General features: G+C 53.9%; 5 protein-coding genes across 6 annotated transcripts; 4 read left to right on the forward strand and 1 right to left on the reverse strand.

Moving 5' to 3' along the window:
• Positions 1-8,710: 8,710 nt before the first annotated feature.
• On the forward strand, positions 8,711-55,970 carry Fubp3 (far upstream element binding protein 3). Its single transcript, XM_048345047.1, has 19 exons — positions 8,711-8,863; positions 22,877-22,982; positions 31,938-31,971; positions 34,595-34,644; positions 35,019-35,090; positions 36,349-36,406; positions 38,334-38,496; positions 41,058-41,156; positions 41,861-41,965; positions 42,610-42,712; positions 43,825-43,925; positions 45,755-45,896; positions 49,908-50,068; positions 50,701-50,774; positions 50,920-51,000; positions 51,101-51,177; positions 53,441-53,512; positions 54,257-54,384; positions 54,709-55,970. The coding sequence occupies exons 1-19, from the start codon at positions 8,780-8,782 to the stop codon at positions 54,715-54,717; spliced, it is 1,719 nt and encodes a 572-aa protein (XP_048201004.1). The 5' UTR covers positions 8,711-8,779; the 3' UTR covers positions 54,718-55,970.
• Positions 55,971-74,463: 18,493 nt separating this feature from the next.
• Prdm12 (PR/SET domain 12) lies at positions 74,464-91,107 on the forward strand. The gene is made up of 5 exons (XM_048345059.1): positions 74,464-74,686; positions 76,547-76,737; positions 78,686-78,841; positions 89,517-89,628; positions 90,677-91,107. The coding sequence occupies exons 1-5, from the start codon at positions 74,464-74,466 to the stop codon at positions 91,105-91,107; spliced, it is 1,113 nt and encodes a 370-aa protein (XP_048201016.1).
• Positions 91,108-95,607: 4,500 nt separating this feature from the next.
• Positions 95,608-105,617, forward strand: Exosc2 (exosome component 2). The gene is made up of 9 exons (XM_048345106.1): positions 95,608-95,733; positions 97,495-97,596; positions 98,527-98,572; positions 98,720-98,809; positions 99,646-99,711; positions 101,744-101,812; positions 102,957-103,133; positions 103,469-103,597; positions 104,867-105,617. Exons 1-9 carry the CDS (start codon positions 95,612-95,614, stop codon positions 104,945-104,947), a joined length of 882 nt encoding a protein of 293 aa, XP_048201063.1. The 5' UTR covers positions 95,608-95,611; the 3' UTR covers positions 104,948-105,617.
• Positions 105,618-110,775: 5,158 nt separating this feature from the next.
• On the forward strand, positions 110,776-215,022 carry Abl1 (ABL proto-oncogene 1, non-receptor tyrosine kinase). 2 transcript variants are annotated; one of them, XM_048345071.1, is made up of 11 exons: positions 110,776-111,342; positions 191,176-191,349; positions 191,968-192,263; positions 199,628-199,900; positions 204,145-204,229; positions 205,115-205,292; positions 206,924-207,108; positions 208,924-209,076; positions 209,623-209,712; positions 210,861-211,025; positions 212,067-215,022. In XM_048345071.1, exons 1-11 carry the CDS (start codon positions 111,207-111,209, stop codon positions 213,719-213,721), a joined length of 3,390 nt encoding a protein of 1,129 aa, XP_048201028.1. In that variant the 5' UTR covers positions 110,776-111,206; the 3' UTR covers positions 213,722-215,022. The 2 variants fall into 2 exon arrangements, with proteins under 2 accessions (XP_048201028.1, XP_048201037.1); XM_048345080.1 differs by lacking the exon at positions 110,776-111,342 and adding an exon at positions 176,804-176,991.
• An 8,566-nt stretch (positions 215,023-223,588) lies between these two features.
• Positions 223,589-241,675, reverse strand: Fibcd1 (fibrinogen C domain containing 1). The gene is given in 9 exon segments (XM_048345094.1): positions 223,589-223,848; positions 223,932-224,111; positions 226,083-226,179; positions 232,338-232,474; positions 232,672-232,831; positions 236,055-236,096; positions 236,098-236,427; positions 236,429-236,545; positions 241,604-241,675. Coding segments are annotated over 9 exon segments (1,395 nt in total).
• Positions 241,676-243,793: the final 2,118 nt, after the last annotated feature.

The following is a 243,793-nucleotide window of genomic DNA, read 5'->3' on the forward strand; positions in this document are numbered from 1 at the left end:
TCCTTCTTTTTCTTTTTCTTGGCAGGGGGTTGGTAGTGCTGGGGCTTGAACTCAGGGCTTGGGCACTGTCTCTTAGATTTTCCTGTTTAAGGCTTGTACTCTACCCCTTGAGGCACAGCCCCACTTCGAGCTTTCTGGTGGTTAATTTGTCTGCCCTGACTGGCTTTGAATCACAGTCCTCAGCTCTCGACTTCTCGAGTAGCTAGGATTATGGGCGTGAGCCATCTGTACCCAGCTTAATGGTCTCTTATGTCATCCTACCTTCCCCTTCTCCAGAGTTCCTGAGAGGGGTCCTCGAAGGGCCTAGAACAAGCTACGCTACCCCTCCAGGAGGAGGGGACTTGAGCAATGCCATCCTTCCATGTGGTGAACCACACAAGAGCTGGAGTTTCCTCTACCCTAGCCAACGTCACAGGCTAGCTACTGTGTTCCAGGCTCCAGAGACTGGCCCAACAGCTCGCAATGGATTAACTCAGGATTCTCTCAGACAGACCCCATATGGTAGACCCTAATATTGGTTCCGGTTTACAGAAGGGGAAACCGAAGTCTAGATCACAGTGTTGGTGAGAGACAGAATCAGGAATTGAGGCCAGAAAGTTTGGACCAGAACTCCTACTCTCAAACATACAGTCTGCACCTATGAGCCTCCCAGGCCGGGGCCGGTACAAACATGTTCACTGTCAGAGGGGCAGTGCAGTCTGGTGGTAAGGGGCATAACTCCAAAGAACATAAGACGAACTTCTAGCTCTCCCCTTCCCAGTGAGCACTTGAACTGCTCCAAGCCATTTTTTTATTCATCTGAGAAAAACCGGGAAACTAATGGTTTCTACCATAACACTGGGTGGTGATCACAAGTCCCAGGGCCTTCCAAGCTCATAGCTGGACTACATTTCCCAGGTTCCCCTGCAGACAGGTAGAGCCATGTGACTAGATACTGGCCAATGGAGTAAAGATAGAAGTGATGTCATCACTTCAGGCCTGTCTCTTAAAATTTCCTACACCCACCATTTCTCATGCCTTGGACCCTGACCCATGAATGACTATGTGGAAAACACACACACACACACACACACACACACACACACACACACACACACACACACACCTTGACACCTAGCCCCTATATTTCCCATTGGACTATAATCCAAGCAAGAAATGGTAGTATAAGTGTTGTAGGAAGTAGAGCTGACTCCATCTTGGTAACAATTGTTAAAATGAAATTAAATATTAGGTCAACCTGATGCAAAATTCTGCTTCTGTAAATGACTTGCTTAACTTGTTTGTTGCTTGCTCAACCCCCATATCTGTGCTACACTTTTACCTTTATAAACCCCAGCTCGAGGACTGTTGGAGGTGGCAGTTTCAGTTCCCGAGGCTGTGCTGCGTCCCTGGCTGGTCAGTTCGCTTTTTGCTTCCCCAATAAATCCATCTTTTTGCTTGAGACTGTCTCTGCGTGGTGAATTCTTAGAGGGAATCTCCTCCCTCAAACCCTGTGACAGTTAAGTGTTAGTTAGCTGATAAAATACCTGAGAAAACAACTTACAGGAGAAAGGATTTATTTTGGCTCACAGTTTTCAGAGGTTTCAGTCCATGGTGGACTGAACTTATTGCTTTTAGTCCTATCAGAAGCAGAAGCATCATGGTAGAAGGGTATGGCAGAGGAAGACTGCTCACCACCTGGCGGCTAGGAAGCACACACACACACACACACACACACACACACACACACAGAGCATCATGGTAGGGGGGTGTGGTGGGTGGCAGCTGCTCACCTCATGGCAGCCAGGAGGCAGAGAGAGAGAGAGAGAGAGAGAGAGAGAGAGAGAGAGAGAGAAGAGGTTATACCCTTTGAAAGACACAACCCTCCACCCTCACCTACCTCCTGCAGTTAGGCCCTTACTGCCTAGTTTCTATTACTTCCCAATGGTGCCACCAAATCATGATTTCAGGAACTGATTAGTCCACTGATTAGATCAGATTCCTCATGATCCAGTCACTTCCCAAAGCCCCACCTGTAAACCCTGATTGAGGACTGGACTTCATAGCACACATCTTTGGGGGACATTTAATCTCTACACCACGGCAATGAGGATAATTTCTTTTTGCCAGTCCTGGAGCTTGAACTTGGGGCCTGGGCACTGTCCTTGAGCTTCTTTTTGTTCAAGGCTAGCACTCTGCCACTTGAGCCACAGCGCCACTTTTGGCTTTTTCTGTGTATGTGGTATTGAGGGATTGAAGCCAGGGTCTCATGCATGCTAGGCAAGCGCTCTACCGCTAAGCCACATTGCCAGCCTGGCAATGAGGATATTGATTGAGACAGTTAATCAATGCTTCCAAGACAACATGCTAACTGGTGCTGGTGGCTCACACCCATAATTCTGGCCACTCAGGGGGCTGAGATATGAGGATAACAGTTTGAAGCTTTCCAGGCAAGAAATTCCATGCAACTGTTATCTGCAACTAATCACCGGAAAGCTGGAAGTGGAGCTGTAGCTCAAGTAATAGAGCACCAACCTTGAGCAAAAAAAAGCTCAAGGACAGTGTCCAAGTCCTGAAGTCAAGCTCTAGTACTGGCACACTCACAAAAAATAAAAACATCACAATGGGAGGGTGTGGTCGAGGAAAATTGCTCACCTGATGGCTGTCAGGCAGCAGAGAGAAACAGACAAGAAAGGTTATGCCCTTGGAAAGATGTGCACGTGTGCGCGCGCGCACGCACACACACACACACACACACACACACACACTTATTTCCTCTGTTAAGGCCATGCCTCTAGTCTCCATCCCTTCCCAGATTAAGGTGCCATCAAGTTATGATTCCATCATTGCATTAGTCCACTGATCAGAGTCCTCATGATCCAATCACTTCCCAGAAGTCTGCATGGGGGAGGTCAGGTCTCACAACACATGCCTTTGGGAGACACTTCCTCTCCAAACAGTGGTGGGTACTGATGAAGGTAACCAATGCGTCCAAGAGAACAAACTACCCAGAGGGCCCTCATGAGGACCTGAGAGCGAGGATCTCCAACATGTCAGCACTCAGCAGTAGCATGCCACAGCTCCTTCCTCCACGGATGTGGAGGTATGGCCAGATACCGGGGTGCACCTGTGTCTGGGGATCGTCAGTGCACTTAGCCTTCAGGACTGGACCCCTGGGCTCCTTGCCATTCTTCTGTTGGAGATATCGGGGCTGGAAGCTCTTGTCCTCTGTAACCTTCCTCCTCCCTCCGGTTACAGACTCAGTGCTGCCTTCACCCACAGCGATTAAAAAGACCCGTGTCCACCCACCCCAGGGCCTCCTGACCCTTCACCAGCCTGCACACGTGTCTGACTCACCACATTATCTCCCTCCAAATATCTATGGAGGTAAGGAGCTGGGAGCGGTGGCTCAAGACTGTAATCCTAGCTACTTGGGAGGAGGAGGTTGGAGACTGGAGGTTCAAGGCCAACCCGGGCAAAATGTAAACTAAGAATTTAGAAAGATGGCATTCCAACCCATGGCTGGGTGTGCTGGCATGCACCTGTTATCCCAGGTGTGGGGAAGGCACAATCCCTGGGTGCAGCAGTCCATGCCTGTCACCCCATCAGCATGGGGAAAACTTGATCTTGAAAATAATCTATGCGGCCTGGTCCTGGTAACTCACGCCTGTACTCCTAGCTACTCAGGAGGCCGAGTTCTAAGAATCCAAGTCCAAAGCCAGGCAGGAAAAGTCCATGAGACTCTTATCTCCAATTAACCACCAAAAAAAAAAAAAAAACCAGAAGTGGAGGTAGCGGCCCAGGTAGTTGTGTGCCAACCTTGAGAGAAAAAAGAGACAGTGCCCAGGCCAGGGCCTGAGTGCGAACCCCAGTAGTGGCACAAAGAGAAAAATAGCCAATGCAAAAGGTAGCCTTGGCAGGAGTGTGGCTGAATGGCAGAGCTTCAGCTCTAGAAAGCACAAGGTCCTGAGTTCAATCACTGGGACCCCCAAATATCACCAAGCGATCAGTGTCACGGCAGGATGGCGCCGGCTTGACAGAGTCACCTTCCAGGTACTCAGGAACCTCCTCCAGCGAGAGCTGTGTGACTCTGAACACTCCCTACCCTCTCTGAGCCTCCCAGATCTGCCCACCTTTCTCGTGAAGCCTGAAGGCCAAGGAGCTGCAGCTCAGAAAGCTCCTCAGTGGGCAGCACAGGGCAGTCCGGGAAAACCACGCATCCTGCGCTCCGTTCTCCGCACCGACTCCAAAATGTGTTCGGCTGGGAAATCGCACATCCGGGAGCCCAAGCCCATTCCCGGAGCTGAGTTACCATGAGAGAAATTGCCCTAAATGTGAATCCACAGAGGAGGCCGGGGAAGCGATTTGGACGCTCATGAGCAGATTGGGGGAGCCCTTCTGTGCACAATGTTTTCAGCTTGTCTGCTTTCCAATCACTCCTAAATAATACGTTTTTATTTGGTGCGACTGCTCACCAGGGCCCAGCTCCACCCAGCTTGGGCAGCCAAAGCTCAGCATCGAAAAATCACATCTGCTTTTCATTCATAATGAAAAGTCAGTTTCCAGCTCCTACCGCCAGCCACCCCAGCCCTGGGGACCAGCCTCTCCAGAAAGGCTTTGGGGCTTGTTGAACCAGACGCAGCTGCCTGAAAGAAGCGGTGCAGAGCCGCGTGAGGTAGTCCTGGGTGCAAATTATGACTACCCAACTTCTCGGATGTGTGACTTCTGGCAAATTGCTTATCCTCTCTGAGCTTAATTTCCTCATCTGTGGAAGAAATGATAATAATGTCTTTGCCAGCCATCAATTCCCCTAATTTTGCCTCCCACACCAAAACAAAACAAAAGGGTGGGGGGGCGAGGCTGGGAAGGTAGTGGTAGAGAGCTCGCCTCGCATGCATGAAGCCCTGGGTTCCATTCCTCAGCACCACGTACATAGAAAAAAGTGGAAGTGGCGCTGTGGCTCAAGTGGTAGAGTGCTAGCCTTGAGCAAAAAGAAGCCAGGGGCAGTGCTCAGGCCCTGAGTCCCAAGCCCTAGGACAAATAAACAAGCAAACAAATTAATTAATTCATTTTTAAAAAAACAATAAAACCCAACCAATGGGATGCAGGGCACTGGTGGCTCACGCCTGTAATCCAAGCTACTCAGAAGGCTGAGATCTGGGCTGGGGATACGGCCTAGTGGCAAGAGTGCTTACCTCGTATACATGAGGCCCTGGGTTCAATTCCCCAGCACCACATATACAGAAAATGGCCAGAAGTGGCGCTGTGGCTCAAGTGGTAGAGTGCTAGCCTTGAGCAAAAAGAAGCCAGGGACAGTGCTCAGGCCCTGAGTCCAAGGCCCAGCACTGGCCAAAAAATAAAAATAAAAATAATAAATAAGGCTGAGATCTGGGATCGTGGTTTCAAGCCAGCCCTAGGCTGATGCAATCCAAGAGACCTTTATCTCTACTCAACCACCAAAAAGCTGGAAGTGGAGGTGTGGTACGAATAGTAGCACTCCAGCCTCGAGTGAAAAATCCAAGCAAGAGTATGAGGCTTTGAGCTCAATCACTTGCAAAAAGAAAAGAAAGCAATAACAAGGTAAACTCTCAAGTGTTGGTGAGAAGTTGCCTCTTCTAGAGGCAAGCACCATCTTGCTCCAAGAGAAAAACCAGGTCACCTGGGGTGAGCCAGGGACTAGACTTTTCAGGTTTGTTTGGTTTTGTGTTTTTTTTTTAACTAGTTCTGGGCTTGAACTCAGGGCCTAGGTACTGTCCCTAAGCTTTATTGCTCAAGAGCAGCACTCTGTCACTTGAGCCACAATTCTACCTTTGACTTTTTGGGGGTTCATGGAAGATAAGAATCCCATGGACTTCCCTGCCCAGGCTAGCTTTGAATCACGATCCTTAGAATCCAGCCTCTTGAGTAGCTAGAGTTACAGATATGAGCTCCCGGCACAAGACTGGACTTCTAGCTAGAAGTGGGGCCCTGCGGACTGGGCTGCTCAGAAAAGCCTATGTTTATTTATTCACATGTGAAACAAAACTGAGCATCTAGTCTCCCCCCCACACACACCCTGTGGAACAGAATGTATGGAGCACTTTGGTGGCAGGCCTGACCCAGGCAGCAACACCTCCACTCCCAGAACTTCCATCTGGCCCCTGAGACCAAAGGCCCCGGGGGTCCTCCCGTGGTCTCATCGGGAGAGCCTGGTGTGGGGGGAAGACAGGCAGAGGTGGCACAAAGCCCCTCCTGGAAGGTGGCCTTGGTCTACTTCTTACTTTCCTGACCCTAAACCCACATGGGAATCACTGCAGAGCTCAGGAGGGGCTGGGGGGAGACACACGTGTCCCAGAGGCATGGATGGACTGACAGGCTGAATGTCTTGCAAATGTCACAAAGCAACTCCAGCCCGCGCCCAGTCTCCTCTCTTTCCGGGGCTTTGGCATTGTCCCCAGAGGAATCCAAAGCAGGCTTGGGATGCTTAGGGGAAAGCGTTCAAGCTCTGACGACTGAGCTGTCAGTCCCTGTCCAAACCAGCTCAGTAGCTGCTCTCAAGGGCTGCCTGCGGGCTTTCTTCCTCTGCTTGCCTTGGGGAGCCCTGCTGGGTCCAGAGGGGCAGGCCAGAAACAGCAGGGAATCAATGCCCCTGAAGGTGGATCCTAGGCAGGAAGAAGAGCCACTCTGAGCCGTGTTCTACACAATCAGAAGCTCCCCAGAAAAACTGAGGCCTAATTGTTCCTATTCCAGCTGTTATTACTGCAAAACAAACCTCCCTAAAACTTAACATCACAAGCAACCATTTGCAACACCCACAGATTTGAGGATCACAAAGGATGACAGGGCTGAGAGTGGTGGAGGCCAAGGCAGGAGGAGTGAGGCCAGCTGGGTTACAGAGTGAGACCTTGTCTTAAGAAGGGAGGGAGGAGGGAGGGAGGGAGGGAGGGAGGAGAAGGAAACGGGGAAGGGAAAGGACGATGGAAAGAGATAAGAGAAGTAAAGGGAAGCAAAGGAAGGGAAGGGGGAAGCGAGGAGGATGAAAGAGGAGAGGAGGGAGGGGAGGGAAGAAAAGGGAAGGGAGAGGGAAGGAAGAGGGAGGAGAGGGAGGAAAGGGAAAGGAAAGGAAGTTCAAGGGCCCACTGGGAAATGCTTGGCTGGACCCCTGATGTGTGAGGCACCAGTTAGGAATACTCTAGTCTGGAGTGCCTCCAAGGCCTAGCAACAGGAGTCATCCTGAGGCTAGACTGAAATACTAATACTAAGCTACAAGAACCCATGTCCCTGAGGTTCATCCCAGCTGGGCAGCTATCTGTAGCATTTAACTATGGCCCGCTCAAGTTGCTTGGGCTTCCTTACTGTATGTCAGCCTTAGGTGGCCACACTCTCAACCTGGCCTCCAGGAATCCCAGATGGTCCAGAACACTGTCAGGGGCCCTAGAAGGCTGCTTTGTCACAGTCACGTCTGCTTTCTGTGCTGCCTGAAGCAGTCTCAACACAGGTACTACATACTAGTCTCTAATACTAGCCCCAGTTTCTGGGACTCTCAGCAACTACCAACCGTGTAAGTCCCTAACTTTCCTAACCTCTAATTCTTTACCTGTAAATGATGCTGATGTCTAGGTGCTAGTGGCTCATCCATAGCTACTCAGGATGTTAGGACCTGAGGATCAAGGTCCAAAGCTGGAAGTAGGGCTGTGGCTCAAGTGGTAGAGCACCAGCCTTGAGTGGAAAAGCTGAGGGAGAGCCCCAGGACCTGAGTTCAAGCTCCAGTACCACCACAAAAACAGTGACAACATAGTTGCACATAAAATCCAGTTCCTCGGCATCAAAGGAATTAGAAATATCATCAAGGCAATGGAGTTTGTCTAAAACTGGACAGCCCAACTTGGAGTGGTCATTAATGAGATGTCTGTTCAAGCCACTAAGTCTTCCCACTTGGTTTTATTGGGGGGGGGGGTTGTTGTTTGCTTGTTATAAGAAGATCCAGCCCCAAGGCTCAGGTGTATCTAAGCATTAAGATTCCAGGCCTGGCTTTGAAACACCCACATCCAGTCACCAACCATCAGGCATTTACAAACTGTTTAAACATTCCAAGTGGTGCTCTGGCAATAAAGGGTTTTGACTCAGCAGGCAAGGAAGCAACGATGGTCCTGTGGTATTTCCTGCTTCCCCCCCAGCCCCCAATTTCCAGAGTCCATAAAAGAATGTGTAAGTGGACACCAGGCTGGCTTTCCAGCCAGAGCCTCCTTCCTGAGGGTGTCACCAGGCCACCCCATCCGGGAAGTGCTGTCACCCACCCCCGAGGGAACCCACCACCCGAACTCGGGCCCGGGATGCCCGGTACGCCGGGGGGGGGGGGGGGGGACAACCGGCATCATTGCCAGGCTCTCGGCCCCAATGCTCCAGACCAGTGCTATTTCAGCAGGAGATGACGCCAAGGCCCGGACTTGTGGGAAAGCCAGGTCCCGCTCGCTCGCAGAGACTCCCCAAAAGGCCAACAGCCCAGGGGGCCCCCAGACCCGACCCTCCTGGGAAGGGCGGGGCCGCGACCGGAGCCGCTTGATGGACGGCGCTCAGGGCCCGCCCCTTCGGGCCGCGGCCCCGCCCACACTTCCGGCGGAGCGGAGACCACGTGTTCTGACCCGCCTCTCAGACTCCGCTCTACTCGTCCACGGCGGGCCGCCTCTTCCGCCGGAAGTGGGACGGCTTTCCCTTTCCGGCTACGGGTCCCGGAGCGGAGCGAGAGGCCGGACCGGGGAGACCAGCGGCGGCGGCGGTGGCGGCGGCGGCGTCGGCGGGGGTGGCGGCGGCGGGGGTGGTAATGGCGGAGCTGGTGCAGGGGCAGAGCGCTCCCGTGGGCATGAAGGCCGAGGGCTTCGTGGACGCCCTGCACCGGGTCCGGCAGGTACGGCGCGGCCAGCTGGCGGGAGCACGCGAGGCCGAGGCGGGGCCCGGCGGGGCGGAGTGGGTCGGGCCTGGGGGCGGGAGGCGGCCCGGAGCCGACGCTTCGCCCGCGTCCAGCTGTTCCGGGGCTCCTGCCGCCGGGCGCTGCGGCGGGGAGAGGCGCCGCCGCTGCGAGGCCCAACCCCGCCTGCCGGGTGGGTGGTCCAGGTGCTCGGAGCCGCGGGGAGAGGGAGGGTCTGCCCGGAGGGCCTCGCCCGGGGCGCCTCCCGGCCGCCGGGGCCTCTGGGCTTCCAGAGGGCAGGGGCTGGGGTGCCGCCGTCTCCTGCCCAGTTAGTAGCAGCAAGCTTGCTAAGACTTGGAAAACATCATTCGGATTTCCTACGTTTCCAGAGTGGAGTAGGAAAGGGGGGGGTGGGGAAAGTCCTGGAAGGATATTATACTTCCTCGGAAACTTTTTTGGAGGGAGGAAGATGTGAAGTGGGTAGTACCCAAAAGGTAGCAATTCCCTTAACAGCAACGATTTTCCTCTACTGGAGTGCCAGAGGACTTCGTTCCCGCAGTGAAACTTTACCATCAGACAATGCCATGTATTTTGTTAATGCGGGCTTTGGAGAAAATTCACGCTTGCCCGAACAACGAATATGGGGCCTACCCAAAAGTACTCCCCGGCTTAGGACAGAGCTTGACCTTGTATCACGACTAAAAGTTACAGTAACAAGTCAGCGCTAACATCTTGTGGAGTGTCTTGCCTCCGACATCTCTGCTCATGTTTCTGTAAGTGTGCTGATGCCTTAAAAGTTGGGCTGTAACTAACGGCTGCTTGCTCCCTCACAGAAAGCCACAGGAATGGTTTTATTAGAGGAAGGCCTCCAACTCAGGCACTTGAAGATGTGATCTTGCCACCTTCTTTTCAGTATTCCGAGAGAAAGAACCCTTGCTTTTTCTCCCAGATACTGACGTTTCTGTTCATACTAAGTTCCTTTAGACATTACACTGGCTCCCGGAACTTTGCAAACATGTAGTCCCACCTAAAGCTTCATCTGATGAGTGTTATTTGACAGCCAATGCAGTCGTGAGTATACACCCGTGGTAATGGTTGAGTTGTGTCACCCACCTGTCTTCCCCCACTGCACTGGCTGGTGTGGTATTGCATTCTCTGCTACTGTGCAGGGTCCTGACTTGCTTCTCACTGGCTACTATTATTTGTTGGCTTTCACTCTATACTGATGTTTGACCATCATCTTGTTGGCTTTCAGTGTCCAGGAAGAATTATATTCCCTGCCTTAAAGGGCTCAGAACCCCAGCATGCAGAAGACCTGTAGTTGAACATTAAATGAATTCTGACCCATTGAAAAGACTTACTGCTTGTCATGTTTTTGGACAGCCTACTTTAGAGGGAGGCCCTCTTTTTTGTGTGTGCCAGTATTGGGGCTCGAACTCGGCTTGGGCAGTGTCCTTTGGCTTTTTCACTCAAGGCTGGTGTTCTACCACTAGAGCCACACTCCTACTTCCTTATTTTTGCTGGTTAATTGAAGAGTCTCAGCCTTTTCTGTCCTGACTAGCACTGTGATCCTCAGGTTTTAACCCCTTGAGTAGCTAGGATTACAGGTATGAGGCTTTAAACTTCTATTCTTAGCCTGCTGAAGAGGGAGACTCTACTTTTGTTGTTGTTTGGTGCTGGTACTGGGGCTCCTGGGGCTTGAACTCAGGGCCTGGCATTCTTGTTTGGCTTTTGGTTCATGACTGGTGCTCTACCACATCTAGTGTTTTGCTGTTTCATTGCTGCTGAGCCTCACACACATTTCTGCCCAAGCCTGGCTTTTTGAACTTCAGTCTTTAGCTCTTAGCATCCTGAGTAGCTAGGATTACCGGTGTGAGCCACTGGCTCCCAGTAAGACCCCCTGTTAAGTGCTGACCTAGTGGGGATTGTTAAAGCCATGGTGTTTACTATACTACTAGCAAGGAAAAACTTCAGTAGAGTTGTGCCCAGCTCTGAAACGCACCATTGACTGAAGCAGGACTGCCCCATTGGAGACCGGACTGTAAGCATGTTCCTTCTGTGTTAGTAAAGTCTTCTCTTTTTTTGCCCCCCTGGTCAAGGGGCTGAACTCAAGGTTGAGGCACTATCCCTGAGCCTCTTTGTGCTTAAGGCTAGCGCTCTACCAATTGAGTGATAGCGCCACTACCAGCATGTTCCTTCCGAGTATCAGCAGTTGGAGGTCTACTCTTCACCAAGGATTTGGTGGCTATTAAAAAACTAAAGAAAAAGCAGGTTTCTGGGTAATCTTACATTTATTCCATAGCTTTGTTTTGGGCAAGGATGGAATGTTAGAAATTGAATTGTATAGCTACAGTAAAGCATACCTCAGTGGGGCTGGGGATATGGCCTAGTGGCAAGTGCGCTTGCCTTGTATACATGAAGCCCTCGGTTCGATTCCTCAGCACCACATATACAGAAAATGGCCAGAAGTGGCGCTGCGGCTCAAGTGGCAGAGTGCTAGCCTTGAGCAAAAAGAAGCCAGGGACAGTGCTCAGGCCCTGAGTCCAAGGCCCAAGACTGGCAAAAAAAAAAAAAAAGCATACCTCAGAAGAGCTCTTACTTAGACATCTGGATGGTCACGGTTCTCCATTGTATATGTAGCATGTCAAAAGATGTGATTTACCTCTGGTAAATGGAAATAAGACAGTTTATTTCTTTAAGTGATTGCAGTGCTTTCTCCCTCTTAGTTCCATATAAATACCAGCAAGTAAGGCCTTCAGTTTCTCAGAGCTGTGCTAGTTTTCTAGCAAGTCACGATGTGGACCCTGTTGGGATTTGGATCAGCATTTCCGGTAGTCTTCTTATGTGGATCCAGCCCCTCAACCACTGAGCGCCCTTTTGGCATCTTGAAGCCTCCTTGTATATCTTTTGGAATCTTTCTAACAGTGAACTGGTAGTTGTTGTTAGTTTATTCCCACATGGACTCTGCAGATCAAAAGGAAATCTCGGAAGATGTCATGTGAAAATTTAAAAAGGTTACCTGGTAATGGGAGGTCCGTTGAATTAATGGTTGGCACAGATGGGTACTTCCATCCTGAAAGGTAGTACAAATGTGATCTGACTCAGTCCCCAAACTGCTAGGTACTAAAATGACATGGCAGCTAGGAGCCAGGGGCTTAGACTTATGATCCTAGTTACTCAGGAGACTGAGACCTGGAGGATTGAAATCCAAAGCCATTTCAGGCAGACAAGTCTGCAAGACTCCATCTCCAGTTAATTAGCAAAATGCCAGACTGGAGGTGTGGCTTCAGTGGTAGAGTGCCAGCTGTGAGGAGAACAGCGCGTGTGCACACACACAGTATTTCCAGAAAATCCTCCAGTAATGTAGCATCAGTCCTCAGGTGCACATTACAGGGTCCTGTGACACCTGTGTGCCCAGCAGCCCTCCACAGCTGGGCAAGCTGGCTGCCCATCATCGCCTGGAGATGCCAGTGTTCAAGGCTTGAAAGTTTCTGTTCAATGTAGTGGTGGTGGTGAGTTTTGTGTTGTTTTCTTTTAGACATTTCTGATATATAACACAAACTCAAGATTTTCCTCCCTCAGCCTTTCTAGGGCTGGGGTTACAGACATGCACTGCCACGCCCATCTCCTGGTTGAATCTGGACCTCCTCAATGCCTCTGCATTGCCTAACTCGAGAGTATTTTACTTGTAAAATGGAGGCTATGTGGGCCTGTGGAGTTGGGCCTTGCAGTGGCCTTGTGCCAAACAAATGTCAGGAGCCACTGTAAAGTCAATAGAAAACCTTTTGATAGGTTTTGAGATAGGAACCCCATCTTTAGTGATGCCTTTCGTTTGGGGAAGTGTTGATTGCTGTGTGACAGTCCTCCAGAAAATATCTCCTTTGCTATTGGTTCCCACTTGGAGCCTAAGCAGTAGGTCGTTTGAAACATATACCATATGCCTTGGGTTTATGTGGCACTTGAGTGCATTAAGATGGTGACTTTTTTTTATTGAAGCACTGGATTTTCTTTAAGAGAGCAATGTCTACTGCTAGAAACTAAGTGTACAGTATACTTATTAGGTATTCTTTGAGAGGCTAATCCTTTGTTCACTTCATATAGCTTTTGTGGTACTGGGGTTTAAAATAAGGACTTTGTGCTAACATTGGCAAGCGCTCTTACCCTTGAGACATGCCTCCAGCCCTGTTTTGTGCTGGTTATTGTTATTATTTTTGCCAGTTCTGCGGTTTGAGACTCAGGGCCTTCCACTTGGTTGGCTCACTTGTTCGGCTTACTTGCTCACCGCCTTTTGCTGGTTATTTTGGAAATGGAGTCTCACAGACTTTTCTGCCTCGACTAGGACTTTTCTGCTAGGAGTGTAGGCATGAGCTACCGCTACCTGGCTTGCTAGAGTCTTTAACTATGCCAATACAAGCCTGGGCCTCTCTGCCTATGTCAGGCTTCTTGTGGCCGGGATGCAGGCACGTGCCACCACATCCAGCTCTGTGGAGGAGGAGTCTTGTGAACTGCTCGGCTCAGCCTGGCCTCGGAACTGCAGTCCTCCCCATCTCAGCTTTCTAAGTAGCTGGGATTATAGATGTGTGCTACTGGCACCCTGAAGCTAAGAGATGTGTTTTTGACTCACAGCAAAGCTCAGTGTACTGAGTGTTACAGAGGTTGAAAACGGATGTGCCACCGATGTCTTGTACATGTCCAGAAGTTAAAGTCAGTCACGTCAGCATTTTACAGGGAACTAACTTCAGTCTGTACACTGCCTTCATTGTGGCTCTCTGAAACGCTTGAGGGAAGCCAGTGTCCGTAGGAAATCTACTGCCGTTTCTGTAGCTTTCCTTTAAGGTATCCCAGTAGGGTACCCTGCAGAGAATACTTTAAAAAAGAGCTACCGTACTCAAAAACTAGTGGAAGGGGTTTGGTGTGCCATCCACTACCCTGTTTGGCCCATGTGTTCCTGGGAGCGCTGAGCTTCCTGTGTGGTACTGAACAGTAGGTAGTGAAAGAAGTGCATTCCACCCTATATACCTTCAGGCTTTTCTCACTTTCAGCCGAAATTGTTTATACTAAAACCTGATAGCTAACATGTATTGTCAAAGTTGATTCCCGAACCACAAATCTCAAACTAGCAGCCCCTGAGCTGAAAACCTAGTAAGCCAGGGCTTCTCTGGGTATTTAGGAGCCTTTATGCCTTAACTCCTCTTAGGGTGGAAGTTACGTGGTGTAAACACACTGACAACTGGGACAGAATCACCAGCATTTCTGTGGTTTTTTTTTTCTTTTCTTTTCTTTATTTGCTAGTCCTGGGCCTTGGACTCAGGGCCTGAGCAGTGTCCCTGGCTTCTTATTGCTCAAGGCTAGCACTCTACCTCTTGAGCCACAGCACTGCTTATGGCTTTTTTCTGCTTATGTGGTGCTGAGGACTCGAACCCAGGGCTTCGTGCATGCTAGGCAAGCACTCTACCGCTAAGCCACCTTCACAGCCGTCTGTGGGAGTCTTGAACTCACTTTTTATCCCAACACCAGATAGAAACAAATCACTTGCGAGACTGGCCTGTGTTAGGGGAAATGGTGATAAGCTTCAGGCCACTTGCCATTGTCCTGGCGAGAGGCTGGGCCCGGGCAGAGATGGAGCAGACGTGTTTGTAGTTGCTTATCTCCTCATAATAACCATGTTAGATACAGGGTTATAATTCTCATTTCGTATTTGCAGATAGCCACAGGGAGGTAAAACCGTTTTCTCAGGAGGACACATGAGTGGCCACTGCTGTATATGTAGTAGTAGTTGTTGGACCTGTGCTTTCCGCACTGTGCAGTTAGCCGGCTAGTTTTCCAGCTCAGCGAGGTGAGGTTCTGCAGGTGGGGGCCTCCACCATCCTCAGACCCACGTGGAGCTGCAGCCGCTCCTTGGGCATCTTGCCTCCAGATTTTCTGTATCCACTTAAAATTCAGCAGATAGCTTTTGAATGAGCAAGCATTTTGCTAAGAAGCATCGGGGAAGGTGTTCTTCAATTTTACAAGAACGTGAACCCTTCTGGGATTCGTGGAAACTGAACCTCTCTGCAGAAATATTTACATTTTAGGAAGAGCTTCCAGTTAAAAACTTGTACCCCAGGGGCCTGAAGATGACTGTGGTGGCCCACTCCCAGGGGTGAGGGGGGTGATCACCCTTTAACCAGGGCTCCTTCAAGAGGCTATGCTGTTGAGAGGAAGATGAGGTTGGGGGAAAAGCTGAAAACTGACATCTTACTGCACTGTAATGGAATTTCTGGCTTTGTTAATGCCGGTAAATAGGGCGGGATCAGCCAGGGCCCCATCTCTGATGGTAACAATAGCTACCATTCACGGAGCCCTGTTGTACAGATGCCAGGCAAGGACTCTTAGACATGTTCACCCATTTGATGGTCACAGAGTTCTCAGGGATGGTAGTCAGGAGACCACGCTTACTAAGTGGAGAGACTAAGTGCAGTGTAATCCTAGCTTCTCAAGAGGCTGAGATCTGAGGAGCATGGTTCAAAGCCAGCCCAGGCAAGAAAGCCTCTGAGATGCTTGCCTCCAATGACCCACCAAAAAAAGCTGGAAATGGTGCAGTGGCTCAAGTGGTAGAGTGCTAGCCTTGAGCAAAAAACAAAAACAAAAAAAGCTAAGGGACGGTGCCCAGGCCCTGAATTCAAACACCAGAACTGGCACCAAAAGAACAAAAAAAAAAGGAAGAGGATAGACTGTACCCAGACTGAGAGTTCGTGTTCTGGTTCTGCTACTTAGTAACAGAGAGACTTTGGACAAATTATCTAATCTTTTTTTTTTTTTTATGATTTTGATATGCAGCCCAAGTCTCGCACTGGTGATTCTCTAGCCCCAGCCTCCTGAGTGCTAGGATTATAGGCTCACAACCTGATTGCTTTAACTTTTCTTCTTTTTTTTTTTTTTTTTTTTGCCAGTCCTGGTGCTTGAACTCAGGGCCTGAGCACTGCCCCTGGCTTCTTTTTGCTCAAGGCTAGCATTCTTAGCTTTTAAGCCACATCGCCACTTCTGGCTTTTTCTATATATGTAGGGCTGGGGAATCAAACCCAGGGCTTCATGTATGCTAGGCAAGCACTCTACCACTAAGCCACATTCCCAGCTCTTAACTTTTCTTTTTTATAGTGCTGGAATTTGAACTCAAGACCTTGGGCTTGCCAGGCAAGTGCTCTAACATGTATACCTCCAGCCCTTATTTTAACATTTTTTTCCTGTTGGTCCTGGGGCCTGAACTCCAGGCCCGGCGTTGTCCCTGAGCTCTTTTGCTCAAGGCCAGTGCTCTACTGCTTTGAGCCACACACAGCACCACTTTATTTGAACTTCTTGATGCCCCAGTTTTGTCTTCTGTGTAATGGAAATCCATAGTGGTAGTAATTTATAAAACAATAGCTAGCTAGGTGTGGTTTACTTGCCTTATTCTGCACTAGTGACAGAGGCAGGAAGATCTGGAGTTCACGGCCAGTCTAACACACATAGTGATTTTTTTTTTTTGTTTGTTTGTTTTGGCCAGTCCTGGGGCTTGGACTCAGGGCCTGAGCCCTGTCCCTGGCTTCTTTTTGCTCAAGGCTAGCACTCTGCCACTTGAGCCACAGCGCCACTTCTGGCTGTTTTCTGTATATGTGGTGCTGGGGAATTGAACCCAGGGCCTCATGTATATGAGGCAAGCACTCTTACCACTAGGCCGTATCCCCAGCCCAGTGATTTTGTTTTGTTTTGTTTTTGTTGCCAGTCCTGGGGCATGGACTCAGGGCCTGAGCACTGTCCTTCGCTTCTTTTTGCTCAAGGCTAGCACTCTGCCACTTAAACTACTTGTGGCTTTTTCTGTATATGTGGTGCTGAGGAATCGAACCCAGGGCTTCATGTATATGAGGCGAGCACTTTACCACTAGGCCATATTCCCAGCCCCCACACATAGTGATTTATCTCAAAAGAAAAGAAAAAAGAAAACCTCTTGAATCCCAACGACTCTGGAGATTCATGACTTGAGGCTAGCCTGGCAAAAAGTTAGAAGAGTCCATCTCAACAAACAGGTGGGGCCTAGGGATTCATCTGTGTGGTCCCAGCTCTAAGAGAGGCCATACATCGGAGGATCACTCTACACAGAAAATAACTAATAGAAAACGAGCTGAGGGCATTGCTCAAGGGGTAGAGTGCGTGGAGGCACTGAGTTCAAGCCCCAGTACTACCAACCCAAACCAAAGAAAGCTACTATTAGGAGGGTGGGTTGTGACTACTGAGAGGGACCGTACAGGGTAGGCTTCCCAGCAGCGGGTAGTACTTTTTTTCTTGGTGCTTGGAATTGACCCTGAGTACTTCAAATGCTAAGCACTTGCTCTGTTCCTGAGCTTTGCCCCAGCCCAGTGTAGTTTCTTGTCTGAATGCTAGGTGCATAGAGATTTTAGTGTGTGCAAGTTCAATGGGTTCATGCCCTTTGGTGTATTACTGTTCCATTTCAGAAAGAGGTTCCTTCCTTTGTGCCTGGTCTGGGTGCTTTACGCTTGTTGTCCAGCATATCTGTGATTAGGCCTATACTGGCTCCAAATCCCACAGTAATGTGAATGGTAGCTGCTTCATGAGGTTACTAAGGGGGCAATGAGCACCGGCAGGTACTAAGGGAGTGGGCCACACAACACAGCTGATGTCCTCCTGTCCCTTACCTGCTAGGGAGTAGGTGCAGAACTAGCCTGTCCTTGCCTGCAGTGGCTCCGGACCTATCTTTTGGGCTAGTGCTTGTCTGGTCGCTCACTGGGCATTAAGACCCTGGCCACAGAGTTCCCTCCTGCCATGGGGAGCAGAGAATACTGCAGTCCGACCTGGATTTTCTCCCGGGCGGGTCCTCTGCAGTGGCTGCAGGGAGCAGCTTGCAGGGGGGTCAGCGGGGCTCCCGCTCCCAGAGTGGGTCTGAAGCTTAGCGACACGGGCGTGGTCATAGTATATGGACGGCTCTCTTCCAGGCACTTGGGTGGCTTTGCCTATTTCTGTTGAGTAGAAAGTTCTGAGAAGGATGAAGCGTGGTAATGCTCACAGCTCAGCATTTGGGTTATGAGGTGGACTCTTGTGATCGTGTAACTGGCCAAGAGAGAACTCTTTCTTTTTTTCTTCTTGAAAGTGTACTAAGAAAAGTTGGTTGCCATGTTTCCTAACTTGCATGATTTATCTGCCACCTTTCAGGTTTTTGCCATATCTGTGAGCCCTCAATGTGCTTTTAAATTGAGACTTATTTAATATATCATTAAAGGAAAATACACTTTGCTGTGCATAGAAGCTAAGTGAGAACAGTGTATGTATGTCTAAGTTTAAAAACATGAGTGCAGCCAGGCACCAGAGGCTCATGCCTGCAATCCTAGCTGCTTAGGAGCCCGATCTCAGGGCTGTGATAGGAAGCCAGCCAGGGAAGGAAAGTCCTTGAGACTTTTCAGTGCCCAGGGACTGAGTTCAAGCACTAGTGCTGGTAACAAAAAAGGAAACACATTACATGCAACCCATCTGGGAACCAGTGGCTTACATCTGTCATCCAAGCTACTCAGGAGGCTGAGATCCATCTCACTAGACTCCAAAATAGCCAGCAAAAAGTAGGGTAGGAGGCATGTTTCAAGCATCAGCTGAGCAAGCCAGCCAAGCAGACAGGCCCAGAATTCAAATGTCCAGTAGTAGAACAAGTGGTCCGTGCATTTTTCCCAGAAGCACTGATGGCCTTTGGAAAACACTGGTTTGGTCTGCCCTGCATTTTACAGGTGGAAACACCAAGGAACAAGGCCCTAGAGGTCTTAGTCAAGGTCATACATTGGAAGAGCTAGCTAGCAAATCAGGACTTGTGACTGCTGGTGCAGTATTGCCATCCCTTGATTTTTGCTAATTATTGTCTGTGGAGGCTAGATTCTTTGATGCTGATCTACTTTTACACACCGGAACTGGGGTTTGAACTCAGGGACTTGCACTCTCACTTGGCTTTTTCATTCATGGTTGGTGCTCTACTGCTTGAGCCACAGTTCCACTTCCAGCTTTTTGCTGGTTAGAAAGAATCTCACAGACTTTTCTGTCTGGGTTGGCCTTGAACCTCAATCCTCAGGTCTCAGCCTCTTGAGTAGCTAGGGTTATAGGCGTGAGCCACCACAGCCTGGCCAGTTTTTCTTAATTGAGGGTCATGGTGAGGAATAGGCACGGTAGCATTTTTAGAGTGCAGAATATAGCGCCTGCCCTGTATCAAGGACGACTCCACCAAACGAATTTTGTGTGTGCGTGTGCTGTTTCTGAGGCTTGAACTCAGGGCATGGATGCTGTCCCTGAGCTGCTTTTTGCTCAAGACTAGCGCTCTACCTCTTGAACTACAGCACCATTTCTGCCCTTTTCTGAGTAGTTTACTGGAGATGAGAGTCCCATGGACTTTTCTGCCTGGGCTACCTTTGAACTGGGCAAACTGGGATCCTCAGATCTCAGCCTCCTGAGTTGCTTGGGGTAGAGGCGTGAGCCACCAGCACCTGGCATATTCCCATTGTTTTATTAGACATTTGAAGCCATTCCTTGTAATAAGGTGGTATTTGTGTAAAGGAGTGCATCTTTATGTTACAATACATAATGTATATGATACGGTGTAAATGTAATATATTGTAATGTTGAATTCATATCTAATATTTATGTAGTCAAGTTTAGTCTACTGACTTCAGAGCTGTACTTTCTCTGTTATTTTTTGAAATAGTCTTATAATAATGAAGCCCATGCTGTCCTTGAACTTTCAGTTCTCCTGCCTCAGCCTTCCAAGTGCTGGGAATGCAAGCATGTACCACTATACTCTTCTCAGGCTGTACTTTTTGACCATTCGACAACTGCTCTCAGTGGAAGTTGCCCAAAATGTAGATAATTAAACATTTAACAAATGTGAGCTGGGTGCTTGCTCGTGGCTCTTCATATAATCCTAGCTCCTCAGGAGGTTGAGATAAACTGAATAGAGCTTCAAAACCAGCCTAGGCAGGAAAGCCCTTGCTCCATGGCCAAAATAACCAAAAATAAGGCGGGAGCTGTAATTCAAGTGATGGAGCATTAATGCAGCAAGCAAGCTAGTGAATGAGAGGCTCTGTGTTTAATCCCCAGTACAGGCAAAGTAAAGAACAAATCTGACTGCCTGTTTTTAGAAGGGTACTTGACGTAATCTAAATCAGGAACAGGAAACTGTTCCTGCTTTGGAGGGAGAAATGGCATTGCAGACATGAGCAGAACTGTCCGGTTATAAGGCAGGCTGGGGGATTGGATAGAAGAAGGGAGGGAGTTTGGAAGGCAGGTGGGAGTAGAGGTCCACACCTTGTGTGTAGAGCCACTTAGCAGTTGCAGATGTTAGGTCTCCGTGGGGTACAGGGCTTTCCCAGTCCACTCGCCCTTCCAGCTGAGTGAGTCCTCAGAGCCGCGCAGCCCCCCCTCCACAAGCCTGTGCCAGGTATGTGGAACACGAGAGCGGAAGCCAATGGTGGGGTCTTGTTAGGCAAGAGTCACAGAGCACATGACCCTTTTACCTGCAACTCGAGTGTATGAGATGAGTCATTCTAGTGTTTTACTTATAGAAGCACTCAAGCAGACCACCCTTGTTTCTTGACCAGACAAGGCACCTTGGTTGTACAAGGTCTGTACGGTAAGCCTCTTGTATGTATGTGGTTTCTGTTCAGGATCTGTACAGTAGGTTTTGTATACCATGTTGTTCGAGGTCTGTACGTAGACATTGTATAAGGTGTCGTTTAATGTCTGCACAGCAGATTTTGTTTGTAGTGTTGTTCAAGGCCTATCTAGTAGATGTTTGTGGGCTTTGCCTGCTGGTTGCCTTATGATCTCTGGGGTCCCTCAGCTGTGCCACACAGTGCAGACAGGCCTAGAGGATATGTAAACTAATAGGTGGGCTGCATTTTTGCTTTTGTGCTGCTGAGGAGTTGAACCCAGGGCCTCACGCATGCTAGGCAAGCACTCTACCCACCAAGCCACATTTCCACCTGCATTTTGGGGGTGTTCAGTTGTGGGGCTTGAACTCGGGATGGGCACTGCCCCTGGACTCTTAGTAAGAGCTCAAGGCTAGCTCTCTACCACTTTGAACTACAGCCCCACTTCTGGTTTACCGGAGGTTAACTGGAGATCTCAGCCCCCTTCGTAGCTAGGACTATAGGCACAAACCAGGACCTGGCCATGGGTTGCATTCTAACAAAGCTTTTATTGCCCAGTCAGGTGGCTTGTTTGGGGTAGCTTGCTGACCCCAGCCTAGACTACAGACTAGGCCAGTAGCTCCCAAACGGTCTTCCTACTTTTACCTCCTTGCAGGCTTTTCCCTTCTAGCAGTCATGGTATCTTTTAAACACAAAGTGATGTTTCCTTCTTCCTTGGAGACTTGTAGCAGGTTCCTATCAGCCAGTCTATAAAGTCCAAGCTGCATCCCTGTCTGTAAGGCTCTGTGCGACCTTTCCACCTCTTAGAGCACATCTGGTTCCTTCCACTCTGACCTGGATTTCTCTTCTATTCATACCTCCTAAGCCTGCTTCTGTCTTAGGGCCTTTGTATAGGCTTCCTAGGACATGCCTCTGCTTTTTCTGCTGTATCCAACTCATTGTCATTGAGGTCTCAAATTGGACACCCCCCCCCCCCACAGAGGTTTTCCCTGGTCACCCTTGTCAGGAGTTGTAAACCTGCTCTTCATCAATCGTTATGGTAATGTTTATCACCCGCTGAAATGGTCAGTTCATTTCACCGTGCCTGCCGTGTGACCCCCCCCACCCCCCACAGCAGCCGACTCCAGGACAGAAGGCCCATGTTGGTCTTCCTTTCCACGGTAGCCCAGCACCTGGAACAGAGCCCGCTGCACAGTAGGTAACAGGCATTTGTGGGGTAAATTGCCTTGTTTTTCCAATCTCGGTATTTGTGATGTGCTTTCTGGTGTTCTTAGCTCCTTTGTTCACAGTATCTTAACTGTCTTTTCAGAAACTGTGAAGTAAATGGTATCACACCCTAGGGGTCTTAGGCAGAGTGGGAAAAGCCTGGCCCAGCGTCCCAGAGCTAGTTAACAGAAAGGAGGAGACCAGGCAGCACCAGGATGGCAGGATCCCTGACATTTTATCTGAACTTAGTTGCCAGTACCAAATTACTGTCTTTGGTTGGTTGCTTATTAAAGTTTATTTGTTTGCATGTTGGTCCCAGAAGGACTCAGACCTCTTGGCACCTTTGGGCTAGGTCAAAACTGCCAGCACACGCTTGGCTGTGTGAGCACTGTCCCTCCACTGTCCCTTCATGGCTTTGCTAGCTGTCCTTGGTCACTCTGCTGCTTGAGCTTAACTGGGACTGACTCCAGGGGCAGTCATAATGAGTACTGCCTTGCTCCAGCCAGGGTTGATTTCTTACGAAGGTCACGTTTGATTTCCTGATGAGAACAAAGTAGATACTAAGAAGTTTTTTTTTGTACCATTTGCTTCTGAAGAGAAGATTTAATAGTGCTGTTCTGTTCTTTGTTGATAGTAAATATAACTGCTGAGGCAGCTCTGAGCTTGCCCCCTTTATTATCTGGTGCGGGAATCCTTCAGAGAGGATGAGAAACTGCGTATGTCGGCCATCTCCTGGGCAGTTCATATGCATTAACCTTAATAGGATGCTGTATTCCTGAAAAGTTGTCACTGTTGGGCCCACCGGGCCTTTTAACCGTCCTGGGGCATCTGAGGGAAGGCACCTGGTGATGGTAAAACCTTTCAGAGCTCTTCATGCCTACCGGCTTTGCTTTCCTGAGGTGTGACGTACCTACATGTTCAGTGGCTGCTTCAAAATGCTAATTGGCTTGTAGAGGACACGTTTTGGGAAGTTGTTTCATTTCTAAAGGCACATTATTAAGGCCAAAAGAAAGCTCAGTAAACAGAGAAGTACACTTGTTTTGCCTTATGTTAATCCAGGTGGGAGGAAATGGGGTGATAGGCCTTTAAAGACTTGTCTTTCTTCAGCAAATACAGCGACCTGTTACTGAGTATTTAAATCTGATTTTCTCCATAGATTGCTGCTAAAATTGATTCAATTCCTCACTTGAATAATTCCACGCCTCTCGTGGACCCCACGGTCTATGGATATGGAGTGCAGAAGCGGCCCTTGGATGATGGAGGTAAGCTGCTATGAACGTCTTGCCTTTCAGACAGCAGTGAACCTGCCGTTTAAGTTTGAATCTGTGTCAGCCATTTCCTTAACGGCTTTCCAGCCTCGCTCGCTTTCAGAGGAATGATGGAGGGGAACATATTTAGGATGATTTTTCTCAGCAATTCTCCAGCATTTGAGTTCCTATTTGCCTTGATAATACAGGAATCTTTTCCACTGAGCTCCTAGGCAGAGTTGGCCTTGAGCATCTGCTGGGAAATAATTTGACCCATTGGGAATTGAGTTTTTGAGTTTTATTTTAAGCGCCGCCACCCCCCTCCCCCTCACCCCCACCCCCGTTCTCCTGTACACCTGTGGGAACTAAAGTTCCTATTTTTCTCCTAAAAAAGCTAAGATTCGGTGATTGGCTCCAGGAAAGGGAAGGAGGATAGCAAACTTCCCACAGTGCCTGCTGGCTTTCACCATCCCCATTTTGACCGGTTTCCGTTCTTTTCTTTCTGTGTATGAGTTTATGTGCTGGTCCTGGGGCTTGAACATCAGGGCCTGGGTGCTGTCCTGAGGTCTTTTTGCACAACGCTAGCGCTCTACCACTTAAAGCACATTTCCACTTCTGGCTTTTCGTGGTTAATTGGAGATAAGAGCATCGCTGACTTTTCTCCCCAGGCTGGCCTCAACTCTGATCCTGAGATCTCAGCCTCCTGAGTAGCTAGGATTACAGACATTGGGTATCAGGTCTAACTTGACAGGCTCATTCTTTTCCTTTTTCTTCTTTCCTTTGTTAAGTTTTTTCAGTTCTTTGAGACAGGGTCTTAAACTATGTAATGGAGGCTATCCTAAGACTGGAAATCTCTTGCTTCGGTTTCCCTAGTGCTGGGATTACAGGAATGCAGCACAGTATATGGTTTCATTGTGACATTTTCATATATGTATATTCTACATACTTTGATCATATTCATACACACAAACAGACACAAACATCCTTGTCTCTCATTCCTGATCTCTATCTTCTTCCCTAATAGTTCCTATGTACTTTCCTGTGTGATAAGATCTTTCTAGAAGATCTTTCTTGTATTCAATCACTGTTTTGTTGGTTTGTTTTGGTGCCCTGCTCATCCTCAAACCACTTGTAAGTGCCCATTGCCGGTTCATGAGCACAGTATCCATTAGAACTGGCTGTAGCAGTGTGCAAGGTTGGTGCATGTGAGCTTGTGTGTGTAATCAGGGATTCAGGGTTTCCTCCTCCAGTCTCGGTCGGTCTTCACGAAATGTACTAATTTTGTATGTTCCTTGGTGATGTATACCTGAATTTTTTCCTTCTTAACAATATGCACTATATAATCTTTTCAAAAAACATTTCTTTAGAAGTATTTAGCAGGGGCTGGGAATATGGCTTGGTGGTAGAGCGCTTGCCTACCATGCACGAAGCCCATGTTCGATTCCTCAGTACCATATAAACAGAAAAGGCCAGAAGTGGCTCTGTGGCTCAAGAGGTAGAGTGCTAGCCTTGAGCAAAAAGAAGCCAGGGACAGTGCCCAGACCCTGAGTCCAAGCCCCAGGACTTGGGGGCGGGGGTGGGGGGGGAGTACTTAGCAAAAATCTAATTAAATGGGATTGATTTTTCTAGTCCCTGTGGGACTTCTAAAAGCACAATGAGCCAGTGTGTTTTTTCTTATTTTTATTTACCTATTTATTTGTGCCAGTACTGGGACTTGAACTCTGGGCATGGGTGCTGTCCCTGACCTTTTTTTTGCTCAAGGCTAACACTCTGGCACTTGAGTCAGAGCACTACTTCTGACTTTTTTTTTCCTTGTTGTTGTTAATTGGAGATAAGGGTCTCTGGGCTTTCCTTATCTGGGCTGTCTTCTATTCTGGATCCTCTGGATTAGCTAGGTTTACAGGCTAATGGTCAATGTTTTTAAACATTGGAATGTCTGAACTCACTGGATGAAGAAGTGGTGTAATGGGAGGATTCTTGTCTGTATACATAATTGTTCAAGATAAGACTTGAAACTGATGTGCTCTGATTACTTATGTTTGACCAGTGTTCATGATTTCTGAGACCAGATACGCTGAGTGCTCTTGCCTGCACTTTTACCTTTGTGAAGAGGTGTAGTGAGAAGAAACCTTTTTACCTTCCCGGAGCTTCTGTGACTTGCTCCCCCCTCCTCTGGGACATGAGTATAAAAATAAACTGCATTGTCTGGTTCTGAGCACAGATCTCCTTAATGCCCAGTATTTCCAGAAATCAAGATCAATACATTTCCAACTCACCCGGCCTTTCACAATTCCTTCTTGTTTTCTCCTGAAGCATGGAGTTGAAGTGTTAAAACCTGGACATGTAGTACACAGATGGTCATTGGGTCCTCTGTGTATGGGACCCCTAATTAAATACTTGCAAAGTAACCCCTCTAGCACTGTGCAGGTATTTTTCTCCCATCAATCCTTTGTATATCTATTGGAAGTAAATCAGCAAAAGGCTTTGAATTTATTGATAAGAGAACTGGGCAGCAGCAGATATCCCCAACTTGGCCATATTCATCCCCAAACCAGTGAAACCAGCCCACTATTCTATCATCTAGTTTCCCTTCTTTTCTTTTAAAGAATAAGTCCTTGTAAGCACAATGGAGTCTCATTTTCCCCCTCTTCTTAGCGCATCCTGTCCTGCCTCTACCCAGGTCTCCTGATACTGGTCTGTGACAGCAGACCAGATTAAAGAACAAGACACTTTACATTCTGCATATCTGTTTGATAAAACTAATCCTGCCCTGCCCGTGAGCACTGTTAAATTACAGTTATGGAATTTTTTTCCCTCCGTTTTGGTTTCCACAAACAGAATTTGGGTGTGAGCTCAGTTAAAATCCCGGGCTCCACTCAGTCTCCTCTTCGCATCGTCTGCTATGAGGCAGGAGAATGTGTGTGAGCCGAAAGGTCCTGCCTGGTGGGAAGAACGTGCGTGCGAGCTTAGAAAGTGCAGAGTACAGGGTGGAGTGCGGCGCTTCCTGCCTAGCAGTGAAGAGCCAAGGAAGGACTCCGCGGGTTGTGTTGGTTTCATTTGGCTGGTTGGGGTTTTTTTGGACAGAAGCTCACCAGATTGCTTCTTTAGCAATATGAACTTTCTAACTTTGCCATGCAGCAGAGTTCTTTGACCATTATGAGGTTAAAGTTCAGTCCTCTAAAATGTTTGGAGGTGTTTTTTAGGTTTACTTAATAACACTTCAGTTTGTGCGTGAGCGCGTGTGTGGTGTGTGTACCAGTACAAAACTCTGTGCTCTCTGTTGGCTTTTTCACTCAGAGTTGGCACTGTATCACTTGAGCCAGTTTTGCAGTTTTAGTTGGAGGGTAAGTCTCTCCGATTTGTCTGCCTGGGCTGGCTTTGAACCGTGATCCTCAGGTTGCAGCCTCCTGAATAGCTAGGATAACAGGTGTGAATCGCCAGTGCCTGGCAAACACTTCAGTGATGAATGTAACCCGGAAAAGTCCCTAACACGCATTTGTTGAGGACAGGGATGTGTGTGCTCTGCAGCACCAGGCAGGATCACAGGGGACTGGCAGCTTTAGAGCTGTGTGAAATGGCAGGTCCTGGAGCCTGCCTCTCCACTCAGCTTGAGGGTCTGCCCCGGTGCTGTGCTCCAGGCAGAGCCGTCCTCCCCTGCATCCGGCTTCGCCCTGGCTGGTCTTAGCATTAACGCTTCAGTCTCAACACCAACATTTCCCAGCAGCCTTGGTTGGAGTCCATGGTGGCACCCTCAGGACTCCTGCTCTGGATCTGGCTTGTGGCACCTTTCCCATCCACTACTTAGTTCACCCTGTGGCTGGAGCGTCTTCCCAGAGCCTGTCTGACCTGTTGTGTTGAAGGGTGCTGGCTCCCGGCAGTCAGGGAAGTCCAGCTCTCTGTGTGGCCATTGCCTCCCTGTCCTTCCAGTCCCTTCCTCTATTCTGCACACCCCTTTCCAGCCTACTGGTGTCTCCGTGCTTCCTGAAGCCAGTCCCTCATCCCAGCTCTCTTCCATAGGACTTCCTCCCCACAACTTGACTCTTGGACTCTCCGCACCTCTCCCTTCTTCCTTCCCTCCTCCTTCCCCTGTCCTTCCCCCTCTCCCCTCCACATCCTCCTCCCTTGCTCACCACCCCAATGCAGAGTAAATGACATTCTGCTTCGAAGCTCCAAGGTGGTTTATTTAACCCCTTCTAGGGGCATACAACATGCCCTCCTTTATTCTGCAGGTGCCAGGTCCCGTTATGCCCCTCTTTCCTGAACTTTATGTACTGTGGCAGACTGTCGTCATTTTCCTGTGGCCTTAGCCAGTGAAAGTAGTAGCTCCTTCTGTGTTTCCCTTGCCCTATCATCTCATGGGCATTTTTAATGTGTGCTGAAAAGTACACTCTAAAGTTAAAAGAATGTCAGAATAGTATTGGCTGAACGTGTGCAGGGGCTGAGCTTTTATTCCAGAAATACTACCCCCTGGTGAGGACTCTGCACCTGTCTCCCCGCTGCCCGTGCTTGGAAGGCTGGGCCTCCTGCCTGCTCCGGCATGCGTGTGCACGTGAGAGGTTTTCTCCTGGCTGAGCGTGAGCTGGCTGGCCGGCTGGCCGTGAGGCATCTTCCAGAGAAGTGGCTGGAGAGCAAAACCTTCCGTGGGTGTTAGGGCAGAACCTGCCCGTCGCCCACAGCACCCGGGAGACTATTTAACCTCTGGGGAATGTAGATGTGTCAGAAGAAGGTTCCTGGGTCTCTACACTTCTTTCCGGGGTTGGGATAATAGTAGAGGCTCTCTGCTCCATCTCTCAAGGGGCTTTAAGGCTCACCTGAGGGTACAGCCTCCCTAAAGAACAGTATTACTACCTTATAAAAGTGGGTCGTACTTACCACGTACCCTGCGGTTGCACTCCCGAGCATTCATTTATCCTCAGGAAATGAAAACTTAGTATTCATAAGGAAGCCTAACTGTAAATCCTCATTAGCAGCTTTTTGCCAAATGGCCTCCAAATCAAAACATCCCAGGGGTCCTTCAGGAGGTACAGGGTGAAAGGGAACAAGTGTGAAACAGTGTGTATGAACCTCTAGGGCTTATGTGACTGCATAAGCCAGTCCCAAAACAGCCTGATCCTCCTTAGGTAACTTTTTTTTGCGGGGGGGGGGCACTGGGGGGGTAGGGGCTTGAACTCGGGGCCCAGATGCTGTCCCTCAGCTCTTTCTGCTCAAAGCTAGGCTAGCCCTCTTACCACTTTGACCCACAGCACCACTTCCAGTTCTCTGGTGATCAATTGGAGATAAGAGTCTCACAGACTTTCCTGCTTGAGCTGGCTTTGAACCGAATGCTTCAGATCTCAGCTTCCTGGGATTACAGGCCTGAGCCACCACCGCCCAGTTTACTCTGTGTTTTGGCCTAGAGCTGGCCTCAGTCTGAGAACCTTTTATCTAGGCCTCTCTCTGTAGCTGGGAATCACAGGAGTAAGCCGCTACACCTGATTTCTTTGTTGAACTGCAGTCCTGTTAACTTTTTGCCCAGGCTGGCTTCAAACTACAACCCCTATCTTCACCTCCTGCAGAGCTGTATTTACAGCAGGTGCCATTGTGCCTGGTCCCAATTACTGTTTCTCTTAGTGTCACTCCATTGCTCTGGAGAAGGGGTACCAGTCCCCATTCATCCCCATCCCTAGTGGTTAGATTAGTCTCCTGCTTTTCCTCGCTCACAAGTAAGAAGCACTGTAAGCAAGAGTCTGGCATTAAGATAAACCTGAAGAATGTTCTCATTTCAAAAAAACCAAATAATTGGCGAAATCAATTACTTGCCTGGGGACGTGGCGCTCTCCTGGGCCTGGGCAGGCACCGCTGCACAGGCTCCAGGAAGCCTTATTTCCCCCAGCCACTGGGTGTCACTTGGCTGGGCCTGGGAAAGCTCTGCCGACCGTCAGGTGATCTGAAGAGGCAGTGACAGGGACCCTTTGGAAGTCCCATGGGCGCTGTGGAGTGTTGTTGCTTCTGGGCGTGGCACCACCCACTTGCCATTCTGTACCATGCCAGTCTCCCTCTCTCGAGGACTAACTGGCATTGTGTTGTCCTTGGGCTTTTGGTGTTGTATTTGTGTGTGTGTGTGTGTGTGTGTGTGCGCGCGCGCGCGCGCATGCCGGTCGGGGGCTTGTACTCAGCCTGGGTGTTGACCTTGAGCTTTTGGTCTCAAGGTTAGTGCTCTCCCACTTGATCCACAGCTCCATTTCCAGCTTTTTGGTGATTAATTGCAGATAAGAGTCTCAAGGAGCCAGGACGCCCATGGCCCATACCTGTAATCCTAACTACTCAGGAGGCTGAGGTCTGAGGACCACCGTTGAAGCCAGCCCAGGCTGGAAAGTCAATGAGACTCTTACCTCCCATAAACTACTCAGGAAAAGCCACAAGTAACGCTGTGGCTCAAGTGGTAGAGTGCTTGCCTTGAGCACAATGAGGCTCAGGGACAGTGTCCAGATTCTGAGTTCAAGCCTCAGAACTGGCCAAAAAAAAAGAGCCTCACCAACATTCCTGCCTAGACTGGCTTCAGATCTCAGTTCTCAGATCTTAGCTTCTGGAGTAGCTGAGCTTGCAAGCTTGAGCCACCCGCACCTGGTCCCTTGGGGGCTTTTGAGGAGGGAAAGGCTGGTGGTGACTTAAAATTGATCCCTGTTATTAAGAGTTGGGTTTATGACCCTGTGATACTGGCTAGCATTTCTTCTGAGGGAGAAAAATTACATCTCCTCCCTCTCCCCTCACACATACTAAGGGGTGAAAAGAATGTGTCTGACCATTGCAGGGTTTTTGTTATTACTGGAATTGCTTACATCATCAGGTCTCTTTTTTTCTGTGAGAAGCTCATCTGTAGCCAAGGCAGCTTCTTAGAAGTTGTGGGCCCTGGCGGAGCTGAGTGACGGGCACGTTGGCCACGACACAGTGCAGCACTGGGGATTTATTCAGCCCTTGTCCTTGTCAGGGGAAAATGGCTGCGGTTAGGGTTGGGTTGGACTGGACAGTGTTCCCACCTGTGTCCTGCACAGCCTCCTCATCGGAAGGCCGAGGCGGCCAGCCTGCCGGGTGAGTGTCCAGCACCCTTCTGTCTGGCTGCTGCTCTTGTCCACTTTCAGACACACTGGACAGGTTTCCTAAGAGAAGCAGCTTAACATGCTGTGGCTCTGTGCTTGCATTAGCAGAGGTGGAGGGTTGTCCTCTAGCTTTTGCCCCCTCTGGCTGTGGGCTGTGGGGGAGTCTTGGGTGGGGCAGCTATGCTGCCCTTGCTCCAGCCTGCACTTGAGGGGGAGCAGCATCTGTGGGATCCCAGTGGGGAAAATGTATTGGTCTTTGCTCTCCCCTCCACCCAAGGGAAGCTGCCGACCCTTACCTGCTAATAGACATGCATTTCCATTTAGCCACATTGCTCTCCTGGGGTCATAGATACTCTTCCTTCTTCACGTTGGGGGGTTTCTCACTAGGCTAGGAACTGTGGTGGAGTTTGGGGACTCTGGGCTTGTGATCTTGACGCCTCGGCCACAGCCCCCAGCCAGCGCGGGGATGGGAGCTGTGTGCCACTCACCCAGCTGACCTGGGCTGCTGAGTGGGAACAGGGAGGCAGACCCACAAGTCCTCTGTCCTCGGCCTTCCTCTGTCCTCCCTGCGCCACACTGGGGCCGAGTCTCTGATGAGCACTCCTTTCCTAAGGGAGAGAAGTGAATGAGGAAGTGCTACCTGTCCGGAGTGGAAACACACAGAAAAAGTTTTCAGAATCAATTCTGTTATCTCTGAGATAAGCAGATTAACAGAATACAGTGTCAATCTCTTGGCTGCAAACCATTATCTTGCTATTGATCCAGAAGAGATACAGTATTTGTTCTGGATCAATAGCTTCAATAAACTCAGTATCTTCGTTTACTTTTTACTACCGTTGTTTCTCAGTGCTTTCTCTTCTTTCAGAATGTCATGGCGTGGTTTCTTGTCCTTTGTCTTTATGACCAGAGACTGTCCAGTCAGAACGGCTGGCCACCTTCCAGCGGGGAGAAGGGCAGTCAGAGTTGTACATTCAGGTGTCAGATCTTTCTGCTTTGTCCTGAAGTTGGTGTAGTTGCTCCTTTCCCTCTTATTAGCTTATGTCTGTCCTTGTAATAACTTTGCCAGAGACATTTTTAATGTTCTTTTTTTGCATCTTGGAAGGTATTAGGTTTGGGTTTATACTTTTTCATTGTCTACTGACTATATTTCTTTAGCTGCATTTTCCAAAAGCGAAACGCCCAGAATCGTTTCTGCTGATGGTTGGTGAAGGGGCCACTCATCAATAGCTGAAAGAGGAGAAGCTGAAGCCTACAGCCTAGCAAAAGTGGTTTTGTGGGAATGTACAGAGTGAGTTTTCATCACCGGAGGCTGTCGGGCAGCGCCGCGTCTGTGCAATGGCCCGGGGAGGCAGCCCTGTGCTCCGGGCATCCGGGGAAGCCAGAGGAGGAGGGCCTTGTCCTCGCCGGGCCGCGCGTGCTGGGGAGCCGGGAGCATATGTGCAGACAGAGCCTCAGTGACGGCAGGGCAGCTGCCCCGGAGCCTCCCCAACAATGCTGCCAGGAGGTTAAGTCTTCTCATTTGCTTTTAAAAGAGAGGGAAGGACCCTTTCTGCCTTCACATTGAGTTTGGGTCCGGAACAGGAGGGAGGTAGGAAGTCAGAGGGATTTAGGCGAGCGGGATTTTCTCCCAGGCCTCGCAGCGTGTGCGCACACACAGATCAATTTCTTATCCCGCGTTCAGCTGGACACTGGGTCGGAGGCTGTGTTGATCAAGATGTCCCCTCCTGTTTCATATCATATACCGCATTCATTGCAGCCACTGAGCCTAAATTACTGTTTGCTTTCTCTCTGCCTGCCTTTCTTCCCCCTGAAACGGTAAGAACTCTTAGAAGGATGAAGTTAGTTTATCCGTGCTAATGCTTTGATTTTTCTTTTCTCTTTCTCTTTGCCACAGTGGGTAACCAGTTAGGGGCCCTGGTACATCAAAGGTAAGCAGTGGGTTATGTTTTATTATTTATTGATCATTTCTAATTGTTTATTGATCCACCATCTGTACTGGAGTGTTAGCAAGTCAGAGGTTGGAGTGTGGAAGCCACAGGCTAGATTTCCTTAAGATTCCCAGGACAGCATAAGCCCATGCACTAACTGACAGCAAAAAAATCTACCCCTTTTGTGCCTAACCTTAGGAAACTGCAGGTTTTTAACTTGAAAGGAGAGAATGTGAAATTGTCCCACCTGGTTTTGTGGGTTTCCCCAGGGTCTTGGGAATCCTCCCTTGGCCTCTTTATCAGGAAGTGCATGGAGTCTTGGGCTCCAGGAGTGGGGCAGGGCTTGAGGAGACCAGAAGCAAGAGTCCTGCCTTGGTGATAGGGACCGGCCAGAGAATCTTGGCCAAGTTCCCAGTTGGTTTATGGGTCTTCTGCCTCCATCCCCTGTCATAGCCTTCTGTTAAATGTTGGGGATTTTGAGAGCTGCAGATCTATGAGGCACCTTTGAAAAGGCCGGTTTGGAAGGTGGGATGTTTGTGGTTGTACGGTCATCCTAAAAGAAAGGTGCAGTGCACAGCCCTTCACAGGGATCTGTCACTCTAACACGGAGGTCCTGCCAAAGGCGGAGGCCCTGCCAGAGGCGGAGGTCTGCCCTGTTCAAGAAATAGCCAGGGGCCTGGGAATATGTATGGCCTAGTGGCAAGAGTGCTTTCCTCGTGTACATGAAGCCCTGGGTTCCATTCCTCAGTACCACATATATGTATTTTTAAATAAGCCAGAAGTAGCGCTGTGGCTCAAGTGGTAGAGTGCTAGCCTGGAGCAAAAAAGAAGCCAGGGACAGTGCTCAGGCCCTGAGCTCAAGGCCCAGGACTGGCAAATAAACAAATTAATTAATTAATTTAAAAAAATCACCAGGACTCAGTTACCCCAGAATTATAGCTTGCTTTTTTGTTTGCTTTCCTTGGTCAATGAATTGTAGTAACTGAAGCAAGGTTACTAATATCAAACTCTTGACTTTCCTATTAAACTATAGGATGTTACTTTCCAAAATGTGCGTGCCTGGTGCATTAGGCAAGCAAGGCTCAGCCTTGCATTTAGAGCAGAGCCTTTTATTCCGGAAAGCCTAGAGAGATCCTCCTGGCGCGCCTCCTCCCCGAGCATCTGTCAGCTTTATTCCTCAGGCCACGGCGCTGCAGAGCTGTGACATTCCCATTGTGGTGTTGGAGGCCCTCTCGTCAGTCTCCTGTAATGCCTTCTGAGAGTAGACAGTGTGCTGCGAGTGTCAAGAGCAAGCAGCAGCTGTGGCCGCCACACATACAGGAACGCTGTCATCCCCGACAGACAGCAGTACACAGGACAGCCTCTGCTGCAGCCTGTTAGATGGCGAGAGCTGGCACGGGCATCAGTGTCACTAACTAGGAAGCCCAAGAAGTGCTTGATTTTTAAGGTAGATGCGTACAGCCAGAGCGAGCACAGGCCTGAGGATGTAAACGCCGCAAGAAGGCTGTCTGCTCCCATCACTGTGATCAGTGGCAAATGCTATTTATGCTATTGCATTTCTTGTAAGTGCTGCATTTCCTCTAAAAAACATGCACTTTATTCAGTCCTTTCTGTGATGGGTAAAAATCCAGCTGTGTGAAAGATGTTTAAAAATGCTTGCCTTTTTTTTTCCCCCCAAACTACTTGCATTTAGCTTTCTCCTAAGGTAAATGTTTAGATTTAATTGCTTTCTGGGGTGTCAGGCAAATTGGATATTGTCCACAATACACTATATGGCAAATTCACGGGTTTGTTGAAAGAGCCAGTGCAGTAGTTAAAAAAAAAAAGGCGTGGGGGCACATAATGGATGAGATACCGTTTCACAGAATAAGCTCCTCTCCACGTAAGTGAGCCGACTGTTCTGCCTTGGTCAACACCAGTTAGACTGCGTACTGTTCATTTGAAGTATCTCACCTTTTTTTTTCTTGGAAGACATAGATCAATTGAAAGGAGGCCAGAAAACAATTTAAAAAAAAAAAAAAAGATGGAGAAACCAGAAGCATTAAGAAAGTTGCTACTTGTTCATGTAGAGGAAGAGACCCTCATAAATGGCCTGGACATCTACCTCCCCAAAGCCTGGAGGATCTCTAGTGTTGGGGATGGATGGATGGCCCCGGGCAGGAGAAAGGGCCTAGCTGATGTACGAGAAGCGACATGGGGCGCATCCGGCCCAGAGGCCGCACAAGGCCTTCAGAATCATTTGTTCTGGCCCTGCCAAGGCAAAGCACAAGTGGGATTTGAAACTTCATGGGTCTGGGAGCTTTTCCAGAGCGACCTAATCTTCAGTATCAGCAACTGTCATGAGCTGTTGGCCTTTGGCAAAAACAAACACACAAACAAAACCCAAAAGTTTCTCCACCCCCTAAGAACAAGAGGAGTTGGTTTAAGGAAATCCACAGGGTCGCTTAATGACATTGTCTCAATGTTCATGAGTCTGTCGCCAAATGGACATGATAATTTTAAGCCTTTGCAATGCCTCATTGCCAGTATGGGGAATTTGAGCCTCTAAAATGGCTATAAAATTCTGTGTCTATGTATTTTTTCCCCTCCAAAGTGTTTTTTTGTTCTTTTTTTTTTTTTTTAGGGCAGTAATAACAGAAGAATTCAAAGTGCCTGATAAAATGGTGGGCTTTAGTAAGTATTTACACCTTTCCCCCTAATTCCCATGTTTTTGTTTTTCTTTAAGGCTCATGAACCGATCTAGTCGGGTGCTTCTCATGTTCTGTACAGCTGTGGAGTGCTGCAGCCTCTCCCTAGGCTAAGGAGAAGGCAGAGCTCTGATGGAGTCTGCTCCCAGTCCCCAAGCAGCCCAAATGCTCTGTCTTCAGGGTCTCACGAGGGATTTCTCTTGTTGTAATGCCCGAAGAGTTGAGATCTGCTCACAGGGCCCACTTGATTGGTAGCGAGCGGCGAGCCGAGTGTAAATGTTTATTGAGTTAATCGAGTCACTTATGCACGGTTAAACATGGAATGAAAGGCATATTCTGACCCTGTCCAATTTGTTGCAGTTATCGGCAGGGGAGGTGAGCAGATCTCACGGATTCAGGCAGAATCTGGTTGCAAAATTCAGATTGCTTCAGGTAAGGACTTCTTCACTGGTAGATGTTAGTTTCGTAGAAGTCAGTGTTTTACAAAACGTTCCAGGCTCACTGCTTTGCCGGTGCCCGGCGGTGTGGGGCTTGGGTAAGTACGTGTGACGTCCTCCTCGCACGTGTGCAGCTGGGCTTCCCCAAGAGCACTCGCACGGGAGCCAACCCAGACCCGCGGCCCCCGCCCGCCCGCCGGGGAGGGCTCCTGCCGCTCCGTGGCCAGCCGCGCCCCCTCTGAACACCGCCTAGGACCTGGTTTTCTGCACCAGAATGTTATGGATGCCAGACCTAGTGGGGCCTGCAGGAGCCTTGTATCTTTGCAGTCACTCCTGGGGCAGCACGCCGGCTTCCCCCCCGAGGGAACAGGACTGGCGTGGGTTCTGGCTGCTTCAGACCTTCCCACCAGGCTCCGATTTGGCCACCGATGTGGAGGACACAGACTGTTTTATTTCCGTGGATGGTCTCAACTTGAATTTGACCTCTTTCACTGGAGAGGATTCTGGAGAACATTTGGCTAATGACATGCTGTTGTCTTAAAAAAAACACTTAGAAGATAGTGGCTGCCTTAGTTATTTTCTCGTTTCCAGTTTTTTTCTCCCCCCCTTGGGTTTTTTTGTTTGTTATCTTGCAGTGCTGAGGATTGAACTCAGGGCCTCTCACATGCTCGGCAAATACTTCGACCAGTTAGCTTCACCCCCAGCCCCTCTCTTTCAAGTTTTTGAGGAAGGACTGTAGGAAGTAGCTTTTAGGAACGAGGGATATCATCATCCTGTGCATGTTGTTGAACAGCCTGGGACCAGGTGCTCGCTGCTGTTGCTGATCTCTTAGGGTGCTCGTGCAGTAGCTGGGAACCCCGATGTGCCTATCGTGCGGTTCCTCACTAGTGTGCCTCAGAGCTGTTTGAAGCCTACTTGAAAGCAGAGCAGTGGAGGAAAGCAAGATGGTGGCTGGAGGATTCGTAGCCCCCGGGTGGGTCACAGACAGACCTGCGCCTTCCTGACCTCCCGGCCGCCCAAGAAGCTAGGATGGAGCTGCCAGCTCCTCTGCTGTCCCCCCGCCAAGCAGGCACACTGGCTTTCAGGGAGGCCGGGCTCCTACGCGCTGGTGTAGGGACCAGCTGCAGGGGCCGCCCAGAGACGGCCTGCACACAGAGGCAGAGGCACCCGGCAGCCCGGTGCCCACCAACACACCTGGCACCCGGCTGCCCGGTGCCCACCAACACACCGCATCTTCTTGATTCTTCTTGTAGAGAGTTCTGGGATTCCAGAGAGGCCCTGTGTACTTACCGGAACCCCAGAAAGTATTGAGTAAGTTTATTTTATTTACTTTTCCTTTCACTCTTCTTCCTCCTTCCCCAAATGGGGAGCAATGGAAGGGCAAAACTGTTCACTGAACCCTGTTGCTGGGTGCTGTAGTCTGGCTACACAGCCGACACTCCCAACAGGAAAGAGGTCTGGGAGGTTGCCACGCCAGGGGCTTTCCTCTTACCTTAAACACGCAAGGTATTGCCTTCACTCCAAACCTGCAGAAAGCCCCACAGCAGTCAAGCTTCTCCTTTACAAAGGGTCTGGGGGCGGACATTTGCCCATCCACATGCCAGTCAATGTGTTCTTGTTAACACCACCTTCACATGAGGGCCTGTCATTTTGTAACCTACAGAGATCTTTGCCTGGGCCGATCCCCTTACCTTCTGATACTTGTGAGCCACATGAAGCCGTTCTTCACGACCTTCGCTCCATGTTAGAGGCCAGAGGAACTGTTCGGCCAGAGGCGTCTTGACTTTTGGGGGCCCTTGCGACAGTATTGGCATTGCTTTCCTATGCTGATACTTGAACCTTGTGCCAGACACAGGCCTCCTAAACCCAAGTACCCTCTGGGGGCGGGGTGGTGAGTCGAGGCAGCTTGCTCCCCTTTTTCAATCTAGTACAGTGTTGTACATGCAGACAGGGTGCTGAGATTATGTCTGGCTCAATAGGTAGGGTTGTTTTATTGTTTCCATTTCTCAGGGAGTCCAGATGAGTTTAAATTCTCTTGTTCTGCTGTAACATTGCAAGCGGTGAACCAGAATAACTGTGGCTGGCAGGTGTGCATTATAGGGCAAACTGGATGGGTCTGCTGGAGTCGCGATATTTTCTTCCAGCGCAGGTTAATCTAGTACGCCAGCAAAATGCTGAAAAGCTGCAGCGGAGAAAGGCCATGGAGCTGGTTCTGCACACAAGGCTTGACGACTTGCGAAGGCATCCTCCTCTCTCCCCTCTCCTTTCTTCCCGCCACTCTTCTAACCATTCCTACTTCTTGTCTACCGGAGGACTTGAGTCGCCAGGATTGTGACTTTGGGAGGCCAGCTCCCTTTTCTCCAGTGAGCATTATTACATTACAGCCAGGTGTTCAGGAGCCAGATGTCCCGCACTATCCGAGATTGTTGAGGTCTGCAAATAACAAACGGCCAGGGAAGATTCTGGTGCAGAAAAAGAAATTGGCCCAACAGGTGGCATTGCTAGACTGGGTCATACCCTCACCATGTTACAGACATGGACGCAAGTAGCACGGCCTTTGAGGCAAGCCCTTGGTCCTACCGAATGGGCTCCGCAAAGACGGTGCCTGCCTGTAAGAGCACAGCTGCAGCCAGGCAAGGCACCGCCCCCCCCTTCCTTTGTCTCTTAAAATCACCCTGTCATTCTGGCCATAGCTTGAAAGTCATAGGGCAGTTTGGTTGGTCATGAAGAAGAAATTTGGAGTTTGATGCAAGTTGGAGCAGCAACTACTAACCCCTGCTTTCTTTTCTCCCATCTTTTTCATTGTGCTCTCTCTCCCCGTCTCCCTCTCTCCCCCCTCCCCTTCCCTTGCTGAGCAAGTGTATACTGAGTGTCTACTCTGAGGGGCTGATGCTGGGTTGGGAGGGTGAGGTGTACCCGGGGATAAGAGGGACTCCCTGCCACCAGGGTAGCTGACATGGCAGTAGGAGGGCAGCACCCAAGCAGACGTGCAGGGCTTGGTATCTGGCAGTAGCCTGCTCTGTGTGCAAACAATAGTGTTGTGGTGTGCATTGCTTTTAAATTCCAGCCCAGTAACGTGGCGGATAGAACAGAGACCTCCCAGGTTGTGGGGCAGGAGCTGGAGCTGGATAGAGGGCTGCCTTGAGTCCCTCGTGAATTCCCCGTGCTGTTTCCTCTCCTTGCAGACCTCAAGCACCCCTTTAATGCTGGTGCTCTTTGGTCTTTTTCCCTCCCAAAGACAAGCCAAACGACTCCTGGGCCAGATTGTGGACCGCTGTCGGAATGGGCCTGGCTTCCACAGTGACATGGATGGCAACAGCACCGTCCAGGAGGTCCTCATCCCTGCCTCCAAAGTGGGTCTGGTCATTGGCAAAGGAGGGGAAACAATCAAGCAATTGCAGGTATGTGAGCCTCACACGTGGAGCAGAGTGCTGCCCCGAAGTGAAGCGGGCCTTCATCCTCGGGGGCCGTGGGGGGGGGGGGGGGGTCCAGCGGGCCTTCATCCTCGGGGGCCGTGGGGGGGGGGGGTCCAGCGGGCCTTCATCCTCCTGGGGGGGGGAGAGTGGGCCTTCATCCTCCTGGGGGGGGGGGAGAGTGGGTCTTCATCCTCCTGGGGGGGGGGGGAGAGTGGGTCTTCATCCTCCTGGGGGGCAGTGGTCTTCATCCTCCTGGGGGGATGGGGGCAGTGGGTCTTCATCCTCCTGGGGGGTAGGAGAGTGGGTCTTCATCCTCCTGGGGAGGGCAGTGGGTCTTCATCCTCTGGGTGAGGGGTCAGTGGGTCTTCATCCTCCTGGGGGGGTGGGCAGTGGGTCTTCATCCTCCTGGGGGGGTGGGCAGTGGGTCTTCATCCTCCTGAGGGGGGGGGCAGTGGGTCTTCATCCTCCTGAGGGGGGTGGGCAGTGGGTCTTCATCCTCCTGAGGGGGGGGCAGTGGGTCTTCATCCTCCTGAGGGGGGGCAGTGGGTCTTCATCCTCCTGAGGGGGGTGGGGGCAGTGGGTCTTCATCCTCCTGAGGGGGATGGGGGCAGTGGGTCTTCATCCCCCTGGGGGGAGGGGGCAGTGGGTCTTCATCCTCCTGGGGGGTGGCAGTGGGTCTTCATCCTCCTGGGGGGCAGTGGGTCTTCATCCTCCTGGGGGGGCAGTGGGTCTTCATCCTCCTGGGGGGGGCAGTGGGTCTTCATCCTCCTGGGGGGAGGGGACAGTGGGTCTTCATCCTCCTGGGGGGGCAGTGGGTCTTCATCCTCCTGGGGGGGGCAGTGGGTCTTCATCCACCTGGGGGGGCAGTGGGTCTTCATCCTCCTGGGGGGGCAGTGGGTCTTCATCCTCCTGGGGGGGGCAGTGGGTCTTCATCCTCCTGGGGGGGCAGTGGGTCTTCATCCTCCTGGGGGGGGGCAGTGGGTCTTCATCCTCTGGGTGAGGGGGGCAGTGGGCCTTCATCCTCCTGAGGGGGATGGGGGCAGTGGGTCTTCATCCTCCTGGGGGCAGCGGGCCTTCATCCTCTTGTTTAGGGTATCGCATCCAACTGCCCCTCTGGGCTGGCCTTGCACGTGGATGCTAAGCCTCCCTCCAAATCCCTGCCCATGTGAGAGAGCCATCCCTCCTCCAGGCAGCAGGCACCTGCCGAGCGTGCACTGGGCAGGCCCCATGCCAAGTACACGGGCACGTGTTGGGACAGGTGTGTCCTGGCACACCGCCATCATGGCCCTGAGGAGGATGTCAGGACCGTTAGGTGTCCCATCACGGAACAGCATCTCCAGTGAACGTATGGCAGCAAACTGGGGCCTCTGTCCTGGTTCTTTTCTTGTTAGTTCCGTGCTCCTAAATGTTCATTTAAAGCTGGGTGTGAAGCTGGGGCTGCTGCTTAGGAAGCTGCAGTCTTCTAGGCCAGTGTAGGCTGGATAGTCCATGACATTCTTATCTCCAATGAACCACCGAAAAGCCAGAAGTGGAGCTCTAGCCTTAGGCAAGAAAGCTCAAGGACTGTGACTAGACACAGATAAGCGAAGCTAGAGCAGCCTGGACTATACAAAGGACCCCATGTCAAAAGGTAAACATTCAAGCCAGCTCTGGTGGCTCATGCCTGTAATCCTAGCTAATCAGGAGGCTTAGATCTGAGCATTGTGGTTCAAAATCAGTCCAAGCAAGAAAATTTGTGAGATTCTGATCTCCAGTTAATGACCAAAAAGCTGGAAATGAGGCTGTGGCTGAAGTGGTAGAGCACTGACCTTGAGCAAACAAAAGCTCAGGGACAGCACCCCAAGTTCAAGGTTCAGAACACACACACGCACACGCACACACGCAGGGCCCAGAGTCCTTTTCTATAAAAGACTGCCTGCTTTGCTGTCATTACGGAGCTGAAAGGACGTTCATTCTGGCAGTCCTTGGAAGGTACTTCATAAACAACAGCTGCTGCTACTTGGGCCAAGCAGGTTTTAGCTTTTAGCATCCTCAGCAAGCTCATCAAGTGCCTATTTTCCCGGTGAGCATAATAATAGTGATACTGGCTTAGGAGAAGGGCTAGAAATGCACTTAACTAAGTTCAGTTTTTCTGGACTTGTTGCTTGTGAACGAACTTCTGTTGCAGAGCTCTAGGGATTTTGTAGCTGCAGGGGAGGGCGTGGCCAGCCTTGTGCGTGCACCTACCCAGAACCTGGTGTTGACCCCCAGTACAGAGGATTTGCTGTCCCAGAATCCATCCACCTTTAAGCCGCTTGGGCTATCTATTGAGAATCCTCTTCACCTGTGAGGGGGGCGGCCGGGAGTGCTGCTCAGTTAGATACATGAGGCAGAGAGCATTTGAGAAGGCCAGCTCGCTAATACTTGGCTATAAATGTTAGGGTGAGACAAAGGAAAAAGGACGGTTTGGGGAAGGGGTAAGAAGGCCGTCCCTTGTAGGTGGGGCATGAGCTGTCCAGTCCACGTCTTATCTTGGCCCTGAGCACTGTCTGATGTGTATTCCTCAGGAGCGGACAGGAGTGAAAATGGTCATGATCCAGGATGGCCCGCTGCCCACGGGAGCAGACAAACCTCTTCGCATCACTGGTGATCCATTTAAAGTACAGGTAGGAAAAACTGGGGGCTGGGGGGCTGGGACCTGGACACGGGGCTAGGTCTTGTTGTTAACTGCCGGATCCGGGGGGGACCTGGGTTTTCAGAGAGAGTATCGTCCAGTGCAGGAGCCACTGGCCACACGTGGCTGCTTGAGTGCATTCAGGGAACACGAATTCATTTCCTCTTTTCCACTCGCTGTATTTCAAGCGCTCAGCAGCAGCGTGAAGATGGGTGGCTGCTGGAAACAGCCATCCATGCGCAGCTGTGCCCAGAGTAGAAGGTGCTCTGAGGAGAGAGGCAGTGTGGGCTTTGCTGGGCTGTGCTCAGCTCCCACACACAGCTCTTGCGAGCCTCGTCTCCCGGGCACGGTCTGGCTTGCAGGCCCTCCGGGTGGTGGTGGGGGTGGACACAGGCCACACCCCACACATGCAGACCACACCCCACACATGCACTCACAGGAATTGGCCTCCTGCTGAAAGTAGCCAGGGCTCAGGCCCCAGCCACCTGGGGCCGTATTGCCAGTCGCAGAATTTGAGTGCTGGTGGACCTCACCATCTCAGCCTATATCCCAGAAGTAGCGAGCGCGCGTTTCCTCACCGGCAAGCACCTCCCGAGTCTTTGGACCTGTGTAGGGAGGGTTCTGTCTTGACAGTTCGCCCACATTGATTTTGTTTTGTGGTTTCTTCCGTGATACCTTTCGCTTGTGTTTACGCAGCAAGCAAAAGAAATGGTACTGGAGATCATCCGAGAAAAAGACCAAGCCGACTTCCGAGGTGTGCGGGGCGATTTCGGCCCCCGAGCGGGAGGAGGCAGCATAGAGGTGAGCAGACAGCAAGAGCACACTTGCTGCAAGGACACACGCGCGGGTCCAAGTGTGGGAAGCCAGCTGCATGTTGCAAGGCACAGATGGTGGGAGATTCTCCTTTAAAGGGTCCCTTGCTGCCCAGATAAAGGCCAAAGTCCTGGCTTTCCTGGTGATCTGTATTGTGGTGGTGTCAAACCTGGAATCCCATTCATTGATGAGGTGAAACCAGCAAGCACTGAGCTACTGTACCCTCATCCACCGGAACGTTCTCTACAATATGGTGAACGTTGCAAATAGGATGCTCTATTCCGTCAGCCAGATGCAGGACAGCCGCAGGATAGGCGAAACCGGAGGCAGCGGAGCAGAGGGCTTGGGGGAGCAGGTTGTCGCATAATGACCAGAGCTGCCAGGGTAGAGGGTGACACAACATGTGACGTGCGCGATAGGTTTCTACATTTGTTCTTTACCTGTTGGGCCTCCATCAGCGGCTGGGTGACACGGCCTCTGTACCAGCACAACTTTCATAATGAGGGAAGCGTGCCCTTCGAAGGATCACTGCTATCATCAAATAGGTCATTCTTGTCGTTAAGAATCTGTCCTTTTTGAAAAATAAGCCAAATTTTCAGGAGTCGTGATGAAGTTTTTGTCTGTGTTCCTAGGTGTCTGTGCCTAGGTTTGCTGTGGGGATAGTAATAGGAAGAAATGGAGAGATGATCAAAAAGATCCAGAATGATGCTGGTGTGAGGATTCAGTTTAAACCAGGTTGGTTGGCATGGTTCACACGCGCTGCGGTCCACTTTCCGGGCCCGCAAGACCACATCCTGTTCCCAGACTGACTGCCCACCAGCCTCTTCTCTTGGCCCTGTCTGCGTGCTTGCCCACGTGCGCACACCTCCCTCCGGCTAGCATGCCTAGCCAAGCGTTCAGGGGCCTGGTCTTTGATTTGGGTTCTTTGTTGTTTTGACTAATACAATGTGGAGAAGTGAACATGGCATTTCCATTTCCACCTTGTAATTTTTCTGAGTTTATACACACACACAGGTGCGCGCGCTGTTGGAAACTTAAGCCTGTAATCGTAGCTACCCAAAAGGCTGAGATCTGAAAAGATGTAGGTTCAAAGCCAGCCTGGGCAAGAAAATCCATGGTACTCTTTTATTTCCAGTTAACCACCCAAAAGCCAGAAGCAGCGATGCATCTCAATTGGTAGAGTGCCAGCCTCAAGTGAAGAAGTGCAGGGAGAAATCAGGGCTCTGGGCTCAAGCCCCAGGACCGGTATACACGCACATGCCACGCAACACACACAGAGGCAGACGAAGGTTTTTGGGTTTTTTGGTGTTTTTTTTTTGCCAATCCTGGGTCTTGAACTCAAGGCCTGGGCTTCTCTGTGCTCAAGGCTAGAGCTCTACCATTTGAGCCACGGCCCCACTTCTGGCTTTTTCTGTTCATGTGGTGCTAAGGAATCGAACCCAGGGCTTTGTGCATGCTAGGCAAGCCCTCTACCACTAAGCCACATTCCCAGCCAGCCAAAGTTTTATTTGTGGCAGGGTCTCACTGTGTTGTCCAGGCTGGCCTAGAACCTCGAATCTTCCAGCTTCAGTGTCCTCTAAGTGCTGGTTTTACAGTCATACACCCCCACACTGTTTCTAATGATAGCTTTTCAAACTAACGACTTGCATGGTGATTAGTGACCTGAAATGTGCAAAAAGGTAGAATCACACACATTTTCCTACTGATCAAGTCACTGCAAAAGGGAACTGCTGACAGTCTCGTTACCTTTGTGGCACTGGTGAGAAAATGGCCTGTTAATTAGATTGGCCTTGGTTTCCTTCCTGGTTTGGGCTGTTGCTGATACTATCTCTTACCTGGTTCCACAGACGATGGCATTAGTCCAGAGCGAGCGGCGCAGGTCATGGGGCCCCCCGATCGCTGTCAGCACGCGGCGCACATCATCAACGAGCTGATTCTTACAGCCCAGGTGGGTGTGTCCAGTTCTCTGGGTGCAAAGGTCTGGCCCCAGGGACAGAAGGGGCCTTCACAGAGCCTTCTTGAAATCTGCCCCATTCCTTCCTGTCTGTCTTTTTCCTTTTTCTGGTTTATTGCTTACTGCCGTGGTACCCAAAAACATAGGCTTTCTTTACTTCATAAGTTCCTGCCTGTTGAAACTGTTTGGGAAAACACCAAGCAGAATGCCACATTCCCAACAGTCTGAGTATTCTAAATGAAGTGGGATCAAGAGAGTGCTTGAGGCCCTGTGGAATCCTAATGCTGTCTTCTCTGGGTTCTCTCTTGAGTCTTTGGAACACTGTCACTTGTGCTAGAGTCGCTGCTGTAAGTGGTAGCCAATCAGCAGTGCTCTCCACATGTGCAGGTTGGGAAAAAGAAGTCAGCAACTAGAACCAAAGGAAAAAGCAGTAGCTTGGAAATTGTATTCCCAGCTCTGCCCTTAGCCATGTGATCTTGGACCAGCCTGGGAAGTTCCAAGACCCAAGCCTCCTTTCCTCTGCAGCCATCTTGAGGGCTTCAGACCTCCGAGGCAGAGCCTCGGTGCTGGGGGAAGCAGAGCCATGGTGCTGGAGGAAACAGCCTCGGTGCTGGGGGAAGCAGAGCCATGGTGCTGGAGGAAACAGCCTCAGTGCTGGGGAAAGCAGAGCCATGGTGCTGGAGGAAACGGCCTCGGTGCTGGGGGAAGCAGAGCCTCCAAGCAGACTCAGAGCTCCTGCATTGTAATTCCAGGACTGGGGGAGGGGAGGCGCCAATATCGGGGCTTAAATTCAGGGCCTGGGTGCCATCCTTGAGTTTTCCACTCAAGACAGGCTGTCTACCACCGGAACCAAAGCTCTACTTCCAGCTTTTGGGAAGTTGATTGGAGATACGAGTGTCTCAGACTTTCCCACCAGTGCTGGCTTCGAAGTGGGATCCTTCGATCTCAGCCTTCTAGGATTACAGTCATGAGCCACCATCTCCCAGCCTGGGCTCGGCTTTTCACAGGAGTCCTGGGCCGCCGCGCTGTCTCTGGTGTCCTGTGTAGTGAGCTGAGTTTGGAGCTGCAGAGGCCAGGGTCCACCTCTGGTGAGACCCCAGGAAGTGGCTGAGAGTCTCCCAGATGACTGCCACTGCTTGTCAGCCGTCTTGCCTGAAGTGGCGTGCAGGGGAAGCACTCCAGGTTGCTCTGCTGGCTTAGCGTCTGGGTAAACCAGGTTCAGTTCTCTCCAAGTTGACATAGGCAGGCTTTGCCGCGTGCTCCTCCGCTGCTGCGCCGCCGGGGAGTGGCTTCCTGCTGGAGGAAGACCAGCCTGACCAGGCTCGGCGTTGAAAGCATTTACTCCTGCTTCCCAAAGTGGTCCGTAGAGGCCCCCGAGTGAGCGTGCTGCTTTTTCTGAGGATCACGACGACCTGTTTTTTTGTCCTTGTTGCTGGCTTGAGTGCGAGGTATTCTGACTCAGACGGCAGGGACTCAGTGGTCCTTCAGTGCAGCCTGGCCAGGGGAGGTCGGGGTGCGCTCACTTCACTCGGGGCTGCGCAGAGCAGAGCGCCTGTGTCAGCCGCAGGGAGAACGGCTTCAGCGTGGAGGAGGCCCTAGAGGTTTGGTGCTGTAATTAAAGTGCCAGAGAGAAGGACGGGGGGGGGGGGGGGGGTTCGGGCAGGCATTTCCATCTGCCTGCACATTTCCAGTGCGTGTGTGCGGTTTATGTGACCACGTGCGTTTCTCTGCACGCGTTTTGCCTGGGTGCTTGGTGGTCTGAGAGAGCGCAGTCACTTTACCTCCCCAGGGGGGCCGCCACACCAACCCTATCTTCTTCCTAGGAAAGAGATGGCTTTGGAGGCCTGGCGGCGGCCAGAGGGAGAAGCCGTGGCCGAGGTGACTGGAGCGTGGGCACCCCCGGCGGCATCCAGGAAGTCACGTACACTGTGCCGGCGGACAAGTGCGGCCTGGTCATCGGCAAAGGTGAGCGGCCGCGGCTCGGGGCGGGGGGGATGGGCAGCCCGCCGAGGCAGGGCACAGCGCCTGTGGACACGGAACGAGGACCACGCTGCCGCTGGGGCAGCGCAGGCCGGTTCTGCCTCTCATCTCTTCTTCGCCTCACTGGACTTGGTGCTCCTTGGTCTTTACCAAGAACAGCTAAAGGCAGCTGTTGGCTTTTATTTTGTGTTTCCACTGCTGCGAATTGAACTCAGCACTTCCCAAGTGCTAGGCAGGTGCTCTCCCCCTCCAAACATCCCCGCCCCCCCCCCCCCCGGCTCTGGTTATGATTTCCTTCCTTCCTTCCCTTCCTCCCTCCAGTCCTGGGCACTGCCCCTCAGCCTCTGTGCTCTACCATTTGAGCCAGCTTTTTCCTGTGAATAATTGGAGCTGAGTCTCCTGGGCTTTCCTGCCAAGGCTGGCTTCCAACGGCAATCCTCCGACCTCAGCCTCCCGAGTCGCTAGGATCAGGTGGGAGCCATGGGCGCCCAGCCTTGGTTTAGTGATTTCTTAGAGGTTTGTGCTCGTGTTAGGGACTGTTGGGTGGAAACGCTTGTTAATGACAGGTGGCCCTTCCAGGAAGGCGCCCCCTGCAGGGCCACACCGAGCCTTGTGCAAGCCCGCACATCCATTTGCCCTTGTTTTGTATTTTCTCTGCTGCTTCATTTGAAAGCATATGGAGGAAGCAATACCAACTACTTACTCCCCAGACTCTCTCATTCCCCACCCCCTTTTTTTTGGGGGGGGGGCACTATTCCTCAGCTTTTTGTGCTCAAAGTTAACATCCTACCACTTGAGTCACAGCCCTGATTCTGGTGTTATGCTGGCTTGCTTGCTTATTTATTTTATTTTATTTTTGTTTTGCCAGTCCTGGGGCTTGAACTCAGGGCCTGAGCACTGTCCCTGGCTTCTTTTTGCTCAAGGCTAGCACTCTGCCACTTGAGCCACAGCGCCACTTCTGGCCATTTTCTATATATGTGGTGCTGAGGAATCGAACCCAGGGCTTTATGTATACAAGACAAGCACTCTACCACTAGGCCATATTCCTAGCCCATTTTAATTTTTTTATAAACAACAAAATTTTATTTTTCTATTTGGGATGCTGTCAAGTCCAAGATAAAGACTGTCTGATTATTGTCTCTGAAGGCCTCCTTTTTAGTTCATGATGGTCTTATTCTTAGCATTAGGTTCCTCACACAGCAGAAGGGTACTAGCCGGCCCTCTGGGGTGTCTTCTTCAACTTCTAAATTGTTAACCATAAAGATGATGTATAAAGGGGCTACAGTTCTACAAATCAGTTAAAGAGTACATTTCTTTGTGGACATTGTCACTCTTTCCCAGTTTTTCCCTCCTGCCCCCACCCACAAGTTGTGTAGTTCATTTTCAACAGTGTCTAGTGAGTACCACTGCTGCATTAGTTCACCCTTTGTCCTTCCATTTCTTTGCCTCCCCTTACCTTCCCAAAGACATACATACAAATAGAACAAAAAGAAAGCAAAAAATAAAGAACCTTGTTGATCTCCATCTTTTCTTTGTGCTTAATTGGAGATATGAGTCTCGTGAGCTTTCCTGGCTGGGCGGACTTCAGGCCACAGTCCTCAGATTTCAGCTTCCTAAGTAGCTAGGATTACTGATAGGCGCCCCCTGTGCCTGGCTAAATGTCTTTTAGATGTTTGGAGGGGCTCTGCTGCTCATTACTGACCACTGAGGTGGTAGGAACAGCACAGGTTTTGCTTGATGTAGGGGTTTTGTTTTGGTTTTAAGATAGGGTCTTGCTGTATATAGTTCAGGCGCCTCAGAGTCCTCCAGCCCTTAGTTTCCTGAGTGCTGGGATTACAGGTGTGACCAGCACACCCAGCCAATGCTGCAGCTTTACGTTGGTTTTCTGGCACATAACGCTCAGGTAGGTATGTCTTGGGTACTTGTTGCTACTCAGGAACACTGGCCGTGTCCCCTGCCCTGCCAGGGCGGGCCGCTGGGCACCTGGAGATTAGATGTGTGTACACCTGGAGGTGGAGGACTGGCTTTTTGAGAACCATCTGTCAGTGAGGTTTTCACTTGGGCATATATGTGTCTTGAAGATCTTGGAGAACAACTGGCCACCACAGCAGATTGGGGGTGTGTGTGTGTGTGGGTGTGTGTGTGTATGCGTGTGCATCTGCTCTGTGTTTCTGTGTCAGTCTGTATCTTCCATGTTGTAGAGATCAGGGACGACAGAAGGAAATGCTGCTGGCTGTCGCGCGGAGGAGGGCCTTTGCACAGCCCCGGCTCGGGCAGGGAGCCCGGGTGAGCGCGGCTGAGCCTCCGGCGGCCTGGCCCTGCGCTTTCGATGCTGCCTTCCTGCCCTCGCACAGACGGCAGCCTCCTGGGCCCCTGCTGGATTTCCATGATAAACACAGCAACACTGACAGATAGTGCGGCCAGCCCTGCTCTTGTCAGCCAGGCCTTTTAGCAGGGTTGATTAATTGCTTTACGATTTCACGTCCAGCCGGGGGCCACTGGTGGGCCGCCCCCGTCCCCCGCCGCCCCCGTCAGGTGGAAGAATGGAGCAGGCTGCTGAATGAGTCCATAGACCGCTCCCGTGTGCCAAGCTGGTGACCTCATTTTGAGAGAAGATGAACTTAAATTAACTCCTTCCGGCCCCATGCGGTCGTGGGGCCTGCTGTCCTTATTAGCATGCTCCCGTGGCCTCCGGGAGAGCCTCAGTCTGGCAGAGGCTGGTAGCCCCAAAAGGATGAGCTGCCTGAGAAAATGGCCACTGTTCTTTGCCCCATTGCTTTCCCGAAACGAATGCCTGGGCGCTCAGCTGCTCACTTTTTAGAGGCAAAGAAGGTAAAACCCCCATCCTCTGAGCGCAGCGGGGAGCTCTCGCTGCCTGGGAGCAGAGAGCCGCGTGCGGCCCGCAGGCCCGCAGTCGCACGCCCCGGGACCTGTTGGTGTTTTCTGTTAAAGTGGGTCTGAATCAAGCCTGCGTGTTGTCCATGCCGGCTGGTGCGGAGCTGCCCGTGCTGCCTGCGGGGAGGCTCGAACCCCAGGCCCCGCCTCGCGTGCGTGCGTGTTTATGTGCGTGTGTGTGTTTATGTGCGTGTGTGTGCCTGTGTCCAGGCGCTAGCCCTGGAGCTTAAACTCGGAGCCTGTGCTCTCACTTGGGGTCTTTGCTCAAGGCCGTTGCCCTACCGCGGGAGCCACAGCCCCGCTCTCCAACCTCCGGAGCCGAGAGAGTTTCTCCCCGCTGTCTCCTCCCTGCCTGCCTGCCTGCTGGGTGGGGGTTGAGGGTGGGGGGTGACACAGCATTGCCCTCTCCTTGCTCCTCATCACCTGGGCCTCCCTCCTCTTCTCCTCCAGCTCTGGCAGTAGTTTCTCCTTTCCTGACTTTCCCTGACGTGCAGCCCCCTCTCCGAGCCCGCCCTGGGAGTTGACAGACCTATCAGTCCTGTGAAACTTCAGGAGAAGAATCGGAGCATTGTTAGGCTGGTGGAGCTTTTGTTACGCAAATTTCATTAACAGACTGGGACACTCACTGGTTTTTCAGAGTCCGACTTAATTTTCATTAGCCCACTCCCCTCAGCCCCGTGACCCCCCTTCCTTAGACGGCCTCTGTCTGTCTCGACCCCTCCCCGGGAGGCGGCCGGGACCTGCGGAGGGGACGGCCGGGAAGCCTGAGTGGGCTCCAGGCATTGTCGGACCTGTGGCCGGCCGTTTGACCCGGCGGGCTGAAGGAGCCCATTGTGCGTGGTGGGGCCGCCAGGTCGTCATTGTGAGGTTGAGGAGGACCCTGTGCCCACGGCCTCGGCTGGAATGGGGGCCGAGTGGTCTTCAGGGGGTGCAGGCCACACCTTTGCTCGGCAGCTCCCTTCCACCTCAGGGAGCTCTGTTTCAGTAGGCACGGCATAGTCCTGGGCCGCCCGGGTCGGCGCCGACGTACAGGAAGAACCCCCTAGAACCCAGGGCCTCGGCACTGCCGCCCACGCCTCATCCTGTGTTTCTGGCCCGCAGGGGGGGAGAACATCAAAAGCATCAACCAGCAGTCGGGAGCCCACGTGGAGCTTCAGCGGAACCCGCCCCCCAACACCGACCCCAGCCTCCGGATATTCACCATCAGGGGCAGCCCTCCGCAGATCGAGGTGGCCCGGCACCTCATAGACGAGAAAGTCGGCGTACGTACCCGAGCCCTTCCCCACGGCCCTCACACTAGCTGGCATTGCTTCTGGATGGCCACGGTACCCGCCCGCGCCCAGCACCCCCAACGCGCCCCGTGCCTTCTGCCTCCCGGGCCGGGGGCCAGCTCAGAGGCGCCAGGGCCAGGGCAGAACTTCCCGTCAGCCCCCGAGCATGTCCCCCGCACCTAGCAGCTTAGACGAGCGCCGGGCGAGGCCCCCCGCGCTGCCCGGGCCCCGCGGGCTGCGTTCATTGACTCTGCCTTTAGTTTCAGGCGCCTCAAAGCAGATAAAGAAAGGGAGTGTTGATGGAGACAGATGGGCCACTGCTCACCTCAGTGGGGACGTAGCATGGCAGAAAGAGCCCTGGGCCAGCCTAAGTTGACGGGAGAGTCCAGCAGGTTGGTCCTTCCCGGGTGCCGGGCCAGGCGCTCCGGCCTCGCGGCGGTCTCCTCGGCCTCCAGGGGGCCGGGCCCGCCGCAGGCGCGGCGTGCGGGGGAAGGAAGCTAGCGAGAGCACAGAGCCCCGTTCTTCACTCGTCTCCCCTCCCCCCAGGGGGCTTCCTCCGGGCGGGCCGGGGCGGAGGGCGCGCCGTCGCCCACAGGGGTGATGGCTCCTCTGTGCCCACACAGGGTGCCAACCTCGGAGCCCCCGCTGCCTTCGGACAGAGCCCCTTCAGCCAGCCGCCCGCCGCGCCGCACCAGAAGTGAGTCTCCTGCCTCCGCCGAAGCCGGCCTCGAGCCCTGGGGCCCCGCGGTGCCGCCCCCCTCCCCCTCCCCTCCCCTCCCCTCCCCCGCGGCGGCGCCCGGGCCCTGGGCGCTCAGCGGGCACCGCTTGTTCCCCTCCCGCAGCGCCTTTCCTCCCAGGGGCTCGGGGTGCTTCCCCAACATGGCTGCGAAAGTGAACGGGAACCCCCACAGCACCCCCGTGAGGTAGGTGGCCCTGGGCCACGGGGCGAGGTGAGGAGGTGGGAGCTCGTGTGCCCCCCCCCACCCCCCCCACCCCAGTGACGCCCGTGTCGTCTGTCCACAGTGCTCCTCCGGCATTTCTGACCCAGGGCTGGGGCAGCACCTACCAGGCATGGCAGCAGCCCGCACAGCAGGTCCCAAGTGAGTGGGGTCACCCCGGCCACGTGCGCTCCCCGGGGGGGGGGGGCCGAGGGGCTGGGCCGAGGGGCCTGGAGACCAGGGGCCTGAGCAGGTGATGGGCAAGATGCCCACTCCCCAGGGGCAGTGGGCGGTGGGCGCAGAGGGGCCTTGGACCTTGCAGGGCTGTGGTGTGGACCCCCAGCCTCCCCTGCCCGCTCTCCTCCTCCTCTCTAGGGCTCCAGTCCTGCGCCCCACTCCATTTCTTCCCCCCCGCCCAGGCCTCCCTGCCCGCCCTCATCCTTTCTAGGGCTCCAGTCCTGAGCCCCACTCCAACCCCCCCCCCCCCCCCGCCCAGGCCTCCCTGCCCGCCCTCATCCTTTCTAGGGCTCCAGTCCTGAGCCCCACTCCAACCCCCCCCCCCCGCCCAGGCCTCCCTGCCCGCCCTCATCCTTTCTAGGGCTCCAGTCCTGAGCCCCACTCCAACCCCCCCCCCCCCCCCGCCCAGGCCTCCCTGCCCGCTCTCATCCTTTCTAGGGCTCCAGTCCTGAGCCCCACTCCCCCCCCCTCAGGCCTCCCTGCCCACTCTCCTCATCCTCTCTAGGGCTCCAGTCCTGCGCCCCACTCCATTTCTCCCCCCCCCAAGCCTCCCTTCCCATTTTGCTTCTATCTGCTCTCCAACATCTTAAAAAAGTGGTCTGTGCGTGCGTGTGTGCGTGCGCGTGCTCACACAGGCACATGGGCACGCGCAGAGGTGGATGCCGTGCCTTCGGCGTGCTCCCTCCCTAGCGCTCTGTTGGTGGGGGCGAGACGAAGGGCTTGAGTTTGACTTGTTTTGCGCTCATATGTCCAGGGCGTGAAGTCAGGGCCTGGAGGTGTTTGGCTGAAAGCTGGCACTTTGTGCTGGTTAATTAGAGATGGAATGTCATGGACTTTTCTGCCCTAGCTGGCTTCAAACCACAACCCTCCAGGTCTCAGCCCCGAGTAGCTAGGATCACGGGCCTAAGTCCCTGGCGCCAACCCAGGTTTGACTTCTAAAGGCCTTGCATGCCTAACACGATGGCTGTTTTCCCGTGTGTGTGTGTGTGTGTGTGTGTGTGTGTGTGTGTGTGTGTGTGTGTGTGTGTGCGCACTCACCAGTACTAGCCCTTGAACTTGCGTCCTAGGCGCTCTCTCTTAGCTAGTTTGCTTAAGGCTAGCGTTGTACTCCTTGAATCCAGCTCCCTTCTGGCTTTTCGGTGGTTAGCGGTGAGGCTGGTGGACTTCTCTGCTCGGGCTGGCTTTGGGCAGCGATCCTCGGGTTTCAGCCCCCCGCGTAGCCAGGCTCACAGGCTCGAGCGCCCAGTATCCCTGACCATTGGGTTCACCGTTTGAAGTCAGCTGGAAACTGGCTGGTTGGCACCGGCCTGCCCCTGGGCTTTACCCGCCCCTCCTCCCCTTGCTTGCTTTGTCCCGGGCCCTTCGGGTCAGGTGCCAGTCTCCTGCCGTGGTGTTGGGGCAGGGCACGGCCCTGATCTGCGCACCCGCTGCGCCAGGTGATGGAATGGCGCTCCTGTTGCCTGTGGGGCGGTGAGGCCCAAAAGGAGCACGGTCCTCCCCACCCGGGACGCTGGGGAGGGGCCTGGCTTCCCGAGTCCTTCCCGGGCGTGGTCGAGCCCTGCCTGCCTGTTTGTCCAGGGCATTTAGATGGAGTTGGTTTGGGCTGGTGAACTCTTGTTAGGATGCAGAGGTCTGCCCCAGCCCCCCACCTGGGATCCGCTGCATCATTGGGGACCCAGAAGGAAAGGGGTTATCTTCTTTCCACCTGCTCCCCTTCCCATCGTGAGTCTGGGGACGATGGAGCCAGCCCCGCCCTCAGCCTGTAGCTCTGCTTTCCCCGAGCTGCGTGCCCTGTGCTGTCCCCACCGTGTCCCCCTCGCAGTCCCCACGACCCACCCAACACAGCGGGGGTCCACTGGTCCGTGCCCCCCCCCCCGCCCCCCCCCCCCCCCCCGCAGGCCCAGTCGTCCTCGGCCCTGCCGGGATCCGAGGCCTGCGCAGCCGCCCTGTGCGCCCAGGTCCAGAGCACCGCCGGCTCAGCGCGGTGAGGCGGCTGTGGCCCGAGCGTGGGAGTGGACCCTGCGCCTGCGCCGGGGCTGCGCCAAGGCAGGGGGCCCTGGCCGTGGCCGCCGGAGGACCCGTGGGGCTCAGGCCCAGCCCCCGTCCTCTCCCAAGGCCTGCCACGCCCGCCCTCAGCCCAGCGGCGGGGCTGCCCCCAGGGCCGGGCTGACGGGCTGTGTCCTCCCAGGTCAGCAGAGCCAGCCGCAGAGCAGCCAGCCCGACTACAGCAAGGCCTGGGAAGACTACTACAAGAAGCAGAGTGAGTGTGCGCACGCGCGCGTGCAACGCGCCCCTCCCCTGCACCCAGAGCAGGGCCCAGGTCCAGCCCTGCCTGCCCCACCCCCAGGGGCCTCTCCTGTGGGTCCCCTGGGGACCTCACCCCTGCCCGTGCATTGGGCTCTGGAAAGCGGTGGCAAAGCTCAGGGGCACAGCCAACGCCACGTGCAGTGCGGGCATCTTCCCAGGCCGCGGGGGTGGACGGTGAGCGGTCCCCCCAACCCCCCACCGAGCAAGCGGTCCCCCCAACCCCCACCGAGCGAGCGGCCCCCCAACCCCCACCGAGTGAGCGGTCCCCCAACCCCCACCGAGCAAGCGGTCCCCCAACCCCCACCGAGCGAGCGGCCCCCCCAACCCCCACCGAGCGAGCGGTCCCCCAACCCCCACCGAGCGAGTGGCCCCCCCAACCCCCACCGAGCGGCCGGCAGCACTGACCGGCCATGGTTTGTGCTTCTTGTGTCAGGAGAAGCTTGTGTGTGCAGGTCAAGGGTGGTAGATTCATGCAGTCGTGCCCCCCCCGGTTGGGGATGGGGGGTCCCTTCTAGGGGTTGGAGAAGGTGGTGAGGCGGTCCTCCTCATCGGGGGGCCCCGGGGAAGCACCCAGACTCCCACCCCTCAGGTGCTCCTGCACCCAGAGGGGTTCAGATGCCCAGAATTCCCTGCCTGGCCTCCCCTTCCCTCCCCTGCGGGCGTAACAGGCTGGTTTCTCCTTTCCCCGCCTGCTCAGGTCACGCGGCCAGCGCTGCTCCTCCGGCCAGCTCCCCGCCAGACTACACGATGGCCTGGGCGGAGTACTACAGACAGCAGGTTGCGTTCTACGGGCAGACGTTAGGGCAGGCTCAGGCCCACAGCCAGGTCTGTAGCCAGTCCCCGGCTCTGTGAGGCTCCCCAGCAGCCCCGACCCGCCTCCCGGCCCGGCCCACCGACCTCCCCGCCGTCCTCCCCGGGCCGCTGGCCACCACAGCCAGCTCGCTGCCCTCGCCCGCCCCGCCCCGCCCGCCCTCCCGCGTGCGGCCTTTCCCAGGCGGGGCTGGACGGGCGTGCTCCGGGGCGCGGCGGGCGGCTCTCAGGTGACCCACGCCACCAGGCCCAGCCCCGGCCTCCCCCTCGCTCCCTCCCTGCCTGAGAGCCGCCCCCCCCCCCCCCCCCCCCCCGCTGACCCTCTCCCTCCCCCCACAGGAGCAGTAGATGGGCAACGCCGGCTCCTCCCCGATCAGTGTGAGAGAAAACCTGTTTGTAACAGAGCTTTCTAGATTTGCAAACCTTTTGATGAAGAACCTTTGTTTTGTTCTGTGAAACACTATATTTAGATTAACAGAATTTTTCTAAAATCGGGAAAATTAGTTACTAAAAATCGCTGGTGATCTCCGTGTCGTCCTTCCCCACGCGGAGGGCTGGGCGCCCGGCTCCGCCCGCCCCTCCCCCGCGGGCCGCCCCGCCCCCTCTCCTGTCTATTTACTTTTTTTTTTTCTGTTGCAACAGAAAGTGGCTTGGAAGTCTTAGGTGGTATGTAACAAATTCTTTAAAAAAATTTTTTTAAACAGTATTTAAATATTAAATGTGTAAATTCAGTGTTTTCCTTCTAATTTCTTGTATCTTGGCTGTCTGGTTTTATTGCATTTTTTTAAAAAACTGAACTATTATGTATTGTAATTAATTATGTGAATTCTGAATTGAAACAGATAATTGTTTTGCTGTCCAGCAGGGTTGGGGCGGGGCATTTTGTAGGATTTGTATAATTTCTAGAGTTCTAAAGGGTAATATAAAAATGTGTCATGTCTAGCGTTACATTTTTCATGTCTCCATTGCCGGTTGCAATTGTGTATCTAAGACCTCCAAGCTGGTTTTAAAAACAAAACAAAAAAAAACCTTTCTCTCTCCTCAGAAATAGAAATACTGTTATTTTTAATATTAAAAAGAAATTCAATATAACTTTTAACAAACACTGTGGAACATTAAACCCTATAAAAATGTAGTAACTATTTTTTAATTCCAGGGTGTTTTTTTGATTTTTTCTTTTAAATATTTTCTTAATATTTGTCAAATTAACTAGATGAATAAAATAAATCTAGTATTAACCATGATATGAATTAAATAACTTTGATTTAATAAAAGGGATAATATGATTTCCAATGTTTACTGTAGTGTATCTTGTACAGATAACATGTATTTTTAAAGGAAAAAAGACTGAATTGAAGCTATTTTTTTCTTGCATTTTTAATGGACCTGAAGAACATTCTGTTGGACACATCCGGAAGTTACAGTTTCTGGATTGTTGCTCTTTTCTTTCCTTACAATGCTTGAAATGTCTAACTATTAAAACAGGCAGTTGGGGAATGTTGTGCATGTTGTTTTTAAAAAGATGTTCTTTTTATTTGACTGACAGTTCATTTTACACTCTATATAATAAAATTCCCACCAAGTGTCTTGTGGGCCAAGTATTTTGGGTGCGTTTGTTTGCTGGGCTCCCTCCCCACCCCCTCCCCCACGGTCGCGTGGCCAGCTGCAGACCCCCCCCCGCCCCCCCCCCCCCCAGAGGTGGGACAGCTCCACGTCCAGCCACTTGCCGAAGCGTGTCTTATTTGGATGAATGGCGTTGCAGTTTCCCCTTCGGGCCCGAGAACCCTGGCGGCGGTCAGCCCTCCCATCACGCGTGGCCCGGGAAGCAGCGGGGGGGGGGGGGGGGGGGCTAGCCCGTGGCCTGAACTCTGAGGAGCAAGGGCGGGGGAGCTAGCCCGTGGTCTGGGAAGATGGGGAGGGTGAGCAGATCAGCAGTGTCCTGCGGCTGCGCAGCCCTCCCTCCCTCCCTCCCCGCCCACACTCCACCCTCCCGCTCACCTGAACGCTGAGCCTTGGCGCGGGCTCCACGGTGCCCCTCGGTCCCCAGCGCTCAGCTGCGAGGCTGCCGCTGGCCCGCCCGCACGGCCCTGGCGTGATGCTGGCTCGTCCCGCGTTCACGCGGGCCCTGGACCGCACAGTTGTGCAAAGCGAGCCTCCCCAGAGACGGAGGAGGGCGCTGGCGGGCCCCGTGCCGGGGTGACGCCCACTGGGCGCTCCTGTAGCCGGTCCCATCTTTCCCCCCAGCGGGAGCGGCTGGCTTGGAACTCGGCAGGGGTCTGGGGTCGCGTCCGAGTCCGCCTTTGCCTCTACCTGGGAATCGTCTCTTTAGACTTAGGTCCTGCTCAGAATCCTCTTTAGGCTGTGCGTACTTGCACGTGTGCACGCCTGTGTGTGCGCGTGCGCATGTGCGTGCGTGTGTCTGGCTGCCCCGTCCTCATCTAAAAGGAGGGAGAGACATCTGTGGCTCCTTCGGCCCAAAAGGGGGTGGAGAGCGTCCCATCTGGGCTGCCCTGGGGCCCGTTGAGAGCCGGAAGATGGGGGGGGGGGGGGATGTGGCGTCTTTGAACTCCACCTCTAGAGAATCGGCTTTGACATTGAGAGATGGAAGAGTGAAAGCCGAGCGAGGAGCCCAGGGCACGCGCGCTGATGACCGTAATGGGCATTACAGAGAAGACTTCCTTCTAATTCATCTCCCAAGCTCTGTGCCAAAACAGCATTTGGCATGGTTCGCAGGGAGCGATTGTGTGATAATGAACCCTAAGGTGTCCCTTAATTGAAGACTGAGCTTTTGCGGTTGTGCCAAGAGTCGTAAATGGCGCAGGCTTGCGGGAGGATGCATTTTCTTAAATGTATCGGTAAGTACAGATTAGCACTTGTCCCCAGTGAAATGCCCATACTATAAATTATGGAAATCTCTCTCCCTTTTCTCTCTGATGCAATCTTTCCTCGGGGGGAGGGGTGTGGGGCGGCTGGAGGCAAGTTTGCAAGCATATGAAATTTGGCCTCTCATTAACATGGCGCCCGCCCTCCGAAGACTCTTCCCCTCAGCAGTCTGCCGCGCTGGACGGCTAAAGTGCTCGCAATGGACCAAGTTCAGCGATTGTGTTCCATTAGGAAAGCTGCGTGCTCATCACTGGGGCCTGCCTGCCGGGGGGGGGGGGGGGGGGGAGGGGGGGTGCGGCCTTGCGCCCGCCCCTGCCTCTCCCCTGTACACGCGTGTGTGGCCGTGTCACAAGCCAACCCCAGAACCTGGAGACTCTGCAGCTCACGGGGCTCCGTCCCCGTCCCCAGACAGCGTGACCATCGGTGGGTGAGCCACGGCACCCGGAAGCCTCAGTCTCCCGCTGGCTGCCCAACCGCTGCCCCAGCCTCCCTGGTTGGGAGTCAATGGCCGCACGGTGCCTCATCTGGGCTGGAAGGGGAGTGGAGGGCGCCCCCGTGCCGGCCCCTCCCGGGGCTCCTGGGGGCCCCCCCACCGTCCACTGTGCCTTCCTTCCGGCCTGCGTGGGCCTGCGTGGGCCTGTGTGGGCCTGCGTGGGTCAGGACGGGCCTCACAGGGTTAGATGAGCTCCAGGCTTGAACTTGGGGCCTGGCCATCTACTACCTGTGCCCACGCCTCCACTCCCGGCCCCCCACTGTCTTGCCGCCACCACCACCCCCCTCCTGCGATGAGAACCCCCCCCCAGCCATGCTCCCCTTTCCATCCTCAGGAGCCCCTCCGGGCTGCAGCACTGGGCTTAAGAAAAATAGGAAAAGATTGGGTGGCAGCCAGAGGGGAAAACGGCTTGATTCTAAGGATTGCCAGCATTTCTGCCAGTCACCTGTCGAAATGTACATTCTAGAATGTTCCTCCTCAGGCCTGCCTCCTCTTCAAAGGAAGATGACCATCAACTGGACAGCCAGAGGCTGGGCTTTGATAACACCAAGTCTTTATGCAGCCTCGGGAGCTGCCGCACCCAGAGGGCGCCTTTGTAGCCACTTTGGACAGGTGATTTTCTATGTGGCTTGAATAGGTAGACACACACACACACACACACACACTCACACTCACACACACACACGCCCCGGTCTCTCTGAACTAGGGTTTGGAATCAAAGCCTTGTACTTGTTAAGCAAGCCCTGTACAACTTCAGCTGCACCCCCAGACACCATTTTTTTCTTTCTTTTTTTTGCCAGTCCTGGGGCTTGAACTCAGGGCCTGAGCACTGTCCCTGGCTTCTTTTTGCTCAAGACTAGCACTCTGCCACTTGAACCACAGCGCCACTCTGGCCTTTTCTATATATGTCGTGCTGGGGAATCAAACCCAGGGCTTCATATCTAGGCTGCGAGCACTCTTGCCACTAGGCCACATTCCCAGCCCCTTCTTCTTCTCTATTGTCAAAGTGAAGTACAGAGGGGTTGCAGTTTTCATATGTAAGGCCAGTACATTCCTTATCGGACTTGTTACCTCTTCCTCCTTTTTTCCCTGTCTCCTTCCTCTTTTTCTGAGTCTCTCGATCCTCCCGTGTAGGTTTCCTGGTTCACACCACCTCGCTAGGCCCTCTACTGGTTGGGAGGGAGCCCCACAAACTTTTATGGCCAGGCCAGCCTCAAACTGCAATCCTCCCTTCCTCCTCCCAGTAGCTGGGATTACAGATGTGAGACACTGACCGTCCACATCCTATCTCCTTTTTTTGCTATTTTCTTTTCCCCCTAAATCATGGAGCTTAAACTCAGACCTGAGCGCTGTCCCTGAGCTTTTTTGCTCAAGGCTAGTGCTCGATCACTTGAGCCACAGCGCCACTTCTGGTTTTCTGGTGGTGAATTGACATAAGAGTCTCAGACTTTCCTGCCTGGCTGGCTTTGAACCAAGATCCTCAGATCTCTTCCTCCTGAGTCGCTAGGATGACAGGCTTGGATCATCTCTCTCCTCGTTTCCCATCCTTGAGACTATCCTAAATCCAATTGTGATCAGTGTGTCAAAGGCTCTACTGTTGTCTTACACAAATGAAATGTATTAATTATATATCTTTAAAATCACGCGCTCAGGGCCGGGGGTGTTGTAGCTTGCGGTAGAGCGCTTGCCTAGTTCAGGCAAAAGGCCCTGCATTTCATTCGTAGTGCAAAACAAACAGAAAAATGTCATACACTCGCCTGCGTTATATGTGGCGTTTCCATTTCTTCAACCTTCACGTTCTGTCCTTCTGCCAACCTAACAACGCCTTATTATTGTACTTTCATCAGCTTTACCACAAGGAAAACTAGTCAGCTGGGTGTCGGTGGCTCACGCCTGCGATCCTAGCTACTCAGAGGTGAGGATCGAGGTTTGAAGCCAATCTGGGCAGACAAACCTGAGAGACTCTTCTTTCCAATTAAGCAGCAAAGAGAGAAAAGTGGAGCTGTGGCTCAAATGGTAGAGCACCAACCCAGGCCCTGAGTTCAAGCCCCAGTACCAATACAAAAAAAAAGAAAAAGAAGATAATATCTGGGCTACCCTCAGTCCTTCGTATTTCTGTATAAATTTTAAAATCAGCTTGCAATCCCCTGCCCCCACCAACATAAAAAAAAAAGAACCTAAGCCAAGAGGCAGTGGCTCAGGCCTATATTCCTAGCTACTCAGAAGGCTGAGATCTGAGGATCTTGGTTCAAAGCCAGCCAGCAGGAAAGTCTGTGAGACTGTATCTCCAATAAACCACCAGAAAACCGGAAGTGGCACTGTGGCTCAAGTGATAGAGCACTAGCCTTGAGCAAAAAAGCTCAGGGACAGCACCCAGGCCCTTCAAGCAACTAGCCAAAACAACAAAGACCTAAGACTGTCTGTGGCTTGCTTTGGGATTGCCTTGGGTCTCTAACATAGGAAGAAGTGGCCATTTAATACTACTGAATTTTTTTTCTTCTTTTTTTTTTTTTTCTGCTCCTGAGGCTTGAACTCAGGGCCTGGACACTGTCCCTGAGCTTTTTTGCTTAAAGCTAGCACTCTATCACTTGAGCCACAACTTCACTTTTGGCTTTTTGGCAGTTAATTGGAGATAAGAGTCTCATGGCCTTTTCTGCCTGGGCTAACTTTGTTGTTGTTTTTGTTTTTTGGGGTTTTTTTTTTGCCAGTCCTGGGGCTTGGACTCAGGGCCTGAGCACTGTCCCTGGCTTCTTTTTCTCAAGGCTAGCACTCTACCACTTGAGCCACAGCGCCACTTCTGGCCGTTTTCTATATATGTGGTGCTTGGGAATCGAACCCAGGGCTTCATGTATACGAGGCAAGCACTCTTGCCACTAGGCCATATTCCCAGCCCATGCCTGGGCTAACTTTGAACTACAACCATCCAATCCCAGCCTCCCTAGGATTACAGGCATGAGTCACCAGTACCTGGCTACTACTGAATTTTTCTACTTGTGACAGATCCTTTTTGTTTGTTTTTGCTGGTCCTGGGGCTTAAACTCTTGGCTTGGGCGCTGTCCCTGAGCTGCTTTTGCTTAAGGCTAACGCTCTAACCCCTTGAGCCACAGCACCACTTTCAGCTTATTTTGAGTAGTTTATTGAAAATAGGAGTCTCACAGATTTTCCTGCCCATTCTGGCTTTTAACTGCAATCCTCAGATCTCAGCCTCCTGAGTAGCTAGGATTACAGGTGTGAACCACCCAGCTACTACTGAGTTTTTCCATTTGTGATAGATCCTTTAGTTTTCTTGTTTCTCTCTCATTTAGTAAGTTTCAATTTAAAGTTCTTACTCCGTTTTCTTTCATTTATTCCTGCATTATTTTATTTCCTTTTTTTTTTTTTTTTTCAGTCATGGGGCTGGGCACTGTCCCTGAGCTCTTCAGCTCAAAGCTAGCACTCTGCCACTTGAGCCACAGTGCCACTTCCAATTTTCTGGTGGTTGATTGGAGATAAGAGTCTCATGGCCTTTCCTGCCAGGGCTGGCTTTGAACGGTGATCCTCCAGCTCTCAGCCTCCTGCGAAGGTACAGTTACACTCATGAGCCACAGGTGCCTGATTCATTTGTTTCTTTTTGTGACTTGATTGTCCACAACCCCCAGTATCTGGCAGGTTGAAAATGGTGAGGTTGGGCAGCCTGGCTTTGCTTGTAATCTCAGAAGCTTTTGTAACTCACCATGGACAATACTTGCCCTATATACAGAGGTCATACAGACCTTTAGCCAGGTCAAGAAGTTATCCTCTTTTCTAGTTTGCTAAGACTTTCATCATGGGCTCTGCTGGAATCTTCAAAAGATTTTCCTGCCTCTGCGGAAGTCCTGTGATTTATCTCATTTTTCACTTCAGTACAGTGAATAACAGTGATTGATTTCTGAAGGTCAAACCAGCCTTGCATTCCGAGGCCAACCCTCAGACTGGTCAGAGTGGGTTGTCTGTCCTGCGTGTTATCTGATCAGCACCGGGGCCTGCACTTAAGGCCCCAGCTCTACCACTTAAGACATGCCCCCTCCTCCCACTCTCTTTGGGTTTTATATAAATGGTTTGACTCTGCTGTCATCTTTATTGAGCATCCTTGCATCTATATTCATGAGAACTCATCTGTATTTATGAAAATTACCCATAAATGAATGGAAATGAAACAAGAAATCGAACAGAACAGGAAATCCGAGAACAATGGCTGTTTCAGGAGGAAAAGCATATGTGTGGTGAAAAAGCAGGAGATAGCTAGAGAAATATTTCAGTGGATCACGGCTGAGAACTTTCCAGTAAACAACAAGCACATGTCCAGAAAACACAAAGAACACTAAACAGGAGATGGAAGAAAAAATGACACACACACACACACACCACACACACACACACACACACACACACACACAGAGTCAAATCCCCAAACATGAAAGACAACAAATGGCATCTAAATAACAATAGATTTATAAAGTCATGTTGATAACACTAACTTCCTATCTGCTGCCCACATGGAGCTATTTTTTCAAGAATTTTCGGGGCTGGGGATATAGCCTAGTGGCAAGAGTGCCTGCCTCGGATACATGAGGCCCTAGGTTCGATTCCCCAGCACCACATATACAGAAAATGGCCAGAAGTGGCGCTGTGGCTCAAGTGGCAGAGTGCTAGCCTTGAGCGGGAAGAAGCCAGGGCCAGTGCTCAGGCCCTGAGTCCAAGGCCCAGGACTGGCCAAAAAAAAAAAAAAAAGAATTTTCATTAGCTGGGCACTGGTGGCTCATGTTTATAATCCCAGCTACTCAAGAGGCTGAGATCTGAGGATTGTAATTTGAAGCTAGTCTGGGCAGGAAAATCAATGAGACTCATCTCCAATCAACCACAAAAAAGGAAGGAAGGAAGAAAGGAAGGAAAGAAAGAAGGAAGGGGGAAAAAAGCCAGAAGTGAAGCTGTGGCTCAAATGGTAGAGCTCTGGCCTTGAGCACAAAAGCCCAGGGACAAAGCCCGGGCCTTGAGTTCGAGCCCCAAACCTCCCCGGGTTGGGTTCTATTGTTCTACTTCCACACTCTCAGGAAACTACCAGGTTGATGACAGACCTTTGGCTGGCAGGGTCACGTGAGCCTCAGCGTCCATGGTCCTTCTGAACTGGGGTACATGTGTAGCGGGACCCAGTTCAGACAGATAAGCCATGGGTTTGGGTTGTACTCTGTGTGTGTGTGTTTGTTTATACCGGTACTGGAGCTACAACAGAGTCTCACACGCTCACCCAAGGACGGTACTCTACCCCTTGAGCCACAGCTCTACTTTTTTTTGCCAGTCCTAGGGCATGATCTCGGGGTCTCGACATCGTCCCTGAGCTTTGGCTCGATACTAGCACTCTACCACTTCACCAACAGTGCCACTTCCAGCTTTTTCTGAGTTGTTTATTGGACGTAAGCGTCTCACAGACATTCCTGCCCAGGCTGGCTTTGAACTGTGATCCTCAGATCTCAACCTCCTGAGGAGCTGGGATTACAGGCGTGAGCCTCTGGCCTCAGCCAGCACAGTGATTTTCAGCTCTAGCATTTCCTTTTGATTCCTCCCATTGTCCCCCTCCCTCCTTGCCCTGCCCAGCTCCTCTTGCCTGAAGCTCCTTCTCCATCAGGGCGCTGAGCCTATCAGTCACAATGCCTGGAGCCCGTCATGGCTCTTCCTCTTAGACTGCCTTTCTCTTGCCTCCAGCATGGTGGCTTGCGGTTCTTGACTGATGGTCAGATGTGCTGCATCAGGCCCTTGGAGCTGAAGCCAGAGGCCTTCAGGGGGAGGCTGGGGGCTGGGCGGGGGGGGGGGGGGGGGGCTGTGGCTTTTGTCTCCCTCGGGTCTTCCCCCGTCCTCCTCCTCCTCCCAGTGGATGGATCCCTGGCTGGTAATACTGGGACCTGAACTCAGGACCTGAGTACTCTCCTTCAGCTTTTTTCACTCAACGCGGGTACTCTAGCGCTCGAACCACAGCTCTGCTTGCTGCTTTGGGGGGATTGATTGGAGATCAATCTTATGGCCTTTCCTGCCCAGGCTGGCTTTGAACCGCGATCCTCAGATCTCAATCTCCTGAGTATCTGAGACTCCAGGCCTGAGCCTGACTGAAGTATCGGTCTTTGCGTGGCTGGGGGGGGGGGGTCTCAGGGTCCCCAAGGGGCCTCACAGGCCACGCTTTTACCCTTGACTTCTCCGCACTCCTCTGGGTGTGTCACCGGGAAGCTCTGCCTCTCCAGCGCCTGGGCGGCCTGCAGGGGTCTCTGAGAGCCTGGTGGGGTCCTGGAGGAAAGGAAGGCCCTGAGCCTGTGTCCCACAAGACTCCAGCAGCGCGTCAGAACTGCTGCAGAGCCTGCTGCAGGTGCCTCATCCCTGTCAGTCCAATGACTTAGGCAGTTGGGATCCGGAGGATTGAAGTTTGAAGCTAGTCAGGGCAGAAAAGTCTCTAAGAACTCCATCTGGGGGAAAAAGAAGTCATACTGGAGTTACCAGCCATGAGAGCAAGACCCACCCCAAGTTCAAACCCGGGTACTGAAAAAAAAATAATAATAATTAGCCGGGTGCTGGTGGCTCAGGTCTGTCATCCTAGCTACTCAGGAGGCTGAGATCTGAGGATCGTGGTTCAAAACCAACCTGGGCAGGAAAGGCCATGAGAGACTGATCTCTGATTAACCACCAGAAAACCAGAAGTGGCGCTGTGGCTCACGAGGTAGAGCGCCAGCCTTGAACTGAACTGGTCAGGGAGAGAGGCCAGGCCCAGAGTTCAAGCCCCACGACCAACAACAACAACAACAAAATTAAACAATAGTAGTAATGGTTGATCTGCTCCCACCAGCCTGTGGCTCCTATCACTTCTGCTCTAAATGTTGGTCTAGGAAATGGCCCTGGAGCCATGTCAGGAAAACCCATCCGGGCTCCCTCACCCCCATGCTTCCATTGGCTGAACCCCCAGTTTGCCATACCCCAGTTACTGGTCCTGGATGCGCAAGGCCAAGGCCCTGCCCTGGGCATGTTCTTGGTGTTGGAGATGGGTTTGAGGGACCGAGGAGTTCTCCGCCATCGGTGAGTCCTAAATCCCCAGACAGGCCCGCAAGTGCACCGCATTGCTCGCTACATTGGACGGAGTTAGCCAGGCCGCCGCGTGTGGCGAAGGGCTTAGATGGGCTGTCGCCTCAGCTCTGCTCTCTCTGCTCCTTGTCTGGGATGGTGGATGCCCCTTTCTCCTTCTTGCTTCGAATGTGATGGTAGGACAGCTGCAGCCATCTTGTGACCTTGAGAACAGAGGGAACCTCAGGCCGTATCCCCTCTCAATTGCTGTGCCAAGGTTTACAGCCACACACCACCTCCACTCTGTGTTACCTAAGAAGCCGCTTGCTTGGGGGGCACCGAGGTCAGGGCTCCTGCTGAGACCTTTGACACCTCTGGGCTCCATTTCTCCTTCCAGATAGAGATGGCCATGGTTATTTATAGCCTCTGTTGGGGGACCCATAGGGAGAGACGGCCTATGGGTAGTGCTTAAAATAGCAACTGCTACTCATTGAGTGCCTGGCAAATGCTAATTATGTTGTTATTATTACATACAATTAATATTAGTATTGTGGTGGTGGGTTTTTTTTTTTTACTGTTCAAGGTTTATTTGGTATTTCTGTATGACATGTGAATAGTTGTTGCACTGTTCGTATACACTTTTATGGGTTTATACACCAGATCCCAGGACGTGTGATTGGGAAAAGAAGTTGGAACTAGGCATTTTGGTGAAGTTACACAGAGCACACAGTAACATCTGGTTCAAAGGGCAATCAGGGACTCTGCACCAGTGGCAGTGGCGTCTCAGAGAGGGTGAAATTGTTTTACAGTAAGCAGTTTACAGCTACACAGGTACCATCCACCATCAGAATACAGCTGTAGGTTTTTCTGAACCAGCCCTATTTCTAACTTCAGGAGATGGATGCTTTTCCCAGGTCTTTTTTTTTTTTTTTTTTTTTTTTTTTTTGCCAGTCCTGGGCCTTGGACTCAGGGCCTGAGCACTGTCCCTGGCTTCTTCCCGCTCAAGGCTAGCACTCTGCCACGTGAGCCACAGCGCCGCTTCTGGCCGTTTTCTGTATATGTGGTGCTGGGGAATCGAACCTAGGGCCTCGTGTATCCGAGGCAGGCACTCTTGCCACTAGGCTATATCCCCAGCCCCCCAGGCAGGTCATTTTATATGTGCTTCAATCACAGATCAGCTGTAAGGGACAAACATGCATAAGCTCTGACTGAAATTCTCTTACAGCCCAGACAGTGAAGTGGTACTTAAAGGAAACTTTAAAACTGCCCCTCCTTTTGGATTCCCCAAAGTGCATCTGCACTCTTGTTCAAGAGGGCCTCTTGCTCAAGAGTCAGGGTGACCTTCACCGCAGCTCAGATTCCATTCTGTCCCAGGACGCAAGGAATGCTAAGGAAGACATCTTCCTTTATTCCACACAAACCCTTCATCATGGTGGAAATTGGAGGCACTCTCCAAAGAGTCATCCTACTTTCTGCTAAGTCGGCCACAGATCATCCAGTGGTCCAGGCTGCAGAGCCCTTCCGTTTGATCACCTCGTAGGCACTGCCAACAACTTGTTAGCGAACCTCTTTCCCAGTTCCTTATCTGCATCAGTGCCTAGCTCGGGCTTCCGATTCCTGGAGGAGACACTAGCAGCATTCTCCACACTCCACGGCCACAGTGGAGTCTCCATGCTCTCCCTTCCCCCCCCGCCCCCCCCCCCGCCCCCCGCCACCACCCATCCCCGCCTCTCTCCCACCAGGTAGAGTCCAGATTACAGCCTTTCCTGATCCACAGGGTGGGGGAAGCTGCTTACCTGTCCGAGCCACGTGGGGGCAGGATGTCCAGTGGATTAGAACCCACGGGCACCTTGCCTTGGGACTGATGAACTTAAAGATGTTCACATTGCACTGGACCAAATTAACCCAGCTTCCTCCCTCTTGCTCACGGCCCCAGCTGTGATAATAACCGGCTTGGAGTTTGCAGTCACACCACAGCCTTCGCCACCGACCATTTTTGGTGTTTTGAGGAAAAGGCTACCATGGCGCAGATCCGCCATCTCTCCCTGCAGCTTGTCTTCCATGACATCAAGAGCAAGCAAGCTCGTCTCCACGTCCTTCGTTAAGATCCTGATGGCACAGGCCAGGCCAACAGCGCCAACCCCAACAACTGGACTCTTGTTCTGGGGGGCATGTCCTTCCTTAATAAGATTCGCAACCAGCTGATCCTCGAGACCCGCCGCTCTGCTCTCCCTGCAGTGGCTGGGAACCCGGGGCGCACGAAGGGCGGGAGGCGCGCGGCAGGCAGATCCAGACTCGGCAACGGCCGCCCCAGCCCGTGGCGGTTTTTTTAAATTAATTAATTTATTTATTGTCAAAGTGATGTACAGAGGGGGTTACAGTTTCATGCGCAAGGCAGTGAGTCCATTTCTTATCCAACTCGTTACCTCCTCCCTCATTTTTCCCCCACCCACTCTTCTCCCCAGGTCCCCCACCCACGCTGTACAGTTGGTTTGCAGCATATTGTCCTGTGAGCGTTGCCGTTGCACTGGGTCGCCGTGTACCCTTTGTCTCTCCATTCTGATGTTCCCCTTCCCTTCCCTAGTTCCTGTAAACGTATAAACAATACCCAGGGCACCAAAATCAGTTACAGTGACATCAGGGGTAAAAACATGGGGGGAGAAAGACAAAAGAAGGCATAATTTGACATGGGACATTGAAAATAGCAACAACAATGATAAACCACTTATTTCCATAACTTGAGAGTTCATTTCGCTTAGCATCATCTTATATATACTAACCGCTGAGCTATTGTGATCTCCTGCTAGGACTATCCTAGATGTGTACTAACTATTCCCAATGAGGAAGACCATGGAGTCCATGTTTCTTTGTGTCTGGCTCACTTCACTTGGTATGATTTTTCCAACCCTTTCCATTTCCTTACGGATGGGGCAATGTCATTGTTTCTGATGGAAGCATAGAATTCCATTGTGTGTATGTATGTGGTGGTGTTTTTTATGTTTTTCTTTTTTTTTTTTGGCCAGTCTTGGGGAGCTCAACAGGACGTGGACAATGTCCTTGAGCTTCTTTTGCTCAAGGCTAGCACCCTACCACTTGAACCACAGCGCTACTTCTAGCTTTTCTGTGTATGTGGCACTGAGGAATCGAACCCAGGGCTTCGTGCGTGCTAGGCAAGCTCTCTACCACTAAGCCACACTCCCAGCCCTGTGTTGGTTTTGATTCGAACCAATTATGGCTCACAGACTCCTTGGCATGGCAGCCAACTTCTGTGACACAGGGGTTTATTCCTCATGGCCTTCCGCAGGTGCTATTCATCCATCTGTGTACTTTCTAGAATTTCCCAGTTCAAGGAGGTCTTCTGGTTTTGTTTTCCTGTGGGGTGTGTGTGTGTGTGTGTGTGTCTGTCTGTCTGTGTGTGCACATGCCAGTCAGTACTGGGGCTTGAACTCTGGGCACTGTCCCTTAGCTTTTTTGCTCAAAGCTGATGCTCTACCACTCGAGCCACACTTCTACGTCTGGCTTTTTGCTGGTTGACTGTACATGAGTTTTGCTCAGGTTTGTCTGCTCTGGCTGCCTTCTAACCTTAATCCTCAGATCTCAGCCTCCCAGTTAGCTAGGATGACGGGAGTGGGCAGCTGGTGTGTCTGCCTGGCCAGCTCTTCCTTTCTTTTCTTCTTCTTTTTTTTTTTTTTTTTCCAGTCCTGGGGCTTGGACTCAGGGCCTGAGCACTGTCCCTGGCTTCTTTTTTTTTGCTCAAGGCTAGCACTCTGCCACTTGAGCCACAGTGCCACTTCTGGCCATTTTCTGTATATGTGGTGCTGGGGAATCGAACCCAGGGCCTCATGTATATGAGGCAGGCACTCTTGCCACTAGGCCATATCCCCAGCCCCTTCCTTTCTTTTTTGATGTAACTGCGCACCAGGCATTGGGGGCTCACGCCTGTAACTCTAGGTACTCTGAGGAACACAATTTGAAGCCAGCCCAGGCAGAAAGGTCAGTGAGACTCTTAGCTCCGCTTAATCACAGGAAAAGCTGGAAGAGGCGCCGTGTCTAAAGTGGTAGAGCACTAGCCTTGAGCAAAAGATAGCTCGGGGCCAGCGCCCAGGCCCAGAGTTCAAGCCCCAAGACTGACTAAACAAACAAACAAACAAGTAAATAAATCGAAATCATGTAACAGCGCTGCTGGTATTTTCCATGTGTCAAGTGCATCCTGTCCCCAGGAGACACTGCGTGTGTTCTATCTTCTAGCCCAGGCAGCAGCCCTTCCCGTTGGAGGCTCTGTCCTTATACCCATGCTGCAGATGAAGGAACTGAGGTGGGGGGGGGGGATTGTGCATTTGGCTTCTTACACAGTAGCATCTGGGGGAGCCAGGCCTGGCATTTCCCGACGGGCCCAGACAGCCCAGTGCACGTGAGGCGGTGTGTGTGTGTGTGTGTGTGTGTGTGTGTGCGCGTGTGTGTGACGTCACCAGGCCCAGACAGCCCATGCACGCAAGGCGGGGGGAGGGGGGGGTGGGGGGTGGTGACATCACCACCGCGCCAGCTGGAAGCCAAACACTTCCATGAGGACCCCGGCCTGGTTGTTGTTTCCAGAAACAACTAGAAGCTACACACCAAAAGCACTCGGTGACACCTGTCATTCGCTCAGTCCCTCTGTGTTCAAGGGACCGGACGGGGTGGGGGGGGGGAGGGAAGGGAGGGCGGTCTCCAGAAAGGACTTGGTCTACCCTGTGGCCAGCATGGTGTCAGGGATTGGCACAGCAGCCCTGCTGGAGTGAAGGAAGCACCGAGAAGAGCAGCCAGGAGTCCAGGCCCCAGGAGAGGATGAAGCTAGAGCCAGGGTTACAGGGGGGAGTCACAGAGCCCGGCTCATATCCCAGGTTCTGTGTGGGGTCACCCCCAATCCTCGCCACCCCTGTGACACCAGGAGGTGTCCAGGACCTCGGGCCCCTTGGAGCCCTGTCCTCTGCCTGTGTCTCCATCACTGATCCTCACCTCGCCTGCATCCTCCCAGCGGCCTCTGCCTCAGTCCAACCCCCCCCCCCCGCCCCGCTCGGTGCCCTCTGCCTCCAGTTGCCGGCACTCTCCCCTGCTGGCACTGCTTGGATGCCCAGGACCAGGCAATGGGGGTGCGGGCACAAGGGGGTGGCCATGCCGCCGTCACCTCCGTGTGCCTTTGTCTCCGGGAGCTGGGCAGGCTGGGGCTGGCGGTGGGCGAGGCACCCCGAGTCCTGTCCACTGAGGTGCAACGGGCACCTCTGCCCCACACTGCCCCTGGGACGGCTCTGAGCTGCAGTCCAGGTCAGGGGAGGGGGGGCCCCTGGAGCCCCGAACCGCGCCTGGGAAGCCGGCGGGGATGGGAACATGCGGACCCCACATAGGAGAGATTTCCTGGGCCGCGGAGATGAGAAGCAGCAAGGGAGACTTGAGTGAAGGATACGGAGAAGGTGGGGGGGGGGGGGCTGCGGAGGAGAAGCGGGGGAGCCAGGCAGACGGACAGACAGACGGACAGACGGGTGGAGAGCCACGGAGGAGACAGAGACAGACCTGCGAGGGTGACAGGTGCCAGGAAGCCCGGGGGGCGAAGACCTGGAAGCACGGGGTGGGGGTGGGGGGCTCCCCACTGCCGCAGGGCAGGACGAGGAGCGCAGGGAGGTGCTGCGGGGTGGGCGCGGGGTGCTGCGGGGTTTGTGGGGGGCCGGGGGGGATACGCTGCCCCTCCACATTCTTCCCTTTCTTTCCCGGGGCTCCGCCGATCGATCCCGCCGCCCCACCGCTAATATCTTTTTAATGAGTTCGCGGGGCTTAGCGGGGACCTGCCCTCCAGGGTGGATTGGCCCCGGCAGATGTTTGGGGTGGGGGGGAGGCGCCGGGCCGAGGGGGAGCAAATCCCCCTCCGCAGGCCGGGCCGGGGCGGGGGTTGGGGGGGGGGAGACTTTCTTCTAAAGTTCAAAAGAAAGACGCGCTGTTTCTCAGCCCCCAAAAGTGTGAATTTCTCCCTGGACAATGGCTCCGCTCTGCGCCCGCCCGGGGCGGCGGCCGGGGCCTGGCGCCAGCCCAGCGCGCCCCGGGCCCCCCCCACCCCCCCACCCCCACCACCCCCGGCCCGGAGTCGGGAAGGAACCCCGGGGCTCCCGCGGTGGCGCCCCGACAAAGCGCGGGGTGCGCGGCCCGGCTCTCAGAGCGAGCGGAGCCCCGGGGGAAGAAGGTGCCCTTCGGGCCGGGACTCGGGGGGAGGGCAGTCGGGGGGGGGCTCCGGGTTCGGGTCCCCGCCCGTGGGCTCTGGGCAGTGGCAACAAGTGGACCTGGGCGGAGCGGGGCGCACGCGGGCCGGCGCCCATCCGGGGCGCCCCGGGGGCCCTCCTGTCCCCTGTCCTGGTCTTCAGCACCCCTCCACCCCCGGTTCGGGGGACCCCGCCGGCGGGCCGCCCCCTGCACCCCCGTGGGCCGGGGCGACGATGACCTCCGCGGAGCCGCAGCCGATGGATTCGTTCCGCCCGGGCCGGGCCGCGTGACGGGCCGAGCGGGCCGCGCGGGCCGGGCGGGCCGGGCGGCCGGGCGGCCGGGCGGGCGGGGGATAAAGATGTTCCGGCCGGAGGGGGAGGGGGGCCGGGGGGAGAGGGGGCCGCCCCGAGCCGCCGGCCCCTGGGGAAGCCGCGCCGAAGAAAGGGGGCCGGGGCCTATTCAAGCCCTACGAGCCGCCCACAAAGGCCCGATATACTGGGGGCCTCTCTATTAACGCCCATGAATATGAAAGAGACGGCTGAGCGCGGCGGCCCGGGCGCGGGGGGCGGGGGGGGGGCGCCCGCGATCCCCGCGATCCGATCCCGCCGGGCCCCGGCCCCGCACGCGCACGCGCCTCGGTGGAAAGCACGGCCCATCCACGCGGGACCCCCTGAAACGGGCTGCGCGCCCCCTCGAAATCCCTCGCGTTCCGCCATCCCCGTGGGCGCGGCCGGGCGCCCAGCCTGCGGGGGAGGGGGTGGGGCAGCCCCGGTAGGGGCGGGCGGCGGGCGGGGTGCCCAGCCTGCGGGGCTCCCGAGGGTCCTAAGCGGAGCCCTGGACCGCTCCGGGGTCCGCAGGCGAACCCCGCTCCGGAGCGGCGCCCCCACCTCGTCGGGGCAGAGAGGACGGGGCGGGGGGGGGGAGGACGCGGTCGGGCTCCCGTGTGGCGGACCCGGAGCCCTTGACCGGATCTGAAGCTGGAGACCGGGACTCGAACCGCTGCTCCCCAGGACTGAACAACGCGCGCACACGCACTCCTGCCTGGGGTTCGGGGAAGGAGAACGGGCCAGAAACGCACGCACACGCACGCACACGCACACACACGCACACACACGCACACGATCGGGACCAGTGCAGGGGACAGTGAGTGACGGGACCCGAAGAGCCACACCGTCCAAAGAGGCCTCTGCTTTCACCACGCGGCCGCCAGCAGGGCCGCGGGTGTTCTGGGGTCCCCCGCACCGCAGGGCTCCGGTCCCCCACCTCCAGGAGGTGCCCGGCGAGCCGCTCCCAGCTCCCGGCCCCGCCTGGCCCGGCGCCCCTGGGTTCCCCCCACCCCCACTCACCCCCGCCCCGTCGGGGTCGCCGCGGGGCTCGCTGGAGGCCCGGGCGGGGGCGAGGCCGGGACCCTAACCTGCCGGCGGCGGCGACGGGTCCTCCGCAGCGCTGCCCTCTGCTGGCGCCGGGCCCGCGGGGCCGGCTCTGTGCCCGGCGGCGGAACGCGCACCGGGCCCGGGCGCTGCCTGCGGGCTCCGCCTCTCCTCCCCGCCGCCTCCGCCGAGCTCCAGACGCCTGAGACCACGCACGGGTGGCCGAGGGGGCGCGCGGGGCCCGGGGGGGGGGGCGCTTAGCGCGGGCCCTCTTTTCTAAGGAGCGTTTGGAGAGGGTCAGCTGTGGGGGGCCAGGTGGCCGTCCCCCCCCCCCCGCCCCGTCCTCCCACCCTCCAAGAGAAAGCCCGGGGAGTTTGCCCTGCGTGGCGCAGACCTCCCCCAGGAGCGCCAAGCAGCCCTGCCAGCCGCCCGTGGGGCATCTGAAGTTGTGGCCCGCGGGTGGGTGGGGAGGGCCCCCCACAGGTCGGCAGTGCCCCATTGTGATCCCCAGGTGTCCGTCGGGGTCGGAGCGAGGGGTTGGAGGCGAGGGGCGCAAAGCCTGCAGGATGCCTCGGGGCTCACAACCGCTCCCGGGGGCGGGGACCCCGCGGGTAGCGCTTTTGGGGTGCCTTGGGAAATGGGGCAGAAGGTGTATTTGTGGGCGAGGTGAGGAGGGAGCGAGGAGGAAGAGGCAGCCGGTGGCGGAGAGAAAGAGCTAGAAGAGGAGGGAAGGGGCCGGGGCGGACGCGGCGGGAGAGCGGCGCCCGCAGCGCGGGTCCCGGGCGCGGGGCGTTCGCGTGGAGTCCCCCGGTCCCCGGCCTCCGAGGCCGGCGGTGAGCCCGCAGAGGCGCACGTGTCCCGCAGGCCACACTTTCTGAGCCGCGTGCGCAGCCCTTCCCGACCCCCCGCCACGCCCTCGGGGTCGGAGGGCCCCGCAGTCCGCACCGCCGGCTCTGGCGGCAGCAGCCCCGACGGCGCGGTGCGGTGCTCGGGGCGGCGGCCGCCTGCGCGGGGCCGGGGCCGGGGCCGCTGCGCGCGGGGCGCCGGGGCTGCGCCCGCGTGAAGCGAAGGGGCGGCTGGGAGCGGAGCGCGCGGGCTGAGCGGAGGAGCTCGCGGAGGCCCGAGGAGCCGAGCCGGGGCCCGGGGGGCGCGGAGCCTCGGGGGGGGGGGCGGCGCGGAGCCTCCGGGGGGGCGCGGCCGGGGACGGGGCCGGCAGACCCCGGCGAGCCGGGCGCGGGCAGATCCGGCCCCGGGGCAGGTGAGGCCCGCGGGCGGGGCCCCCGCGTCCTCTCCCGGGCCCAGGGCGGTTCCAGAAGTCCCCGCGAGCCTCCGGGCACCCCCCCCCCACACCCCATCCCCGGCTGCCACCCCTCCTCCCCCGGGCCTGGCGCTTCCCACGGGAGAGCAGGAGGAAGAAGAGGAAGGGAGGAAGGACGGACGCGGCGGGAGGGAGGGCGGAGGGAGGGAGGGAGGGAGGGAGGGAGGGAGGGACGGAGAGGGCTGTTCTGAGCTGTCCGAGCCCCCGCCCCTCGCGCTCCTCCTCGCCTGGAAGGTTCCCGAGAGCCGGGCCGGGTACCAGTCTCCCCTCCGACGTCAGGGGGTCATTAATAACCAATTAGGAGGGTCACTGCGGCTCCTATAAAGGCGCGGAGATTGTGCCAGGGGGAGGAGGTCCCGGCTGGGCGTGCGGGAGGCGAGCGGCTCCGAGCCCCGCACCGAGCAGCAGCGCCGCGCAGCCTCCCCCGCCCCGCGCCCCGCGCCCCGCGCCCCGCGCCGCCGGCGTCTCCACCCCGCGTCTCCGCAGCCCTCGGCGGCGCCGCCTCTGCCGCCGCCACCGCGCACCGAGATCCCCGTCCGTCTCCCGGCCCGTCGCCCCCTCCCTCCCTCCCTCCCTCCCTCCTTCCCTCCCTCCCTCCCCGCCCGTCCTCTTCCCCGCGCCTCGTCCGCCTTCTCCTCCTCCTCCGCCCTCGCCACCCTCGCCGCCGCCGCCGCCGCCGCCGGCGCCCGTCCTCCCGGGGCTCCGGCTCCGGCCGCCCACCTCCCCGCACCGTCGTTCCCGGGCCGCCCATGATGGGCTCCGTGCTCCCGGCCGAGGCCCTGGTGCTCAAAACCGGGCTGAAGACGCCGGGGCTGGCGCTGGCCGAGGTCATCACGTCCGACATCCTGCACAGCTTCCTGTACGGCCGCTGGCGCAACGTGCTGGGCGAGCAGCTGCTGGAGGACAAGAGCCACCACGCCGGCCCCAAGACGGCCTTCACCGCCGAGGTGCTGGCGCAGTCCTTCTCGGGCGGTGAGTGCGGGGAGCCGTCGGGGGGAGGGGCTCACCCCAGGCTGGCTACCTAACGGTGCGGGTGCCTCAGTTTCCCCCCCCCCCCGGGATCAACCCCAGGGCCGCCCCTGGCCCGGGCGAGGCTCCCCGCACCGAGCGAGCGCCCTGGGCCATCATGGATCGGGGGCCCCCACGGAGGGAGGCCAGCGGTCCCCTCCCTACCCCACCCTGTAACCCCGGGTGGGGTGGGGAGGGAGGGAGGGCGGGCGGGCGGGTTGGGGCATTGAAAGCCTTACTAGGCGTGTAATAGCAGTTGACTCCCGAAGAAGGGGTTTTAAATTCATTTGGTTAACTTGGGCTTGACCCGCGAAAGTTCCCACTTAAACCACGAACTTTATAGAAAAGGCGGCGGGGGGGCCCCGGGGGGCCGGGGCGGAGGGCGGGCCGGGGAAAAAGCCGGCCCGGGAGCCCGGGAGAGAGAGGAGAGGGAGGGAGGGAGGGAGGGAGGGAGGGGGCGAGGAAAAGTTTCTTTTCTTTAAGATGTCTCAAGTTCTTATTCCTCATTCATCAACCCGCACACAATATCTTTCTCGGGGCGCTGGCACCTCGGGCGCGTCGGCCTCTCCCCCCCCCCCCCCGCCCCCCCTCCACCCCTTTGGCCATTTCTGTTCCTCTCTTAATTTACCGTGAAGATTAATTCCCCTTTCATTCACGCTATGTCAACCATCTAATCCCCGCTTTTGGTCGGGGGGAATTCCTCGGCCCCTTTTAAACAAGTCCCCGGGCCCGCACGGAGCTACAATTTACTGCTACAGCATTTTTTTTTTTCCAGGGCTAATGAATTTAGAATTAGCAATTTCATTCGAGTGGAGCCCAATGAATGCGATCGCGTTAACGGCGTGACAAATTGCCCGCTGCGCCCGCCACCGACACCGTTTAACCCCCCCCCATGCCTCCCCGCCCCTCCCCGCGCGCCCCCCCCCCCGGTATTTTCCCAGGTAGCTGAGCCGGGAGCCCAGGCTCAATGGGGAGGGAGGGGGGGGGAACCCCTGGGAACCCAGGGCCACCGACCCCTCGCGCAGGCCGGGCTTCCGAGGCCGCCACCGGAGCGAGCGCCCCCGATGCTGGGAGGCGAGGCGCGGTGGCACCGGGGCGCGCACCGGGGTCCCGGGGGGTGGGGGGTGGGTGGGGGGGTGGGGGGCGGTCATCTACCGCCCCATCTGTCCGTCCGTGTTTCGTGGGCTCCTCGGGGCCCTCGAAGCCGGAGGTCCGTCTGTCCCCAGTGCGGACGGACCACGTCCGTCCGGGGTCCTTCACCAGCGCGCCCCCGAGATGCACGGGGGGGGGGGGGGGAAGGTGTCATCGTGGCTCTCTCTGGGCGGAAGGAAAAAGACCCGGGTTGGGCGTTCTGTCCGCTCGCCTCAGTTTCCTTGCAAACCCGCGCGGCTCGTCTTGGAGTTTCCCCGGGAGCAGAGGGTGGAGGGAGGGCAGGGCGGGCGGGATGGTGGATGTTTGGAGAATTCGTGGACAGACAAATAAAAGCCAAACCCTGCTCTGCAAACGAGCCCCGAGGGCCGGGGGGGCTGTTCTCGGTGGCAGGGCGCAGACAAGGCCCTGGGTTCGATTCACAGCCACCCCCCAGACGGAGCAAAACGAAAAACAATGAAGAAGCGCGGGGGAGTGCACCGCTTGCTTTCCGGGGTGCGGAGAGCTCCAGGGCGGGAACCGGAGCGGCGGGGTTCGCCCAGCCTCGGCCCCGGGCGGCGGCTCCTTATCTGGGGCGCGCTGGTGTGGTGGGGGCCCCGCCCCGAGCCGCCCAGGGAAGGGCAGGGCAGGGCTGGGCGGCCCCGGCGTTGACTGGCCGCCCTGGTCCGGCTGCAGAGGTGCAGAAGCTGTCCAGCCTGGTGCTGCCCGTGGAGGTGATCATCGCCCAGAGCTCCATCCCCGGCGAGGGCCTCGGCATCTTCTCCAAGACCTGGATCAAGGCGGGCACCGAGATGGGGCCCTTCACCGGCCGGGTCATCGCCGCCGAGCACGTGGACATCTGCAAGAACAACAACCTGATGTGGGAGGTACGCGCCCCCTGCCCCCCACCCGCCCCCTCCCCCTCCCCCACCCCTGACGGGGAGGACGGCAGGGGCCCCGCCTGGCCACCTGCATACCTCTGACAGCCTCCTCTTCTTTCATTTATTTATTTATTTGTTTGGGGGTACCCGTCTTGGGGCTTGGGGCTTGTACTCAGGGCCTGGGCGCTGCCCCTAAACTTTTTTTTTTTTTTTTGGCTTGTCTAGTACCCTCCCGCTGGAATCGTTTGTGGTTAACTGGAGATAAGCTTCTCCTGGATTTCCTCAGGACTTTCCTAGCTTTGGACGGAGAGTCTCAGATCTCAGGCTCCCCGAGTAGCTGGGATAACAGGCGGGGTGACAGCCGGGAGCCCTCATTCTTCCTGAGAGCCCAATACTCTCTCGGAGGCAGGATCTGGAATTTTCCCTCCGGCCCACTCTGGAGACCAGCACAGTTCGGAGCCCCACTTCACAGATGGGGTGCTGGGATCCAGGCGGGCCGTGGCTTTTGCTCAGGGTCTGAGTGCACAGGCAGACTAAGCCCCTTTCATTTTTTAAAATTTTTTGTGCCGGTCCTGGGGCTTGAACTCGGGGTCTGGGCACCATCCCTGAGCTGTTTCTACTCAAGGCTAACACTCTACCACTTGAGCCACAGCTCAGTTCTAGATTTTTTTTGGGGGGGGGTGCTTAATTGGAGATAGAGTTTTATAGACTTTTCTGCTCCGTCTGGCTTTGAATCAAGATCCTCAGATCTTAGCCTTCCTTCCAAGTAGCTAGGATTGCAGCCATGAGCCCCCACGCCCCCCCCCCCCGTGCCGCTTTTATTCTTTCCCTGGCCAGAGGACCTGTGAGGGGAGTTTTGGGGGAGGTGCGGCTGCACCGGAGCCCGCGGAAGAAGCCAGAACGTCTTGGGAACCACTGTCCTGTTCTCAGGAGGAATGTCATCCAAATTGATGCTTGTGGACTGGGCGTGGAGTTCCCTGCCTGGCTTTCCAGCGTGCGGTCCATGGCATAATCTCAGCCGCCCTGGGATTTGTCATCCCCATTTTATAGAAGGAAGCCAAGGCTCGGGGAGGCTCCCAGGACAAAGCCAGCACGGTGGGCTGTGGCCATTCTTCCTCGGAGGCAGATGGCATCTTTCCTTTCTAATCTCACCCCCTCCAGCCCTGCTCCCCACAGACAACCCCCCCCCCCCCGCCGCAGCCCCTAGCAGAGTCCAGTGTGAGGCTCCAGCCGCCGGTCTAAGGTGCCGGGGGAGTCCGGAGTGGGGGTAGGGGGTCCTCCTAACCTCTTCAGGAGTCCCCACAGTGATGATCGTTAGTTGTCAGCAAGTTCATGGTAAAGTTTGACTTCTTGGGGCCAGGCTCTCCTCTCCGGGGTCTTGTGTCCCTCCCGGAGGTCCTGGTCAGGGCTCTCTTCTACACTGGGAGGACTTCTGCACACACACACACACACACACACACACACACCCATCGGGAAAGCTTGGGGTGGCTTTGTTGTCCTCTCAGTAACCTTTGAAGAGCTTTTGCTTCTGAGGGTGGGGAGAGGCGGCAACAGAAGCATGTCACGCCGATGCTGAGCGCGGGCTGACCCGCGAGCGAGCCCCGGGCCCCCAGCCTCCCGCTCCTCAGGGGGAAAAGTCACGAGGCGCCAGCTGCTCACGAGGCTGAGAGGGCAGGATCTGGGTTTGAATCAGCCGGAGCAGGAAAGTCCATGAGACTCTTCATTTCCACCAAAAAGCCGGAACTGGAGCTGCGGCTCAAGTGGTGGAGCGCCAGCCTTGAGTGTAAAAGCTCAAGGATAGCACCCACGCCCTGGGGTTAAGCCCTAGTGCCCCCCCCCACACACACAAAAGAAGTGTGTGTGCATGTGCACAAGTACACACACGTGCATGCCTGTGATTGGCATGGCCGTGGCCTGCCACGTCTCACCTGGTCCCCGTTGCCCCCGCGCCCAGGTGTTCAACGAGGATGGCACCGTGCGCTACTTCATCGATGCCAGCCAGGAGGACCACCGGAGCTGGATGACCTACATCAAGTGCGCACGGAACGAGCAGGAGCAGAACCTGGAGGTGGTCCAGATCGGCACGAGCATCTTCTACAAGGCCATCGAGGTGCGTGCCTGTGCTGTGGCGGAGGGACCAGCATGGGGTGGCGTGCAGGCCGCCTCTCTCTGGGGACCATGAAGGACAGAGGGGTGTTGACTGGCCTGCGCTCACGAGGGCATGGTGGCTGGGAACTTGTGCAGCTGTAAACGCCCTGCACTAGATGGGAGGCCCTGCAAGCCTTGGGGTGGGGGTGGGGTGGGGGGGGGTGTTGGTCCGTGAAGTAATGGAGACTCAGAACAAGATGTGAAGTGGAAGGCAGGCAGGCTAGGGACAGCGGCGGGGGGAGGGGCGGCGGCTGTCCCCACTGGCTGGGCTGCTTGTTGCCCTTCATTCTGCATGTCTGCGAGGCTGACGGGATGGGTAGCCCATGACTCTAGTCCCAGCCATAACTCATTGCAGAGCAGGCTCTTCCCAGGTGCGCGTTCCTGTAGTTAATCTTGCAGAAGGAGGACTCTGAGGCGATTTCCAGTTCAGACAAGGAAACTGGGGTCTTGCTGGGTGGCAGGAAGCTTGTGATGGGGGAAGGGCAGGGCCAGGGTCATGGGAGGCTGGGGCGGGGGGGGGGGGGGCTTGCTAAGCCCACGGGCCGGGCTGGAGTGTTGGAGCTGCGCTGGGCGGGGTGGTAGTTGACTGGTAGCTGCCGTGGCTCTCCCAGGCCTGCGTCTCTTGGGGAACATGTCTGTCTGGCCCAGCGTGTTTGCAGCTTCCCCTGCCTGCTGTTCAGGGTGGGGTGGCGGCTCTGCACTTGTGCCTTTGGGGGGGGGGAGTCCCAGGCTGGTGTGGCGGGAGAGCTGAGGCTTGGGGGAGCTTGCCACGGGGTCCGGGGTGGGGTGGGGTCCTTGGGACAGCGGTAGGTAGACTTCCGGTCATCCCCCCCACTTCTCCCGGGGGCTCGGCCTCTGGCTCTGTGTAGGATTCCGGAGGTGCCAGGCCTCTCTAGGGAGCCCGGCTCCCGCCATGGTGTGGTGGTGGGGACGGGAGCCCAGTGCAGGGCTGGCCCTGGAGGAGGAGGAGGCTCGGGACGGGGGAGCCGGGCCTCCGCCGGAGGCTAGCGTGCCCGGACAACTGGGCTAGGGCCAGGCTAGGACCGAAGGTGCTCGAGGCAGGCTGTGGTGCCCTGCTGGTGGCTTCCATAACCATCCAGTCGGGCCACACCCTTCTAGAAGGGGCTTCAAAGACTGCTTGCCTCGCCTTTGTTAGAGCACACATTCCCTTAGGCCCCTGTGCACGCATAGATCGCCATCTGTCTACACGCCTTCCTGGCCGTGGTGATGGAGGGCAGGCGCATGCCCCAAGTCCCGCACAGACACGTACACACACCCTTACACGCATGCACGCGCGACACACCCATACAGACAGACACTGGCCAGGAGTCCTCTGTCATTTTGGCAAGAGGATCCCTGGCTGAGGAAGATTAGGGAGCCCGACTGTCGCCCCTGCACAGGCCACACCTGGGGGGGGGGCAGCAACATCACGACATGGCAACAGATGTTTACAAAGAAATGCAGAAAGCCGGGCGCTGGGGCTGGGAATGTGGCCTAGTGGCAGAGTGCTCACCTCGTATACATGAAGCCCTGGGTTCGATTCCCCAGCACCACATAGATAGAAAAAGCCAGAAGTGGCGCTGTGACTCAAGGGGCAGAGTGCTAGCCTTGAGCAAAAAAAGAAGCTAGGGACAGTGCTCAGGCCCTGAGTTCGAGCTCCAGGACTGGCAACAAAAAAGAAAAAGCCGGGTGCTAGTGGCTCAGGCCTGCGATTCTAGTTACTGAAGGAGGCTGAACTCTACAGATTGCGGTTTGAGGCCAGCGTGGGACAAGGAAATCTGCGAGACTCTTATCCCAATGAGCCACCAAAAAGCTAGACGTGGAGCTGTGGCTCAAGTGGTAGAGCGCCAGGCTTGAGTGAAAAAGCCGGGGGCCAGTGCCTAGGCCCCGAGTTCAAGCTCCAGGAACAAAGGGGCCAAAAAAAAAAGAAAGAAAAGGAATGCAGAGTTAGAGAACAGGGTGGAAGAAGGCAGCTTCCAGGAAGGGATGGGAACCTGTGTGACTGGTGGGAAGCCAGCCTACAGTCCACAGAAGAACGGGCTGCACCCGTGACGCTGCCGCGAGTCTGCCGCGTGTTCGGTAGCCCCCTCCGCCGTGGCTGGCGGGCTTGTCCAGCCAGCGGAGCCGCCTGGGAAGGAGCTGCTCAACGGAGGGCCGCGAAGACACCAAATAGGCCTGGCTCGCCTCTCCCGAGTCAAGTTGCGTGCCTTTTCCTCAGGAGCAATTTTCCAGAACCGTATTGACACAATGTCAGATTGCTCTCAGTAAGGACGGCTCGTGCGTGTGCGTGCGTGCGTGCGTGTGTGTGCGTGTGTGTGTGCGTGGGGGGTGAGCACGGCCGCGAGGGAGGTCGAGGCTGGGCGCTCTCGGAGCCCGCCTGGGCTCGGTCAGCGCCTCTGCCCCTCACCCCGCTGCGTTCTCCGCCTCTTTGCCATCAATCGCCCGTTTGTTCTGCGCCTGTGTGGGGTTAGCCAAGGAGAGGGACCTTTGGCGCAATCTGTTTTCTTGATCTTCCTGCCACTCACAAGTGCTATTTATACTTCGTCGTAGTAACCCATTGCTTGCCAACATGCGGGGAAAGCAAGTCTCCAAAGAAACACACATTCCCACACAAACAAAGGTGGTGGCGTCCCGCCTGGCGGGTCTTAATGGCATTTCTAGAAGGTTCCCAGCACATAGCCAGGGAGCACTAATCAATGGTTGAATGGAAACGTTGCTCTGGCAAGTGAAGGGGTAAAACCCATTGGGAACCCCGGGGTGGGGGTGGGGGGGCTCAGTTCTTCCCCCAAAACAAAGCTAGTTGGTTCAGGAAGAAAGCAAGACCTTGTCTGACATTTATTTGTTTATGGTTTATTTCTTGTGTGTATATATGTGCTTATTTATTTTTCTGCCAGTAGTGGCGTTTGAACTTAGGGCCTGAGTTCATCCTGCTCAGGGTTAGCACTCTACCACCTGAGCCTCACCTCTACTTGCGGCTGTGTGGTAGTTTGTGGGATGTGAGAGTTCATGGCCTCTCTGGGCCGGGTGGGCTTGGAACCACGTTCCTCAGCTCTCAGCCTCCTGTGTAGCTAGGGTGCCCGGTACCAGCTGCCTAGGAGACTCAGCCTCTCGAGTAGCGAGGAGGCCAGGTAGATGCGAGCTGCCTAGCAGACTCTCAGAAGTCTGCACAAGGAAAGGATTTAGAAATGTGGTGTTATGACTTTGGGTTTCATAATTCAAAGAAAACCTCCGGTCTTTTTCTTCCCTGTTCTTTGACAAATTATTATTCCCTGAAATGTAGGCTTTTTCTTCCTGCAATTTTCCCTTTCATTTCAGACAGCTGAGCTTTTAATTTTTTTTTTTTTTCCCAGAGCCACATCTCAGTCTCGGTGCTGAGGACAAGCACCATTTTTCTCTTGACTTTGTTTATCCCCTTGACCTTGCTTATCAGTGGGTGCCCTTTAATTGCTTTAATTGTTAATGCTTGGCTTCATTTTAATAATGTCATATGGGATACATCGTGGCTGCCACAGTGCTAGTGTCCTTTTGCAAAAATCTATTTATTTTTTGTTTATCTTGGTACCAAGGAATGGAACCCAGGGCCTCCTGCAGGCTAAGCAAGTATTCTACCACTAAGCCAGCTTCCCCGCCTACTGATGTTCTTCTCTTGTTTTTGGTGGGACTGAGAGTTTGACCTCAGGGCCTCGCGCCCTGGCTCCGAAACCTGGGGCCAGGGCCTCCGGCCCTGTCTCTCACCAGTTATGTTTAGGACGGGGTCTCATCTCCTGCCCAGGAGTGGGCCTGGGCTTCCATCTCTGCGTTCAGCTGTGCCCTGTCGAGTCTCACAGACACTGTCCGCCTGGGATGGCTTTGAACCTCCCTCTTCCCAGTGTAGCCCTCAGATAGCTTGGGGCGGAGGCAGGTGAATCCAGAAGCGTCTCTCAAGAACCTTTCTGCCTGGGTTGGCCTAGAACAACAAATCTCCGGATCTCAGCCTAGCCAGGATGACCTAGCGGAATGACCTAGCGGTAGCTGGCTATTGTGCTAACATCCTTTCCAAAGGTCTTAAACTGTGTGTGTGTGTGTGTGTGTGTGCGCGCGCGCGTGTGCACACACGCATTCATATGCCTGCTTGGGATTGAAGCCCAGGCCTGGTGCAAGCCGAGCAGGTACTCTGTCACGGAGCTCTATCACCAAGCAGGCGACGTTTGTGTCCTTAGTAACCCCACTTATTTTGGACCCCTGTGTCTTTCTGTGGTGCTGAGAATCAAACCCAGGGCCTTTCCAATGCTGGAGGAGGGCTTGGCCACCCCAGGCCACTCCCGGTCTAACGCCGGCGAGGGGGCGCTGGGGAGAGTCTGGGAGACGGCGGAGCCCCCTGGGCTCCCGGCCCAGGCCCGTCTGGCTGCGGAGCGCGAGCCCTTGACCACTGTGCCATGTGGCCGATATCTATTTGCCAGAACTCTATTAATTGGTGTGTCAGGACATCTGTGTACAATGGAAATTAATGTTCAGCCAGATGAGCGCCAGTGACCGTCTGCAGCGGGAGCATCTGAGCCGGGCGCTCCGAGCAGGGAAGGGGGGGGCACCAGAGCCCCCCGGGAGCGTGCTCAGGGATGGGTCATGAATTTGTAGTAGGGGAACGACCCCGAATGCTCACCACTGAAAAGGTACAATAGAAAGACAGCCAAGCTGGATGCCCGGGACAGACGCCTGCCACCCTAGCCACCCAGCAGGCTGAGACCTAAGGACCTCTGCCTCGAGCCAGCCGGGGCAGGAAGGTCTTGGTGACTCTTATTTTCAATGAAGCACCCAAAAAGCTCTAACTAAAGCTGTGGGTCAAGTGGTCGAGTGCCAGCCGAGGGACCGTGCGCAGGCCCTGAGTTCAAGCCCTAGGACTGGCTCAAAAGGAAGAAAAATTAAGAAAGCAAGAAAGTGACGCTTTCTCCCAGGGTTTGACAAAGACGTGGCTCTCATGCCGTGGACCTTGGTCCTCTCGGCACTTGCTTTATTCGTGGTGCGTCCTGAGCAGCTGTGTGAACAGCTGGCTGGTTCAGGCTCTGCGTCCCCTGTACAGAGTCCGGCCGGTCCCAGCCGGAGCATTAGTGGCGGCAGCGTCCCCCGGGAGCCGGCAGGGACCGCGGCTGTCCCCTGCACTTGGGCAGTCAGCTGATGGATCCTGGAAGCCTAGGGCAGCTCCCCTATCTTGGGGAAGAAGCTGCAGGCGCTGGGTTTTCTGGGCTGCATCACAGCAGGCTGGGAGCAGAGAGGACCAGGGTCGTTCCTCTCCACTATGCCGTGGAAGCCCCGCCGCTCCCAGCTCCTACCGCGTGGGGATGGCTGTCCTTTGCCGGTCAAGTGCGCTCGTTGTTGTTGTCCTTTTTATTTCTAGGCAGAGTCTTACTTAGAACCCAGCCCAGCCTGGAAGTCACGACGTAGTCCAGATCACCTTCCAACGCTTTGTATTTTTTATTGTTATTATAAAGGGGACGCACAGAGGAGTTACAGTGATATAAGTCAGTTAGGCATGTTTTTTAAAAAAATTGAATTTGATTTGAGCCACTAAGGCTTGAACCCTTGCTTAGGTGAGCTTTTTCTGCTCAAGGCTAACACTCTACGACTTGAGCCATGCCTCTATTTCTGGCTTTTTTGCTAGCTAATTGAAGATAAGAATCTAATGGACTTTCCTGCTCGGGATGGCTTGGAACTCCGATCCTCAGATCTTGAGTAGCTGGGATTACAGGCGTGAGCTAGTGGCACCTGGCTGGTGGCGGGGGGTGGTGGTGGTGGTTACAGTTCCGTTTTTACAGTGTTTAAGGCTTATTTGAAGCATGCCTCATCTCATGCTTTCGTGTGATAGTAATTTAATCCTGTCCCTAAGTATCCCTTTTCTTCTGCATTCAGTGGAGTCCAGCGAAAGTTGTGTTTAGTTTTGCTGATGTTGTATCTCACGTCTCAGGTTTCAAAGGAAAGGCTTCCATACCCGTTTGCTGGCACTCTACCACTGGAGCCACATCTCCATTTCTGGCCTTTTGGGGGTCAATTGGTTGTGGGTTTTTTTTTTTTTTTTTTTCTTTGGCCAGTCCTGGGCCTTGAACTCAGGGCCTGAGCACTGTCCCTGGCTTCTTTTTGCTCAAGGCTAGCACTCTGCCACTTGAGCCACAGCGCCACTTCTGGCCGTTTTCTGTATATGTGGTGCTGAGGAATCGAACCCAGGGCCTCATGTATACGAGGCAAGCATTCTTGCCACTAGGCCATATCCCCAGCCCCCCGGCTCATTATTTAAAACAGAAACAACCACAAAAAGAAAATCAGGTGTAGGACTAGAACAAGCTAAAGGCCCAAAGTTCAATCCCCTCTACCACTCGAACAAACCCAAACAAGCCAAGGAAAAACCCTCAGCCACAGCCTGTAAACAGAGACGTGAGTCTGCGGCGTCTGGGTTCTGTACCTCAAGTCAGCACTTTTTCTCAGTTCCGAAGCGAGAACCCTTTCTGGGGGAGATGTTCAGAGCGCCAGCGGCAGCCTCGGTCGGTCTCCAGGGCGGGGAGAGAGTGACTTCTCTCTGTCTGCCCGATTGCCTGCATGTCCGTCCTGTGCACCATTTTACTTCTTCAATTAATGAGGAAAATCAATTTTAGTCCATCGCAAAATATGCTGCCACATGCAAGACTCACCCTTACTACAGCAACCTTCTCTTCAACACATTTTATTTTCCTCTATTATTATTTTTAGAGATTTGCATTCCTATTCTCCTGGTAGTGCTGGGATTAAACTCAGGGCCTGGTGTTTAGCAGGCGAGTTACCTACAGCTTCAGTTCTGGAAGTGCTTGTTTTTATAAACAATATCCCGAGGAACCATTTAGAATGAGTATTTGGAGCCTAGTGCTGGTGGCTCACACCTGTAGTCCCAGCCGCTCAGGAGGCTGAGATCTGAGGATAGCAGTTTGAAGCCAGCCCAGGAAGGAAAGCCTGTGAGACTCTTATCCCAATTAACCACCAAAAATCCAGAAGTGGAGCTGTGGCTCAAGTAGTAGAATGTCAGCCTATGAAAAGCCATGGGGCAGCACCCAGGCCTTGAGTTCAAGCTTCAGTACTGGCACACGTGCACACACACACACACACACACACACACACACACACACACACAATGTATTCAGGTCTGTATGATCTTCATCCATCATCTCCGTTATTTTTTATTGGATTTATGTTTAACAGTAGTTCTTTCCTTCTCTTTCTTTATCTTTTTTGCCACTTTTGGGGCTTGGACTCAGGGCCTGAGCACTGTCCCTGACTTCTTTTTGCTCAAGGCTAGCGCTCTGCCACTTGAGCCACAGCGCTACCTCTGGCTGCTTTCTGTATATGTGGTGCTGGGGAATCGAACCCAGGGCTTCATGGCAAGCACTCTACCACTAGGCCATATTCCCAGCCCCCTCTTTCTTTTTTCTTTCTTCCTTTTTCTTCTTCCTTTCATTCTCTTCCTTCTTTCTTTCCCCTTCCCTCCTTTTTCTTTCCTTTCCTTCCTTTCTTCCTGTTTCTTTCTTTTTTCCTTCCTTCTCCCTTCCCTTCCTTCTTTTTCTTGTACTGATACTTGAACTCAGGGCCTTATACTCTTGCTCAGCTTTTTGCTCCGGGCTAGTGCTCTGCCTCTAGGGCGTTCCTGTTTTCTGCTAGTTATTTCGCTGTAAGAGTCTCTCGGATTTGTCCGCCCAGGCTGGGTGTGAGCAGAGATGTTCAGATCTCAGCCTCCGGAGCAGCCAAGATCACAACCCTGAGCCATTGGCACTTGGCTGTTATTTGACATGGGAAGAGCAGTATTGCTTTAGTTTGGGGTTCTTGGGTGGAGGGTCTAGAGGTAGGGATGTCCCTCAGGGCTCTGCGGCTGCGATGGCTGAGCCTCCATCCCTCGTCTGGGCTGGAGCTCTGGGCGTCTCTCCTGGGGGAAGGTAGGGCCGCCGGGGGGACCTGGCGCTGTTGTGGACCTGTGTCCTTGGGGCATGTCAACTGGGCCCGGGGAAAGTCCACTGTCACCCTGGGCTTTTCACCTGACCAGGGGGTCCCAGGCCACCCTGCTGGGCTCCGCATGCCCCCCCCCCGCCCCCCATCCCAGCCAGCTGCTCTGGGAGGCTGGCGAGCCGACTTCGTGCACGCAATACCCACATGCAATGCGTGGGGGGGTACGGAACCCCGATGATCCAGGAACTACTCAAGGAGGCCGGGCAACGAGACGGTTGTGTTTTACAGCTGAGGAAACGGAGGCGCCATGAGATGAGGCCACCTGAGCAAGGCCACCCAGCTTGGGGGGAACTGAGTGGCCCCCGACCTGCTGGACCCCAGGGCTGGGCTGGACCCCCACAGAGCGTAGACCCCAGGGCCACTTGCTGATGCCGAGGCTGGCTGCCCTACAAGGACCTGCCGTCTCGCGTGTCCATGTCTCTGAGCAGCTGTGGGGCCGGGACTGTGGGACTCAGGGACTGTGCTTCCTGAAGAGAAGCTTAGAGAGGCAACATGGCTGTTGAAGGTCAGGCAGGGACCACGTGGCCTGGGGCCTACCTGCACCACTCAGAGACTGCTGTGTGTGTGTGTGTGTGTGTGTGTGGTGTGCAAGTACTAGGTCTTGGACTCTCACTTAGCTTTTTTTTTTCTTCTGCCAGTCCTGAGGCTTGAACTCAGGGCCTGAGCACTGTCCCTGAGTTCCTTTTGCTCAAGGCTAGCGCTCTGCCCCTTAAGCCACAGCACCTGTTCTGGCTTTATCTGTGATGAATTGGAAATTAATCACAAGCTTTTCTTCCTGGGCTGGCTTCAAACTGCCATCCTCAGCTCTCAGCCTTTGTAGGCGTGTGCCACTGGTGCTGGGCTTCATTTAGCTTTTTTTTTTTTGGTCAAGGCTGGTGCTTTACCACTTAAGCCACAACCCCACTTTGGAGACTGTCTTCTTTATTTTATTGTGTCGGTACTGAGGCTTGAATTCAGGGCCCTGGGCATTGTCTGAGCTTTTTCTCTCTAGTCTTGTGCTCTATCACTTGAGTACCTCTACTTCCAGCTTTTTAATTAATTCAATTAATTAGTTAATTGGAGAGGAGTCTCACAGACTTTCCTACCAGGGCTGGCCTTGAACCGTGATCCTCAGATCTCAGCTTTCTTAGTAGCTAGCATTACGGGCGTGAGCCACCAGCACTGGCTTATGACCAACCTCTTTTACGATCAGCTTATCCGAAATATTTAAGCCCCAATGCTCTACTTGCCTGTGGGGGTTCACATACCTCCTCTGCCCTTGGCAAGAAGAGGGCCCCGCCCACTGGCCTGCGGCAGCAGTCGCAATGACTGAGCCCTCAGGGACTCGCTGGCATCCTAGGTTCTAACCTCTCTGCCTTCTTGGAGGCAGTGCCTCATTTTCATTGGGTTCTGGGGCTCTTCTTGGGCATGGCCCTTGCTGGCATCTGACCACGCACTGCCCCTGGGTTTCTGCGATGCCCTGTGGACCACGGGGTCACGGGAAGGGGCGTGGCGACCACAGGCTGGGTCTGAGAATGACAGTCGCTAGGGCCCCACGCTGTTCAGCTCCCCTGGCAGCTCCCCCCCCCCCCCCCCGCCGTCAGGGTCAAGCAGAGCATCCGGGCATCTGCACCCAGGCGGTGCTCTGCAGGGTAGGGCCGGTGCCTCTGTTTGAATGTGGAGGTCAAGGGATCTACTCTGCAGGAGGTGGATCCCTTGTGATCTTTTGTGCCTCAACTGAAATGGATCCAGCAGAAAACAAAGCAGCTGTTGGTGTTGGAGGGCAGGTTTCTCACCTCAGACAGTAGCCCCCCCCCGGCCCCCCAGGGCAGATGCTGTGGCCAGAGCCCAGATTTCAGGGCAGTGTTGGGCTGTCCCTTCTCTCCTTTGCCTTCACTGGTTGAGGCCTGAAGGTTCTCTTGGAAGAGGTAACTGGCTTTCACCAAAGGCCTGGGGGTGTCCTGGGGTATGGCCTTTGGAGCAGACCTTCCAGCCCCCCTAAACTGTCACTGCAAAACTCTGACAAACAGCTGTGGCCATTTCCTGAGGAAAATGGAGCCCTCCTTTGTAGGTTCCTTGGTAACCAACCTAAGACTTGATGATACAGATTTTGTTCCTGGCTGCACATCCCAGCAGTTCCCGTGCGAAGGCGTTTGTCCGTCCACATGTTTCTTTTTTAACATCTACCTTGTGTACGGACTCACGCAGAGCCCCGTGCCCTGTGCGGAAATGCATGGTGTGGGGTGGGCCTTAGCGACGTGGGAAAAGAGATATTTCCAGAACATTCTCCTGCAGGGAGAAAGCAAAGCGCCTTAGGATGTGTCACAGCCCACACTCCTTGGAAACACCTGGCTGGGTCCTGTGGCTCCGGGGGCTGGCTCACTCTGCCTCCCCCATTCTGGAAGGAAGGAAGTTGTCTAGTGTTCCATCTGCTGTTATTTCTGCCTGTCCTGAGCCTTCTGTCCTGGAGCGAGCACAGAGGGACAATGTCCTAGGTCTTTTTGTCTCAGTGCAGGTCACTGGGGCACCTCAGGGCAGAAAGACCCCACTGTAGCCTTCTCAGGGCCGACACCTCTCCTAGCCGTCAGGGGACATGCAGAGACCCCCGGCCTCCCACCACGGGCGGCCATCTTCCTGACCCCCTCTCTCCCCCTTCTCTGTAGATGATCCCTCCTGACCAGGAGCTGCTGGTGTGGTATGGGAACTCGCACAACACCTTCCTGGGCATCCCGGGTGTGCCCGGGCTGGAAGAGGAGCAGAAGAAGAACAAGCATGGTAGGTGATCCTCAGGGGGCCACGACGATCAAGAACTACGGAGGGGGAAGAGGGTGATGAGCGGGGAGCCCTTTGGCCTCAGGGGACCACTGTTCAACCTCCAGTAGCTTCTTGCAGATGGGGATCTACCACCCCATGTGGCTGATACGCCCGTAGCCAGCATGGTGGGGGTGGGGGGAGTCAGTCTGGATTTTCAGCCCTGCTCAGCTGCTGGAGGGCAGGTGAGGGAGACCCTAGAGGGGCAGTGGGGCGAGGCAGGAAATGACAGCAAGACATCAAGAGTCCGTCAGAGCTGTAGTTCTGTGCCATCTTAGGAAGGGCTCTGTGCCTCAGTTTCTTCATCTGTAACCTCCAAGTCCTGCTGCTCTGCAGCAGGGCAGAGAAAGCCCGGTGGGTGCTGTGTTCCGGGGCACTGCCCACCACCACTGGCTCAAGGCCTAGGTCTGCCACACTAGCTGGTTCTGGTGGGGAAGAGATGAAAACCTTTGATGGCATCTTTGGATTGTCGTTACTTTGAGAGCCAGGGGCTCACGAGCTACTCCCGCTCCCTGTTCACGGGGGCCTTGCTCTGTGGCAAATGTTCTACCCTGATTTCTCTGAACTTTAGACACAGGGAGCAATGCTATACTATTCCATTTCCTCAATGAGTAAACTGAGGTGCAGCCCCCCTCCCCCTCCAGAGTGAGCACCCCACATTTTGAGTATGAGTGTGCTGGTCCTGGGGCTTGAACTCGGGCCTGGGTGTCCCGCCATCTTTCCACCCCGGGTTGATGCCCTTTGGTGGTTCATGGGAGACGAGAGTCCCGCGGGCTTTTTCCCAGCCAGGCTGGCTTCGAACCACCACGCTCGGGTTGGCTTGCGGGCGGGAGCCACCCACCGGCGCCCGCTAGAAGTGTGCGCCTTTCAGATGAGACGGGGCTGAGGCGGCGTGGGGTCCCCTCGCGGTTCCCCCAGGCCCGGGCGGGGCGGGGAGGCGCGGGGCGCGCGCGGGGGGCGGCGGGCGCGGTTCTAACGGGCTGCCCTTCTCCCCCCCCCCCCCGCCACCCAGAGGACTTCCACCCCGCGGACTCGGCGGCGGGCACCGCGGGCCGCATGCGCTGCGTCATCTGCCACCGCGGCTTCAACTCCCGCAGCAACCTGCGCTCGCACATGCGCATCCACACGCTGGACAAGCCCTTCGTGTGCCGCTTCTGCAACCGCCGCTTCAGCCAGTCGTCCACGCTGCGCAACCACGTGCGCCTGCACACGGGCGAGCGCCCGTACAAGTGCCAGGTGTGCCAGAGCGCCTACTCGCAGCTGGCCGGCCTGCGCGCCCACCAGAAGAGCGCGCGCCACCGGCCGCCCAGCGCCGCGCTGCAGCCGCACTCGCCCGCGCTGCCCGGCGCGCCGCACGCGCATGCGCCCGCGCTCGCCGCCGCCGCGGCCGCCGCCGCCGCCGCCGCGGCCGCCGCCCACCACCTGCCGGCCATGGTGCTGTGAGCGCACGCGCACGCGCACGCGCCCGGGCCCCCCGCCGCGCACGCGCCCCCCCCCCGCGGGGGCACGCCCCCTCCCGCGGGGCACGCCCCCCTCCCTCGGCGGACTCCACCTCCCGGCTGCGGCCTCGGCGCGTCGCCCCGCCGGGGTTCCCGGGCCCGCGCGCTTCGCCCCAGGTCGCCGACGGGGGAGTAGGGCGTCGGGGCGACGTCCCTATTCCCAGCCGCAGGGGCCCTGCCTCCCCGCATGGAAGGAGAGAGGCCGGGGTCGGCTTTGCAGAGTTGGGGGCCTGGGGGGGAGGGGTGGATGAGGGGCGCCAGCGAGGCCCTGCCTGGGCCTTCTTGGGGTCACCTGCCCCCCCCCTCCGTCCCCCCCGCTCCCGGACTGGATGGGTGCGCCAGGCAGGTGGATGGCGAGGGCACGCGTGGGCCAGGCCCGGCCCCGCGTGGAGCCGCGCTGACATCCGGCCCGGGAAGGGGAAGGAGGAGGGCGGCAGGTGGGCTGCTGCCCCCCCCATCCTGATCCCGGGGTTCCGTCCGCTCCCCCGCCCTGCAGTCATTTCCCAGCCTCCTCCCAGGGCGTTTTGTAAAGAAACTATAATAATATTAATTAAAGAAAGTATAAGATGTATAGAGTTTTCCAGAAAAGTGTGTTCTACTTCCAGAAAATGGTCACTTTAAACTTTGTAAATATTTATCTAAAATGATATTTACAAAACTGTGATATATATTATTTGGTTGTATATGTATAACTGTAAATACATTTGTACCTCTCTTGTATTCTAAAAAAAATAAAAATTACTTGGAACATTTATCGTTTTTGGCAGTGGGTTGGGTCTTCTGTGCTGATCCTAGGGTTTGAACTCACGGCCTGGGAGGGACTGTCTTTGAGCTTCTGGGGCTCCAGGCTAGCACTCTTGCCATTTGAGCTACGGCTCCGCTTCCAGCTTTTGCGTGGTTAATTGGAGATAAGAGTCTCAATGGACTCTCTTGCTCTGGCTGGCTTCACACTGTGGTCCTCAGATCTCAGCCTCCTGCACGGCTCCAGGCTCGAGCCACCTGTGCTTGGCTGAGTTTACACCTTTGTCCACAGGAGAAAGAAATGTAGGTCCCGGGGGCCTGGAAGGCTTAGAAGGACTGTCTTGCCGTCCCAGGGTGAAATTCCCACTGTGTGGCTGCTTCCCAGCCCACGTGACTGCATCAGAGCCCAGGCCAAACGTTATGTGTGAATCGTGGAAGCAGCGAGGCAGATTTCTCTTGGTTTCCAGTGACTTGGAGATGGGTGCCCTGCTTTATTACTTCCCAAAGTTTTTGCTTATGAATTCTTATTTCCAGGGCCCACTTTGGGAGGATGCAAGCAGCCGGCAGGGGTGTGTGCGATGACAATGGTGTCCTCCACAAGTCTCCAGGTGTTCTGGGTATCCATTCAGACTCACCTTAACGAACACCAGGAGTAGGGCTAGGGGGCTGTCCTCCCCAGCTTAGAGCAATGTAGGGTGTGTGTGTGTGTGTGTGTGTGTGTGTGTGTGTGTGTGTGTGTGTGTTGGCACCAGTGGTTCATGTCTATAATGTCTATGATCCTACCTATTCAAGAGACTGAGATCCCAGCGATCATGATGGAAATAGTCCAGGCAGGGAAGTCCTTGAGAGTCCTATCTACAGTTAGCCACAAAAAGCCAGAAGTAGAGGCATGGCTCAAGTGGCAAAACACCAGCCTTGAGTGAAAAAGCTAAGGGACAGTAGTACCCTGTCCCTGAGTTTAAGCCCTGTCCTGGCAACACACACACCACCACCACCACAACAACAACAACAGTGCCACTGCAAACATCTACTTGTTGAGTCTCTCAATGGGTAATCTCCATTCCTAAAGAAAGGCTCGCAGAGTCAGACTTCACAGAAACCAGTAGGGTCTTTGAACAAAAGCCTAATTTGTTCTCTATAGGAAATTCTGCTCTGCAGAGTCTCAGCAAACAGGTCCCAGGGACCACATGCAGGCTACCGAACCCACCTGGTGGCAGTGTGTGGTCACTGCAGCTGGGGGTGCCTTGGATGTGAGGTCTGACCTGCCTTCATGCAAGTGCCCTCTTGTGAGTTTCCCTCCCTCCCTCCCTCCCTCCCTCCCTCCCTCCCTCCCTCCCTCCCTCCCCCCTCTTTTTCTCTTTCTTTCTGCCAGTCCTGGGGCTTGAACAAAGGGCCTGGGAATTGTTTCTGAGCTTCTTTTTGCTCAAGGCTAGCACTCTACCACTTGAGCCACAGCACCACTTCCGGCTTTTTCTGTGTATGTGGTGCCGAGGAATGGAACCCAGGGCTTCATGCACGCTAGGCGAGCACTCTACCGCTAAGCCACATTCTCAGCCCTTCTTTTCTCTTTTTGTGCCATGGGCTTGAACTCGGAGCCTGGATGTGATCCCTGAGCTTTTTTTTTGGGCTCTAAAGCTGGCACTCTACCACTTCCAGCCTTTGAGTAGTTGGTTGGAGATAAGCGTCCCATGGACTTTCTTGCCTGGGCCGGTTATGAACTTCCATCTTTAGATCTCAGCCTCTTCAGCAGCTAGGATGACAGTTGTGAGCCACCAGCGGCCGCAGTCTCTGTGTCTGATAGGGGAGGTTGCAATAAATAAACAAGTAAGTAAATTCAAAGACAAGACATGAAACAGTATCCAGTGGGAAAAGAGGGGTTGGTCAGAAAATTATTCATGACAAGGAGGTGAGGGACGCCTTCCCCGAGGAAGGCAAAGATAGCAGAGGAGGCGCCAGCTAAACAGAGATCTGGGAGAGGAGGCTCCCCGCCAAGAAAGCCCAAAGCTAAGCGATCAGGGGTGGTAGTGAGGGCCGTGCTCCTGGAGTGGAGGGGGGCCAGAGTGTCTGGCTGCAGTGTGGTGAGGGCTAGGCGGAGCGTTCAGAGGAAAGCGAGGGCACAGACAGCCAGGGACGCCACAGCGATGAGTTTGGATTTTATTCTTAGTGTAAAGGGAAGTGTGCCAGACTGTTTTAAGCAGGAAAGTGATTTAATAGGATCTGTGTCTTAAAAGCTCCCTCTGGCTGCTGATGGAGTTTGGATGGTGTGTGTGTGTGTGTGTGTGTGTGTGTGTGTGTGAAGGAGGGGACACACGTGGAATTAGGAAGGCAAGCTAGGAGGTCACTGTAGTTGCCCTAGTGAGAGATGAGACCAACAGATCTCTGTGGAGATTGTTAGAGGAGGGATAGAAGCCTGGGGCTGGCAGCCATCTGCTATGCGGTTTAGTCCTTTATGGGCCTCCATTTTCTCCTCTGTAAACAGGAATCCACAAAGGCAACCCTGCCACAAGCTTGGTGAACCTGAGTACTGGGAAGATGAGCTGGGTTCGAGTTATGTCCCTCCCCCAGGGTATGAACCCGAGTGGTGTCGGGACTACATCCCCTTTGGTCTAGAACACACTACTACCCAAATCCTTGTTCCAGAGCTGCCCAGGCTCAGAGCTGCTGTGGCTCAAAGGACACAGTCGCCCTCTTATGGCCACAGCTGGGCTCAAGATAGTCAGGTCCCTTAGATGCACTAGCAACTTCCTCCTGGCAGGGAGGAGAGCAAAGTTCTAGCTGCTCACTTAACTTTGTGATAGGGTTGGCTTTTCCCTCCCTCCCTCCCTCCCTCCCTCCCTCCCTCCTTCCCTTTCATTTTTTTGGTGCTGGTTCTCAGGCTTGAGCTCAAGGCTCGTGCTTTACCACTTAAGCCACAGCTCCACATCCAGCATTCTTTTTTTTTTTTTTTTTTTCTGGTTAATTGGAGCTAAGTTCCATGGACTTATCTGCCTGGGATGACTCTGAGCCGCCATCCTCAGGTCTTGGTCAGCAGTTAGGATTAGAGGTGTAATAAGTCACCTGACCTGGGTTATTTGATTTTTCCTTCGAATATCTGTTTGCTGCCCACTTTTCAGGGTAAGAGAACGCAGTGGGCAGTAGAGAGTAGGGAAAGGGGGCCAGGGAAATGGCCTTGCTATAAAATAGGAGCGGAGGTAAAATCACATGGATGACACCTGTCCATCCACTGCCCAATCCTCAGAACGGTGCAGGGCATGCAATTCAGTGTCCTGAGTGAATACAGAGGAAGATCGCTGCAGGAAGATCTTTGTCTTGCCCGCGCACTTGACTTTTCAATCATATGTACCTGGCGTGCAAGGTTTGGTCGGCTCTCTCTCTCTCTCTTTGTTGGGTTTGAACTCAGGGCGCTGTCCCCGAGCTTTTTCCACTCAAGGGGTAAATCAGCTCAAACAGCACCAGTTGAGGGGTGTCTTCCCAGCGCACGGGTGACTCACTTGCCAACAGTCAATATGGCAACGAAGCGCCCTCCGTCCCTGCGGGTGAACGCCAGGCTCGCCAGCAGTCAACATGGCGGCGAGGCCCTGCGTTCCCATTGGCTACTACCGCCCCGAAGCCCCGCCTCTCGGGAAACCCGCCCGGAGTTTCGGGAGCCGCAGCGTCCGTCGGCTCCCAGGCGCACCGCGCCTGCGCAAGCCGTTGGCGGCGCCAAGATGGCGATGGAGATGAGGCTGCCCGTGGCCCGCCGGCCTCTCAGCGAGAGCCTGGGCCGCGACTCGAAGAAACACCTGGTGGTGCCGGGGGACACGATCACTACGGACACGGGCTTCATGCGGTACGTGGGGTACTTGGGGTGGGGGGTGTGGGGGACGGACCCGGGGCCGCGGGGAGGGCGGGCTCGCTGCACGTGGCCTGCCGCCCGCCCGGGAAGCTGGGCATCCAGTCCCTCAGCATCCTTCTGTCTGCCTCTACCCCGCCCCCCCCCCCCCCAAATGCTGAGATCCCAGGTGTGCACCACGGCGCCGCCTGGCAAGAAAAAAAAAAAAAGGGCTTGGTTTTGAATCAGCTACTATTTGGCCCTTAGGGCACACACGGCTGCTTTGCATCCATTTAGGTGCACACACTTTGCACCTCGGAGCAGAACAGGATGCGGGACTAAGAGGGCCAGAACTGGAGTCCCGGCCCTGCTGCAGTGTTGTCAGCTCCTGCTGCTTCCGGGTCAGTGAAAACAGTAGCTGTTTAATACCAGGTTAAATGAGATAACAACAACAAAAAAAAAGTCGCAGAATCCATCATTAATAATGGTCGACTACACTACTGATAGTTCAGTACTGGTGGGCTTTTCTTTTTCTTTTTTTTTTTTTGGCCAATCCTGGGTTTGGACTCAGGGCCTGAGCACTGTCCCTGGCTTCTTTTTGCTCAAGGCTAGCACTCTACCATTTGAGCCATAGCACCCCTTCCAGCTTTTTCTATATATGTGGTGCTGAGGAATCGAACCTAGGGCTTCATGTATGCAAGGCAAGTGCTGTACCAGTAGGCCACATTCCCAGCCCCCTTGTTTTGATTTTTATGAACATAAATAAGGAGGGCTACAACATTTGTATCTTGCCCTTACAGCTTTTAGTTTCAGATTATTGGATATTAGAATTTAGGATTCATTCTACATTCTTTGGACCTAAATTTTGTGCAACTGGGGTATAACTGGGGTGTAAAAATCTCTGTCCTGATGGAATTTATTTAACGGGGAGAGATGATTAATAAACAGTAAACACAGGTTGGGTACTGGTGGCTTATACCTCTAATCCTAACTACTCAGGAGGCTGAGATTTGAGGATTGAGGTTCAAGGCCAACCTCAGCAGCAAAATTGGGGAGACTTATCTCCGGTTAATCAACAAAAGGCTGGAAGTGGAGGTGTGGCTCAAGGGGTATAGCACCACTTGAGCAAAAAAGCTAAGGGACAGCACCCAGGCTCTGAGTTCAAACTCTACCACTTGAGCCATAGCACCACTTCTGGCTTTTTCTGTTTTGTTTTGTTTTTGCCAGTCCTGGGCACGGGGCCTGAGCACTGTCTATGGCTTCTTTTTGCTCAAGGCTAGCACTCTGGAGCCACAGCACCACTTCTGGCTGTTTTCTGTATACATGGTGCTGGGGAATTGAACCCAGAGCTTCATGTATGCGAGGCAAGCACTCTTGCCACTAGGCCATATTCCAAGCCCCCTTTTTAAATTTTTATTTGTGTGTGTGTGGGGGGGTATACTGGGGTTTGAACTCAGGGTCTTGTGCTTGCTAGGCACTTGAGCCATACCTCCAGCTCTGTTTGCTTGAGGTTGTTTTTCAGAGTTCTTGTGCCTTTTTGCATTTTCTCCTGTCCTCATGACCCTGGCATCGCCGGGATCACAGAGGTGAACCACACCTAGCTTATTTGGAGTCCTACTACCCGCCCCCGCCCCCCCCCCACCAGGGGGGCTGGTCTCAAATCTTGATGCTCCTGATCTCTGCCTCTCTGCTTGTGAGTGACTGGCCTTAATCATCACATTGCTGATGGGAGAGGTGACCCGCAGTGTGACACTGGAACCCTGTGCTGTCTCGCAACAGAGGTCATGGAACGTACATGGGGGAAGAAAAGCTCATTGCGTCTGTGGCTGGCTCTGTGGAGAGAGTGAACAAGCTGATCTGTGTGAAAGCTTTGAAAACCAGGTGAGGACAAGTACAGCAGTGCCTCCCTTGGTTCCTCCCCCTTGTCCCTGTCCACCTGCCTTCTGCCCTGGTCAGCTGGAGGTCTCCCAGTGAGTGCTACTAGAGGCAAGGTGGTGGAGGTGAGTTTAGCAGTGGTCATTGCAGCTACCCTAGGTCCCCTGACCGACCATAGCATGACCTAGCCAGAGGGCCTCTGTTGGAATTCATGGAACATGCATGGAATGTACTAGAAGTGCTCACTAATAGTCTCAGAAGGGAAGTCAGGGGAGTTGGTGTGGACATTGAGGGACAAGCAGGGGCCCAGCTGGCCAGATTGTTGGTCTGTCCGGTAGCCATGGTGAGCCTTTGGCTTCCACTGTGACCCAGGGAGCCACTGGCAAAGCGGGGGAGAAGGTGAGGGCTGTGGTCTGATTTCGGTTATTTTGTGGGCTTGTACCGGGTCTTGAATTCAGGACCTTGCGCTCTTGATGTGCTTTCTTGCTTCTCACAGCTGGCTCCCTTGAGCCATGCCTCTCTTGCCCTGGGTAGCTTCGAAGGCCAGTCCTCCAGGTCTCGGCCTCCTGAGTGGCTAGGATTACAGGCGTGAGCCGCCAGTGCCTGGCTGACTTAGAGGTCTAGTGTTGTTGATGCTATGCGGAGATGGAAGCAGGATGGGGCAGGTTTAGGGACATGGGTTAGGGAACTGTGATGGGAACCGGTGGCAGCTCGGCCTGGAGGGGCAGCACAGTGGTGGTGTACTTTGCTTCCCATTGCCACACATCCCTGCAAATCCGGGGGCAGGGCAAGGCAGGGCAAGAGCGAAGCTACAGGAACTACTTGGCCCTTGGTGATGTGTGTGCGGGTCTCGTGCTAGTTCCCCTGCATCTCTAATGGTGCTCGCGTTGTGAGAAAGCCCGCTGGCTCATGGACGTCTTCTGTTTTGTGTTTCAGATACAACGGTGAAGTGGGAGACATTGTAGTGGGCAGAATCACAGAGGTAAAGCCGATGTTGTAAACGTTGCAGAGGCAGGCAAACTGGTGGCGTAGGAGCCTTTGGCTGTGGTGTGGCCTCCGTTGAGTTCATTGGTTGCTTAGGGTGTGAGCTGCCCGGGAGTGTGTGTCTAGGTGTGACTCTCGCTCCTAGGTTCAGCAGAAGAGGTGGAAGGTGGAGACTAACTCTCGGCTGGACTCAGTCTTGCTGCTTTCGTCCATGAACCTGCCTGGAGGCGAGCTGGTAAGGGCCTCGAGGGGTCTAGAATGGCGCAGGTGGCCAGCGGGAGCTGCTCAGGGGCTTTGCTCTGGGACTGTTTTGCTTCGGGTCAAGGTCGCTGTTCCTGTGGGCTGCGAGGTGCGCGGCCTGCCCCCGCCTCCCCACACGTGCAGCCCCTGGCTTGGGTGAGAGGTCCTTAGGTCCCGAGGCTGATCATTTCTCCCTTCGCTCCATAGGCGTCCCACCGCGCAGGTGCGCCTCCAGGAGTTTTCTTGAGATTAAGTTTTGGTGAGGTGAATGACAGGTATTCCAGACAGCTGTAGCCTTTTGTGCACTACCTGCCTCCGTTCAGCCTGTGTTACAGACAGGCGCTCTGTGCTGGCTCCTGTGGGAAATGCCAGGAGCTCCCAGGCTGACAGGGCTTGGAGATCACTGAGCCACAGTAAACAAACGTGTGCTGCACCAATGATTAATTCCAGAGAGGAGCTCGTAGGAGAGACTGGTGTTGGAGTTGGTTGTTGAAGGATGGGCGGAATTAAATGAGTTTGGGGAACTATGTGGGCCCAGAGCAGGGCCGGTGGGAGCAGGAGCTGTCACAGAAGGGGAGGTGGAAGGGCTGGCTGAGCCTGAGGGGTTCAGGGAGCAGGCCAGGCATTTGAATCTTGCAGGGAGGGAGGAGGAGGGGGAGGGCGGGGCTTCCTCTGTGGACTGTCTTGATCAGCCTCCTCCCCCTCCTCCGGCCCTCCTGTTGAAATGTCAAGGTTGACTTCAGAGATCCCAGGAAGCGAAAGCCAGAAGCCGTGAAGGAGCTCTCTGAGGACCTGGCTCGTGTAACAGGGTTGTTTTTTTGTGTCTTTCAGAGGAGGAGATCTGCAGAAGATGAGCTTGCCATGAGAGGCTTCTTGCAGGAAGGGGACCTCATCAGTGTATCCTGCACCTTGTGTTCCAGCCTCCTCCTGTCGTGTCCCCCCTCCCCAACGGGCAACGGGGATTCCTTTATGTCTTCTGTGACAGGAGGGACTTAGTGCTCGTAGGCACTTGCATCGAGTGTGTAGGGCTCTGCGGTGGCCTTCTGGTTTTTCCTTTTTGTATGTGTGCCAGTACTGAGACTTGAATTGGTCTCTGAGTGTTGTTGGTTTTTTTGGGTTTTTTTTTTGCCAGTCCTGGGGCTTGGACTCAGGGCCTGAGCACTGTCCCTGGCTTCTTTTTACTCAAGGCTAGCACTCTGCCACTTGAGCCACAGAGCCACTTCTGGCCGTTTTCTATATATGTGGTGCTGGGGAATCGAACCCAGGGCTTCATGTATACAAGGCAGGCACTCTTGCCACTAGGCCATATCCCCAGCCCTCTCTGAGTGTTTTTGCTCAAGACTGGCAATCAACTACTTGAGCGTCCATTTCTTTTTTTTTTTTTTTTTTTTTGGCCAGTCCTGGGCCTTGGACTCAGGGCCTGAGCACTGTCCCTGGCTTCTTTTTGCTCAAGGCTAGCACTCTGCCACTTGAGCCACAGCGCCACTTATGGCCATTTTCTGTATATGTGGTGCTGGGGAATCGAACCCAGGGCTTCATGTATACAAGGCGAGCACTTTTGCCACTAGGCCATATCCCCAGCCTTTGAGCGTCCATTTCTTGTGTGTGTGTGTGTGTGTGTGTGTGTGTGTGTGTGTGTGCGTGTGCGTGCGCGCATGTGCACCAGTCCTGGGGCCTTGGCATTGTTGCTGAGTTTTTGTGCTCAAGGCTAGTGCTCTACTACTTTGCACCACAGTTCTCCCTCTGGCTTTTGGTACTTGATTGGAGTCACACAGACTTTCCTGTCTGGGCTGGCTTTGAAACATGATCCTTAGACCTCAGCCTAGAACTACAAGTAAAAGCTACCACCTGCTGGCTTGTCCTTTGGTGTATGCATGCATGAGTGTGTCTACCTGCCAGTACTGGGCTTGAACTTGTCCTTGTACTGTCTTAGCTTTTATGCTCAAGGCTGATGCCTTAGTTCTGGCTTTGTTGCTGGATAATTGGAGATAAGAGTCTCTCAGAGTTCTCTGCCTGGACTGGCTCCGAACCTTGATTTCAGTCTTCTGAAGAGCTAGGATTACAGGTGTGAGCCACTGGTGCCAGGCTTCTCTGCCTCCTTATTTCAGGAAGACTTCTTGCTCTTGTTTAGACCCATCCTGTAACTAACCTGCGGTCTAGGCGAGATAAGCTAGACTTAGGTTTTGTTAATGAAGTTGACTTTTTCTTTCTTTCTTTCTTTCTTTTTTTTTTTTTTTGGCCAGTGCTGGGCTTGAACTCAGGGCCTGGCCTGAGCACTGTCCATGGCTTCTTTTTGCTCAAGGCTAGCACTCTGCCACTTGAGCCACAGAGCCCCTTCTGGCCATTTTCTATATATGTGGTGCATGGGGAATTGAACCCAGGGCCTCATGTATACAAGGCAAGCACTCTTGCCACTAGGCCATATCCCCAGCCCTTTCTTTCTTTTTTTTTAATGGTCTACTAGGGTTTGAACCAGGGCCTCGTGCTAGCAGAACCAGTTTAGCCACTCCTGTGCTTTAGGTTATATTTTAGATTGTGTCTTACATTCTTGCTCAGGATTGGCCTGGACTGTAGTAGTCCTCCTACTTATCCCTCTGTGTAGCTGAGATGATGGGTGTGTACCAACACATCTCACTTACTGATTGAGATGGGGATTCGAAATCTTTTTGCCTTGCCTGGACTCAAAGTGAGACCCTCCTAAGTATCTGAGATTACAGCACAAGCCATCATGCCCAGCCTAAAGATACCTTACCAGGGAGTAGAAAGGGCAGGTGTCAGCCAAGGGAGAGGAGAGGCCACACTGATGCCTTCTGGACCCTCCTAAGATATCAAGGTGCACTGTTGGTGACAGGAGGGGAAACGTCTGGGGAGGCAGGTATCTCCAGAGCACTGCCAAGGTTTCCGTTTGTTTCTTCACCACCCTGGCCAGGCTGAGGTCCAGGCCGTGTTCTCAGATGGAGCTGTCTCATTGCACACGAGGAGTCTGAAATACGGAAAAGTAAGTTGAGTTCTTGCCATTCCAGTTTATCGACAGACTTCTAGACCATTTCAGATTTTCATAGCTCCCTGGCGGGCTGTCTGCAATGAAGAACTCAGGTAGTTGTGTGGGCATGGTGTGGTATACTTGTAATCCTGGCACTCCAGAGGCTGAAGCCGGAGGATCCAGAGTCCAACGACAGCCTGGACCGTATAACAAGGCTGTCTCAAGGAAAAGGGGGAGGAGCTTGTTGTTTAGTACCAGCTGGCATCTCGCGGCCTGCCTGTTCCCAGAGCCTCGTGGGAGGAGCGGGTATTTCCAGGGTTCACAGCACTGTGAGCTTAGCCTTTTCCTGATGAGACAGTTCTGGTAGAAGAGCCCCCATACCTGGGGCTGTCCCGCTCAGGCCGTCCTTGGAACAGGGAGGCCAGGGCTGGACTACAGAAACAGTCCAGCCTTTAGTCCACTCAGTGCAGTGGGAATTACTGCTGGCAAAGATCTGCATATCATCTAAGCCTCGAGGTGAATTTACCGCTTTTCTCGGTGAGGCTAATTCTTGGAAACACGCACTCTGAGGCACATTACGCCATGATGTATCTGTGTGTTGGCTTTCTTAGTGAGCAGCTTCCGTTCTCCCTGCGGCAGCCAGCCATGCGTGCGTACTTGACGTAGGAGCTGGAGGTTGTGCTGTGCGTCGGCTCCGCAGTCCGGGGCGGGGGGGGGGGAGCACCCAGCAGCCTGTGGGCCAGGAGCCGGCCTGCCAGGACACACATCTCGTGGGCAAGATGAGCGCTTGGGGCGGAGGTCGAGGAAGGCAATGGGGCAAGACAGCATTCTTGGCCAGTGAGAGGCTCCAGCCCTCCCTAAGAAGGAAAAGGAAAGTCTGACACTCTCTTGCCTAGGCTGACTTTGAACCCCGATCCTTAAATCTCAGGGTCCTTAGTGCCAGGATTATAGGCATGAACCACTGGCACCTGCCTTTTTTTTTAGGGGAGTGTGTCAGAGGCCCATGGGTTCAGAAGTGTTTTCTGCAAGTGTGCATGCGTTGTAGGGAGCACTAACAGGCAGGACGCTGGCTTGGACATGCTGGGGCAGGGTGTTAACCTGCTCTGCATTCGCCTTGCCCGCGGTCCACGGTGACCGAGCCTAGCATCTCTGTGTCCAGCTAGGTCAGGGCGTTTTGGTCCAGGTATCGCCCTCCCTGGTGAAGCGGCAGAAGACTCATTTCCATGACCTGCCCTGTGGTGCCTCCGTGATTCTGGGTAACAACGGCTTCATCTGGATCTACCCGACCCCTGAGCACAAAGACGAGGAAGCCGGGGGCTTCATTGCCAACCTGGAGGTGAGCAGGCGCTGTGTGCCTGGAGCCACAGTCTCCACTCTACCTTGTGGCATGTGTGTGCGTGCGTGTGTTTGTGTGTATGTGATTTTTGTCAGAGGAACAAGAGAGTACTTAGGAGCTAAGATGTTCCCGTCCCGGCGGTCTACCCCATCGGTCTGTGTGGCGGGGGAACACCGGAACGCGGCTTCGCTGTGCCCACTGCATGTTTTTGCTGGGGTGGGGATGAATCTGCGTTTGTGTGGCAGTGCTCCCTCGGACGCAGCTGTTTGACAGACTTGAAGTCCCACAGGCCTGGGGTGTGGTCTTTTCCGTGACATCCCTCTGCCCCCTCGCAGCCTGTCTCTCTTGCTGATCGAGAGGTGATCTCCCGCCTCCGGAACTGCATCGTCTTGCTGGTGACCCAGAGGATGCTACTCTATGACACCAGTATCCTGTACTGCTATGAGGCGTCCCTCCCCCACCAGGTACTCCAAGTCCCGGTCCCTCCCCATCAGGTACCCCAAGCACCCCGTCCTTCCCCCATCAGGTACCCCAAGCACCCTGGGCTTCCTGTCCCTCCCCATCAGGTACCTTGGGCTCCCTGCCCCTCTGCTCTGGAGCTGCTCCTGTGTCTCCTCAGTCAGCAGCCTGTGTCCTATGTATTTCACTATGTGTGTCCATCAGAGGGAACTGGCTTAGTGAGTGTTGGAAAGACCTCTCCCCAGATACTCAATGCCAGTGTCAGGCCAGGGATTGGAGATGGGGGTGGAGGTGTCAGGTGGGACTTGATGACAGCAACCTGCTTGACTTCATTTTCCCCTTACCAAATTTTAGACATCTTTTTGGCAGTACCGGGATTTGAACTCAGGGCTTTACACTTGGTAGGCAGGTGTTGTACCATTTGGACCTCACATTTATATCCTTATTTTTCATGTGTGTATGTGAACATTGGTATTGGGGGTTGAACTCAGGACCTTAAGTTCTTGGTTGGTTTTCTTGCTCATGACTGGTGCTCTACCACTTGAGCCACACCTCAGTCTAACATTTTGCTGGCTGATTGTGGAGACAGTCTTGTGGTCTTTTCTGCCCAGTCTGGTTTTGAGCCAATGAAGAACTAGGATGGTAGGTATGAGCTGCTAGCATTGACCTTACTTGGCTCATTTTTTCATTTTTTGTCCCAGCAGGCCTGGACCATAATCCTATGCCCCATGCCTCTCAGGCATCTGGCATGACAGGTGTGAATTACCACACCTGGCTTACTTTGTTGGGATGGGGTCTCATTAACTTTTTGCTAGGGATGGCTTCAATCCACCAACCTCTTCCCTCCCAGGTGTGAGCCTTTGTATCTGGCACCAACTGGCTTGTTTTCTGCCAGTCCTGGTCCTTGGACTCAGGGCCTGAGCACTGTCCCTGAGCTTATTTTTGCTCAAGGCTAGCACTCTACCACTTGAGCCACAGCGCCACTTCTGGCTTTTTCTGTTTATGTGGGACTGAGGAATCGAACCCAGGGCTTCATGCATGCGAGGCGAGCACTCTAGCACTAAGCCACATTCCCAGCCTATTAGCTGTCCTTTTTCAGTGAATGTTAGACTATCTTTGTTCCTGTCAGCTCTACCCCAGGCAGTCTTGCTGACTTGTTAAGCTGGATCTGATAAAGCCACAGAATGCAGAAGGTTTATGTTCACCGTGCTTGGTTTCTCCGTTTGGGTTTACGGTTGGTTTATAGAACCAAAATGAAGATGACTGTTTTTCAGATCAAAGACATCTTGAAGCCAGATGTCATGGAGGAGATTGTGCTGGAGACGCGGCAGCGGCTTTTAGAGCAGGAAGGCTGAGGAGGGCTCTGAAGATGGGACCGTGGGCCTCAGTGGAGGTGTGGAAGTGACAGGCGGAGGCGGCGGGAGGATCTGACACTCTTGCTCACCTTCGCCGCCGCCGCGGCGTGGCTGCCTTCAGCCCAGGACCCCTCACTCGTGTGCTAATACAGCTGGGTGGAAGCGACGGCTGCCCTGGCCCCTTGGGTCCTGGCTGAGTCCCAGCGCAGAGGGGTGGTTTTCAGGTCCTTCAGCCTCAGCAGCATCCAGTGAGATGACCCTCCCTCGGCCTCATTCCTAGAGTGACCCCGAATCCTTGTCCTCCACTCCCTGTCCATTAACTAGGCACACACCCGGTGAAGAAGCCAATAGAAAACACGGTGTCACCAACCACTTTATTGCTTTTTTATTTTTGCTAAGGGCTTGAACTCAGGGCCTGAGTGCCGTCCCTTAGTCTTCACTGAAGGCTGACACCTTACCACTGGAGCCATATTCCACTTCTCGCTTTCTGGTAGTTAATTGGAGAGGACTCTCACAGACTTTTCCTGTCCTGGCTGGTATTGAACCTTGATCCTGAGATCTCAGCCTCCTGAGGAGCTAGGATTACAGGCATGAGCCATAGTACAAATATGCTTAAGACTCTCATTGGTACCGATAGCCCAGCAGTGCAATAAAGCTCGGCCTTTTGCTAGACTGGAATCTCATCTCCTATGTGTCCCTTCCAGTGAGAGATTTGAGGAATGCTCCAGGTTACTGTACCCTGTTCTGCTTTCGAGGATGCTCTGAGCACTTTGGGGGTACTTTGATAAGCATGAAGAAAACGTCAAAATGGACTGGGCAAAGCAAAGCTGTTTTCTTCCTATTATGAAATGATTTCACTTCTGACTAATTGAAGGTTAAAAAAATGGAAACCAGATACTACAGTTTGGAAGAATGTTGGATTCTGATGACTTAAGAAATGGCGTCCTGGGGCTGGGAATGTAGCTTAGTGGTAGAGTGCTCGCCTTGTATACATGAGGCCCTGGGCTCGATTCCTCAGCACCACATATATAGAAAACAGCCAGAAGGGACGCTGTGGCTCAAGTGGCAGAGTGCTAGCCTTGAGCAAAAAGAAGCCAGGGACAGTGCTCAGGCCTTGAGTCTAAGCCCCAAGACTGACAAAAAAAAAAAAAAAAAAAAAAATTGGTGTCCTGGCTGGGTGCTAGTGACCTTACAATCTCAGGAGACTGAGATTTGAGAATCATGGTTCCAAGCCAGAATGGGCAGGAAAGTGAGACTCATCTTCAATTAACCACCAAAAAAAACTGGTTTGTGGTAGAGTACTAGCCTTGAGCAGAGATAGCTTAGGGATGGTACCTGTGCCCTGTGTGTAAGTCCAGGGCCAGCAGGGGCACGCACATGCATATGCACACAATCGGTGTCCTAAGACAAGACAGGTTTTAGGAAACTGTTGTGCCAGTATTAGGGCTTGAACTCAGGGCCAAGGCACTGTCTCTAAGCTTATTCACTGAAGACTAGAACTACCACTTGCCACTCCAGCTTTTGGGGTGGTTAATAGGAGAGTTTCGGGGATTTTCCTGCCCTCATTGGCTTTGAAGTGTGATCCTCAGATCTTAGCCTCTTGAGTAGCTAGGATTACAGTAGTGAGCTGCCATGCCCAGCCTGGGAAACAGTTTTGGAAGGTTCTGCATGTGCATGTACTGTTGTATGTCAGATGACTTGCTTAGGATTCTGGGCTCTGGTGCAGGGTCGCTGAGTGCAGCAGCCAAGGCTCAGTGGCTTCTCCCTCTTTGCTGTGAGGTGCCAGGACAGCAAGTCCCAGTGGCTTCAGTGCCACTGCTGAACATGGCACTTTAATTCTTTTTCATCAAGTGGCATGTTTCTTTTTCTTTTTTTTTTTTTTTTTGCCAGTCCTGGGCCTTGAACTCGGCCTGAGCACTGTCCCTGGCTTCTTTTTGCTCAAGGCTAGCACTCTACCACTTGAGTCACAGCGCCACTTCTGGCCTTTTCTGTTTATGTGGTGCTGAGCAATTGAAGCCAGTGCTTCATGTATACGAGGCAAGCACTCTACCACTAGGCCATGTTCCAAGCCCCCAAATGGCATTTTTTTTAATAGCATTCCTCAGTGGACAGCTGTTTAGTCTCATTTCTGTTTTAGCCACCTACTTTGAGGAGTTTGCAGACACCTGCATATTCCATAGCTGCCAGCAGAATGGTGATCACCTCCTTAGGCAGGAATACAAAGGGTCTGAAAGCACTCTAGGTGATGGCCTGCTTTCCACAGTCCACTAGGGGGCGCTCCGGTTAAGTGTAACCACCCAATAAAGATTACAGCATACAAGCCTAAAGAGATTTACCTAATATCTGGTGACATTTTGTCATTTAAAGTCCTTAAAGTGTCATATGGCAGTATTATACAGGGTTTTAAAAACAATGGTATGTTTCTTTAATTTTGTCAAGGGGTTGCAGTTACATAGGTAAGGTAGTGAGTACATTTCTTGTCAAACTTGTTGCCCCTACTACGGTACATTTCTAGAAGAAAGATAGTCTGAGCTTAGAACTCCTCTAAAATCACAAAACAGTGTGACAACTGGGCCTCAAGGTCATCCCTGAGGCTCCAGGTCAAGTGCAGTTGACTTCCGCAGTGACGGCCAGCAAGGCACTCTGAAGCCTAGCGAGGTCTAGTTTATCTCAAAGTAACTGAATAAGGAGGCAGTGATAGCCCAGGAGCCAACTCAGAATGCAGATGAACTGATGGAACCTGAGTGACCGGATCTGGGGCAGGTTTGAGCTTCTAGAGGTGTCAAAGCCATCCCTTATAAAGGATGCCAGTTTGGACTGATTGTGAACATTTGCAAATCTAGACATTTAATGGACAGCACAGGCTCTGATCTTGTGTGTGGAGTGACTTTTGCTTATTGCTGTAGCTCTACATCCAGGCACTCAGTAGATGATTGGTAAGTGAATTTTGTAGTGTTGGTTGCACACGCCCAGCTCCTCAAGTCTGAGAATCTCAGGGTGTTCACCCCCCCACCTCCCTCCTGTTGGCCCTGGGGCTCAAACTCTGGGCCTGAGCACTGTTCCTGAGCTCCTTTTTACTCAAAGCTAGTGCTCTACCATTTGAGCCATAGCCCCACTGCTGGCCTTTTCTGTGATTAATTATGGAGATAAGGGCCTCACGGGCTCTCCTGCCTGTGCTGGCTTCGAACTGTGATCCTCATTTCTCAGCCTCCTGAAAAGGTAGGATTACAGGTTTTAGCCACCAGTGCCTGGCATTAATAGTTTTTTTGTTGTTACTGGGGATTGAACCCAGGATGTGGCACTTGCAAAGCAAGTACTTTGCCTTTGAGCTAACATCCAAGCCCCTTGGGAATCTCAGTTTGAAGTTAGCTGAGGCACACAAATGAGATTTCCAATGAACCATTAAAAAGCTGAAAGTGGAGGTGTGGCTTTAATGGTAGAAATGCCAGCCTTAGCGGAAATGTCTAGCAAGAGCCTTTTGTGCTTCTGTACTGGCACAAAACGGGAGTTAGAGTTCTGGTTTGGAAGCCCAATACTGAACTCAGATCTCAGCCTCCTGAGGATTACAGTATGAGCCATAAATCCTGGACCTGTTTGCTCTTTGGTAGTTGAAGTGCCATTAAAAAAAAGTGCCATTTCTCCAGCAGTAATATATCTAAACCCTTAGCTGAATGTACAATACTATCGGTGCAGCTGTGGTGCTCCTGGTATCAGTAGCAGCTTTTGAAAGTTTGTCTAACATTAGCTCTGGTTATTTGTTACTGAATGGCAAAGCAAACTGTTTTGGGGCAAGGGCAATCTGGGCTGAACTAGTGACTCACACAGTAGATATGTGACCTTCAGTAAGTCACATCTGAGTCTTTGCCCTGGTCGAGACATTATTACAAGGCCCATTGAATTTATAAGACTAAGGACTAAGTGAGATGATGCAGTTTGAACAGTGCAAACTGCACAGAAAGGGTGCTCCAGCCGGGCAACTGCTCACACCTCTCATGCTCACTCCGGAGTCTAAGATCCAGAGGACCAAGGCTTGAGGCCAGCCTGGGCAGCAAAGTCGGCCAGACTTCCATCTCCAAAGTCACTAGCAGAAAGCCTGATGAGAGAAGTGGCTTAAGCAGTAGATGGTTATTGTCAGTGAGCTTGAGGCCCTGAGTCCAGGCCTGGGTGGGGGTGGGGTGGGGGTGGGGGAACAGGGCTCCAGGTGCGCTTTTCAGTTGCAGGAGTCCTGACAGGTGCAGGTTTGGCTCGTGTAAATTACTAGCTTTAGCAACCGGGCATTTTCTGTCGGCAGCGAGGATGTTTTTATGCAGTTCTTCCCACCTGTGAATCTTGGGAGGTTCGTACCAGCTCGCCTCCCTCGGGGGGCCTCTGCACGCCCGCCCTCGAGTGCGCCTTCGCTGGATTGGGGGACCGGAAGCCCTGGCTAACAAGAGTGAGCCCGACTTTCTCCCTCAGCGGGAGAGGCTCGAGGAGGCACTCTCAGCCCGGTTCAGGGAGACTGACCCAGGTCTTCCACCGCCCTGGCCCTTCGCTGACCCTGGCTGCTGCTGCCCGAGCCCGGCGCTGGGCGGACTGCGGTCCTCCGGCTCCCAGGGGGCGGGGCCGGAGCTCGGCCGCCGAGGCCCCGGCGAGAGGGGCCGCGGGGCGCCTGGGACCACAGCTCCCGGCACGCCCCGCGGCGGCGCCGAAAGCGATTGGCTGGCTGCTTTCGCTACCGCCTCCACCCGCCAATGGGATGGCCGAGAGCGGCCGGACTCGGGTGCCGGCGGGCCAATGACAGTGCCCTGGGGGCGGGTGCTTCCTCGCCGCTCACCTTGCGCTCAGAAGAGCCACCCTGGGAAGGTCGCGCCGGCTGGGTGGTCGCGGGCGGTACCGCTGGGCGGAAAGGCGCGGCGGCGGCGGCGGCGGCGGCGGCGTCGGAGCGAGCGGCGCCAGAGGCCGGCGCCGGGGATCCCGCGAGCCGGGCAGCGGACGCCGCTGGGGGCGGGCCCGGGGGCGGGGCCGGGCCTCGTCGTGAGGCGGCTCGTAATCCATCATGGCGGCCGCGGGGGTCGGCTTCTGTCCCTGAGCGGAGCCGGAGCCGGTTCCCGGGCCCCACGATCGAGGAGTCCTTCGTCGTCCTCGGGCCGACCGGCGGGAGAGGCTGCGCCCCTCGCAGGCCCGGGGGATGTGACCGCGCGGCGGCGGCGGCGGCGACGGCGGCGGCGGCGGCATCCGGGCCGGGGGAGGGGGTGTCTCGGCCGGAGACCCCGACTCCGAGAGGCCGCGGCGGCCGGCCTCCTCCCCCCCCGTGGCCGCTCCCGCCCTCAGGGCAGCGGGAGCAGCCCCGTCCCTGACTGCCTCGCTCCGGCCCTGGGACGCCGGGGGTGGCCTCAGTTTCCCCTGACCTGGGCCACCCCGTTTCCTGAGGCGTGGAGGAACGTCGCCCCCGAGTAAGCCGCCCGTGCCCCGCCCGGGCACGTCTCCCTCTCACCCCGGAGCCGCTCCTCATTGTGGATCCTGGGCCCAGGTCAGACCTGGGAGCCCCCCATTCAAACTCAGATCCCCTCCCTGCTGTCAAGTGGCCTCTGCTGCCCCCCAGATTGCTCCAGAGAGCCGCTGATGCCTTGATTTCTTCCAATGTCGCCTACGGCCCCTTTGGTCTCAGCGCAGCCCAAAACTTCAATGCAAAGGAAAAGTCTGGATTGGTTTCACAGGCCTTTTAAAAAGCGGACTTGAAAGTTGCTGGCTGTGCATTCCGGCTCCGGCGAGCTGCCGCTGAAGTCCTTTTCCGGAGAGCTGGGCAGGGGAAGGAGCGCGGCAGGAAATTTGTTGGGAAGGTGGAGAAACTGAGATAGGGTGACGGCCACTTCCCCAGGAAGAGTGGTGGACAAGCACCCAGAGACGACCCACGTTTCCTTTCTGCCTGGGCATCGAAACCTTAGTGTTGTTAGCCGGCTTAGACATCCCCTCTGAACATTTCTGTCAAAGGTTTTCTTCTGAAAACTTAGCCTGTAAAATAAACATATAAGGAAAAAGGTCAAGAAACTTTGGGGGTAGCCTTGCAGCGACAGTACTTCAAGATCGAGGAACTGCAAAAATAATGAACATCTGTTTACATGTGTCAACTTAAGACTCAGCTTCTTTCTGTAATACAAGATTGACCTCATTTACTGGTGAATGTGAAATTCTAAATACATAACTATTTCCTCCTAAAGCCCACCGACCTTTCTGGAATATCTTGAACCCTCTTCTGGAAAGGGGTGCCTATCATTGCTTTATGGGGCAGCAGCCTGGAAAAGTTCTTGGGGACCAGAGGAGGCCAAGTTTGCCTGCCCTGCACTTTATCAAGGGCACAGGGAAGAAGGAATCTTCCAGGCATGGGGGTCTACACTGCAATGTTTTTGTGGAACATGGTAAGTGCTTTTTCAAGATTTCTGGTCCAGTGTTTTGTGCATTTGGTGTAGGCCATCAAAAAACTTTCTATAGCCCACAGCACTTTATGTCTGTTGGTTCCTGTTCTACTTACATTTCGCTTGTGGTTTCTGATGGAACTTTGCTTCCTATCAGAAAGTTATGAGTTAAAAACATTTTGTTGAAGTTGCTTGATTCTTGTCTGATCCCACTTATTCATTGTTGACAATGACCTTGAACAAATCATTTTACTGTTCCAGGGCCTCATTTCATTTCCTGGGGACACTGATTCTTCTCATGTACCTGAATCCATTACTAGTTTTTTTTTTCTGTCCTTTCTCTCTCCCCCCTCTTCCCCCCTCTCCTCCTCTCCTCCTCTCCTCCTCTCCCCCTCTCCCCCTCTCCCTCACCCCTCCTCTCCTCTCTCCCCCTCTCCCTTTCTTCCTCTCTCCTCTCTCTGTATACTGGGGCTTGAACTCAGGGCCTCCAGTGTTCTTTATTAGCATTTTTACCCACTTCCTGCTTTTTGCTGGTAATTAGAGTCTCTAGGTTTTTTCCTTCGCTGGCTTTAAACCTCTAATCCTCTAATCTCAGCCTCCTACAGATGTGAGGTACTGGCGCCTGGCTTCCTTTACTACTTTTTAAAAATCATAATCTCAAAGTGACTTATGCTGTGCAAAGAACTAGCCAGCAGGGCGCTGGTGGCTCACACCTGTAATCCTAGCTACTCAGGAGGCTGAGATCTGAGGATTGAGGTTCAAAGCCAGCCCAGGCAGGAAGGTCTCCTCGAAACTCTTACCTCCAATTAACCACTCATAAACCGGAAGTGGAGCAGTGACTCAAAGTGGTAGAGCCCTAGCCTTGAGCAAAAGAGCTTAGGGACAGCGCCCAGGCCCCGAGTTAAGCCCCAGGATCAACAAAAAAAAGTTCAGAACTGTAGAGCTCAGCCGACACTAATATTCTTGACCTTTTCAATGGGAAGTAGAACTTGGAAATCCTCACTTTGGAGCCACAGAGAAAGGCAGGGTGGGGAAGCAACTTCTTTGTTACCTGAGCACGCACACCTTCTCCTTACTTCACCTTCCCTTCTGCTTCACAGGGACATCTGGGGCAATAAAGGTTGTCTTTGACAACTGTATGGACATCATTGACATTTCAGTGTTGACAGTACATGCTCCTTTGTTGACTTCTAGTAATTCTGTGTGAGGTTAATGCTAAGGGTCAGATTAGACCGATGTCTAGTAGCAGAGGCCAGCCAAGAACCAATTAATTAAGAGCTGGGCATTTTTCAGGCTGTGAACCTAATATTAAAACATCAGTTGAGGGGCTGGGGATATGGCCTAGTGGCAGGAGTGCCTGCCTCATATACATGAGGCCCTGGGTTCGATTCCCCAGCACCACATATACAGAAAATGGCCAGAAGTGGCGCTGTGGCTCAAGTGGCAGAGTACTAGCCTTGAGCAAAAAGAAGCCAGGGACAGTGCTCAGGCCCTGAGTTCAAGCCCCAGGACTGGCCAAAAAAAAAAAAAAAAATCAATTGCGCCCCCTCGCTTTGTAAGCAAATGTAAGTTGTGTGTGAGTGGCATGTACTTTGATTTTTTGTTTTGTGTGGTTTTTTTTTTTTTTTTTTTTTTGTATTGCCAGTCCTGGGGCTTGAACTCAGGGTTTGAGCACTGTCCATGGCTTCTTTTTGCTCAAGGCTAGCACTCTGCCAACTTGAGCCACAGTGTCACTTCTGGCCTTTTCTATATATGTGGTGCTGAGGAATCAAACCTAGGGTTTCGTGTATACGAGGAAAGCACTCTTGCCACAAGGCCATATTCCCAGCCCCTGTGGCATGTACTTTGAAATTCAATCACAAATACCTCCTAGCAGTGGGTGACTATAAGAAAAAAAGGGCACTTTTGGATGAACTAGTATTTGACAGTTCTTACATTCTTTTTGTTTTGTCGTGTGTGTTTGTACTGGGGCTTGAACTCAGAGCCTAGATGCTATCCCATAACTTTTTTGCTTAAGGCTGACACTCTCCCACTTGAGCCACACAGCTCCACTTCCACATTTTTGGTGGTAAGAGACGAGAGTCTCCAGGACTTTCCTGCTTGGACTGGCTTCTAACTTGGATCCTTACACCTCAACTTCCTGAGTAGCTAGGATGGTATGAGTCCCTAGAGTCTGGCTAGTGGTTCTGTTTTAGCATCAGTTTTAGGTAGGCAACGGTGTCAGTATACTGTGTTCTTCCTAAATTAAGAAGTTAGGGAATCCATTTTAATGTTGCAGAATGTAGGGGATCACTGGTGGTGTGGCTTCTGGTTACTAGCCTTTAAAAACTACCAGTTGTGAGGTTTTTTGTTTTGTTTTGTCTTTGCCAGTCCTAGGGCTTGAACTCAGGGACTGGGCTCTGTCTCTGAGCCTCTCTGTGCTCAAGGCTGATTGATGTTCTACCACTTGAACCACAGCACCACTTCTGGCCTTTTCTGTTTATGTGGTACTGAGGAATCAAACCCAGGGCTTCATGCATGCTAAGTAAGCACTCTACCACTAAGCTACATTCCTAGCCAGTCGGGAGATTTTGATATAATATTAAAGAAGAATGTGGGCTGGGAATATGGCCTAGTGGCAAGAGTGCTTGCCTTGTATACATGAAGCCCTGGGTTCGATTCCCCAGCACCACATATATAGAAAAAAGCCGGAAATGGCATTGTGGCTCAAGTGGTAGAGTGCTAGCCTTGAGCAAAAAGAAGCCAGGACAGTGCTCAGGCCCTGAGTCCAAGCTCCAGGACTGGCAACAAAAACAAAAACAAAAAACAAAAAGAAGAATGTCTACAGCTATCTAGAAAGTTTATTTTTTGGGGAAAACTTTTTATTTTCTGAAACTAACAATTTTTATCTTAGCATGAATAAATTAATATACTTTAAACTTTGGCTAAAGATTTTAATGTGGTAAATATTGAGATTATATAAACTAAAGGTCTTTGAGGCTATGGATAATTTTCAGGTATACAGAGGGCCAGACATGAAAACCTTTAAGAACCTCTGGAATCTCTCCCGAGGGCATGTAAGGATGTATACTGCAGGCCAGCAGTGAAAAAGCCATTTGGAAACCAGTCTGCATGGTATTGGGATTTGAACTCAGTGCCTTACGCTTGCTCAGCTGGCATTCTACCACTTGAGCCACACTCGCCCGCTTAACTTTTTGCTGATTGTTTTGGAAATAAGAGCTTCATGGACTTCTGTGCCCAGGTCATCTTTGATTTGTTTTTTTTTTTTTTGGCCAGTCCTGGGCCTAGGACTCAGGGCCTGAGCACTGTCCCTGGCTTCTTCCCGCTCAAGGCTAGCACTCTGCCACTTGAGCCACAGCGCCGCTTCTGGCCGTTTTCTGTATATGTGGTGCTGGGGAATCGAACCTAGGGCCTCGTGTATCCGAGGCAGGCACTCTTGCCACTAGGCTATATCCCCAGCCCCCAGGTCATCTTTGAAACACTGTCTTCCGGACCTCAACCTCCTGAGTAGCTAGGATGACAGGCGTGAGACACTGGTGCCCCAGTCTTCTTAAGTATATATAGCGAGATGATAGAAGGACTTTAGATCTCTTAGGAAATTGAGATTTAAGTTGAAGGAGAAAACTTTAACTTTTTTTTTTTTTTGGTTGTAGAGCTTGAACTCAGGGCCTGGGTGCTGTCTCTGAGCTTTTTTTTTTTTTTTTTCCCCCTCAAGGCTAGCACTCTACAACTCTGAGCCATTGTGCCACTTCCAGTTTTCTACTGGTTAATTGGAGATGAGTGTCATGGGTTTTCCTGCCTGGGCTGGCTTTGAACCATGACCCTCAGATCCCAGCCTCCTGAGTAGCTAGGATTACAGGTGTGAGCGTAAGCGTTTTTTGGGGGTGTGTGTGTGTGTCCTTATTTTTCCTTCAACATTAGCGATAGTAGGGCTAGAACTCAAGGCCTCAACTTGAGGACTTTTCCGATCTGGTTAGTCTTGAACTGTGACCCTTCAGGTCTCAGCCTCCTAAGTAGTTAAGATCCTAGGTGGGAACCACTGACACCTGGTTAAAAATATTTCTTGAGCACGCATCAGGTGCTAGGCAGTGTTTTAGTCACCAGCATTTTGTTGGTGAGCACAAATATACCCATACTCCTAGGATTATTTGTTTTAGTGGGAGAAACAGCATCATCGGCTGGATAAGGATATGCAGTGGGAAAGAGAGCTGTGAGCACTGAGGAGGAAATGTTGGGGAGGCGATAATTATGATAATTGTAGGGAGGTCTGGCAAAGGTGGCATTTGAAGGAGGGAGGGGAGGAGCAAGCCTTGAGGACGTGTCCATAAATAAAGCACTGAAGGCTGAGCGTCAGGTAGAAAGCTCCAGCAGAGTGTGCCTAGAGTGGCCAGCCAGTGTAGCTGGACAGAGAGCACAGGAGGGATGTCAGGGTAAAATGGGCATGCAGGCAGAATGTCTGGAGAAGAGTGGAGTCTGCTGGCCATTGCAGGGTGTGGACCTTCACGCCTGTGGTTTGGGAAGCCTGCTCTGTGATCTGACAGAACCTCTAAGGTTGTGGTCTGGCTGAGGGCGGAGGAGGGGAAAGCAGGATTCTGGGTGGGGCTGGATTGCACTGATCTAGATGAGAATGGTGATGTGGGACCAGGGCGGTGGCAGGCAGAGGGTCAGATTCTGGATTGATCTGGAGGCTGAGCCATCTGTACTTTGGATCTGCTTTTAGATTCTCAGTGAGGTGTGAGAAAGTAGCTCTTAGGTTTGTGAACTGAGTACCTGGGGGAATGATCTTGTCTTTTACTGAAAAAAAAAAATTTTTTTTTTCTTTAAGTACTTGAGGAATGTGTTCGAGTGGAAGGAGAGATCAGGAGCTGCTGAGGTGTGCTACATTTGAGACAGGTGTTAGACAGCTAGGTGGACACATCAGACAAGCAGGTAGGACAGCATGCTGGAGCTCTGGGAAGTAGTCCCAGCTGGAGAGAGGAACTGGTGTCCTCAGGTTGAAGGTATTTAAGGCATGAGAGTGGATATGTTTGCCAGGGACCAAGTCTCCATGTGCACATCTTGCAGTCACGGGTGGAAGAGAACATTTAGTGGTAGTTCATGAGTGTGCGTGTTCCACTTTCATATTCGTTTGAATCTTTTGTGGAGAGGGTAGGGGCTCAATTTTTGCATAGGAATGATTTTAATTCATCATCAATCCTGTTTATGTTTCTTTTCTACTAAGTCCAAAAGTTACATTGCACAGCCTGGCACCAGTGGCTCATGCCTGTACTCCTCTCTACTCAGGAGGCTGAGATCTGAGGAATGACTGGGGTTTGAAGCCAGCCCAGGTAGAAAAGTCCGAGACTCTTATCTCCATTAAATTACTCAGAAAAGCTGGAAGTGGCTGTGTGGATCTAGTAGTAGAGCACTAGCCTTGAGCACAAAGAGGCTCAGGGACAGTGCCTAGGCCCTGAGTTCAAGTCCTTGGCCCTGAGTTCAAGTCCTAGGCCCTGAGTTCAAGACCCAAGACCTGCAAAAAAATCAACACTGTGCATATATTCTCCTCCTCCCCTCCCCCTCCCCTCCCTTTCCCCTCCCCCTCCCCTTTTCTTCCCTCCCCTCCCCTCCCCTCTGGTCCTGGGGCTTAAATGCAATGCCTGGGCTCTGTCTCTGAGTTCTTTTGTTCAAGGCTAGTGATTTATTTACCTCCTGGAGCTACAGCACCACTTCGGGTTTTCTGGTGGAGATAAGAGTCTCATGGAGTTTACTGCCATGGTTGGCTTGGAACTGTGATCCTCAGATCTCAGCTTCCTGAGTACCTAGGATTATAGGCATGAACCACCAGCATCCAGTCCATTTTTCTTAGCAGATTTTTTTTTTGCCAGTCCTGGGCCGTGAACTCAGGGCCTGAGCACTGTCCCTGGCTTCTTTTTTGCTCAAGGCTAGCTAGCACTCTGCCACTTGAGCCACAGCGCCCCTTCTGGCCATTTTCTGTATACGTGGTGCTGGGGAATCGAACTCAGGGCTTCATGTATACGAGGCAAGCACTCTTGCCACTAGGCCATATTCCCAGCCCCCCCAGTAGATGTTTTTAATATAAAATCATTGTAAACTTTAAGTCTTGTAATGCTTAAAATTGTAAAGACTTTAAAATTTATTTTTATGTTTTCTAACTTTGAATTAGTACATCTATGCTGTTTAGAGTGTTATTTTTGTAAAATGTTTTGTTATGAGCATAACTGAAAATAAATTTCATTATTACTGTTATTTTTTTTTGTCAGTCATGGGGCTTGAACTCGGGGCCTGAGCACTGTCTCTGAGCTCTTTTAAAGCTAGTGCTCTACCACTTTGAGCCACAGCGCCACTTCTAGTGTTCTGGTGGTTATTTGTAGATAAGAGCCTCACAGACTTTCCTGACCAGGCTGGCTTGCAACTATGATCCTCAGATTTCAGCCTCTTGAATAGCTAGGATTATAGGCCTGGACTACCAGCGCCCAGCTAGGAACCAGTTCTTAACCCTGAAACAACTGGGTGACCCCTGAGTAGAACTGTTTTGGGTGACATTACCCCCAGTGTGGGTGGTCCCACCTTTCAGTCAAGCAGACCTGAAAGTCATCTTAAGCCATTATTTACTCTCGGTTCAAAACTACTTTGTGGTTCTCAAATGAAACATTATTTAGGGTCACAGTGAGAGGAACTTGATAGGTCAGCACCATCATTCCATCACTGTTAACTTATGCTAAATATCCATTTACTTTGGAAGGTGGGAGAATTACACCATTGAGTTCTGTGAGCAGCCTCTTAGAGGTTGTTTGGAAGCACATCCATCTACTGATGCACATGAACTATGAAAACATAAATTGTATGTATCTACGTTTCATAAAAACCCTGTTATTTCCAGTAATCATATATATTGTTTGCATTTCTTATTTTTCATGAAGCCTTATGGCCCATTTAAAAAATGTGCTTATAGCTGGGCACCAGTGGTTCATGCTTATAATAGGAATTACTCAGGAAGATGAGATCTGAGAATCAGTGTTTGAAGTCAGCTGAGACATAAAAGTCCTAGAGACTCCAGTAAACCAGTGGAAAAGTGGATCTGGGGGGTTTGGCTCAAGTGGTAGAGCACCAGCCATGCAGGAAAAAGCCAAGAGAGACTGTGATGTGCTCAGTTCAAGCTCAGGTACCAGCACCAAAAAAAAAAATGTTTTATAAGCTGTGGATGGTGACATGTGCTTGTGATTCTAGTACTTTGGAGGCAGAGGCAGGAGGATTGGGCTACAGAGTGAGCCCCTCCTCCCTCAAAGATCCAAGGCCTGGGGATGTAGCTCAGTGGTAGAACACTTGCCTAGAGCACTTGTAAGGAATGCTCCATACATAGCCTGGCAAAAACCAAACAACTAAAAACAAAACTTGTAATTTAGAAGGAAACAAGTTTGTCCTTTTTTTTTTGTGGAATAGTACTGTTAAAAAATACGTCCAAAGGTGGCTTAAGCAAGTGTTCTATCTGATTTAATTAATTGATGTGTCCTATCAAAGATGGGAAGAAAATGTGCAGTCATTTGTGTTAGCTAAGGACTGGAAATGAATGTGTTGGAAATAGATGCATTTATCTGGTGTGAGGGAGAGGGACTTGTCACTGTGATACGCCCGTAGGAGCTGTCAGCATTATCATCTGAGTCTCCTAAGGGATTCAAGTGGCTGCTTTGGACTTGGTCTTTGAGAAGAGGAAACTCCCTGGGCCTCTTCCCAACGCTGGCCCCTGTGTTCCCTGACTCCTGCACTTTGCTTTTGTACCCTGTGTCTTCAGAGCCCACCTACCCTTGCACCGCTCTCGCTCCAGTCTCCCACCTTCCATGTTTGTTATCTCTGGTCCTTGCTGAGTTTCTGTGACCTCTGCCCTGTAATGTTTCTGCAGCACAAATGAATACTTAATCATATACTGTCTCACAATATTTCCTAGTTTCATGTATAGTTGGGTTATTAAGTAAACTACAGGCAGAACCACCTCATTTTCTGTATTTTACCACAATGCAGAATAGGGAGGCCCATTTTGTGTGTGTGTGTGTGTGTGTGTGTGTGTGTGTGTGTGTGTGTGTGTGTTGAGTGTTGGGTGTGGTGGCCCACGCCTATAATCCTAGCACTCTGGAGACCAAGGCAGAAGGATCTTGATTTTAAGGCCAGCCTGTATGAGTTGCATAGTGAGATCATTAAAAAAAAAAAATTATTCTTGGGGCTGGGGATATGGTCTAGTGGCAAGAATGCTTGCCTCGCATACATGAAGCCCTGGGTTCGATTCCCCAGCACCACATATATAGAAAACGGCCAGAAGGGGCGCTGTGGCTCAAGTGGCAGAGTGCTAGCCTTGAGCAAAAAGAAGCCAGGGACAGTGCTCAGGCCCTGAGCCCAAGCCCCAGGACTGGCAAAAAAAAAAAAAAATTAAATTCGGGCTGGGGATATGGCCTAGTGGCTAGAGTGCCTGCCTCATATTCATGAGGCTCTGGGTTCAATTCCCCAGCACCACCTATACAGAAAATGGCCAGAAGTGGCTCTGTGGCTCAAGTGGCAGAGTGCTAGCCTTGAGCAAAGAGAAGCCAGGGACAGTGCTCAGGCCCTGAGTCCAAGCCCCAGGACTGGCCAAAAAAAAAAAAAAATTAAATTCTTGTTTAATAACAGCTACAAGCTGGGCACTGGTGGCTCATGCCTGTAATCCTAGGTACTTAGGAGGTGAGATCTGAGGATCCTAGTTAAAAGCTAGGCTGGGCAGAAAAGTCTGTCTGTGAGACTCTTTATCTCTAGTAAACTACTCAGGAAGATCTGAAAGTGTTGCAGTATTGCTATGGCTCAAGTGGTAAAGTGCTATCCTTGAGCAAAAGGAGCTCGGGGACAGTGCCTAAACTCTTAAGTTCAAGCTCCAGGACCAGCACAAAATAAAAGAGGTCAAACTTGTTATCCACCTACTGTAGAACAGGAGAGTTTTCAGACAGATAATTTATTTTTTATGTATTCTAGGATTTATTTTCCTAGAAAGTGTACTTGAATGTTTCCTTCATTCTTTGCTTCCTTCCCTCCCCTCCCTCATTTTCCTTTTTTTTTTTTTTCTCTTGTGCTTGTATTGGGGCTTGAACTCAGAGCCTTGTACACTTGCTTAGCTTTTTCAAGGCTGGAGCCACACCTCTACTTACTGGTTAATTGGAGGTAAAAGTCTGTTGGATTTAACCTGCCCAAGCTGGCTTCAAACCACAATCCTCAGTATCAATCTCCTGAGTATCTAGGATTACTAGTGTGAGCTACTGGTTCCCAGCCCTTCTTTCTTTGTATTTATTGTGGCAAAATGTGCATAAAAATTGCCTGATGGGGCCATGGCCCTTATGTATTTCCAGAACTTTCACATCCCACGTAGAAACTACTCAGTTAGGAGATGATAACCCTGGGGCTGGGAATATGGCCTAGTGGTAGAGTTCTTGCCTCACATACATGAAGCCCTGGGTTCGATTCCTCAGCACCACATATACAGAAAAAGCCAGAAGTGGCGCCATGGCTCAAGCAGTAGAGTGCTAGCCTTGAGCAAAAAGAAGCCAGGGACAGTGCTCAGGCCCTGAGTTCAAGGCCCAGGACTGCCAAAAAAAAAAAAAAAAGATGATAACCCTCCTCTCCCTTCTGTCTCCCCTCTGTTACACTTCCTGTCCCTGTGCCGTGCCCTCTTGTACCTGAAACTGTGCCATATTTGTCCTTTCATGACTGGCATATTTCAGTTAAAACAATGTTTCCAAGGTTTATTGTGTTGGACCACGTATCAGATGTTCAACAAATACACAGACAAGGGAACCACATCTTTGTACCTAACATTGTTTTAAAAAAAAATTTCCCCCTAGTGTTGTGGCTTGAACTCAGGGCTTTGTGCTTGCTGGCAGGCCCTCTATCATTTGAGTCAGGTAGGCCTCTAGCATTTTTATTATTATTATTTTTTTATTTTTATTGAAGCTGGGTGCTACTATGTAGCCCAGACTGGCCTGGAACTTGCTTGTAGCCTACACTGGACTCCTGCTTCAGCCTTGTAAATGCTACCAGGCCCAACTGGCCTATTCTTCAGTGCTCCTTCTGCTTCAGCCTCCTACATGCTAGGGTTATGGTTGTGTGCCATCAGGCCCAGCTAGTCTGCTCTTCATCGGCAGAGTTGGGAGGGACCTGGTGCTTGCTGCTTTTCTGTGCTTAGGTACAAAGTTCCTAGGCCCAGGAGTTAGCTGCTTTGTATGTGTGAGTGCTGGTGGCCGCAAGACCATCCAGAACTCATACAGCCATGGCAGGCCCCCTGGAGATGGAGGAGAGCCCGAAGACCAGCTACCATGTTGGAATATGCGTTGTGACCAAGCCCTTTGGGTTGTACCAGAGGGGGCAAGCCCACACCTGTCCTGATACACATACTGTCTGGGACAGAAGCAAAGAAGAGCCAGGGAGAACATAATGGAAGGACAGTGGGAGAAGGCTCAGGAAAAGGCATTGGTTGGTAGAGATTCAGCTCTGCCACTGAATGGACCTGGGGCAGGGGACACATGCCGCATACAAACAGTTGTGAAGAGGGAGGGCCCAGTGGAGATGAGAGGCGCATGCTTAGACTCACGAGTGTTACCCTGCCACGCAGGCTCTCTAGCTGTCCTGCAGGGATAGACGTTTGTGAGGAACATTGGCACATGCTTGCCCCAACGGCGGCTGCGATGGGTGGGCATCGTCTCGAGGGGCTTGGCCTGCAGTGAGTCAGATGACATACACACATAGCTTTGCAGTTATTCATCCAGCACAGAGCCTTACTGATGTACATGACTGCTGCTCTTCAAGCTTCCTCTTCTCCGACCTACCAGGGAAACCGGAGGCCATGCCCTAATTCACAGAGGATGGATTGTGTGTAAACAGCTCTTCTTACCCAGATACCAGGTCTTACGGCTACAGGTGAAAATGCGCTTTCTCTGCTAGGCCTTGTGCAGTGGTATTGGTGAGATTTCAGGTAGCTCCAGAGCCCTCACCCCCAAGTCTGTATGTCTGAAACTCTGCAGCTTCATGCCCTGCTATGGTCGCAACTCTGAGGAATAGCAGTCGTCATTAAAGATGTCTTAGACCTTTCTTGAGCAAACAAATCTCATATATGTATGCATAAGTACTATTCTGTGCTACTGATTTTTTTTTTTGCCAGTCCTGGGGCTTTAACTCAGGGCCTGGACGCTGTCCCTGAGCTTGTTTGCTCAAGGCTAGCACTCTACCTTCAGCCACAGTGCCAGTTCCAGCCTTTTTTGCTTATGTGGTGCTGAGGAGTTGAACCCAGAGTTTCATGCATGTTAGACAAACACTCTACCACTAAGCCAAATTCCCAGCCCCTGGTTTGATACTTTTAAGGATTTTTTTTTTTTTTTGGTGCCTTAACTGTGGTTTGAACAAAGGGCTTAAGCACTTGTCCTTTAGCTTTTTTGTTCAAAGCTAACACTCTTACCATGTGAGCCATAGTTCTATTTCTGGCTTTTTGGTGGTTAATTAGAGATAAGAATCTCTCAGTTTTTCCTGCCCAGGCTGGCTTGAAACCTTGATCTTCAGATCTCAGCCTTCTTAGTAGCTGAAATTACAGGTGTGAACTTTGGTGCCTAGCTTAGATCTCAGTTCTTTAATGTGGTCTTGAAGTCTCTGTGGAGCGTGTTCAGGTGTTTTCTTCAGGTGAGATATAAGAGACTGCACAGCAGAACACATGAAGTGCAGACCTCACAGAGAAGAGAGCAGTGTATGCCATGGAGCAGGGGGAAGAGGAGACCATGTTCCCATGCTCTAGGGAATATGCAAGCAGGAGCTGGAGAGAGAGGAGATGGTCCCAGAAAGTCAGCCGGCAGGTTTGCAGGGTGTGAGTCGAGAGGGGAGGTAGGATGGGTTTAAAGCAGGTGGCACAGGCCCTGCAGGGTCTCACTGTGAGTGAGAGTGTGGTTGCTGTAGCTTGTCCCTGTGGTCCCCTTGGGGACTGAGGAGTCAGCTGAGAGGGCCACATCTAGCTGTCCCTTGGACAGGTGCAGAATAGGGGGTGTCAGGCAGGAGACTGGGACCCACAGGGCTGTTTCTACCCCAACTTGAAAAACACAGCATGGCTGTTAGAAAGCGCTTGGTGTGTACAAATGCAGTTCCTTTCATTAAAAACAAAACTTTTATTATTTTTTTTAATGCACATGCACAGTGTGTGGGGTGGGGGAGGGGTGTGTCATGGGGCTTGAACTCTGGGCCTGAGCACCGTCCCTGGGCTTTTTGTTGCTCAAGGCTAAAGCTCTATTCCTTTGAGCCACAGCGCTATTCTGGCCTGTGTGTTTTTATCAGACCAAGCAGCTGAGGGCTAGCAGGTAAGAAGGATCACAGCCGTGTAGCTGTCTGCTCCTCAGGTGCTTTCTTGCAGGCCTTCCTGATAGTGAGAGCACCATGTTGCTTTGATTTTCAGTCTTCTATAGGAGGGGGAGATACCTACCCATGAGGTTCCCTCCCCTCCCTTCTGTGCGCATGTGCAGCCCATGTTAGGAAGCAGGACCTCGTGGAGAGGAAAAGGATGTTCACAGTTACCTTTCTCATCCCGACCTTCTCAAGATTTCAGCCTGCATTCTTTCCATAACAGACTTTAGCTCTTGCTCTGTAAAAGGCATGCATGAAAATGCTCCTCAATGTTGGAATTTTGTATTTCTTGTGGAACTTCAGAATTGCTAAATGGCCAAACCTCTGCTCATGTGATAATGGCTAAAATGTTATTTTTAAGAGCAGTGTGGGCTTTCAACAAATTGAAGGTATAACTAAATAAATAAGTGCTCTGGACAAGTAAGGCTTAACATTGTGGCCAGGTGGGTTAAGATACATCTTTCCAGCTATGGATTTTGTCTTTACAGACTCAGAGCATACCCCAGAACAGGCTCTAGAGTGTATACAGGAGTTCTGTCTCTTGACAATTTCATGATTCTTTTGTCTCCTTGCCAAATTAAAATCATACGACATTAAAGTCATGGCTTTGTCTGCTGACCATGTGTTGGCAGTGTGAGTGCAGAGTACACTGGAGTTCACCTCCTGTTCTGTGTGCTTTCCTGGCTATAGGGGAGCAAGAAGAAGAGAGAAAAATACACCACTATTGTGGGGAGTAGTTTGCCTGAGAGAGGATGGTAATTCAGGATTATCTATAAATCCTGCATGAGGACATAAATACAGCTTTTTTTTTTCCCTCTCTTGGTCATGGGGCTTGAACTCTGGGCCTGGGCGCTGGTCCCTGGGCTCTTCAGCTCAAGGCTAGCTCTCTACCACTTGAGCTACAGCACCACTTCTGGTTTTCTGGTGGTTAATTGGAGATAAGGCTCTCACAGACTTTCCTGCCCAGGCTGTCTTCGAACCACAGTCCTCAGATCTCCATCTCTTGGGTAGTTAGGATTACAGATGTGAGCCACTGGTGCCCAGCAAAACACACACACACACACACACACACACACACACACCACACACACACACACACACACACTTTTTTTGCCAGTCCTGGGGCTTGGACTCAGGGCCTGGGCACTGTCCCTGGCTTCTTTTTGCTCAAGGCTAGCACACTACCACTTGAGCCACAGCGCCACTTCCAGCTTTTTCTGTGTATGTGGTGCTGAGGAATCGAACCCAGGGCTTCATGTATACGAGGCAAGCACTCTACCACTAAGCCACATTCCCAGCCCATTTCCTTTTTTGTTGAAGTGATTCTGTGGGCCATTTGGAGGCTGCAGAGATTGCTCTGGCTTGGTGGTGTGAACATGGCCACCTCAGGAGTTCCTTGTTTGGGACTTTGGCCATTCTTGCCTTTAGTGTTCTGACTGACCACATGGCCACTCTTCTTTTCCTCCAGTGATAGTTTACTAATTGGGGACAAAGTTCTCTAATCTCTAAATCTACCATTTCTTGTTTAGCACATTTCATTTCCTCCCCTTCTTTTGTCAGCCTCCGAAGGTTTTATGAACCTATGTGGAAGATGGATTTATGAAGTGGTTTGGGTTTGTGATACATTGTGATTAATTTGCTGCAGGGAAGTTCTCAGGTTTGTGAGTGTATGTGGTTGTCAACCCAAGGTAGATTGCACACTAAAGCAAACTTTTCTTTCTCTTTGTCTGTCTATTGTGCCAGTACTGAGATTTGAACTCAGGGTCTGTAGCTTTCTCTCAGCTGGCACTCTACTGCTTGAGTCATGCCTCCAGTTCTGGCATTTTGCTGATTATTTGGAAAGAAGTGTCTCCTAGTTTTGTCTGTCTTGGTTGGCTTTAAACCATGGTCCTTAGATCTCAGCCTCCTTGAGTAGCTAGAATTATGGATGTGAGCCACTGGTGCTCAGCTAGAAGGATTTATTATATGGACAGAAGCCTAACGAATTTGCAAGCCTCATAGAGTATTGGTGCTTTGTATTTAAGTGGTAAAGATGGATGATTTGGCTCATGAGTCTAGGACCCTGTCAAATGAAGACATGTCAAGGAGTTGAAGGAAGTTGGCGCTCTGTGTTAGTCATTTGGAGACTAGGAGAATAGTCTCCTCCTTTAGTCTCTTCCCTGTGCTACTTAGCCACATTCTGTTTTCCATCATCTTTACCAGCCAGAGAATGAGTGGATGGATGCGCTTCTCTGTGGCCCTTTTCATATAGGAGCATTTTTACACTCCACTTTTTTTTGTTGTTGTTGTTTAGACTGTTCTAGAGAAGCCTTTTTATTGGGCCTAATGGTGCAACACCAGATGGCAGCACAAAATGGGCTGAACAGCCAGGAAGAGGTGATAGCATGGGCTTGGTGTGTAAATGAAGGAGTGTCTTTTTACCAGTTGCACTAGTCGCAAATAGAGACTCATCATAGCCTGAAGTAAGGACCAGTCCCAGTCCCGCCTTGAGCCCTTGACTGGCTTCTTTCTGAGTTACTGAGTGTCTGGAGTGAGCACCGCAGGGCTGTGTCAGGTTCTCTGGGTTCTGTTGCCTGGGTTACTGCTTTCCAGGGCCCCCTGTGGCTTGCCTGGAGCAGTCTTGACTGGCTGGAGCTTGGCTTCCCGGGGCTGGAGCTAGAGCTCAGTGATAGTGCAGCTGGAGTGTTCCCAGAGTGATCATAAAGTGTCCAAAACAGCCAGCCATGAGGGCAGTGTAGCCGGTTGCTATGGGTTGACAGCTCCCTGTTCCAGGTGTAAGGGTAGAAGGGAAGAGTCTGCCTTTCAAAGGCTTTAATGGCTACTACTGCTGCTTTCACTCATTCATTTGCCAAGGAAGAAAACATTTATAGGATGTTTGAAATAAAATCTTAAGGCAAGCTCAACAAAGCTAACAGTGTTTAATTGTGCTTTAGCATGAACCCTACCCCATTCCCTGAACAGATAGGGGTCTCTCTATCCGTCTCATTGAGAGGCAGGTGAAAAGCATGCAGAATGCTGTGTTATTTTTGTAACTTTCTGTGATCTTTTTTTTTTTTTTTTTGCCAGTCCTAGGCTGTGAACTCAGGGCCTGAGCACTGTCCCTGGCTTCTTTTTTGCTCAAGGCTAGCACTCTACCACTTGAGCCACAGCTCCACTTCTGGCCATTTCTGTATATGTGATGCTGAGGAATCGAACCCAGGGCCTCATGTATACGTGGCAAGCACTCTTGCCACTAGGCCATATTCCCAGCCCCACTTTCTGTGATCTTAAACTATCAGAATTAAAAGAAATACATAAGTATAATTAAAGCATAATTTAAAGAAGAGCATGATCCTTGAGAATTTGAATGCCTTTCCTAGGTGAAGTGGGGGAAGGGAAATTTCTCAGTGTAGCCTTTTTGTTTTCCTGTCCAAAAATTCTTATTTTTGAAAGGCAGAAAAAGGGGGTTTATTCTGTGGCAGCCATGGGATGACAGCACTTCAGTACATCTTCACTTGTCTCAGAGGTTCAGACATTGGCTTCAGGTTAAATAGGGAGAATTGGGGGCCAGGGATGAGAAAAGTCTGCAGTTAAAACAGTCCCAGGTCACAGGTGTGGCCTGCTTGACCATTAGCTCAGTTTGCATCCCAGGAGGAATTCTGGAAAATTGTTATCACTAGATTACTGGAACACGAACTCAGTCTCCTGATTTTGGCTATTTGCTTTTAAGGTGATAGGAAAAAGACAGGAGCAGTTGGCCTTGCACACACCATTGCTTATCTGTCTAGGTTTTCTTTTTTTTTTTTTTTTTGGCCAGTCCTGGGGCTTGGACTCAGGGCCTGAGCACAGTCCCTGGCTTCTTTTTGTTCAAGGCTAGCTCTCTGCCACTTGAGCCACAGCGCCACTTCTGGCCATTTTCTGTATATGTGGTGCTGGGGAATCGAACCCAGGGCCTCATGTATATGAGGCAGGCACTCTTGCCACTAGGCCATATCCCCAGCCCCTGCTTATCTGTCTAGGGACTGCAAATGTTGAGTTAATTCACCGGACCCAGCAGGTTTTTTGTGGGTTTTGTTTATTTGTTTTTGGGCGCTGGTCCCGCCTAGGGCTTGAACTTGGCCTGAGCACTTGTCCATGAGCTGCTTTTGCTCAAGGCTAGTGCTCTGCCACTTGGGCCACAGGTCCACTTCAGGCTTTTGGGTAGTTAATTAGAGATAAGAATCTCAGGGACTTAAACTTCTATCTTAAGAAGTGTGGATGAAAAAGCAGATGATAGTGAGCCCTGAGTTTATGGGAAGTGCTCATCCATGGACCTAAAGTTATTTTTAAAATTAATCAGCAGTAAAATTGTATTTTTGATGTCAGTTTTATGAATTTTAATACATGTATAGATTTGTGCAACTGCCACTACAGAACACAAAAGATTTTCATAATTTGATAATCTTCCTCCTGCTGTCCCTCTTCAGTCACACTTCCCATCCATACCTTCTGGCAACCACTGAGCTGGTCTTTATATGTGCGTTCGTGGGTATGTGTGCGTGGTGGTCCCGGGGCTTAAACTCAGGGCATTGGTGCTATTCATGAGATTTTTTTTTTTTTCCCCAGTCCTGGGCCTTGGACTCAGGGCCTGAGCACTGTCCCTGGCTTCTTCCCGCTCAAGGCTAGCACTCTGCCACTTGAGCCACAGCGCCACTTCCGGCTTTTTCTGTGTATGTGGTGCTGAGGAATGGAACCCAGGGTTTCATGCATACTAGGCAAGCACTCTACCGCCAAGCCACATTCCCAGCCCCAGTAGTCTTGGCTTGGCTTTAGTTAATTTTTTCTCTGATAACTAATGTGGGTGAGTATCTTTTCATGTGGAAACTGCATACCTTTTCATTTTCCCTTTCCCATTACCTTCATAAATATTAGGAAGAAAGTCATGAATAAATCATAACTAAAGGAAAGGAGATGGATTCTTGTCATATTGTGTGGTCCGTTAACAAGTCCCATATCTCCTTTGTTCCGTCTTACCTTGTCTGCTAACTTGCTTTAAAAATGGTGTCTGAATTGATGATATGCTTGGATTCTAATTTAAAATGTGACTGTTATCTAGTTTTTTAATGAATAATAAAGACTCTAAGTCATGGTTGTTCTTTACCAAACTGTCTTTTTCAATGAAGAGCCTGTCACGGGTCCTGCTGTCTGCATGGAATGGATGTCCTTTTGCTGCTCCAGGATGCCGTTCACCCTGGTGTGGAGCTTGCTGTAGATTACTTTTTGGGACAACCAATCACCTTTTATACTACCTCATAAGTATCAGTTATTTATTTTCTCTTGAATTAGTGGTTTATGGGAATAAATTGTGCTCATATATTTGGTTGCTTTATTAAGTCCCATACAATAGCTTCTGTTGCTTGAGTTCTTGCAGAGTAATGAGGGGAAATGAAACGGAGGCCAAGGACCATTATTTGAGAGAGAAAACTTCAGAAAGCAAGGCAGAGCAGAGTCAAGAACTGATCAAAGAGAAAGGACATACCTTTCTAGCATTGTGATATCCTAGTTGGGTTCCTTTTAGCATCCTACTTTGAAATTACTATAAAGGTATCATTCAGTATAGGTTTCCACCTCTGACTGTTGAGAAGCCCCTTGGTGTAATCACGGTGTTTCCCCACTGACCTTGGTGCTTTGCTCTTCCAGTCTGCTAAGTTGCTGTCTGTAGTGTAAGTTCTCAAGTGTGTTAACTGACCAAACATGGCTGCTTGTAAATTCTTGCCTTTGTTCTTGTCCTGATGGTGACAGCCAGGTGGTCTTGGAGAAGTCCGGTCACTTAGCTGATAGGCTAGCACTAAGCCATGGCCCCCCACCTGTCACTTGTGGAAATGGTATACATACAGTGCTGATGGCATAGCCCAGTGGTTGACTGGTCCCAGAGGAGAGAGGTAAAGACAGTGCCATGAGCTTGAGTGGGTGATGAGGAAGGGGACCCTTCCTGTGGATCCTGACATGCTGGCCCAGTGGTGTCTGACCCCGCCCCCCCCCCCCCCCCCCGCAGTGGGTTGGTGCTCAGCGTAGTGCATGCTGTCCTTCTCTTAAAGTGCATGGATAAGACCAGAAGAGGTGAATGAAAGGAGGAAGCTAAGACACTGACCCGGTGGTGCACCTCTGGGCCTGACCTTTACCCCCAGAAACTTGACTGCAGACCCTTGGCTATAAAGTTGGCTAGAATGAAGCCTTCCTTGAGGGGGTGTTGTTAAGGGAGTTTGATGGTCTTGCAGATAAGCAGAGTCAGGCCCTGTGCAGGCTTCTTGGTGTGTATTCGTCAAGTTTTGCAGAGTGGCTAAGAGTAGGCCTAGGACAGGCCTGTCTCCAGCAGCTGGAGGTTGGGCTGGTATTGCAGGCAAAGTGGTCCTCGACTTACTAAGCAAGGAGGTTGACTCAGCGAGGGCATTATCTCATTCATCAGAGTGCCAGCCACCTTCCTGAGCGTCCTCACTCCACATGTGTCTCCTGTAGTAACTTTGTGTGTGTGTGTGCTAGGCCTGGGGCTTGAACGTGGGGCCTGGACACTGTCTTTGAGCTTTTTTCCTCAAGGCTAGCACTCAACCACTTAAGCCATACCTCCACTTCCGGCTTTTTGATGTTAATTGGAGCTAAGAGTTTCAAGGACTTTGCTACCTGGCTCTTTGAATCAGGACACTCAGATCGCAACCTCCTGAGTGGCCAGGCTTCCAGGTGTGAGCCACCAGTCCCTGGAAAGGGTGGTATCAATGATTGGCTGTGTGTGCACAAGCCTGCAGGGCTGGCTACTAGGGAGTCTAGCCTGGCTCTGGAGAGCCAGCGTCGGTGGTGGACCAGGAGTGGAGCCCATGTACCTGTCTTAGACAGGAAGTGCTGGAGGCAAGCACAGTTTTCAGTGGGGCTGGAATGTGACCAGTCACCTATGTGTATGCATCACAGGCCACCTGGAACACATTGTAGTTGCCGTGCCTGCAGATGGGGTGTTGTTGGAGTATCATTGTGATAGCGAGGATTGTTTCACACCCCCTCCTCTAAGGCCGTCCTGCATCCCAGGCCTGCCCCTGTGAAGGACTGGAGGCTCAGGTGGGCCCTGTTCTTCAGGGTTCGTGCTAGAAGCTTCTTTCCACTTTGGTGCCTACTCTTGGCCTCTGTGGTTCCTGGGATCTTCCTGATCTGGGGTGGTGGGGTGACGGGGGTGGGGGGGGAACCAGACATTGGGATTTCTTTCCAAGAGGCTGCATAACTGGTCTTCGTGAAAAGGCCCGAACATACCATGACATGTCTACTCTGCTTTAACGTTAGCGTGTCCTTAGCATGTTGCTGTTCTGCTTTTCATGGAAGAAGCTTTCTTCTAGGCATTCTGGAGGACTAGGTGTCATTTTTCCCCTTTCTGTGGCCATTCGCAGTTTCACTGGCGTCTGATTATTGGCTTCGGGAGAGAGGTGCCTATCTTTTCTCATCAACTTCAGGATTTAGTTTGTGAGTCTGTTGTTCTTCCCAACCCTGGAGTCTCCTGAATCCCTTTTGCTTTCTGGGAAGGAAGGCCCATGTTCTGAAGCATTGTTAGAACTAGAAGGAAAACAAAGCCAAGGACTGCTGAAGCATCTCCATTTTACCACGTCTCCAGTACTTGGCAGGTGAAGGCTAAAGGGTCCCACATTGCAGGCCAGCTTGAGCAGAGTCTCTGACCCATATTAGCACCCTGCAGCCCATCCCATTATCAAGCACTGAGCACAGCATTTGTTCCTTGCTGCCTTTGGTTTCATGGCTGCAGTGTGGTCAGAGGACTCATTGCTAACAATTAACATTTTCCTCTGAGATAGTTGAGACTTTCCTTTAGCAGACTGTGTAGTTATTTCTTCAAATCTTGCTTTTGAATATATGGAAACCTGGGTGCCAGTAGGTCATGCCTGTGATCTTAGCTACTTAGGAGGCTGAGATCTGGAGGATCCAGCTTTTAAGCCAGCTTAGGTATACAAGTCCACTGGAAGCTGGGCGCTGGTGGCTCGGCTACTCAGGAGGCTTAGATCTGAGGTTCACGATTCAAAGCCAGCCCAGGCAGGAAAGTCAGTCATGGAGCTTGAACTCAGGGCCTGGGTGCGGTCCCTGAGCTCTTTTTGCTCAAAGCAAGTGCTCTGCTACTTTGAGCCCAAAGCATTGCTTCTGATTTTCTGGTGATTAATTGGAGATAAGAGTCTCCCAGACTTTCCTACCCTGGCTAGTTTTGAACTGCGATCCTCAGATCTTAGTCCTCTGAGTAACTAGGATTACAGGCATGAGCCACCAGCACCCAGCTTCTATGAGACTTTTATCCCCAATCAACCATCAAAAATCTGGAAATGGAGCTACGGCTCAAGTGGTAGAGTACTATCCTTGACCACAAAACCTTAGGAGGCAGTGCCCAGGACTGAGTTCAAGCTCCAAGACTGGCTCATACAGCAAAAAAGTCCACTGACTCCCTCTCCTTTTAAAATAACCAGCAAAAAAGGCAAGCTGGGGGTGTAGCTCAAGTGTTGAGTGCCAGCTGCGCAGGCACGAGACCCTGAGTTCAAACCTCAGCACTAAACATAAATACGTAAATAAATGAATGGGTGAGGAAGTCATGCTTTTTCCACTATCACAAATTAAAATTATTTTAAATTGATAACATTATAGAAAAAGTTATTATTTTTAAAGAAAATTTAGAAACGTAGATAGAGATAAGGAAGGAAGTAGAAGACCCTCGCCCACTCTGGGGTATAACCTGACCTGGGCTGACTTCCTGACAGCACCTGGCTCTCACAGGGGCTCATAGTGCGTGTACTGGTTTTGTTTATTTGCCTCTTTTTTTGCCAGTCCTGGGCCTTGGACTCAGGGCCTGAGCACTGTCCCTGGCTTCTTTTTGCTCAAGGCTAGCACTCTACCAGTTGAGTCTTGGATGTTTTCTATATATGTGGTGCTAGGGAATCGAACCCAGGGCTTCATGTATACGAGGCAAGCACTCTTGCCACTAGGCCATATTCCCAACCCTGTCCCTGGTTTCTTTTTGCTCAAGGCTAGCACTCTACCTCTTGATCCACAGTCCCACTTCCGGCTTTTTCTGTTTATGTACTAGGCAAGCACTCTACTGTTAAGCTACATTCCCAGCCCCCCACCCCCTTTTAAATTTTCTTTATTTTTGTTTTAGAGGTGATGTACGCCAAGTTACCTTTTCATCTGTCAGGTAATAAGTACATTTCCTGCCAGGCACCAGTGGCTCATGCCTGTCTGTAATCCTATCTACTCTGGAGGCTGAGATCTGAGGATCCTGTTCAAAGTCTGTAGGACTCTTATCTCCAATTAACCACTAGAAAAACAGGAAGTGGCGCTGGGGCTCAAGTGGTAGAGCACTAGCCTTGAGCTGAACAGCTCAGGGACAGCGCCCAGGCCCTGAGTTCAAGACCCATGACTGACCAAAAAAAGTAAAAAGTGCATTTCCTTTCATCTGTTCCGTCATTCTCTCCCATCTCTCCCTCCTCTCTCTACCCACAAGTTGCATAGTTCATTTTCATCAGTGTCTCATGCACTGTTTCCTCTGATTCTGTGCCCCGCTTCCCCTTCCACAGATTTGCACTTGAATATACCATCATTTGCCTCTTTAAAGAAACTTAACAGTGTATGTGCCACGGAATATAGAACATGGCAGGTTTTTTGTTTTTTTTAGTTTTTTTTTTTTTAGAAAGACTATGTTGACCCTCTCTTTCTCTTTTTCTCTTGCCCCTTTCTTTAATTTTTTTGCCAGTCCTGGGGCTTGAACTCAGGGCCTGGGCACTGTCCCTGAGCTTCTTTTGTTCAAGGCTAGCACTTGACCACAGCGCCACTTTCGATTCTCTCTGTGTATGTGGTACTGCGTAGTCAAACCCATGCATGCTAGGCAAGCGCTCTACCACTAAGCCATATTCCCAACCCAGAACGTGGCAGGTTTTTGGGGTGTGTGTGTGTGTGTGTGTGTGTGTGTGTGTGCGCGCGCGCGTTATATTCATGGTGTGAGTTTTTTGGAAATTATTTTGTGGTGATTTCAAACTAGACATGTACAAATTAAACTTACTGGGAGCATACAGTGTGGGAATTTGCTAAGTACTTCTAGGCATTGTATCATCTAGTCCATCACTCCTGACTTGTGTCCTGTTCTCTCTGCTGACACTGGTGCTTCCTGTCTTCTTCTGCAACTTTTCACACTTTTAGGAATGCAGTGGGCTCACATTGCTCCCTGCTGGGGCCCCAGGAGCCTCACGGTCCACGGGTCCCCTGCTAACGCGATCCCATGTGCATGTGGGCATCACTTTACAGCCGTATTGGCCCATTTTTCTGTCCCTAAGACATGACAAATTTATTTCAGTTGTGGGGCCTTTGCACAGGACATTTCCCTGCCCTGGCAGGTTTGGGTGACTTTCTTTTCCTTCTGGTCCCATTTTGAATGAATTTAATTCAAGTGAAGTGAGTACAATAAAATGTGTACATTACAGGGAAAAGTTAACAAGGACAGATAGTTTGTCACCCACAAGGCCATCATTGTTTTATATTTTATTTTATTTTTTGCCATTCCTGGGGCTTGAGTTCAGAGTCCAGGTGCTGCCTCCGAGCTTGTTTTGCTCTACCACTTGGGCCACAGTGCCACTTCTGCTTTTCCTGAAGAGCGTACTGAAGATAAGTTTCATAGGCTTTTCAGCCTGGGCTGGCTTTGAATTGCAGTCCTGAGTAGCCATGATTACAAGTATGAGCCACCCGTGCCCCGCTCCACCATCCATTTTTAACATCTTGATTTTTTTTTTCCACTCTTGTCTATTCATTCTTTTGACATAATGCCTGCAGTTTGCTGGGTGTATCACATGGCTGTTTGGTAGCATTAATGAGAGTCGTGGTTCTTGCCTTTGTGAGGCCTACTGGGCATTTTTCCTCTGCATATTAGAATGGCGTAGGCTCTGAAGTCACACTGGCAGGATTTAAGAACCCCACAGCTGCCCCATCAAGTTGTGTGACTGCTGAGTTAGTTACTTACATTCTGAGTCTCCCATTAGTTATCTGTTCTTGGATAACTAAAATACAGGGCTTACTTACAACAATAAATTGATTGTTGTTGTGGGTGAGGAATTGAGCAGCAGCTTGACGAGTGGTCCCAGCTTGCAGTTGCTCAGCAGTCGCAGTGCAGTGTCGTCTGCAGCCGCGGGCTCTCAAGCTCTGCTGGGACTGGGCTCACCCCGGGCCAGGCTGGCTACCGCCTGCGCTTCCTCATCCCAGAGCCGCCTCCAGGGGCTCCCGAGCGTCCTCGGGACACTGTTGCTGTGTCTGGGAGACACAAGGCCAGACTTCTTTCCTTGCTCAGAAACCAGCCTGCGGCTCTGTGCGGGGCAGGCCGTGCAGTGAGGGAAGACACTGACCGGCAAGTGAGCCGGTGTCATTGGTACCATTTGGAGGCCAGCCACCAAGCTGCCTGCAGTGGGCACTGTCGGGACCTCTGTCCTTGGTTGTTGATGAGGACTCCAGGCTAAAGTGAATGAGAAAAGTCATTGTACACAGTACAAAAAGTACTGCTTTGCTCCCTCCACACCTCCATGCCTGCCAGCAGGAGGGAGGGAAAAGGAGAGCGAGGCAGCGCAGAAGGCTTGGGGCACCTGGGTAGGTGGGCCTGGGCAGGGTAGAGCCTGAGAGAGGAACGTGGACAGGCAGAGCCCCCTACGCACCTCCCCCTGCCATTGAGAAAGTTACTCTCTAGGAATGTAGCTAAAACTGGCAATGCAAAGGAGCCTGGAGTGCTTCCTCCATGAAGGATGCTTTTCCGTCCTCTCTACCCAGTGCCTTCAGGTTGTCCTGTTTTCACTGGCTGGAGGGAAAGAAACGTTGAGGCCTGTGGGTGGGCTGGTGGCTACTGCAGATCTTTTCATGGGGCACTGTTGACTGTTGCAACTGTGGTTCACGGATTTAGCAGGCTTCTTGTTTGTTTGTTTATTTGCCAGTCCTGGGGCTTGAACTCAGGGCCTGAGCTCTGTCCCTGGCTTCTTTTTGCTCAAGGCTAGCACTCTACCTCTTGAGCCACAGCACCACTTCCGGTTTTTTCTGTGTATGTGGTGCTGTGGAATCGAACCCAAGGCTTCATGCATGCCAGGCAAACACTCTACCACTAAGCCACATTCCCAGCTCCAGGGTTTTTGTTTTGATGAGTGCAGTCTGTGTCCATTTCCTCCTTTTGGATATACCTGGTTTGCTCTGACTTGATCCATGTGTCTAGGTCCATGTAGCTTGTGTTTTGCATCCCTGAAGCCTTGGATTTGGATGTTTTGTTTTGTTTTTTAGAGGATAAAGTAGAATTAATAGTGAGCTGAGATTATCATCTACCTGTTCAACCAGCTGTGCAAAGGTGAACTCTTCCTCTACACCTCTTTTCCTCTCTCTCTGTCTCTCTGTTTCTGTTTTTCTCTCTGTCTCTCTGCGTGTCTCTCTGTCTCTCTCTCTTGTACTAGGGTTTGAACTCAGGGCCCTATATTTGGTAGACAGATGCTCTACCACTTGAGCCATACCTTCAGCCCTCTACCTATTTCTTTTTGGCTAAAGAGGTCCATTTTCAGAAATTGTTACCTTATCAAGATGATTTTATGCTAAATATGAATGATATTTTTTCTTCCTGACTTTGAAAGCCTTTTGGAAATTTAACTAAACATTCATGCATTTCTATGTCTTAAGATTGTGATTTTGGAAAGGAGATCCTTAGGGGTAGCAGTATCTCTGTGGGCTTTGTTAGGGCCACAAGGAGGCTGGAAATCTGATCTGTGTGGAAACTGAACCCAGCACTGCAGTTCAGGATTTATTTTAGTACATTTCTACTATTTATTTAAGATACATTTCCCCTCCCTCCCTTCCTTCCTGACTCTTTCTTTTCTTTGTTGCTGGTACTAGAACTTGAATTCAAGGGCCTCATATTCTTGCTTGGCTTTTTCACTCAAAGCTTGGGCATTACGGCTCCAATTGTGGCTTTTTTGCTGTTTAATTGGAGCTAAGAGTCTCATGGACTTTTCTGCCTAGGCTGGCTTCAAACTATGATCCTCAATTCTAAGCCTCCTGAGCAGCTAGGATGACAGGCGTGAGCCACCAGTGCCAGGATAAAATACAGTTCTTTCTTTTTTTTTTTTTGCCAGTCCTGGGCTTAGACTCAGGGCCTGAGCACTGTCCCTGGCTTTTTTTTTTGCTCAAGGCTAGCACCCTGCCACTTGAGCTACAGCGCCACTTCTGGCCATTTTCTGTATATGTGGTGCTGGGGAATTGAACCCAGGGCTTCATGTACGCGAGACAAGCACTCTTGCCACTAGGCCACATCCCCAGCCCCTAAAATACATTTCTTTTTTTTTTTTTTTTTTTTTTTTTTGCCAGTCCTGAGCCTTGGACTCAGGGCCTGAGCGCTGTCCCTGGCTTCCTTTTTGCTCAAGGCTAGCACTCTGCCACTTGAGCCACAGTGCCACTTCTGGCCATTTTCTGTATATGTGGTGCTGGGGAATCGAACCCAGGGCCTCATGTATACGAGGCAAGCTCTTTCGCCACTAGGCCATATCCCCAGCCCCTAAAATACATTTCTAAAAGTGGAATTTCAGAGACGACCACGTCAGTCTTTGGATCCATTTTGCTAGCTGCCCCTCTAGATGGTGTACCTGTGGTTAGTTAAAACAGACCAGTGTTTATTTCTCTTGACAGATGAGGACATGAAGGTTATTTGGGGTTCTAGAGGCATAGGGGGACCCGACAGCTTCTATGTGTTTCCTATGTCCCTTAGGCTTCCATGATCCCTTCTGCTCTGTTCTTTAAGCGACAGGTCTAGTAGTTTAACACATACTGAAAGTTTGGACGTTAGGGTGAATCAAAGCAGAATAATCTTGCAGGCTTCTTGAATCCCGGCACTGATGAAACAGACTGATCAATATATCTGTGTGTCCTGGTGGCAAAGCCATCGCTCAGCAGAACTGGGTAAGGAGATACAAGAGCATGGAGTTGGTCTCATTTGGAATTCTTCCAAATTCATCAGATTGCATTTGGCAGTGTGGAAGTCAAGTGGGTGCAGGTCATCGCCCACGACCCATTTCCCAGGGCTGCTGGAGAAGCTTGCTCCCGACGGCGAGGGCCCTGGGCCCGGGCTGTGCGCCGGGGCACCGGGAAGAATGCGGCTGTGGCATTCCCTGACACATACCGAGCACACTGGGCCTCCCCCTGTGCCCCTCGCCAGCGCCAGCACCAGCGCGTTCGCAGAGTGGCAAGCAGGCCCGGCAGGACAGATGCCTCATTGTTGGTTTGGAGAGGGAAAGGATGACCGTTGATACACTTGGGGCAGGATCCTCAGAAAACAATGCAGTGTGGGGCTTCCGTGTGACTGGCGTGTGCTCTTGAGCTTGTGTCCTGTGTGGGTGACGCAGCAGGCGCTTGTGTGGCTGGTGGCTCTCCATACTCTTCCCTGGTCTGTTTTTGATGACTCTAGCATCAGAGAGGAGGCCACTAGGGCATTGCCCTTCCTTCCTTCCCCTCCCTCCTACATGCCGATCCTCCAGAATAAGCCCCATACCCAGCTTCGGCCCTGAAGTTTACTGTCCCTGCCACCCTGGCTCTCCTTACCTCCTGCTGGTGGAGACCCAGCCTCCTGCCCGAACTCACCTCAGGTCTTTTCACTCCCAGGCCTCTGTCCCCAGAGGTGAGGCAGTTCAGGGAGCGTCCCCGCTCTTCTCCCTGTCCTCCTGGACATCACCGCTAGTCACCCCTGCGCGTGGATGCTCTCTCCTGGGCCCTGCCCGCCGCTCTCCCCAGCGCGCACCCCAGACCCGCGCTGCCGGCCTGCTCCACAGCTCCGGATCCCCTTGCCTTTGCCCTGGGACTTGACTGCATTACCTCATACACTCACTCACTGTGTAGAATGCTGGGCTGGCTCCCTCTTTCTAGAGGCCCACCGGTCTCAGAATGCCTCAGAGAGCCTGACCTCATCTTCATGACCAAGTTTCGGTTCTGGAAATGCTGCAGGTTGTGTGAGAAATAAACATTGGGCTCCTCGACCTAGCCACAGTCCCGCTCTCCAACAGTGCACGTGCACATGTGCACCCCCCCCCCCAGGTCTACTACACTCTCAATACAGCATCACTTTTGAGCAAAGAAAATTTTTACCTACTGACCTGATGCTTGGCCATCAAAATGTGTACTAAGGAGAACTTTCTAGAATAAATCACCCAGTAAAGTGAAAAAGTGAAGTTGAGCCTGTAGATTTAAACAGTAGAGCTGGGTACAGTGACTCACACATATAGTCCTAGCTACCTGGGAGACTTGAGAGTGGGAAGATCGCTGTTTGAGGTCAGCCCAGGCAAGAAGTGTGTGAGACTCCATCTCAACCAATAAGAAGCCAGCGAAGTGAGGGTGCCACTTTCCGTGCTGTCAGAGACAGGAGACTTCAGGGAAGTGGTGGGCTGAAGTGTTCAGCAGAAATGCAAGGTCACCCAGCCCCATTCATCCTGAAGAAGAAACTTTGGCTGTAGGTGTGGTGCTCTCGGGATTGGAATGGAGGTACGGGGGGGCAGGGGGGCGAGGGGAGAGGGGATGTGTTTCACGCTTCATTTTCCACATAACTACTTGGCACAGAAAGTTAAGCAGTAGTAAATCTGTAGTAGCAATAAAGTTCTAGGTATATACATATGTGTGTATCTATATATGTAAGTTTATATCAAGTGTGTTTTTCACAAATGAGTGAAAATATGTAGTAGTTGGCTTTTTTTTTTTTTGATCGTGGGGTTTGAACTCAGGGTTTGGGAGCTGTCCTGGAGCTCTTTAGCTCAAAGCTAGCGCTCTACCGCTTTGAGCCACAACACCACTTCCAGTTTTCTGGTGGTGGTTAATGGGAGATAAGAGTCTCACAGACAGACTTTCCTGCCTGGGCTGACTTTAATCAGCAATCCACAGTTCTTACCCTCCTGAGTAGCTAGGATTACAGCCATGGGCACCTGTCTTAGTATTTAATAGCTTCTAAGCTTGTCTTATCTTGGCATAATGACATCCCAACTTACTTCATTGCTGCATAATATTCCATACTATGTATGTACCATGTTTATCCATTCACAGTTATTGGATCCCTTGGATAATTCCACTGTTTGGCTATTATGAACAATGTTGAAATACAGGCTTTTCAGGTCTCTCTCTCTCTCTCTCTTTCTCTCTCTCTCTCGCAGACACACATACCCTACCCCCCACATTTGAATGTACTCCTTTGGATATATACGGAAGAGTGATATGACAGGGTTATAAGATAGACCTAATTTTAATTCTTATTTTTACTTGGCGATAAGTGTCTGTTGAATTTGTCTGCCTGGGCTGGCTTTAAACTGCAGTTCTCCGATCTTAGCTTCCTGAGTGGCTAGTATTGTATGCAGGATCCAGCATTGTCCAGCTTCTCTGTTTCCTTAGAGTACTTTAAATGTTACTTTTAGATCTTTGATGCTTTTGGAGTTGATTTTTTTTTTTTTTTTTGGCCAGTCCTGGGCCTTGGACTCAGGGCCTGAGCACTGTCCCTGGCTTCTTCCCGCTCAAGGCTAGCACTCTGCCACTTGAGCCACAGCGCCGCTTCTGGCCGTTTTTTCTGTATATGTGGTGCTGGGGAATCGAACCTAGGGCCTCGTGTATCCAAGGCAGGCACTCTTGCCACTAGGCCATATCCCCAGCCCCTGGAGTTGATTTTTGTACAGGACGAGTGATCGGATCTAATTTCAGGTTTCCTGCATATTGCTACTCAGTTTTCCCAGCATCATTTGTGGAAGAGGCTGTCTTTCTCCAGTGTATGTTTATGGCTCCTTTGTCAAAAATTGGTTGGCTGTAGCTGTATGGTTTTATTTCTAGGTCTGCTGTTCTGTTCCATTGGTTTTGCCAGTGTCATTAAGCAGTAAATCTAAAGAAAGAGAGTAGTGCTTATTATATAGCTGGATCAATAGATCCAACTATTATACAAGGTAGTCATAAATTAGTAAAGGCCAAAGGTCTAACTAGAGTAGGTTGGTTATAGAGAAAAGCAGCCTAATCAGTTGTTGTTTAACTTTTATAGAATGTAACTTCCTTAGCTTCTGAAAACACAACCAGTATTTAATTTGGAAAGCCCAACAGTACCCCTTGTCTTTTATTGTGTTTTAGTTTGTTAATTTTTTAGCCAGGTTTATTGAGGTCTAACTTACATACAGTAAAACTCAGCCCTTTATAAGGTGTATAGTTCCTTGAACTTTGACCAGTGAATACAGTTGTAAAATTGCCACCCATTGAGGATTCAGTGTCATCTCCCTGGCCCTTCCTTTGTGCAGCCTTGTCGTCCTTCCTCCCTAGCTGCTGGTAGCCACCGGGCTGCTTTCTGTCCCATGGCTCTGCCTTCCCAGAATGTCTTAGCAGCCTGTGGCTCATTGTCATGGTTGAGAATCATCCTTGTTGTGACACAGGTACCAGCTTTATGTATTTAGTTATCAAGCAGTGCCCTTGGGAGCATGGGGCTCGTTTGTGCAGTTGTGCCCTGGCTCCAGACAGCGCCGCAGGTTATTCCACAGGGATGGACGTCGCCTTTCCTCTCTCTGCTTTTGCTCTGTTTTGTATTAAGCCTGAGAGATCATTATGATCATAATGATTTATAATAGTCTGTTAGTTTCAAGTCCTCATATGGAAAGAGTTGTTAAATACAAATTACTCGTAGGGTATAAATTCTTATCTATTTGATGCATATAATGTTTTCTGCATGCCAGGCCTTTTCTGAATATTGCTTTACAAATATTTACAAATTGCTTAGAACAATTTGTAGGCAATACTATGTGCGTGCTCTATGTTTGTTAAATAAACAAAAAGTTGAAAGACTCTGAACCATCTCTATTTCATGTAGAAAGGAGATGAGGGGTAGGACAGCGGCTGGAGCACTTAATACCCCGAGCTGTGGACCCTCCTAATACCACTCCTCCACCGCTGCCCAGGGACTGGTGTGGTCTCCGGGGCTTCTTTCACCATTAGTGGCTTTTTCTAGCTAGGAAGTGAGGTCCATAATCTGTGCCCTCCTAAAGGACTAGAAAATAGGTCTAATCTGAATTCCCCCCAAAAGTGATATGTAGTTAGACACTGGTGGTTCATTTCTGTAATCCTAGTTGCTTAGGAGACTGAGATCTGAGGATGAGACTCTTAGTTTCAGTTTACCACCAAAAAGCCAGAAGTAGAATGGTTGATTGCCAGCCTTGAACTAAAAAGCCAATCAAGAACTTAAGGCCCTGAGTTCAAAACCCAGTACTGGCACACAAATAATGTTTTACTTTTTTAGGACATGACTCGGTCTGTCTGTTTCACATGTTAGTCCTGGATTGTTTGTTCCCTGGTTCCACATTATTGGCATCTATATTAAAAGTGAACTAAAAATATTCACCACATGGTGGCGCTCCCTTCAAAAGAAAACTTAAAACATTTTTATTTGGCTAGCATTGAGCATTAGTCATGGAATTGATTAGGAGCAGCTGGAGTGCCAGCTTATGCACTATACATTCGTGCTATAAGATTTAGAAGGAAATAGGGGAAAAGGGTCTTGTTGTTTTATTGGCTTAATAAGTTATGCAGATGTCAGAGTATTGGAACATTTGTTCTTTCTTAGGCAGTATGACATATTCATGTGCACTAACTGATGCTGTCCTTTTTAGATGTTCCAAAGATCCGCATTCAGAAGTCTGTGTGCTTAACAGGAAAACAAATACATCTGCAAGAAAATGTCATAGGCATTTCTTCTTCCAAAGTTGGTGTTTAGAAAGCACGCTGCCTGTAACTACTGTAGGAGAACCGTGGTAACGTTTCACTTGTGGTCTCTTGAAGCAAAGTGTGTTTGCCTTTTCGATTTAGGATGGATACTTCTCAGCAGCTGTGTGGCTGGCTGAATTCCAGTGGTGCACATCGGCATGCCAGGCTGGCCCTCACGGCACGGGCATGGTGCTGTGGCTGATTCAAAGGAGTCCTGCTCCTGAGAAATCAAGTCGAGACATAAATGAGATACGTAAATGTGGCTCCTGAACACCAGCCATTATCGGTGTATGTGTTAAAGGTAGGAAGAATTACAGTGGTTGACTTGTGCATATGTATGCCTGTACTCCGAGCATGGGGGGAGGTCGAGGCAGGAGAATTGCTTGCTCTCATGATTTCAGCATCAACCTGGCAAAATGGCAAGATCCTGGCTCAAAAGAATAATATGTGTGGATGGATGGATGGATGGATGGATGGATAAATAGCTGTTGGGAAGAAAGAAACTGTCCTCACTAGGATGATTGATTAGGGAAGACGGGAATATCCTTTGGTGGGAACAGATGCAGGAGAGGATCTGTGGATCCTGGGTAGTGAGATGGCTTTTCCTACACCTGCACCCCACTGTTGGAAGGAACAGAGAGATAGCAGGCGGCACAGGATCTGGTGGAGGGCGTGGGCTGAGCAAGGCTGTGGGGTAGGAAAACACAAGGTGCTGAGGTTAGGCACTGGTTCCATGTGTTCCTGTGAAAGACATGGGGTAGCCTTAAAGAGGGCCCCGAGGGAAATCGGCTGTCCCCTCAGGCACAGATGTGAGGGAGCCTGTGGCTGGCACCAGGACCAAGTAGCGATCCTGGAAGTTCACCTCTGGCAGGGACTTTAACAAGATCCCGCAAGTATGACAAGTACATTTTTGTTGAATACCTGAACTTGAAAGAGGAGTAAGACCTTTTAAAAAAAAAAAAAAGATAGGAGCCGGACATTGGTGGTTCATACCTGTAATTGTAGCTACCAAGGAAGCTGAGATCTGAGGAGTGATGTTCAAATCCAGCTCAAGCAGGAAAGTCCATAAGACTGAAAGTGGAGGGGCTGGGACTATGGCTTAGTGGCAAGAGTGCTTGCCTCGTACATATGAAGCCCTGGGTTCGATTCCTCAGCACCACATATATAGAAAAGGCCAGAAGTGGTGCTATGGATCAAGTGGCAGAGTGCTAGCCTTGAGCAAAAAGAAGCCAGGGACAGTGCTCAGGCCCTGAGTCCAAGACCCAGGACTGGCCAAAAAAAAAAAAAAAATGAAGTGGGAGATGGGGCTCAAGTGGTTAGAGCGCTAGGCTTGAGCTAAAAAAAGCTCAAAGGCAGTTTCTAGACCCAGGGTCCAAGCCCCAGGATGAACACGTGTGTGCACACAGACACACACAGGGCTCAGGGGTTGGTGGTGGAGCACTTGCCTAGTATGTACAAGTCCTGGGTTCAATCTTCAGTATCATGAAAACAAAGGAAAAATAGAAACAATCTCAAAGGGCAGGCTGAATGCACACATGTTCTTTGAGTGGTTTATAGGTTTGGATGTTGCCCCTTTTGTTTTCCGTAACTACTGTAGGCACTCTGCTCAAGGAGCCATATTCCCAGCTCATAACTACTGTTAACTCTGTGATTGACATCTAGTAGACTAGGGCCCACATTGGAACGATGCAACTTGATAAATCATGGTGCATGTATATGCCTATGAAGGTGTCATCCCAGTAAAGATTGTGAAAATATCCATCAACTTTGTTTCTACATCATCCTTTACAGTTCATCCCTGATCTGCCTCTGTCCGTTTCTGGTCAAACACTTGCTTTCTGACATCATAGGTCAGTTTTCACTTATATAAACACATAGGAAATATTGTCATGTTGTGTATACTACCTACTGTTCTTTGTGTGACATAATTATTTCAAGATTCACCCATGCTGTTATGTGTAGCAGTTGCTTATTTCTTTATATTGACAAGTACTGTTGAATTACTTGTGTATATATATGTGTGTGTGTGTGTAGTGTGTTTATTCTGTGTTGATGGGCACTTGAGAAGGCTACTACAGGTAAAACTGCTAGAACATTTTTGGAGAGATCTTTGTATGTACATAGTTGGGAGTGAATGACTGGGTCGTATGCTAGGTGTTAATAAGGCTTACTTTTAAATGAAATATTAGGAACAGAAAAAAAAAACCTTGGGTCCGTGGTAAACAGAGAGTTGGAACTGAGACCACTGAATAAAGCTCAGATAACAAGAGAGTTCCACCTCTAGCAAAAGGGTAGACTAGAAAAATGAGCACATTTACAGATTAAGAGAAGTTTGACTCAGCCTGTACTAGAGTGGGAGGAAATGAAGACTCTGAACAATTTTTTAAAAACATCCTCAGCTTGCCTTCTGTTGAACTTTATTTCAATTTACCTTTTCTGTGTAGTTTGGGAAGTTTCAGGAAGAGATTATTTTAAGAAAATCCTTTGTTACTAGAGCTCATTCTTGGGTGGCAGAAGTCACTGTATGTCGTGGAGTAATTGCTGCCGTTGCTCCAGTCTTAGTGTAGGAGTCTTATATATCAGGCTCACTCAGGAGCTCACAATGCAAATTTTAATACCTGAGGAAATAGCCATTCCTAAGAAGGCAGAGCTGGGCAGCATTGGTGGCCCACGCCTGTAATCCTGGCTACTCAGGAGGCTGAGATATGAGGATCGCGGTTCGAAACTAGCGTGGACAGGAAAGTCTGTGATACTCTTATCTCCACTAACTTACCAAAAAGACTGCAAGTGGAGCTGTGGCTTAAACAATAGAGCACTAGTCTTGAGCACAAAGAAGCTTGTGGATAGGACCCAGGGCCTGAGTTCAAACCCCAGGACCAGCACACACACAAAAGGCAGAAAAATGGGCAGTGTAAGTATTGTTTATACATTATAATAATCAAAGAGAGAGAGAGAGAATACTCATTTACAACATTTAAGGAAATAAAGTGTAAAAAAAACAGAAAATAAGAACTAAGATCCTGGGCTGGGAATATGGCCTAGTGGCAAGAGTGCTTGACTTACATACATGAAGACCTGGGTTCGCCTTCTCCATTGTTGGTGGGAGTGCAAATTAGTACAACCACTTTGGAGAACAGTATGGAGGTTTCTCAAAAAGCTCAATATAGACCTACCCTATGACCCAGCCATACCACTCCTAGGCATCTATCCTAAACAGCAAAATCCAAGATATCAAAAAGGCATTTGTACTACCATGTTTATCGCGGCACAATTCACAATAGCTAAAATATGGAAACAACCCAGATGCCCCTCCACAGACGAATGGATCCAAAAAATATGGTACTTATACACAATGGAATACTACATAGCGATTAGGAATGGTGAAATATTGTTATTTGCAGGGAAATGGTCGGAACTCGAACAAATAATGTTGAGTGAGACAAGCCTAGAACACAGAAAACAAAGGGGCATGATCTCCCTGATATATGACTGTTAACAAAGGGAGATGGAGAGACAGTAGAGACCAAGTCTGTGAATACTGTATATGTTCTTGATACATTGTATATTGCATATATGTCAACCTGACCTGGACAAGGGATAGAAAAACAGGTTGTAAGATATCATAAGAAATGTACACACTGCCCTACTATGTAACTGCACCCTCTTTGCACAACACCTTGTAAAAAAAATTTATGTCCAATTAATAAAAAAAAAAAAAAAAAAAAGACCTGGGTTCGATTCCCCAGCACCACATACATAGAAAATGGCCAGAAGTGGCGCTGTGGCTCAAGTGGTAGAGTGCTAACCTTGAGCAAAAAGAAGCCAAGGACAATGCTCAGGCCCTGAGTCCAAGGCCCAGGACTGGCAAAAACAAAACAAAACGAAAGAACTAAGATCCTATGAAGAAAGATCAGGAATAATTGGAAATTAACTAAAAAAGAAAAAGATGTAATTAGTAAAAAATCAAAACCTCAGTAGATGGGTTAAACAACAGGATAGATACAGCTGAAAAGATGTAGTAAACCGAAGGATAACACTGAAGAAATTGCATTAAAATGTAGCAGAGAGACAAAAGTAAAATTTGAAAATGGAATAATCTAAAAAAGTAGAGAAGTAGAGCTGGACACAATGTCTCACACCTGTAATCCCAGTTACTTCGGAGTTGGAAATAAGAGGATCCTTGGAAGGCTACTCTGAGCAGCAAAACACAAGTTATCAGGACCCTATCTCAAGGAGCAAATCATGTATGTGTCTGGAATTCCATTACAGAGGAGGCGAATCCCAGCCACAGGGGAAGTAATGCTAAGAAGTCCAGTCTGAGGCCATCCCAAAGCCAGCTCCCAGGTGACAGAAAAAGCCGGAGGTGGGGCTCAAGTGGAAGAGTCCTGCCATCAAACTGCAGAACTACCAAAAGAGAGAACTGAATGTAAAGCTCTAAACGGGACAAGAATGACAGCAGAAATGGATGAAAAAGTGTTTGAGGTGGTAGTGCTGCAAAATTTCCAAGAATATCAAAAAGTGAAACTTTTCTAGTTTTGAGTCAACAAATCTCAAATTGCATTCTTTTCTTTTCTTTCTCTTTTTGGTTGGTTGTGGGCTTGAACTCGGGGCCTGGGCACTGTCCCTGAGCTCTCAAGGCTCTCTTCCACTCTGAGCCACAGCGCCACTTTCTGGGCCTTTTCTGCTTATCGAACCCAGGACTTTATACATGCTAGGCAAGCACCCTACCACTAAATCACATTGCCAGCCCGGCATAATTTTTTTTTTAAAGTGTATTCTGAACTGGCAGATAACAGACCACCAAAGGTAGGACATTTTAGCATTCCTGAGGCCACCAGTGACCTCCCAGGAACACTGGGGGGCTTAGAGACACCTCTTCCCAGCTTTGAACTGTGATCTTCGGATCTCAGCCTCCTGAGTAGCTGGATGACAGCAGTAAGCCTCCGGTACCCAGCTCCTAAGTTGTTTTTATATGTTTGGATTCTCTCCGGTTTCCTAAATGACATTTCCTCCAGGGTTAGATAGCCTGTTCGCCTTAACAATTTTCTGTGACACTCTGCGTTTGATCTTAAAGTGCTATTGGCAGGTGAAGCCTGAAATTTACCCTGACCAGACCACCACTGCGGGCCCCTGCGCAAGAGCCAGCGAAAGCAAATATGTTTGGCTCAATACATATTGGCTCAGCCTCTGGAGTGTAGTGACAGGCCTGGGGCTGCCCGTGTCTGCCAGTCCCCAAATGCTGCCTCTTGCAGCTTTATCTCTTGGATCACATTGACCTCATGTCAATAATTAGACCTGCCATCTCTAGGTGCATTGTATCCTGCCCTGCCCCCGGCCCCCTACTTTCTCACACCCCCTTTTCTTCCCTGTCAATTCCAGGCAGGGATTTTCTTTTATTTAGATATAAACATTGGGAGGAGGGAACTCCAGGTGTATGGGATATTGAGACTAGAGGCCTTTGGACTGAGTCTCTTGCTTCTGTTCTTTTCATATCTCATGACTAAGTAAGTTCCAGAAAGTAAACTGGAGGTTGGGACCCTACGTGGCTGAGCAAGTTAAGAATAGACTTTGAAACATGGCCAAGCTGTTATTCTGCTGGAGAAGGGGATCGGGCCCTGGTAGGACAGAAGATGAGGAGAACTTGGTCCTCCCCTTCTAGCCCCTTGGCTCGAGGATGTGGCTCAATAGGCCTGCTGGCCCCGAGAGGCCTTGGCCTGCTCAGCTTGGGCTGTTTTGAAGCCGCGTGGAGAGCCTCACTTGGTCATTCCCAAGTGCTGTGAGTCTGCGCCATCTCAGGGGAACCGGGAAAGACAGCCATGGATTTAAAGACACAGTGCTTCCCTCTGGTGATGTCACCTGTGGAGGGGAAGCCTTCCTGCAGGGCGGAACTTCACATGCGTGGAATGGTTGAATGGTTTGTTTTCCCAGTGTTGGGTTTGAACTTGTGCTCAAAAGGGGGTGCTCTACTGCTTAGCCATGTCTCCAGTCCTGGAATTATTTATTAATCACTTTTCCCACTTAAATGAGACATCCAGGTGGGTCCTTGGTCTGGGAGAGCACTATTAAAATAGTTTTCCAGGGATGGGAATGTGACTTGCCTAGCATGCACGAGGCCCTGGGTTCCATCCCTTGGTACCACATAAACAAAAAATATTTTAAAAAAAATTTTTTTTGCCAGTCCTGGGCCTTGAGCTCAGGGCCTGAGCACTGTCCCTGGCTTCCTTTTGCTCAACGCTAGCACTCAACCACATGAGCCACAGCGCCACTTTTCTGGCTTTTTTCTATATATGTGGTGCTGAGGAATCCAACTCAGGGCTTTATGCATGCTAGGCAGGCACTCTACCACTAGGCCACATTCCCAGCCCCCCCAAATATTTTTTTTTAAAAAGAGAGATTTATAAGTGAGTAGTAGATTGTTAACCAAAATAGGACTGCTGGATTTCAAGGTTAGTAGTAAAAAACAACAACAACAAATTGTTTTTCATGTCTTGCCCCACCCATAGCATGGTTTCCTGCCTATCACAAATGCACACGTAATCCCTTAGTGCCAGAGTTGTTTCCTGAGCATTCTGGACTTGCAGCCCATGTAGATAGGCACTTGGACTTTCAGTGGAGAAAGACTGCCAGAGAAGAATCTGTCCATCTAATTCACCCTTGACCATGATTGTCTGTACCGTTGTCTCAGCCTGCGTTTCAGATTGATATCTTCTAGTAGAATTGGGACAGCATCTTGCTGTAATGAACACTAAGAGGATTATCCAAATTCCTACTTGAAAATAGACCTTTTGTCCTAGCAAATTGGCCAGCTGCATTATTATGTTTTAGTGTGTTCTAAGATTATGTGATTTTGGCTTAGTTTGAGATGAGAGATTTCCCAGTGGCTTTTTCCCTCAGCCATGGAAATCTGTGTTGCTTTTCCCTCTGGCCTCCAGAACGAGGCTTCTGGGCAGGTAATAAGGAAGAGGAAGAGGCACTGTTCACAGCTGGCTTTCAGAGGTGACCTGAGAACCCACAGTCCACTGTCAGTAGCTTGGCACACACACACACATCACATGCAGTGTTTTCATACAGGCACAGTGTTCTCATATGTGTAGGTCTGCATGTCTGAAGAAAGCCTGTGAATTCAGACTTGCCCTTGTGGAGGAGCATAGTTGGACTTTCTTTTTTTAATTTTTTAAAAGTATTTTTAAACTTTTATTTATTTTGGGGTGGGGGGCAGTCCTGGGCCTTGACCTTAGGGCCTGAGCACTGTCCCTGGCTTCTTTTTGCTCAAGGCTAGCACTCTACCACTTGAGCCACAGCGCCACTTCTGGCCGTTTTCTATATATGTGGTGCTGGGGAATCGAACCCAGGGCTTCATGTATACGAGGCAAGCACTCTTGCCACTAGGCCATATTCCCAGCTCTGTCTTTTTGTTTTGAAAATGCTGACTTGCTGATGAAGTAACAAAGCCCGTGGCTCCAGTCCAGGCTCTTCCCTTGGGTCAGTGGGGTCTCGCAGATCCACAGTACCCTCTGAGGCTTTGCCTGTGTGCCTGAGCGGTGATGTAGGGAATGCACAGCTTCTCTCAGCACAGGGCCACACTGGGGGCAGGGCCAGTGCTGCTGCACCGTGGTGACTGTTTTTAAGATGCAGCCACTTGGCTGGGAATGTGGCTTAGTGGCAGCGTGCTTGCCTAGCATGCATGGAGCCCTGGGTTCGGTTCCTCAGCACCACGTACACAGGAAAAGCCAGAAGTGGCACTGTGGCTCAAGTGGTAGAGTGCTAGCCTTGAGCAAAAAGAAGCCAGGGACAGTGCTCAGGCCCTGAGTTCAAGCCCCAGAACTGGCAAAAAAGAAAAGAAAAGAAAAAAAAAAAAGATGCAGCTGCTGGACTACTTCCTGGGGCCATGGGACCCCCTTCCCTGAGGATGCTGACAAGGGTAGGGTACTGCTAGGCAGGTGTTCTCTCACTTGAACCCTCAGCCCTATTATTACTTTCTTAACATTTTATTTTTAAATTGAGAATTGTTGCTGGGCCCTGGTGGATTGCGCCTGTAATCCTAACTACTCAGGATCTGAGGGTCATAGTTCAAAGCCAACCCAGGCAGGAACGTCTGTGAGACTCTTATTTCTGATTAACCACCAAAAAAAAAAAAAAAAAAAAATTAGAAATGGAGCTGTGGCTCAATGTGGTGGAGCGCTAGCCTTGAGCTGAAGAGCTCAGGGGCAGCGCCCAGGCCCAGAGTTCCAGCTCCATTACCAACAACAACAAAAAAGAATTGAGAATTGTCCTGCCATAAACACTGAGAGGGTAGTTCAAGGAAGCCCCTCTGGACTCCCTTACTGCTTAAAGTATGCTACCCATGCTCCATGTACAAGCATACTTGAAGTGGCCGGGAGGGAGGGTGCAGGATGATCTTCCAGAAGTTCCCTCAGGCCGTGGCTAAGCCACACTGAGTCCTCTCAGCCGCACTGCTGCCTTCCACCTCTCCCCTCTGTCTCCAAGTCCCTTCTCTTCTGCTGTGCTCTGCAGCCCGGCTGCCTTCCCTCGTGCGAGGTGCTAGACATGCAGCCGTGGTGCTGAGGCCTCCTGCGAGTCCGTGATGGAAGAGGGGTTTCCTTTCCTCCTCTTGTGTTCTCCTTGCCAGTGGGCTGGTGAGCCAGATGCCCAGGACCTCTCAGCTGACAACCTAGCCCCCACCCACCAACTCCTCCCACATGATCCTCCTCTTCCAGGCCGCTGCCTGGACCAGCCCTAGAGCGAGCCCTCTGGCAAGCTGAGTGCCCCACAGAGCTATGCCCACTCGGAAGCGGGCTCGGTCCCGTTCTAGGGTAGAGGGAGGCTCGCCTAAGCTCTTCTTCCTTCCTCATCTGCTCCCTTGGCTTGGGCAGCAGGTGCCCACCACATTTGTAGCATCTCTACCCCTAGCGTCCTTTCTTACTCCTGTGTCTCATTGACCCCTTGGGGTTTTAACTGATGGAGATGGGCAAGTGACAAAGATAGGCTAATGTCATGAAAGATGTTCATGGCTTCCATGCAATGAGGGAGGAAGGCCATGCCATGCATCCCCTGAGAGCATGCCTACTCCTTCCTTCCTTCCTTCCTTCCTTCCTTCCTTCCTTCCTTCCTTCCTTCCTTCCTTCCTTCCTTCCTTCCTTCCCTCTCTCCCTCCCTCCTTCCCTCCCTCCTCTCCCTCCCTCCCTCCTCTCCCTCCCTCCTCTCCCTCCCTCCTCTCCCTCCCTCCTCTCCCTCCCTACCTCCCCCTCCCTACCTCCCCTCCCCTCCCCTCCCCTCCCCTCCCCTCCCCTCCCCTCCCCTCCCCTCCCCTCCCCTCCCCTCCCCTCCCCTCCCCTTCCCTTCCCTTCCCTTCCCTTTCTTCCTTTCTTTATTTCATTGGTCGTGGGGCTTGAACTCTGGGCCTGGACACTGTCCCAGAGCTCTTCAGCTTAAGGCTAGCACTCTACCACTTAAGCCACAGCACCACTTCCGGTTTTCTGGTGGTTCATTGGAGATAAGAGTCTCATAGACTTTCCTGCCTGGGCTGGCTTTGAACCTTGATCCTCAGATCTCAGCCTCCTGAGTAGCTAGGATTACAGGCATGAGCCACCAGTGCCGAGTGGCCACTCTTTCTTGTGGGAAAGGCAAGACAGGGCCAAGAAACAGCATAGGACTGGCCTGTGGGGCAGTGGCTGTCCTTGGAGTTTGGTGCCTGCCTCCCGGGGCTCCGGGCAGGACATGCTCTGTGTGAGTTGGATAAGGAGGTGGGTCAGGGCATGGGTTCAGTTTTGCAGGCTGTCCGCTTGGTCCTGGGACCTCTGGATGTTAACTAGACAAATGCAGAATTGGAGAAAACCTAGTCCAGCATTTCGTGGAGACTGCATTTTATTAGATAAAGGTGCCCTGGACTGTTTTTCCGTGTAATGATGGGTGACCGACCCGTTTCTGTCTCCTGACTGGACAGCTCTTCCCTTGCATTTGCAGAGAGGGGAAGTGATGTCACACATGTTTGATTCTCATTCTTCCTTCTCTTCCAGCTTTGAAGTGAGCAAGGGCTGGACCCTGTGCTTCTCTCTGCCTCTCGTGTCATTTCCTCCTCTCGTGTCCTCTTGTGTCATTTCCTCCTCTGCCTCAGTGCAGTAAACATCTCTGTCAGTTTGTCCCAGAAGGGCTCTGAGGTTATTTTGTGAAGCCAAACAGTGCTGCAGGAAAAATAGGTCATTTAGTCATTAGCTTTTTTTGTTTTTTGTTTTGGCAGTACTAGAGCTTGCTTGCTTGTTAGATGCTTTACTTCTTGACCCCCTCCCTCCCAGCTCTTGTATTTCTGTCTATTTATTAGGTAGGGTCTATAGTTTCACCCAAGCTAGCATGGATGCTATCTTAGACCACCTGTAGCTGGGGTAGTAGACCTGGTATATTTTTGAGATGGGGGCTCACTAACTTTCTGTCTGGGCTGGCCTTGAATGACTGTCTTCTCAATCTCTACCTCCTGAATAGCTAGGATTTTGGGGATGAGTCAGTCCCATAATTGTTAGCTTTAAAATCTCATTACTGTATAATAATTTAATAGGTTGAAAGCTAACTTGGCTCAATACAGATAGAAAAAAAAGTGAAGAAATGACTAGTCAGAGTGAAAAGACTGAATGGCCACTTTGTTTTCTTCCTCCTCTCCCTTCCCTTTTCCTTGGGTTTGAACTCAAGGCCTCCATCTCAGAGCCCTGGCTTGGCTTTCTTGATCATGTATGGCTGGTGTTCTGCCACTTGAGCTACACTTCCAGCTAGCATTTGACTGCTTTGTTGGAGTCTCACAGACCTTTCTCCCTGGGATGGCTTCGAAGTCTCCTCCAAGTCTCACCTCCTGCGTAGCTAGAATTATAGGCATGAGCCACCAGCACTGGCTATATTATTTCTTGATGTGTCTTAGAAGCTCTGCTGTTGGGTACGTGTGTACCTGGGGTTATCAGTGCGTTTTGTTGTCCCTCACAGGTGGATTACAGCTATTGCATAGTGTATGAGGAAAGCCCAGGAAGTGGGCTGGAAGGTTCCAGTCCAGGATGGACAGGGTTGTCTCAGTCTCCTGCCTGGCTCCCCCTCTTTCTCCTGATCACTTGCTGGCAGCCCAGTAAAAGAGAGGTTGCAGATGAGGTCAGAGTTCAAGGCAGCCCTGTGGCTGGCCTCCAGTCCCTCCTCTGTGCTGTGCTCACCTGCATTGGGCTTTCTAAGAACTTACATGAGCAGAAGCTCTCCACAGCAGTCCCGCTCCCCCCCTCCCCCCTCCCCCCTCCCCTGTAGTCAGATGAGCTCACACTGCCTGCATTCTTGGCTCTCTGTGGAGGGACTCGTCACTCCGAGAAATCAGTTCCCCAACCTTTTCATCCCAGCTCTGATTAGCTCAAGCACAGTGAAGGTTTTCTAGATTATGAAGATGTGAATGGCATCTTCTCAGGGCTTCCCTTCCCTTCAGCAGAACTCAACCAGGAAAACCGCTTCCTCCCAGGTCAGCGCTGCTTGCAGGAGCGAACGCGGGCAAGCGTTTGCTGTTTCCTCTGTCTGCATTTGCCCTGAGTGTGCCCACTGGCTACTTTCTTTGTATTTTGAAATAATTTCAAACTTAGAGAAAATTTACACGAATATGACAGAGAACTCCCAATCTCCTGTTATTTAGATTCATAAATTCTTAGCATCTTCTCATATTCCATTTGCTTGGTCACCCCCCAGTGTGTGTGCAGGTATAAAATTTGTTTTTCTGAGTCAGTAGGGAGTAAGTATGTCTTAACATTTTTGCTCCTTTATGTTCTGGTAGTTCAAGTGTATTTCTAAGAACAAGGATGTATAGCAGTTCTTAGGAAATTTAACTTTGATCCATTATTTTTCTGTAATATTGTCCACATTCTAATTTTCATAGTTAACCCAGTGTTGCTTTTCTAGCATTCCCCCTGGAATCTAGTCAAGAGTTCAGTCCAGGATCGTGGACTGCATTTCTTTCTCATGTGCTTGAACAGTGTCTCCGCAGCCACAGGAGAAGCACCGTGCCCGAGCCCAGGGAGCGGCACGCGTCTGTCATTCCCAGAAGCACGGGGGAGGATCGCAGCCCAGGCCAGCCTGGACCACAGATCAGCACCTTGGGGCTGGGGATGGGGCTCAAGTGGTAGAGCGCCAGCCAGTGAACAAAAGCATCAGATACTGAGTTTGAGTCCTGGTCTAGGGCCACCCCCCCCCCGAAAAAAAAAAAAGAATCTAGACCTTGCCTCAAAAATAACCAATATAATAACTGTAATCCCCTGTACATTACCTTTATAATAACAATTTTTAAAAATTTAGAAAATACAAAATGGGCTGAGGGCATGGCACTCGTGGTCTGGACATCAAATGGTCCTTCATCAAACTAGAAGTTAGATCACAAACAGAATAGCAGTCCATTCTGAAAGTTCACACTGCATACTTTGGAGTTTCTAGAATAAACCCTATGTTTTGCAAACACACACATGGCTAAAGCTGACTCTTACAGCCTCTAGGAATTTGTGTAGACCTACCCATGACTAATGGGTTATGTCCCCTTTTTCTGTCCCTGAATTGGTTGTTCCAGGCAAGCATTTGACTTTATGCCCTCTATGAGGCCACTTAATAGCATAAGGCTACAAGTAACACTGGCTGGTCTCTTGGTTGTTGCCTGGGGCAAGATAATTTGTGTGTGTGTATGTGCACCACACACTATATTGGGCATTTTAGCACTTGAGCCATGCCTCTACTTTTGGCTTTCTGCTAGTTATTTTGAGATAAGTCTTGTGGATTTGTCTGTCTGAACTGGTTTCAAACCTCCACTGTCAGATCTCAGCCCTCTGAGTAGCTAGGATTACAGAACTCTGATGAGTTTCTTTAAAGTTTTTCCCCCTCTATTGAGTTATTTTGCTCCCCATTCACCAGCTTCTCTAGTTACTTAATATGCTCCTCATTTTCTTCCCTATAACTATTAGGAAGTCTGCCCAGACCCCCATTGCCACAGTGGCACAAGACCCGTGAGGGTCCCTGTAATCAGTGTTCCTATCATTGGGCTGTTCTGTATGTCTTTGGTATTTGCTGGTATTATTTCCATGCATTTTAGAGGTTTCAGGATATTCTGAGTAACAACTGGGGTTTTTGCAGATGTGTTGCAAATTGCACATTTGGATTTGAACTTTAGGACTGAGCACTGCCTGCCTTTTAAAGAGACAGATACATCTAGCTAATGAGTGTGGCTTCAAACCTAAGCCACTATTACCCCATACATGGCATTTGGTTGTGGCCTACTGCTGTCTTGTTAATTTCAATGAGTTAAACTCCAGGTTTTATAGCTATGCTTAGATCCTTGTTTTAAAATTCATAAACTGACATATATAAAGTGAGTAAAATATGTCACAATCTAGAGATTTTGCTGTGCAAATTCACTGGTATCAGTATTTTATATTCATTATTCCCTGGTTTTGCTGGCAAGCTTGGGAAGAACCTTTTGTTTCAAGGCCCAGTTGAAGACACTGTAGACCATAGAAATACATAAACTATCCCTGGCCTGCTTTATCATTTGAAGATCAGATTTCATCAAAACAAATGAATCATTATATGTTTTCTCTCTCTTCATCATTCCCAAATTGGTTTCCAAAATAAGATGATTAATAGCTTTATTTCTCAATTGCATTGTTTTGATTATGGCCCTACTGGCTGCACTGGGTGATACATTGGAAAAACTTGGTGACGTGGTCACATGACAACCTCAGCTAGTCACATGACTTCACGGCAAGTTCCCCTTAGGCTTGCCACTAGGACGTTTTCAAGTTCTCGAAGCTTTTTATCATGCTTTTTATTATAAAGCTAAAGGAAACTGCTTTAGGTAATCAAACCTTACTTATAATCTAGGCTCTACTTTCCTTGAGATTTGTGTTCTTTTTCATATATTAAAAAGGGGTGCATTTTAGAGTTCTCCTTGAGCACAGTCTTAATGAGTGGAGCATTTTGGTCATCATTTTACATTACAGGAACATCTTTTCTTGACTGATTATTCCTGACTGCCAGACCCTCTTTTCTGCTCCCCTGTGCTAGCCACCCCCCACCCCAACCCCGCTTTCCCACCACACTAATTTTTAGTGAAAGTTTTGGGAGCTTGTAAAGCTAGCGGGACTGGCTGGTGTGACAAGCAGCTCCCTCCTGGTCCCTCCCTTGCCTCTCCCATCACGCCAGGCCTGCCGTGGGGTCTCTGCTCCTAGCCAGGCAGCACTGTCACCAAGCACCCTGTCATGGCGCCGGGAGGGGCTGGGACCTGATAATAGGAAGTGGTGTTTTTGAAACTCCACGTCAGATGGCATTCACCCTTAAGACAGCTGCTTTCACTTAATACGTTTGTTTAAACAAAGCTCGTTCCTGGAAATGGTTTCAGAATAGTCTGTTCCTTGTAGCTGGCCCTTTGCTCTTGTTTTTTGGGGTTTCCTCAGTGATATTGTAACTGCATGAATACGACAGATCAGAAGGTTCTGCTTAAAGTTACTGCACACGCCAATTGAGTACTCCAGAGACCAGATATAGCTTGTCGTCTTCAGTGGCTTCTAGATGCAAAACTGACCAGCCTTCGCTGCCACCTGTACTCCAGCAAAGCACAAGTGGGGCTATGGCTTAAGTGGTAGAGCACCAGCTTTGAGCAAAAAACTAAGGAACTCAGCATTTAGGCTCTGAGTTTAAGCGCCAGTACCAGTGTGTGTGTGTGTGTGTGTGTGTGTGTGTGCGTGCATGCTCGCATGTGCATACACACATACATATATAGTCTTCCCAAATTAGGCTCTGAGTTTAAGCACCAGTACCAGTGTGTGTGTGTGTGTGTGTGTGTGCGCGTGTGCTCGCATGTGCATACACACATACATATAGTCTTCCCAAGTTAACCAGGCCAGCCTTAAACTTGTGGTACTTCTGCCTCAGCCTCCAAAGTTGCTGAGATGACAGATATACACATTTAGACATTTATGTCTTTTTTTTTTTTTTTCATCCAGTCCTGGGGTTTGGACTCAGGGCCTGAGCACTGTCCCTGGCTTCTTTTTGCTCAAGGCTAGCACTCTGCCACTTGAGCCACAGCGCCACTTCTGGCCATTTTCTATATATGTGGTGCTGGGGAATCGATCCCAGGGCCTCATGTATACGAGGCAAGCACTCTTGCCCTTAGGCCCTATTCCCAGCCCCCATTTATGTCTTCTTGATATGTTGATTTTTCTGTAGTTTTGAAACTTATTTTATTCATTACTAATATTGGGACTTTAATCCCTTTTGCTCATGCTTACATGTCACAGCTCTTTCTATTTCTTTTCTTTCTTTTTTTTTTTTCATTTGCCAGTCCTGGGGCTTGAATTCAGGGCCTGAGCACTGTCCCTGGCTTCTTTTTGCTCAAGACTAGCACTCTACCTCTTGAGCCACAGCACCACTTCCGGCTTTTTCTGTGTATGTGGTGCTGGGGAATGGAACCCAGGGCTTCATGCATGCTAGGCAAGCACTCTACCACAAAGCCATATTCCCAGCCCTGCTCTTTCTATTTTATTTCTTGCAACCTAGATGTATATTTACAGCTTTATGTCTTTTAGTCAGCACAATGTTAGGTCTTTGTTTTTTAATTTTTTTTTTTTTTTTTTTTTTGGCCAGTCCTGGGCCTTGGACTCAGGGGCTGAGCACTGTCCCTGGCTTCTTTTTGCTCACTCTGCCACTTGAGCCACAGCGCCACCTCTGGCCATTTCCTATATATGTGGTGCTGGGGAATTGAACCCAGGGCTTCATGTATACGAGGCGAGCACTCTTGCCCCACTAGGCCATATTCCCAGCCAGTCTTTGCTTTTTAACTGGACTAGTTAGTCTATTAATATTTATTGTGATTGTTATGCCAGAGTTTGGATCCAACTTTTTTTTTGGGGGGTGGGGGGATTGGTTGTGGGACTTGAACTCAGGGCCTGGGTTCTGTGCCAGAGCCTATTTTGCTCAGGGCTAGCGCTTTACCACTTGAGCCACAGCACCACTTTGGGTTGTTTTTTTTTTTTTTTTTGCCAGTCCTGGGCCTTGGACTCAGGGCCCGAGCACCGTCCCTGGCTTCTTCCCGCTCAAGGCTAGCACTCTGCCACTTGAGCCACAGCGCCGCTTCTGGCCGTTTTCTGTATATGTGGTGCTGGGGAATCGAACCTAGGGCCTCGTGTATCCGAGGCAGGCACTCTTGCCACTAGGCTATATCCCCAGCCCCCCACTTTGGGTTTTAAGTGGTTGGTTGGATATGAGTTTCACAGGACTTTTCTGCCCAGGCTGTCTTTGAACCGAGATCCTCAGCTCTCAGCCTCCTGACTAGCTAGGATTACAGGTGTAAGCCACCAGTACCCACCGGATCTACCATTTTAACCTGTTGCTTCTTGTTTTCTTCTTGTTCCTATCCTTTTATGTCTTTATTTGGATTAAATATTGTTTAACTTTCATTAAAATTTTTTCTGTTGTTTAAGCTTTTCTGCATTTTCTTGTTTTAAGTGTTTAGTGGTTGCCTTTAGTGGTTGCATTGTGTCTATTGTTACATCTATTGTCTATTGTTGGCCTTCATTCTTGCCACTAGGCCATATCCCCAGCCCCTTGGCCTTCATTCTTGAATGACTTTTTATTTGTTTAGTGTTACTGGGGATCAACCTATAGTCTTGTACTTCATATGCAAGTACTCTACCACTGAACCCCAGTCTCAGCTTCAGCCTCTGGCCTTCATTCTTCTTTTATTTTATTTTATTATTTTTATTTTTTTGGCCAGTCCTGGGGCTTGGACTCAGAGCCTGAGCACTGTCCCTGGCTTCTTTTTGCTCAAGGCTAGCACTCTGCCACTTGAGCCACAGCGCCACTTCTGGCCATTTTCTGTATATGTGGTGCTGAGGAATTGAACCCAGGGCCTCATGAATACGAGGCAGGCACTCTAGCCACTAGGCCATATCCCCAGCCCCTTCATTCTTCTTTTAAATTTTATTTTTTGTTGGTCATGGGGTTTGAACCCTGGGCCTGGGCACTGTCCCTGAGCTTTTCAGCTCAAGGCTAGTGCTCTACCACTTGAGCCACAGTGCTACTTACGGTTTTCTGGTGCTTAATAGGAGATAAGAGTCTCATGGACGTTCCTGCCTGGGCTAGCTTTGAATGGTGATCCTCAGATCTCAGCCTCCTAAGTAGGTAGGATTACAGGCATGGGGCAGCAGTGCCTAGCTGTCCCTCTTTCTTAAAGAATATAATCTAGATGTAGAATTCTGATTGAATTTTATTTTTATTGAGGTTTATTTTTTGCTGCTTTTCATTTGTCTTTTACTTTAAAGACGTTGGTCCATTCTCTTTTGACTTTTGTGTTTTCTGATAAGAAGTCGATGTTCCTTTCCACTAATATAGTATTCCTGTGTGTGCTTCCAAGATTTATTTTCAGCTGGGCATAATGGCCTATTCCTGTTATTGCTGACACTGGAAGACTGCAAGTTTGGGACCAGCCTGGGCAGCATAGCAAAACCTTCTCTCTCTCTCTCTCTCTCCCTCCCTCCCTCCCTCCCTCCCTCCCTCTCTCTCTCCCTCTCCCTGTCCCTCTCCCTCTCTCTCTCTCCCTCTCCCTCTCCCCCCCTCACATACACAACTCTTTATCTTTATTTACAGTGTTTAATTATGTATGGATTACTGTTTCTTGGTATTCAGTTAGCAGATTAGAACTTCAAGTTTCTGTAGATTATGTTTGGGCAATTTTTAGCTCCAATTTCTACCACTTGATCCACAGCTCCAGTTTCAGCTTTTTGGTAGTTAATTGGAGGTAATGGTCTCACAAACTTTACTGCTGGGGTAGGCTTCAAAACATGATCCTCAGATCATAGCTTCTTGAGTAGCCAGGGTGAGCCATTAGTGCTCTAGTGAATTTTTTTATTTGGAAAATTTGAATTTTTTAGCTAGGTCCATGCCTGTAATCCTGAGTACTCAGGAAATTGCAATTGGGCAGACTGCGGTTCCAGGCCAGGCAAAAAGTTTACGAGACTCCCCATCTCAACAGAAGAATTTGGGTATGGTAGCATTCACCTGTCATCCCGCTACAGCAAGAAGCATAAAGTCGGTGGATTGTGAAAAAAAGCAAGACCCTATCTCAAAATAACCAGAGCACAAAAAGGGCTGGAGTTGGGGCTCAGTGCTAGAGCACTTGCCTAGCAAGTGTTAGCAAGTGTGTGGTCTGAGTTCAAACATCTTGATGAGATTTTCATTCATTCATTGAAAGCAGCCTTGTGTTGAGATCATGGTGAAGGGTGTGTTTAAACAAGTGAGACGTGTATTTGAGTAGAAAGTTGTTTGATTTTCTTGACTCCTTTGGGGGGTGGCTAATTGTGCACGTTATGGATGCAGAAGTGTAGAGACAGCAGATTGTTGCGGTGCTCTGCGTGGTAGACGTGTGGGTCTGGCGTGTGACCGCGGGAGGGGAGTTCTCTCCTGTCTCGGCTTACCTCACTCACCGTGTTCAGACTTTCCTGACCCCGGCCCCCAGAAAGCGGAGTCCTCTGGGCTGGTGCCGGTGCGCTTGTGCTCACACGTCAGTACCCAGAGACGCGGGGTTGCCGGGAGCACACAGCACCCACAAAGACAACACTAAACCACTATGCAACACTCCGTGAAAAGGATTCTTCAATATGACAGAAGCCTCACACCGTGAGACAAGTATTTTGACGATAAAAAGGAAAAGAATCTTATCTGGAGGGAGGTGGGAGAGCTGGGTCATTTTATAGAAAGGGAACCCGATGCCAATTTTCCTCTTTGTTGTATCATCTGTTTAGCACTTTTTAGTGAAAGATTTATCTGTCCTTTTCTTTATGAACAAATCTAGTAGCATTGAGCCAACATTGCCCCAAAATAAATGTATCCTCCATTATTTTCTTCAAATTCATTAGCTGAAGGCATTGTAAATCTAGAGATGCAGAGTTAATTGTCTTCTGACCAGTGACATTTATCACTGACTGATTATTTTCAATTTGTCCTTTTTTGGGGGGGGATTACTAAGGCTTGAACTCAGGGCCTGAGCACTGTCCCTTAGCTCCTTTGTTCAAGGCTAGCGCTCTGCCACTTGAGTCACAGCTCTACTTCCCGCTTTTTGGTGGTTCACTGGAGATGAGAGTCTTATGGACCTTCCTACCCGGGCTGGCTTCAAACCACAGTCCTCAGATCTGAGCCTCCTAGGTAGCTAGCGTTACTGGTGTGGGCCACCGGCAGCTGGCCTGAAGAATGATTTGAGAGCACAAAATCCTTAAGAACCTAGGATGGTAAAATGCAATGTTTGTTGTCTAATAAGAAACATTAGATATGAGAAATAGTAAAATATAACCAATGCATGATAGAGTGATAAAAGTATTAGATGATGAAAGTATTAGGTAACAGACATTAAAATAGTCATTAGAGATGTCTGCACTGTGTTCAGAAAGCTAAAGGAAGGATTGGGTATGTTAAGTGGAGATGTAGATGATTACTTCTAGAGATGAGAAATAAACTAAATGTTTGCTTATATATGCCAATTCAAAAATAAAGAGCCATGCACTGAAGGAATCTGATGTCAGAATAAACACCACAGAAACATTTTGATTTTTCAGACATGAAGTGTAACTCCAGTAACACATGAAATATTCAAAACAAGACCTTGAAAATGAAGACTACTGAATGCAGAGAGAAATGGGAAGATCTACATTAATAGAGTGATTACGATATTCATAGAGTGAACAATTGGAAGTGTCAGCTGGAGTTAATTTATAGTCAGCACAGTCCCCATCAAAACGCCAGCAGATTTTTAGTAGAATTGAAGCAGCTGATTCTAAAATTAATATGAAAGACCCAAACTAGCCAAAATAGCTTTTAACAATAATTTGGGAGATTTACATTGTCTGACTACATCTTACTATAAATGAATGAAGACAGTGTGGTATTTGCCCCAGAATACAGCAATGCAACAGAACAGAGAGCTGGCAAAGACCCCACGTAGGCAAGAGGATTGCATTATCAGGTGTCCAACAGTGAGCGAAAGCAGTCTAAAGGGAATTGGGGAAGTTTTTGAACAATTGATGCTGGAATACTGGGCAGCTGAATGCAAAATGCGGGCTTGCCAATATCCTGCACCATAGGCAACGCTGAAACACGCAGTCAGAATTAATTCAACTTGTAAGCTAGACTCTGGTGGCTCATGCTTGTAATCCTAGCTACTCAGGAGGCTGAGATCTGAAGATAGCGGTTCGAAGCCAGCCCGGGGAAGGGGAAGGAAACTCCGTGAGACTCTTACCTCCAAATAAACTATTCAAAAAGGCTGTAAGTGGCTCTGTGGCTCAAGTGGGTAGAGTGCTTGCATTGAGCAAAAGAAGTTCAGAGACAGTGTCCGGGCCCAGAGTTCAAGTCCCAGGAGTAGCAAAATTAAAAAAGAATTAATTCAACTTGTAAATCTTAAGCAATTCTAGAACCAGACTGTTGGATTTCTACTTCCTAAGTAGTCAGGATTATCGGTGTGAGCCATGAGTGCCTGGTCACATCGGCCTCTTTGGTCTTCCTTGCACCTTTCTAAGACCTGTGGAACTGGTTGGCTTGGTGCACTTGTGTCTCTGTCACTTGGGAGGCCAAGTCACTCAAGAAGGCTAGAGCCCATGAGTTTGAGGACAGCCTGGGTAACACAGCGAGACTCCCTCTCCAAACCACAAAAGACAGAAGAGACACCAGGAGATTACAGTTAACTAACATTCCGTATTATAACATGCTAAGGAATCTAGCCTCCCTTTTCCTTAGTAACCTACAGAAACACTGCTGCTTTCTCTGTTGATGGTGATGACACAGATTTATATCTTCACACATTGCATGCCAAAATTATAAACTAATCACTTAAAAATATTAGTTTGAAGTGATAGAGAAATAAAAAGCAGAGTTACAAGCTGTTGACAACACTCGCTTCTGTAACTGCTCATGTGTTTGCCTTTACTGAGATCTCTGTTGCTTCATGACTTTAGTTTATCTGAGAACATCTTCCTTCACTTCCCCCTATTTTTGATGGGTCTTCTCCAGGGCCAGCACTCTGGGTTGATAGCTTTTCTTTCGGCAGCATGTTAAATATTTTAGCCCACAAGCTCTGGTTCCCAAAGTGTCTGATGGGAAGTGCACTGACAGTCTTGTTGAGGTCCCTTGTGTGCGGGGAGTGGCTGTCTTTCAACAGTCTGAACATCATGTCTCACTAGGGGTCCCTCTATGTAATCTACTTGAAGTTCATTCGCGGAGGTTTATATTCATGTCTTTCATCAAATATGGGAAGCATTTGGTTGTTATTTCTACAGATATTCTCATTGTCTCTTTTCTCCTTCTAGGACTACTACAATACATATCTTAGTGTAGCTCATGGTATTTTTCAGTCAGTTGTCTTCTATTCTTAGAGGTACAAGTTGCTTTTGGTGGTACTGGGGTTTGAACTCGGGGCTTCCACTTGTTAGGCAGTCATTCTACTACTGAAGCTCCTCTACCAGCCCTTTCTGTTCCTCAGACTCAGTAATTTCCACTCTCTTGCTTCAGGTTTACTGAACTTACAGAAAGATGTACCCAATATAGTGTATAGTTCTGAGTTCTGACAGCAAATCCAGTCCTATAACTACCTCTGTACTGGGATCCAGCCCTGGGCCAGGGCCCCCATGCCTACTGTGTGTCTTTGTTGGCTGCCCATCCTCTCAGTTCTGCACAATATCATGTAAATACTAGCATCACCTTTTTGCGTCAGAATGCACTTAAGAGTCATCTTGGTTATTGGGTGTAGTCAGTGGTTCATTCCCTTTTCACTGCTGAGTAGTGTTCCATCGTGGCATATTTATCCACTGATCTCTTAATAGAATTTAAGTTCTTGTATCTTGAGTGATACTAGAGTAGAATCCATCCTTTATATGTGCATGGAATCCAATTAGGAAAGTGTCAGAATTATAGAACACATTGCCTTTTTTCTGTTTTATGATGAGTTTTACGGAGATATAATTTATATGCCATAAAATTAACTATTTAAATGTCTAATCCAGTGATTCCTAAAAAAATAGAGAGGGTTAACTGTGACCACAGCCCAGTTCCATCATTCAGAAGAATTCCCTGTGCACCACCGGCCCCGGCAGCCATGGCTTTGCTTTCTCACTGTCCAGTTGTCTTTCCTGCATACTTCACATGACTGGAGTGTTCTGCAGCTTGTGCTCTTTTGTGACTAGCTTCTCTTTTAGCAGCTTCTAAGGTGGGTCTGTATTGTAGCATATAGCAACACACCATTCCCTTTCATTGTTCAATAGTATTCCATTGAAGAAGGATTTTTGGATTGTTGCCATTTTTGGAGCTTTATGAATAATGCCACTGTGACCATTCACCTACAGTCTTTGTGTGGATGTTGTTTGCATTGCTCCTGGGTGGATATTTAGGAGTAGAGTTACTGGGTCTTGGGTAGGCTTCCCCCCAACCCCGAATTTATTTAGATAAATAATATTTTATACAACCAGAGGCACAGAGGCATTGCGTCTTTGTATTCTTCCTCAGGAGCATCCTCCTTTGGTCTCACTGCATGTGAATGCCTACAGCCCTGTATAATTTATCATGTCCTCATGGATTTTAGCTCTCACTTTTGCATATGAGAGATAACATAATTTGCAGTTGGTCTCTCTGAGCTTGGCTTACCTCACTTAACATGACTTCTTCTAGGTCTGTTCATTTCCCTGCAAATTATGTGTTATTCTTCCTCATGGATGTGTAAAATTCCTCAGGGTAAATTTTTAAGTTTAACTTCTTAAGAAATTGCCAAACTACTTGCTATAAGGACTGTATGTTCCCACCAGCAGTGTGTGAGTGTTCTCACTGTCTTTGTCAACACTGGACTTTGTGTGTTGTTTTTATTGTGGCTGTTGGCATGTAGTAACTCAACAAGTTCAGTTCCAATTTCTTCAGTGAGATGCTCAGTATTTCTTGTGTGTGTGTGTGTGTGTGTGTGTGTGTGTGTGTGACTATTTCTCATATTTCTTTCATCTCACTTCTGATCTTTTGCCCTTTTTTTTTGGCCAGTCCTAGGCTGTGAACTCAGGGCCTGAGCACTGTCCCTGGCTTCTTTTTTGCTCAAGTCTAGCACTCTGCCACTTGAGCCACAGCGCCACTTCTGGCCATTTTCTGTATATGTGGTGCTGGGGAATCGAACCCAGGGCCTCTCTTGCCACTAGGCCATATTCCCAGCCCCTCCCTTTTTTTTTTTTTTTTTTTTTTGCTGGTCTTGGGGCTTGAACTCAGGGCTGAGGCACTGTCCTTAAGCTTCTTTTGTGCTCAAGGCTGGCACTCTAACACCTTAGCCACAGTGTCACTTCTGGCTTTTTCTGAGTAATTTATTGAAGATAAAGAGTCTCCACAGACTTTTCTGCCCAGCTGGCTTCGAACCAGCGGTCCTCAGATCTCAAGAGTCCTGAGTAGCGAGGATTACAGATGTGAGCCACCAGCGTCGGCTTGCCTGTTTTTAAATTGGCTTATTTACTGACTTATTACGGAGTAGTAAGAATTTTCTTTATTGTGAATACAATTTCTTGGTCAGATATATGATAGAACACATGAGTTTTTATTTTCCTCGCTCCAATACCAGTTTATGTAGACAGTTTTTAGTAGAGGAAGACAATACTGTTGATTTGGGAAGTCCTCAGGACTGGCATGCGTGTCATTCATTACCGTTGGGATTTGTAGCTGTCACGCAGCCCCCCCAACACCAGCAAGTGAAGCACCTTCTCTCGAGGCTGACCCTAGCTGTCCTGGGGTACAGTGGTTCCACAGGCCCACCTTTAACGTATGGCTTGGGCCTCTGGGTCCCCAGTCCAATGTGGCGCTCGCCCACAGGGGCCATGTAGAAGAGAACAGGGAACCTGCGCGCACTTCTTCCTTTCATAACCTAGACCCGGAGGCTGCCTGCGTCCTTGCGCTCGCATGCGGGACGAGGAGCAGAGCCCGTGGCAGTGCCTTGCTTGGAGAAAGGCTAAGAAGGCTTGTCTTCGTTCTGGGCTGATATCCACATGTAAAACTTAAGGTGTAAGACCCAGAACTTAGAGTTTGAGGGCAGGAGAAGAATGAGGGCCATTGTTAGGACTAGGGGTTCCTGTAACTAGCCTCTGTGACGTTCCCATTCCATGTTCATCAAAGAAACTCTCGTTAATATGTAATACTTGGCCTAATAAACGTGTATGTGTGGTGTGTGTGTGGGCACGCACACATGTTCACATGCTGGGGCTTGAACCTCGAGGCTTGTACTCTCATTTGGCTTTTTCACTCCCTGCTGGTGCTCTACCACTTGAGTCATACCTCCAGTCTGGGTTTTCGCTGGTTAACTGGAGATGGTCTCTTGGATTTGTCTGCCTGGGCTGACTTAAAACCATACTCTTCAGGGCTGGGGATATGGCCTACTGGCAAGAGAGCTCGCCTCCTATACATGAAGCCCTGGGTTCGATTCTCCAGCACCACATATCTAGAAAACGGCCAGAAGTGGCGCTGTGGCTCAAGTGGCAGAGTGCTAGCCTTGAGCAAAAAGAAGCCAGGGACAGTGCTCAGGCCCTGAGTCCAAGGCCTAGGACTGGCCAAAAAAAAAAAAAAGCCCCCCCAAAAACCCCCATGCTCTTCAGATCTCAACCTCCTGAGAAACAACAATTACATGTATAAACCACTGCTACCCAGCTGATAATAAACTCTTCCTAGGATTTAGTTTTACTGTTGTTTTAGAATTGCACCAGAATATTGTTCATATAAAGTAGCTGTACATATGAATTATTATTTCTTCATGTATTTACTTAGAAGACTCTAGTGAAACAGAACCAGTATGTTTATAGAAATTCCATCCTATCTGTCCTCTATTCCGTGAGATTTATTATAAGATCGTGTTATGGACGCTGAGATGTGTCTCCCCCCTCCACCCCCCCGCCCCCCCAGTTTGCTGTCTGTGAAGTCTGCAGTGTGGCCATAGGCCTGAGACCCCTGGGCAATGGCGAGGACTGCAGTGTGGTCTGAAGTGAAGGCCCTTGACCCAGACGGCAGAGGCGGGGGGGGGGGGGCTCTGTGTGGGCAGCCCACCAATCCAACTGCTGATGTCTTCTAGGAACATCCTCTTACAGGCCGCACTAAACTAATGCTGGGCACCCACAGCCCAGTCAGGGTGGCGCATGAAGTCAGCCATCATGCTTAGGGAATGTGAGAAGAACATGGATATTCAGCTGGGTCTGGAGTCAGCGTGTTGCCATTAGGCAGGGTGGCAGTTGAGAAGGCAGCTTTGGCCAGGTTGCCTGGAAGGCAAGTGTGTGTGGGGTGGGGGTGTGCGTGCGTGCACGCACGCGCATGCGTGCGCACACACACGTGGTGGTTCTCAGGCTTGCACTCTGAGGGCCTGGGCGCTGTCCCTGGGCTCTCACTTGAGCCATGGCTCCCTTTCTGCCTTGTGGGGGTAGTTCATGGGAGATGGACGTCTCATGGACTTTCCTTCCCAGCCTCTGAGTAGCTGGGATTGTAGGTGTGACCCACTGGAGCCCAGCTTGGTTTTCCAGGGCCAGGTACGTCCTGACCTGGCTCCCTGCACCCGCGGCACAGTAGCCGTGGGGGAACAGCCTCCCCAGGGCCCCAACAGAGCCCTTTTTCCTAGTTGATAACGCAGCTGTGATTGGCCGGCCCAGTCTGTGGCTGGAAGGGAGGAAGAGCCAGGCTACTTCCGGTGCCTTTGCTTCTCTGAGATAGCAGCAGCTCCCAACAAGCAGCAGGAAGAAAGCTAGAGGTTCCATTTGTCCTTTGGGCTTGTTTAAAACCTTAGCCAAGCAAACTGAAGAAGCAAGTGCATTTTTCTCCTTTAGTGTTTCATTTCTAGGGTTCCAGGCTGTGGAACAACTATCAAGAACTTGGATTCCTCTCTACAGGGCTGGGCTGCTGAGCGCCCCCAGTTTCTGCTGCCCAAAGATAACTTTGTATAAACTGGGCTGCTCCCGGGCCTCCTAATCCCCGCTGCGGTCCACTGGGGGGGAGGGCGGGCTAGACAACTTATTTTCTTTCCCTTCTCAAGCTCTGCACTCCCTTCCAGCTGCCTTCCTCCCCACCCCCAAAAGTAATGTGATCTCCCAGGCCTTCTGCTGCTCTGCAGATTCTTTTAGTCTTAGAGAAAGAGAGGGAAAAAAAATTAACCATTGATTTGCCAACTCATAATGAACTACAGCTAGTAGGTTGCATTTGTGTTTCCACTTTGTGTGCTAAGTTTATACTCTGTTAGAAGTCTTATGCAGATAATCCTCTGAGTCTGGACATTCTTTTCCAACATTGCTGTTTGGTGTTGCAATGAGTTTATAACATTAGTAATTTTGACTTGTTTGTTTTATAGATAGCTTAATCTCAATTCAACATTCAAGTTAAAAACAAACAATACTTAGTGATTTAAAATAAAATTCTTTAGTACTCACTGCAAAAATTAACCAAAATTAAGGGACAGATCCATTTTATGAAAATACAAGAGTTTAATAACAGTATTCCAAGCACTTTTTCTATTTCTGTTTACAGTCAAAGTTTAGGATACAGAGCTGGAACCAGTTACCATCTGGGGTTTGGTTGTCCATTTCTTCAGCAAAAATAAGAGTTGGGATCTGTCATTTGCAACTGAATAGTTGCAAAAGTTTGGGCTGGGAATGTGGTTTAGCGGTAGAGTGCTTGCCTAGCATGCATGAAGCCCTGGGCTTGATTCCTCAGCACCACATAAACAGAAAAAGCCGGAATGGCACTGTGGCTTAGGTGGTAGAGTGCTAGCCTTGAGCAAAAGCAGCTCAGAGACGACGTCCAGGCCCGGAGGTCATGTCCTGGAAAAAGACCTGTTCCTCATAGTGAAGTATGTGGTCTGTGATATGGACGAGGATTCTGATTCAGATGATTAGAGGTAGGCAGTCTGTACTCATCTCCATTCCTTCCTCCACCCCATGAAATGACAAAAGTACTGCTGAGGACAGAGGAAACCCAAGGAGGCAAGATTGAGTAAGAAGGGAGCCCGGGAGCCCATGTTGGAAGTGGCCTGGAGAGATGGAGAGCGCGGAGGCCTGACTCTGATGGGAAGGGAGCCAGTCTGCCTGTGGGACCCAGAGGAAGCCCAGATTAGGGGCATTGGGATCATCAAGGAGGGGGTCTGTGGGTGAATCAAGAAACCTGCAATCCCAGCTACTCAGCCAGGGCAGGAAAATCTGTGAGACTCTTATCTCCAGTAAACTACTCAGAAAAAGCCAGAAGTGGCACTGTGGCTCAAGTGGTAGAGTGCTAGCTTTTAGCAAAAAAAAAAGAAGAAGAAGAAGAAGAAGAAGCCAGGGACAGTGCTCAGGCCCTGAGTCCAAAGCCCAGGACTGGCAAAATTAATTAATTAATTAAATTAAAAAGAAACCTGCAATCCCAGCTACTCAGCCAGGGCAGGAAAGTCTGTGAGACTCTTATCTCCAGTAAACTACTCAGAAAAAGCCCGAAGTGGCACTGTGGCTCAAGTGGTAGAGCTCTAGCTTGAGCACAAAGAATTGCACGGACAACACCCAGGCCCTGAGTTCAAGCCCCAGGGCTGGCGGGCAAAAGAAAGAACCAATGGAGAAAGTTGTATACTCGTGACTTACGCCTAGAAATCCTAGCTACTTGGGAGGCTGAGACTTGAGGATCAAGGTTCGAAGTTAGCTTAGGAAGAAAAGTCCACACAACTCTGTCAACCAATTAACCAGCAAAATTCTGGACTGGAGGCAAGTGGTAGAGTTCAGCTATGAGCAAGAAAGCTGAAGGAGAGGAGAGCATGAGGCCCTGTGTTCAGAACACAGTACTGGTATACACATACAGTACACACACACACACACACACACACACACACACACACACACAAAAGAATTAAGGGGAACAATTGGAAGTCTATAGAAGGAGGGTTCAGAATCTTTTGACTGCTCTCTACCCTAACACAGCCCACTTTTTGTTTTGTTCTTGCTTGTTTTTTTTGCTCAAGGCTTGAGCCCCAGCACCACTTCTGGCTTTTTCTATATATGTGGTGCTGAGGAATCGAACCCATGGCTTCATGTATACGAGGCGAGCACTTTACCACTAGGCCATATTTCCCAGCCCACACAGCCCACTTTTGCTCACCCAAAGGAGAGTGGAAGGTCTTGTAAAGACTGCATTTTGAAGCCTGACCAGGTGATCCACTGGCTTGCGAATAATTGGCGTGGCCAGAGCAGATTGTGTTTGGTTTTTTTTAAACTGTGTGGTAAATGGTAAGATTCCCTCCCTTTCTTCCAGAACTGATGTGCAGGAGGGTGCGTTAGAAATCTGAAGAGGCTGAGTCTGAAGAACAGATAGGAATAGGACTGCTGGCTTTTATTGCAAGACTTTTTTTGGAAATAAGTGGTTTATTATTGTTGTTATTTCCAACGTACCATGTGAAATTATGCCTTTTTCTTTTGTCTTTCTTCCCCTTGGTTTTACCCCTGATGTCACTGCAGCTGATTTTGTTACCCTGGGTATTGTATATACCTTTTTCGGAAGTAGGGAAGGGAAGGGAACATCAAAATGGAGAGACAAAGGGTGAAAGACGAACTAATGCAACAGCAATACTCACAAGACAATATGCTGTAAACCAACTATACAACTCTGGGGGGTGGGAGAGGGCATTGGAGAATGGGGGAAGGTAATATAAAATGAGAGAGGAGGTAATAAGTTTGATAGGAAATGTACTCACTGCCTTATATATGAAACGGTAACCCCTCTCTCTGTACATCACTTTGACCATAAATAAATAAGTTAATTTTAAAAATACAGTTAGTGAAACAAATGGGACACAGCATTTTTGAAAAGCTCACTGAGTATAAGGACAGGCCTGCAAAAGTACCATTTTTCTGAGTTGTCATTCCACTAAAGGGGGAAATATTTCCTTGTGGCATGCCTAGGGCTTGAACTTAGGGCCAGAGTACTGTCTATTACCTCTTTTATTGCAAGACTTTTGTAATACCTTGCCTCTATCCCTGTTTGTTTGTTTGTTTAAAGGCTATACAAACCAGGTACCCAAGGCTCACACCTGTAACCCTAGCTACTCAAGAGGCTGAAATCTGAGGATCGCAATTTAAAGCCAACTTGGGCAAGAAAATCCATAAGACTCTTTACCTCCAATTAACCACCAAAAATCCAAAAGTAGAGCTATGTCTTAAGTGATAGAGTGCTATCCTTGAGCACAAGAGCTCAAGTTCAATACCCAGACTGGCACCACACACAAACACACACACACACACACAGTCTATACAAGAATTTTAGTATTGGTCTAAGATATATATATATATATATATATATATATATATATATTACTTTGGTTAAAAATGAAAAATAAAAATTAACATGGGCATACTTAATAGTATTAGCTTTCCTCATCTGGAAAAAATTGTTTGAACAGCTCTGTTTAAACTTGTTATTTTCTAGAAAGTGGATTCGCTCGGGCAGTTCAGACTTGGCCTCAGCTGAGTCTGGGATCCCAGGGGACCAGAAGAGTGGGTGTCCCGAGCAGGGCTCACCCAGGCCCCTCCTGGAGGTCACTCGCTCAGAGGCAGGGCTCGGAGGCCTTAGCTGCAGACCGGGACTCTGGGATGAAAGGTGAATCCGTTGCCACTTCTGACCCCTGGCCAGTGTTTCTTTTCCTTCAGAAAGGAAATCCATGTCTGTGTCCCCAGGACAACCTCTAGGCTCTCCTTTCTCTCATTTTTACCTGTTGTACTTTTTGTTGTTGTTGTTTTAAACCCTGTACACATCTTATCCATCACAACTGTTCATTTGAGCTCTTGACCTAGTCCCGGGAACAGATGGTACCTATTCTGGTAGGAGTCCTCTTTTGGAAATGACACAGCCAGAGCTTCCTGTGAAAACCACACTCAACCTTTCCTGCCTCCCGAGCAGAAGTTTTCTACCACAGGAGCATCTTCTGGCCCTCTGGAAACTTCACACAGCACCTTGCACACAGTAGGATGCTGCTAGACTAGAACGGAGACACAGTTCTGCTAGGCAGCTGCTCTACCACGTGAGCAACACCTCCAGTCCTTTTAGCTTTAGTTATTCCTTGTGTTTTTATCCAGGGCTGGCCTCCACTGTCCTCCTACATGTCTCCAGAATAGCTAGTATAGATCACAGGTATATATCACTGTGCTTGGCCTATTGATGGAGATGGATTCTTGCTAACTTTCTGCCCAGGCTAGCCTCAAGCCACAGTTCTCTCAGTCTTTCCCTCTTGAGTATCTGGGATTACAGGCATGAACCAGTGTACCCAGCTCATGTTTCTGAATTTAAAGCAGGTACCTCAGATTATTCATACGGGGTAGGTTGTCCCTGGACTATATACTCTTTTTTGAAATTCTATTTTTGTTTAACTACTTGTACAAAGGAATTACCACTCAGAAAATCAGTTAAATACAACCCATCTTGATCTATGCCAGTCACCCCTTTCATCATTCTCCCCCATCCCTCCCCAGTTTTCTTTTCTTTTCTTTTTTTTTTGCCAGTCCTGAGGCTTGAACTCAAGGGCCTGAGCACCGTCTCTGGCTTCTTTTTGTTCAAGGCTAGCACTCTACCTCTTAAGCCACAGCGCCACTTCCGGCTTTTTCTCTATATGTGGTGCTGAGGAATTGAACCCAGGGCTTCATGCTAGGTAAGCGTAACTCTACCACTAAGCCACCTTCCCAGCCCCTTCCCCCCGCCCCCACCCGCCCCGTCAGTTTCCTTCTGGCATTCATGTTGCTGGACTGTGAGTTGGTTTTTCTAGGGAATTACACCATTTGAATTCTCCCCTGTAAATGCCATGCTTCACTTAATACATCAGTGCACACTCGCACACGAGCCTGCATGTGTTTACTTGTATATTTGTAAATTAGCCCTGGCTCCCACATGGCAGAGAAACACGCATACTTCGTCTCTCTGGACCAGACTTGCTTCTCTTAACATATTTTTTTTTCAGGTTGTGCACTGTACTCTTAAAACACTGGTTAGATCATTTGCTTTACTTAAGGTTTGTCTTAATAGTCTCAGTATTTTTAAAGATACTCTTAGGTAGGCCTAAATCTTTGAATTATTTTAAGACATTTTCCCAAGATACTGATTTTAGTTTCTTCCCTTGGTAGATGGGAATGTGTGCCTTGCTGCTGGCCCGGACTGCCCTTCTGCCCCGTCTCTCCCTCCGTTCCCTTACCCGGGAAATAGAATCAGAGAGTACAGCCTTCACTGGACAGCTGTGAGATTGTTAGAGTGCCTGGTGCATATTGGGTACACATTAATATGCATCAAAGCAAAGACACGAGCTCACAGTCTTTTCCGTTCCTCTTTCCTCTTATTTTCTGAGGCTGCTGGCTTTCAGATTTAGGTTGGTTAGAGACTCCCTTTTGCCCCTCCTTTCTAGAAGGACAGAAGGTTAGAAGATTGAGGTCTACCTTCATCGCAGTTACACAGAGTGGTTTTCATATCTTCTGAGTTGCAGAAGCTGCCTGTGGAGAGAACAGTCTAGGGTTGAAGTGTGGGGTACAGTTTGGCAGTATCTTCAGTGTTCATTGCCACTAATTCAGACTGCCTTGCCAGACCTGTTGGTGCATACTTTTATGTCTAAACTATAAAAGATTTGGATACAGCTTATAAGCATTACTCATTTTTAAGAGGATTTAAGATGATAAGGTCATTTTAGACTCAAGAGCAGAATATTACTAATAGTCATTAGCGTTTAAAAATAAACTTATATCTCAGTGTAAAGTACAGGCCATGTGAATAAATATCTGGGCCTGTACTTGCTGATAGTATTCCAGGATATGGTTAGAATTTCAAAAATGCCTATTACTGTGTAATTCTTGGCATTAAGCTGACAATCTAAATGTAACCCTTTATCTGAAGTGCTGTATAATGACAGACTTTATTATAGTCGGATCCAAGACCTTTGAACTTTCCATAATGCCAGCAAAGCTGACAGATACTGTATTTCTTAAAGCTTATTTGTATTGGTGGTACCCTTTTGAAGGTTATCTTTGGCATGACATGTAGAGTTTGAAAGGTTTGAAACAACGCAGCCATTACATTCAGGCTTTCTAGCAGAAGGACAGTGTCTTTCAGAATCCGGAAGGCATCCTTGGTCATTGCACTTGTCACCTGCAGACCTGTGTCTCTAGGGGAAGGGGACAGCATGTAGTCCTGACGGTGCCACCTTCAGGCTTGCGAAGCCAGGACACTAGTTCCCTCAGTGCAGTTCATATACATTTCATATACTATTCAGAATTTGACATCCTGGCTGAGACTCCACGAGGTACGCCTGTTACATCCAGTCTTGAGTTGTTGTTGATGGTGTGAATGTGAATGTCCTGTCCTAGGTATAAGGTCCACCCATGGGAGGGCTTCATGCAGATGCGGCCTCTTTGTCTCCGCCCAGTACCTGCATTACTTAGGTCACTGGCACACCTGGAGCCAGTTACCTCCCCCTTCTCTGAGGTCACATCTGAATCCACCTGGCCACATCTCCCCTAGATAAGGCATAGCCCCCCCCCCCCCCATTAATTTCGGACACAGCCCAGCAGTTCAGGAATCAACTTTTCTCTCCTGCCTGAATAGCAAGTGGCGTTCTCATTCATCGGCTACCTACTTTAATAAACATTACACTAGCGTTTGAACTCAGCACTCTATCACTTGAGCCACAGCACCACTTCTGGCCTTTTCTGTATATTTGGTACTAAAGAATGGAACCCAGGGCTTCATGCATGCTAGGCAGGCACTCTACAACTAAGCCACATTCCCAGCCCCACTTCTGGCTTTTTTGATAGTTTATTGGAGATAAGAGTTTCACGGACTTTGCTACCTGGGTTGGCTTAGAACTGGGGTCTTCAGGTGTCAGTCTCCCGAGTTAGCTAGAATTACAGGCGTGAGCTCAGCCTTGAGTTTTCATTGCTATTTTTGGCAGACCCGTGTGAAGCTCTTGTTCTGTAGACATCCTAGTGCTTTGTCCTTGCAAGATAGACTAGCGGGCAGCCAGGGCTTGTTGCAGCCCTGGCTTTATGGGAAACGGATGGCCTTGCTCATCACAGGTGGGAATGCTGATGCCATTAGTGGTAGATTTTTTTTCAGTCTGCGATCTGGACTTGTACTAGGTATCTGATGCTTTTGCTCACTGATGTGTCGCCTGCCACCCGAGTCACACCTCTAGCCCCAAAGGTAGGCTTTTGATGGAATGATCAGGAACCCATTCTTGGAGCCAAGTAGCCTGGATGAACCCATCTGGAGCTGTTTCTTGTGCTGGGGGACCTAAGGACCTGCTTGGCCTCCTGAGCATGGGCTTTTTAGGTGAATGGAGGTGAAGGTTGGTTTTCCATCAGACCTGCTGTTAAAATCACTATGCCATAAAGACTGGGAGCATGCTCTCTCAAGAGGCTGGCACATGGTGGCATCTCAGGACTTCTCTGCCCTTACTATTCGTGGGCTATAAGACCTGAGCAAAAATGTGCTCCCCGTTTCCACTTGGTGATCTGGCATTACTTATTAACAAGGGGCAATTCGATTGGCTTATATTAAATCATTGGCCGCGGTTGGTTGCCTTATTGTTTCCCACTGACCCAGACTTCGGGATTTACGCCAGTAACACTTCACTGCGATTATTGTTACTTTCGGTAATAATACTGCTGTCATCGTCCTGCCCCGTTCTGAAAAGCTGGAGCCTAGCAGCGGAGTGAAGCGGGCTGGAGGTTGAACCGTTAGTGGCCGCCTGGGGCGCTCCGTGCGGGGAGGAGGCGGAGAAGGGTGCGGGCCCCGGGGGGCGGGGGGGGGAGGCCGGGGCGGGGGGGGGGGGGGGAGGCCCGGGCGGCGCCTGCGCTCCACCGGGCCCCCATGGCCGCAGGAGCGGAGGTCTGACCAGCGTGCCCCCGCCGCGTGTCCTCCGGGCCTCCAGCTCTCTGCTCCCCCCACAGAAGCGCGAGCGGCGCCCCGAATGTAAATGAGGCCGGCGGCGCTCGGGAGGGAGGGAGGGATTTGCATTTCACCACCCTTCCCAGGACTCGGGGTGTGCCAGCCCCGCGCCCCCTGGATGGTGCAGGTTCGGGAGGCCTCCCGGCCGCCAGGGGCCCCCGGCGGCCAGACCTCCGTGCCCTGAGGGAGTGAGAGGGCCGGCGGCCCAGCGGGGAGCTGGAGGTGGCGGGGCGCGGCCCGGAGGGGCCTGAGGCTGGGGGGACCCGCGGCGGCGGGGCGCGCGCGGCCAGGAGGGGGTTAAGGCGCTGAGGCGGCGGCGGCGGGCGGGCGGGCGGGGGGGGGGGGGGGGGGGGGCGGGGCGGGCCTGGCGGCGCCTCCGGGCCCTTTGTTAACAGGCGCGGCCGAGCTGGGACCCGGCGTGGTGGTGCGGGCAGCAGGGCCGCGGCGCCTGGCGGGGCCGGGGGCCCGGGCGCGGGCTCGGGCGCGGGAAGATGCTGGAGATCTGCTTGAAGCTGGTGGGCTGCAAGTCCAAGAAGGGGCTCTCCTCGTCCTCCAGCTGTTACCTGGAAGGTAAGCCCTGGCGGCGCCGACGCTCCCCTCCCCCTCCCCCTTCCTCCGGTCCCCTCCCCCCTCCCCCCCTTTTCTTCTTCCTTCTCTGTACTGCCTGCTAGGCCTTTCGGCCTTCCTCTGCTGCTCTATGCCTCCCCCCCCCCTCCTTCCCTCTTCCTCCCTCCCTCCCTCCCTCTCCGGTCCTCTTCCCTCTCTCTTTCTCTCGGTGCTGGCCCGAGTGTGTGCGATCAGGGCCCCAAAGTGCGAGCTGCACTCAGAAAGTTTGAGAACGCCGCCCCCACAGGCCTTGGCGTCCTTGGGAGCCCACGTTGCGGGCCCTCCACTGCCGAGTTGTGTGCAAAAAATCCCACCGTGTTTGTGACAGCATACGATTTCCATTAAGTGTCGCGTACAAAGGGAGCCCAGCTCTACCATTTATGGGTACAGATCTCTCCACCCCAATCCCTCCCACCCCAATCTCTACGGACCAAAGAGAGGCCCGACAACCCCCACTTTCCCGATGGCAAGAGAAATGACACCATATTTGAGGAAGGCATTTTGAAAGTGCCTGGCATGGTGCTGGGGGTGAGGTGCCTCTTGGTGGGCGCCCTCCCTAAGCCAAGAGCCCGGAGCCCAGCTCCCACCTGCTTCCCACCCCTTCCTCCACTCGGGCCTGGTGGTTGTCATTGCTACCTTCTCAGTGCTGTGTCGCTTTTGGTGATGAGATGGCAAGGAGAAAAGTGAGCGGAGGGTGGCGAGGCGCTGTCACCTAGCAGCTTCCAGATAGCCTGGCGCCCATCGCCCATCTTCAGGCAGGAGTAGAAACATAACATTCAGTTTAGAACAAGTAGGATGTACTATAGACCTGTAGTACTAACACTGTTCCTTTCAGAAATGAAAGAGCAGGAACTAGGTATCATTACTTCCCTGACTTATTCTTTTCTTTCCAACTCTATGACTTGAAGGCCTGCCGGGTGTCACCTGGGTAGCTCAAACGTGAGTGGTGCAGGGAAATCTGTGCCTTCTGTGGGTCCCGTCCCTTCCCTTCCCCAGGCTTGCTCACAAAACCTGGCATTCAGAGGGAGGAGGCGGTTTATGTGTCCCTAAAAATTGGCATCTCAGCAGTCAAAATCATCTTCAGTTATTACATGGCTTATTTTTTCCAAGTGGCTCAAAGCTCTGTGCGCATTCTCATTTACATCTGTAACGAGTTAGTGTTAGGCACTGTCATCTCCATTTTGCAGATGGATGCCCAAGGCGGGCATGAATGGACTTTTGTAACTGCGGAGCTGGAGGAAAGTGTAGGTCACAGCTTTGCCCAAGCATCAGCTTGTTTTCCTGGGGGGTAAACTGAGATTGACTACATACCTTACCTATTGTGAGAGGGGGGAAAATACAGAGTCTCATTCCAACATGACTTGAAACACGTTATAAATGTCGACAGTCAGCTCTCAAAAGAAACACATCTGGTAAAGCCAGCTGCTGTGCGATAAGACTTGGTCTAGCAAGGTGTCACTAGAAATCTCGCCTTACCGAGTTACTTAGAGAAAGCCAAAGCCAAGGGAATTCTTGTGTTGAAGTTGAGTGATTGCTTCTAGAAGGACGGGAGGAGGTGGTGTGTCTGGGAAGAGCAGCAGCCACATGGGGACTGTGACCCAGGCAGCCAGTGTGCACTGACCACCCACCTAGGGGTCTCAACCAGGTCAGGGAGAGAGAGTTGTCAAGAGAGGGAGCAGCCCTGATGTCCTACTCTGAACGTGTGTGTGCCTCCTGCTCTTTCGCATGATCTAGGATACTTACTTCTCTTGATGGTCTTAACTATTTCCACCCTGCAGATGAGGAAATAAGGCACCAAAAAGATAGCCACAGGGTAGGGTGGGGGTGGGGACCTGCCTTCAGGGGGCCCAGCCTGTGTCCTGCCGACTGACCATTTGTCTCCTGTAGAACCCAGCATGAATAATCTTAAAACATTGTCTTCAAAAACTCTTTAAGTATTTCCTGAAATAAGGTCCCAGGGAGTCTGGGTGTCCTCAGTCTCTCTGGAATACCTGCGACAATTATCTTTAGCAGTAGGATTACTATTATTACTATTTCCTTTTCTGCACTGATCTTGGGGCTCGAACTCCGGGCTTAGATGCTGTCCCTGAGTTGTGCCTCCCCCCGCACCCCCCTTTGAGTCTAGTACTCTACCACTTGAGCCACAGCTCTACTTCTGGCTTTTTGGTGGTTAATTAGAGAGAAGAGCCTTGGACTTCCCTGCCCAGGCTTGTCAATCCTCAAATCTCAGCCTTCTGTGGAGCTAGGATAATAGGCATGAACCACTGTCACCTGGCCCTAGCAGGAGGATTAAATATTTTAAAATAAACATAAAAATACTTTTAAAAGAAATTCTAAATTACTTCTCTCTCCAATCTCATTTTCCTACCCAGAGGTGATCATTAAAGTGTTCAAGAAAACAGTGTCTCTCCAGAGCTACTTTATGCTAATGGAGCAATACAACATGTGGATTTTACTCTGGAGCTTGGTGAAAAGTCCATTGTAGAGTGCCTAATCATGGCTGCATTTAGCGCCAGTCTCTGGTCCACACCGAGCACTGACTCTTCTGACACCATGGTTCATTTGCATACATTTGCATGTGACCGGAACCAAAGACTGTGAGGTGAACTCTTGCTGAACCCTGCGCTTGTTTGAAGAGCTCGCCTGTAAACACTGCTCTCCACCAGTGCCCAGTGTGGTGCCAGCCACATGGCCACAGGCCACATGGCTATGCTCTTAGGGAGAAGCTGTGCTCTCTAAATACTCTGACAGGAGGTCATCGAGTGCCTCCCCTGTGTAGTAACCGAGATCTGAGGCACTTTCTGTCACCTAGGCCTTGCGTTGGAGCTTTTGTGCCAGGACAGGCCTTGGCACGAACACATTGGCATCCTCACTTAATTCTCCTCCCAGCGCTCTGAGGTCCAGGCTGCTTCTCAGTCAGGGAAGATCCTCTGGCCCGCTCACCTTGGAGGATCACTCTGAGGACCCTGGGATGGCTCAGTGGCCCCTTGGGAAGCAGTAAAGGCAAATGTGTGTGTTCCAGCATGAGCTTCCTCCGCTCCGCCATGCCCTCACACCCGCAGTTCAGGTCTTCCCGTGCTTGCTCGTGGGCAGGCAGCTCCAGAGCCTTCACCCAGAAACCAGCCACTGTGTTGGCATCTTGGGCACTGTGTTCTTTGAGCTGCTCTGGCCTGGAGCAAGAGCCTTAGCCTGTGTAAGTTGCTGCTGTTTTAAGCAGATATTTAGCGGTCTAAAAATGGAGGCTTTACCAATTTCTCTGATAGCCAAAGTGCTAATAGAATTGCGTTGAACCCACTCATGGTTTCTCTTGTTGATCTCTTAGTTTTTACACTTAAAAAATGCATGCACAGTTATCAGTGCTTCTTGTCATTGGATTTAAGATGAGAAATCTCTCTCCTACTTGAGACCCTCTCTCCTTCCCCTGGAGAATATGCTAATTGTAACCAATTAAGAAGAATTCCCATTGGCTCACAGTGGGGATTCTATTGCCTGGCTAGGGACAGCACTCCCACTTCCCCAGGCAGTGGAGAATGGGATCTCAGCACCTTGCAAAATGCAAGGATCTGAAATAGAAACAGGAAAAAAGATACAAATTGATAGGTTTTAAACATCTTTAAAAAGGTGGGGTGTGGTAGCTCACATCTGTAATTGCAGGTCCTTGAGAGGTGGGGAGGCAGGAGGATGGTGTTACAATCCACATAGCAAGACCTTGTCTTAAAAAGCCAGTGGCTAGAAATGTAACTCTGGTAGAACACTTACCTAGTACACACAGGAGTCTAGGCTTCAGCCTCAGCACTGCATGTGTATATACATGTATGTGTGTACAAGTGTGTATGCGTATGTAAAAAGAACTACAGAGCAAAGGGAACTTGGGAAGAATTTAACTTTCCCTCCATGAAGGTTGGTCATAATAACACAGAACAATATATATGGAAACATTTGAACCTGTATGGACAATAAGCAATACTGAGCTGCCTTGGGCTTACTACACCTCTTATTTATTTTAACAATTATCAACTTGTGGTCAACCTTGTTTTCTTGCATGCCAATGCTGTGGTTCCCAGGCCGCCCAGAGTCACTTGGTGATTCTTCCTCCTCAGATGAGGAGATTTGCTACTGTAACCATTTTGTGTGTGTGTGTGCCACTACTGGGACTTGAACTCAGGGCCTTGCTTTCTTGCTTGGCTTTTGTGCTCAAGGCTGACACTCTACCACCTGAACCACACACCTCTCCTTCCAGCTTTTTGCTGGTTAGTTGGAGATAAGATGTGAGCATACTGGTGTCCAGCTTCAAAATTGTTTTGAAGTCTTCCTTTCTTAACAGACACCATAGCTAGTTTGTCATGCCACCTACTGAGTGATAGGGGAGACAGACAAGCATGTAGGGAACAGAAGGGAAGAAAGGAAGACAGGAAAGACTGCTAGACAAGGGGCTGGGGGGAGGAGTGCTGGGGTTGGGGAGGAAGAGGAGGGCCAGTGGGGGAGGCAAGATGGGAGACCAGAGATGAGAGACAGAGCTTGCCTCTGCCTATCAGCCACCTCGGAAGAGGCCTCTTTGTTTTGAAAGTAGAGCGGTGTGTTTTTATGGTACACCTTGTTTTAGCATTTTGGCCATGGTTTCTATTCTGAGCGGAGGCCTTTATGAAGGTTTAACTGGTCAGGCGTTCTTTGTGTTTTGTTTCTACTGTCTGTCATTGGTGCTGGTTTTAGTATAGATGAATGCTTTTCCAGTCACGACTTAATATTTTGCCTCATGGCTAAAGCCAAGTGCAAGATGTTCTACATGTGAGCTCCCCAAGCAGTGTTCTGGGCGCTGTGTGCTGCCTTGCACTGGGCTGAGCATGGGCCCCAGCCCCAGAATCCCTATGGCAGCCTTTAGAGTCGGGAGAGTCGCTCTGTAATGCAGCACCTTAGGGCCAGACACCACATCCACAGCCCTGGAGAAGTGCTTTGTGTGCCGTAGGCTCAAAAATGAACATCTTCAACTTGGAGGGCGTGAGTTGGTCCTTTACTGTGTGAGGAAGAAGTTGGTCACTGGGATGGAGGACAGGAGAGACCCTTGGCTGGAGGTGGAGGTGACAGTACATCTGGATTGGAGAGCAGGGAGAGGGACAGCTCTGTGACCATGTCCAGCTTTGGGTACCTGCTTCCTGAGGAGCTGAGGTGCCCAGTGGTGGGGCAGGCATGGCAACACCAGCCATCTAATGAGACTGGGGGGGGTTGTGGAGTGGTGTGCTAATGCCAGCAACCTCGAAAGGCACCCGGTGACTCTGCTAGTGGATGGTGGCCAGGAAGTGACAGGCAGGGACACTTCCCAAGCCTGGGCTCGCCCCTGCCTCTTGGCCAGCAGCTGTCCCAGGAGTTGGCAGGAGGAGGGAGGCCTAGCCAGACTGACATTTAGACAGACACCTTTGACAATAGGGAGTATACAGGCGTACCGGACTGCGCGAGGAAAAGAGGGAACAGGAGAGCCTAAGGAGCTGTGCTCACATGGAGTGCAAGCTGCCATAGGCCTGAATGACAGGTGTCCACGTGGCTTAGCGAGACGGCGATGTCTGTGTTGATAAAGGTTTTGTGCCTCATTCTCCGCCATTTGTAGACCTCAGATACAGAGTCTCGAAGGTGACACACTGTTTCTTTCAGTTACTGCTTTTGTGTTGAGAGAGGGGACAGGGCTGGGTGTCTTGAGAAAGGTTAATGTGTAGACTATTGACAGGGAGGTTTGATGCAGAGCTCTCTTGATTTGTTTTAATTGACTGGCTGAGCATATTAGAATGCAAAAAGAAGCTAGGGGAAATATTTAAACCTTGGGCCAGCTCAAATAACTTTATTTTTTAAAAGAAGTTTCTGTAGAAACCTATTTAATTTACTGCCAGTAATGCCCATAAGTGGAGAGTGATAAGACTAGATTTGTTTTAAACGACTTGTGGAATGGACCTCCACCGACCTCCTGCCTGGGCTCCTCTCACTGCAAGAGTCTGGGGTACTGCGGGGATCCATGTCTTTGGACAGGAAAACAAAAACAAAGCACCTACTTCACAAACCTCTAGCTGACACTAACTCTGTGTGGGGGTGGGTATAGGTGTGTGCGCGCATGTCCGTATCTGTACAGGGGGCGTGCCAGTCCTGGGGCTTGAACTGAGGGCCTGGACAGTCCCCCTGTGTTTATTTGCTGAAGGGGAGTGGCTCTACCACTTGAGTCATAGCTCTACTGGTTTTTTTGGTCAAATTAATGACCAAAAATTTTGGTAAATCCCACAGACTTTCTTGGCTGGGCTGGCTTCGAACCGTTGATCCTCAGATCTCAGCCTCCTGAGTAGCTAGGATTACAGGCATGACTGCATTTTGTTTTCTTTAAAGAACGTAAGTAATAAATCACAGGAATATTAGCTGTACTCGTAACTCTATCTCCAGTAGAAGTCATATTTTCCTGTCACAAAACAATTGATTATTGTTATATTTACTACACTTGAAAGTGGCAGGGGTTAGTTACCATTGGATCTTGTTACTTAATGTGTTAATGAGGAAGTAATAAGGTCAGGTATCCTGGTATATACCAGTAATCCTAGCTACTCAGAAAGTGAAGAAGGGAGGATCATGGCCTGAGACTGGCCTGGGCAAAGGTCCAAGACCCCATCTGAAAAATAAATTAGAGCCAGGAGGTTTGGAGATGGCGGTCCAAGTGGTAATAACATTTGCCAAGACCCTGAGTTCAACCCCCAGTACTCCTAAAATAAGTAACTAAAGAAGCATATACTTAATGCGTTAATAAAGAAGTACTGAATATCAGATTTCTAAAATTACTTTGAAGACTCGGCCTGTGTTTTTTTAAATTAGGCTCTATATTTTATTTTGTGCATTCATAAACTTTATTTTGAGAGGACGTCACTAGGTCTGAGGGCGGGGCCCAGCACAGCACCGAGGAGGAGTCTGCCTTAGTGGCCTGGGTGCCCCAGGTGGCTTTGGGACCCTGGCCAGTCCTCTTTCCCTCTGGGCTGAGGCCACCCCTCCTCGCTCCGGGGAGCAGGACGGGCCGGGCCCTGCCGGCCTGCCTCTCTGCAGAGCTCAGCTTGTGCGGCGGTTCTTCTGGCCTTCCTGTCTCCAGCACTCGACATGGTGTTTTAGGGTGCTGGGAAAATTTGTTCAGGCTGTCACGTTCATATAAAGGTGTATTTAGTTGAACTTAATTTTAAAAAAATGTCTTAATGGCTCTGGGTGAAGGTATAAATGAATTACAAAATCAGAAGTCCATGTCAGATGTAAAGTGACCCCGCAACCTAAGCACATATTATAAAAAGTTGTGTGAGACCGTTACACACTGACTGGAGAATAGTCTCGGCATGATCTCATCCGTTGGAATGGAGTGTGAAATAGAACACAAAGCCCCCTCCTTCCAGAAGGATCTGTTTTATAGATTTTTACATTACGGAGGTTTCTTGAGCTGAAGGGAAACAGCAAAGGAGCCGCCGGAAAGTAAGAACAAAACAGCAAGGGTTTAAGTCACTGAACACAAGCTGGTAAAGGGTGTGTGACGGTGGAGGGGCCCTTCCCCGCACCAGCCCAGCCCTCCACCTGTGCTCTCCCAGAGCCTCCGTGCGTGCCCCAGAGCCTGGACCAGCATGACCTCGGGCACCGGTGCCAACAGGAAGGTGGTTGTTTTTCCTGGGTGTGAACCTCCAGCCCCTGGCGCTCACGCTTCCCTCCCAGGTCGCCTGTGCTGGCTCGAAGTCTAGACCAGAGCCTCCATTTCAGAGCATCTTTCAGAAACATTTCTTATCAATGACTCACAACTTAGAGAACAGATTATTTCTACATAAAGTGATCTTTAAGTTGTACTTTAAAGACTCCTAGAGTACTGTCCAAACAAGTATGTCCAATCGTGCTCAGATCCAGTGAGTTTTGTAGAATGATTCTTAATGAATTTTGAAATAATTTGATACAGTTTTGAGCCCAGGCTTTTTAGAAACTGGAGGACATGTTTTATTCTTTTCCCCCCCACCCCCCTCCAGTCCTGGGGCCTTGGACTCAGGGCCTGAGCACTGTCCCTGGCTTCTTTTTGCTCAAGGCTAGCACTCTGCCACTCGAGCCACAGCGCCACTTCTGGCCATTTTCTGTATATGTGGTGCCGAGGAATCGAACCCAGGGCTTCATGTATACAAAGGCAAGCACTCTTGCCACTAGGCCATATTCCCAGCCCTGGAGGACATGTTTTAGATGTCACCAATTTATTCCTTTTTTTTTTTTTTTTTTTGCCAGTCCTGGGCCTTGGACTCAGGGCCTGAGCGCTGTCCCTGGCTTCTTTTTGCTCAAGGCTAGCACCCTGCCACTTGAGCTACAGCACCACTTCTGGCCATTTTCTGTATATGTGGTGCTGGGGAATCGAACCCAGGGCTTCACGTATACGAGGCAAGCGCTCTTGCCACTAGGCCATATCCCCAGCCCACACCAATTTATTCTTGTACTCAGCTAATTGATGGCATTTTCTTCATGTCGTGTTGTTATGTGTGTAAACCTTTTTTTAAACTTAAAGTAAAATAGCAAAATTATTTTAAATGGTTTTATTAGCATACATTAGTTGTGGGAGGAGGGGTTCTTCATTGTGACATTTCCACACATATACAAATGTATTCCAATCAAGTGAGAAGCACTTTTAACCATCCAGATTTAAAAATATTTAAAATATGACTCAGAAAGGATGTAGCAGAAAATGTTCACTAAAAAAAAAAAGAATAATAGCAGATGCTAACAGTTATTTCTCAAGACTTAATAATTGCCAAATCTATGTTGAATGGAGCCATGCAGAACAGCCTTTTTTTTTTTTTTTTTTTTTTTTTTAATAAAGCCTTTGGGCTTTTCTGGAGGGTCTGACTTCCTGACACCAAGTTCATGTCTTCAGCAGTACAGCTTTGAGTGCATCCTGCAACTCCAGGCTTATAAGCTATGCTCCTTTGTGAGGTTGCTGAGCACAGTTCGCTGTGAAATGAAGCGGGAACTTGGCGTTTACACGTGTGAGTCAGTTTTGACATCAGCCTCGACTGGGAATTAACTGGAAGGTTTTGGTGCTGGACTGTGGTGACACTTCAGGATCTCAATCCAGAGGCATGCATGAGCAATTCTTCCCTTTGGACTTTAGCCATTAATTTGTGGAACAGAGCAAGACCCAGGGAGGAGAATCCAGAGATGGCCTGCTGCCTTCCTGTTGCATGGAAAGTGGTAGGAGGCTCTTTCCTTCCTGACAAAGCCCCCCCCCCCATACACACACACACACACACACACACACACACACACACACACACACACAAAATTCCCAGCATCTCTCTTGTTGGGGACAGCCCTGCACTCACCCGCCCTTGACAGTCACCCCTGGTTGGGCATCTGCACTCTGCTTGCTCCAGGTGTTTTCCAGGCCACTTCCTCTGATTATGTAACTTTGATCAAATCCAGATGCTGCAGAATGTTTGATAGAGGAGGTCAAATGGCATTGGAGAAGAAAAGCATTTCTGTATTCATGGCTTGGGTTTAATTTCCTGTGTGGGCCTGATCTGCCAAAGCTGTGTGCGCCTGGCCTGAGGTGGAGGTGCCCAGCGTGTGTGCGTGCGTGCTAGTGTGTGTGTGTGTGCATGCATGCATGTGCATGCAGTGTGTGTGTATGTGTGTGTCACACAAGCCAATTAGCAATCTTTCAGGACAACTCTAGCAGGCTCTGCCTCCCCACTTGAGTTTCCATGTTGCTGACCAGTTATGTAAGTCTCTGTTGGCTTCCATTTACACGTCATTCTAGTTTTGTAGCTTCATTATTGAGAAATAAGCTGTAATACAGAAAAGTATAAAGAAAATGGTTCCTCTGAGGAGTTAACTACTAGTCAGTTTGGCGCTGTTTTTGCTTCTGTTTTTGCAACGTGGACCAAATTGGAATCATGCTGTACATATTGGGATGTAACAGAAACACGGTATATTATTATGAGCACATTCCCGAGCCATTACATTGTTTTCCCCAGACACAGTCAGTGCTGGGATCAAACCCAGGCCTCACATTCTAGGCAGTGTTCTACGACTGAGCTATGCCTCAGTCTTGTCAAAAATATGTTAGATTTTTTTTTTTAACTATATTCTGTTTTATAATGGAATGTTAATGAGCTCATATTGATGAGTGTTTTGTACCTTTTCGTTGTGCTATTGAAACCCAGTGTGCACCAACCACTGTGCACATCTCAGGATACGTTTCTACTTTCTTTTCTCCCCATCGGTCCCCCTCCTGCAGTTGGTACAGCCCAGGGCGCCTCCCCGAGGACTGGGTGGCCCATCCCATCATTGACGCTTGTCCACACCCACTGGCAAGTTGCATTTCTCTGATGACACACTTGCCTTGTTGAACTAGTGATTTTTCATTCTGTGCATTGCTTTTTTGTGGTTTCTGTCCATTCTTTTCTGAAAGAGGTATTCATTGTTTTCTGAAAGAGATCTTCTATAGGAAGAAGCCTTTGCCTAACAATTTTTACTTAATAGAATAACAACAGAATCTGTTCTAACCACTCTCTAACCAGCAGTCTCTCCTCATCTTTTTTTCTTATTCAAGGCCTTGCACTTCCTAGATAGGTGCGCTACCTCTTGAATCATGCTCTTAGCCTTTTTGCTTTTGTTATTTTGCAAATAACAAAAAGCCTTTTGCAGTGATGGCTCACGCCTGTAACCCTAGCTACTCAAGAGACTGAGATTTGAGGATTTTGGTTTGAAGCCAGCCCTGGCAGGAAAAGTCTGTGAGACTTAATCTCCAATTAACCACCAGAAAACTAGAAGTAGAGCTGTGGCTCAAAGTGGTAGAGCACTAGCCTTGAGCACAAAGAGCTCAGGGACAGCGCCTAGGCCCCGCGTCCAAGCCCTACAACTGGAAAAAAAAAAAAAAGAACATAGTCCAGGGTCCTAGCAAAAAGTTTGTTTTTTTTGTTTTGTTTTGTTTTTTGTTTTTTTTGTCAGTCTAGGGGCTTGAACTCAGTCAGGGCCTGGGGGCTTTTCTGCTCAAAGCTAGTGGTCTACCATTCTGAGTGACAGCTCCACTTGTGGTTTTCTGGTGGTTAATTGGAGCTCAGAGACTCAGGTGGATTTTTCTGCACAGGCTGGCTCTGAACTGTGTTCCTTAGATCTCAACCTCCTGCGTACCTAGGATTACAGGCGTGAGCAGTGGCACCCGGCCTGACTGTGTTCTTTCGCTTTACCGCTTGTGCTTCCCATGTAGCTGGGACAACAAGCATGTATCCCCATGCCCAGCTTATTGTTTGAGGTGGGGTCCCTGACCTTTCGTTTGGGCTGGCCTCTAACTGTGACCCTCCCAATCTCAGCTTCTCAAATATAGCTATAGGTGTGAGCCATTCGCAGCTCAGTTCCTCTTCCCTTTTAAACCTCACCTCCCTAGGATGCATGGCACCCAGAGCCCCCCCCCCGCCCTCCCTCCCCCAAGCCAGTTGTGTTCTTTTAGAAAGATTGTGTATCTCAGATCCTAGTGGCAGTTGTGATTACTTGGTGAATGTAATACCAACCAAGTATAGATGTGAGGAGAGAATTACTTTTTAAGTTCCTTATATGCACCTTTATTTACCATTGACAATTACTGTTACTGCCCAAAGACTTGAAACCCAGAAAATAAGTCAGTCATCTTTCCTAATTAAACTACCCAGTACAGTTGCAAGCCCTGGGTCAAATGACTGTTTCACCTCTCCTAGGCATTAGCAAACAAATGACTGGCATTGAGTTAGGAAGAGACCCATCCATAGGACCAAATTAAAACCAAAAACTTGTGGGTGAGGATAGGGGGAAAAACTGGGAGAGGTTGAAGAAAGGGGTGACAGTGTCCTAGAAATGTACTCTTTTATATCTCACTTATATAACTGTAATCTCTCTGCAAATCACATTTATAATAATTACTTCAAAAAAGAACCCGCCCCCAGAATAAAAACTAGACAACTGAATCACAGGATGCATAGGATTTCAAAATCCTTGGCATATAGAATCAGTGTCTTGTAGCATCCAGGAGCTTTGACAACAGTCTAATTATCAACGAATGAATGTTGAGGACTCTTTGCCCTTGCCAGCCCCTAATCTTACATTTTCTGAAGAGTCCCCACCATTAGTCAAACAGAAATTACACACACACATCTGAACGGCCTTTCTTTAGTTGGAGAAGATCTCCAATTTGCCATCCTTCTTGTCCTCTGCCTTAAGGTTCATCCATCTCCGCCATTCTGGGCCAGCATTTCTGGTCTGCTTGGAGGTGTCGCGTTAGGGAGCTTGTTACAGTGAGAACAAAACTCCTAAATGGCCCCACCATGCTTTGTGAGAATTCTGTGAGAAAATGATGAGGACACCTGGATTGAGCTTCACGGAAGCACTTCTGTAGGGTCCTCTACCACTACAGGAAGTTGGTACTCAAGTCCAGAGTCAACCTCTGAAAGTCCATTACTAAGGATTCTGAGGATTCTGAACAAGGACAGGTCTCTGCTAGGAAAATCAAGAACTATTAGTGTGGGTATATCATCTCAAGTCTTGAGCCCACACTCGGGACCATGAGACTCTGATCTCTAATAAATCAGCAGGAAAAGAAAGGCTAGAATTGTGGCTCAAGTGGGAGAGTGCCTGCCAGCCATGAGCAAAGAAAGCCAAGCAAGAGGCCCTAAGTTCAAATCCCAGTACTGGCAAAGAAGAAAAAGAATAGGGAGCGGGAAAACAGTTAGCATGATTTTCCCTGTCTGTGAATTCAAAAAGGGAAAAAAAACAAGGTGAGAATTTAAGCAATTGATATAAATTCAATATCACTTAAACATACCCACAACCTACCTCCCCTCAAACTAATAAGAGTAAAAACTCAAAAATCTGGGAATGTAGCTTGGTGCCTACTTATTGCTTAGCAGGGTTGAAGTTGAGAATTATTTTTGTAAAAATCAAGGTTGACTCAGTAAAAGACAAGAAACTTTGAAAAATTGGTACTGAATTTAAAGCAGGGTATCAAATATTTGTTGATCAGTGGGGGCCTCCCTGCTGCCTATGAATGCTGGTTTGCTGGTCTTGGCTGCAGAGCCAAGGAAATTTAAGAGGATTCTGCTAGGTTGCTGAGCCTAGCTGCTCCCTGCTTTGGAAGGATCTAGGAATACACGTGTGTTCTAGGTAGGACTGCCAAAGAAGACAAAATCCGCTCTAAACACGCACATGTGCAAACACACACATACACACACACACGAACAGTCAAGCCCAGCAGCCAGCATCTTATGAGGCTCCCACACATAATAAATAAAAAAGCAAATGCTTTAAGCATTACTTGGTACCCCACTAAACTGTACAGCTTGAAAGTTCTGGGTATTAGGTTGAAAAGAATTAAACCAAAAAATGTCTGTGCTAGCCAAGTAGCAGTGGCTCTACTACCTGAATCACAGCTCCGCTGTGGCCTTCTTCCTTCCCCCACCCCCCTAGTTTATTGGAGATAAGACTCTCTCAGACTTTCCTGCCTAGCCTTACTTCAAACCATGGTCCTTAGATCTCAGCCTCCTGAGTTGCTAGGATTACAGGTGTGAGCCACCAGAACACCAGCTTGTGCTCTGTATTTTAAGCAATGGCGAAAGACATTTGAAGATGGGCATTGTCCATTTCTGATTAAACCCATGTTAAATCAATGACCTGAAAAAGCATATGCTATCTGGGAACGGTAGTTACTGCCTTAGACTGAAAATGCGCTGTGTGTCCCACAAGATGTTGTAGAGTCTTAAAAAATACCCCCCCTTTTTGGGGGGAGGGGGTCAGCCATGGGGCTTGAACTCTGGGCGCTGTCCCTGAGCTCTTCAGCTCAAGGCTAGCGCTCTACTACTTGAGCCACAGCATTCCTTTCAGTTCTCTGGTGGTTAATTGGGAATAAGAGTCTCACAGACTTTTGTGCCCAGGCTAGCTTTGAACCACAATCCTCAGATCTCAGCCTCCTGAGTAGCTGGGGTTACAGGTGTGAGCCACCAGTGCCCAGCACAAAACCCCTTGCTGATACACAGATGTCAATTGAAATAAATTCGCACTATATACTCTTGCAAACAATCTTCCTTTGCTCCTGAAAGTGCAGCTCAAGTCTCTTCAGTTCTTCCCTTTTCATTTTTGTGTGTGTTCCTTGTCTTCTAGAAGCCCTTCAGCGGCCAGTGGCCTCTGACTTCGAGCCCCAAGGCCTGAGCGAAGCTGCACGCTGGAACTCCAAGGAAAACCTTCTTGCTGGGCCCAGCGAAAATGACCCCAACCTTTTCGTTGCACTGTATGATTTTGTGGCCAGTGGAGATAACACTCTAAGCATAACCAAAGGTAAAGGGGGTGTGGGGTAGTTGCCAAAGACACTTCCCGACATTACGACTGAGAGAGCAGCTTTACAGTTCGGAATGCAGAATAGGCCAGAAAGCAGCAGCATCTTCCCGAGGAGGAGCGCTGTGTGCAGTCCTTACACGCCAGCTTTCCATTTCCATGCTGCAGAGGAAACCCAGATCTAATGCTGGAGACAGAGTTGTTTTCCTAAGAAAAAGCTGTCCTGTTCCCCTGTCCCCCCACCCCCCTCCCCAAGTTTCCTTCCCATAGGAGCAGAGCTCTCGAGTAGACATAATAGACTTACAGACCCACGTCCCGTCTCCGCCCCCCCCCCCAAGTTTCCGTCCCATAGAAGCAGAGCGCGCAAATAGACATCATAGACTTACAGACCCACGGCTGCGCCCTCATCCGGACGCTCAGCACAAACAGGAAGTCCTGTGCGGGAGTGGGAGCCGGGAGCGCGCGTTCTCGGACGCTTGTCAATGTGTATATTTATGGGCACTTGTGCACAGGACTCCGGTGGGGGGAATTTGGAGATGGTTAGTAATCACACAGGACAAACAAGAAGGAAGGAAGCTGGCTTCAAAGCTGATGTGTCTAATTGGGCTCTCTTCCGCTCAGGTGAAAAGCTCCGAGTCTTAGGCTACAATCACAATGGGGAGTGGTGTGAAGCCCAAACCAAAAATGGCCAAGGATGGGTCCCAAGCAACTACATCACCCCAGTCAACAGCCTGGAGAAGCACTCCTGGTACCACGGGCCCGTGTCCCGCAACGCGGCCGAGTACCTGCTGAGCAGCGGGATCAACGGCAGCTTCCTGGTGCGGGAGAGCGAGAGCAGCCCCGGCCAGAGGTCCATCTCGCTGAGATACGAAGGGAGGGTGTACCACTACAGGATCAACACTGCCTCGGATGGCAAGGTGGGAGTGGGGGGAGGGGAGAGGGGAAGGGAGGGTGTACCACTGCAGGATCAACACTGCCTCGGAGGCAGGGTGGGAGCCGGGGGAGGGGAGAGGGGAAGGGAGGGTGTACCACTGCAGGATCAACACTGCCTCGGATGGCAGGGTGGGAGCCGGGGCAGGGGGGGGGGTGGGCGGGGAGGGGAGCTCGGTCGTCAGGCCTGCTGCCAGGCCGCCAGGTCCTTCCACTGCCCTCGTGGCAGGCCTTCCCTGAGCAGCAGCCATGTGCTGTCCCCAGTCCCTGAAAAGAGGAGGACCGTCTGTTGGTTTCAGACATACTTCTTAGACTAAGACTCATTTATTTACTTCTTATTGTCATTGTAAAGGTGATGTACAGAGAGGCTTCGGCTATGTAAGTCGGGTAACGAGTACATTTCGTTTTGGACACTGTCACCTCTTCCCTCACTCCCAGTTTTTTCCACCTGTCCTCACGCACAAGTTGTATAATTCATTTTCAACATAGTGTCTAGTGAGTGCCACGGTGCATTTGTTCACCCTTGGAAGACTGTTCTTTGATAGCAATTCATACTCCATGAGAAAAAAGTTCAAATAACAGGCCATTATTTAAGTTTAGCTTATAGCCTTCTTCCTACAGATATAATTACACTGTGTGTGTGTAAACATGTACACACAGGTTTCAACTAACATGATACCATATGACACTGGTACACTTAGGATTTCCCACTTACAGTTTTGTAAAGGAGTTGGCAAGTGTGTTTTTGCAGTCTTTATAGAGACAATCTGTATGAGTCAGTGAAGGGGAGGAATCCATATGTCCTGAGTCTCTGCTACAGATGTGTGCCACAGCCCCTCGTGGTCCAGCTTTACCCTCACCTCCGTCCCCTGCAGAGGCACTGGTGTCATCTGCCTTTTTGTATTAAGAAAGGGAAGCTTGGGGGCTGGGAATGTGGCTTAGCGGTAGAGTGCTTGTCTTGCATACATGAAGCCCTGGGTTCAATTCCCCAGCACCTCATATATAGAAAAAGCCAGAAGTGGCGCTGTGGCTCAAGTGGCAGAGCGCTAGCCTTGAGTAAAAAGAAGCCAGGGACAGTGCCCAGGCCCTGAGTTCAAGCCCCACGACTGGCAAAAAAAAAAAAAGGGAAGGGAGGGAGGGAAGCAAAGCAGGTGCAGCATCTTAAAGAAAGTGATTGACACAGCCTGGGGTTCCCCCGCGCTCCTCCACACGAGGCTGTGCCAGGCGGTGAGGTAGACTCGTGGGTTAGCAGGTGGGCAGCATAGGCAGCTTAAGAAATAAGATGTTGCCAGGTGCTGGTGGCTCACACGTGTAATCCTAGCTATTCAGGAGGCTGAGGTCTGAGGATCAAGGTTCAAAGCCAGCCCAGGAAAAGAAGTTCTGAGATTCTTATCTCCAGTTAATCACCAGAAAAGCTGAAAGTGGAGCTCACGGCTCAAGTGGTAGAGCATTAGTCTTAAGCAAAACAGCTAAGGGACAATGCCAGGCCCTGAGTTCAAGCCCCAGGACCAGCACCAAAAAATAAAAATAAAGGAATGAATCTGGAGTACATACAAACTAGCACTGGACAGAATGAAACACAGCAAAAAGTTATTGTTTCCTAAGTCAGTTCTGCCCAGCCGAGCAGCTGTGAGCAGCGTCTCCCGCACGTGTGCGGTGTCTGCTGTCTTCACGGAGGCGGGGCTCCCCTGGCCCGCCCCTCCTTCCCCACCAGACAGGAGGTGGGGGAGTGTGTGTATAGCATACTTAGACCTGTCTCCTTCTGTTCATGGCCGTGGCATAGATGGGCCACCTTTTTTATTATTTTATTTTTTTAATCTTCAAATTGTTTTACAAAGGGGTCTCAAATGAACATATCCATTTATGTTTCCTGCGATGTTTGATCCGAGTTACGCTTTCCAGCATTCCTCCTGCTGGATGGAGCATCTTTCATTTAAACAATCTGTTGCTTCAGCTCCCAGGTTGCGTCTAATTTTTTGTTATTACAAATAATGCTGTTATAAGGGGGCTCCAAACTTAAAAAAAAAAATCTGAAGCCACTGCGGGAAGCACATTTTCCTTCACCACCCACTCACTAGTTACACAAACAAGTGCCAGACTTCCTCAAGTCGTTCCTTACCTTCCTGTACCCAGCGCATCCTATCTGTTCTCTCAGTTTTTCAAGGTTCTGGTCATAATCTGTTGAGTTGTAGGCCCACTGGTAGCTCCTGCCCTGCGGTTTGGGAATGCACATTTCTACTTCTTTTTTTTTTTTTTTTTTTTTTTTTGCCAGTCCTGGGGCTTGGACTCAGGGCCTGGTTACTGTCCCTGGCTTCTTCCCGCTCAAAGCTTTTTCTGTTTATGTGGTGCTGAGGAATTGAACCCAGGGCTTCATGCATGCAAGACAAGCACTCTACTGCTAAGCCATATTACCAGCCCACATTTCTACAAATGCAAATAGGTATGCAAGGTGCATTACTAGAGCGGATCTGAGGCTCTGTGCACTTAGACTTTTGAAGCTGTAGCAGCTCCTGCCTGCCATTGCAGCAGTTCAGGAGGCGGAGTTCAAGAGGAGTGTAGTTCAAGGCTGGACAAAAAGTGCTTGAGATTCCTGTCTTAACTGTAAAATGCTGAGTATGTTGGTGCACGTGTGTCATCCAGCTGTGCAGGACGCGTGGATGGGAGGATCACAGGCCAGGCTGACCTGGGCATAAATGTGAGACCCCATTGAAAAAACGTCAGCAAGAAGGGCTGGGAGCATGCGTGGCTGAAGTGATAAAAAGTGCCCACCCTAGCAAGCTCAAGGCCTGGGTTCAAATCTCAGTACTGCAAAAAAAAAAAAGAAGAACAAGAAGAAAATGTGTAGATCTTGCCAAATCACATTGATTTGTTCTCTCACCTGCCTGTTCCTTTCGCCTTCGCCAACAGTTCCCCCCCAGCCTTGCGATCTCACCATAGCAATGTGGGGGTACCCTTAGCCCATTGACTCCACATCTCTTTTTTCTTCAGACAGAAATACATCCCAAGTCACCTATGTCCCTAGGCCCATTGGTCCTCTTATTCCCTTCCCCGGCCTCTGTCCCATGTTCCGGGACCAAGCTGCAGCTTTATTCCCTGCTTGGAAAGTGGCAGCCAATTCCCCCTTCCTGCCCTGTAGCCTCCTGGTCTCCTCGCACCCTGACCATAGCATGCCTTTCTTTCAGCGTCACTTGTCTTCCTCACATCTTTGCTTCAGGCCCTCTTGCCAACCCCTGGCTTTCTGGCCGCTGCCTCAGTGCTGGCTCTGGGGTGGAGGTGGGGCTAGAGGATCTCCTCCGCATGGGGCTCCCCCACAGGTGGAGCGGGGTGTCACATTGTGAGGACCGGGGTGTCACATTGTGAGGACCCGCTCTGAAAGAGTGGTGCTTTGGCCGTGAGTGAGAGCATGGGGCACAGGGTTCTGGGCGAGCAGAGGACGGCCGGCTCCCTATCTGTTCTCGTGGTCTGCGTCAGGTTGCCCCCGGGGATCCCTGGGGGGGGGGGCACGAAGCGTTGTCCCGGAGTCGCTCAGGCAGCAGCCTCCACACAGGTGCAGGCGGGCGAGCTCCATTTGACAGCATCCTAGTTGAGCTGGGTCTCGAGTCTACTGCGGGGAGGGGGCGGGGCCTTCACGTGGGAAGTGTGGATCGCACAAGCCGAGGCGCAGTAGGCAGCTCTCCCACTTTCCCAGGTGCCCCGCAGTGGCGTCTGTCCCCTGGGGGCTGGGGGGGAGGTGGTCTTCACACTGTGGGAACGTGTTTCCAGCGTCATGATGGTGGGCAGGGGGGACGGGGACCGCAGTGGCCATGGCTCGGCGTCCCCACAGAGCAGAGGCTGGAAACATTGTAAGGCTACAAGAAGGACAGGCGCGATCGATGAAGCTCAGTTCTTATTTTCAGATCAGCTCATCTTTAGATGACTGAATGTGGAAGACCGTGTGTGGGTCCCACAGGCTGTCCCCCGCCTCCACCCTCGCCCCGTCCCTCCCTCCTGGCCCTCACTTACCTTTCTCCTGTGGCCTGTCAACCAACCCAAGGGCTGATGGCTCTGGGCTTTGAGTTGGACTCCTGCCAGGGCCAAGCTCGGTAGAGCTCTCGCTGCTTCCGGGCCGCCTTGCAGGACTTGCAGTCCCTCCTGTGCTTTCTCTAGGGGTGCGGCTCCCCACTGCTGTTTCCACACCCCTGCCTAGCTCGTCCTCAGTGCTTGGCTCCTCCCGTCCTGTGGGAGACCATGTGCTCTGCGGCACACATCATTTCCATGTGCAGCACAGAGTTCTGGTTGGCGAGACACTGATCTGGGCTCGGGTTTGGCCTGGTGGCAGGAAGGGCCAGCCACAGAGCCCGTGGGGTCACTGGGACTCGGCCTCCCCGTGTCTGGGATGTCTGGGTGTGGCTCACGGGGTGGGGGTGGGGGGCTCCACCTGCAGAGGCGGCGTGAATCAGCCCATGTGCCTTTGAAGGCGTTGTTGGGGAAGGGTCAGTTCTGGGGGTTCCTTTGACAACTCTTGTCTTGGGGGTCGGTGCGTGACGGGCTGAGCACCGCAGTGTTTGTGGAGCTGAGGACCTGACAATGCCGTGCCGTTCTCGCGGGGATGCCGCGCGGTCTGCTCCAAAGCCAGCACCCGTCCCGAAGAGGCCGCGAGTGCACTGCGCTCCGCGGCGGGGCAGCCGCCCGCTCAAGGAAGGCCGAGGGAAACGAGGTTGAAGGACCAACGCAGCCACGGGCTCCGTTGAAGTTGGCTCACGAGGCTGGAGGGGGTCCAGAACAGATTCTGGGTGACCCAGGGCTCAGAGCGCTCGCGCCTGGGTTGGCTAGGGGGTGCATCTTGCTCCCAGGATGGTGCTCAGGAGTCCGCCGGCCACATTCTGCTGAGACTTCCAAGGTGGGAGAGGGGGCTGGGTTCTGGGTGGAGAGGCAGCACGCTTGCGCCGAGCTGGGGAGGAGACTGGACGCCTGCAGTGGGCGGGGCGGTCCCCCCATGGCCGCCACTCAAGCTTCTGTGGGGAGAATGCCGTGGGTGTGCTTGTGTGGACACTGAGCTCACAGCAGGCCTGGGCACCCCCCCCCCCCGCTGGGCACACACACACACTCACACAGTGTAGTTGTGGGAGGATCCTGTGGAGGCTTCTGCACACTAGCCACAGCCGCCGTGTCAGGCAGGGCTCAGGGGGCTCCCTAGTTGTCGTAAACTTTTGTCAGGGTTGAGATTGTTACCAAAAGACTCGCCCAATGCTGGCCATTACATTGCCTAAGTTTTAACAATTGTTATCTTCCCAAGCAAAAAGAAAAAATCTTTACCCTGTTGTGGGTCGTAGGTGGATCAACTTGTATGTTTTATTTTCTTTTCTTGTTTATTTGTTTGCTTGGTTTTGCTTCTTGAGCAGAGTTGCACTACATATCCCCCGCTGGCCTCAAACCCTAAATCCTCCCACTTCAGCCTTCCTCTTGCTGGGATTGTACATGTGTGCTGCCATGCTTGGCTTACTTCCCTTCACCTGTGCTTCAACCACCTCAGGAACGTACAGCAAGTGATTGCATTCGCTTTCTGTTACCGTAGTGAAATACTTGGGGTACCAGCTTCATAAAGAAAGGAGATTATTCATCTGTCTATTGGGGAGGCTGGAAGTTGGGGCAGCCTGGTAGGGGCTGTGGCAAAGGCGCCTGGCATCCACCGTGGAGAGCACGGGGAGCAGGCCCAGGCTAGAACTTGGGGGGCGGGAGAGCAGGGGATGCAGCTGCTACAAAGGCAATTCACCAAAAACTGGGTGAGTAGCTGGGGGTGGGGCGCTGGGGGCAGGTCTGAGAGAGCACCTCCCATCGGGCCTGCCCTGAATCCTGCCTGGCCACCCAGGACCACACACCTTAGCAGTGTGCCTGAGGCCTTGTCATGTGGCAGCCATGTGGCAGCTTGGCCTTGTTCTCCTTCCCCTCATCCCCACCGCTCTCCGTGGCCCCTGTTCTTCCCCCCCACCCCCGGGTCTCCATGGCCCCTGTTCTCCTTCCCCCCCACCCCCGGGTCTCCATGGCCCCTGTTCTCCTTCCCCCCCACCCCCGGGTCTCCATGGCCCCTGTTCTCCTTCCCCCCCACCCCTGGGTCTCCATGGCCCCTGTTCTCCTTCCCCCCCACCCCCGGGCCTCCATGGCCCCTGTTCTCCTTCCCCTCGCCCCCATGTGTCTCCAGTCTGCATCCTCCTCCCAGGACTTTGCCATTGGCCTGGTTCTGAATGCAACATTGTGACTTTGATGGTGACTTTCTCCCCATTGGCAAGCCAGGAGAGTTTGGGGGCTGGAGCCCAGATGTGCTGTGGCGATGTTAGTGCAGGGCTGTCTTCGGTGAGGAAGCATGTGGGCGCCTCACCCCGCTGCGGATGAAAGGGGAGAAGGTGGCGGGCGCCACCCGCCTTCCCATGGGTACTTCCTGCCACTCCCCTCCACCTCATTGGTACTTCCTGCCACGCCCCCCCACCTCCCCGACCATCTGGAGAGGACTCTGCGGGAAGCAGGCTCTGGGAGAAGCGTGGCCACAGGCCCGTGGCGCCCCACGGCTGTCCTAGCACCCACCACCTACTTCCTGCGGCCGTCCCTTCTCACGGGCTCTGTCTAGCTTTAGCCACTTGTCTTAAGTCAGCAGTACTTACTAAACTTCCCCACTCACTGAACCTAATCCACAGCTGTTGTCAGTGCTAAGCATCGAATGTGCTAGGTAGGCAGTTCACCACTGAGTGTCTCTCCCAACCTCAACATCTGCTTAGTCTTAACTTTTAGCATGGAGGGTACAGGAAGGATAAGAAAAGAAAAGACAGCTCAGGACCCTGTACTCTCATAGCTGGAGATGGACAGTAGTTAAGCAAATAATCAGGAAATTGCCTGCTAGACCAGTGGTGGTGGTTTTCAACTGGGTGGATAGAGAAGACTTCAGAGGCTGTGTGTGTCTTACTTGGCTCTCTCTGATGCTCTACCACTTGAGCCACACCTCTACTTGAGCTTTTGGCGGGTTGATTGGAGAGTCTCAGGAGCTAAGGAGTTTTCTGTCAGGGCTGGCTTCGATCTGTGATGCTGAGATCTCGGCCTCCCGAGGAGCTAGGCTGACAGGCGTGAGTCTCCGAGCGCCCAGCAGCTTCACAGATGTCTAACCTTGTCTCAGGACTGTGGGGGGGACCTGGACAAGGGGACGTTTGGGTGTGGGAAGGCAGAGGGAACAGCGGGTACGGAGGCCCTGAGGCTTTTCAAAGTCCAGACCTGGTTGGAGGTGCAGCAGCTGAGCCGTCTAGTGGAGGGAGGGAGGGCGAGTCGTTGGCGTGGGGGTTCCGTAGGGCGGCTGCCGTGTGGGTGACGGCGGTCTTGCTCTCCACAGCTCTACGTGTCCTCGGAGAGCCGCTTCAGCACCCTGGCAGAGCTGGTTCACCACCACTCCACCGTGGCGGACGGGCTCATCACCACGCTGCACTACCCCGCCCCCAAGCGCAACAAGCCCACGGTGTACGGCGTGTCCCCCAACTACGACAAGTGGGAGATGGAGCGCACGGACATCACCATGAAGCACAAGCTGGGCGGCGGCCAGTACGGGGAGGTGTACGAGGGTGTGTGGAAGAAGTACAGCCTCACCGTGGCTGTGAAGACCCTGAAGGTGGGCCTCGGGCACCCCGCCCAGCCCGGGCTGGCGGGTGGGGGTGCTCCTGTCCTCACCCGTGCCCAGGCTCCGGCGTCTCTGTCCATCTCCCCGCGCGTGGGAGCGGGCAGGTACGAGATAGGAGTCACACCGGAAGGTTCCTTGTCCCGGGCATGTGGCACAGGCAGTCGGGGAGGAGAGGTGAAGCTAGGAGCCCGAAAGAAGGCGACTTCACTGCAGCAGCCCCTCAGGGACTTCATGGGTCACAGGCACACCCTCGGGAGGTTCTCAGAGACCTGCTAGGACGCCTACGGAAGCTTCCGTTCTCACTCAGGCCTCTGCTTCCTGGCGTGGGCCGAGCTGGCCCTGTGGCGAGAGCGCCCCCTAGTGGTGACCACCCGTGTCGCCTGCTGCCCTGTGAGTGAGTGTCCATGGGAGTCGGGAGAGGGGCCTTTTACCTATTGGGAAAAAGGAAGTAACTGCGCCCCTACCCCCCCCCCCCCCACCCAGGAGACAGACCCACGTTTATGCCTGTGTCTCAGGTTTGTTGTGGTGTGGCTGACACGGCTGACATTTGCCACTTGCCTGACGCCTTCCCTTGAAGGCACAGTTAAAAGGGACTACAAGTATGCACCGCACAGAGTCAGCTGTTTTAGGGCAGATACAATGTTCTGTTCTTTGTGTCTAGAAACCAAAGGCGGCGTTCTGATGTGACGTTCAGTGCGCTGCCACCTTTTGGCCCTCTGGCACAGTCGATACTTTGGGTCGGGTGGCAAGGTTGAGGTCACCTTGAGCACTTCCTAAATGTTTTACAAAGAGGACTTTTTTCCAGAATTAGTAAAGATTTATGGTGTGGTGGCCAGGGCCTACTTAGCCCTGAGATTTAAAAATCAATCAGACCATTTTTCAGTGCAGGCACTGGGGCGGGGGGGGGGGGTGAGGAGGAGACAGGATGGCTGCGGATATGGTCAGGACAGCAGCAGAGGCATGTCCAAGCTGTGCAAGCCAGCTCGAGTGCGCGGGCCAGGAGCCTAGAGGGGCGGGAAGTCAGGGCCGCCTGGAAGGAAGGCCAGCTAAGTCATTGGGGCTGTCCCGGGCTGTGCTGCTTGCTCCGATGACGGCCTGGAACGCCAGCTCAGTGGTAGGGACTGTCCCGGGGCTGGGGCTGGGTGCTCCGATGACCGTGCTTTCATCTGAGTCGCAGAGACTGCTGGGTGGAGAGCACCGGGATCCCCCACACCACCCCAGCACCCATGTCCACAGCCGGACTTTCCTTCTCCTGGTGACAGGCTCCATGGAACCCATGCCCAGGAAGGAGGCAGCAGGGGGCCCGTGCACTCCACACTGGCCCTTGAGAGGAAGGGGAGGCAGGCATGATGGGGCATGCTTGTGGTCCCAGCTACACAGACTGGGTTGGTAGGAGGTGCAAGGTCTCAAGCTGGCCCTAGGTAGAAGCAGACCCTATGTGAAAGTAACAAAAGGGGCTGGGGGTGTGACTCGGGTGGTCGAACACCAGCTTAGCAAGCCTACCTCACACCCCTGTACTGCATAGTCCCCCAGAGACAGCTGTTGATCTAGGTGTGACAATAGTAAGACTGATGAGATGTCAGATTTCAGTTCTGTGGGAAATAGCGGAACTTGGTTATAGGTGGTGCCCTGCCCTGGTGGTTACACCTTCCTGAACCACGTGGACGGGGGGCGGGGAACGACGCTGGGTTCATTTTGGTTTTGTGCTGGTACTGGGACTTGAGCTCAAGGCTTGGACCCTGTCCCCAAGGTATTTCACTCATGGCTGGCTTTCTCCCATGTGAGCTACAGCTCCATTTCCAGATTTTTGGTGATTCATCAGGCATAAGAGTTTCACAGACGTTTCTGCCTGGGCCGGCTTCCAACCCTGATCCTCAGACCTCAGCCTCCTAAGGGGCTAGGCTAACAGGCATGAGCCCCCGGCTCCCAGCTTGCATGTGCGGTTTAACTCATACGTGGATGGCAGAAGGCCTTTGGGGAGCTGCTGCTGGCTTGCACCCTGCATGTGGACCTAGGAGGCCGCCTGTGTAGCCTTGTGGCTTGGTCTCTCTGGGTTTCATTTTTCCCCTCAGAAACTGGTTTTATTGGGGAACTCCAGGGACAACTGAAAAGGAGTTCGGTGACACTGCTGATATCTGGCAGTCACATGCGTGTGACTTTACAAAGAGGGCCATGCACAGCTCTTTGCAAGAGAGGCCTGCTGTTGCCCCGGTCATTGCTGCTGAGCAGCCTTAAGCCGTGCGGGGCCTCTGCTGGGCTGGAGCTCACACGGGCAGGCGGCTTCCGGTGGGCTCTCCGGCCAGCATCTCAGCTTCTACTTTATGGGTAATGGGTGAACGCTCTCTCTGCCAGTCCTGGGGCCTGAACTCAGGGCCTGGCACTGTCGCTGAGTTGCTTTTTGCTCAAGGCTAGCACTCTACCACTCGAGCCACAGCGCCACTTCCAGCCTTTTCTGTGTATGTGGTGCTGAGGAATCGAACCCAGGGCTTCATGCATGCCAGGCGAGCGCTCTACCCCTGAGCCACACTCCCAGCCCCTGGGTAACTTCTCTTCAAAAGGATGGTGGAAAATGAACCTAACGGCAGGGAGCACGGCGGGGCAGGGAGGTTCCGCGGCCGGCGCAGCTGCACACCCGGCCTGCCGGTAGTAGCTCAGAGGGCAACGGGAACTGTCAGCTTCCAGCAGAGGGAGACAAATTCACACTTTTTTTCCTGAAAGAAGAAACTCAAAGAATGACTGCAGCCTGTGTAGGTGTGCGCACGTGCGTGTGTGAATTACTGCAGCCTGTGTGTGCATGTGTGTGAAAGAGGCAGACAAGAAGGGCTTTGGAACCAGGCAGTTCCCCTGACAGCCGCCCTCTCAGGAGCTTTGTGACCTGGGTCTTGTGTTAAAGGGCCCGCAGTCCTCCCAGCAAATGTGTGTGTGAGCTGCCTGCCTGTGTGGTTTGTCACCTCGCCCTTTCTCCCTGGTCTGGAAGCTTCTCGGGAGTCACCTGGGAGCGTCCCAGCCAGGGAGGATTGCGAAGGCCGTCCTTGCTCCGGGCCTCGGCTCCCAGGCTCCTGGCAGCCACTGCTCCAGCCTTTGCCACTGGGGTTCCACCACGCACACCAGAGCCCACAAGCCACTGAGCACACTGGGGGTCAGAGGGCACTGGAAAGAGGACAGCAGGGCTGAGACACCACCCACCCTGCCCTATCCTGACCGCCAGCAGTGCTGAGGGGACATTAATTAAGAACCACTGGCCTGCCGTTTTAAACACAGTCAATCGCCTCCTCGTTGCACCTCGAACCCTACGCACTAATGGACAGAAGCTCCTCGGTAGTCATGCCTGGCTGGTAAACATGGCCAACCAGAGCAAGAGAGTGCTAAGGAGAGGGCTGGGGATATGGCCTAGTGGCAAGAGTGCCTGCCTCATATACATGAGGCCCTGGGTTCGATTCCCCAGCACCATATATACAGAAAATGGCCAGAAGCGGCGCTGTGGCTCAAGTGGCAGAGTGCTAGCCTTGAGCAAAAAGAAGCCAGGGACAGTGCTCAGGCCCTGAGTCCAAACCCCAGGACTGGCAAAAAAAAAAAAGAGAGTGCTAAGGAGAGGTTGGCCCGTCCCCACCACACCACCTAGGTTGGCCGCTGGCCTGCCCAGTAGGACAGCTCCTTTGTGTTCTGAAGAGACAGGAATGGAGAAGCTTCCACTGGGGCCTAAGATTTGCTGAGCTTTCCTTGGAACCTTCCCCTCGCTCAGACTCCTTGCCGACTCTGGCAGGCGGCCTGTGGCCTTCCTTGCCTCCGGAGCTGGGCTCTCACTGAGCAACGCCTGCTCGCTGTCTGCCCTGTTGTGACGGCCAGCTCGGTGGACATCAGCGGACAGTGGCCTAAGTTATAAAGAGACAAAGGGGCCACGGCCCTGGAGGCTCCGGACCAGAAGCGAGTGAGGCCTGTGCACACGGAACGCGCGGGCGCTGGCCAAGCCCGGGCCCTGCGGTGCTGAGGACCTGCCGCGCGGGGCCTCGGAATGCTGCTGCAAATCCGCCATCCCGAGGGCCACCTTAGCACCAGGGTGACTGACGAGACAGTGGGGTAATGTAGGGACCCCTCTAAGTGAGGGGCACCTGAGAGTGGGTCCTCACGTGGTTTCCGCTGGCATTAGGGCTTGTGCCGCCATGATAGGAGCCTGTCCGGCTCTGCGGCCGCGCTCGCTGGCGGACACAGCCTCAGCGTCTCCCGTCGCCCTGCAGGAGGACACCATGGAGGTGGAGGAGTTCCTGAAGGAGGCTGCGGTGATGAAGGAGATCAAGCACCCCAACCTGGTGCAGCTGCTGGGTGAGGAGTGGGGGGCTCCCAGGGCACCCCTTTTCGGAATATTATTTAAGTAGTTGTCCAAAGGAATTGCCATTCGACAAAGCAGTTGATGAATACAGTGCATGTTGATCGGTGTCACCTCGGAGCATCATCTGTCCCCTGCCCCCCCCCCCCCACGTTTCCCCTCACGCTTGTTAAATTCCTAGGGTATCTGTCCAACTCTTGTCTGCATTTCCCCCTTCTCCTTTTTGGTCATCTACCCCTTTCCCTCTGGCCCACTTTTGCTAAACTTTTGAGTTTGCCCTTCTAAGGAATTACACTCTTTGAGTTTCCCCTTGAATCAACCATGTTTCCGCGAATGCATTTGTAAACGCTTACATACCACCCAGTGTCTTTCCCTACAAGTTTATAAGCTGTGCGTAGCTTCCACGTATGAGGGAAAGCATGCCCCCGTGGAGGACATGGCTTACCCAGATCCTTGTATGGGCACAAGACCCACTCGCGCTCCCGTGCCACAGCTGTGCTCTGTAACCTTGGCTCCTAGGAGGCCACGTGGGAGGCGGGGTACGGGGTGGGGGGGCGGGTTCTACCCCAAGCTGTCAGACACAAATCTCAGAATGGCTTCTGAGGCTTAGAGTTGGTCAGGAGCGTTCTCACCACACTGGCCACTGACGGGAGGCGAGGCCTGGCGGGGCTTAGGACCTGTGCCGCGTGGCCTGCAACTCAGTGGCAGTCGCTCTGCATAAGATGAGGTCCCTGGGCTCGAGGAAGGGAGGAGCCCGGCTGCACCCCGCCATCGGGAGTGCGTGTAGGGAGCGGGCACAGGCCCCGGGGCGGAGCCACCTCCGTTTGGAGACCCCTTCCTTTGGCACCAGCCCTTCCCTTACTTGCGTGTGCCGTCGGCAGGGGTCTGCACCCGGGAGCCCCCCTTCTACATCATCACCGAGTTCATGACCTATGGGAACCTGTTGGACTACCTGCGAGAGTGTAACCGGCAGGAGGTGAGCGCCGTGGTTCTGCTCTACATGGCCACGCAGATCTCGTCCGCCATGGAGTACCTGGAGAAGAAGAACTTCATCCACAGGTGAGACTGCCTCTCCCCCGGGCCTCCCAGCGAGGCCCGGCTCCCCTCCGGCTGTCGGTGCCGCCAGCCCACCGGCCTGTGGACCGTGCACACGCGCTGGGGGCCTCACAGGACCTTCAAGCAGCAGCCAGGCCAGGGCCTGGACACGGGAGCCCAGCCCCGGGTAAGGAACACTTGTACCCGTCTCGGACTCCGTGGACTACTGAGTGGAGTTGGGAAAAGGCACACTTGCCATAACACCAGCTGCTGGCAAGCCGGGCGCTCCTCGGGAAGGGCCCCTGCGTGGAGCACTTCCACGGCTTTTACGCAAATTCCTCCTGAAAGCCAGGGAATGGATTTTGTTCTAGATGCTCGTGTTTCCCTCCCTTCTCGATATTATTGTTTCATTGTCCATTTAACGTGCTGTCAGCGGGCTCCAGGATGATTGCTCGGTCGTCAGAGCCGTGCGTGCGCTGGCCTAAATGAAGCATCTTTGCGGTTTTGTCAAGGCGAGAGCGTTTTGACCTTCAGGCGTGCCACAATTATCTCGCTCTTGGCGTGCTTTGCCAGTGGAAGCGGCTTCCTAGCGTCGTCGCCTGTGCGGGCAGAGCCTGATGGGCTTTGCTGGACTCTTTTATGCAAGATGTTCTCCACGCCACTGCTCTGACCTTTCCTACCCAATTAACTCAAGTGTGCAACCTCTACATGAGATGCCGGAGCAGGAGTGAGAGGAGCATGTGTGAAATGCTCCCACGCCGGCTGTCCCGTCACTCAGCACGGTGACGCGCCAGCCCTCTGATGCTGCAAATTGCGATTTCCTGACTTCTGCTTTGCCTTGCACGGCTAGCTCCACTCCCTCCCCATCAGGCAAGCGGAGGGTGCTTTACCCAAAATCCTATTAGGCACAAGTCCTCTGCGTTGAATTTCTCAGTCATTGCCAGTGACCAGGCTTCCTCACGCTGCCATAACTTAAGCTGCCACCCCCTCTCCTCGCATTTCAGCTTGCCTTGTGATTTCATGGTTAACATCCATGAACCAAAGATTAGACACCTGCCTGCCTCCCTCCTGGGGAGAAGCTGGCGAGGAGAGGAGGCGGATGGATTATCGGGAGGGGGGCAGTGAGCGGGGAGCTCTAGGCTGGTAAGCATCAGGAAGAAAGAGCACAGTCTGGAAGAACTCTGTGCTCTGAAGTCTAGCAGGATGGGGGAGACGCAGATGTGAGTTTCTTGCGGTTGAGGGCTAGGCCAGGTTTCTGTCCCCACTGCCTGGCCCAGCGTGGCACTGGGCTCCTAAATGCCAGGTTGGCGTGCCAGTCCACCGGCGCCCGGCAGCCCGGAGATGAGCCTCTTACTGCCACCTTCATTTTATGGATGAGGTGACTGAGTGTCAGAGTCATTACCTTGATTCAGGTCACGGGGCCGGGCAGCCCCTGGGCCACCTCTGCTGCCTGTCACCATGGTGGCAGCTCAGGGTGTGTGCCGGGGGGGGGGCGGGGGGCACTGCTCTCCTCTGGGAGCAGACTTGGGTTTCCCAGTGTCCGTGTCTTCCCCGCACTCCACGCTGGAGAGTCTGCGAAGCTGGGAGGTTTGCCAGGCGTGCTCGGCAGTGGTGCTCCCCGAGCGTCCTCATGGAAGATTGGTTTCCTTCCTCAGAGATCTGGCTGCCCGGAACTGCCTGGTAGGGGAAAACCACTTGGTGAAGGTGGCTGACTTCGGCCTGAGCAGGTTAATGACGGGGGACACCTACACCGCCCATGCTGGAGCCAAGTTCCCCATCAAGTGGACCGCGCCCGAAAGCCTGGCCTACAACAAGTTCTCCATCAAGTCCGATGTGTGGGGTAAGGGCCGCCGTGGCGCCGGCCCTCCTGCCTCCCCCCTGGCCTTTCACTGCTCTCTTCTGCCCTTCCGTTTCTCCTTCATCCTCTTCCTCATTTTCAGGCCCCACCTTACATTTTCTCTCCAAAATGAAATATCCACTGACAATATAGGCTTTTCCCCCCCCTAAATGATTTATAGAAACTTCCTTAATTTAATATGTCTTCCTTCCAAATGTGCTGCTTAGATTTACCAGGGCAGCTAGCTGATCCTACAGAAAGGCAGAGAGCACAGGCTTGTTCAGGTGTGTGTGTGTGTGTGTGTGTGTGTGTGTGTGTGTGTGCACAAGGGAGAGAGAGAGATTCTGGGGTTTGAACTCAGAGCCTTGGTGCTGTCCCTGAGCTGTGTGTTTGTCAGTCATGGAGTTTGAACTCAGGGCCTGAGCACTGTCCCTGAGTGTTTTTGCTCAAGGCTAGGGACAGCGTCTGGGTTCTGAGTTTAAGCCCCACAAAAGGACAGTTTCATACTGAGCCCCTTGTCCCTACCGCCTGTCATTAGTGAGCCGCTTGGGGGGAGCTTGGGCCCTCTGCCCACCCACGCCCTGATGTTCATTTTCTTGGGGTGGGGGAAGGGACCTCTAGACATTGTTATTTTACACATAAATATTTCAGTATTCTTTTTGCCAGTCCTGAGGCTTGAACTCAGGGCCTGAGCACTGTCCCTGGCTTCCTTTTGCTCAAGGCTAGCACTCTGCCACAGATCCACAGCGCCACTTCCAGCCTTTTCTCTGTGTATGTGGTGCTGAGGAATCGAACCCAGGGCTTCACGCATGCTAGGTGAGCACTCTACCACTAGGCCACACTCCCAGCCCAGTGTTTGTTTTTTACAGTCATGATGTTACCCCAAGCTTGACAGTGATGCCGAATATCTTGAAATATCTGGTGTGTAAACTTCACTTGAGTCATGAAAATCCAACATCTTTTGCAGTTTGACCTGAACCAAGTATGGTCCACACGTTGTGTTAGGTCACCTTGCCCTTAAGCCTAGAGTCTGTCGGCATTTCCCGCTGCATGTGGAGGAAGCGCTCGCCGGCCCCGCTAGTCTCCTGCATGCTGGGTTTCGCCTCCGAGGCGTGGCCTGCTCCGCGTGGCTTCCCAGCAGAGCCTCCTAGTGCACGCAGAGTCTCTCTGTCGGAGGAAGGGCCTTCGGAGGCCTTGCGTGTGCGCCTTTTCCCCTCTTCTATGTGATGTGCAGTTTTTTCACTCAGTGCTTGGATGAAGAAGCTGCCCCTCGCCTACTATTTTCTTTGCAAAAATGCACGTGCCGTTTCCACGTGCGCGTGCTCACGTGCGTGTGAGCACCCCGCCGCCGCCGGCCGCCTCGCGTGGGGATGAGTTGGTCTCTCAACACCCTTCGAGTGAGCGGCTTTGAGACACAGCCACGCACTGTGGATTTCCCCAGCTCCCGTGCGGCGGGCCGCGGGCCTCTCCTCGTCCAGCGGCCTCGCCTCACCTTTGCTGTGTGGGAACCCGGCTCCCCTTCCTTTTGGCCCTGTAGCCCTCACCTCCACACGGCCTGCCGTGACCAGACTGCAGCCCCAGCCCCGCCCCAGCCCCGCAGGCTCACAGAGAGAGTGCCGGAGACCCTCGTGACACGCACATGGCGGCCTCTCCACAGAGCCCCACGAGGAGCGCTTCCCTAGCGCGCCTTCCGCCCCCTCCGGCCCTGCGCCCTGTTCCGTCCTGCAGCCTGGCCCAGCAGCCAGGGTGGACGCCACCTTGTGTCTTGATTTTTTTTTTTAAATTTTATTATATTTTTTTTTTTGCCCTTTCTTTCAGCATTTGGAGTCTTGCTTTGGGAAATTGCTACGTACGGCATGTCTCCTTACCCGGGAATTGACCTGTCCCAGGTGTACGAGCTGCTGGAGAAAGACTACCGCATGGAGCGGCCCGAAGGCTGCCCCGAGAAGGTCTACGAGCTCATGCGCGCCTGTGAGCCTCCCCCGCCCCTTTCTAGCCGCCTGCGTGTGCTCTGGGGGAGACGCCCAGGGTGGGTGCCCACGCCCAGGAAGGCCGCAGAGGGCTGAGGGACCTCCACTCCGCACTGCCTCCAAGGCTTCCGTGCCTTTGTTTACAGATAATGTACATGTGACTTGGCTTTGCCTTCCTCCCTCCCTCCCCGCCTTCTTCCCCACCTACCTATGGTCGTGGATGCTGTCCCTGAGCTTTTTCACTCAAGGCTGGTGCTCTACCACTTGAGCCACAGCTCCACTTCTGGATTTTTAGTGGTAAGGGTCTCACGGGCTGTCCTGCCTGGGCTGGCTTTGAACCCCGATCCTCAGATGCCAGCCTCTTGAGTGGCTGGGATGACAGGTGTAAGCCGCTGGCGCCCGGCGGTTACCATGTCTCGTGACTCGCAGATGGGATGGATGTACAGCTTTGGCCTGTGTCTCCCTTCCAGACCATTGCGTGGGGATGGCTGGCCTCGGCTGTCAGCGAGGCCTCACACGTGGTCTGGTTTGGGTCTCGTCTGTCCAGGCTGGCAGTGGAGCCCCTCTGACCGGCCATCCTTTGCTGAAATCCACCAGGCCTTTGAAACCATGTTCCAGGAATCCAGCATCTCAGATGGTAAAGTCTCATCCCTGGTGCCTGGTGTGGGGGGCAGAAGGTTGGGTTGGGGCAACTGTGTAGGCCTTGGATTCACTCCTGGCGTTAAATTAGCAAGCCTAGTAGTTGTCTGTGACCAGGAACCTGGGCGGCACGTGGTAGCGTGCTGTCTTTGGCCGTCCTGCAGGGTTCTGGAAAGCGCTAAGGTGTGCCTCCAGCATGTGGCTGGCTCTGTAGCTGAGTAGATGCCCACCGTTAGCTTAAGAAGGAAGGAGATAGGACAACCACTTTGGAGAACAGAATGGAGGTTCCTCAAAAAGCTCAGCACAGACCTGCCCTATGACCCAGCCATACCACACCCAGCCATCTATCCTGAACAACAGGTCTCAGGATCTCAAAAAGACATCTGCACTTCCGTGTTTATCGCTGCACAATTCACAATAGCTAAAATACAGAAACAACCCAGATGCCCCTCCACAGATGAATGGATCCAAAAAATGTGGTACCTATACACAATGGAATACTACATAGCAATTAGAAATGATAAAATATTGGTATTCGCAGGGAAATGGTCAGAACTTGAACAAATAATGTTGAGCGAGACAAGCCTAGAACAGAAAACCAAGGGGCATGATCTCCCTGATATATTGACTGTTAATGTGGGGGGAGGGGGAGACAGTAGAGATCAGGTCTGGGAAACAAAAAACTTCTTGTCAAATGGTATTTCCACAGGTTTGGGTCAGCGACCTGACATTCTGTAACTAAAACCAAACAACTACTAAACATAAAAAGGTCTAAAATAGACCTCTCAGTGGATCACAATAGCTCAAAAGATATATATGTATGATCATATAAGACAAGGATAAGCAAACTCTATTGTTGACGTTATATTTAAAGTCCTAGGTGAATTTCCTTTGGCGTAGGCCACGTGGCTACGGTATATGTTTTTGGTACAACAGGTATTGAATATATGCCTACCTGATGTAGGGAAGGGAAAGAAGAACAGGGCGTAAGATATCACAAGAAATGTACACACTGCCCTACTATGTCACTGTGCCCCTTTTGCACAACACCTGGTCAACAAAATTTAATTAATAAAAAAAAAAGAAGGAGCGCGCAGTCCCAGCGGGCGTCTGACGGTGCTGGCTTCTGCGCTGTGTGATTCTCAGAAGTGGAGAAGGAGCTGGGGAAGCAAGGCGTGAGGGGGGCTTCGGGCACCGTGCTGCAGGCCCCGGAGCTGCCCACCAAGACCAGGACCTCCCGGAGAGCCGCTGAGCACAGAGACACCGCTGACATCCCCGACACGCCCCACTGCAGGGGCCAGGGAGAGACCGGTAGGTGCCCGCCTCGCCCCGCCCCAGCCGCCCGGGGTAGGTGAGGGGACCCCGCGCGGGATAGGCAGGCCCCCGCCAGCTCCGGAAGGAGCAAGGCTCTCCGCCGCCCCCAGAGCTGGGGCCTTCGCACCCGGCTCGGACAGGCAGGGTGCTGGGACACCGGCATCCATCACCCACAGCACCGCGGGCCTCTGTCGGGGCTCACTGGATGCCCGAAGCCCTAGCCAAACAGCTGAGCCCTGGCCCTGCGGACCCAGGGGACACCTGGGGCAGGGCCAGCGGCCCCCTGGTTTTTGGAACGAGTGTCCTAGTGCTTTCCCCCAGGCAGCCGGGACGCTGGGATCATCTGGGAGGGCCCCAGAGGCGTCCCAGAGGGTGGCGTTAGGCCACAGGCCGTCCTTCCTGCGTGGGGCTGGCAGAGGCTGCCGTGGGCCCAAACGAGGAAGGGGAAGCAGCCAGGGCTGGGGGCTGGGGAGGGGGGCTCTCCATATGCCCAGTTTGGAGTTTTTGCTTCCTCTTGTCCTGTACCAGTTGTGGGGCTTGAACTCGGCCTGAGCACTGTCCCTCAGCTCTGAGGCTCAAGGCTAGTGCTTTACCACTCGAGCGCTACCTTTAAGCTTTTATGGTGGTTAATGAAATATAAGAGTCGCAGACTTCTTCCTGCCGGGGCTGGCTTCAAACCCACATCCTCAGATCACAGCCTCCTGAGTGGCTAGGATCATAGGCGTGAGCCAGCAGCGTTGACCGGGGTTTTTTGTGTGTGTGTGTGCGCGCGCGCGTTTCTCATTGAGTCCTGTTAATAAGCAGCTGGGTGTCGGGCCCGTCTGTCGGGGGTGCGTTGCGTTATATAAAGTCGGTGGGCGCTGCCGTCTGGGAGCATGCGTGGCAGGGGGCCATCATGGTGGTGTGGCCGGCCCGGCCCGTTGTCAGTGAGAGGCCAAGCGGTGCGGGTGGCAGGCCTGACCGAGGCCCGGTCCCAGGCCCAAGGCCCCCGCGCCAGTGTCGGTGTGGAGTTGCTCATCTCCTCTGTCTGTGTCTCAGAGCCGCTGGACCACGAGCCTGCCGTGTCTCCTCTGCTCCCTCGCAAAGAGCGCGGGCCCCCCGAGGGCGGCCTCACCGAGGACGAGCGCCTCCTGCCCAAAGACAAGAAGACCAACCTGTTCAGCGCCCTGATAAAGAAGAAGAAGAAGATGGCGCCGGCCCCGCCCAAGCGCAGCAGCTCCTTCCGGGAGATGGACGGGCCGCCGGAGCGCCGGGGCACCGGGGAGGAGGACAGCCGGGAGGTCAGCAACGGGGTGCCCGCGCTCGCCCCCTCCGAGGCAGCCGAGGCCACCAAGTCCCCGAAGTCCAGCAACGGAGCCGGGGTGGCCAACGGGGCCTTCCGGGAGGCGGGGGGCCCGGGCTTGCGGTCCGCGCACCCGTGGAAGCCCGGCAGCACGCTGGCCGGCGGCCGGCCGGCGGCCGGGGAGGAGGAGGGCGGCGGCGGCGCCAGCAAGCGCTTCCTGCGCTCCTGCTCGGCCTCGTGCGTGCCCCACGGGGCCAGGGACACGGAGTGGAGGTCGGTCACGCTGCCTCGCGACCTGCAGTCCGCGGGGCGGCAGTTTGACTCGTCCACGTTTGGAGGGCACAAGAGCGAGAAGCCCGCGCTGCCCCGGAAGCGGGCCGGCGAGCCCAGGTCGGACCCGGGGGCCCGGGGCACCGTGACGCCGCCGCCCCGGCTGGGGAGGAAGGGCGACGAGGCCGCCGACGAGGTGTTCAAGGATGCGGCAGAGCCCAGCCCCGGGTCCAGCCCCCCAACCCTCACCCCCAAAGTCCTGCGCCGCCAGGTCACCACGCCCCCCGCCGGCCTCCCCCACAAGGACGGTGCCTCGGGGACCCCCGCTGCGGCTGAGCCAGGGCCCCCCAGCAGCAGGGCAGGTGCCGGGGGCCCCAGCAAGGCGCCCCCAGAGGAGTCCCGAGTGAGGAGGCACAAGCAGTGCTCCGACTCGCCCGGGAGAGACCGGGGGAGGCTGTCCAAGCTCAAGCCCAGCCCGCCGCCGCCGCCCGCCGCCTCGGGGAAGGCCGCGAAGCCCACGCACAACCCCGGCCACGAGGCCAGAGCCACAAGCCCAGCGGCCGACGCCGTGAACAGTGAGGCCGCCAGGCCCAGCCAGCAGGGAGAGGGCCCCAAAAAGCCCGCGCCCCCGTCCGTGCCAAAGCCCCAGGCGGCCGCCAAGCCGCCGGGAACGCCCACCAGCCCGGCCCCCGCGCCCGGCGCCCCGCCCGCCACCCCGGCGCTGGCGGGGGACCAGTCCTCCGCCGCCGCCTTCATCCCCCTCATTTCCACCCGCGTGTCCCTGCGGAAGACGCGGCAGCCCCCCGAGCGCCTCGCCAGCGGCACCGTCACCAAGGGCGTGGTGCTGGACGGCACCGAGGCGCTGTGCCTGGCCATCTCCAGGAACTCGGAGCAGATGGCCAGCCACAGCGCCGTGCTGGAGGCCGGCCAGAACCTCTACACGTTCTGCGTGAGCTACGTGGACTCCATCCAGCAGATGAGGAACAAGTTCGCCTTCCGCGAAGCCATCAACAAGCTGGAGAACAGCCTCCGCGAGCTGCAGATCTGCCCCGCGCCCGCCGGCAGCGGCCCGGCCGCCACGCAGGACTTCAGCAAGCTCCTCGGCTCGGTGAAGGAGATCAGCGACATCGTGCAGAGGTAGCAGAGCCGGCGCCACGCCCGCCACAGCCGCCCGCGGCCCCGTGACCCGCAGGGCCCGGCCGCGCGAGCCCCGGAGCCCCGCAGCCCCGCCACTACCTACGCCGCGCACCGGCCCGGCCCGGCCCCTGCGCTGCCCGGGCTGCGTTGGATCTGTGGAGCCCCCGGCCCCCCACCCAGCTGCCAGGCGACTCTCTCCCCTCCCCCTGGCTTCAACCCCCCACCTCGAAGTGCCGCCCCAGGGCTGCCCTCCCCTGCCTGGGCATTGCGCCAGCGGGCCCCTCCCGTGAAGGACAGCTGTAGGTTTGAGGGGCCCGGGGTGCTAAGGCCCCCCTTAGCCCTCGGGCCGAGGGCGGAGCAGCCGTGACCAGCACCCGTCCTCTCGTGGGACCCGCACTGTGAATCCTGGATAGAAAGCTTGAGTCGGGGGTCGGGCTGGCGGGTGCGGGCCAAGCTCACCTGGCCACCAGGGACCTGTCCTTGCGCAGCCGGGGCACCCAGAAAGGTCTGGACCTCTGGCCCATCCCCCAGCCCCCCCAGCTCTAAGATGAAGCGGGTTCCTGCCGTGCCCTCGGGGGGCTCCTGGAGCCCCGGGCCCCCGGCACTCGGCTCTGCACGGAGCAGTGGCGCAGGAACAGCACAGAGGCGGCGGGACGGTGGCTCCGGGCCCTGGCGCTGTGGCAGCCCCGGGAGCCCACGCGGAGCCTCGGGCTTCTCGTGGGTCGTTAGGGTGTGCGGGGAAAACCACAGACACACGAAACCCCAGGAAGTATTCACACAGGCCTAGACCAGTCAGGACCAGATCTGAGGGCAGAGACTGACCTGCCGTGACCCAGAGCGGCCTCCGCGTGGGCAGGGGCTGGAGGTCCTGTCACCTCGGGCCTCCCACACCGGCCCGCCCTTCGCTGTCCACCCTAAACTCCTAGGCCGCTGTGCTAGACGATCCCCGCCCGTCACCTCTGCCCCGAGGCAGCAGCACCAACCACACCCCAGCGGCCTTGCAGACACCGCCAGATGCCCCCCGGGTACCAGACGCCCCCCACCCAACAGCCATGTCCCCCAGGTACTGGTCTCTTGTTAACACGACGTGCCACTATATTTTGCATTTATACTTTGGTATTACACTCTTTTATAGACGTGCTCTTTTATAAACGGTGTGTAAATAGTGTCCCACTGAGCTCCCTTCTGGAATGCGCCGCGTCCCCTTCCTTTCCTTGGTCCGTACATTTTGTTCCTGTATATGACTGTGTTTTTGAATTCAAATCTCCCTCGGTAGTATTTTTTGAATAAATAAGTTTACAGAATAACTGGCGGGCCGCGTGTCTGACTGCTTGCTCGTGGCGGGGTGGAGTGGGTTCTCACTTGCCAGGGGCCGAGGCCCAGCCCTGGGGCACAGCAGCGGGGGGCTGCAGAGGCGTCCCCCCCAACTGCCTGTGCCGTCCAGCTGCCCACGTCGCCCGCCTCTCCCAGCATCCTCGGCCTTGCCTGGGTCCTGGCACCTGGCACGCGCGGGGAGGGTCGGGTCCCTCCTCCCTGTGACTCTCTCCACCCTCAGGCCCCCCCATCTGGCTTCTCCGTGGGGACGGGGGAGTGCTGCCCCCATGCCGGCCCCTCGAGAAGGCTGGGGAGGGCAAGCTGGGAGTAAGCAGCACCCCCTCCCCCCCCCCGTGAGACACGAAGCCGACCCCCTTGTAAAGGACGCGGCCCCAGCGCTGCACGTGCGGCCCCGGGAGGCCTCGGCTGCACGGAGGCGCGGGCGGGGCAGGAACAGCACCTGTGGAGCCACTGCGCACGGCGACACCGCGAGGGGCACGGGCTCGCTGGGGCTCGCGGCTCCTGCTGGCAGCGCTCAGGTCCCCCAGCTTCCCGCAGGGGCGCCCTCAGCAGGCACCCGCGGGTCTCGGGGTTCTCTTGGGTGTTTGGGTTTTGGTCTCGCGTGGCTGCTGAGCCCTTAGCTCCACCATCCAAGGCTCCTTGAAGGCCTCCCGGAGGCTCCCCTTCACCAGCCCGGAGCGGGGAGCCGGGCCCGGGGTGCGGAGCAGGTCTAGCCCGCCCCGCAGCAGCTGCGCAGCAGCTCGGTGCCCTTGGTCATCGAGTGTTGAATGTTCAGGGTTACTGAGCTCAGTGTACTCGCCAGCTGGAGAGAATGGCTATGTGGTTGCCGTTTAATGATGAACACATGATAGTATATTCTTTGAATGCCTCCCCCCCATTTGATTCACCCCACTCTTTTTCATCAAGGTTAATTTAATCTTGCTAAATGAAGGACCAGCCATGCTCGGGGCAGAGCTTGGTGGAACAGGAGGCCCCAAGATCTGGGTCCCACCCCAGCATTGCAAAAGAAAACCCAGCCAGGGTGCACCCCCCCGCCCCCCCCACCCCACCCCACCCCCGCCGTCCTCGGGGCTCTCACAACTGCTGACTGTGGACGGCACTGAAGGAAGCTCGTGCCGGCGGCCCACACCTGTAATCCCAGGAGGCTGAGATCTGAGGATCAGGGTTCAAAGACAGCCCAGGCAGGAAAGTCTGTGAGACTTACCTCCAAGTAACCAGTTTAAAAAAAATAAAGGAGAGGGGCCTGGGGATACGGCCTAGTGGCAAGAGTTCTTGCCTCATACACGAAGCCCTGGGTTCGATTCCCCAGTACTACATATATAGAAAAAGCCGGAAATGACGCTGTGGCTCAGGTATCAGAGTGCTAGCCTTGAGCAAAAAGAAGCCAGGGACAGTGCTCAGGCCCTGAGTTCAAGCCCCAGGACTGGCAAAAAAACAAACAAATGAACAAAAAAATAATAAAAATAAAGGAGGAAGTGGAGTTGTGTGGCTCAAGTGGTAGAGTGCCAACCTTGAGAGAAAACCTGCTGGACAGAGCCCAGGGCCTGAGTTCAAGGCCCTCCCCCCAGCACTGGCACCTAGAGAAAGGGAGGGAGGGAAAGGAAGGACGGAGAGGAAAGAGAAAAGGGAAGGGAAGATGGAGGGGAGGGAGGGAGGAAGGAAGGAAGGAAGGAAAGAAGAAAGGAAGGGGGAGAGGGAAGAAGGAAGGACGGGAGGGAGGGAGGGAAGACAGGCCGCAGTATGCTGTAAGGCCAGGTGTGTCATCTCCACGCCCCTGCCCCCCCTTCTTGCTTCCTCCTCAGCCGTTGGGGGCTCCTATCTGTCACCCTTAATGAAGTGGCTTCCTGGCTGCCGAGGATTGAGAACTGCTACTGGGGAATGTAAGTCACTAAGAGAACGGAAAACACTGAACCACTCCGGGGTGGCAAGCTGGGCCCGGCCCGGTGTGATTCTAAAAGGCTAATAAAAATCCACCAATTAATTGTGACAGCTCAATGGAAAATTATTCAATTGTGAACAGGGGCAAGCCACCGCCGGCGAGGAGGAGGGGAGATGTTGCTATGGTAACATCAATATAAGTTCTCATCTCAGCGGTGGCAGCCAGCCCGGGAGAGAGCCGCTGCTGACTGGCGGGGCTGACGGGGCTTGGGGGGCCACCGCAGTGCTTGAAGGGGGGGGGGGCTGTGGTTGGCCCCAGGCCTGCAGCCTCCCCGCCCCCCCCCCCAGGTGAAGCCGTCGTGTTCCTGGGAAGGGGCGGATAAGAGAGAAGAACAACCCAGCGTCCCTGCGAGCCGCTGCCCGGCTGCCAATTAAGGGCACGGGAGGAAGGCGCGGGGCGCGGGTAGCGGCTGCCCGTCTCCCCGAGGCGGAGGCACTCGGCAGCTCAAGAAAAGGAAGTTTCTGGGGCCCAGAGGACCCCGAGAGAAGAGGCCGGCATCCCATTACAGTTCTGCAGGTGTTACAACTTTTATTTCCAAAGACACACACTCCATTCTTATTTGGAGCATTGAAATGCAGCCTTGCCGGAGCGCGAACCCCTTCTTCCCCGTGCGTGTCCCGGGGGGCCCCCGCCGACAGCCGGAGCAGGCGGCCGTGGCGGCGGACGGGCCGCGGCCAGGCTTTCCTCACCGAGGGAGCTGTGTGAACAGGCTTGGGGGGGCGGGGGGCTCGGGGTTTGTTTACTCGGTTTTTGAGGTGTGTTTGCTCGGTGCGGTACTGATGGTTGGGTTGGGGCCTTCATGTTGCATTTCAGAGCCGTGCTCTGAACCGGGTAGAACTTTCTCGATTCCAGCACTCCTTTGCCTGTCAGCGCCCGCCGTCCCCACGGAGACGGTCGAGACTTTGATAACCGCAGTCATCACAGCCGGCTCCGCCTGTTCGAGGCCCGGCTGCAGCTTTGGCGCCTGCCCCTGGGGTGGGGGTGGGGGGGAAGCGTGCCATGGGCAGCTGGGGGGGGGAATGGGGGGGGAGGGAGGCTGATGGTGGGCTGGAGCCCTGCACCAGTGTCTCGGCCGTGTGTGTGTGTGTGTGTGTGTGTGTGTGTGTGTAGCGTGAACTCGGGGCCTGGGCGCTGTGGCTCGAGCCTGGCGCTCTACCGCTTGAGCCGCAGCTCCGCTTCTGACTTTTGGTTGTCTGGTTGGAGATAGAGTCTCGTAGACTTCCCTGCCGGGCGGGCTTTGAACCGTGGTCCTCGGCGCGGGGCTGCCAGGCGGGAGGCGCGGGGTTCGGGTTGTTCCTGCTTCAGCAACGTTGGGGATGAACGGTGAAGGCGCCGCTCGCGCGGGGCCCCGAGCCCGGAGCTCCCCGCGGGGCGCCGGGGCCCCCGTGGGCCGCGCGGCCGCCTCACCGCCGCCCGAAGCGGAAGCGGAAGCCGCCCTTCTTCCTGCCGTAGCCGCTCAGCTCCTGCGCGAGGCTCCCCAGGCGGCCGCCGTCCTCCCGCGGGGCGCCGTCGGTCCCCGCGCCGTTGCGCCTCCCCGGGCGGGAGCCGGCCAGCGCCCTGCGCGACGCCCGCGAGGCCTCGGCCGCCGCCAGCCAGGCCCGCGGCCCCGGGGAGGCGGCGGCCAGGGGGGCCCAGCGCGCCCAGGCCCCCGGGGGCTCCCGTCCCCGCGGCGGCGGAGGGCAGGCGGCCAGCGGCAGGAGGAGGAGGCAGAGCAGGGCGCGGGGGCCCTTCATCTGCCCAGAGAGAAGAGGGGGGTTAGACGCGGGCCCCGCCGCAGCCGCCCCGGGGCCGGACGGCCGCCATGCGGTGGGGGGGGGGGGGCGCCCGCCCGCCCGCCTTCGCACAAGCCGCCTCGCCCGTGACGCCCCAAGTGCCAGGCCTGGCTGGCCGGCCCTCCGGGGCACCCCACTGAAGCTGCATTAAAGAGAGCCTTCCAGAAGCTCCCCAGGGCTCTCTCCAGAACCCGAGCCCTTGAAAACATTTCAAAGACGCGCACACAGCCACCGAGCCTCAGACAACAACAAAAGGGCCGCGGCTCTCCGCCTGGGCGCCGCAGTCCCCGGGGCCCGCTGCCGGGGAGCCTTCCCCGCGCTGCGGGGGGGGGGCCCTCTCCTGAGACGGGGGGGGGGGGGGGAGCCTCCTCCACTGTCCCTGCCAGGCCCGCCCTGCCCTGGCCTCTACAGCCCTAAAGGAGGACTTTTGGTATGTAGGGGTAGGTTGCTGGTGCTGGGACTTGAACTCAGGACCTAGACACTGTCCCTTAGCTTCTTCGCAAGGCTGGTGCTCTCGCACTTGAACCACGGCTCCACTTCCCACTTTTTCCTGCTTGGTTGGAGCAAAGTCTCGTGGACATTCCTGCCTGCTCCGGCCTTGAACTGTGAACCTCAGATCTCGGCCCCCCGAGTGGCTGAGTCCGGGCCGAGCCACGGTTGCCTGGCTGACACGGAACTGGACGTGGCCCCTCGGACGTCCCCTTGGACGGTCGGAAGCCCTTTCAGGAGATGGCTGGAAGTTGGGGGGGCCACTGAGCTCTGAGAACTGGGGCCCGGCACGGATCAGGACGTCAGGCCCCACGGTTGGCCCAGGAGCCCGCGGGAGAGGCCCGGGGGCCGGCCGTACTCACCACGCCGCTGATCCCTGGCCCGGCACGCGTGGGCAGAGCTCCCCGGCCTCGGTCCTGGGGGTGCCGCTCCGGGCTGCCCTGTGCGTTATATAGGCCGCCCCCCCACCCCCCCCGGCCCCCGGCTGCCTGATTGCCGTGCATTCCTGGCCCTGCGATTCCTTTGGGGAGGCTGTTGGAAGGAGGGCCGCGTGGACGGACAGGCACTCCGGATGTTGGGGGGGGGAGGGGGGATGCTGCCCTCTGGACAAGAGCGGTGACATCATTCAGCAGCCCCTCGAGTGCCTGGCGGAAGTGTGGGCGTCCACCCCCAGCACCCTGGGGTGCGGCCTGTGTGGCTGGGCCTTCCTCTCCTGGGAGGGCGGGGGGGGGGTGGGGGGACAGGGGGTGCGGTACACCTGCTGCCTTCAAGCGCCCTGCCTGCCCTGCGGCTCCAAGCCCCCCCCCCCCCCCCGCTTCTAGGAGGGGCGTGGCGGGGGCGTCCCAGGCCCGCGGCCCCTGTGCCACCGTTGCTTTGTGCTTCCACGGCGGCCCCCCGCTGGCCGTGGCCCGGCGCCCTTCCTGCACCCTCCTCGCACCCGGGCTGCCCCCACCCGAGGAGCTGGGTGACAGCTGGGTCACTCTCTGCAGCCGCCTCTGGCCGAGCCGGGGGACCCCATTCGCCGCGGGGCGGGGGGCCGCGCGGAGGACGCGGCCTTAGGGAAGGAGGAGTTTTCTGGAAGGCTCCGTGGGAAGCCAGCGGCCTCGTTCTCCCCGCGGGGCCTCCGTGGGGCTGGATCGTCACCGTGGGCATCGCGGAGCCTGCGCGCCGCACTTGCTTGTGGCAGGGCAAGGGGGCCCAGCCCCGGCGTGAGGGACCCCAGGGGTCCCCCCCAGCCCCACCTGTGCCCCCCGGGGTCCCCACTTCAGCTCTGAGAGCCAATGTGAGCGGCCCCCAGTCTGCTGCGGGGAGACCTCTCGGTGTGTGGGGTGTCGGGGGCCCCTGCAGCCCCCGGGCAGGTGAGGGGCCTCCTCCAGCTCCCTCAGCCCCTGGCTTCCCCACGCAGACCCCCCATCCTCTATGAACCCCGGGCTTCGTTAACGCAGGCCGTGGTTTGCCCGAAGCCTCGCGATGGTTTGATGAAGTCGTTAGGGACCGCGCCTAACCAAGAACAGAGGGGCCGCTGCGCTTAATAAAGAGCCGGAAGCGGCACCGGCGCCCGGGCCTGGCAAGCCCGGCTGCTCGGGAGGCTGAGATCTGAGGATCACGGTTCAAAGCCAGCCCGGGCAGAGAAGTCCGTGAGACGTCACCTCCAATGAGCCACCCCAAAGCCGGGAGAGCTGGGGCTCAAATGACGGAGTGCTAGCCTTGTGCACAAACAGCTAAGGGGCAGCGCCCAGACCCCGAGCTTAAAAAACAAAAAAGGGCTGGGAAGGTGGCCTCGCGGTAGAGCGCTTGCCCAGCATGCATGAAGCCCTGGGTTCGATTCCTCAGCACCACACACACAGAAGAGGCTGGAAGTGGCGCTGTGGCTCAAGTGGCAGAGTGCTAGCCTTGAGCGAAGAAGCCAGGGACAGTGCTCAGGCCCTGAGTTCAAGCCCCAGGACTGGCCAAAAATAAATAAAAGTACTGGTCTCCCCACTACAGAGGAAGAAAGCAAGCCTCCATTCTGGAGACCTGCAGTCCCAGCCCAAGGCCTGTGTGCACACCCAGCTCACCAGCGAGGCCGCGGGTGGAGGCCCAGGCCCCGAGACCGGCCTTGCCTGCCCTGGAGCCCCGCAGAGCGGCCTGGCCCCCCCCAGCCAGGTCACATCAATCACACACCTATCCCTCGAGTGGGTCCCACAGCGTCAGGCCAATCGCACACCTATCTGCTGAGCTGGCCCCTGGGGGGCGGTCCTGGAACACCTCGGGCTCCTTCCCTGCCCCCACCCCCCACCCCCACCATGTGGCACGGGGCACAGGTCAGGGTTAGAGGCCGAGGCCGGGTCACCACGAGACTTTATTGGGTTCAGGAACACATAAGTCACCAAGAGCACATAGTCATCACGTGTCACGTCCGCCCACAGCAGTGCTGTGCTGGCCCTCAGCCCCCCCCCACCCCACCCCCGCCAGCCCCTCAGTCTCCCCGAGGCTGGACCTTGGTTTTCTGGTTTGCAGTCCCCGTGCCGGGCCCTCTGCACACGCCGAGACGCCCGCCACCTGCCGCGAGTCACGTCACCTGTCCACTCCGGGCTCCCCCAGGGCCCTGCCGGCCCCCGACCCCCTGGGCCACGGCCACAGGCCACGCTCGTGGGCACCGCCCCACCCGGGGGGCCGTGCTCGCTCACGCTGGCTGTGGCCGGCAGTTCACGGCGGCGGTGCTGCCTCGCGGGTCTCCAGCGCCTGGCCGCCCGTGGGTGCCCGCCGCAGGCTCCGGGGGTGAGGGGGGCCGGGAAGAGGCGGGCGTGGGTGACTCGCTGCCGCCCCCGCAGACCGCGCTGGAAGCCCTGTGTACGCGTCTCCCGCTGGCCTCGCGGGCGGAGCCCCGCGCCCTCCGCGCGTCCGCTGGGGCGCCGGCCTGGTCCACAGAGCCAGCCTGTGTGCGGAAAGGCAGCCTCGGCGGCTCGGGGTGCGCGCGCCGGGGTGGGGGGGGGGGCAGGTGACAACAAGGGCGCCCCACGGCCAGGCCCTGGCAGGAGCCACGTCCAGGAGCTGCGGGCCTCCGCGGTCTCGGGGACCCATGGGAAGCACGTGGAAGCCGGCGCCCCGGGACGGACGCCTGGGGTCCCACCTACCCCAGCCACGAGACCGGGGCGCCCTCAGCAGCTCCCCCGTGTTTTAGGAAATGAGAGGGGGATGGGGGGGAGGGAGTTTCCTCCCATGGCGTGTGTGCGTGTGTGTATATGCGCATGCGCACACCAGGGATGGGACTGGAGCTCTCGCTCGGCTTTCTCGCTCAGGGCTGGCGCTGTCATTTGAGCCACGCGTCCGCGTCTAGCCTTTTGCTGCTCAACGAGGGAGCGGCCTCGGGGACTGGTCTACCGGAGCCGGCTTCGAACTTCAACGCTCTGCGCTCCGCCCGCCGACCAGCGGGGGTGTGGTGGGGGGGGCGAGCCGCGTCTTGTTACGTCATCGCCCCTCCGAGGAAGCTTCCGGTGCCGGGCCTTGCCCCCCGTGGGCGGCGGCAGTGCCGTGCGGTGAGTGCCACTCAGTCTGGACCGGCCCGCAGGCCCCAGTAGGGGGCAGCCCCCCCCCCCCCCCCCATCCCCAGACAGCCGCCTCCGGGCTGGCCGGGCCTCCTGGAGTCAGTGCCATTGCTGCCTCAGACCTTGTCCACGAGGCTGGGTCCAGGTTGGGGTGCAGGCTCTGCCTGGGGGGCGGCAGGCGGGCCGGGGTCTCGGGGTGCAGGGCAGAGCGCTGGGGGGGACCGCCGGGAGCACCGCGCTCGATCTCAGGGCGCACGTCGCTGCAGCGGCCCTGCCCGGCCGCGCCCTGGGCTCGTGCTCCGGGCATGGGGGGGGGAAGGGAGGGGGGTCACAGGCAGTGACTGGTACTGCCAGGGCCTCCAGGCTGAGCGTCTCAGTGGGCCTCAAAACCAACCCCAAGTCCCCTCTGACAGCCTGGGGGTGTCAGCCCACCGTGCCCGGCGCGGGCTCAGGTCATGGGGCGCGGTCCGTGGCCCCCCACAGCGTCGGGCCCGGCGGCGGGGGGGGGGGGGGGGTCGTGGAGAGGGCAGTGAGAAGGTTGTGGGTGTCCTGGGCCCCGACGGGGAAGCCGGGGCAGGGGGAGGGGCGGTGGGGAGGGGTGGCGGGGGAGGGGCACGGGTGGGAGAGAGGGGGCGGGGGGGAGGGGTGGCGGGGGAGGGGTGGCGGGGGAGGGGCGCGGGTGGGAGAGAGGGGCGGGTGGGGGAGGGGCGTGGGTGGGGGAGGGGTGGGGGAGGGGCGCGGGTGGGGGAGGGGCGGCGGGGGAGGGGCGCGGGTGGGGGAGGGGAGGGGCAGGGCGGGGCGGTTCCCCGCTAGCGGCCCTCCCGGGCCGGCCGGATCTTCATCTCGGAGAACTTGAGCGAGTACTGCCAGCCGGTCCAGGAGGACCACTCGACGCCGTCGGCGTAGGACGCGTGCGCGCCGCGCAGGTACTGGCCGTTGAGGTTGGACGTGTGGCAGTTGCGGTACCACCAGGCGCCGCGGTAGAAGGCGGCGCAGTTGTTCTCCGAGTGGTCGCCGTCGCGGTCCTTGGTGGTGAACCTCATGCCGCTGTGCTTCAGGAGGGAGTCGCCTGGGGGGGGGGCGGGGGGGGGCGGGGGGTGAGGGCAGGGGCGGCGCCCCTCCCGCGCGCCGGGGGAGCTGGGCCGTCCTTACCGGCGGTGCCCGAGTAGCCGGCCACGGTGAGGGGGTACCCGTCCTCCTCGGGGTCCACGGAGAACAAGCCCACGCCGAACGTCCCGTAGCGGGCGTAGGCCGTGCCGTTGTCGAAGTCCTCCAGGTCCACGTGCAGCTCGTAGCTGGCCTGGGCGGTCAGGGCGTGGATCCTCTTGAGCCCTGGGGCACGGGGGGTGGGGGTGGGGGGCGGGGGGTGGGAGAAGGAGCACCCCGAGAAAACAGGAGACACGAGAGCTGAGCTCGCGGGCGTGCCGGGAGGCCTAACTCCCGCAGGCGGGTCTGGGAGGGGGGGAGGGGTCTCGCCGTCTGGTTTCCCGGGGGGCTTCGGGGAGGGCGGAGGCTCCGGCCTGTGATCCTAGCAGCGCCCAACTCCAGCTAACCAGGGGCCACGCGGCGCGCCGAGCCGGGGCGCGAGTGGTAGGCTGCTCGCCTTGAACGATGCATGCCCAGGCCGTGAGTTCAAGCCCAACTAACTACACACACACTCACACACCACGTTGGTCTGTGCTTTCCAGACACAGGGGAGAGCACAGGGGAGAGCACAGGAGTCAGGAGGATTCTTCCTTTCGCACCACCCAGGCAGGATCTGTTGAGCTGCTGCTGCTCCCTCTGCCTGGGACACTTGTCCCTGCTCCTCACCGGGTCCTTGGGGTTCGTTTCCTGGCCTCACTCCCACGCCCCCGGGGGAGAGGGGGCGGCACCTACCATCTCCCCCCTCCCGCTTCCCCTCGTCCCCCCTCCCCGCGCGTCCTGGGAATCTCACAAGGCAGCTCCCCTCCCGCTGGTGTGATTAGCTCTCCATTACGGGGCTTAAGGAAAGCCGGCAGCGGCGTCTCGTCCGCCTCGGCCCTGGCCGCCCCTCCGCGCCCAGCCCGCAGGCTGCCATTTCACCCACTGCGGGAGGCCATGGGCTGAGCCCCTGCCCACCAGCAGGGCCTGAGACCGCAGCGAGGGCTGCACAAGCGGCGTCCTCCGGCGTCCCCCCTCCTCCTCTCCTCCGACCTGAGGGGCCCCAGGGCGGGAGCCCCAGGGTCACATCACAGGGCACTTCCCACGGCACTGGGGCAAGAAGGGGACAGCCCAGGGGATGCTGGGAAACGCCCCGCCCACTCCTCCACAAGGCCAAAGGTCAGCCCTCACCGACCTTGACCTCCCGGGATCTGTGTCATGGGACCTGCCTTTCCCCGCTCCACCCCCTCCACGGCTTTGGGCCCCCTCGATAGTGACTCAAAATGTTATCACCCCAAGTTTGGGTCCCGGAGAACAGGAGAGAAGGAGACAGAGGGGGGACCCTCGACTCCCAAGCCCCCCTCGGTCAACCCCAGCACTTGTAAGCCGATCGAAGACCTGAGCCTAAAGTGTAACACTGAAAAGCACAGACCACAAAAAAGAAAAAAAAACAGACATGTCCCTGAAAGCGGGGCATCAAATCGGGGCCTGAAATGCAGAACACTGGTGGCTGACGCCTGTCATGCCGGCTGCCCAGCAGGCTGAGGACGGAGGATCAAAGCCAGCCTGAACAGGAACATGGGAGATCCTTGTCCCCAGTTAATCACCAAAAACGCCAGAAGTGGAGCTGTGTGTGGCTCAAAGTGGCAGAGCGCCAGCCTGGAGTGGAGAAGGTCAGGGACCCCAGCCCAGGCCCTGAGTTCAAGCCCTGGGACTGGCATGTGCGCACATGCACACACACACGCGTGCACGCACGCTCACACACACACACACACACACATGCACACACGGCAGAAGGTGACAGCCCAACTTCTCTAAGCTGGACGACAAATGACCAGCAGGAAACACGCATCATAGGAACCAGGGCTCCGGAGCCTTCATATGTAAAGAGTTGCCGTTACTCGCTAGGAAAAGGCAAACCCCTCAGTGAGACGGGGACGGACCTGGAGACCCTCACTGACCCTCGCCGGAAGCTCCCGTCACTCTGGCTGTGGACACGGGACCTCACTAGGTGGCCCAGGCTGGCCTCCAGCTCCCCATCCTCCTGCCTCGGCCTCCGCGGCTCCGGAGCCCAGGCACACAGAGGCGGGAAGATCTGAGCGGCCAGTGCGGGGAGGGACGGCGGGAGGGGGGGGTCCCGGAAGAGGCCCCACAGTGGGGGGGGCAGGGGCAGGGGCTCACCTAGCCAGTGCTCCCCCGTGAGCTTGCCGAAGCCCTCTCGGTAGGCCTCCCAGCCCCGGAAGAAGTTCACGGAGCCATCTTCCCGCCGCTGGAACACCTGCAGGGGGAGGGGGGAGGAGGGGGGGGCCATATCAGGATGGTGTGGGCTGGTCTGGGGACGGCAGAGGCTCGATGCCGGGTGGTGACGGAGGGAGCAGGCCTCTGGGTGTCCCCGCAAGAGGGACAGCTTACCAGCCACTCTGCCTCTGACTGCAGGACACCAGGCCGGGCCCTTTCTTGTTCTGGACCTCAGTTTCCCCATTGGTTAAGAAAAGGGGATGGGCAGATGCCCTGATAGCTCTTCCCAGGTCAACATGAAACCAAACACAAACCCTTCTCGGGGACCCCCGGGGCCTGGCAAGGCCGCCGCTACCAGGTGCACCCCAACTCCCATTCTCCAGTCTGTTTGTTCCTTGTCTTGGTTTTTGTTTGCTGTGTGCCCGTCCTGGGGCTTGAACTCACGGCCTGGGCACTGCCCTCAACGTCTGTGCTCAAGGCTAATGCTCTACCAACCACTTGAGCCACAGCTCCACTTCTGGCTTTTTTTCTTTTTTTTGCTTGTTTTGGTTTTTTTTTGCCAGTCCTGGGGCTTGGACTCAGGGCCTGAGCACTGTCCCTGGCTTCTTTTAGCTCAAGGCCAGCACTCTGCCACTTGAGCCACAGCGCCACTTCCTGTTTTTTCTACATACGTGGTGCTGAGGAATCGAACCCAGGGCTTCATGGATGCAAGGCGAGCACTCTACCACTGGGCCATAGTCCCAGCCGCTCGTCTGGCTTCTTTGGGGACCAACCGGGGAGAAGAGCCTCACAGATGTTCCGGCCTCGGCTGCCTTCCACTGCGATTCTCCCAGCTCCGCCTCCGGAGCGGCCAGCATTCCAGGTGTGAGCCCGGCTCTTGGCTTTTATTTTTGTTTGTGCCAGTGCTGAGGCTTGAACTCAAGGACCTCACACCCTCGCTTGGCTTTTTCACTCAAGGCTCGTGCTTTACGACTTGAGCCACAGCTCCGCACCTGGCTTTTTAGCCACGATCCTCCGATCCCAGCCTCCTGAGAAGCCGGGATCACCGGTGTGAGCCACTGCCGCCTGGCTCCATTCTCGTTTTCTAAACAGACCTGTCCTGTTGCTCGTCCTCCGGGGCCCATCTCTCCAACAGCTCCTTTCCCGAGTAACCAAAAGCCTGGACCAGGATCAGAGGCGGGGGGGGGGGGGGGGGGGAGGGGGGGGGGACACACGACCAGGAGCCCCAAAGTCTACTGCTTCAGGGAGGGGGTTGAGGAGCCCACGGGCGGGCTAGGGCGTGACCTGGACACCGATGAGGCTGCCCTGCCTCTGCTTTTCATCTCCATAGCATTGTTGATTTGGGAGTCTGGAATCCCTCCGGTTAAATTGCTTTGAAATAAGGACCAGGCCGGCCTGGGTATTTACCAGCTCGCTGACAGCCCTGTTCCCGGCCCCCTCCCTTCCCACCGCCTTTCTTGTCCAACCAGCCTTTTCCTGCTCATTCCGGAGCCTCCCCCCCCCCCCCCCCCCGCCCACCAGCCTCCATCTGTGTCAGCGTCTGATGTACCAGAGACTTGGCTGCGCGCGCGCGTGTGCAAGCTGCCACTTCCATGGCTAAGCAGCCCGGCGGGAGCGGCGCGCGGACCCGCCGCCGCCTCGCCCTGCCCCCGGCCCCGCCCCAGGCCGCGTCCGGCGGGCATCGGGGCAGCTCCGACGTCACGGCGCGGCCTGGGGGATGGGGGGCGCCACCTCTCTTTTTTCCCCTTGCTCAGCCGCCCCGATCCCGCTCCAGCCCTGAGATTTCACAGTCCAGGGCGGGCGGAAGGAAACTCGATAAGCCTCGGGGAGCGGCGCGCGCCGGGCGGATATCGACTGCGCGTTGGCACCCGGAGCACGCCCGCTTCCAAAGCCCGATCCGAGCACACGCCGGGGCTCCCCCAGGGCGTGGGGGAGACAGCCTGCTTCCCACAAAGAGAACTGAAGGTGCTTGCCGCGGCTGGGTGCCCCCTGACCCCCCCCGACCCCCCCAGGGTCCCCACGGGTCTCGGCGGCCCCGTGGCTGCAGGCGTGGGTCCCGGGGGCGGATCTCTCCAGCCTCGGCGTCCGCCGCTGTGCTCGGAAGATCGTGCGGAAGCCGGGGTCCCCGCGTCGCGCATCACGGGTGCTCGGCAGGAGCAGCAGGCCCGGCGGGGGTCTCTGGTCCCCCCCTCTCCTTGGGCCCTGATCTCCCCCACAGCGGTCCCGAGGGGCCTGCCACACCCTTTCACTCATGCTTCAAGGTGCCCTGGGTGTGCCAGGTGCCCGTCAGGGAAACTGAGTCAGGGAGCCTGAGGGAGCTTGGGGGTGAGGCCCTTGGTGTTGAAGCACCACCCGTCCACGCAGGATGCGGTGCAGACCTGGGGTGGGGACACAGCTTCGGGGAGGGGCTCCGGGGTGGCCTGGACTAAGGACAGCCCCCCCCCACGCCCGCCCTCCATCCCCCCTCCCCAAGAGCTCAACTTGCCCGGCGCCACCCTGCCACTGCCCTCCCCACTAAGACCACTGCGGGCGCCAGGCTTCTGGGCGCATCAGCACGGGGACCCCGGAAGCGGGGAGCCCCAACCCCGCCGGAAGACCCCAGCGAGAGGATGCAGAGAGCTACAGCGGAGCCCCCGACCGCCGTGCAGGCGGGCCGCCCGCTGTGCCTTCTAGAAGGTGCCAGGGGCTCCCCTGCCTCCCTCGCCCCACACCCGCCCCATCTATAGGGCGCCGTCTCCCCTCCCAGCCCAGCCCGAGGGCCCCCCCCACTTCCTCTATCGGACAGGAGCCGGGGACCCAGAGCGGAGCGGAGCGGGCTGGGAACCCCAGAGCGCTAGCAGCCCCGGTGCCTGGGCCGCACGCCGCGGCTCCCGCCCGTCACCCCCGCTACTCAGGAGGCGGAGACCCGAGGACCGCGGTTCAAAGCCGGCCTGGGGAGCAGAGCCCACGCGACGGTGAACCACCGAAAAGCCCCACGTGGAGCTGAGCGGAAGCGGCAGAGAGACAGCCTGGAGCGGAAAAGCCCAGGGGCAGCGCCCAGGCCAGACGCACACACACACACACACACACACACACACACACACTGCTGGTGCCCGCAGGCCAGGGTCCCACCATGGTGTCTCTGCCTGCACAGGGCCACAGCTGCCCTCCTGCCCCGCCACCTCCCCTTCCCATCCCCGGGGTGTCCGTCACAGGGGTGACCCCGCCGGGCCGGCTCCCGTGGGCGCCCACGGCCTCTGGGGTCACCCCCGGAGCCCCTTTCTCTGCGATGGGGAATGACTGGCGTCCAGCCCCGCTGAGATGGGGGGGTGTGGGGTGTGGAAGGGGGGCGGCTGGGGTGAGGACTCGTCCACCGCCTTCCGCCGGAGAGGCCGAGGCGCACCCAGGGGCGGCGGCTTGCAGAGAGGTGGAGCTGGTGTGGACGCGCGTGCACGCACGCACACGGCCCACGCCCGGCCCTGACACGATCCCACGGTGACCGGCTGCTCCCCGGCTCCGCGTGCTTCCCCTGCATGGGAAACCCGGTGCCGATCACAACCCCTGACCCCTGCCCGTAGGTGGCTCTGCCAAGGGCCATCCCCCGCCCCCCTTCACTGCGGGGGGGGGGCCGGGAGCACGGTCCTGGGCTGGGGGGGGGCTGCCCCCCTCCTGGCAGGACCCCCCTGGGAGCTTTCATCTCTCCCAGAGCCCCGGCCCGCCAGTCCCTTTGAAGTTCCGGAGCAAGCAGCAGGTGGGGGACAGGCCGGGGGGTGGGGGGGCTCCTCAGCAGCAGAGCCAATTAGAGGCCCCCCGGAGCCTGCGACCCCACGGGGTGGGGGACCCGCCGCGCACGCGGGCGCCTGGGCGGAACCAGGCACGGCAGATGCTCTGTGTGTGCGTGTGTATGTGCGTGTGTGCGTGTGTGTGCGTGCGTGCGTGTGCGCGTGTGTGCGCGTGTGCGCGTGTGTGTGCGTGTGTGCGTGTGCGTGTGTGTGTGCGTGTGTGCGTGTGCGTGCGTGTGTGTGCGTGTGTGCGCGCGTGTGTGTGTGTGCGTGTGCGTGCCGCGCGCACAGGGGGCCCGGAGCCCGGGATCAGAGCGGGACTGGGGAGAGGAATCGATTCCATGCGAGCCTCTGCGTGGGAGCTGCACCAGCCCCCCCCCCCCCCCGTGTGACCTCGGCGCGTGATTATGCAGAAACTTGGCAATTAGGCCCCGGTGCTGCCAGGCCCTGGGCAGATCTGCAGGGACCCTACCCAGGGTCCTCCTCCCTCCCCTCGCCCGCCTTCTCCTCTTTCTCCCCCTCCCCCTCCCCCTCCCCCCTCCCCCTCCCCCCTCCCCCTCCTCCTCATTCTAGCTCCAGTCCCAGGTGGCTTTGACGCGGCTCCTGGCTGGCCTGGCCCGGCGAGGCCTCTGCTCACCCGTGGCCGGCAAATGCCCGCCGTCCCCCCCCCCACCACGGGAGCCGCGGTGGCCTCCACCCCGCGGCGCACGAACCCGGAACCCAGCGCCGGTGCTCACGGAGCCCGGGACCCGCCCGGCCCACGCCCGGGGCCCCGGTAGCCCTGGCCTGCTGGGCGGCTGCACCCCTGCAGAGCCCCCCCCCCCGTGTGCCCCCCCAGCCCCCCTTCCCCAGCAAGCCTGCCCCTCCCACCGGGAGCTCCCCCCCCCCCAGCCCGGCGGCGGCTGCCCCCCGGCCTGCCCCCCACAGTGCTGGCGGGAGCCCCCCCCCCCCCCCGCTGCCCAGCAAGCGCTCTGCCCCCCAGGGTCCCCCAGGCAGACGCCATAACTCAGCCTCCTCTCGCCCAGGAAAACTAAAGAGCTTTTAACCCCCCGACACGGACTGGGGCCGTCTAAAAGCTCGCTCTCCTCGCGCGGCGCAGAAACACGGGTTCAAGACGCGAGCGTCTTTGGGGCCCCCGGGGAGCCCCGGCTGCTCTCAGCCCGGCTCCTAATGGCAGCCGGGGCTCCCCTGGCCTCCCCCTCGCCTCGCCTCTGCAGGAGACAGACGCTGCCGCCCCCTCCCCCCCCGCAGCCGGCGAGGGTCCCCCGGAAACCCTTTCCCTCTCCTCCGCCTCCACCACGCTCGCGAGGCTGACGTGAAACTCTGCCCCCAGCACCCACCGCCCTGGACGGCCGTACTCTACCAACAGTCAATGCTGGGGCCTTTGGGGGGCGACGGGGGAACGCAGCCCCCGGGCACAGTGCGGCGAGGAGGCTGCTGTCGTCCTCCTTCCTCCCTCCCTTCACGATCAAGGCGGCTGCTCTGCCACTTAAGCCACACCACCGCTCCCCGCGTTTTGCTAATTACCTGGAGATAAGAATCCCCTGGGGGGCCGGGACTGTGGCCTACTGGCAAGAGTGCTTGCCTCGTATACATGAGGCCTCTGGGTTCAATTCCCCAGCACCACATATACAGAAAACGGCCAGAAGTGGCGCTGTGGCTCAAGTGGCAGAGTGCTAGCCTTGAGCTGGAAGAAGCCAGGGGACAGTGCTCAGGCCATGAGTTTCAAACCCCAGGACCGGCAAGCAAACAAACAAAAGCAAGCAAAAACTCAAGTTTCCGGGGACTTATCCTGCCCAGCTGGCTTCGAACGGTGATCCTCAGATCTCAGCCTCCTGAGAGCTGGGATGACAGGGGTGAGCCGTGGGCATCTGGCAGGGACAGACGTCCTTGAGGACTGTCCCGCCCGGGCCGGCTTCAAACTCCATCCTCAGGCCTCAGGCCCGAGTAGCTTGGATCAGAAGCGTGGGCCACCGGCACCTCACTTTAGCCTTTCTTTTGTTAAGGGCCTCACGCCCGGCCCGGGCCGCGTACCCGCCGCTGCGTCCCACTAACTTAAGACCACGCGCGTGGCACAGTCTTCACGAGATTCCCATCTCCTCGTGTACGCGTGGCGCGGCTGGAACGGAGCCACACCCCCGCCGTCCTCCTTCCGTCTCCTTTCCCGGCCCTCAGGCTGGTGGCGGCCGCAACTGCCAGCCCCTTCCACCGCGAAGCCCAGGCCCGAGCTGCCCGGTGCCGGCCCCCCGACGGGGACAGGCCAGGGCGGACACGCGCAGCCGGGCCGGAGCCGGGAGGCCCTGGGGTGGGGCGCGAGTCACAGGGTCTCCCGCCAGGATCTCACCCCCCCCCCGCCCCGGGGAGCCAGGGCCTGCGCGCGGCCCTTCAACACACACACACCCCCTTAACCACAGGGGGCCCCCGTGCCGAGACTCACCGTCCAGCCGCCGCCGTCGGTGCTCATGTCGCAGTACACCTGGAAGCCGGCGGGGTAGTGCGTGGGGAAGACCGAGTAGACACCGTCGTCCTGCTGGCCGCTCAGGAGGACGTCCAGGCAGTCCCGGGGCGGGGGGCCTGGGGCCGCGAACGAGGGAGGGGCCGTCAGCGCCGGGGAGCCCCCGTCCTGCCCTTCCCCCCCTCGCTCTCCTCCCGGAGCCACCACGGTGGGCGGGGAAGGGCAGGTCAGCACAGAGCGCCCCCCCCACCCCCGAAGGTCTGCGTGTGACCTCCCCCCGCTCCCCGTCGGGGGGGGGGGGGTCCCGGGCACTCACCGCCGGCGCAGCCCCGGGGCCGGGCTCCGCGGGCCGGCGCCCTCTGCAGGTCGGCCTTGGCTCGGGGCCGGCCCAGCCCCCGCTCCCTGTGCAGGGCGTCCAGGAAGTCGCTGATGGAGTTCACCAGGTGGGCCATGTGGCCTTGGCTCTCGGACAGGAGCTGCGGCACACGGAAGGTCACGGGGGGGGGGGGGCCGGGGGGGGACCGGGGAGGGGGGGGAGCGGGGAGTCCCGGACGGCACTCCCTCACGGTGGGTGGGTGGAGGGGCTTCCCGCCCGTGGCGGCCGTGGTCTTGACCCGGCTCCCCCACGATCTGGGGGGGTCAGCCAAGCTCTGGCAGGCACTGCTGACCTTGCAGAACACGGAGGACTCCGGGGACAAGGGCGGGAGGGAGGGGGCGGGTGACCCCAGCTCCGCTGTGTGTTTTTGTTGCCCGTCCTGGGGCTCGAACTCAGGGCCTGGGCGCCGCCCCTGAGCTTTTTTTTTTCTTCTCCAGGCTAGCAGCACTCTACCACTTGAGCCACAGCGCCACTTTCGGCTTTTTTTTTGGTAGTTTATTGAGATAAGAGTCTCAGGGGACCTTTCAGCCCTGGCTGGCTTTGAACCACCCACCTCAGATCGCAGCCTCCTGAGTAGCTAGGACTACAGGGGTGAGCCACCAGCGCCCGTCGGTCAGACCAGGGGGGCCACACACCCCACAGGCCGGCCTCCATCTCCTGTGAGCAACTGCTCGGGCTCAGGACCTGGGGCTGCCACCTCTGCCGTACTCGGAGAAACTGAGGCCCAGAGGAGCCGAACCTGCTAGCAAGCGGGGATGAGGACCGGGCCCGCGGGTGGGGGCTGGCTCCCGGGGCGGGGGTGGGGGGGGTGTGGATCTCGGCCGTGTGTCCTCAGGCGCTGGGACCGCGTGGAGGGAGAGGAGGGGGCGCGGACCGACCGCAGTCAGCACGGAGCCCAGCCCGACGCGGTCACCCGCGGATAATCGCCGGGGAGGGAGGGAGGGAGGGAGGGAGGGAGACGCGCCCGCCGGGCTGGCAGTTTGCAGGGCGCCGCGCTCAGCCTCTCCATCCGAGGCGGGCCCTGCCAGTCCTGTCTGTTTCCCCTCCGCTGGGCATGTGATTCCTCGGGGCTGGGCGGGGCAGCCCGGGGGGGGGGGGCGGAGCGGCTGCAGCCTGTCCATTCCCGTGTGGGGGCCGGGGGGGGGCACAGGCAGCCCCTCGAGGCTCTCAGACACTGCCCCTCCCTCCCTCCCTCCCTCTCGGGCGGGGAAGCACCTCGGCACACAGGGGCAAATGGTGGCAGCTGAGAAGGCACCGAGAAACGTGGCCCGCGTTAATGGCCGCCACACAGCCTCGGTTTACCCCTCCACACGACAGGGTGACCCACGGGCTGACCGAGCACAGCACACGCGGGGAGCCCCGTTTCTCCTGCAGGAGGATTTTCTAAAGCAGCACTTGGGGAGGGGGGCCCCCCTCCCCCGACGCCGGAGGCCAGCTGAGCCCTAGGTGGCCCTCGGGTGTCCAACAACCCCTCGGGCCCCGGCCCGTGACCCCATTTATACACCCTGCAAACGAGGGGACGGGCAGCCGGGCCTCGTGGCTCACGCCTGTCATCCTGGCGACTCAGGAAGACTGAGGTCTGAGGATCACGGTTCAAAGCCAGCCCGGGCAAGAAAGCCCCGTGAGACGCTCATCTCCAGTCATCCATCCAGACGGAAGCCGGAGTGGAGCCGGGCTTCGAGTGGCAGAGCCGCCAGCCTTAGGCAAAAAGGAAAACAGCTGGAGGACCGACCGGCTCCAGGCTCCGAGTGAAGCCCCGGGACCACGAAGAAAGGGGCTGTGACATCCCGGCCCCCAGCTGGCTGACGGGGCCCGCGGCCCCAACTCCACCCGCAGACTCCTGTGCGCCCCCTGGGGGCCCGGACTGGGATGACAGCCAGGAACCTCGCCTCTTCAGAGGGGGGGTCCCCACCCGTGGGCGTCCCCGGGGCTTGGTTCTGAGACACACAGGGGACCAGGGAAGCTTCTGGAACCAGCGGGAGTATGGGAAATGCTCTGCCTCAAGCATGCAGTGATCCAGGCACCAGTGGCTCGCGCCTGTAATCCCAGCCACTGGGGGGGGGGGGCGAGATCTGAGGATTGCGGTTCAAAGCCGGCCCTGGGGAGACTCTTGATCTCCGAGTAGCTGCCAAAATGCCAGCAGTGGAGCTGTGGCTCAAGTGGTGGAGCGCTAGCCTTGAGCAGGAAAGCTCAGGGACAGCGCCCAGGCCCTGAGTTCAAGCCCAGGACTGGTGTATTCACACGCCAGTACAGTGAGGCGTGGCTTCAGGCCCCCAGAGACGCTATCTACCTCGCGGGGGGGGTGGGGGGGTGGAGGGGGAGAGGCTCTAGGCACCTGCCAGCACCCGGCTTGGTGGTGGTGGTGGGGTCACTGGTGGACCCAGCCAGGGGCTGTGCTGGGGAAGGGAAGTGCACAGCAGCAGGAAGCTGGCTGAGCCGCCCAGCCCGGGAGGGGAGGCCAGGCCCCATCCGTCACCCAGACAGCGAAAAGAGGCTGTAATTTCCCAGCTGCAGCCCGCAGAGGAGGGGAGCCGCTGGATGACCAAGTGCCCGGGGGGTGGGGGGTGGATGGGCAGAAGGGTGGGAGCTGCCGGTGGGCCCAGGAACTAGCTGCAGCCTCCGCGTCAACCGGAGATGCCACGGAACAGCACTAGAAAGCCGGGTGCGGCGGCTCACGCCTGTAATCCCAGCCACTCGGGAAGCCGAGGTCTGAGGAGCAAGGCTTGAAGCTGGAACGCGCAGGAAAACCCATGAAACGTGGATCTCCAGGTAACCACCAAAAAGCCAGAGTGGAGCTGTGGCTCAAGTGGTAGAGCGCCAGCCTTGAGAAGGAAAAAACTCAAGGACGGCACCCAGACCCTGAGCTCGAGCCCTAGTATCAATCAGCACAGGAGGAGGAGGCAGAGGAGGAGGAGGAGGAAAGGGAGGAGGAGGAGGAGGGAAGAGGGAGGAGGGAGGAGGAGGAGGAGGAGGAGGAGGAGGAGGGGGAGGAGGGGGAGGAGGAGGAGGGCCACAGGCTGGGCAGAACCCAGAGAGCTGGGCCTGACCTGCCGGGCCCCCTTGGGAGCCATGGAGGCAGGCGGTGGGGGGTGGGGGGGCGGTTCCTGGGAGAGTGGACAGCGCGCCCAGGAGAGAAGATGGGGCGACTGCAGGCCTGCCAGGGCTCCCTCCACCTCTGGGAAAGCGGGGCTAAACGTCAGCTCGCCATTGGCTGCCTCGAGGCACTGCTGGGTGCCGGGGGCCGATGGGCGTGGGGCTGGGAGAGAAGCCGGGTGGCCACTGGCCGCCCCCCGCGGGGTCTCGGGCTGAGCCCGCGTCCTCACCTGGATGAGGTGGCCCTGCTCGCTCTGCAGGGTGCTGAGCCCCCTGGCCCAGGGCGCTGTGCACCTTGCGCAGCCCGGTGCACTCCGCCTGCAGCTCGGAGGCCCGGGACAGCAGCCGGGGCAGCTGCTCCGCCAGGGCGTCCAGCAGCTCCTGCTCGGGGGCGCCCGCCCGGGGCGGGGGTGGCGGGGGCCCCCGCCGCTCCGCCAGCGCCCGCAGCACCGAGGCCTGGGCGCCCTCCAGGCGGGCGAAGCCGTCGGCCAGGTCCGGGCAGCGCGGGTCGATGGTGATGCTGAGCCGGGAGCCGTCGGCCCTCTCCACGGTGACCAGCGCGCTGTTGGCCCCCGCGGGGCCCGTGCTGACCACGGGCGGGGGGCGCCGTGCCCCGGGCCTGGCTGCGGTTCAGGAAGAGCAGGGCGGCCGCGACCACCACAGCCAGCAGCACCGCCAGGGACAGCAGCACGGTGCACGCCACGCAGCCGCAGCTCGGCCGCTGGGGACGACGGCCCAGGACGCACGGACGCGGACAGACGGACAGACAGACAGACAGGAGAGAGGAGAGGCGCGTGAGCGCTCGGCCCCGGCCTTCGGCTCCGCCCGGCAGCGGCTCGGGGACGCCGCGGGGCCGGGGAGCCCGGGGGCAGCGCTCACGCCTGTAATCCCAGCCACTCGGGAGGCTGAGGGCCCAGCATCGCGGTTCAAAGCCAGCCCGGGCAGCAAAGCCTGCGGGACTCCGACCTCCAGTGAACCACCGAGAGGTCGGAAGTGAGTGGTGGAGCGCCGTTCTTGAGCGAGAAAGCCAAGGGGCGGCGTCCAGGCCCGAGTTCAAGCCCCAGCACGCACGCACGCGCACAGACGCACACAGCACAGAAAGACGGAGCTGCCGCACGCCGAGGACGGAGAGGAGAGACTCAGAGGGTGGATCCAGGGAGGCGGGAAGAAGGCGGGGGGCCGGGCGCCCCTCCCCCTCCCCCGGGCCACGCGGTCACCGGGGGCCCTGCTCTCTCCCCTTCGTTGCCCGTGCTGGGATTTGAACTCAGGTCCGCGGGCTCCCTCACAGCTGGCATTCTTTCCTGCTGGTTATCTGAGAAGACCTGACTCTCCCAGGCTTTTCCTCCCTGGCCTGGCTTTGCGCCTCAGTCCTCAAACCTCAGCCTCCTGAGTAGCCAGGATGGCAGGGAAATGAGCGAGTCCGGGAAGAACGGGGGGGGGGGGGGTGCGTGTGTGTGCGGACCCGGTCATCTCAGAGACGGAACCAGAGAGCAGCTTGCCATTCGCGGGGCGCCGCGACCCGTGGCGGGGGGAGGGGGAGGGGGGAGAGCCAGGCCAGGCTCCAAGCTGACACCCCAACTCCCTCTGCCCAGGGCAGGGCACCCACCACGCCCGCGGCACGGCACGGCACGGACGGTGGCGGGAAGCAGGGGTACAGGGGCCGCCCAGTGTCCGGGGGGGGGGGGTGTCTCCAGCTGCTCCAGCACGGCGGGGGAGGGGGGGGAGCGGCAGGGGGACGGGGGGGCGGGGCTCTGCCCCCCCCACCCGGGGAGGTATGGCGTGGCCCCCTGACCCTGGGAGGAGCTGCTGGCACTGCCGCCCCTGGGCGTTCGTGTCCCAAAGCTCTCGTCCCCCCCCAGGGAGCACTGTCTGTGGTCCTCGGGGAGGAGTCTCGTCCACCGCTCCCTGCCGGTTCCTGGCTGCCAATGGCCCCGGCCCCACCCAGCAGCCCCAGGAAGTAGGTCCTGGGGCTCCCCGCTGCCCTCTCCCCACATCCAGCCTCCCCTGAGCCCCCACCCTCTGTCCTCCCTTCCCCACCGCCAGCTGGGAATCACAGCCCCGGCTGTGGCCCGCCCCCCCCCCCCAACGCGGCCACACCACCAAAGGGGGAGGGGTGGCGTCCCCCCCAGCCCCTCCAGAGCCCACAGGCCTCGCGAGCCCCCAAAGGGGGAGGGTTGGGGTCCCCCGAAGCCCCTCCAGAGCCCAGAGGCCTCAGAAGTCCCCAAAGGGGGAGGGGTGGGGGTCCCCCGAAGCCCCTCCAGAGCCCATGGGCTTCGCGAGTCCCAGGGGTGCCCACCAGCCCCCTCCCAGCTCAGCCAGCCCCTGCCTGGCTCCCAGCGCTCCCTCCCCAGGACGCACCTCCCCCCCTTCACCTCCCCCGGGATGTGTCTCCGCCCACCCACCCCCCCCCCCCCGCACCTGGCCCACAGCCAGGGTGGCCCAGGCCGGGACTGCACCCTAAGCCCTGTGGAGTGGGGCTCAAGAGGACCAAAGTGTGTGTGGGGGGGTCTCCCTCCCTCATCCCCTCTCCTCTGCCTCTGGGGTCTCCCTGCGAACCCCAGGGAGCGAGCAGGAAGAGGCAGAGAGCTGGGCTCCGCAGCGCCCGCGTGACTCAGGGCCATGCCTGACTGGGGGGGGGGTCTGCCCGGGAGATGCCAGGCACCCCGAGACCCAGGCCGCATCTCGCGGCTGCGCACGGGTCTCTGTTCACAGCCCCAAGCGCACTCGGTGCAGCAGGGATTCAGGTTAGACGGCGGCGAGCGGGCAGAACTTCCCAAGGAGGAAGGTGCTTCTTGCTTCCTAGAATGTTCTCAGAAGTCCGGACAATGTCTGGGGATGGGTGGGAGGGGGGCAGCCCCGTGGGGTGGGGTGGGGAGGGCAGTCCGGGGCCTGCTGGGGGGGGGGAGGGTGGCCATGGAGGGGGGGGGAGCGGCTTTCTGCCCACACTCGAGGACGACGAGACACCTGTCCATTTCCAGAGCTTTCTATCCAGCCGGCTCCAACCTCCTGTCTCAGCCCCAGGGTGCGGGCGCCCCTTCCCTGTGCGGGGAGGGCGCGCGGGGCGTGCCAAGGTCACCCAGCAAACCAGGAGCTGAGCCGCGTGCGGGGATGGACAGGGCAGGGCCCCCGGGCCAGCGTGTCCTGCCTGGAGTCCTCTCCCGGCACCCACCCCTGCTGGGACCCCCCCCACGAAGCCCAGAGTCAGGGTGCCCTCCCCCGGAGCACGCACCCCTGCTGGGACCCCCCCCACCACAAAGCCCAGAGTCAGGGTGCCCTCCCCCAGAGCACACACCCCTGCTGGGACCCCCCCCCACGAAGGCCAGAGTCAGGGTGCCCTCCCCCCTAGCACGCACCTCTGCTGGGACCCCCCCCCCGACGAAGGCCAGAGTCAGGGTGCCCTGCAGGGAAAATGGAACTGAGATCGGAGGATCGCAGTTCAAAGCCAGCCAGGGCAGCAAAGGCCATGAGACTCTTAGCTCCCGTGAACCACCGGAAAACCGGAAGTGGCGTTCAAGGTGGTGGAGCGCTGCCAGCCTTGAGCACAAGAGCTCAGAAACAGCGCCCGGGCCTTGAGTTCAAGTCCCATGACTACCAGAAAAATAAAAAAAAGAAAAGAAAAGACAAAGACGGGGGGGGGGGGCGCCTCCAGGTGGGAGCGCGGTGCTCCGCTCCCGTGGCAAACGCCACGCATCCCCTGGGCTGCACTGCGGCTGTGGGGGGGCTGCGGCGGGCGGGGAGCGCACGGGGGAGGGGGGGCTGCTCCCGCATACGGCCCAGAGAGGGGGAGCAAGGCTCCCAGGTCACACGGCACGCTGAGGAGCTCCCCCAGGGAACAGGAGGCACAGGTGGGCTTCAGACCAGCACGGAGGGGGCCCGGGCACACCTGCCGCCCCCCCCCCCCCCCCCGCCGCACGGTGCCTGCACCCTGGGGTCCATGCTGGACCCGGCTGGAGCGGCTGGGGACCGGGCCCCAGGGGAGGCTGGGCTGTCCCCCCCTTCCCCCTCCCCCCCTCTAGCCACCTCTCCCCCCCCCCCAGCGGCTCCTGCTGGCTCCTCTCCCCAGGGTGCTCCTGACAGAAGCTTCCAGCAGCTCAGCAAAGGGCCCTCAACTCCACCTGAATCCCTTGCAGGAAATGGAGGCCGGCAGGGGGAGGCCCTGAGAGAGAGGCCGCAAGGAGCCCCTGGGAGAAGGGAGACGACGCCCAGGTCCAGAGACACAGACACCAGCGCAGGCTCCCTGGAGGGCCAGCGGCCTCTGAGGTTTCAAGAACACGTGGGTGCACCTGAGCGGAGGGTGTGTGCGTGCGTGCACATGTGTGTGCACTGCATATGTGGGCGCACATGCATGCATGTGTGTGTACACGTTACACACGTGTGCGTGCGCGCGCTGGGGAGCACAGCAGAACCAACCAAATCAGTAGCAAAGGTTAGAAAAGCAACCGGGGCCCAGGGCCGGCGAAGGCCGGGCGGGCGGTGGCCCCGGTGAGGGGCCGGCGGGAAGGGAGGCTGGGGACAGGCTCGGGGAACACGTCCAGCAATTAAGATGCTGACCCGGGGCTGCTGCCCGTCATGCCAGCTACTCAGGAGAGAGGCAGAGAGCTGAGGAGCGTGGTTCAAAGCCCGCCCGGGGAAGGAAAGTCTGTGAGACTCTCACCCGGACTTAACCGGCAGAAAGCCCCAGAAGTGGAGCTGCGGCAGCACGGGGCTGGAGCAGAAATGCTCAGGGACGGGGGGGGGGGCGCCCAGGCCCTGAGTTCAAATCCCAGGACCGGTCGGGCACACGTGCACCCTCGCTGCCCTTCCAAGGAGGGCAGAGCCAGATCTCTGCAGAGCAGGTGCGGCTATCGGGGGCAGCTTGGGAAGATCTGACTCAGGGAGGAGCACCGACGGCGCGGGTGGGAGGTCCCCGGGCTCCCGCCTCCCGGGCCGGCGTGCTGTGCAGCCGGCGAGGCCCCGCTCCGTCTCTGATCTGCGCTGGGGGGACGGCGGTGCAGCGGGGCCCCCGGTGGGCGGGAAGGCAGGCGCTGCTTCGCAGGCTGTGCGGGAGCGAGGGGGGCGAGGGGTGGCCCGGCCCGCCCCGCCGCCCCCTCCCCGCGGCTGTTCCTTCCCCAGTGACATCTGTCTGGGAGGAATTTACAATTGAAAACGGGCAGGCCGCCTCCCTGCCCCCGCGGGCGCCGTCCCGGTCCCCCCCCCCCCCCGTCCCCCCCCCCCGGTCCCCCGGCGGCCCGGCCTGGGGCGGCCCCGCGGCGCAGCCCCGGCGTCCGAGGCTGGGCTCCAGTCCCTCGCCGGCCCGCGGGGCGCGCTGCCCTCCCCTCCCGCCACGGGGCACAGCCTCGGGCCCGCTCCTGCTCTCCCGCACGCGGCGCCGGCAGGGACCGGCCCCGAGCGAGCGCACCGCACGGACCCCGGTTCGAGTCCCCGCCCAGCGGGGGTGACTGCGCCGGAGCCCGCGCCCGCTCGTCCGGGACCGGGACGGCCGCGCTGCCCGGCTCCGGCCGGCGATGCGCATTCGCGGAGCCCCGAGGTCCCGCGGTCCCCGGGCCGGGGGTGGGGGGTGCGAGCCGGCACCGCACCGGGACGCGCGGCGCGGGGCCGGGATCCCCACCCGCAGCCGGGGGTCCCCGGCCGGGCGCCGCCCCCGTCGAACCCCGAGTTCCAATCTCCGCTGCGGGAGGAGGAGAGGGGGCGCCCGCCCGGCCCGAGCGCTCCCCAAACTTCGGGCCCGCCGCCCCGCGCGCCCCGCGCGCCCCGCGCCCCGCGCCCCGCGGCCCGGTACCTGCGGCTTATCGCGCGGCCGGTCCTCAAGTTGGGGAGCGCCGCCCACGGTCTTCCACCGGTCGTTGGCCATCTTCGGGCGCAGGGGCCGCAGGGGCGCCGGGCTCCCCGGATCCGGGGGCCGCGCGGGGCCGTGCGGGGCGAGGAGAGCCGAGCCGGAGCGCGAGAGCCACGGCTGCGCGGCGTCCCCCGCGGCCCGCTGCCCGCTCGCCGCGCCCGCGCCGCGCGCTCCGCCCCGGCTCCGCCCCGGCTCCGCCCCCGGCTCCGCCCCGCCCTCCCGGCCCCGCCCCCGCCGCCCCAGGCCCCGCCCCCGCCGCCCCAGGCCCCGCCCCCGTCGCCCCAGGCCCCGCCCCCGCCCGCCCCCGCGGCTCCCTCTCGGACTTCGCGGGGCCCCCTCCCACCCCGCGCGTGCGCGCGCCGCTGACTTGGGTAGTTGTCGCCTCCAAGGACCCCAGAAAGACCCCGCGCAGAAGCCGCCGCACCCCAGACCCCGGCCGGCGACCGCGGAAGCCCGAGGCCGCCAGGGCCCCGCGCGCCAACTGCCTCCCCGACCCCCGCGGGCCGCCGGGGCGCCCGGGCCGCGCTGTGCTCCGCCCCCCACCCCCCACCCCCCCGCCCCGAGGACGCCCGGACGCCCGACGGCTCCCGCGGGGGGGACTCGGGGTCCCCGGCCGGGCCCGAGCCGCCCCGCCCCGCCCCGCCGCCGCCGCCGGGAGGAGAGGGCAGGGGAGGGGCGGGGAGGGGAGGGGAGGGGAGGGGCGGGGAGGGGAGGGGAGGGGTCCCGGCCCGCCCTCCGCCGCGCGCCTAAAAGCGTTTAATCCCCCGCCGCGGGGGTAACCAACAAAGCCCTGGATCCGCGCCGGCGACGCTGCCACGGGGCCTCGGGCCGGGCTCCCGCGTCCAGAGTGGGCGCTGCCCGCACCCCGCACCCCGCACCCAGGGAGGCCGCGATCCCCGCACCCCGCGTCCAGAGACGCCCCGCTCACTCCACCCTCCTCTCCCCGCTTCGCACACCGCGCCTCCCCCTCCCGCACCCCCGCTGTGCCCTGAGGTTGTTTCCGGCTCCTGGGGCCCCTGGGCCCGCTCCGGCCCTCTGGACCCCGCAGCACTGGGGCCGGCGGGCTGGGGGTGTGTGGCAGGGGGGCCCAGGTAGGAACTGCCACCCCCCAGCTGCTGTCCCTCCGCGGCCCTTAGCTTCCCAAGCCTCACCCGCAGCCAGGCCCGGCGGAGGAGGAGGCCGGGGTTAGGAGGCAAGGGAGCCCACAGTGCCGGCCGCGAGCAGGGCCAGGGCCAACCGTAGCCCAGGCTCTTTACGGGTGGCACCCCTTGATGGGGCTTTTCCTGCCCATTAGGGGGGGGTCAGCAAGTGACCTAGAGGGCTCTAGGGCCTGGGGCAGAGGATTGTGCTCCTTTGGATCAGTTTCCCCACCATGCCCTTTAATCCGAAGGGCCCTGGAGGTTGGGGAGGCAGCCGGCACCAGGCGGCGAGGGACTGGAACTTTCCTGCTGTGGCTCTGAGCGGGCGGTTGAGGTTTTCTGCAGCTCCCTCCCAGCTCCCTCCTCCGAACAGGACACGGGAGCCCCGGCCTGTAATCCCACCGGATTGGAAAGTCTGCACAGACCCAAGGTCGCCCTGGTGAGGTTTGAAGTGCCCATCTGGGGGATCACTAGGCAGGATGGGGGGGGGGTGTGCCCTGGGATGTGCTGAGGGGGAAACAGAGGCACGCACGTTCAGGAGGGTGCAGATACTGGGGATCTTGCAAGGGGAAAGGCATTGCCGGCGGGTCCAGCGGCCTCTGCAGCGTTGGCTGCGGCCTGGGCGCCCGGTCCTTGCTCCCGGGCTCACCGCACGGCCTCTGCAGGCACGCCAGGGCCACCTAGTGGCCACTGCGGGCAGTGCGTGCTGGCGGGGGCATGGCAACTTTCCTGCCCGTGGGGTGTCAGAGGTACCCGTGCCAGGGGGTTCACCGCTCTGTGAGGGCCTCTGCCCAGGACCCCAGGAAACAGCCTGAGCCTACCACACATGGGCCCGGCCTCCTAGGAGAGGAGGGAGGGGGGTGGGGTGTGACACAGAGGACCCCCAAGCCCCCCCCCCCCAGATCTGCCAGGGAAAAGGGCAGCCGACCCTGGGCTCCCCGGCTCTGAACGAGGCTGGCCCTGCCAGACACCCCCACAGGAAGTGTGCCGGGAC

This window comes from Perognathus longimembris, chromosome 1 (assembly GCF_023159225.1).
Source record: "Perognathus longimembris pacificus isolate PPM17 chromosome 1, ASM2315922v1, whole genome shotgun sequence".
Classification (NCBI taxonomy): domain Eukaryota; kingdom Metazoa; phylum Chordata; class Mammalia; order Rodentia; family Heteromyidae; genus Perognathus; species Perognathus longimembris.

Bases quoted from the DNA above. Each gene is read 5' to 3' on its own strand.
- Exosc2 (XM_048345106.1), top strand. From the start codon at position 95,612: ATGGCGATGGAGATGAGGCTGCCCGTGGCCCGCCGGCCTCTCAGCGAG. The intron at 95,734-97,494 runs GTACGTGGGGTA...GTCTCGCAACAG, and splicing joins ACGGACACGGGCTTCATGCG to AGGTCATGGAACGTACATGG. The intron at 103,134-103,468 runs GTGAGCAGGCGC...GCCCCCTCGCAG, and splicing joins GCTTCATTGCCAACCTGGAG to CCTGTCTCTCTTGCTGATCG.
- Fubp3 (XM_048345047.1), top strand. From the start codon at position 8,780: ATGGCGGAGCTGGTGCAGGGGCAGAGCGCTCCCGTGGGCATGAAGGCC. The intron at 50,775-50,919 runs GTGAGTCTCCTG...CCCCTCCCGCAG, and splicing joins CCCGCCGCGCCGCACCAGAA to CGCCTTTCCTCCCAGGGGCT. The intron at 51,001-51,100 runs GTAGGTGGCCCT...GTCTGTCCACAG, and splicing joins CCCCACAGCACCCCCGTGAG to TGCTCCTCCGGCATTTCTGA.
- Prdm12 (XM_048345059.1), top strand. From the start codon at position 74,464: ATGATGGGCTCCGTGCTCCCGGCCGAGGCCCTGGTGCTCAAAACCGGG. The intron at 74,687-76,546 runs GTGAGTGCGGGG...GTCCGGCTGCAG, and splicing joins GGCGCAGTCCTTCTCGGGCG to AGGTGCAGAAGCTGTCCAGC. The intron at 78,842-89,516 runs GTGCGTGCCTGT...CCTTCTCTGTAG, and splicing joins TCTTCTACAAGGCCATCGAG to ATGATCCCTCCTGACCAGGA.
- Abl1 (XM_048345071.1), top strand. From the start codon at position 111,207: ATGGGGCAGCAGCCTGGAAAAGTTCTTGGGGACCAGAGGAGGCCAAGT. The intron at 204,230-205,114 runs GTGAGGAGTGGG...TGCCGTCGGCAG, and splicing joins CAACCTGGTGCAGCTGCTGG to GGGTCTGCACCCGGGAGCCC. The intron at 205,293-206,923 runs GTGAGACTGCCT...TTCCTTCCTCAG, and splicing joins AAGAAGAACTTCATCCACAG to AGATCTGGCTGCCCGGAACT.